Source organism: Pristis pectinata, chromosome 24 (assembly GCF_009764475.1).
Source record: "Pristis pectinata isolate sPriPec2 chromosome 24, sPriPec2.1.pri, whole genome shotgun sequence".
NCBI lineage: Eukaryota > Metazoa > Chordata > Chondrichthyes > Rhinopristiformes > Pristidae > Pristis > Pristis pectinata.
Window position 1 is genome coordinate 34,039,048 of NC_067428.1, and position 230,611 is coordinate 34,269,658.

The 230,611-nt window shown below is 44.1% G+C and overlaps 3 protein-coding genes across 15 annotated transcripts; 2 read left to right on the forward strand and 1 right to left on the reverse strand.

Moving 5' to 3' along the window:
* Positions 1-4,396: 4,396 nt before the first annotated feature.
* ndufa13 (NADH:ubiquinone oxidoreductase subunit A13) lies at positions 4,397-10,988 on the reverse strand. The gene is given in 6 exon segments (XM_052037774.1): positions 4,397-4,645; positions 5,465-5,534; positions 7,030-7,101; positions 9,172-9,250; positions 10,881-10,925; positions 10,928-10,988. Coding segments are annotated over 6 exon segments (432 nt in total). The 5' UTR covers positions 10,974-10,988; the 3' UTR covers positions 4,397-4,525.
* Positions 10,989-16,104: 5,116 nt separating this feature from the next.
* On the forward strand, positions 16,105-78,879 carry mau2 (MAU2 sister chromatid cohesion factor). The gene is made up of 19 exons (XM_052037777.1): positions 16,105-16,408; positions 30,664-30,681; positions 32,423-32,488; positions 36,770-36,865; positions 38,265-38,359; positions 39,197-39,224; positions 41,267-41,422; positions 41,727-41,873; positions 47,222-47,312; positions 50,508-50,611; positions 51,208-51,285; positions 52,237-52,302; positions 52,971-53,054; positions 53,980-54,029; positions 59,447-59,524; positions 61,641-61,752; positions 63,336-63,426; positions 69,377-69,504; positions 71,709-78,879. The coding sequence occupies exons 1-19, from the start codon at positions 16,109-16,111 to the stop codon at positions 71,781-71,783; spliced, it is 1,863 nt and encodes a 620-aa protein (XP_051893737.1). The 5' UTR covers positions 16,105-16,108; the 3' UTR covers positions 71,784-78,879.
* Positions 78,880-83,200: 4,321 nt separating this feature from the next.
* gatad2ab (GATA zinc finger domain containing 2Ab) lies at positions 83,201-216,688 on the forward strand. Of its 13 annotated transcripts, none has more exons than XM_052037729.1 (14): positions 83,201-83,606; positions 150,126-150,184; positions 164,614-164,689; positions 167,391-167,688; positions 193,108-193,237; positions 195,450-195,581; positions 198,476-198,565; positions 203,044-203,175; positions 204,420-204,590; positions 207,036-207,312; positions 209,461-209,663; positions 210,471-210,566; positions 212,148-212,325; positions 212,831-216,682. In XM_052037729.1, the coding sequence occupies exons 3-14, from the start codon at positions 164,614-164,616 to the stop codon at positions 212,962-212,964; spliced, it is 1,917 nt and encodes a 638-aa protein (XP_051893689.1). In that variant the 5' UTR covers positions 83,201-83,606; positions 150,126-150,184; the 3' UTR covers positions 212,965-216,682. The 13 variants fall into 13 exon arrangements, with proteins under 13 accessions (XP_051893689.1, XP_051893693.1, XP_051893692.1 ...); XM_052037733.1 differs by having other exon boundaries at positions 210,471-210,557; XM_052037732.1 differs by having other exon boundaries at positions 195,453-195,581.
* The last annotated feature ends 13,923 nt before the right edge of the window (positions 216,689-230,611 follow it).

The following is a 230,611-nucleotide window of genomic DNA, read 5'->3' on the forward strand; positions in this document are numbered from 1 at the left end:
ACTCACAGCTGGACGATCTATGACCCCAATATACTACGTCAGGAGAAGACCCACAACCTAATGATTGTGGAAAGCAGACTCTGGGGAAACCCATCGGGGACCACGTGCCTCCAGAAGTTAAGGCAAGAGCACCAGCCAGTGGAATTCTAAATGAGAACAATGGGAGAAAAATCGGTGTTTGGAGTTTGGGTGGTGAGGCAGCGATAGACGGTGTAGCTCCATCTTCATTCCTTTACACTGGAATCTCACCCAGATTTGGTTTGGATAGTGAAGGAAAATCCTGCTATGTTTTTGCTCCTGCTTCAGTCATCCATTACTTAACCTAGTGTAATGTTATCAGGAATTGTGTATCCCAGCCAGCCTTACACTGAAAGTATTATTTCTGTCCAAGCTTGTCCCTGTTCAATTATGAGGTGTACAGATGGGGCAGACCACAGGAATCTTTTACCCTTATCTGAGGTAGATAAAACTAGAAGACTAGGATTTAGGGTGAGTGGGAAGAGATTTAGAGGGGACCTGAGGGGGATCTTTCTCACTGAGAGAGTGGTGGAAGCAGAGTCACTGACTATTTCAGAGGTGTCCAGATGAGCACTTGAATCACCCAGGCATTGAAGGCTATGGGCCAAGTGCCACAGGGGTGGGTGCCCACTGGTTGGCATGGATAGGGTTTGCTGAATGGCCTGTTTCACACAAGAAGTCTGTGCTGGTGACCATATTCCATTCAATCTACCTTACCTCAGCCTTTTGGTATATCTTTGCCCATTCCTCTCTCTTATGCACTTCTATCGAAACATAGACAAATAGGAGTGGGGTAGGCCATTCAGCACTTCGAGCCTGCTCTGCCGTTTAACATGACTTTGGCTGAGCCTGTGTCTCGATACCATATTCTTGCCCTCTCCCCACACCCTTTGATGGATTTTGTGTCAAGAAATCGATCTATCTCAGCTACCTGGCCCACAGCTCTGTGGTAGAGAATTTCAAAGGTTCACCACCCTCTGAGTGAAGCAATTTTTCTTCATTTCAATCCTAAACCTATCTCAAGACTCCACTGGGTTCCCTTTCAAAGCTCCCAGCGATCACATTCTAACTATTCTGGGCTATTTGAGTGGCTGTAAAAGCGGAGAATCCACTTTCCACAGTGGTGTTGGCGTGCAGTGGTCTCAGGGGGTGGGGGCTTTTATGAGTGAGTGAAGGAAAAGTGTGTACTATTTTACTATGTTTTTCCTAAATTAATGGTTAATCCCAGTCATATCTACAGTTCAATCCTTGTAGGTTGCTTTAGCTGAAATTTGCAGGTGAAAAAGGGACTTCGAGAGACCTCTTTTGTAATTGTAATTGTGACCTTTCCAATTGAGGTCAATTGATTTCAGCTGATTAGACTAGAGCTGTTTGGTGGTAGACAAGTGAAGGCAGTGAGGTTTCCCCAGTGGTTTCAGTGTGTAGGCTTTGGGGAGGAGAGTCAGTGGGAGCTCTCAACACTGGCCTTTGGTTGGATGGTGGTACATGCTGTTAGGTAGGTGAGTATATTCACTTTTTTATCATTTGAGTATAGTGTAGGACCAGAGATTGGATTATACTTTAAGGGGCCCTTTCTAAATTAAAAGTAAGGCAAGAGAGCTCAGCCTGCAGTATGTGAGATTCTGAGGCATTCTTGCAGCCTGAATGACCACATCCGTGGGAGGTTTCCCCCAGCTGGGCCGGCTTGAGTGATAGGTTTGCAGGTTTTGGTGCTAGCTGGAGGCACTACAGTGCATCCATGAAGCTGAAAATTATATGGCTAGGATGTTTTTAAAAAAAGTGCTTAAACAAAGATGTTTAGAAAAGAATAGGTGACCACCGGGCAGAGGAAGGGAGGTGGGTAGTTAGGGAAACCTCCTCCACAATGCATCTCATTTCAAAACTGTTTCTCTGTGTTAGAAAATAGTGGAATGAATGTATCTCTGAGGAATCCAGCCAGAGCCAAGGTTACAGGATGGCTCAGCTGCACAAGGTGGGAGGAGCAAGTCCAAGAACAATAATGGTAGGAGACGTGATGGTGAAGAGACAAGCACTCTGTGGATGTGAATCCAAGACGGTGTGTTGCCTCCATGCTGCCAAGATCAAGGATGCCACAGAACAGTTGCAGGGCATGCTAAAGAGGTAAGCAGCCAGAGATTGCAGTACACATTGGTACTATTGGTAGAGGCAAAAAGATTGAGGTTCTGTAATGTGAATTTAAGAAGCTTTGTAGCAGATTAAAGAGCAGGTTCTCTGAGGTTGTGATCTCTCGATTGCCCCCAGTGCACGTGCTCATGAGTATGGGAATAGGAGGATAGGTCAGGTGGCTAAAGGGATGGAGTAGGTGGGAGGGCTTTAGATCTCTGGATCACAAGGACTATTTCTGGGCAAGATGGAGAATTTGTTCCTGAACCGGAATGGGTCCAACATCTTCATGGGGAGGTTTGCTGGTGCTGTTGGGGTTTGAACTACTTTGGCAGGAGAATGGACACAATACACAATTGTGAGAAGATAGTCACATGTAGAAAGAAAACTAAGTCAGTCCTGTAGGTATGACAGACAGGCACGATAAGGCACATGGGAGGGATGCAAGGCTGAACTTCATCTATTTCAGTGAAAGGAGTTTTTTAAAATTATTGTTAATAATCGCAGAGACATGACTGAAATAAGGGCAGGACTCACAACTCAACATTCCATGTTGTAGATTCTTCCGCTGTAGTAGTGTAATACTTTTATTCAAGAGCAACAAGACGTCAGATAATTACAGACCTGTGAATCCAACTGTCAGTGGGAGGGAAGTTATTAGAAAAACCTGAGGGACAGGATTAATCTACACTTGGAAGGGCAGGGATTCATCAAAGATGGTCAGCACAGCTTTGTTGGGGGAGATACTGTCTGACCACTTCGATTGAACTTTTCCAGAGGTAACACAATGTATTGATGAGGGCATTGCAGTCAATGCAGTCCACGTGGACTTCAATAAGGACTTTGACACAGTCCCACATGGGAAGCCGGTCCAAAAGGATAGTCTGTGGGATCCAAAGATAGTTGGCAAATGGGATACAAAATGGCTCTGTGATAGGAGGCAGAGGATGATGGTGAAGGATTGTTTTTGTGATTGGAAGCCCGCGGTGTATCATTCAGATTGGTGCTGGGACTTTTACTATTTATATATGGAAGTAAATATAGAGGGTACAATCAGTAAGTTTGCAGATTACACAAAAATTGTTGATAATAAGGAAGATTATCTTGAGCTACAGGAATGGCGTTGATCAGTTGGTAAGATTGGAAGAAGGAATTTAATCCTGGTAATGTGTGATGTTCCATACATAATGAATGGTAGGGTCCCATGGAGTATTGAGGAACAGAGGGACCTTTGTGTACATGTCCAAGGATGTCTGAAGATGACAGCACAGGTAGATGTGGTGAAGAAGGCACTCTGGACACTTGCCTTCATTAGCCTGAGCATTGAATATAAGAGTGGGAGATTATGGTGCAACTTTATAAAACACTGGTCAGGCTAAGCTGGAGCCAAGCATTCAGTTCTGGTCACCACACTATAGGAAGGATGTGATTCAGAACAGATTTACCAGGATGGTGCTTGAGATGGATTTGACCATAGATTAGATTATGAGGAGAGATCAGAGAGACTGGGTTTGTTTTCACTGGAAGAGACTGAGGGATGACCAGCTAGAGACATACAAAATTATGAGGGGCATACATGAGGTAGATAGTTGAGAACTTTTCCTCATAACATGGGTGCCTAAAACTAGAGGGCATACATTGAGGGTAAGAGGTTTAGAGGCAATCAGAGGAAGATTTCTTCCACCCAGAGGGAATCTGGAACACACTGCCTGAGGGGTGATGTGAGAGCCTCTGTCTCCAATGTTAAAGTATGTAGAGAACTCCTTGAATTGCCAAGGCATAGAAGGTGCTGATAAATGGAATTGGCATAGATGGGTACCTGATGGTTGCCATGGACATGATGGGCTGAAGGGTCTGTTTCTGTGCCAGATGATTCTGAGTGAATGTTCCCTCATTTCTCTGTTGGATTTGTTAAACGCCTGTGTTTATGGCTACTGGTTTTGTTTTCACGTGTAAAAGTCCATTCTCTTATCTACCCTGTACAATTTAATCATAACTTTGCAGATCTCAGGTCACCTTTTCTAATCTGTCTTTCAAGTGGGCATGAAAGATCACATGCCCTCTGTCAAAGGGAGTGCAGGGGAGTTTGTCAGTGTCTGACCATTATTGTATCATTCTTTAAGGGAACTTAAAGAAAGTGCAAAGGTATTCACTGGGTGTAAGGCAGCATGCAGCATCCTGAGCTTGTGAAAGGCATAACTCTCTTTCTTAAATTTACTTACTAAACTGATTCTTAAAATGAAAACACAGTCTCCCAAATATACACAAGTTTTATTAACAATACCACACTCGGAGGTTTTATGGAGAGGATCTTCTTCAGGCAAAAGATTGATTTTTTTTTCTCTTTTCTCCCCGTTAAAGTCCAGCCAGCTTTGCACTGTGCTCACACATACCACTGGAACCCGTACTTCTCACGGAGGTACTCTTCCTGAGGCCGAAGGTTAAACAATTCCTCCACTGGGGGCCTGAACCAGCGATTGGAGTGGTAAACACTCTCACCAACCTGCAATGGGAGATGCAGTTAAACCACTCCCACAATCAAACATCACCCCACCGACCAATCCCGACTTAAATCAGTGTGAAGATCTCAAGCGAAGACCAGTTTGGAAGTGGGAGAGGAGTGTGGAGCAAACATTTGCAGAATAATCCCAGGGTGTGTTAAAGTAAGAGCACAGATTGCATCTTATTACTGTGATTAAAATGTTAATAAGGTGGAATGAAAAACCCATTTTCTCTGGTTAGGGAACCTTGAGCAAGAAGTTGGACCAGAGCAGAAAATATGGAACTCTCTGTGACGAGAGAGCGAGGTGACTGTAGGGCAAGGGTGTCGTGAGATCTGTAACAGAGGCAGATAAATGGAAATATGCCCCCACCACGGCCCCCCAAGCTATAATCTAACTGAATGCAGAGTAGGCCACAGGGTCTGTCTGCCTACTGCTGCTGTGGTGGGTGAGGGAGTAATTTGTGTTGTTATATCCCCTGTGAATCTGTCCACCGTTTCATTCTATCGTCGGACAGAAGATGGTGAAGACCTGAAGTGCAATTGCTGCACTGCCCTAAAAGTGTCCTCCAGCCCCAGCCTTGGCGCAGAAACCAGAGCAGCATCAGTACAATGTTCCCCACAACCCCTGCCTGGTTTTCCCTATCCTTGGCCTGAACTGATACCAAACTGCTGTTGGCCCAAGCTCTCTGGGAGCCCTAGCTCCCAGGATGCAGCAACCTAGGCAGGTTTTAAATCCAAGTTCAAGGACCTGGCCACCCAGTGCTGCTTTAGTACGAGTTTCACAAAGAAAAGCAAAGTCATGAACTGGATCTGGTTTACCTTCCAGCCTGGAACGTCCTTCATAATTTTTGCCTCCTCCTCGAGGTTCTCCCGTAATAAACGTAGAAACCTGATAAAGGATGAGTCAGAAACGAGTGACAAAACTGAAGTATGGAAGGACAAATTTGCACAAATGTTTGAAACTGGAAGTTGAAAGGTCATTCCTAGATATGAAGAAGTGAGCCCTCATGGGGGTAAGGACACTGGGAATTCACAGTTTGGGAGTGTGCACCAGCTCTCTTAGAGGAAACCCATTGCCCAGCTGATGGCTCTCTGTCATCCCACTTCCAATATTCATGTAATTTTCCACTTAAAATATTAAACGGTCTCTACCTCATCCAATCCCTCACTGCAGGTCTCATCCCAACAACACCCATGATACTAAATTCCCTCACTCCCATCTCCTCACTCAACAAGGGTTTTAACCTTCCAAAAAGAATAAAAACTTTCTTCACCTTATCAAAGCCCTCTTATTTGAAAATGTCAACTCAATCTTCTTATGGTCCTCCCCAATCCAGTGAAAATGTAACCTTAGCCTCCCATCCCTAACACATCTATACAAAGACTTGTGCCCACAAAGTGCTTTACAGCCAATGCCATGAGGTATGGCAGGCAGCAGAGTGATCAAGTAGGTTACTAGGTTAGCATCCAAAAGTTCAGTTCATAGATTCAGCGGCATGAGCTCAAACAGACCTTTTCTTAGTATCCTAAATATTTAAACTCCAATACTTAAATAAATCTGAATAAAGCTGGTGACTGTAAAGGTGACCATGGAAATACCAGACTGCAGCATCTTGTTCACCAATACCTTTCAGGGAAGGAAATCTGCCGTCCTTGGTGACTCCCAACCCACCAGTGTGATTGTCCCTTTACTGCCTGCTCTGTTCAGGGGTGAGTGGGGATGGACAATAAATGCAGCAATGCCAGTGACGCCCACGTTCTGCGAATGGAAGTAGCAGCAGACCATTAGCACAGACGGTCCCAAATCACGATGAGAATCACCCGAGAATGTTCTTTTGGCCAGGACTTGCCTACTTCTTTTCTATCACTGCTGCTACATTTCCCTTGGAAGGTACCAATGAATGCATGGATGAAGCAATGAAATAAGTCCTCTTCATTGTTTCATCCAACATCACAGCACTCCTTCAGCTTCAAGTTTTTGTACTAAAGTTTCCACAGTGAAACTTGAACCCATGACCTCCTGATTTGGAGACGAGCTCTGGTTTTAATGTCCAACGGTTTCTGCAAAAACAGCCATGATCTGATAACTGACAGAGCAGGTTTGAAGGACTGAAGGACATATTCCTCCTCTTAATTCTTGAGCTCATATACAGTGTGCAGGCTGTGAGACCCTTGCTCATCCCACATACAGTGTATGAATGAAACAGTATTGAATTAAACATTTTTACATCCCCACGGTTCTCTAAATACACTCTTCTGGCCTGATCTTGTCTTTATTTAACAATGTAGCTAAGTGGTTAGAGAAATCTAGCTGCATACTAACTTGCACTATTTAGTGACATACTGCTTCTCAGTTTATTTACAGTAGACCGTCTCACACTTGCCTCCTATCTTGTTCAGCATGCAGCAACGGCAGGATTGCTACGCGGGCTTCCAGGTCTTCTATTTGGAGGCGTCTGGGGGGGGAAGAAAGCAGAAAACAGGAAACCTGTAACTAAAAGTCAATGCAATAACAGTTCTGTAAAGGAAACAAGCAAAACTGACTAAGGAAAGCATCGAGTTATCTAGAATTATAGTTGAACCTTTGGTAAAGATATATTAAAATACAATATTACTATGGTTTCCACGTTTGCTGATGATCCAATAATGAGGAGGATATAAAGATGTTTTTAAAGTGATTGTAGACAACTTAGTGAGAGCAAGAGCACAACAGACAGAATAGTACATGGAAAAATATGAGATCAGCCACTTTAGTCACAAAATAGTGAAGCGGAATTTTGTATTTAAAATGGTGACAGATTGAGAAATGTTCACGTTCAAAGGGACCTTGTGCACAAATCGGTGGAAGTTAACCTGCAGGTCAGCAGGCAATGGGCTGATATTACCGAAGGGTTCGAGTGCACGAGTAAGTTATACATGAAATGATGAAGCTACATCTGCAGTACTGTTACAACTTTGGTCTCCTTTCCCAAAAGTGTACTCACTATAGACAACCGTTCAGAAGAAACTTAAAATCCCAACAAGACGGATGCAGGAAGGATGTCTTCCCCGGCTGAGGAGTCAAGAACAGGGGTCCGAGAATAAGTAGGCCACTTTAGGAATGAGACAAGAAGTAATTTCTGCAGGGAGCAGTGGTTAATCTTTGGAATTCCCTACCCTGGAAAGCTGTGGAGGCTGTCATTGATTTCATTCTAAACAGTTTTCTGGAATATTAAGGGAATAAAGGAATATGGGGATAGTGCAGGAAAATCTTACAATGACACAGGAGTCTGTTTGGCCCATCAGGTCCATGCCAGCTCCCCACAGAGCAATCCCATTAGTCCCATTCCCCTTATTTCAACAATCTATTCTCTCTCAAAAACTCTCTTGATGTTGGTTAATGACAAAAAGAAACTTCCCTTTGATTCTTTGTCATTAACCAACACCAAGGGGTAATTTGCAGGAGACAACTTGGAATGTGGATGGAAACTGAAGCACGCAAAGCTGAGTCCGAAGGTCTGGCTTGATCCTGATGATAGGTGAAGTAAGCTCAAGGGACCAAATGGCCTCAACCTACTTCTAAGGATGTTGTCTCGTCACTGCACAGGCAGCTCTGCCTCTGACCTGCAACAGAGGGCAGAACATCACACTGTCACTGACTGGAGATGGAACTCAAAGTATGGATAGCCCAGAAACAAAACTCCAGAGGGGGTTTCTGGAGAGAGGTGTGGATTCAGAGTTTTACAGCTCCAGCTCATCATGCTCAAACAGACCCTGACTGTGATTTCTAATCCTCAGCACTGGTGCCCCACAAGGCTGCATCCTCAGCCCCTTACTTTACTTCCTACGCATTCACAACAGTGTGGCCAGACTCTGCTTTAACTCCAGCTACAAGTTTGCAGATGTCACCACCATAGTGGGCCGTATCTCAAACAACGATGAGTTGGAGTACAGGAAGGAGATAGAGAGCCTAGTGACATGGTGTCATGACAACAACCTTTCCCTCAATGTCAACAAAACAAGAGCTGATCATTGACTTCAGGAAGGCGGGGTGCACACGTTCCTGTTTACATCAATGGTGCTGAGGTTGAGAGCTTCAAGTTCCTGGGAGTGAACATCACCAATAGCCTGACCTGTCCAATCACGTAGATGCCACGGCCAAGAAAGCTCACCAGTGCCTCTACTGCCTCAGGAGGCTAAAGAAATTTGGCATGTCCCTTTTGACACTCCCCAATTTTTATCGATGCTCCATAGAAAGCATTCCTAAATCTGGTTCAGTTTTTGAACTACTGCCTATTCCAGAAACAGTGGCTGATCAACAAACACCAAGGACCAAAAGATCAAACCTGGGTCTTCCCTTATCACGGACACTGTGGGGGAGAGCCATTCAAAATCCTTCCCCAAAACGCTGTGGAATACAGCGCTGAGGTAACTTTTAACATCTATAGATGCAACATAAAACTGTTTTAATTGAACTTGAGAAGAAACTACCCCGAGGATGTGGAATCGGGTAAACTGAGAGGGTAAGGAGGAGGGAGGAGACGTACCGTCGTTCTCTGTTCCACTTGAAGAGCCTCCAGTAGCCAAAGAGTAAAATCCCAACTCCAATCCCAAACATGCTGTAACCTACAAGCACAAACACAAATGTGGTGTCAGTCCTTGCTAATAATACATAGTGTGCCTCAGTAAGAAGGTTAACCAAACCATTGCCTCTTCTTGAATCAGTGTACTGGTTGGGAATTTGGGCACTGCTGGCAAGGTCAGCATTTACTGTCCACCTCTTGCTGAGATGAAATTCCACGTGCCAGTTCTCATTGCTGGGTCAGAGGTGGAGAGACTAAGCAGTTTCAAACTCCTGGGTGTTTACATCTCGGATGACCTGTCCTGGGCTCAGCACATTGATGCAATCACAAAGAGGGCACACCAGCAGCTCTCTTAGAAGCTCAAGGAGATTTGGCATGTCACCAAAAGTATCCTGACTGGTTGCACCATGGCCTGGTACAGCAATTCCAACATACAGGAATGCGAGAGGCTGCAGAGAGTAGTGGACACAGCCCAGTACATCATGGGCACAGCTCTCCCCACCAGTGACAGCATCTACAGAAGGTGCTGCCTCATCAAGGCTCCCCACCATTCAGGCCATGCCCTCTTCTTGCTGCTACTGTCAGGCAGGAGGTACAGAAAATCCTGAAGTTCCACACCACCAGGTTCAGGAACAGCAACTTTCCTTGAACTGACCTGCACAACCCTAACCTTAACCCTACCTCAGCGATGGAACACCAGAGACCACCTCTTGCAGCACCATTGACTTGTCTCTGATTGCAGGCGATAGGTGGATCCAGGTGAGGAGGGGTCATAGGTAGATGGGGCAGGCAAGAGTGGGAACAATGCCAGAAGCTGGGAGGTGATAGTGGAACTGACAAAGGGCTGAAGATGATTGAATCTGATAGGAGAGGAAGGTAGAGCATGCAATCAAGGGAGGGAAATCAGTGGTAGGTATTGGTTTATTATTGTCACTTGTACCGATGTACAGTGAAAAAGTCTTGCAGACCAATCGTACAGGTCAATTCATTACACAGTGCAGTTACAGTGAGTTAGTACAGAGTGCATTGATGTAGTACAGGTAAAAAACAATAGTAGTACAGTACAAAGTGTCACAGCAACAGAGAAAGTGCAGTGCAAATAAGGTGCAAGGTCACAACAAGGTAGATCGTGAGGTCATAGTCCATCTCATTGTATAAGGGAACCGTTCAATAGTCTTATCACAGTGGGGTAGAGGCGGAAGAGGGTGGAGGAGGGATGAGAGACATGGAGATGGGGCTGGGTGGATCGGGAGTGAGAAAAGGGACAGAGGGAAAGGCTACTGGAAGTTTGGAGAACTCAATGTTCGCGCCGCTGGGCTGTAGACCACCCGGGTGTGCATGCTCTGGGAAAGACTCTGCGAGGGGACGGGGTGGGGAGAACAGACGGAGTGTTTAAATGGGGGGGGGGGGGGGAGAAGTCACGGGTGCGTCCGTCTCCACTCTGCCCCTCTCATGCCGACCTCCACAGGAGCTGCCCGGCCCCGCCGAGGATCAGCGGCTGGCGTGAGGATGTGCAGCTGTAACGGTACAGTGGATCTGCAGCGGGAGGAAGGGGCTAGCAGCGGGGCCGTGGGCGCGAAGCTCCTCCAGGACCGCAGTCTGCTGAGACTTCACCGCTTTAGCGACAGGACTGAGCTGAGGGAGGTGTCCCCCGCCCCCGGGGATGCCCCTACCTGACGGGCCCCTGCGGGGGATGTGCCGCTTGTAATCCACCGGCCGTAACCGCCGGCGGGCGGCAGGTCCTGCTTCACCTTCACCGCCGCCATCTTCCCGCCGAGCTCCACTTCCGGCCTGGCCGGGGCGGAAGTCCCGCCCCCGGACCCGACGGCCTGTCCAATCAGGCGGAGCCGGCGGGTCCACAGTGGGAGTTGAGTGAAGCCGCACTCCGGGTCGTTCCACTCATGCTCCATCCGCAATCTGTTCCTCTTTGTTTACTGGAATTTGTTTCCTTGACCATCCTGTTCTGAAATCCTGCAAAACAGTTTGGAGAATTCACAAATAAATGCAATTTATATCACTGCATCCAATCTGAACCAAGCTCCTGATCGCTCGCTCTTTTCCTCTGCTCATCCCCATAGCTTGTGAGAAGCAGTTTCACTGAAATGCCTGTCCCATTTCATCTTGTAACCCTTGTATGACTCGGTGGTAAAAAAAATTCTGCAATAAAAAAGTTCATCGTTACTGTCCACACCCGCCGGGACGTGCCCTCTACATCAGGTGAGGGGGTTACAGGAGCCTGAAGACCCACACTCAACGATTCAGGAGCAGCTTCTTCCCCTCCACCATCAGATTTCTGAATGATCCATGAACACTACCTCATTAATCCTTGTTTTGTATTATTTACTTATTTTGTAATTTATGGTGATTTTTATGTCTTGCACTGTACAGCTGCCACAAAACAACAAATTTCTTGTCATATAAGTTAGTGATAATAAACCTGATTCTGTTTTATAACAAGTGCAGTGGATAGAGCGGAACAGGTGGAACAGATGATATAGTGGGCAGGTACGGTAGTGCAGTGGTTAGCGTAACGCTATTACAGCGCCAGCGACCTGGGTTCAATTCCGGCAACTGTCTGTAAGGAGTTTGTACGCTCTCCCCGTGTCTGCGTGGGTTTCCTCCGGGTGCTCCGGTTTCCTCCCACATTCCAAAGACGTATGGGTTAGGAAGTTCGGCGGGCATGCTATGTTGGCACTGGAAGCGTGGCGACACTTGCGGGCTGCTCCCAGAACACTCTACGCAAAAAATGTATTTCACTGTGTTTCGATGTACGTGACTAATAAAGATATCTTACCTTATACTCATGAATGCGTGGCCAGATTCTGCTCTAACAAGTTTGCAGATGATACTACCGTAGCAGGCCGTATCTCAAATAACGATCTGTCAGAGAACAGGAAGGAGACAGAGAGCTTAGTGGCATGGTGTCATGACAACAACCTTTCCCTCAACGTCAGCAATACAAACGAGCTGGTCATTGCCTTCAGGAAGGGGTGCATGCACATGCACCTGTCTACATCATTGGTGCTGAGGTTCAAGTGAGTTGAGAGCTTCAAGTTCCCAGGAGTGACACACCACCAATAGCCTGTTCCTGGTCCAACCATACAGATGCCACAGCCAAGAAGCTCACCACAGCCTCTACTTCCTCAGGAGGCTAAAGGAAATTTGGCATGTCCCCTTTGACCCCCCTCATCAACTTTTATCGATGCACCATAGAAAGCATCCTATCTGGATGTATCATGGCTTGGTACGGCAACTGCTCTGCCTGGAACTGCAGAAATTGCAGAGAGTTGTGGACACAGCCCAGTGCATCATGGAAACCAGCCTCCTCTCCATGGACTCTGTCTATACTCTCACTGCCTCGGTAAAGCAGCCAGCATAATCAAAGACACCACCCACTGTGACATTCTCTCTTCTCCCATCTCCCATCAAGCAGAAGATGCAGAAGCCTGAGGGCACACACACCAGGCTCAAGGACAGCTTCTATCCCGCAGTTATAAGACTATTAAACGGTTCCCTTATACGAAAAGATGGACTCTTGACCTCACAATCTGCCTTATAATGACCTTGCACCTTATTGTCTACCTGCACTGCACTTCCTCTGTAGCTGTGACACTTTATTCTGTATTCTGTTATTGTTTTACCCTGTATTACCTCAGTGGTGCTGTGTAATAAATTGATCTGTATGAATGGGTATGCAAGGCCACCTCAGGACAAGTGATGTTATGGACTAGGTTACTATTGGTGAATGTCCCTTTAAGATAGAGTTGTGTGTGTGTGTGTGTGTGTGTGTGTGTGTGTGTGTGTGTGAGAGAGAGTCCACTTTGTCATTAACCTGTAGAAGGAAACAGGTATTTGTGTGGACGGCCACATCTCAGATGCCTTTTGGGGTGGCAGATGCTTCGGAAGAAAGTGGTGGAGTAGTCGCTGCTGAGTAGATACTGAGGTGTCGTATGGGTTCCATTGTGGGACATTTTGGATTTTGTAATTACTCTTTATTTTCTCTCTACGTTTTGTCTTCAGACAACGGTGGTTGTTGAAGAAGCTTTTGATCACATTTCACCTTATGGCTTGCTTGAACTGAACCTTAATAACCATTCCTGGACTTGGAGTTTGGGAATTTGCCACACACACACACTACGAGTTTAGTTTTTGGGGTTAATGTTAAGATCTAACATTTTTACTTTTATTTTTCTTATTATCATAAGTAGTTATTAATAAATAGTTTTCACCACTTATACATGACTCGGTGTGTTTCTTTTGGTTGCTGGTTTGTAACAGTGACAATAATAAACCAATACCATTTCATATACATGGATTTCCAGAAGGCATTGATAATGTGCCGCAATAAAAGACTTATCCATAAGATAAGGATGCATGGGGCTGGGGGTAATGTATAGCATGGATAGAGGATTGGTTAACCAACAGAAGGGAGAGAGTTTGGATAAATGGTGTTTCTCCGGTTGGCAATCAGTGGTGAGCAGGGTGCCTCAGGGGTCAGTTGCTGGGCCTGCAACTGTTCACTATATACATTAACGATTTGGAAGATGGAAACGAGTGTAGTGTATCTAAGTTTGCTGATGACACTAAACTGAGCGGAGAAGCAAATTGTGCAGAGGATGCAGATTCTGAAGAGATATATAGATTGAAATATGAAAAAAAAACTTTATTATTCACCTGTCCATTGAAACACACAGTGAAATGCATCTCTTGTATAGAGTGTTCTGGGAGCAGCCCAGATAGGTTAAGTGAGTGGCAAGGGTCTGGCAGATGGAGTACAATGTTGGTAAATGAGAGGTCACCCACTTTGGAAGGAAAAATAAAAGATCAGATTATTATTAAATGGTGAAAGATTGGAGCATGCTGTTGTGCAGAGGGACTTGGGAGGGCTTGTGCATGAATCGCAAAAAGGTTGGTTTTGCAGGTGCAACAGGTTATCAAGAAGGCAAATGGAATGTTGGCCTTCATTGCTGGAGGGATTGAATTTAAGAGCAGGGAGGTTATGCTGCAACCTGTACAGGGTACTGGTGAGGCTGCACCTGGAATACTGCGTGGCAGTTCTGGTCTCCTTACTGGAGGAAAGATATACTGGCTTTGGAGACGGTGCAGAGGAGGTTCACCAGGTTGATTCCGGAGATGAGGGGGTTAGCCTATGAGGAGAGATTGATTGCTTGGAACTATACTTGCTGGAATTCAGAAGAATGTGAAGGGATCTTATAGGAACATATAAAATTAGAAAGGGATAGATAAGATAGAGGCAGGAAAATTAGTTCCATTGGTAGGTGAGACTATAATAGGCTCAAGATTTCGGGGGAGCAGATTTAGGAGGGAGATGAGGAGGAACTGCTTTTCCAGAGAGTAGTGAATCTGTAGACATGTACATGTATGCACAGGTGCGATGAAAACTTACTTGCAGCAGCATCACAGGCACATAAGAATCATATAAGCAGCCGGTTGGTTCAAGAACCAAATGGTTGAAGTGAAGTGACTGTTCTTGAACCTGATGGTGTGGGACTTCAGGCTTCTGTACCTCCTGCTGGATGGTAGCTGCGAGAAGATGGCACTGTTGTAATAAAATGATCTGTATGGATGGCATGCAAAACAAAGTTTTTCACTGTATGCGTGACAATAATCAACCAACTTACCGATTTATCCAGTACTCTACTTTTCCACCCTTGCTGCCAAGGTGGAAGTTCCCCATTTTCAACATCTGCTAACTATGTAATCGGTCTGACTCCTCTGTGCCCCTCACCCCTCGGTCTGCAGCTGTCCTATACCTGCAGCGACCGTGCACCCAGTGCACCTCCGGCACCCGTCCCCATCCCTGCCACCCAGTGCACCTCCGGCACCCCGTCCCTGCACCCACTGCAGCTCCGGCACCCGTCCCTGCACCCACTGCAGCTCCGGCACCCGTCCCTGCACCCAGCGCACCTCCGGCACCCGTCCCCCATCCCTGCACCCAGCGCACCTCCGGCACCCGTCCCTGCCACCCAGCGCACCTCCGGCACCCGTCCCTGCACCCAGCGCACCTCCGGCACCCCGTCCCCGTCCCTGCACCCAGCGCACCTCCGGCACCCGTCCCTGCACCCAGCGCACCTCCGGCACCCGTCCCTGCACCCAGCGCACCTCCGGCACCGTCCCCGTCCCTGCACCCAGCGCACCTCCGGCACCCGTCCCCGTCCCTGCACCCAGCGCACCTCCGGCACCCGTCCCTGCACCCAGCGCACCTCCGGCACCCGTCCCCGTCCCTGCACCCAGCGCACCTCCGGCACCCGTCCCTGCACCCAGCGCACCTCCGGCACCCGTCCCCGTCCCTGCACCCAGCGCACCTCCGGCACCCGTCCCTGCACCCAGCGCACCCTCCGGCACCCGTCCCTGCACCCAGCGCACCTCCGGCACCCGTCCCTGCACCCAGCGCACCTCCGGCACCCGTCCCTGCACCCAGCGCACCTCCGGCACCCGTCCCCATCCCTGCACCCAGCGCACCTCCGGCACCCGTCCCTGCACCCAGCGCACCTCCGGCACCCGTCCCCATCCCTGCACCCAGCGCACCTCCGGCACCCGTCCCCGTCCCTGCACCCAGCGCACCTCCGGCACCCGTCCCTGCACCCAGCGCACCACCGGCACCCGTCCCTGCACCCAGCGCACCTCCGGCACCCGTCCCCGTCCCCTGCACCCAGCGCACCTCCGGCACCCGTCCCTGCACCCAGCGCACCTCCGGCACCCGTCCCCGTCCCTGCACCCAGCGCACCTCCGGCACCAGCTCAGCTCCGCGCCGGACCCACGCTGACCTCCCAGGTGCTCCTTCCCCATGACGTCAGCGGGTTCCCCAGGCCCCGCCCTCCCGGTGCCAGCTCTCGGGCCGGCCCCACCTCTCGCGATGTTTGTCGCGGATGCGGGTAAGATGGCGGCGGTTGGCGCTAGCGGCCCTCAGCAGCAGCAACCCCAGGCGCAGCCGCAGCCCCAGCCTTCTCAGCAGCCGCCGCAGTACACGGACGCCTGGTACCTGGCGCTGCTGGGCTTCGCCGAGAACTTCCGCACGGCCAGCCCGCCCAAGATCAAGCTGTGCGTGCACTGCCTGCAGGCCATCTTCCAGTTCAAGCCGTCGCAGCGCATCGAGGCCCGCACCCACCTTCAGCTCGGCAGCGTCCTGTACCACCACACCAAGAACACGGAGCAGGCCCGCTCGCACCTCGAGAAGGCGGTGAGCAGTGGGGAGGGCGGCACAGGGCGACGTACGAGCTCGGGATAGGGAAACAAGGAAAGGTGTCTGCCCACACCCCCACCCCCTGCCCCCTTTCCCCACCCTCTGCCCCCCTCCTGCCCCCTAACATCTTCCCCACCCTCTGCCCCCTCCTGCCCCCTAACATCCTCCCCACCCTCTGCCCCCCTTCTGCCCCCTAACATCCTCCCCACCCTCTGCCCCCTCCTGCCCCCTAACATCTTCCCACCCTCTGCCCCCTCCTGCCCCCTAACATCCTCCCCACCCTCTGCCCCCTCCTGCCCCCTAACATCCTCCCCACCCTCTGCCCCCCTCCTGCCCCCTCACATCCTCCCCACCCTCTGCCCCCCTCCTGCCCCCTAACATCCTCCCCACCCTCTGCCCCCTAACATCCTCCCCACCCTCTGCCCCCTAACATCCTCCCCACCCTCTGCCCCCTAACATCCTCCCCACCCTCTGCCCCCTCACATCCTCCCCACCCTCTGCCCCTCACATCCTCCCCACCCTCTGCCCCCCTCCTGCCCCCCTCACATCCTCCCCACCCTCTGCCCCCCTCCTGCCCCCTCACATCCTCCCCACCCTCTGCCCCCCTCCTGCCCCCTCACATCCTCCCCACCCTCTGCCTCCCTCCTGCCCCCCTCACATCCTCCCCACCCTCTGCCCCCCTTCTGCCCCCTCACATCCTCCCCACCCTCTGCCCCCCTCCTGCCCCCTCACATCCTCCCCACCCTCTGCCCCTCTCCTGCCCCCTCACATCCTCCCCACCCTCTGCCCCCTCCTGCCCCCTCACATCCTCCCCACCCTCTGCCCCCCTCCTGCCCCCTAACATCCTCCCCACCCTCTGCCCCCCTCCTGCCCCCTAACATCCTCCCAGCCCTCTGCCCCCTCCTGCCCCTAACATCCTCCCCACCCTCTGCCCCCCTCCTGCCCCCTAACATCCTCCCCATCTCTGCCCCCCTCCTGCCCCTAACATCCTCCCCACCCTCTGCCCCCCTCCTGCCCCCTAACATCCTCCCCATCTCTGCCCTCCTCCTGCCCCCTAACATCCTCCCCACCCTCTGCCCCCCCTCCTGCCCCCTAATATCCTCCCCACCCTCTGCCCCCCACCCCACAGTCCTTACCTGTACTCTCCCTCCCAACCCTGCTCCACTCTGGCCCCTTGTTCTCCCTCCTTCAGCACCTGCCTCATCTCACTCCCTCTCCTGACTATTTTCTCCCTTCATTCAGGCGACTGTACCACCGTCATACAAATAACATGAATCCCTTTGACAATAGAGATCTCAGAAGTAGAGCAATATGCTTATTATTAAATGGCATTTCAATTTTTTCCTGCCCTTATTTAATGTGCAGTTTAATTAAGGAAAGTTTTACTTGCAGCAGGTCTTGTGTCACAGGCAAAGATTTGCTCATCAGAATACAGTTGTTGTCAGTTTGCTAAAAATAATAAGATTGAGCAAACAACAATGAGATAATTGAACAGTACTTTGAATTTGGCAGTGTTTGAGGGGTTTACATGACCAGGGTGTTGGGATAATTATTGTGCCAACAAAGATCAAAAGAAAAATGTGAGGGAGATCTGAAAGGATATTTTAATGTGTTGTCACCTGGAAAGATAGGCAGTAGAATAGCATGTTCTATTCAAGGACTAGTGTTGCTGAAACACATGTTTAATGGTGAATAGGCTTGAAGTGATATATGTGGGTTAGGAATTGGAAACTATTTCCTGGTTTGGGGATCATGGCCTTTGTAGAGTACTGTAAGAGAAACAAGCTGGGTGGTAAAACAGAGGCATCTTTTAGATAATCAGTGAGTGCACAGACCATGACACTGATAAGGAATATGATGTAAATGTTACGGTTTAGAAAAGTATGTGGGGAAAAAATATCGAATGCCAATTTTTGAGTTGTGATTGGAGAGAGATGAATTTGGCATTTTTAAAGAGGATGAGAAAAACATTGCTTATACCAAAATTGAGTGTATATTATTTTGTCTTTGTCTTCTTGTGTCCCCCCTCTCTCATCCACCATCACTAAATGGGGGATCTGGCCTCTCTTTCCCAGTGCTCAGCAACATTTGCCAGTGTGTTTGAGAGTGGAGGAAGGAAATGGTCAATGTTCCTTTTATTGTGACAAATAGCAGCTTTTCCCATACCACAATTGAGATGTGTATTGCTACAATGACTGGGTGTGAACCAACAGCCCATGGTGCACAGTTCATAGCACACTGTACCCAGATTTATTTTATTTTATTGCCAGCTATTATAATTGCTTTATGGTTCTGTGCTTAATCAAATGTCTCTCTGTTATAGCATTTACCTTTCTGTGAACGACATTTTTGTTTGGTATATTTGGAAGCTAAATTGTTCTGGTGTGGTTTTTATTAAATCTCCTCTCTGTGATATGTGATCACACAATATATCCAAACAATTTTTTATGCATCTGTCAATTTAAAGTTGTTTAAAACATGATGAAGCATAATTGTATTTGAAAAGCATCTAACAATAATCTGCATGTTTCAGCCAAAAGTAAGGGTTAGAGCCATCCATACTGCAGCTGCTCTGCCTGTACACATTCAGTTGTTTACTGACATAGTTCCTCTCTCACTTGTGGTTTTTGAATTTCAAGAGTCCTTTTGCCTTGTCAGCTGCTTGCACCTGGGAGACCTGTGTGATTCTGGGGTCACAGATCTTGGCAAACACTTTTATTTGTTAATTGTACTTAGTTCTATATCAGTGCCCTGGTTGCTGTGGGTGCCAGGAGTGTAAAATAAAATTGGAGTGTTGGAAGTGGTGTGCTGAAGCTCCCGCTCTTAGTGCAATGACCTGCTGGTTATCTACAGGATTTGTCATACATCTCAACATCAATGGCTGTGCATGTTCATTTTTTTCTTCCCTCTTTTTCATTCTCTTTGTATTTCTGCTTTCCCAAACACACTGAGCCTTATTGATATGGTTCCATGGTAACAGCAGCTTTCTATCACCATCTAGACAATCGTTGCATGTGAGCTGAGACAGTAGATGTTGTTGGGTTTTTTATTTATACCTTCATGGGATGTGGACGTCACTCAGTTGCAGTATTTATTAACTAACCTTAATTGCCCTTAAACTGGGAAGGCATTAAGAATGAGCCATATTTTTGGGTCTGGAATTGCATGTGTGTCAGACTGGATTGTGAATTATTCTGCCTTCTGTTATTGTTTCCTTGTACCACCTCAATGCACTGTTGTAAAGAAATGACCTGTATGGATGGCATTGTAAAACAAGGCAAAGTATTTCACTGTATCTGGGTACATATGACAATAACAAACCAATTTACCAAGATGGGCTTCTAATAACATTACAGTGACAATTACTGAAATTACCCTTTTTGTATTTTAGTTCCAGCTTTATTTAATTACTTAAATTCCCCAGTGCTGTGAGGGGATTAAAACTTGTATCTATAGGTCACTGGTGAAGGTTTCTGAACACTACACTGCAATTTAAACACTTCATGCCCCAATGAGAAGATTTCAGTGGGTCACAAATAGTTATTGGCCTTGTTTGTAGTTTATGAATGAACATTTTCACCAGAAAATGGTCTAGCACAGAGGTCCTTAAATAATTATTTTACCTGCTTTAACTGGGGTGAAAAGTAGATTACTTGTGATACTTGCTATTGTCTAGAGTCAGATGATTGTATCCTCATGAAGATTGAGAACCAAACTTGCTTTGTCTAACTCAGTGTTTCAAATCACAGTACACATTCTTAACCATCAGACTGGAATTTGTAATAGTATCTCTTGTGTTTGAGTAATGGATTCTTAAGAATATGTTGCTTTCAGTCTAGTCAAGTACTTAGTCTTGTCAGATTTTTGTGATTTAAGTTGACTATTAGTATGTAGTTTTTGTTTGCTTGCAGTTTGTGGTCTCAGCATTTGTGGACATAGTCTGTACATGGAATTGCAACCAGACAAGCGTTGTCGTTTACAATAAAAAAAAGATATTAAGTGGTATGGAAGAATAGAGATGTCTTGGAGTGTATGTGCACAGATCATTAAAGGGTGAGGGGATGAGTAGATATGTTTAAAAAGCAAGCATTCAGGGTGCTATCCATTATTAGCCAAGGCCCTAAGAGCAAGGAAGTTATGCTAGAACCATGTACAATACCAGTTAGACCACAGCTTGAGTACTTCCTACAGTACCCACATTACAAGGAAGATGCAATTGAAATAGAAAAGGCACAGAGGAGATGCATAAAAATGAGGTCGGGATTGGAAAATTGAAGCAATGAGGAAAGATTGGATAAGATGATGTTTATTTTTGGAACAGAGGAGGCTGAGGGGAGACTTAATTGAGATATTCATAATTATGCATGGTCTATTTAGAGTAAATTGGTAGGACCGATCTCCCTGAGAAGGGTGAGAAACCAGAGGGCATAGCTTTAAAGTAATTGACAGACACCATCTATATGTGGAGGAACAGGGATCTTGGGGTCCACGTCCATAGGTTGTTAAGAAGGCGTATGGAGTGTTGGCCTTCATTAGTCGGGCCTATTGAGTTCAAGAGCTGCCAAGGTGCTGTTGCAGCTCTGTAAAAATCTGGTCCAGACCACACTTGGAGTATTGTGTTCAGTTCTGGTCGCCTCATTATAGGAAGGATGTGGAAGCTTTAGAGGGGGTGTAGAGGAGATTTACCAGGATGTTGCCTGGATTGGAGAGCATGCCTTATGAGGATAGGTTGAGCGAGCTAGGGCTTTTCTCTTTGGAGATAAGGAGGATGAGAGGTGACTTGATAGAGGTGTACAAGATGATAAGAGGCACAGATCGAGGGGACAGTCAGAGACTTTTTCCCAGGGCAACAATGGCTAACACAAGGGGACATAGTTTTAAGGTGATTGGAGGAAGGTACAAGGGGGATGTCAGGGGTAAGTTCTTTACACAGAGAGTGGTGGGTGTATAGAATGCACTGCCTGCAGAGGTTGTGGGGGCAGGTACATTAGGGACATTTAAGAGACTCTTGGATAGACACATGAATGATAGAAAAATAGGGGGCTATGTGGGAGGGAAGAGTTAGATAGATCTTAGAGCAGGATAAGATGTTGGCACAACATTGTGGGCCAAAGGGCCTGTACTGTTGTGTAGTGTTCTATAAATTTGTCGATGACACTACTGTTGTTGGTAGAATCTCAGATGGCGATGAGGAGGCGTACAGGAGTGAGATAGATCGGCTGGTTGAGTGGTGTTGCAACAAGCAGCTCACACTCAACATCAGCAAGACGAAGGAATTGATTGTGGACTTGAAGGGGAAGTCGGGGAGAACAAACACCAGTCCTCATTGAGGGGTCAGCAGTGGAAAGGGTGAGCAGCTTCAAGTTCCTGGGTGTCAACATTTCAGAGGATCTGTCCTGGGCCCAATACATTGATGCCATCATGAAGAAGGCACGCCAGTGGCTCTACTTCATTAGGAGTTTGAGGAGATTTGATATGTCACTAAAGACTTAAAAATTTCTATAGAAGTATGGTGGAGAGCATTCTGACTGGTTGCATCACAGCCTGGTACGGAGGCTCCAGTGCATAGAATCGCAAGATGCTGCAGAGGGTTGTAGACTCAGCCAGCTCCATCATGGACACAACCCTCCTCACAATTGAGGACATCTTAAAGAGGCGGTGCCTCAAGAAGGCGGCATCCATCACTAAGGTCCCTTATCATCCAGAACATGCCTGCTTCTTGTTACTACCGTCAGGGAAGTGGTACAGGAGCCTGTAGGTCCAAACTCAACGATTCAGGAACAGCTACTTCCCTCACCAGATTTCTGAACGGTCCTTGAACCCAACCTCATTATTCCTTTTTTTTTGCAATACTTATTTATTTTTGTACTTTATAGATTTTTGTCTTTGCACTGTATTGCTGCTGCAAAACAACAAATTTCACATCATATGTCAGTGATAATAAATCTGATTTTGAGAAGGATAGAGCATTGGTGAAATTTTTTTTCCCTGCATTAGAGGATGATAGCGGTCTGAAAGTCGGTGCCCGAAAGGGGAATGGAGGTCACAGTTTGAGCATCAGCAGATGGGATTTTATGGAGAGTTTTTTCTTGACCAAATTAACACAGTGGATTGAATGGGTTTCTCAGTGTTGTAAATTTTCCATGAGTATATTGCAAATTGGTATAGATAATGTTAGGTTGAAGTTCAATGGCACCTTGACGATGGTACAATAGTAGAGTTTGGCCTGCTAGCTAAACAAACAATTCGGAGTTGAGTTTAAACACCACCAAATCAGATAATCTGGAATTAGGAGTACTTGGAGGTAAAGAGGCATGGGGACCCAAGGGGACATTGCATTATGGATCCAGAACTGGCCCACAGAAGGCAAAGCAGCTGCGCAGGTTGACTCTGTGGTTGAGAAGGCATATGGTGTATTGTCCTTCATCAATCGTGGAATTGAATTTAGGAGCCGAGAGGTAATGCTGCAGCTGTATAGGACCCTGGTGAGACCCCACTTGGAGTAGTGTGCTCAGTTCTGGTCACCTCACTACAGGAAGGATGTGGAAGCCATAGAAAGGGTGCAGAGGAGATTTACAAGGTGCTGCCTGGATTGGGGAGCATGCCTTTTGAAAGCAGGTTGAGGGAACTCGGCCTTTTCTCCTTGGAGCAACGGAGGATGAGGGGGGACCTGATAGAGGTATATAAGATGGTGAGAGGCATTGATAGTGTAGATCAGTGGTTTTCAACCTTTTTCATGCTGCGGCCCCCCAGAACATGTCCTTGTTAGATGGCAGACCCCCAAAGCCCACAAAATCAAACAATTGATAATTCATGCAAACAACACTTAAATTACTGCACACAGGCCCTATTGAAATAGTGACTATTTCAATCACCGATAATTACCAGAGGTATCTTTCAGTGTTCAGTTCAATGTGAAGGTTGTGCCTGTTTTGCACTGCAGAGTTTGACCAAACGTGGTGGTATGTGCGACAAACATACGCGTATGTCATCCTCAATGTTCAGTCTTGATCTGTATTGGTTTTCATGGCAGTGACTGCAGAAAATGCTATTTCGCACAAGTAAGTGGTTGCCAAATGGTAAAAGACTATTGATGGCTTTGCCGGACAGCAGCAGATACTCCTGGGAACATGCTATCCAGAACGACAACAGTGACATTGGGTTGAACTGAAAGCGCAAAGTCCTGTCAGATGACAGTTCAGCCAATTCTTCTTGTTCACGTCCAGTTAAATCAGTAAGCATGCATTCAAACGGATTTCGAATCCAATCAAACATACTGGTGTCATCGTTGCCGAAGTACTCATGGAAATAATGTGACAGCTGTTGAATATGGTTCAAAATGGTGCTTGCAGTGGCCTCTGTCTTAGTCTCGTTCACTGTCAGAAAGTCAGCCAGCAACGGAAACATATCATAGACACCTTGCTCGCATCTTCCTTCCAGATACGCAGTTTTTTCTGGAAGGCATTGATTTTGTCATGCGTTTTTCAGAACATTTGAGCCAGGTCCTTGCAATGATAGGTTTAAGCTGTTCAAAATGTTGAAAATATCTGCAAGATGAGCTAATCTGGCAACCCACATCTCATCTGTCAAGCACTGTGCCAATGATCCGTTATTCTCATTTAGAAAAACGAACAGTTCATCTCGCAATTCATATACACTCTGCACAACGTGGCCTCGTGACAGCCATCTGACTTCTATATATAGCAACAAATGCTTATGCTCGGCTTCCATTTCACGGCATATGTTTTCAAACAAACGATGATTGAGTGGCCTGGCTTTGATAGAGTTAATGATTTTAATGCACGTGGAAAACACATCTGCAAGATTTTTCATCCATATCCTTTGCAGCCAAAGACCTCATGGTGAATCATGCAGTGGGTTGCTGCTACATGTGGAGCTACTTCTTTCACTCGTGCGACTAGACCCGACTTTCCATCCCATCATTGTGGCAGCACCATCCGTGCATACTCCAAATACATTGTGTCCACGCCAATTGCTGATTGTACAAAAAAAGTGTCAAGCACACGGAAAAGTTCTTCACCGGTTGTACGGCCCTGGGAGTGCCTTGCGAAACAAAGTGTCTTCCAAAGCCTTTCCTTCCCAGCAATATCGAACATAAACCAACAACCGCACAGCACTGGCAACATCAGTACTTTCATCGAGCTGAATCGCAAATCTGACTTGCTGAAGACGTGCTGTCAGCGGGCTCCATATATATCTTCCACCATATCGCCAATTCCTCTGCTTTCTGTGTTATCAGACAGTGGAATGGCTTTCAGTTTTTGACTGAATTCTTTTCCCAGTACAACTTTGTACATATCTACTGCTGTAGGCAGTATAAGCTCTTCTCCAATTGTGTGAAGCTTTCTTGAATGTGCTATTCGTAATGCTACCAAATATGATGTGCGAAGAGCCTTCTCATTTACAGTGGTGCAGGCTGTCATTTTGCCTTTCTGCTTGAGGTACAGCTCCTTTTGGCCGCTCAAAATATTCCTTCGGCTTACTGCAATATCTGGATGCACTGTTGTTTAAATGATGCTTCAATTTCGCTGGTTTCATTGCATTGTTGGACAGTGTTTGCAAACACACAACACAGAGAGGTTGGTCCGCATTTGTTCCCACTGCGATGAAGCCATGTGAAATGTATTCTGGATTGTACTTGCGTTATTTTCTCTTTCGGTCACCCTTATCCCCTTCGTCATCAGAATCTCCCGGTTTCTGGTCAGCTTTTCTCTTCAGAAATTTCTCCATGCTCAGCAATACACACTGGACAGTTTAATTACTATTAGTTTTGATAATTTTGTTTTTCAGTAATCTAAAATTTACATGCTTGCGCACTTTTCGTTTAACAGTGACGTCACTGTGGCGTAAATGCATGGTAAGTAAGCAATATTATTAAGGCACACCAACAACGTCACTCAGTCTCACTAACACTACAGTGCACAACTGAATAGTAGTGAGTAGTGAACACTGCTGACTACTCTGACTACACAAATCGAATATTAAGCAGCAGCTTACCAGAAAGGAACACCAACTAAGTCTTTAAGATTGTCGCCTATAACAGATAGAATGGATACGGCTGATTTTCTGAAAAGGGGAAAACTGGAGAAAGCAAGTGAGCTACAACAGGTCGCTTTTCCATTTTTTTCTTGGCTTGCTCGCGGACCCCCTGGCAACCCGCCACGGACCCCCAGGGGTCCACGGACCACAGGTTGAAAACCTCTAGTGTAGATAGTCAGAGGCTTTTCCCCAGGGCTGAAATGGTTGCCAAAGAGGACATAGGTTTAAGGTGCTGGGGAGTAGGTACAGGGAAGATGTCAGGGGTAAGTTTTTTTTTACTCAGAGAGTGGTGAGTGTGTGGAATGGGCTGCCAGCAACGGTGGTGGAGGTGGCTGCGATTGGGTCTTTTAAGAGACTTCTGGATAGGTACATGGAGCTGAGAAAAATAGAGGGCTATCGGTCTCTAAGGTAGGGACATGTTCAGCACAGCTTTGTGGGCCAAAGGGCCTGAATTGTGCTATAGGTTTTCTATGTTTCTAATTTTAAAAAAACTAGTCACAATTCCACTGGATTTTTGTAAAAACCCCATTTAGTTCACTCGTGTCCCTCACTAGAAGAGAACCTGTGCTCTTTACCTGAGCTGCCCATTTGTATCTCCAAACCCAGCATCACCTCAGTACTAATCAACAAGCTTCTGGGCCTCTGCAACTGGGATCTCGACTTCCTTATTGGGAGACCACAGTCAGTGAGAATCGGTAGTAACATCTCCTCCTTGCTGACAATCAACACAGGCACACCTTAAGAATGCATGCTTAGCCCACTGCTCTACTCTCTCTACACTCAGGACTGTGTGGCTAGGCACAGTTCAAATACCATCTATATATTCACCAATGACACTGTTGTCTCAGATGGCAACAAAGAGGCATGCAGAAGTGAGATAGATCGGCTGGTTGGGTGGTGTCGCAACAACAACCTCACATTCAACATCAGTAAGACCAAGGAATTGATTGTGGACTTAAGGAAGGGGAGTTTGGGAGAATACACACCGGTATTCATTGAGGGGTCAGAGGTGGAAAGGGTGAGCAGCTTCAAGTTCCTGGGCGTCAACATTTCAGAGAATCTATCTTGGGTCCAACACATTGATGCAGTCTTGAAGAAGGCATTCCAGTGGCTCTACTTCATTAGGAGTTTGATGAGATTTAGTATGTTACCAAAGACTTACAAATTTCTACAGACGTATGGAGGAGAGCATTCTGACTGCTACATCACCACCTGGTATGGAGGCTCCAATGCACAGGCTTGCAAGAGACTGCACAGGGTTGTAGACTCTGCCAACTCCATGGGCACAACCCTCCCCACCTCGGAGGCGACATCCATCATTAAAGACCCTCACTACCCGGGACATGCCCTCTTCATGTTACTACCATCAGGGAGGAGGTACAGGAGCCTGAAGACCCACACTCACCATTTCAGGAACAGCTTCTTTCCCTCTGCCATCAGATTTCTGAACGGTCCATGAACACTACCTCATTATTCCTCCTTCACACTATTATTTATTTTTGTAACTTGTAATTTTTATGCCTTGCACTGTGCTGCCACAAAACAACAGATTACACGACATATGTCAGTGATAATAAACCTGATTCTGACATTAGTGAGGCCGTGCTTGGAATATTGTGTGCAGTTTTAGTCATCCTGTTATAGGAAAGATATCATTAAGCTGGAAAGAGTACAAAGAAGATTTATGAGAATGTTGCCAGACTTAAGGGCCTGAGTTGTAGGGAGAGATTGTGTAGGCTAGGACTTTATTCCTTGGAATGTGGGAGAGTAAGGGGTGACCTTATGAAGGTGTATAAGGTCATGAGGGGCATCAATAGGGTGAATGCACAGTCTTTTTCCCAGAGAAAGGGAACCAAAAGCTTGAGGACTTAGGTTTAAGCTGAGAGGAGAAAGATTTAAATGGGACCTAAGAGGCGGCAACTTCACAGAAAGGGTGGTGTGTATATGGAACGAGCTGCCAGAGAAGGTAGTTAAGGAGGGTACAGTAATGACATTTAAAAGACATTTGGATAAGTGTATGGATAGGAAAGATTTTGAGGGATACATGCCAAACGCCCGGTTTTGATCAGTAAAGGAGTTAAGGGTTACAGGGAGAAGGCAGGAGAATGGGGTTGAGAAAAAAGTCTGCCAGGGTTGAATGGCGGAGCAGACTTGATGGGGCAAATGGCCTAATTCTGTTCCTGTATCTTATGGTCTATCTTGTGGTAACACAGCTAAATGGTACTAGCTTAAATGGGCACCTTGGACAAGTTGGGCCAAAGGGCCTGTTTCTGGACTGTATTACCCTGGCTTTATGACTCTATCTTGACCTATTGAAAAAGAATAGCATTGGTTTGTAATCTGGCCAAGATTCTTCCTTCAGCTAATAGTCAGTCAACTGAAATTTCTAAATCTTATCCTGGTGTGATTTGCATGGTTTCACTTCATAAAAATTGCTAGAATAAGGTGATGAGATTCGTGCATTAAAACCCACGCAACTTTGTGATGAGCAGGCTGTTTAGGCCTTGATCCAGTTGGGTTTATTAATCTATTGCCCAATGAATAGAAGAATCTAAAATAATAAATCATGTAAAAGCTCAAAAATATATCAGGTCATTGAATGATTAGAATCATACAGCTTGGAAATAGGCCCTTTGGCCCATTGTGTCTGCTGGTCATCAAGTTCCTGTCTGTACTAATCCTATTTTTCAGCATTTGGCTCAGAGCTTTCTATGCCTTAGTATTTCAAACTCTCATCTAAGTACTAAATAGTTATGAGAGTACTTGCCTACACCATCCTCTCGGGCAATGTGTTTGAGATTTCAACCTTGTAATGAAAAAATACTTGCTCTGATCCCCTCGATCTCCTATCCCTTAAACCTAAGCCCTCTGGTTATAGACACCTCTGCTAAACTGAAAGGTCTACCATATCTATGTCCCTCATAATTTTGTACATCTCATTTGGGTCCCTCCTCGATCTCCTGCCCTCCAAGGAAATCAAGCCCAACTTGTCAGTCTCTCCTTGTAGTTGAAATGCTCCACCTTAATCAATCTCCTCTGAACCTCTGCTAATGCACACCCATTGGTGACCAGGCTGTACGCACTACTTCAGCAGTGGCCTACCTATTGTTTTGTGTAGTTGTACCATGACTTCCCTGCTCTTGTATTCTGTGCTCTGCCTAGAGCAAATATCCTGTACATCTTCTTAACCACCTTATCTACCTGGCCTTCTCCCTTTCAGTTTTTTCCAAAGATCAGCTCTGTACACATTGCCTGACTTTTATTTGTTTACCTTTGGACCTTTAAGAAATCTAACACATTTTTAAAAATTACATGTCTTAGAATGTTATTTTTGAATAAAAATGTCCTTAGCCATGGGTGCGGTGTTGGGGGACTGGAGGGTAGCTCACGTTGTTCCGTTGTTTAAGAAAGGCTCTAAAAGTAAACCAGGTAATTACTGGCCGGTAAGCCTGACATCCGTAATGGGTAAATTATTGGAAGGTGTTCTGAGAGATCGGATATACAAGTATTTGGACAACCAAGGGCTGATTAAGGATAGTCAGCATGGCTTTGTGCATGGTAGATCGTGTTTAACAAATCTTGTACAGCTTTTCGAGGAGGTTACCAAGAAAGTAGATGAAGGACAGGCTGTGGATGTTGTCTGCATGGACTTTAGTAAGGCCTTTGACAAGGTCCCACATGGGAGGTTAGTTCAGAAGGTTCAGACACTAGGTATCCATGGAGAGATTGTAAACTGGATTCGAAATTGGCTGTGTGGGAGAAGACAGAGTGGTAGCAGATGACTGTTTCTCAGACTGGAGGCCTGTGACTAATGGTGTGCCTCAGGGATCTGTGCTGGGAGCATTGTTGTTTGTTGTCTATATCAATGATCTAGATAATGTGGTAAATTGAATCAGCAAGTTTGCTGATGACACTAAGATTGGAGGCGTAGTGAACAGCGAGGAAGGCTTTCAAAGCTTGCAGAGGGATCTGGACCAACTGGAAGAATGGGCCAGAAAATGGCAGATGGAATTTAATGCAGACAAGTGTGAGGTGTTGCATTTTGGAAGGACAAATCAAGGGAGGACACACACAGTAAATGGTAGGGCACTGAGGAGTGCGGAGGAACAAAGGGATCTGGGAGTTCAGATACATAATTCCCTGAAAGTGACGTCACAGGTAGACAGTGTTGTAAAAAAGGCTTTTGGCATCCTGGCATTCATAAATCAAAGTATTGAGTATAGGAGTTGGGATGTTATGGTGAGGTTGTATAAGACATTGGTGAGGCCAAATTTGGAGTATTGTGTGCAGTTCTGGTCACCTAACTATAGGAAGGATGTCAGTAAGATTGAAAGAGTGCTGAGAGGATTTACACATATGTTGTCGGGTCTTCAGGGGTTGAATTACAGGGAAAGATTGAACAGGTTAGGACTATCCCTTGGAGCATAGAAGAATGAGGGGAGATTTGATAGAGCTTTACAAAATTGAGGGGTATAGACAGAGTAAATGCGAGTAGGCTCTTTCCACCTAGATTAGGAGAGAGAAGTACGAGAGGACATGGCTTTAGGGTGAAAGGGGGAAAGGTTTAGGGGGAACCACTCAGTGGTGGGAGTGTGGAACGAGCTACCATCTGATGTGGTAAATGTGGGTTCACTCTTAAGTTTTAAGAATAAATTGGATAGAGACATGGACGGGAGAGGCCTGGAGGGTTATGGACTGGGTGCAGGTAAATGGGACTAGAACCATAGAACAATACGGCACAATACAGGCCCTTCGGCCCACCATGTAAAGTTTCGGCACAGACTAGAAGGGCCGAGTGGCCTGTTTTCTGTGCTATAGTGTTCTATGGCTCTAAGTTTCAGAATATCAGGAATAGTTTTCAAAGGCTTTAGTCGTAGGTAAGTGAAGTGCAAGGTTTATGTCCGAACTTGCAAGGCTGGAGGGGAGTCTGAAGTTGAAGTAGTAGATTCCAAAAAATGAGGTTGAAAGATGATTTGTAACGGGAAGTAATGATTAGGCAGCAGAAAACTTGAGTTCCTCAATTAGTGAAGATATTGGACTGAAGTTTCCTTGATGAGAAAGAGATGGGTATAAAATGTTGCTGTATAGAATCTTTTAAGTGAGTTTGATGTTAAACTGTTATGTCAGGATGTAAATTTAAGGGATTGCAACATAACCAACGTGACTAATTGTTTTGTTTTCCTCTTTTTCAGTGGTTAATATCCCAGCAAGTATCCTTTTTATTCAAAACAAAAGGCACAAATGAAGAGTTGTTCGCTGATTCAAGTGGCTAAAGTGTTCCTTTCTTTTTAAATCTGGCTAATCAATTGCAGATTATTTTCTGGTAATCTTGAAGTCGTTATACCCAGATCAAGCAAGTTAGCACATTACAACATCTCAGCCATTTGCTGCTTGGGTTCTACAGAAGTAGTTCTGAAGTCAGAACACTGACCTTGAGAACATTTGCGAACAATGTGGAATGAAAATGGAAAAAGTAAACTACTAAATAGGGCATTTGGATCCATGTCCAAAGGGCAGGTTGAAAAATCTCTCTCCGTAATTTATTCTGCAATACTATAAAAAGCAAAACTGTACTTTTATTTTGGTTCTCTTACTTCACTTTATAAGCCAGCTTCTGCTTCTTTGCTATAAATATTACCAGACTGCACCTCTTGCTCATTGCCTCAAGCTCTGAATAAATAATTTGTACGTAGAACTGCAGAAGTCTTGCATTATGTGTAAGCGTAACCAGGACACTTCCATCCATGGCTTCCCTTCCTGTCTCCACATTCTTGCCTCTGCAGTCCCCCCAAAGATTGCCTATGGCTCTTTCTTCCTCAATCACCTGTAGGGTCAGCTATCTATATCTATATCTATCATCAATATCTGTGTGACAACACCCAGCTCCTTATTGCCCATCTTGGCCACTGTACCACCTGTTGGTGTGATATCCAGTGTTCGATAACCTGCAGATCCTTCCAGGAAGATTGGGAGGACTGAAATCAGCGTGCTTAGTCACTCCAACAAACTCAGTCTTTCAGACCAATTCAATCCCATTTTCTCCACAGAAGCTGCCTGCTTTAATTTCTAACATAACTCTGCTCTTTCCATCTTGGTCATTCTTTTGGTAAAATCCTCCACAATACCATTGTTTTCTCTTCAACTATCACTATGTTCTGCTGGCCAGTCCCTTATCTTCTACCCTCTGAAAAGTTTATTGCATCCAAAAGCTCTCTCCTCTGCATCCTAATCTCCACCACCTCAGCCTTGCTAATTTACACTGTGCCCCAAACATTTCCAATTCGAGATGCACCCCCTTGCATTAACATCCCATCATAACAGCGTTTTGGATCTTTATCATCTTCTCCAGTCGCATGTCCCTGTACTGTGTTCCTCTGACACCCATCTCCTCTTTTACCCAGCAAGGACTATCACAATGTTTTCAGCTTCAAAGACTGGAATTTGCTTCCTAAATACCTCCATCTCCCCTTCTTCTGTTGATCTTCTTTAAAACACAGCTCTGTTTTTAATTGCTTCTTTGTCCTGCATCCTTCTGGAGTTTCATGCCTAGTTCCACGTTTTCACAGGCATAGTGTAGTTGTTTTGTTGTTGATGCTCAAGTTTTTTTAACACAACACTTACTGGGGCCATTGGATGGAGAAGCTGGAAGAACTGAGCCTGGAAAGTGCTGCTTTCTCAGTGATGGCTGTTTGCCTGAGCGTTGTTGAAGCTTGTTTATGCAGTCGCTTGTAATGGTGACTTCTGGCCAATTGTTCTGATTCCATTCTGCCAGAAGATAGAAATTGTTCAACCAAGTTTCTGGGTAACATGGTGGAAACTTGTACATTTAGTTCTTCAACATTTTGCCCTCGGAGCCAATGATGCAATTTCTCTTTTGGAAAGGGAAAAGTGCATTTAAACAGCTATGTTCAAACAATTGAATTTGATGTGTCCTTAATGTGAATGTGTTAGATTCCACAGTTTGAAGATATCAAATTTGAAGCAGCCAGCCTTCTCTCAGAGTTATATTGCCACCAGGTAAGAAAAAGAACCCTTAATTTTTTAATAAATTGTGACACTTTACTCTGCAATCTGTTATTGTTTTTACCCTGTACTACCTCAATGCACTGTGTAATGAATTGATCTGTACGAGTGGTACGCGAGACAAGTTTTTCACTGTACCTCGGTACAAGTGACAATAATAAACCAATACAGAAAATTAAGAGTTGATTTATTGAAAATATAAGATTACAGGTGCTGGAACTCAGAAATAAAACAATGATGGAAACACTCAGCAGCTTGGGCAGCACCTCTGGAAAGAGAAGCCGTTTCAGATTGGAGACTATTCAGAACTGGAAAAGAGAGAAAACAGATAATTTTAAGTTGCAGAGAAGGTGAAAGCAGGAATGGGTAGCACAGAGGGAATATCGGTACTAGGCTGAAACCAGATTAAATGGGTTAACGGGGTAGTTGGATGGGATTACTGCTTGTTCTGTGTTCTGTGTTGTGTGTCACCAACAGAGCTGTAGCATGTGCCCAGCACATCAGGCTGTAGAAAAGGAGACAGTAAAACAGCCAAAATCACAAATGGATGACTTGCAGCAGAAATGGCCAGTTCTGATATAGACAGAGAAAGCAAGTTACCTGAACTTGGAGAATTCAGTATTGAGTCCAATCTGCGATCTGCCCAGGTGGATGATGAGGTGTTGTTTGCCAAGCATGTGTTGGACATCATTGTAACAGGGGGAGGCCTCAAACTGAGGTCAGAGTGGGATGGAGAATTTTAAATGGCAGATGAGGAAGCTCGACATCACTCCTGCAGATTGAGGTCTGCATTTGATTTCTACAGTGTAGAGGAGGCCACACTGTGAATACTGAATGCAGTGCACTAGATTGGAAGAAGTGCAAGTGAATTGCTGCTTCGTCTGGAAAGATACTTTGGATCCCTGGATGGTGTGTAGAGAAGGGATCAAAGGACAGATGTTGCATCTCCTGATGTTGCATGGAAAAGTGCCATAAGACTGAGTTGTTGGTGGGTCAGAAGAGTGAACCAGGGAGTCCCAACCGGAACAGTCCCTTTGAAGTGCTGAAAGGGGAAGGGAAGGGAATACATGTTTGGTGGTGGAATCTTGTTGAAGCTGGCAGATGTTGTGAAGTTGATTTAATCCTGGTTCAGTAGATATTTCTCAGTAGCTTGCACGTAAGATGATTGATCAGGTCCAAGCCTGATCAAATCCAAATGGAGTTTACTATTTGCTGACAGGGCAGAGTCCAGCGGGAGGAGTCAGAAAATGGGTTTGTTCTCTTTTCTTAGTCCAGTGATAGCAGAGGAATTAATTATGCACCTTTTAAATACCTTTCAGCTTCAGTGTATTCACCGCCATTGAAGCGATGTGGATTTTAAACACTAATTTTAGTCTTGTGGTTCTATTAAGTGTGGAGGATTGTAGACTTGTCATTGTACTCAGTGTTTTCAGTAAGGAGTAATTACAGGCCAGTGCTAGAGAACTGATTAGTCTGCATAAGAAGAGAAACTACACATATGCAGGTAAAACATGCGTAATTCCACTTGCTGGCTACAGCCAGCACAGATGTCAAGGTCAGCATTAACGCCTAACAGATCTTTGAAGAACTTGGGAACTTGGTTTAGAAGAATAAAATTATCCATAAAGGGAAAGTGACAAAGTGGATTAGTGGCAGGTAGAAGTTAATGTTTCTAAGCATGTAATAGTGCATTTTGTAAAGAGGATAGCAATAGTTGTACATTGAATGGACTGGTCTTGGTGCTGGAGAAGGGCAGAAGAGTTTGGATGTATGGGTGCACAGGACATTAGAGGCAACATTTCTTGCTGATGGGAACGGTTTTATAAAATCATACGAACTTGCAAGAATTGTAGATTTCTTTTCATAATGTGTAGAATTTAAAAGCCAAGGAAAAAAATAAAACCTCTGTCAGCCTGCAGTATGCAATGTTGGGCTTCACCCTCTGAGAAGGACATTGTGGTTTTGTAGAGGATATTACAAAGTCTCACAGGGATGTTTTCTTGTATGAGGAAGTACAAGTGTGAATTTAAAAAAAAACTCTACTTCCTTCAGAAGGGTACCAATTCCAGGCAATACAGTTGATATGTTTAAAGTTCTACGAGGGTGGGCAGAGATAAATAATGTAAATATAGCTGATGATTCTGAAATGTGCCAAAGATTCAGGAGTAAATATGCAACATTAGGACTATGAAGCTAAAGTGTTCACTTCTAGAATTATTGGTTAAGGCAGAAACCGTTAAATTTCAAGTTTATATTATTGCATGGGTGCCTGAAGAGGAGGTGATGGGAAATGGACAGAAAGGGTAAATGTGCTTTAGAGCTGTTTGTCTGCATTGAGGGTGAATGCTAGCTCAGAACAGTTGGCCACAATAGTCCATTTCCTTGTATTTTTCACAGTGGGGATCAATTTAAATATCACAGTTGTGGAGCAGCGAAGGAGTATTTGCCTTCCTCCAGTAGTGTAATACTGAATCAGCAACTTTCCTGCCTGGTTTTAGACCTGGCTGTGCATTGATTTTAAATCTTATCTCCCTCTTATCTGTCCAGTTGGACTCCCTCTACTTTTCAATCTCTTCCTTATATTTCCCTGAATGGCTGTCTCTGATCTCTCGCTATCCCGTTGGCCTGTTGCTGATTAAGAATCTCTCCTCTCTGTCCTGCAGAGCTGTATCTGATTTTAACTGGCAGGAACAGCTTGGATTGGAATCAGGAAAGAAAAGTGTTATTTATACATTCCTGTGTAGCAGAGTGAAGCACTCCTTTACCAATGGTTTCTCTGGTCTTCCAGTTCTTCCCAACTGGGAGTTGGTGGGTTCAAAATTCTGTGCAGTCATTTTATACAATTTGGATTTTTTTTTGTAGTTCATTGTCCCACCAGAGATGTCTTGTTGTTCCTTGCGAAGGGAGTACATGAACAGAAAGGAAGATGGCATGTATTTCTGCAACCTTTAGTAGTAAAGGAAATTCACCTCTCTTCACTTGCTGTAATCTCCTACTAATGAATTTAAATTCATTAGGCAGCATGCAAAACTAAATGGAGAAGAAAATTTAAATTGCCACTGAGATCAGAGGGAAGCTTTGTCTTTTGGGAGCAATGGAATGCCTGATAGGAGTGACGCGAGGGAGGGCAGAGAAGTCGTATAGCTGGGGAGGTTCTGACAGCATGCAAGATGCAGCATGCAAGGTGCAAGCACCAAAGCCAATTGGACTCTAAAAGGACAAGATGAAGCTGGTGGATGTTGACATTTAGTACCAGAACTTTGAAAGCTACAATTAGAAGAAACAGTGGTTTCACAGGCCCTCAGGACCAGGGAAAGAACAAAATGGTGTAGGAGACAGTGCGGTGAATATTGATTTTACTGCAGGGAGAGCAGTGGAACTGTATCATGAGAAGCACTCAGCCTTTGAACAATTGATAAAATAGCGAGAGATTGCAACAGAAGAGTGCAGTATAAACCTCTGGGAACATAGAGCTGGAGTAGACCATTTAGCTGTGCCATAATCCATATGCCTGCCTTTTCCTTGTGTCCATTGATTGCTTTGAATAAAAAGCTGTCAGACTGGCTGCACAGTTGCATAACTAGTAGAACCACTGCCTCACAGCACCAGAGCCCCAGGTTTATTCTGACCTCCAGTTCTATCTGTGTGGAACTCCCCCTGCGACCACTTGGATGTCCTCCTATGTCTCAAAGATGTGTGGGTTAGTATGTTAATTGGCCAGTCTGTAGGTGTGTGGTAGAATCTGGGGGGGGTTGGGGGGGGGCTTGAAGAGAATGTAGGAAGAATAAAAAAAATAGGATAAATGTAGGATTGGTGTAAATGGGTGGTTAATTGTTAGTGCGGACTGTGTTGGAGGGTAGGTTTCCATGCTATATATCTCTAGGACTCCAAGCAATTGAAGTTTGTGGACGAGAGTTCCAAATTTTGACCGTGTAGAATCATTTCCTGACTTGAGTTCTGGCTCTAATTTTCAGACTATGTATCCTGTTCTAAGACTCTCTAACCAGGAGGACAAGTTTCTCTGCACCTCATCATTTCTTCTGAATATCTTGAAAACTTGGATTAGATTGTTCCTGGACCATTAGAAATTGCAGGAAAGAGAATCTTTAATTCTAAACTTTTTTGCTGGGAAGTTTTGTTGCAGTCATTGTGTATTATAATTACTGCATCTGTTTTGCATCTTCTGGCATACTTGTGCTGATTGTCTCTCTGCAGGACTGTATTCTGCCTTGCTTCATGAGTTTGCTTAAAGAAATGATACTGTTTGTCTTTCAGAATCTGGTAGATTCAGCAAAACCACTTTTACGGAAAGCAATCCAGATCTCTCAGCAGACACCTTACTGGCATTGTCGACTGCTCTTTCAGCTTGCAGTATGTACCTTTTAGTTTTCTTATAGTTAATGGGGACTTCATGATGTAATATCAAAAGTCAACTTTCACCACAAGTGTTAGAAGTGTTGAACTAAGAGCTTAACCAACTTGGAGTACCTCTGGGTAGCCTGGTGACATTTCAGACAGAAGCTAGTAGGTTTGCATCTGCAGTTACCTAACCCAGAGCTCTGATTTCACAAACTCTGTTCTACTTTCCATTTATTCCCCTTCCACGGCACAACTCTAAATGGGCGACCCCCCCCCCCCCCCCCCCCTTACTGTGCCCTTAATTTGTGGCTAAACTTCACAGCCCAGTTGTGGATCCAAAAATCAAATCTTTGTTAATTCTCCACAAGGAATGCGATCACTGGATTAATGGTGATGGCACTCAATGTCAGATGTTTAATCTTTCTTATGGCCTGGTTACTGAGAGTTTTTCTGTGCTATCATCGCTCTTGCCTGAGGGCAAGGAATGACTTGTATCCTTCAGTATTTCAGGATATCTTGTAACACATTACAGCCAGCAATGTATTTCAAAAGTGAAATCACTGTTGTAAAGTGGAAAAAGCGGAAACCAATTTGCCCACAGCATATTCTCTCAAACCACGGTGGATAGTGATCTGTGACACAAGGACACCCCTGTTCTTTGAAATAGTACCATGGAGCCTTTGCCATTCAGCTCAGAAGGAAAAGCAAGGTCTTGGTCTGACTTTTGAACAGCCTAGCACACCCTTGGTTCTGTACTGAATGCACCAAACTAGTGCTTTCTCTGGTAGTTGGCTAAGCAACTAATCTGGAGGAGACTGAATGCTTTATTCCCCTCACAGTGAGCATTCAGAGAAGCAGTGGCTAGAATTCCAGCTAAATCTTTCCAGAGTAAGGTTTTTCAGAAGAGTGAGAGGGATTAAGCTGACTGGATGCAGTACCAATTGCATTTAAAGTGGGAAATTGATAAATGAGTGCAAAAGTACAGAGAAATAATTGCAAAGGTTTAGAAACAGGCCAGTACTTTCATTGAGGAAGAGAGTTGATTGAATGAGTGATTACTTCAGTCTTGGAATTTACCAGCAGCCAGTGTTTGAGGTCATTGGAAAGGTTCACATTTGACTTTAGCATTTCCACAATTGTTGAGGGAAATTGTCCAACTTGCTATTCCTGCCCAGTGACCTTCTGATATCAGGGCTAGACCTTGGCTAGAATGGCCTGGTTGTTTGTGAGCTGATGATGGCAGTCCTGCTGCCCAATGCACTGTATTCAGTGTTCCATTTCCCCTGCCTGTTGACTCCTGATGGATGAAACTGATCTTCATTATACACCATGTATTTCTATACTTTTAAAGGCAGTGAAAGAATTTGAGACAATCCTTTAATTCCCCTTTTTCCCCCCCTTTTTCTGGCAGCAACTGCACACGTTAGAGAAAGATTTGGTATCAGCATGTGATCTCTTAGGAGTTGGAGCTGAGTATGCAAGAGTAGTGGGATCAGAATATACAAGGTAAGACCCAAATCTCTGGGATTGAGATCCACAGATGGAAAAATAAGCCAAACCACAACCTTGCAATTTAAAAAAAAATCTCTTTGGGGAGATTGTGTGACATCAGCATTTATTGCTTATCCCTGATTAAACTTAAGATGGTTGCTGGGTCACTTCAGAGGGACTTTGAATACGTGAGATGGTGGCGGTGCTGTCGTTATCAGGTTGGTAATCCAGAGGTCTCGACTAATAATCCAGAGACCGAAGATCAAATCCTACCATGGCAGCTGTGGAAGTTAGATTTGGTAAATAAACTGGACTTTGGAAAAAACGATTTGATTAATGATGACTGGATTGTCAGTAAAAAATAAACCCTGATGGGTGTTAGTGAACCGGATGGAAGAAAATCTGCCATCTGTTCTCCGGTTCTGGCCTATATAGGACTCCAGGCCCACTTTCTGTGATTAACTCCTAAATGTCCTATGAAATGACAACTCGATTCAAGTGCAGTTAGGGACTGGCCATAAATGTTTGATTTGACACACAGCCCAGGTCCCAAAAAATGAATTAACAAAAAATATAGCCATCCACATGAATCTGGAGTCTCAAATAGGACAGACCAGGTAGGCGGAGCCTTGATGTAACACAATGTCTGACAGCACCTTCAATGCTGCAGCAGTCCCTCAGCACTACATAGGATGTCATCCTGGACTCTCTTGTCAAGTTTCTGGGGCAGGATTCCAGAAAATCTCAAATGAATTTGTGAATTTTTCCTTCAATTTCACCAGTCTGGTTTAATGTTTTGCATGTCTATTATTGAACTAAATGCCTAATTGGAAATGTAAACTTCTTTTGCAGAGCACTCTTCCTCTTAAGTAAAGGCATGGTAAGTGTTTCTAATTTGTATAATTAGTAACTGACTTTATTAGTATGCATTTTTCTCTGCTCTAGGTATTGTAACATCCGTGCCCATCTCTGTAGGAATCACGCAGGAAGAACCCAGCGCCAGTTCTACTTCACCTTCACCTCTCCAGGGTTTCTAAATTGTTTGTCCATCTATTACTCAACTGGCCAAAATATTCTCCATCCAAAAAGTGGGAACACTGAATCTGCTATCTTTGGTCTTGTTACATACCCTGTTCCCTTGCCACTGACTCCATCCCTTTGGAAACTGAGGTTTCCAAGACTATTCAAGCCCTTGATTTGATGCTGAGCTACGTTTCTGACCACAGACATCTGCCATCACTAAAGCCATCTATTTCTAGCTCAGTTGCTGTCTAATTCTGTCCATGCTTCAGCCTGTTTACTACTGAAACTCTAAACCACACCAGAGGTACCTACTATTCTAATGCACAACCAGCTTGCCTCTTTCTTTCTTGCACAAGCATGAGCTTGTCTGAATTTCTGTTGCCCATATTGTAATTCACATTGAGTTGAATTCATCTCTACTTCTGAACTTCCCAATTGCATTGGCTCCTTTTCTTAATCTCCAGTTTGCATTTGTTACTTGGACATGGATCTGGTGCAGTGGGACCATATGGGTTGGAATAATAATTAGCCAGGCTGACAGCTCCTGGTCACTTCAGTATGCTAGTGAATGGTGGAGCAGGATCTCAGCCAGCTGTGTTATCCTGATAATCCTCCTTGCCATGACTATTCCATGACTCTGCCCAGACTTGTGTATGAATACTGGTCAAATGGAGGGTAATGGGATTTCTGGGACATCTTACCTGCAGCAGAGTGAACTTCTGTGGGAGAAAACAATTGAAGGAAAATTTAGTGTCTGGGACTAAATGTCCTTACAGTTCTCAAGTGGGGCTTGAATTGATCAGGGTAAGGATGTTGGCACTGACAGAATTTCAGAGGGATCTTTTTGCCCCGCTACATGAAATTGGTACAGTGAAGGAGCAGAAAGTGCTGCTGCCTCAACTCCAGGGGCTCCAGTTCAGTCGTGATCACAGGTGCTGTCTGTGTGGAGTTTGTACGTTGTCCCCATAACAGAATGGGTTCCTGCTGGGTGTCCCATTTTCCTCCCACATCCTAAAGGCAGGCTGGTAAGTTAATTGGCTACTGTGAATAACCCCTGGTTTGGGTAAGTGGCAAAAGAACCAAAGGGGAGTTGACGAGCATGTGATAGAGAATAAGTTGCAGGGGTACAGGGAAATAATGAGCTGCGGGGTGAGACTGTCGGGATTACTCTCTTGGGAACTTGCATAGATTCAATGGTTTCCTTCTGTGTTGTAATAAGTGCGAAAAAATAATATTATTTTAAATCCAAAGGAAAATTATATTTTTGAAAAAAAAATCAGGTGCTGGAAATCTGACATAAAAACAGGAAATGCTGAAAACATTCAGCGTATCAGGTAATATCTGTGTAAAGGGAAACAGTTAACATTTCAGATCAGAACTTGGACGGTGTCTTCAGCCGGAAAGAATAACTCGGATCCTGTTTCACAGATGCTGCCTGCATGTTTTCAATGTTTTCTGTTATTTCTCATTTAAAACCTGCTGCGTAACTATGCAGTTCATGTGGAATCAGCTCAGATATTAGAAGCTGGTACACAGTTTCAGTGGATAGTGATTCCCAGAACTGGTCATTGCTGGAAGGTGATCAATTAACCAGTTAAACTCAATGAAGTGCCAGAATCCACAGGTGGGCAAGTCAGCCAGAGAGACAGAAGAAATTCCTTCAAGGGCTAGTCTTTATACAGGGCAATTGCATCTTCAATTTTCATAGTTAGAGTATAGGGCATGGCCTTCAAAGTGACTGTGGGTAGTATCAAACACTGCACTTGTCTTTATAACAAGGTGTGTTAGTCAGTCACAAGTTCTATTGATGATGGTCAGTGGGAATGATGTTGATTATTTCTGTGATTGTTCAGGTTTAGCTGTGATTTTTAAATGGTGTATTCTCCCATTGGTCTCCAGCTGCTGTTAATGGAACGGAAACTGCAAGAAGTTCATCCTCTGCTGACTCTGTGTGGCCAGATCGTGGAGAACTGGCAGGGTAATCCCATACAGAAGGAGTCTCTGCGTGTCTTCTTTCTGGTACTACAAGTCACACACTACCTGGACGCAGGGCAGGTGAGCAAAACAACTTCATCTACACGTTGCCAGCACTGCTAAACCTGCATTATACAGTTTCAGGTACAATGTTGCTGGTTTCTAGCACGTGTCTTGTAGCAATGCTATTGTAGACTTGCATGATTTGCAAGGCAGAGTACTGAAGTTGTTCAGATGTTTCTGTAGCCATAAATATAATTGTTTGATCCATCTGAATATGTCCCTGTTTATATAATATTTCCACTACAAGTACTTTTTTGAGACCCCAGCAGTTTGAATAACAAAGACAGTTCATTAATAACATGTAATGTATACTCATCTTCAGGTCAAAAGCGTGAAGCCCTGTTTGAAGCAGCTGCAGCAGTGTATTCAAACCATCTCCACGCTACACGACGACGAGATCTTGCCCAGTAATCCCGCAGACCTCTTTCACTGGCTACCCAAGGAGCATATGTGTGTCCTGGTTTACTTGGTAAGGAAGTGCTTCACATTACGGTTTTCAGGGGTGTTGGGTTAATAAGAATATCAGAGAAGCAGAAACAGGCCACTGATCCCTTCCTACCTGCTTCACCAAGCAGTGAGATCCCGGCTGAGTGCCACTTCTGTGCACCAAACCATATCACTTGATTCTCTCAGTATCAAAAAATCTCTTGGTCTTCATCTTAATATTATCAGCTACTAAAGCTCACAATCCATTTGGGAAGAAAATTCTTAAGATTCACTACCCTGGATGGAGACATTTCTTTTCATCTCTGCACTGAATGTTCAACTCCTTATTTTGAGATTGTAACTCTGATTTTTAGATTCCCCATTCAGAAGAAACATCATCCCTGCATCTACTCTGTTAGGCCTGATAAGTATTTTCTTCATTTCTGAGATTATTCATTCTTCTGAACGCTATAGGCCCACTCTCTCACCGCCTCAACAAATCTACCATCCCAGTAATCAATCTGACGAACCTAGCTTGGTTGCACTTCCTCTATCACAAGCCTATCCTTCCTTGGGTAGGGAAACCAGACGTACACAGTATTGCAGCTGCAGTTTCACCAGGGTAATATACCATTCCAGTAAAATGATTAGCTTTTGTTCTTGAATCTTCCTATAATAAGGGTCGCCGTACCATTTACCATTTGAATTGTTTTGCTGTACCTACTTGTTAATATTCAGTGATTTGTATAAAAAGACATCCGGGTCCCTCTGACTACTGGCTCTTTTCACCATTTAAAACTACTGCTTTTCTACTTGTACTAGCAGTCTGGATGAAGTTCCATGTTTCATTCCATTTGCCGTGCCCTCCCCTACTCATCGAATATGTCTATATCCACTCGAAGCCTCTCTTTATACTCATTGAAATTAAACAAAGGCGGCTGATAAATAATGGATAATGTGTACTTCTCTTGCAAAAGATGAGGGTCCTGTCTGCCACCCTGTTCAGCAAACTTGAATATATTCTACTTCCCCTGTAAATCATTGACGTAGATTGTGAACAGCCGAGGCTCCACCGCAAATCCCTCTGGCGTCCCACGAATCACAACGTTCCAAACAGAAAATGACCCATTTGGTTCTAATCTGCTTTTTTTTTTCCATAAATTAGTCTCAATCCATGCCACTATGTTATCTCCAATCCATTGCTCTCTAATTTTGTTTAATTACCTTTTGTGTGTCACCTTATCAAAGACCTTCTGAAAGATCCAAACACCTAACAAGGAATACATTGTTGTGGTGTATTCTAGTCACAATCTCAAAAAAACTAACAGATTTACCAATTGTAATTTCCCTTCCATAAATAATGTTGAATCTGTCCAGCCTATTATCATCTTTGACCGGAAACAGGCCCTTTGGCCCAACTCATCCACGTTGCCCACCTGAGCTAGTCCCATTTGTCTGTGTTTGGCCCATATGTCTTTTAAACACTGTAATCCTCCCGCCTCTACCACTTCCTCTGGCAGCTTGTTCCATGTGCCCACCGCCCTCAGTGGAAAAACTTGCCCCTCAGGTCCCTTTTAAATCTTTCCTCTTTTACCTTAAACCTGTGCCCTATAGTTTTGGACTCCCCTACCCTGGTGAAAAGACTGTGACCATTCACCTTGTCTGTGCCTCTCATGACCTTAAAAACCTCTATAATGTGTCCACAAATTTCTTCATCTGAGTCTTAAACGTGCTGACCAGCATGAAAGTCCATAGTTCTCTGGGATAAGAGTTCAGAGGTTCCGTAGCTCTTCAGGTAAAGAAATTTCCTCTCACCTCCGGTGCTTTGTACATTATCTCTCGCCTGTGATTGTGCTCCCCACTTCTAAACTCTAATTTATCACCATCGATTTTTTACTGCACTTCAATGAGATTGGATGTTGTCCTTTCCCACTCCAGAAAATATAGCCTGTCTTGACCTCATCATAAGGGTTTCTCTCTCATCCATCCCAGCAATCAGTGCAGTGAATCCACATTTGTATAATATGTTCTAATTGCAATAGCTGGTAGAAAATCCTCCAGTTCTGGTTTTCATTTTCCCACGCCAGTTGCCTGAATGAGATTGCCAGGTTCCTGTCATGTAACTTTAAATATTAGTCATCTTGTGACTGAAGGGAAATCCTTATGAGGTAAAACAGTGTGACTAACTTTTGCCACCTAGTGGTCAGAAATATAATGAAATGGTACCAACAATTGAAGACAAAGGCCCAGAATTTCCTCCAGTGGCTCCCTGATCCCCCACACTTTGCCTTCCACAGGTACCCTAGTGAGGGGTTGCTCAAGGAAGCTGGCTTTAAACTGACGTGCTGTGCAGGATCATCTGATTGTAAATCCCAGAGAAATACTCTTGACAGCCAGTGAAGCCACATCCATAACTATTCAAAAACTGTTTAAAAAAATTAAGTGTACTGTTGCTTGCTTAAATTGTTAAATATTAATTAACTTAAACTCTACAAAAATGCTTAAACAGATAAGTACATTTAAGTTGCTTCCATCAATTCAAATAATGTAAACTCCTGAAAGGTGCTCGTCTCCTTCGTAGCGATCCTGTCTGCCCTGTCCCTGTTCTAGTGAGCAGATGGGGAATTGCCGAAAATTTGTCATACACTGCTGGACTCCATGAGAAAATCTTTTCTTGTCTAAAAGAAAACTAGGATCCATGTAGCGTAAAACATTTCCATTGTTCCCCATTCAGGATTTTAGTTCCTTTTAATAGAAGCCAGTAGGCATTGGGGCTCCGTCCTAGTGAAACAGGATGAGATTTAGTTCTAGTATTCTTTACGTTTCAGTGTTTACAGGAGGCAGGCTTCAAGTGACAGCTGGGGAGGGGACACTCCTGAACCAGTGCAACGGTCAGCCAGCACAGGGACATAAAGTTGAGGAACTGAAGTGGTGGAACAACTTTTGCCAGTACATTTCTCTTTAATTTATAAAGTTATAGAGTAATACAGCAGGGAGACAGGCCTTTTGGCCCAACTCGTCCATGCCGACCAAGGTGTCCATCTCAGCTGGTCCCGTTTAGCCCATATCCCTCTACACCTTTCTTATCCACATACTTATCTAAATGTCTTTTAAATGTCGTTATTGTATCTGCCTCAACTACTTTCTCTGGCAGCTCATTCCATGTACAAACCACCCTCTGCATGAAGTTGCCCCTCGGGTCCTTGTTAAATCTTTCCCCTCTTGTCTTAAACCTATGTCCTCTAGTTTTGGTTCCTTTTCCATGGGAAAAAGACAGGGTGAATGCACACAGTCTATGTCATTCATTTTATACACCTCTGTAAGGTCACCTCTCAATCGCTTACGCTCCAAGGAATAAAGTCCTATTCTGCCCAGCCTCTCACTGTAACTCAGGCCCTCTAGGCCTGGCAACATTCTTGTTAATCTTCAGCTTGCCAACTCTTTCATGGCCCTTTCAGGTCAGTGCAAAGCCCAGTACAGCAATGAAGTATTTTATGAACATGATCTAATTGTGAAACCTTAACTCATCTTCAGTTGCAGTCAGCTAACTCAGTTCAGAGTAGAGGTTGGACAGAGGATCTCTGGTCCCTATGACACAGCATATTTAACCTCTGGGACATTTCTGAGTGGAAGGAGGCTATTTGGCCCGTTTACCTCTGCGAGCTCACTGATAGATTTGGCCATTTTTTCAAATATTTTTCTGTCAATTTTAAAAGCTTTTGTGAATTCTGACTCTATCACAGTTTCTGGCACTTTGCATTTAAAAAAAAAATGAGTGACCTCAACTAATTTGTTTAAGAAGGGCAATGGCGACAAACCAGGAAGTGAGAGGTCGGTGAGCCTCGCATCAGTGGAAGGGATATCATTGGAGAAGATTCTGAAGGATAGGATCTACTCTCATCTGGAAAAGCATAGACTTATTGGGGATAGTCAACATGGCTGTGTGCATAGGAGGTCATGTCTTACAAAGTTAATTGAGATTTTGAAGAGGTGATGATGATTGAGGGTAGGGCAGTGGATGTTGTCTACATGGACTTTAGGAAAGCATTTGACAACATCCCTCATGGTAAGCTGATCCAGAAGGCACATGGGATCCACAGTAACTTGGTGGATTGGATTCAAAATTGCCTTGGCCATAAGATGGAGGATAGGGTTAGAAAGATGTTATCCTGACTGGAGGTCTCTGACCAGTGGTGTTCCATAGGGATCAGTGCTGGGACCTGTTGTCTGTGATTATATATAAATGATTTGGGTGAAAATATAAGTGGGATGATTAGTAAGTTTGCAAATGACATGAAAACTGGTGGAGTTGTGGATAGTGAGGAAGTTTGTCAAAGTATACTGCAAAATGTTGATCAGTTGGAAATATTGGCGGAGAAATGGCAGATGGAGTTTAATCTGGACAGGCCAGAGGTGTTGCACTTTGGGGGGTCAAATGTAAAAGGAAAGTATACAGTAAATGGTGGGGTCCTTAAAAGCATTGATTTACAGAGGGATCTAAGGATGCAAGTCCCTAGCCCCCTGAAAATGGCAGCACAAGTGGACAGGGTGGTAAAGAAGCTTGCCTTCCTCGGTAAGGGCACTGAGTATAAAAGTTGGGAAGTCGTGTATAAAACTTTGGTTAGGTCACATTTGGAGTATTGTGTGCAGTTCTGGTTGCTGCATTATAGGAAAGTTGTGGAGGCTTTGGAGAGGGTGCAGAAGACGTTCACCAGGATGCTGCCTGGATTAGAGTATTAACTATAAGGAGAGGTTGGACAAACTTGCGTTGTTTTCTCTGGATTGTTGGAGGCTGAGAGATGACCTGATAGAAGTATATAAAATTATGAGAGGCTTAGATAGGATTTTCCCAGGGTAAAAATGTTAAGTGCTAAGGGCATAGCTTTAAGGTGAGAGGGGGAAAGTTGTTTTTTGTGGTGAGAGTGGTGGGTGTCTGGAACGTGCTACTAGGGGAAGTGATGGAAGCAGACATGAAAGCACTGTTTAATAGGCATTTAGATAGGCACATCAACAGAAAGGAAAGGGAGAGATGTGGACGATGTTTTGGCAGAAGGCACAAGTTTAAATTGGCACCATGGTCCGTATAGACATCATGGGCTGAAAGTCCTGTTCTTGTGCTGTACTCTCTATGTTCATGTTGGGTTTAGGTTCATTAGTCTTTGGTGAGGGGATACTGAGAAAATGGGTGATACCTGAGCTTATCTGACCTTAACATTGCCCCTCCTCCCTTCAGTAAGGTAACTTATTCCAATCATTTTAAGTTCACACACGACCGATTTATAGTGTGGCACTGAGTTTAGTTCTGTCTGGCTGAGCTTGCACAGCGGAGTGCTCTATGTAAACTATTAGGGTGAAATGCATGTGAATGATGAAGTGGTTCTTGTGTTTCAGGTGACTGTGATGCACTCCATGCAAGCTGGATACTTGGAGAAAGCCCAGAAGTACACAGATAAAGCACTCATGCAGTTAGAAAAGTTAAAAAGTAAGTCCTTGCAACTGGAAATTTGGTTGTGGGTTCTGTTGGATTATTGGGTGTCTGAATTGTTTACAGTCTCTACTTGAATTTAGATTCTATCCATCCACACTTGGATTGAGATGTTTGGACACAAAGTAATATATACTACTGGTATGGTTGGGTCTGTCACTGTATAACACTGGGGAACAGTACTGGTGTGGACAGGTCTGTCACTGTATAACACTGGGAAACAGGACTGGTGTGGATGGGTCTGTCACTTTATAGCACTGGGGCACAGTAATGGTGTGGATGGGTCTGTCACTGTATAACACTGGGGCACAGTACTGGTGTGGATGGGTCTGTCACTTTATAACACCGGGGTACAGCACTGGTGGGGATGGGTCTGACACTGTACAAGAGTGGATTACAGTACTGGTGGGGACAGGTCTGTCACAGTACAACACTCGGATAGAGTACTGGTGTGTGCGATTCTGTACCTGTATAACACTTGGCTATAGTACTGGTGGGGACGGGTCTGTCACTGTATAACACCAGGTGTGGTACTGTTGGGGACAGGGATGTTACTGTATAACACTGGGGTATAGTACTGGTGGGGATGGGTCTGTCACTGTATAACACTGGGGTACAGTACTGGTGGGGATGGGTCTGGCACTGTATAAGAGTAGGCCATCTGGCCCATTGAGTAAGATCATGGCTGATCTGGTCGTGGACTCAGATCCACCTACTTGCCTTTCCCCCATAACCCTTAATTCCCCTACTACGCAAAAATCTATCTAACTGTGTCTTAAATATATTTAATGAGGTAGCCTCTACTGCTTCCCTGGGTAGAGAATTCCACAGATTCACTACTCTCTGGGAAAAGCAGTTTCTCCTCCTCCTCTGTCCTAAATCTATTTCCCCAAATCTTGAGGCTATGTCCCCTAGTTCTAGTCTCACCTACCAGTGGAAACAACCTTCCTACCTCTATCTTATCTGTCCCTTTCATAATTTTATGTTCCTACAAGATCCCCTCTCAATCTTCTGAATTCCAGTGAGTATGGTCCCAGGCAACTCAATCTCTCCTCATAGGCTAACCCCTTCATCTTCGGAATCAACCTGGTGAACCTCCTCTGCACTGCCTCCAAAGCCAGTGTATCTTTGCTCAAGTAAGGAGACCAGAACTGCATGCAGTACTCCAGGTGCTGCCTCACCAGTACCCTGTACAGTTGCAGCAATGACCTCCCTGCTCTTAAGTTCAATCCCTCCAGCAATGAAGGCCAACATTCCATTTGCTGCCTTGATAACCTGTTGCACCTGCAAACCAACCTTTTGTGATTCATCATAAGTTCTCCCAAGTCCCTCTGCGCAACAGCATGCTGCAATCTTTCACCATTTAAATAATAAGCTGATCTTCTATTTTTCCTTCCAAAGTGGATGACCTCGCATTTACCAACATTGTACTCCATCTGCCAGAGCCTTGCCCACTCACTTAACCTATCTGTATCTCTCTGTAAACTCTCCACATCCATCTGCACAATTCGCTTTTCTGCTCAATTTAGTATCATCAGCAAACTTAGATATGCTACACTCAGTCCCCTCTTCCAAATCATTCATGTATATCGTGAAAAGTTGTGGGCCCAGCACCAATCCTTGTGGCACCCTGCTCACCACTGCTGACCAGAGAAACACCCATTTATCCCAAATCTCTGCCTTCTATTGGTTAACCAATTCTCTATCCATGCTAATACATTACCCCCAACTCCATGCATCCTTATCTCATGGATAAGTCTTTTATGCAGCACCTTATTGAACACCTTTTGGAAATCCAGGTATACCACATCCACCTGTTCCCCTCTATCCACTGCGCTCATTATATCCTCAAAGAACTCCAGTAAGTTTGTCAAACAGGACCTGCCCTTCCTGAATCCATGCTATGTTGGCCTGATGGAATCACTTCTATCTAGATGTCTCACTATTCCTTCCTTAATGATAGCTTCAAGCATTTTCCCAACTACAGATGTTAAGCTAACTGGCCTATTAGTTATCTGCCTTTTTGTGGTGTGACATTTGCTGTCTCCCAGTCCACTGGGACCTGCCCAGTGTCCAGTGAATTTTGGTAAATCATCACAAACGCCTCTACTATAATTTCTACCATTTCTTTCAGTACCCTGGGATGCATCCCATCAGGACCAGGGGACTTGTCTACCTTTAGGCCCACTAGTTTGCTCATCACTACCTCTTTAGTGACAGTGACTGTATCGAGGTTCTCACCTCCCATTGCATCCATAACATCTCCCTTTGGCATGTTAGACGTGTCCTCCACTGTGAAGACCGACACACAATAGTCGTTCAAGGCCTTAGCCATTTCCACATTACCCAATATTAATTCCCCCTTCTCAACTTCCAAGGGACCTACAGTACCTTCACTTTAGCCACCCTTTTCCGCGTTTATATAATTCTAAAAGCTCTTACTATCTTTTTATATCTTGAGCTAGTTTATTTTCATAATCCATCTTCCCTTTCCTTTTTGCTTGCTTAGTGGTTCTTTGTTGCTTTTTAAAGTTTTCCCAATCTTCCAATTTCCCAGCATTCATGGTGACTTTGTGCATGAGCTTTGTATGCGTAACACTGGAGTACAATACTGGTGGGGACAGGTCTGTCACTGTATAACACTGGGGTTCAGTATTGATGGGGGTGGATGTGTCGCTGTATAACATGGGTACAGTACTGGTGGGGATGGGTCTGTCACTGTATAACACTGGAGCACGATATTGGTGGCACGGGTCTATCAATGTAAACACTTGAGTACATTAGTGGTGGGTATTGGTCTATATTATATAACACTGTATCCAGTGCTACATGGTGTAGATCTATACCCACCAGTAATGTACATGGGTTGAAATAAGCACAGGTATAGTACTGGTAGCTTTTTATGTTTTATAAGATTGGGGTAGTAATAGGTACTGGTCCTTTTATGGGATAATATTTGAGTACAGTGCTGGAGAAGACAGATCTTTCACTTGAACACTGTGAACTTGCCTTCTGGCCCAAATGGCCATTAACTTTAGCACATAACACAATCTTTAAAAACACAATTGCTCTATGAGACTATTGCTGTACGGGACTAAATTCTCAAAGGATTTCTTAATACCTTTCTTAATCAGTAGTGTGGTTATAAATTGTTTACTGTTTACTTTATTAATGTCATCCTTTTCCTTATAGTGCTGGACTGCAGCCCAATCCTCTCCTCATTTCAAGTCATGTTACTGGAGCATATCATCATGTGTCGACTTGTAACGGGTCACAAAGCCACGGCTCTCCAAGAGGTTTGTATCCTTTGTCACATCCTAAATGGCATCAGGATATACATCATAGAATAGTGAGGTGTTGGGTTAGACACAGGTAAACTTTAAGCTCTGGTGCCTGAGTTAGTTACCCAGTTAGTTCAAATGAAGCTCTTTCTGGGACAGGAGCATCTTGAATTTATATACTGACTTCAGTGTAGCAAAACATCCTAATTCTGATGCACTGCACTGGAAGAAGATGGATTAGTGACCAAAAGTTTGGTTTTAAAAAAAAGATATTCAGGGAGTGTTCCAAGGAATCAAGACATGACGACTGGGGAGGGAAATGCAGAGCTCTGGCTGCAGAAAGTCTGAGTACCCAAGGTGGAGTAATTAAATTTGGTGTTGCTTAGAGGCGTTAAACAGCATTGCTTGAATGTGTTCGCCTTAGCAGTAAAAAGACAGTCTCTTTGTTTTGTTTTCTTTCAATATTTTCAACCAATCTCATCCCTTTTACCTGTGTAGTTTACCTTTTCTTTCTCACTCCAAGCAGATGACATTCAGCCAGTTTTAGTTTCCTGACTGGATGTAGATTCTAACAGGTTGGTTATTGCACTCACAGTTTTGTATCTTGTCAGATTTCTCAGGTCTGCCAACTGTGTCAACAGTCTCCCAGGTTATTTTCCAACCATGCTGCCCAGCTACACACACTACTGGTGAGTAATGAAACAACATGATGGCTGGCTAATCGATAAGATTCCGTTATTTATTAGACACGAGACTGCAGATGCTGGAATTTGGAGCGCAAACAAACTGTCGGGGGAGCTCAACCGGTCAAGCAACATCTGTGCAGGCACAAGGATGGTTGACATTTCAGATCGTGACCCTGCATCAGGACTACAGAGTCACGACCCAAAAGGTCCACCATCCCTTTGCCTCCACAGATGCTGCTTGACCCACTGAGTTCTCCAGGAATTGTTTTTACTCCATTATTTCTCAGTTCTTATCATTTTCCCCCTCCCATTTCAAGTGAACCATGGCACGTGAATATTGACAGGTTATGCTTTTAATTGGGGGAATCCTAATTCAAACAACATCTGTTTGATTTCCTTGTTCAGTCAGTTCATGAGGTTTGCCAACTCTTACTCAATCTGTCTTGTAACCAGGAGGAAGAGGGCTTCTAGAATGATTGTGCTGTTTGTTGTTAGAGTTTGACTTGCCACTGCGGTGCTCTCCAAGACAAGATCCATAAAATATAGGAGGGAGTATTTGGTCTATTGGAAAATGGATTAGATCATGGGAGGCCTGCTGGAGCTTCTCAGGAATCATTGACCATAACTTTGCAGGACACCTGCCCACATTCCCTTCTGGAGCATCTTGTCACACCTGGCAAATGGGGATGAGCTGGAGCAGTGCATTTCCTGTGACCAAATGAATTTTCATGCATTAGAAGTTGTTGCTTCTGTAACTGTTCCAGTTTCCATGAAGGTGAATGCAGTAACAGTAGAAGCTTAGGTTTGTTATTTATTGCAGAGTGTAAATTCGCTCTTCATCCTTCTGCTGGGAAATTCCAACTCATGGGGCAGTTTATGCAGGTTGAACATCTTTGCCAACAAACAGTTCCCATAGTGGTTCCCAGTTTTAACCATTTTTTCTCTCTCCTGCAGGGTTTGTATTGCATCTCCATAAACTGCATGGACAATGCTGAGGCACAGTTCACAACAGCACTTCGGGTGGGTGTTTCTGTGCATCTTTCTTCACAACTGTAAGGATTGAATGAGTGATACCTGTCGAATCTGTTTGGTGTAAATCAGCTGCCAGTTATATTGCTCATCATTTGGGAGATGGGTGGCTTGAGAGTTTGGGCTGATTGGGTGTAGTATCTTTACACAACAGCCCAACAGCAGTGAGATTATTGACCTTTGCCTAAAATAAATAATTTCAACCACAGACTTGTGTAGGACTATTCAGTAAATGCTCCCAGCCAAGCAGTTACCTCAGTTATGTTCCATAAATACTTTCCAACACAGCCCGGTTATTCCACGGGCAGATTCATTTCCAATGTATATACTGGAACAGGCAAAAGTTGTTGACGGGCTGATGATTTTCATAGATAAAACTCTCTTAATGTCTGTAGTTTTGTTCCTATATTCCAGTAGAACCCACATGCACAGCATAACCTCCAGTGATTGGACTGGAGTAATTAGGAGTGGTAGCCATAGATACAGCAAGGAAAATTGTTGGCTTATCCATGTGGAGTACTTTTCATGTGACATTGCCCTATAATTGACTGCTGCATTTGCCTTCAAAACAATGGAGATTGAACTGTTTCAATGCCAACTAGTTACAAGCATGATAATGCACCAGATAAGATCTTCTAAATCTGCTTTTGTTATTTCAGCTGACCACACATCAGGAATTGTGGGCATTCATAGTCACAAACCTGGCCAGTGTCTACATTAGAGAGGGCAACCGACATCAGGAGGTAAGAGGGTTGCTGTACATCCTTCTAACGTGAACTCATGTTAGACCTTGCTTTTGATTTCTTACCTGATTTTGTATCTTCTGCAGCAGAATCCTAGGCTGATGGAGCCTGGGAGGTGGAACATGTTTGAGATGTAACCCAAGTGCATGTTGTGAGCCTGGCTGTATGCAACCTTGTTGATGGTTGTGAGTCTTAACATTACCCTGAATAGAAGGGTTGTGTCAAATGTGCCTATTGGGAATGGAACACATCTTTTTTCCATTGTGGCCATTTCCTTGCCAACTTATAGACTGAAGCCGGGGGGACACAAAGATGTGGATTGATGATGTTATAACAAGTTAGCATTGCACTGGGAATTGATGCTTTACCTTTTGTAGCCAATGGTTTTGTGTGTGGAATAGCCTCTAATGTACATTACCAACATTGATGTAACTTGAGTATCCTTCTAACATAATCCCTGATTTTTACTTGCTGCATTATTTGGTGGCAGTCTCCTCATCCACCCTGCACCTTTGTGTTTAATAACAAAAAATGCATGGTAATGTTCAATATAAATATTTGGGCATGTATCTCAAATATTATGCAATGGTAACAAGTTAGCCCCTGCAACTCCCTGCCCTACAGATACTTTGAGACATATCTGAGAAGTGAAAAGCACTGAAATAATGTCTACTTTAGTTGCAGCAATCTGCTTGTCGTTTGTACATCTACTCGTATAGTTGGAAGGCCAAAGAGAGATTTCTGTTGATCCCATCATTCAATTAGATCCTGGCTCATCTCCATTTTACCTCCTCCTGGTCCACAACCTATGAAAACCAAATTTCTTCCAAGTACATTTTCTTTTGCATGGCTGGGTGAGAAGCGCTGTATTCTGATGGTACTTCAGGTTAACTATTCTGCTCACAAGTTTTCCTGTCCGTTGTAGCTGTACAGTCTGCTGGAAAGAATAAACCCAGATCACAACTTCCCAGTCAGGTAAGTGAAGCATCAGTTTCTGCTGATCCTGTTGTACAAACACATTCCAACCCACTAAGAGAGAAGGGTTATCTGGTGTAATCAAGGAAGTTGTTTTGAAGTTTGGGTTGTGACAGTATAGTGGAGTTAGCCTTGTAAATGCCTACTAAATTTGATCTTGGAATGCTTGATGGGGTAATGAGCAGTGGACTTTAACCTCTAACCTGTGCAACAGAAGCCAACATGAGCGATTGATGAATAAAATTAGATTAGTGGATTGTGGAAACACTATCCACCTCTTGAGTCTACACTGTCATTCAGTTAGATTCCCTGTAGCTCTGACACTTTACTCTTTATTCTGTGATTGTCTTTACCCTGTACTACCTCAATGCACTGTGTAAAGAATTGATCTGTATGAACGGTATGCAAGGCAAGTTTTTCACTGTACCACGGTACAAGTGACAACAATAACCAATACCCTAGCAGACAAGACCGCAGACGCTGGAATCTGGAGCAACACACAATCTGCTGTGGGGGGGTGGGTGGTGGTGCAGCGTGGGAGGAAGAAGGAATTGTTGATGCTCTGGGTGCTGCTCAACCCGCTGAGTTCCTCCAGCAGACTGTTGGCACAGTGGCAAAGCAAGTAGAACTGCTGGCTCACTGCTGCAACAACCCTGCTTCAATCCTGACCTCCAGTGATGTCTGTGTGCAGTTTGCACATACTCCCTGTGACCACATGGGCTTCCTCCCACGTCCCAAAGAGCAGCAGGTTAGTAGGTTAATTGACTGGTATAACTCACCCCCAGTGTGTCGGTAAGTGATAGAATATGGAGGGAGTTGATGGGATCCGTGTAGGATTAGCATGAATGGGTGCTTGATGCAGGCCAGGGCCCGTTTCTGTGCTGTGTGAGTATGTATCAACTCTTTGCTGCCTATCCTCCACATCCTTTGATATCCTTTTGGGGGCAGTGGTCCAAATTTCAACTACTGAGTGGAAAAATTCCTTCCTGGTTTTATTCCTGAATAGTGGAGCTCTGTTTTTCTGATTTATGTCCCCTTGCTCTGTGTTCCCCTCTCAGAGGCCGTAAGTTGCCTGTATCTTACCTAGCAAAACCATTAAATTCTCTTAAGCAAGTTAGATTACTTTCTTTAGGCACAGGAATGTACTACATTTTTTGTGCAATCTCTCCTCACTGTTTATCGCTCTAAGCCCCAAGATTGTTCTGGGGAATTAGAGGAAGCTGCCAAACAACTAAGTACAGGTTCGAGTAACCTGGGGTGCTGCTTTTTGACAACAAGCAAAGAGTTGGAATCTATTTCTTTCAGAACATTGCAGGTTATGAATTGATATGATAGTGTTCACAACTATGAAAGAATGGGATAGGAGGGATCAAGAAGAAGGGACAGTTGGTTTGGAGCAGTGGCCAGGGAAAACTACACAGGATGATGACACTTAGAATTTCTTCTGGGGTTAGTGGTTGAAGCAAAATATACAATGTGTGTGGTTAGCTTGAATAAAAGAATGAAGAAGTGTTTTATGGGGTAGAGAAACACGAAGGACAGATGTAACTGTAAGTATTGCTCAAGTAGAGCTAGCATAGAATGGTTAGGCCAAATGGCCTGATTCTGAGGTTGAAGCTTTTGTATATTTCCATTGGATACAGCAGGATAGAGAGAGCTGTAGTTGGTATCTAATCCCGTCCTGTGCCTGACCTGTGAGTGTGTAAAACTTGTGCTGTATCTAATCTAAGAATGCTTTGGGATGACTGGTTGCCAGAAATGGGAGACATTCTCATAGTCATGGAAGGATACAATAGAGAAACATCCCTCTCAACCCACTGAGTCTGCATTGACTATTAATCATCCATTTTTACATTAATCTTACGCCAACCTATTTTATTTCTATTAAATTCTGTTGTTTCCAGCACTAATTTTCCCTGACCTTGGTGATCATAAAAGGTTTAAGAAAACCAGTGCTAAAAGATAATGGGCAACATGTCTATAATAATTTTATTAAACTGCGGAAAGCAAAATCTTTAAATAGAATATGTGGAAAGTCTAGCCCAGAGGAGCACTGTGGCATGCAGAGGTGAAGTAAGATGCACAGGAATGAGAAAATGTCCTGCAAAATGACCTGAGTTAAACAGTGTAGCCTAGAGCGAGTCTGCAGACTGATGAGCACCTTCCACTTGGAAAGCTTTCTGCATTGCACTGTTTTTACTTAACAATGCTGAAGGAGTTCATTGAATCATGGAATCATTAAAACCTACGTCACTGAAATGGGCCCTTTCAGCCTACCTTGTCCATGCTGACTGTGGTGCCTGTCTGTCTAATCCCATTTACCCACATTAGGTCCCTATCTGTTAACTCTCTAAGTTCCTGTCCAAATGCCTTTTCAACATTTGTAATTGCATCTGCCTCCACCACCTGGCAGCTTGTTCCAGATGTTCAACGTCCTCTGTGTATATAAAACAAAACTTGCCCTCGGGTCTCCTTTAAATTTCTCTCCTCTCACCTTAAACCTGCGCCCTCTGGTTCTAGACTACCCTGCTCTGCATAAAAGATTCTGATTATCTATCCTATCTATGCCCCTCATAATTTTATAGACATTTATAAGGTCATCCCTCGGCCTCCTATACCCCAGCAAAGATAAGCTCAACTTGTCCGGTCGCTCCTATAACTCCAGCCCTCCTTTCCGGACAACATTTTGATGAATCTCTTCTGCACTCTCTTGATTGTCACCACCTCCTTCCTGTAGTGTGATGACCGGAACTGTACACAATACACCAAGTGCAGCCTAACCAATGTTTTGTACAATGGCAATATAATGTCCCGCCTCTCGTACTCAATGCCTCTGCCTATGAAGGCAAGCAAATGCTTTTTTTTTAACTACTCTATCCACCTGTGTTGCCACTTTCAGGGAGTTGGAGGCTTGCACCCCAAGGTCTCTCTGTACATTAATGCTCCTAAAGTCCCTGCCATTTACTCTACATGTCCAACCAGAATTTGACCTTACAAAGTGCATTACCTCGCACCCAGCCAGATTAAATTCCATCTGCCACTGCTCTGCCCAACGTTCCAACTGATCTGTATCCCACTGACAACCTTCTCTGCTATCTGCGATCACCAATTTACATGTTGTCAGCAAACTTACTAATCATATTCCCTACGTTTTCATCCAAGATGTATAGTACAAATGACAAAGGTTCCCGCACTGATCCCTGCAGTCCACCACTTGTTACAGACCTCCAGTCAGAGAAACACCCATCCACAACCACCCTCTGCCTCCTCTCACCAAGCCAATTTTGAATCCAGTTTGCCAACACCCCTCAGGTCTCTTGTGCCTTAACCTTCTGGGCCAGCACACCACCCTGGACCTTGTCAAAGGCCTTGCTAAAGTAAATCACATCTACCACACCACCTTCATCAATTGTCTTAGTTACCTCTTCAAAAAAAACTCAATCAGATTTGTGAGACATGATCTGCACGAGACCATGCTGACTCCTAATCAGTCCCTACCTTTGCGAGTGAGCATAAATCCTGTCCTTTATGCGGTTTTTCCAATAATTTCCCTACTATTGATGCAAGGCTCACTGGTCTGTAGTTTCCAGTCTTATCCTACTGCCATTTTTTGAACAACGTTACAACATTAGCTGTCCTCCAGTCTTCTGGTACCTCACCCATGGCTAGCTAAGATGCAGAAATGTCCATCAAAGCTGTAGCAATCTTCTCCCTTGCTTCCCTTAGCATCCTGGGATAGATCCCTTCAGGCCCTGGGGATTTATCTGCCCTACTGTTCTCCAATACTTCTAGCACTTCCTCCCTCCCCATATAGATGTGTAAAGAATATAAATCAGTAAATTGGTTTATTATTGTCACCAAAGTACAGTGGAAAAACTTTTGTTTTGCATGCCATCCATATAGATCATTTGATCACACAGTCCACTGAGGTAGTACAAGGGAAAACAATAACAGAATGCAGAATAAAGTTACAGAGAAAGTGCATGTCAGCATACCCCTCCCTTAACTCCCAAGTCTTCACGTATTTCTCTCCGGTGAATACCAATGAGAAGAATTCATTTCAGATCTCTCTCATATCCCAGGCTCCACGCATAGATTACGCCTCTGTCCCCGCGGGGATCTAGTCCTTCCTTAACTACACTCTTCTTATAGACTTCAAAGGCTTGAGGATTTTCCTTAATCCTACTATCCAAGGTCATTTCATGGCCCCTTTTTGCCTTTGTAATTTCTTTGTTTTCTCCTACAGCCCCTATAGACCTCAAGTGACTCTATTGGTAATAATTTCCCTTATCTGACGTGTGCTTTCTTTTCCCTGATCAAACTCTCAACATCCTTTGTTAACCAGGGTTCCCTGGACTTGCCATCTTTGCCTCTCCCCTTGCAGGAATTTTCTGACTCTGAACTCTTACTATCTCCCTTTAAACACCTACTTACTAAATGTGGTTTTCTTTTCTGGCAGTTGCTCCCCATCTACCTTTCCCGAGTCCTTTTCTTCCATCATCAAAATCTGCCTTCCCCCAGTTTAGGGTTTAACTGGAGAGGACCAACTTATCTTTTTTCCATGGTTGCTTCTTGATGTACTGCAGTTCTACCTTGCTCATGTTCCTTTGGACGTGATAGAAAGCAAATGTCAGTCAACTTCCTGACTGTAGGCATGCAGCAATACATTAAAATCCTCACCCAATAAAGTGCGCGCATTCCAACTTCAGCTCACTTGGTGGCTCAGCTGCAATTGGTAAATTGAAGTCGAGTTTATTGTCATATGCACAAGTACATGTGTGCACAGGTGCAATGAAAAACTTGCTTGCAACAGCATCACAGGCACATAGCAGCAGACAAGCAGCATTCACAAGAATGTAAATTAAACATAAATTATACATAATTTTTACAAGAAAGAACACAACTAGAACAAAAAGAAAGCAAAGTCCATTTAAGTGCAAAGTGATCATAGTGTTGTTAAACTGTTACGGTTAGGGTTTTGGTGGTTGGTTCAAGATCCGAATGGTTGATTCCCTTGGTTTGATTTTTCTTGCTGATTTGGTGTGTGTATGTGCACAGAGAAACTGACAGCACGCCAGCTGGTACCTGGTGGTTGACAGTCCTTGGGCTGTGTACCAAGACTTGATCCGCAATCTCCAGCTGCTGAGCACGCACAACTTCCTGTGGTCTGGCACTGCAGTGGAGCTGCCATTGTCTGCATGGAATTGCTTGCATCAATGAGGAATAAGTAGTTTGTGTGTGTACGTTAATGTAATTCAGCAGCAACCTTGGTAATCAGAAGATATCTTGACTGAATTGCAAAGTATTTAACAAGGAAGGGATGGAGAATATTTTTTGGCTCCCTTCAGTTTGTGCTCATCAAATACTGTTGTGTTAATGTTTGAAGTAACGTTCTGTCTCTCTCTTCCGTCTTCCAGTTCTCACTGTCTCCGAGCAGCTGCCTTCTACATCCGGGGCCTCCTGTCCTTCTTTCAAGGAAGGTACAATGAAGCAAAGTGAGTATTTGGCTTTCCACAGTAGCAGCTTGGCAGCCTTGGCTGCTACAGGAATATTTTTATGAATGGTTGGGCTTCTTCCTTTGTTCTCACAGAAGTGCTTTTCACCCTGGTTCTTAGAAACTCTGCAATGTCTGACTTCTACCCCTTTTTTTAAAGGAAACAAACTGTATTAATGCTGTAAATATGTGCCTTTGGGATCATTGAACCTATTTAAGCCTTTGTTGTTAAATTGACTTTTAAAGGTCTGTGATTGTCCCAGTTCCCTCCTGCAAGGCATTGCCTTTTTACTGGCCCACTGCCAGTTCCCAGCGATCCTCTGCTACCCTGCACCTGTGTAGCCATTCCTCACGTGCACCTGAAGAAGAGGTACAGCTGGCCCTCTATCCATGTAGCCTTCTTGCGTGGCCCAGACCCACTCGCCATTTATGTAGTGTCTTCAACACAGTAAAACAAACCAAGCATTTCATGGTAGTGGTTATCCAACAAAATTTGATTCTGAGCCACATCATGAACTATTAAGGCAGATAACAAAATACTGATTTAAAAGGACAGGCTTGAAGTAGGAGGGAGTGAACTCCAGAGCTCAAGCTCCAGGAAAGTGGAGGGAGAGCCCCCATTGGTAGAGCGGGAGGTTTGCACAAGGCCAGAATTGGAGGAGTGCAGAGGGGTGCAAGAGATCCGAGCTGGGGAGGGCTGAGACCCATGGAGGATTCTTAATTCGAGGATGGGAACTTTAAAATCAACAACAAAAGGATTCTGTTTAGTGGTGCAGCCAGTTGGAGAAACTCCACCTTCCCAGGCCTGAAATGTGGATGTCTAGGTCTGGACTTGCAGAATGCTAGTTATTGAAGCCAAAAGGGAAGTTAGTGTTTAAAGGCACCGTATGAATGTTTTCAAATCTCCCTTCAAGATAGGAGAAGACCATTTCAGCCAACGAGTCAATGCCAGCTCACAGAACAATCCCATTCCCTCACTGATTTTCCCTGTAACCCGCTCTCCCCACATTCCCATCAACTAACTCCAGATTCTACCACTCACCCACACACTAACAGCAATTTACAGTAACTAATTAACCCACCAAGCCACTCATCTTTGGTATGGCGGGGTGGGAGGGAGGGACCCAATCTGTGACCCTGGAGAAAATCCACTCAGCCGCAGGGAGATCGTGCAGACTCCACATAGGCAGCATCAGTGGTTGGGATCAAAGGATCAAACCCAGCTGCTGGAGCTGTGGAGCAGCAGCACCACAAGCTGCGTCTCTGTGCCATTTTGTTGGTGTCCTTTCTGTCTCAGAGTCTTAAGAATCCAGTGCCAGGCACAGACTTGGTTTTTAACATTTTCAGGTGACGTATCCGATTCCTGTTTGTTACATTACAGTGCAGTTGCAGAGGGGCATGAATAGGCCACTCAGCCTCTCGCCCTGTTCCACCGTGTGCTGATGTATTCTGCAGCTCCAGTTATAGCTGTTGGCCACTAGTTGGATCTGAGTGAACCTGACAATCTAATTGCATCTCTGTTGAATGACAACCTCACATTTGTCAATGTACCATGAGAAGCTTGGTTTGGTGGAAAGTTATTTGGTGCAGTGGTTACCGCAAAGTGATTCATTTCGGGGGGGGGGGGGGGTGCGGTAGCAAATTTCAGTTTTCTCATATTTTAATGTAGCAGAGCCTGACTGTCCAGATACCTGAGTTGTGGCAGATTTGAGAGGGAGAAGAGAAAACTTCTTCTAAATTTGGACAAAGTTCTTGGAGGATTTGGCAGAATGGATGTTGAGGGAATGTTTCCGCTGGCTGCAGAGTCTTCTCGGGGTTAAAGAGAAATTTCTTCACTTGGCATTGAGTTTTAGGGCTGTGGAAGCTCAGTTGCAGAGCGTATTCAAAGCCACAATCGATGAATTGTTGGGTGCTCAGAGTGGAGTAGAGGATCAGCCGTACTGTTACCAAATAGCAGGGCAGCCTGACTTGCAGCAGGAGGGACTGAGAAATGTCTGGGTATGGTATGTAGTCTCACAGGAGACTTGGCCTAAGTCAATGAAGGAACAGCTGGTCCCCGTCTCTTCTCCCACATCTGAATGTTTTCCCAGATGACTAATTGTTCTTTGTTTTTTCAGGAGATTTCTACGGGAGACTCTAAAAATGTCGAATGCAGAGGATTTGAATCGCTTGACAGCTTGTTCCTTGGTGTTACTGGGTCACATATTCTATGCCCTAGGAAACCACAGGGTGAGTTGAGTATTTCTAACCGGAACTGTCACAGGCCTGTGTCTGCAAACTGGGTGGGTCTGATATGTTGTTGTAGTGAAGTTTGGTGTGGTGGCTGTCCTGTGGAAGTGACTGTCACAGTGCAACTTCAGTGTCCTTGGTCTCGATGGAGCACTGTACCGTGTGGGGTCAGGTGTTCGTTCTCGGAGCCACCTATTTCCTGTTGAACTCTGACTTTGTACCTACGAAGCATAGTTATGGATTCAGTTTTGCTCTTCCTCCTGATGGTTGACTTTGCTGCCAGTGCAAGTGGTTTCTTAAACAGAATCTCATACCCATCTTCTGCCTCTCCTCTCAGCTGAGGCTCAGTGGGTCACGCACACACTTCCTGATGAATGAGATGGTTGTGGTTCAAGTACCGTGCCAGAGACTAGGGGTCAGAATCCAAGCTAAGGTTGTGGTAGTGGCAGAGGGTGTTGCGTTGTTGGAGGGTCTATATTTAGGATGACTTGTCAAACTGAGACCCCACCTGCCTCGCTAATCAATGTACCAGAGCCTGGGGCACTGCTGTAGAGGAGATTGGGAATCGTCTCTAAAGTCTTTATCGACACTTATCACTCAACCAACGTCACTAAGGACAGATTAACTGCTCATTATTACATTGTTATTTGTCAGAAATTGCTCTACACAAATTCACTTTAATGTTTCCTACGAGACAGCAGTGTGTATCTCCCTTCGAAGAGTACTTCAGAGGGCAGCAGAGTGGCCTATCAGGTAGAGCTGCTGCCTCAGGTCCAGCAACCTCAGTGCTGTCTGTGTGGAATTTGCACTTTCTTTCTGTGAGCACGTGCACATCCCCCAGGCACTCGTTCACCCCCCAACATCCCAACATGTACTAGATGGGTTAATTGGCCGCTGTAAGTTGCCTCTAGTGAAGTTGGGTGGGGAGTCGATTGACATGCAAGAAAGAGAGCAGGTTACAAGGAAATAGGTGGGGGAATAGAATTGATGAGATTGCACTGACAACCCGAATAGGTTTGACGGGCTGACTAGCCGCCTCCTGTATCGTAAGCAAGTACCTGTAAAGTACCATGGGATGTGCTGACATTACAAAACCAGCTATATAAATGCAGGATTATACCTCAAGACCAAAAGTATAAAGCCATTTAGTGGGAAGAGAGATTCCCACAGCTACATAAGTCATGTGGGGATCCAAAAAACTACAGATGCTGGAAATCTGAAACAAAAACAGCAAACTCTGGAAATACTCAGCAAGTGAGGCAGCCACTGCAAAATGAGAAAAGTTAATGCTTCAGGTTGAAAGTCCTTCAATAGAATAGTTCTGTTTCCCTATCCAGATACTGCCTGGCCTGCTAAGTGTTTCCAGCATTTTTCTGTTTTTGTATATGTCATAACCTACTGCATCACAGCACTTACAGGTTTGTCAAACTAATAATATTCATTGGGATATAAACAGAAAACGCTGTAAATATTTAGCAGGTTAGGCAGCATTTGTGGAGAGTTAACATTTCAGGATGACATTTCATCGGAAAACAGAGATAAACGAGTTGAGTTTTACAAACTAAATGTGTCTCTCTTCGCAGGAGAGCAATAACATGGTGGTACCAGCCATGCAGCTGGCCAGCAAGATCCCAGACATGTCAGTCCAGCTGTGGTCATCAGCATTGCTACGGGGTAAGTCAGGCAATGTTCCCCCACACTGACAGCAGCAGTGCAGGGTTTATTGTAAGGTGGCTTGCAGGATATGAGTTAGCTGAATAAAGGACAAATATACATTTGTGATCAGACCTCCTCTTCCTGTAATGTGCTTATCTTAGCTACTGCAAGGATACAACAACATTTTGCTGACATTTTGACCAGGAATCCACAGGCCTTAACTAATAAAATTAGTTCAAATTCCACTGCACTTGCTGTGGAAATACAGTAAATCTAGCATTGATGCTGATAACCAGGAGGAAATGGGGGATTGTCATTTAAAGCTGTGTTACTTCATGGAAATAAGTCCTTAACCAGTCTGACTCCAATGTGACTTCAGATCCAGTACTATGGTTGGCTCTTAACCACTCTCTCAAATAGCCTAGCATGTCAATCCAGCTGTGGCCATTAGCTAGTGGGTAAATGAGGAAGTGTCCATCAGCTGGATTCTTGTGTCGATACAACCAGGTTGATTCTCCCCACCCTTCAAACCAAGCCTGAAGCCATTTGTCCCACCTTCGGCAGGTGGTACACAGGTGGAGCACTTGCACTGTCCCACTTGGTTCATGAGAGAAAAAGGCAGCTACCCAGTTATTTCTGCACTCAAGCAGAGACTCAGTGGGGTTTATAGATGTTATCAGATACAAAACACACCAAGTTTAAGGGTTGTTTCCCTCAGAAAATAATTCCTCCAAACAAATGTTCCTGCTCCCCAGTGGCCTGGTGGGAAACCACCCAGGTACTGTATGGGGTGCGTGTACGTCCTCTGGAGATGCTCTTGTGCTTGGGTATGAAGCCTTCAGATCGTCTTGGTGCACTCATGTGAAGGTTCTGTCGGTGACTGTCTGTAAAACTGCACCCCAGAAAATGTCAGCTCCTCAGAGCAAGAGGGGTGTTTTTGTTTGTTATCTCAGCTCCTGAAGACGAGTTCTGTCTCTACCCTCAGCTTAGATTTTAAAGTTCAATGTCAAGCTGATGCAATACTGTTCACTTCCTCCTGGTGTCGGTAATGATTTACAGTTCACAGCGGCTCAGTACATTGGTGCACAGCAGTTCTGTGTAAATAGTGACCCTAGTATGATTCGGAAGCACTGCAGTTCATGAACCATGAGGTTACTGTATTAAGGAGCGGGGTGACTCTATTCATGGTTTGTTTAGGATACAATAATGAAATGTTTAAAAACTAAAAGTGTCTCTAAGCCCAAGGTGCATGTTTTAGGTGTTGGCTAGGAGTAATGTTTGTTTGTCTTTGAAGCAAGTATCAAACTATCACTACTCCCTTTTATTGGAGAGCAATCCCTGATTGTTGTGAAGAGTGAGTAACTGCTGAATGACTGACTTACTTTGGCAGTACACTGAGCAGCAGACCGTAAACAGCCACTGGAACTCTGACTCTTTCACTTTCCTGAGCTGACTTTCACAGGTTAGCGGTAACGCTCCTTGGCTTGGGTCAATCAGCAGGGCACATTAAACTAGCAATCTGTTCTACTAGACCAAAAGATGCCTTAATGTACAGGGCTTGTGGAGAGAGTTTGTCAGTTGTGGCTCAGGAGGCAAATTTGACTTTTAAGAAGATCGAGAGTTTGTATAGTTACAGATGGTAGAGCAAGTGATCCCTGATGCTCCCTGTAGCAGTACTGAGGGAGCATTGCACCGTTGCGAGTGCTGTTTTTCGGGTGAGACGTTAACCAAGGGCCCTGTTGCTCTCCCAGCTGTCTATAGCAACCTTTATCTACTGTCTCTTTAGGAATAGTGTCTGCATTTTCCTGGCAGCAATCAGCTACCCATTCCTGACTTCTGCATTTTCCACTCCCGTGAACTTGCCTTAGTTGAATTTGGAAAGTCGATCTTGCTGGCCCAGAGAGTTCCATTGAGCAATGAGGTTCTGATTGACATGATAGTACAATTTATGGGTGTTTCAGGTTTACAGAACAACACCCAGCCATAAAACTCCACCCAAAGCTTTTAAGAACTGGCAAAGCCTCATTCCCATCTTTGACTAACCAAACTTTAAAACAATTTTGAAAACAGTTAAAATGAAATAATTAAAAACATTGGGGAAAGAAAAGCACATAATTGAAAAAACCCTTCTTTCATTAGACTCTTGGTTCCTTAGCATTTCTAAGAAGTTAATGTGCTCTCTTCCATGAAGACAGAACCAAAGCATTTATTTAATTGCTCTGCCATCTCGATGTTCCCCATTATAACGTTTCCTGTTTCTGACAGGAATGGATCTACATTTCACTTCACTAGTCCACAGAGTCTTACTTCAGTGGTGGGCAAATTACTGGAGAAGATTCTTAGAGACAGGATTTATGGGCATTTAGAGAAGCATAGGCTGATTAGGGACAGTCAAGCATGGCTTTGTGAGGGGCAGGTCGTGCCTCACGAGCCTGACTGAATTCTTTGAGGATGTGACAAAGCACATTGATGAAGGTAGAGCAGTGGATGTGGTGTACATGGATTTTAGTAAGGCATTTGATAAGGTTCCTCATGGAAGGTTTATTCAGAAAGTCAGGAGGCATGGGATCCAGGGAAACTTGGCTGTGTGGATTCAGAATTGGCTCGCCCATAGAAGATAAAGGGTGGTGGTAGATGGAGCGTATTCTGCCTGGAGATCGGTGACCAGTGGTGTTCTGCAGGGATCTGTTCTGGGACCCCTGCTCTTTGTAATTTTTATAAATGACTTGGATGAGGATGTGGAAGGGTGGGATAATGTTTGCTGATGATACAAAGGTTGGTGGTGTGTGGATAGTGTAGAAGGTTGCTGTAGATTACAACAGGATATTGATAGAATGCAGAGCTGGGCTGAGAAGTGGCAGATGGAGTTCAACCCGGATAAGCGTGAAGTGATACGCTTTGGGAGATCGAATTTGAAGGCAGAATACAAGGCTAATAGCAGGACTCCTAGTAGTGTGGAGGAACAGAGGGATCTTGGGGTCCACGTCCATAGATCCCTCAAGGTTGTCACGCAGGTCGATAGGGTTGGAGTGGAGGGATAGGCATATGGAGTGTTGGCCTTCATTAGTCGGAGAATTGAGTTCAAGAGCCGCGAGGTGATGTTGCAGCTCTATAGAATGCTGGTCAGACCACACTTGGAGTATTGTGTTCAGTTCTGGTTGCATCATTATAGGAAGGATGTGGAAGCTTTAGAGAGGGTGCAGAGGAGATTTACCAGGATGCTGCCTGGATTGGAGAGCACGTCTTATGAGGATAGGTTGAGCGAGCTGGGGCTTTTCTCTTTGGAGAGGAGGAGGATGAGAGGTGACTTGATAGAGGTGTAGAAGATGATAAGAGGCATAGATCGAGTGGACAGTCAGAGACTTTTCCCCAGGGTGAAAATGGCTAACACAAGGGGACATAATTTTAAGGTGGTTGGAGGAAGCTATAAGGGGATATCAGGGGTATGTTTTTTTTTACACAGAGAGTGGTGGGTGCGTGGAACGCACTGCCAGCAGATGTTGTGGGGGCAGATACATTAGGGACATTTATGAGACTCTTAGATAGCCACATGAATGATAGAAAAATAGGGGGCTATGTGGGAGGGAAGGTAGATAGATCTTAGAGCAGGATAAAATGTTGGCACAACATTGTGGGCTGAAGGGCCTGTACTGTGCTGTAGTGTTCTATGTTCTAGTCTTTTTTTTTCTCTGTACATACACTTGAAGAGCTTTTATCATTCATGTTTTCATTGCAAGTTTATATTGTATATTTCCTATTTTAATTAAACTATTGGGTCAATTTTTGCTGAAATCTAAACTGTTCCCCGGTAACTTTTGGATATTAACAACTCTTGTTAGGGATAGTTAGTTTGCTTTTCCTTTTGTGCTCTTTCTCCATGAAGGATTGTATGCAGTTCTTGCTATTATTCCTTAAATATTAATCCTTGCATTCACATGTCATGCCTTTTAAAGAAGCTGTACCAATCCACCATAGCCAATGCACTCCCAAAAACTTCATAGTTTGTTTAAATTTAGGATCATAGTTTCGAATTGAACTACTTAACTTTCAATCTTAATGGAAAATGCTGTCATGTTGTGGTCATTCTACCCGAAAAGACCTCATTCAAACAACTACCACTTTTTCACTGAGCAGCCCCCAGTCTTGGTTTGGCTCCTCAGTGTGTTGGTCTTTAAAAAAAAACACTTCATCCACACTCCACTCTTTCATTCCATCCCATCACTGACTTTCCTTCTGTTGCTTCTGCCCCTCTTCCTTCTCTGCAACTTAAATGTTTGATTTCTGACATGTCCTAGTTCCAACAAAAGGTTTTTCATCAGAAATGTTAACTCTGTTTCTTGCTCTACAGTTGCTTGCCTGACCTGAATTCCTCCAGCATTTTCTGTTGTTATTTCAAATGCTTGGTAGAACTTGGCCAGTTAAGTTTGAGACTTCTGCATTGTGTGGCAGTCCCGAAAACTTGGTAGCAGCTGCATTGAAAAATTTCAGCAGTTCATTGCAATTTTCCAGCAAAATCCCAGCCAGAATATTTGGTTGTTTTTCTAATGCTGTGTGCAAATAACTCTTCAGTCCACTGAATACATGTAAGGAGCTGAATAAATGCAAATCTTTAAACTTGCCCTAGCCCTCTGTTTATAGCTGTTTGGCAGAGGATGAGTTGATTCCACTTTGTCCCACTATGGTGTCATCTTTTTGCCCATTGTGCTGAACAAACAGTCCTCTCCGGCCATCAGACAACTTGTCACTGCAACACCTCCAACTCTCTGACGAAGCCAGTTACTGTCACTCTAACATCTGTATGTATAAGAGCAGTGTGTAGTTTGAATAGAAATATTAAACCATGCCACTAAAGAAGTTTTAAATCATGAACAAATTCTAAATTCTGTTCCCTTAAAAAAATGACAATTATTGCAAAATGTTTCAAGAGCAAAAGTATTGTAAAAGTCGAGTTTATTGTCATATGCACAAGTACTTGTGTGCACAGCTGCAACGAAAAACTTACTTGCAGCAGCATCATATGAGCAGCATTTCACAAGAAAAGCATAAATTAAGCAAATTATACACAATTTTAACAAGAAAGAACACAATTAGAACATAAAGTCCATTTTAGTGCAAAGTGGTCAAAGTGGTCACAGTGTTGCTAAACAGTAGTGACTTAGGGTTGTGCCGGTGGTTCAGAAACCGAATGATTGAAGGGTGGTAGCACTTCTTGAACGTGGTGGTGTGGGACTTCAGTTTAAGGTTGAAATCTTGTGAAGAGCTAGGTTGAGAGGTTACAGTACATCCCTTGTGATGTTTTGTAGTGCTGCACTGTTTTGACCGAAACTGCACCTTTGACTTCCCAGAAACAACATTCATGAATTGTGATACCCAGCCCCACCTTCTCACCATGCCATGGAGTGCACCCCACCGTCTGTTAGACAGTTATGAAAGACTTGTATTATGTAGCACCGTGCTATCTTAAGGATATCCTGTGAAGAACACTACTGGAATGTTGGAAATGAGAAAATCGTGCTTCTCCAACATAATCCGATGAGTCACAATCCTCTGTCTTTCCCCATTCTTTCTAATTTTCTTTTCTCTTCCATTGTTTAAATGAAATTCCTCTTTGAAAGATTCTCTTGAATCTGCCTCCACTGTTCTTTCTAGACAGCATGTTCCAGGTCTCACAAACTTACTACATTTTTTAAAAAAAAACCTTGTTTAGCTGAGTAACTTAAGTCTGTGGTTTATCTATCATCTTGCTACACTTTCCAGTTTCTCAAGTCCTTTATCAAATGAAAACTATGTACCAATGCTTTCCCTGCTTTCTGCCAACAGTCCTTCAAAACTGTCAGAAGTTTGGGGAGGGAGAGGGGGCCTAGCTTGTGTAAGTTCAAGTATTTAGGTGCCAGTAAAACATAGTGGCTTCAGTACTGAGGGTCTCTGTGGCTGTGCAATTTCTTAATTCGTGTTTTCCTTTTCTTAGATCTTAACAAGGCATGTGGCAACTCCATGGAGGCTCATGAAGCAGCTCAGATGCATCAGAACTTTTCCCAACAGCTTCTCAATGACCATATAGAAGCCTGCAGCCTCCCCGAACACAATCTGATCAACGTAAGTACTGTATCGTCTGCAGTCTGATCACTGTGGAGACAGCTTCCCCAACCCAGTCCCTTCCAGTATTCCCAGAGGAGTGTTTAAAACTGCACCTGAACAACCAGCCTGTAGACGGTTGTCAGCTGTGCTTCCCTTCTGCCATTGGCTAGTTTCTGGTTCAACCTTGACCTCGTGCCATACAAGAGGAAGCAGTTAATCTTTTAACCCTGCTGTGTCCAAACTTCTGGGAAAGCTATCCCATGCATGTTTACCAATGTGTTTCATTGGGGTGTAATTCTAGTGGAGGCAGATCCGACCCATACTGGCGGGTACAGGATTATCACTGTTATTCACTGGGGTATAGTACTGGTGAGTGCAAATCTGCCACTGTATAAAGCAAGGCTGGTGGGAGAGAGCAGGCCTGTCATTGTAGAAAATTGTAACATGGTCCTGATGGATGTGACTTACTGTGTAACTGTGAGGACTGTACAGGGAGGTGCTTGATGAAGGGAGTGCAGTACCTGTTGCTGAAGGTATTTTGCAAATTCCCAAATAAATCTTAATTTGGAAAACTGAGCCATACGAAATGTAAATATCCATGGCAGCATGGATTGGAAGTGGCTTTGGGACAAAATGCAGAGTCATTGGAGGACGTTAGAGTGTGCTGTTTCCCTGCACCTGGTTTGGGGGTTGCTGATACTTTTTGTATATTTGTGATGTGGATAAGGGAGTTCATGGTAAAATTTCAATTTTCAGAGGTGGCAGTGTGGGGAAGGGTGAGGTGGGTGGCAGAGACTGGAAGAGAACACGAGCCCAGTAGGACGGGCAGACTAGTGGCAAATGACATTTAAGTCCTCTGCTTTTTACAGTCCATGTTGAAGACTGAGGTACCAAGTGTAATGCTACAGTGTAGTGATGACACAAGCTGGAGGGGAGTGAGTTGAGGGGACATACTGACCAAGTGGTTGAGTGAGTGAACAAAGATCAGGCAGATGGAGAACAATGAGGTGAGATGTGAGAGTATTTACTTTGGTAGAAAGAATAGAAAACTGTTATTTTAATTGTAAGCAAGTGTAAAGCGTTGATGCTCAAAGAAATCCTGGTGTTCTTGTATAAGAAACACCACGTCAAAAAGCAGGTATAGCAAGTAATTAAGATGTCAAATGGTCTGCTGCTGTATAACACTGGGGTACAGTACCGGTGGGGACGGGTCTGTCACTATATAACACTGGGGTACATTACCAGTGGGGACAGGTCTGTCACTGTATAACACCAGGGTACGGTACCGGTGGGGATGGGTCTGTCACTGTATAACATTGGGGTACAGTACTGGTGGGGATGGGTCTGTCACTGTATAACATTGGGGTACAGTACTGGTGGGGATGGGTCTGTCACTGTATAACACTGGGGTACAGTACTGGTGGGGACGAGTCTGTCGCTGTATAACAAGGGTACAGTGGTGGGGATGGGTCTGTTGCTGTATAACACTGGGGTACAGTACCGGTGGTGACAGGTCTGTCACTGTATAATGGGGTACAGTACCAGTGGGGACAAGTCTGTCGCTGTATAACACTGGTGTACAGTACTGGTGGGGACGGGTCTGTCGCTGTGTAACAGTGGGGTACAGTACTGGTGGGGACGGGTCTGTCGCTGTGTAACAGTGGGGTACAGTACTGGTGGGGACGGGTCTGTCGCTGTGTAACAGTGGGGTACAGTACTGGTGGGGACGGGTCTGTCGCTGTGTAACAGTGGGGTACAGTACTGGTGGGGATGGGTCTGTCGCTGTGTAACAGTGGGGTACAGTACTGGTGGGGATGGACCTGTCGCTGTATAACACTGGGGTACAGTACTGGTGGGGATGGGTCTGTCGCTGTATAACAGTGGGGTACAGTACTGGTGGGGATGGGTCTGTCGCTGTATAACAGTGGGGTACAGTACTGGTGGGGACGGGTCTGTCGCTGTATAACACCGGGGTACAGTACTGGTGGGGCGGGTCTGTCGCTGTATCACACTGGGGTACAGTGCCGGTGAGGGCAAGTCTGCCACTGTACTGGGACAGCTCTGTTGCTGTAGAATACAGGTACAGTGAGCCTTGGGGGAGCAATATAAGGAATTCAGAGCATTGTTTAAAAATTTCTGGGTGTGTGCTGTTCTCATTGTTTGAAAGGTAGCTAGTGGCACCTTGTCCCTTGGTGATGTGTGCATTGCATTTTGTCTTTCAGTGGACTGACGGGCCTCTTCCTGTGCAGTTTCAAGCCCAGAACGGACCCACCACCAGCCTCGCAAGTCTGCTATGAACAGAACCGAAGGTTTAAAATCTGTGGAACCCATCGTCCCTCAAACCAGGCAACATATGAAACAGGATTTATAAATTGGCTTCCTAGTCATTGCCAGGCAGACGGCAAGTGTGTCTGCCTGCAATGCTGCGGGTACTGTCCACACCTTTACCTGCTTCCCTCTGGAGTTCAGCCTATCCCTGTGTTGAGGACTTTGATGCAAAAAAAAACTGGTTTGGTTTGAGTGTGGGAATCATTATTATACCTTCTCATCCCAAGCGTGTTTGTTGTTTGCTCAGTTTCCTGGTCTCTCAGCTGGCCTGTTTCTAAGCAACATGTAATTTTGTTTTTCCCCCGGTGAGGGACTGCATGGGCCCAACCCTCTCCCATGTCATATTCTCCCTACACACCCCTCTTACTACTTGGCATTGAATGTTTGCATAGCATCGTCACAATTGATGCCCAGTCACTGGTTGCTGTGGGAACTAGCCCATCTCTGAAAGCGGTGCTCACTGTTTGTTCTGATAAAGTGGCCGAACCTTCTGCATAGGGAGCCGTCAGAAGCTTGCAATTGATCCCACTGCACTTTGAGCTTGTGCCCACATTTAACGTGGTGGATGGCAGGCACGGTTTGATGTGGACCTGAAGCTGTTTCCATCAAGCCCAGTGTTTGAGGCTGTTTGATCAGGAATCTCAAATCGACCTGTGTTGTTCTGAGTTGTGCAGCTGTAGCTAGCTCTCTCGCTCTGCTCTCCGGTCTGAAACATGGGCTCCTTTCTCTCTCCATCACCCCAAAATCCACACATTCCCTCCTTCCATCACTCACCTACCCCTCCCCCCTTCAGTGCAACTGATGGTCCTGCCACTAATGGATCATAGAATCATCAAGCAGAAGATGTTTGACCCAGTGAGTTATTTCTATTTATTTCTGTGCTTTTATCTAATAGAGAAATAGTTTATTTATAAACTGAGAGCTGTGGTCAGCAGTCATGTAGAAGGGAGATCGCCTTGAGGCTGCTTCTCTTGTGGCGCTCTCCTCCCTCCCCCTCTCTCTATCCCCTCCCACTTCTCATTCATTCCAACTGCAGTTGCACTGTGCCAGCAGCTGTGGCTGTTTAATGAGCGACACAAGTGGTAATTACAGCTAAATGCAAAACAAAGACTTTTTAATTTTCTCCATTCAAAAAAAAAAATTGCTTTTAATCCAGATTTCTTGATCTGAAGTTGGTACCTGCCCAAAAGTTGGTGTTGCAGCTCTGAGATACAAACAGTGTAGGTCCCTGATTCAGTCTGATCACATTGGCTGACTGTGGCTGACACATTGTGCCAATGCCTCGGCCTGAGTGAGAGGAAGGAAGTCAGCTCCTGGTACCTGACTGTGACCCCAGCTGGAAGGTGTATGTCTGTTTATACTTGGTACTGATTCAACTCCTCCATCAATTAAATGCAGTTACCTTGTAACTCAATCCGAAAATTAATCTCCATTTTGCGTGTGCTGCCTTCACACTCCCACTTTCCACCAATCATGGTGAGTTGCCGTCTGGAGCTATCATTTGAAATAAAAACGAAGTGTTGAAAATACTCAACTAGTCTGGCAGCTTTCTACAGAGAAAGAAACAGAAGTAACTCTTCAGATCAATGACCCTTAACTCTGTTTCCTTCTCCACAGATGCTGCCTGATGTGAGTGTTTCCAACACTGTTTTTATTTCAGATTTCCAGTAACTGCAGTCTTTTGACTTTGGAGCTAAAGTTTATGTGATTTAAAGGAGGCACAAATCAACCAGGAGATTTTCTAATTAGAAATAGGCAGGGGACAGGCATGTGTGCACGTTTGCATCTATCTGGGTGGGTGGCTGTGCAAGGTGGTGGTTTGGTGGCTGTGTATGTCTGTGGCTGGTTGGCTGAATGAGTGGATGAGTGCCGTGATACTTGCCCTTCAAGCATCCGTAGTTCATGTAACCTGTCAAAGTGCTCATTCATGATCACCTGGCCAAGCTGACACTGAATGACTTGTGCAGGGAGCAGACCCCCTACAAAGGCTAGCACTGTTGCAGAGGGTGGGAAATTAGCAACAAAACCAACTGACTGAATGGGGTCTCTGGAATTTCCCTTTCCTTAAATGGCCAGGCAGGAGTAAGCAAGCTGCAAGCAGAATCCAGCCAACTCATTGTGGATTCCTTTGGGTTCCTGTCCAGTATAGTTAAGGAGGGATGGGGTTGGGGAGGGGTGGTGTGGAGGAGAAACAGATATTGTAGCTGTGAAGGGATTGCATTGGGTGGCTGGATGCAGCGGTGAGCTGGCTGGGCTGGTTGGAAAGACCAAGAGGGCAAGAACTTGTAATGGGCTCTGTGTTCCTGATGTTTGCACTCATTCTGATGTACTGCCTGCTTTGGTGTGAGAGATCTGGCTGCACCTGAAATACCAATGTGCCTTCGTACAGGGGAAAAAATTGCAATGAACTGCAAGGGGTTTTTGTTTTAATAACTGGCTGGTAGAAATTGGAAATGGAAGCTAACAGTAGAAAACTGGTGTTTCATCATTGGAAAGAACAAAGATTAACCTTTGGGGTGAGATTAGGTGTCACCCCGTCAGACTGTGACCAGCATTTTTGCTTTATTTCAAATGATTTGCTGTCTTTCGAGCAAGAAGACGGCAATTAGGCAAGGTTGAAGGAGGACGGGTTGTGGGGAGAGAACAGTTGGTCAGTGGGTTCAAGGGATGCCATTTCTTCCAAACATGTTCTGCTAAGTAAATAACTCTGACCCTCACTGATAAAATCTAGCTTAAAATCTCAGTTTTAATATAAAACCCAATTCTTCTTGGGCTCCTGTCAGCTGTGTGTCTATGAATTTGGTTTGTGCCTCTAAAATGAGAAGCATTTCCCAAAATTAGCTGGCTTTCTCTCCAATACGATGCTGCACACGCTTCCTCTCAGTCCCAGACCATCTGAAGAAGTTTCATAATAAGTACACCTTTCTTGCTGCCGTCACACATCGTATTGATGTAGCAGCTTTATGGATCTCAGAGGGCTGCAGGGCTGGAGCACGTTAGAGGTTGGGGTAAACCAAGGCTTTGTTTAACTCCGAGCCATTGTCGGCATGGGCTGATGGATAAAGGGATTTGATGAGAGTTAGGACACACGATGAATGAGCTTATTTGTAGAGGATCAAAAGAGGGAGGCCAAATAGGAGTCTCGACCAATTGACATTGAACTCAGATCCTGGTGTGAATCTGGGAGCTAGGTAAACCGTTTTGAGGCTGTCTGTAGCTATGGTTTTATTAAGAAATCCTAAAATAGTACAGTAGAATATGATTTTAAAGAACTCTTGCTCTCTTTCCCCCCCCCCCCCCCCCCCCCCCCCCCCCCATGGGAAGATCTAGAAGATCCAGTCAGCTGTCACACGGGGGCGGGTGGGGGGGGGTGAGGTGGGGGTGGATTTGGTACCCACTCCATCACCGTGACTGACCCGGGAACTCGTGGTGCAGGAAACGACCACAATCTGACAACACTGCTACAAGTTGAATTTAAAATGTACAGGGAAGGGCAACAGTCAACAAGAAGCCTTACTTCAGATATCAGTGTGTTGCCAGCAAATCTGAAGGTACATATGGGTGACAAGTGCATCTTCTGTTTTCACTGATTAGCCAGAAGGGTTAATGTTCCAAGTCTGGGGAACTCGTCACCAATGGTGCTACAGATAGGGCCCAGCATTCGAGTACGTTGAGACACCTTGCAGGAATTTAAAGTGTGAGTGACCACCACACCTGTTGCAACTTTGCCCCATGTAGATCACTTTCTGGGCCACTGCATTCCTCAAATCAAATTTAAAGAAACGTGTTTAAAGACAAATTGCTCTCGAACACCCTCAGCTTTGCACCAAATTCATCTCTACTCCTTTAGTCCTCATGGTCTGATTGCCCTCTGCCCTCAGCCCTGCAGCCTGCTTATCCCCAGCCGGCACTAGTTTACTAGGGCCATGGTGTTAACGCTAACAATATTTTGTACAGCTTGTGTTTCTTTAATCAAATGTTTGTATATTTTATTCATTAAGGCAATTCTGATGAAACCCCTACATACGTTTCCTTTTCCCTCACACCCTCAACTTAGTAATGTTTTCTGTCTGTACAAGGTTCATGTGGACATAGCGGTGTACATAGATGTGGAGAATGTGTACAGTGTAGTAACCAACCTGCAGCTTACCTGACCTACAATCTTTGTTTGTGTGTATGAAGACTGAAAAAAGTTCTAGACAGCAAGAATGACAGTATGTCAGCTGCAAGGCAAATGCAGACTAACGTTTGTGGTTATTTTCATCTTCCCTCCCCTGCTGCCCTGTGCTCCTGGTTCTATTCCTGATGATGTGAGGAATGTCTGTACTACAGTCCCCACACTATCATTCCCAGATCCACAGCCTCCAGCCCTGCCTGTGTGCTCTGTTACACCCATATTTTGTTTCAAGTGACTTGAGGAGGGATGTAACCTCCATTACCTATTATCTGCAAGCTCTTTCCTGTCCACAGTATCGTGTCCAATATGGAACTGTGTGGGGCCAGCTCACCAAGTTTTGTGTTCTACCCCTCCACTATGGAGTGAGTTGAGCTCCTCGCCCATGGGTTAGAAAAATAGGGGTGAGGATCCATCAGGTTTCCCAGCCATGATCACAGCCCAGCTAACCATGTGATCACCCATCAGGCCCCCAGAGTAGACCCGCTGTAAGCTGTACAAGAATCGGCCCTTGGAAGAGATTGGAGAATGGTCTGTGGACTCACAAATGATCTGGGTCTGTTCAACACCCTGACCAAAATGGGAATTTATTAAAACGACAAGCTCGCGTCTGGTGAGCCTTGCTGTGTGTTGGGGCAGGACTTGTCCATGTGCGTGTGATCCCATTGCGAGGTGTTCTGCATTCGTAGCCAGTACTGTCAGGACTGTCGGCGTACACTGACAATGCTCACATACAGATCTTGCTGTTATCTGTTCACTGGAACCATTTCTACATTTGATCAGTGCATGGTCTCAATGTTTAAATATTTCCTCTCTCCTCCCCACCAACCCACAACAACAGTATGGAAGGAGGTTGTAAAAATGAAGCAACAATCTAGTTTTGTTTTTGTTTCTCTGTGAAAAGCCACATCTATGAGGACAAATGCTGGAGTCCAATCAGTTGTAGGCAAAGTTACTGGTCACTGAGGTGTTGTAGGTTGTTCGCTGCCTCCCTGTCAGATCCGACAGCAGCTTCTGTGTAACCTGATGCTGTGCTCCTTCACTCAGTGCTCCTGCCCTTATCGTGATACCTAGTCCCAGGATGGACACCTGCACTCTGCAAAGCTGATAGGCAGGCCACTGTTCCAGCCTCAATCCGTGGGCCAGGGAGAAGGTTCGCTTGGACCCCTTCCTCCTAGCTGCCGACTGTGTATGTATTTGCAGTGTTGAACAGTAGAGCTGAGCTCGTGGGCATGAAGTATCCATGGGAAGAGTTTGAATATTTTATATATATTTCTGTAGGTTAGATAAAGGATGTTTTTATATAATCAGATGGCTGATATTTCTTATGATTTAAACACCATTTTTCCCTATGATGATGGCATTTATACTACCCGCACTTGTCTAAATGGGCCATCACCCGTTTGTGTCGGTGTGACTACAGTCAGGACACAGCGGATGGGTGCTCCTACACTACATGGTCTGAATGTCATATGAAGGATCCCCTGGCATGGGAACAGTCTGAGTAGCACACCCCTACCCTCAGCCCTTTCCCAGATCAAGAGTCACCACCTCACTGTTCACTGACCATGAGCTCACCCCTGAGACACAACTTGTGGGAAGGGCAATGTGCGATTAGATCTCAGCTAGGTGCATGTGGATCCAGAGGACAGGGTGAGGTGGTGGGGAGGTGTGACCGAGCCTTAGTGGTGGATTTTGGCTGTGGAGCAGCACTGACTTGTGGTTTCATGCATCATTAATGACACTTTAAACAAGGCGGAAGAGGAGCAGTTTTATCACCACCCCTGCAGTGATTCAGAACCTGGTGCACACACACACACACACACACACCGTTCTCTTCAGGCCTTTCTCTGTTTCTGACTGTCTGCCTCTTTCCCTCCTCCCTTCCGCATTATACCTCCTGTGACCACGGTGAATATCCCAGTGGTCTTGGTACTAGAGTCTGGGAAAGTTCCTGGGTTGCCTTTGGTCTGTGCAGAAGCACTGCAGTCAGTCTTGGTGCTCCCAACTCCGGGACGGCTGATACCACCCAGGGCTTTGGGCCCTGCCTCTTGGGTGTGTGTGTGTGGTGAGGACAGAGCTAACTAGCCCTGTCTCCAGATGGTCACTTACTGTCCATACCCAGTGCATGAGGAACTACTGCATCGAGGGTGGGTCCTCCTGCAATGAGGGACTCTACATCTGGCTGTTCCCTGATTGTAACATCATCTCTTGGCCCAAACAATGGGTGGTGGGAAATCAGTGGAAGATTTTGTGCTCTGTGCCTGCGAGGAGACAGGGACTTGTCTAGCACAGGCAACGGTAAACTGGACACAATAATACACCTGATAATTTCTGAATTCAATCACCTTGCATTGTATGCTGCACAATTAATATTTACAGCACCATGCAAAGTCAACTGGGCAGTAACTTGTACACTTTACAACCTGCATCCCTGAAGTATGTACATCAGAATTGATTAGGTATCATATTAATTTTTTTTTTTGCAGCTCTTCTGTTTAGTTTCTGTACAGACAATTCAAAGTGTTCTTAGACTGAGACAATGTTTTAATACCTACCTACATCATGTATCTGGTGAACCAGTTTCTGTGTAATTATGTCCCCTTGAGAATCATTGTTATGGCAGGTTTGTTAACACATAATTTGTGTTTTAGCATCACTGAACCTTTACGATAGTTTATAGATGTCTAGATGTTTTGAGATGTAAAGGATTCCCTACTTCAGTGACAATGCCACTGTGAAGTAGGGATAGATTGGTTTGTAAATATGAATCTATGTAAACAGAACCTGCCTGTCGCTGTGTTTTTAGCTTTCTATTACATTTGGATTAACTTTTTTTGTTTTTTATTCTATATATCAGGGAATTTTTAAAATAAATTCATAAATCTAAACTTTTAATACTCGTGCTGTTTTTCCCTTGCATAGGACTCTGCTGAATTAGCTTGTGTCTAAGGTTGTTTACAGTATTTACTCTCCCTTCTCTCGTGCTGGGGCCTCTGAGTGTTGGTTATTGTCACAAGGCACATTTGAGCCAGTTTTCATTCAATCTCTATTTTCCCTTTTTGTGGATCCTAGTTTTTCCAGATCATCTTTCTGACAAGAGGGAAAACATCATCAGATATTGAACTTCCATACAACCAGTTAACTACTTTTATTTCTGCAGGAATTTTATTGTAAAACGTGCCCTGGCTACTTCACTGCAATGTCATCAGCCAAAATTTGACACAGACCCACGAAAGAGACCTTATTACAGGTAGCCCATGGGTTAAAGGAGTGTTGTAAAGCTGTGAATTACAGCAGATGTGTCCAGTTCAGACGAGGCACAGTGTCTATACTTCAAAGAGTACTTACCGCCACTGGTTTTAAAGAAAATTAGGATGTGCAAAGGTTATAAAGGGCAGCATGGAAGTGAATGTTCTTGTTGTGGGGAAGGGAAGACTTGACGTTCCAGGAACCCAGGATCAGTGTCACTTTGTCAAGTACAAGAGTACTGGATGGCTCCCTCAACCCTGCAGGTATCTTACTTTTTGCTCCTGACTCTCTGCAGATAATCCTAGCAGGGAGAAATAGGTCCCTCCTATTCGTCCTGTCTCAGGGTGAATCCTGATTTGTACACCTCGCTTAAAGCTCCCTTCAGTCGCATTTGTTCCTAGGAAGCCTGGCCTAGCCAATTTAGCTATAATCCTGCAGTATAGTCTCATAGCTATAATCCTCCAGCGCTGACACCCTCCCTGTAAACCTCTGCAATTCCTGAGTGCCATCACATTCTGTAATGTGGGAACCACAACTACTCGCAATGCCCCAGCTTTGGCCTAACTGGTGTTTTGCAGTTGTAGGTTGACCTCCTTAGTCTTGTATTTTGTGCCTTTATCAGTAAAGTACTGGACTACAAGGTACATGGTTCCCTGAAAGTGGTGTCACAGCTAGAAAGGGTGGTGAAGAAGGCTTTTGGCATGCTGGCCTTCAGTCAGGGCATTGAGTATATAAGTTTGGATGTTGTGTTGCAGTTGTACAAGATGTCGGTGAGGCTACGCTTGGTGTATTGTGTTCAGTTGTGGTCACCCTGCTGTAGGAAAAATGCCATTAAGCTGGAAAGAGTGCAGATTTACAATGTTGTCATCATGTCTCGATTTGCCTGCATTTGGTCCATATCCCTCTAAACCTTTCCTATCCATGAACCTGTCCAAACGTCTTTTAAATGTGTAATTGTACCCACCTCTACTGCTTGCGGCTCGTTCCACACACCCACCACCCTCTGTGTGCAGGGGAAAACTCCTCTCAGGTCCCCTTTAAATCTTTACGCTCTCGCCTTAAACCTGTGCCCTCTAGTTTTAGACTCTCCTACCCTGGGAAAAACACTGTGACCATTCACCTTACTTATGCCTCATGATTTTTATAAACCTCAATAAGATCACCCCTCAGCCTCCTCCGTTCCAGGGGAAACAGTCTTAGACTATCCAGTCTCTCCTTGTAACTCAACCCACCAGTTCCAGCAGCATCCTTGTGAATCCTTTCTGAACCCTCGCTAGCTTAATCATATCCTATGGTGACCAAAGCTGCACACAATATTCTAGGTACGGTCTCGCCAGCATCTCTGTGCCCCAACTCTCAATTACGTCTGAACTCAATGCCTCGTCCGATGAAGGCACGCGTGCCACCTTGTCTGCCTGTGTCGCCACTTTCAGGGAACTATGTACTTGTATACCCACATCTATCTTCTACAATGCACCCCAGGGCTCTGCCATTCACTGTGTATTTCCTGCCCTGGTTTAACTTCCCAATATGCATCACTTCACACTTGTCTGAGTTAAATTCCATCTGCCGTTCCTTTGCCCACTTCTCCAGTTGATCCAGATCTCATTGTCACCTTAGACAACCTTCTTCACAGTCCAGCACACCAACAAACTTCCTAAACATACCACCTACAGACCCAGCAATTTCTTCCCACAATACACTTGGTCAGACCTCAGGGATTTATCCACCCTTATGCACCTCAAGTCCACCAACGCTTTTGTAATATCATTTGTTTCATGACATCACTGTTCTCTTCCCTGAATACCCTAGCTTACATGACCTTCTCCACAGTAAACAGAGACGAGATATTCATTTAAGACCTCACCCATCTCCTTTAGCTCTGCACATAAGTGACCATTATTGACTCATAAATGGACCCATTCTCTCCCAAGTTACCCTTTTGCTCTTAGTATACTTGTAGAATGTCTTAGGATTCTGCTTTACTTATCTGCCAGGAGTAACTCATGCCCCCTTTTTACCCTGCTGATTTTAAGTGTACTCCTACATTCCTTGTACTCAAGGGATTCACTTGATCCCAGCTGCCTATAACTGATATATGTCTCCTTTTTCCTGACTAAAGCCTCAATATCCCTCATTGTAAAACCCTTCTCGAAGTCAGAGCCCTTGATTCCATAGTTGGCTATCTTGTCCAACCTCACTGCCACCCCAACTGACGAGGTCAGTTTCTGGAGCAGACAGAACTCTGGATTTTCATAAACTTGGAAGGCCAATTTCAGTTACAACCACATCTCCCAGGTTTGGCAAGGGGAGGAGGTGCCCTGAGATTGTGAGCTGCAATCATGACCATCTTTAGGAGAGATCCAACTGAACTTCTCAATGCCATCCTGAATGCTACATTTTTAGCTAGATTCCTCAGCCAGAGGAAACAAACTCCCTGCCTCTAGTCTGCAAATCATTTTCAAAACGTTGAGTTTCAATGAGATCTTTCCTCATTCTTCTAAACTCGAGAGAACACAGTCCCAGTCTATGGAACTCTCTTCATCTGCAAACCTGCCTTCCCTGGAACCAGTCCAGTAGAACCATAGAAAACTACAGCACAGAAAACAGGCCATTTGGCCCTTCTAGTCTGTGCCAAAACATTTATTCTGCTAGTCCCATTTACCTGCCCCCAGCCCATACCCCTCCAGACCTCTCTCGTCTGTGTATCTATCCAATTTACTCTTAAGAGTTAAGAGCGAGCCCGCATTTACCACATCAGATGGCAGCCCATTCCACACTCCCACCACTCTCTGAGTGAAGAAGTTCCCTCTAATGTTCCCCCTAAACCTTTCCCCTTTCACCCTAAAGCCATGTCCTCTCGTACTTATCTCTCCTAACCTAGGTGGAAAGAGCCTACTTGCATTAACTCTGTCTATGCCCCTCATCATTTTGTAAACCTCTATCATATCTCCCTTCATTCTTCTCCGCTCCAAGGAATAAAGTCTCCTGTGTACTCCCTGCTTCAATCCTGACCTTGGCAGCTGTCTTGATGGAGTTTACCATCTCTGCAATTTCCCAGCCCACCTGCCCCTCCTGAGCTGGAGTGCCCCAGTCCAGCTGCCTCTGAGGGACTGCGTCAGAAGAAGTGGTTGCAAGGTGGGGGAGTCACCAGGGACTTCATGCTGCTGAGAAAGGTGAATTTATTTAAAAATTGACACAATTAAACTGGAGAACTTTCAATGGAGTTGGTGCAAGGGAGACAGAGAGCAGACTTTGACCTGCTCTGCTCCAAACCCACTGACCCAACTGTTGACCCAAACATTAGCCACCATTTCACACTCATTGCAAATGGATCATGGGAAAGACCCTGTTTACTACTTTAAGAAACCCCACACCTTGGCCCGCTGCCATTCAAACTAACTTGATAATAATATCCCGCCTCTGTGACTCGTGGATTGGTTCCTGGGCCGGATTCTGGTTCTGCTATTGGTCAATCTCGATGTCTATCAGCTCAGATTCCAAACCCTGGTAACACGTTAGAGTGATGTCTGACGTCCATCGAAAAAGTCAGCCCTCCCATTGGAACTCCTCATTGGACAACTCCAACCAAGTTTTAAATTTGATTGGACTACTTGGGTGTCAGTCAAAACATCGAACCGCATCTTTCTGTTATTCACTCTAACTTGATAGTAATACCCACCCATATCCTTTGACGATTGGACCACCCGACCGGATGTTAGCTCTGCTATTGGTTAGTATTAACGTCAATCAATCAAACTTCCACCCACGCCAGCCAACACGTTAGGATGATATGGGATGTACAAGGGCCCGCCTACTATCCTATTTGCTATTGGACAGCTGCTGCGTAGACGCACAGATGATTGGACCGCTTGGTTGTCAATAACGACTCCGGCCGCTCGGTATCAACATAGGTTGCAGCAGACCCGGAAGTCAGCCTCCATTTTAACCATTGTTACGGCGGAGAGAGGGGAGATTCGGGTCGTCGCTCATAGCAACGGGCCGGGGAAAGGCGAGAAGCCCCGCTCCCCTCCCGCCCCCGCTCCCCGCTCCCGCAGTCAGCTCGTCAACCTTCTCCCGCTTCAAAAAAACTTTATTTTATAAAAAGGTGGTAAATACAATGACGGTTCTGGAGCCCGAGGCCTAACTTCGCGGTTGAAGCCTCGGGGTCGAGTAGGTGGGCAGTCCGTGCCGGCTCGCTGCTGTCCCGGCATCAATGAGGCGCTGAAGCTGGAGGTTTTTTTTAAAAAAAAAGAAACGAAGAAAATAAACTAAAGAACAAAAAAAGACACAAAAGCGCCCGGAGTTCCCTCCACCACCCCCACAAAGCAAATAATTCCCGGAGGGAGGATCTGCCAAGTTCCAGGTATCACAAGGTTGCAGCGAGACGTTTCTTGTTCTGTTTGAAGTTTGTGGGGAGTTGTGGAGCTCGGCCCCCGGCAGGGTTGCTGGCTGCCTCCAGGGCTGACACAACGGGGGGGGGGGGGGGGGGGGTGGAGTTTAAGGCAACAAACTTGGTCAACTTTCTGTTATTGGGGGCGACATGTGGTGGAGACTGCAGTAAACTTCCAAAGTTAACTTACACTCAGATTCATAAACTTCAAAAAAAAATTGAAAGTCTTATGTTACCTGAATTCAACGTACTTTTACTACAATTTTTTTATTTTTATTGAAAATAACACATTCGGTATTCAGTCTTTAAATTTTGCACTGCCGATTGTATTTATGAAGTTTTAATTATATGGAATTGGAAATATTTTCAGATTCGTGAACTTAAAATATTTCATGTATGTTATTTTTAAGAATTTGAAGACTTGAAGTTTAAAATTTTATGGAATGATGAGCATTTGATGTTAACAGGTTGGATGGATGCTTTAGTAGATTTACAGTAAAGATACTAGTTCCTCTGATTTGGGAAGCTGGAGAACAACGAGAGTACAGTAGGTCTTGAGAGAAAAAGAGTTACTGATGTCAGACAACCCCATCATTATTCAACTTCAGGAGCCGAATGATTGGTGCTAGTATTTACAAAAACAGTGTCTGTCTTTAAAGAGTTGCAGAAGATGCTTTGGGACTGCCTTCTATTGTAGCTGCAGTGACTGTTTTAAAACCAAACTTCTGTTGTGTTTGGTACTGAAAATGACAGAAGTTACTGTGTTTGGAAGCGATCAGTGACGTGACCCCTTCGCCCAAAGATATAGGTTATCCAGAAGTCACAGAGTTGTACAGCACAGAAACAGGCCCTAAGGCCCACCACATCCATGTTGACCATTTTGTCCTGCAAGAGTTTTACAATTTTCCACTCCCATTTCGGCCAAAATGTGTGGGTTTGGGGTTTCCTGGCTGGGGATTGTCTGAGGTTGTGTTGTGAGGAGAGACTAAGGGAGCTAGGGTTTTACTCTTTGGAGAGGAGGAGGATGAGGGGAGACATGATAGAGGTGTACAAAATATTAAGAGGAATAGATAGAGTAGACAGCCAGCGCCTCTTTCCCAGGGCACCACTGCTCAGTACAAGAGGGCATGGCTTTAAAGTAGTGGGTGGGAAGTTCAAGGGAGTTATCAGAGGAAGGTTTTTTGCCCGGAGAGTGGTTGGGGCGGTGGTGGAGGCAGGTACGTTGGTCAAATTCAAGAGATTGTTAGATAAGCACATGGAGGAATTTAAAATAGAGGGATATGTGGGAGGAAGGGGTTAGATAGTCTTAGGCGAGGTTTAAAGGTTGGCACAACATTGTGGGCCGAAGGGCCTGTATTGTGCTGTACTGTTCTATGTCTGGTATCCACCATTGCTGTTCTGTACAGGAAGGTGTGGTATTATTTGAAGTTGTATGTGCAACAGGGGTCAGCTGACAGGAAGCCAAGGCCATAATGTAAATGATGTTATTTAGTGGAACTATGGACCCTTGTCCCACCAAGTCTGTTCTCAGGATCTGAAGCTGTGACTTTTAACTTTAGAGCAACAGCAGCTCAATTAACTGGCCCTGAACTAATACTTAGAAGTGTTTACGCCAGTGATTGGTATTACGGTGGTCTTCTCAGGTTAAGGATGATGGGCTTCCAGTCCAGTTCTGTACCATCTAATGTGGAACCTGCAGGTTACTGGGCAGGTGGGTGGCGAGCTCCTTCCTTCAAGGAAACATGTGATTGGTCAGAGAGTTGTATAGCACAGCAACAGACGTTTCAGCCCCCCATGTCTATACTGACCATCAAGTTTCCATCTATACTAATCTCGTTTACAAGCAGTTGGTCCAAACCTCTCTATTCCTTGGCGATTTAAGTGCTCATCCAGATAAGATATCTTTATTAGTCACATGTACATCAAAACACACAGTGAAATGCATCTTTTGCGTAGAGTGTTCTGGGGGCAGCCCGCAAGTGTCGCCACGTTTCCGGTGTCAACATAGCATGCCCACAACTTCCTAACCCGTACGTCTTTGGAATGTGGGAGGAAACCCACACAGACATGGGGAGAATGTACAAACTCTTTACAGACAGTAGCCGGAATTGAACCCGGGTCACTGGCACTGTAATAGAGTTACGCTAACTGCTACACTGCCATGCCTGCCCATACAACTTGAATGTTTGTGATAGGTCTACCCCTGCCTTATTTGCTATTGAAACCCTCAAACATCCTTTTGTTACTTCCACACACAACTGCCCCAACACTTTCTCTCTGTTTTCCATTAAAAGTCAGAACTCTTCCAAAGTGTGGAAGGGATTTGGGGAGAAATTGTTTGAATCTTCCTGAACAGGAAGATAGGTTGTTCTGATCTGCATCGGTCACTTTTAATGATGATTTAACTCCTAAATTTGTTAAATTTATGATTGCAGCTAAATGCAGTTCTGTAGCCCGGAGGTTATTCATGGAATACACTCTGGTGAAGTTCCTTTGGTATTTTTAGTAAAGGCTCGTACTTAGTTAAAATGGACAAGAAGCTGTGGTATTGCATTCTGAATATAACATAGGATTATAAAAAGCTGCCCTACAAGATCAATTTTTTTTATTGATCAAAAGCTCAGAGAAAGGGTACACATTCTCACCTAGCTGCAGCCAGCCCACTGGTAATCCAGCAGGGAGGTTTCAGTAACTGGGTCCATGTGCATCTGTACTTCCTGTTCAATGCAGGGTCACTTGACAAGGTGTTGTATAATAATGGAGCTGTAGGTTGTACCTATTACTCATAACTGTACAGGCTCTACAAATAGTGCTGGGCACAATGGATTTTCATGCCTAAAATCAAGTTTCAGGAGAGTTATTGTTCCAAAATCATCAGTGTGATGTCAGAATAAATCAAGTGAGAGGTTCAGGGGAAGCCCTTAATCCAGAGAACAATTAGAATATAACTCGCCACAGAGTTGAAGTGGATAGTATAGGGGTACAGCAACCTCTCAACAGAACCTGAATAAATACAAGGGGGAAAGGAATGAAAGGATACTGAGACAGTAATGTCGGAGTGAAAAAGGGCACAGGAACTCACTTGGAGCAATTAGGTGAAGGGCCAATGTTGCTGCTGTGGGCACGTGAAGGTAGGAGCCCGACCTGAACTGGATCTCCAGCTACATTGCTTCATTTCCATGGCATTCCAGTGGCTGGGGCTGACAGCAGAAAATGCTGCAAATTCTCAGCTGGTCAAATAGCACCTACGGAAAGAGGAACAGTGAAAATTATCTGAACAAGTAAGTGTCCATACCTGACACTTCATAGTTGCAGAGTTTTCTTTCAGATCTGCAGCTGCTCCAATATTCTGATTTATATAAGATGACTTTAGGACAGAATTTGGCAGGGTGGTGTGTTTCCAGAGATAAATGGAGGTGGAGAGGTTAATGTTAAAGCTGCTGTGAGTTTGTGTGAATTATCCTGTTTCTGCTGAGACTTGGTGCTTATCCAGGACCCATCATTAAAATCTCAGTGGTTTCAGTTCCACGTGTTGCTCTGCTACTAAACATTCTGTATCATTGTGCAACTTAATAATTGCATGTCAACAGTTCTGCATTAAATCATGAGCCTTGAGGAGTTTTGAGTGAACTGAGAACCATACTGCCATGTGCTTCTCAGGTTTGACCATTGGGATGTTGAATTAGCTGACTGGTTTCCATTGGAAATTATCGTACTTGATCTGGTGGGGCCTCTGTGCAATGATTTATCTAGCTGTGTGTTGTATCACAATGTTCATAGACTGGGATGCCACATGAGAATCTGTTTTTTATCAGTGTTGTTGAAGTGTAGTATTTGCTGACAAATGCCCATCCTTGTCACAGGGCCTGAAGGTGCTGTAAGTGTTTGTTCCTTCACTGCAAGGGTAGAGAGAGGTGACTTCAGATAAACCAGTGCCTTGCAGTGATGGCTGATTGTAGGGTTTCCAGGTCGTTGAGCACTCTGCCTCATAATCACATGTCTGAGAATTTAAGAATTCATGGCTGGTGCTCCCATGAAGAGGTCAGCAGTGGAAAGCAGTGATCACTGCTGATTGTGGCATTCCTTTTTTGTCTGATGTTGTGGTCCGATGTTCTGTTTCCACAGACGTGTGCATGGACATTGTGTGTATTGTTCATGTATGTATGTACAATTGGCTGTGGTTGCTCAGTCATTGAATATATTTGTGACTAAGGTCAAAAGTTTGGGGACGGTAAGGAAATTGTGAAATCTGGAGATTGGTGAAAGATTCACTATGTGCAGAATGATGGAACCCATGGAGCAGGTTTGAGGGGCTGTGTGGTCCACTCATACCCCTAACTTGATGTGTTCTGTAGACGACAATAGCATTTACTCTTCACACCTTAGGATTAACAGATTGTTTCATTCATGGATGCCCACGGTGGGATATAGTCACCCAGGCCTTGCTACCTAATGCTACCTTTCATAAACTTAACACCAAAAACCTTTTATTTTAATCTTGTCATTTGATGGCCGTTTTCTTTCCAGAAGTGCTCCCAAAATTCCACAACTTCTCTTGATGCTCCACTCTCAGCAGTCTGTTTCTATGTCTGAATTATCTGAATACTTTTTACGTGCATCTAAATGGACAATTTGTTGTGTTTTCTTTAATTGAAACAATCGATCACTGATCCTATCCCTTTCCCAGCGTTGTCTGGTATAGCATGAGTCCTTTTGGAATCTCAGCTGAGCTTTCAGCTCCAACATCATGAAGACCATCCACTCCCATCTGTCTCAGCCTTGTCACCAAAGCCCTTACCCAATTCTTTGTCACCACTACACTGCAGTTGCAGTGCTCTCCTGGCCGGCCTCCAAGTCTACAGAACCATCAGCTCACTAAAATCTCTGCTCTCTATCCTGCATGCCCATCATAACGCCACTTGGACTGAGTTTACAGTTAACTGCCCTAATATCTCCTTTAGCTTGGAAACACTGCTGCTGACCACAGTGGTTCCTTTAGTCAGAAGAGTTTTAGAAATAGAAGTTTTTGTTAACCTACAACCATTTGCATTTCCCAAAACAAATATCATTCTTGTGTTTAAAATTCTTCATTATATTGTTTCCCCCCCTTCTCTATAACCTCCTGAGTCTTATACATTCCAACTCTGAACTATCCATTTGTATAACTTGTCCTTTACTGTTTTCTATCACTTCCAAGACACCGGTGGCCCCCTGCCAGTAACCATGTAACTGCTTATGGAAACCCTTTGCTAAATGTTTTTTTTCACCTTCTGAAACATAGTTTTACTTGGAATCATCATGGGGAGTGAATTGTCTATGAAAAGTTTTCAAATATCTCCATATTTACAGATGAAAACTGAAAGGTTTATCAGCAATGCATGTAATTTCTGTTTGTAAGCACTGTGCTCCACTTATAGGGAAGTTAAATAAGCAGAAGGAGGAAAAGGGAATGGAAGGTAATGCTGCTGTGGTTACATGAGAAAGGTTTATGAGGAGCATGAATATTGGCGTGAATTTGTTGGGGTGCAGGGCCTCTTCCCATGTTGTATATCCTTGGTAATTGTCCCTCAAGGTCATCCATAAAACCTATCGAATTGATCAAATCTTTAAGCGTTTCCGCTAATATTTCCTCCTTTGTCTCAGCGTTCACTTTTTTCTGAGTAATTATGTCTCTGTATAGCAATGCAGGATGTACATTTCTGTGTTAGTATCTCAATTCAAATTGTTAATTCTGTATGGGCAAAAGAAATGTGTATCAGGAAGATACTGTAAATAATTTGCTAATTTGCATTGACTCGTTATAGCACTGAAGGAGGCTATTTGAATCATCGGGTCCACATCGACTCCTTTTGTCCGTCTCACTTCCCTGTCGCTCTGCAACCTACTTTCTCACGTACCCATCAACTCACCTTTCATACTCAGTGAACCTATTTATATTGACAAATGTAAAGATGTGTTCCAATATGTTTTGCTAATAGAAAATGCGCATTGGAACAGGTAGGATGGCAGTAGAAATCATTACTGAAAGTTTGATCATGGATGAATCCTGAGATTTTCAAACTGGGGGTGAAACGTTTAGAGAAAGAGTTGTGAAGCTATAGAATCAAGTGTCAGGTTTCAGATCCAGTGTAACTGGAATTCAGGGTGTGAGGTGGATGAAAATATTGGTAAAGGAATGCTGGGCTGGAATAGTTTCCTGAGACCCAGTGGATAAAAGTGGTGCTTTTAATGTAACATCGCTGTGGACAGGAAGATGGTATCAGAAGCAAGGATATTGGTTTTAGGACTTCAAATGAGCCATAAACCCTGTAGTAGTTTTACACAGACAGCTCATGATCCACTGAATCCCAGTGGTCCCTGCCTCCTGTACACTTCTGAGACATTTACAGCAAGCACCTCAAAGCATGTGCCAGTGTTGGTAGATGATAAGAGGCAGTAAAAAGGGTATAATCCAATCTGTAGATGATGGAAACATATTAAGGATTTTGGACACTTTAGCAACTCAGACACATCTAAGTGCAATTCAGATGAAATGTTCTAAATAGATTAAAACAAGCAAGTAGAATCATGGCCTGATGAGCACAATTGCTGTAAGAGTGTTGAGTGAAAAATGCTGTAGGGATGTCACTTTTATTGTTTTACAACATGGGCTTGATGGGCCAAATCGCCTCCTATGCTGCCACTCAGACCATTCCTGTTGGTCCAATCTGCCCACAAATTTTCCTGTAACCTCTCCGTTCTTGCATGCCAATCAACTCCTCCCGATTCTCCTACTACCAGGGATAATTCACAGTAACCAATTAACTTGCCAGCCAGCATGTCTTTGGGATGTGGGAGAAAACCAGATCACCTGAATACCCATATGGTCATGGATACTCCACATTGACTGTAACTGAGGTCGGGATCGAACCCAAGTCTCTGGAGCTATGCACCAACTGTTGTGCCACTTGTCCCCAATGGGCACAGATCATCAGAATGGCACTAGTTGGATAGCTTTATTCAAGAGCCAGAACAGGTTTGGTGGGCGAGATGGCCCTCTTTTGTGCTGTATCATTCCACACGTATTTCAGTAACTACTATTGCTGTCAGCTTCAGAGTACATTCTCAGACATTCCTCTGCCAGTGGCTCCAGAACAGCTGTTTGACTTAGCCAATGACAGAGAACTGGAAGGAAACCGTTGTTTCTGAGTGAGCTGGAGAGAACAAAGGATTCCTACCCCAGAATTAATAATGGAAACAATGGTTAATTGGTGGCAGGTTTACTATTAAGTCAGATGGGAAAGTTTAGACCCCATACCAACATGAGCATGTGGTCCAAAGGGTCTTCCCCTCTGTCCCTTGTGGCCGAGGATGACCGCAGGTCTGACACTGTTGTGGGACCCACAGACTCCACTACAGGTAATTGACAGGGTGGGCAGGTAGCAAGTGCACACCTTCCACCACTTACACAGGGTTTCTGTGTGCTGCAGGTGAATGGATTCAAGGTTCTCAATGCCATCCCAAATGCTTCTCTGTGTTGAGCAGTCAAGGGCCAGGAACTTCCACAAATTGTGGAGATATTACACTTTTTCAAGGAGGCTTTTCTTCTGTTGCAGTGACAGAGCTTAGAACAGGGCATCAGTGTCAGGCAAGTGAATGACTTGACTTGCCCATTGAGGCCAGTCAAATGCAATCCTCAATGTTGGGGATATTGGCTTGAGAAAGGGTACTGTTATTGGTTCACTTACCCCACAAGTGGAAATGGAGCATTTTGTGAGGACAGAGTTGCTTTGAGATGCCTGCTGCAGGTGTTACAGAAGTGTGCAGGATGGCAGACACCACTGCTGCCCGATACATAGTTATACAGCATGGAAACAGGCCCTTCAGCCCAACTCATCCATGCCAAACAAGATAACATCCAAGCTAGTCCCATTTTCCTGCATTTGACCCATATCTCTCTAAACCTTTCCTATCCGTATACATGTCCAAATGTCTTTTAAATGTTGTTATTTTACCTGCCTCAACCACTTTGTCTGGCAGCTTGTTCCATCTACCCACCACCCTCTGGAAAAAGCTGCCCCTCAGCTTCCTATTATCTTTCCCCTCTCACCTTAAACTTGCATCATGAGCTGTGTGCCACATTTGTGACCTAGACCTTCAGCTGGTGGAGGCTGTGCTGGTGCACTAAAGATGATGTTGAATTTTATTTTCGATGTCTGCCTTTGTTGAGATGTGGCTCTTGACATGTGGGAAGTAGTCCATGTTTTGTTGTGAATTTTTAATTGCTGAGGAGCAGTGTTGTGTAGCAGGGCAAGGTGGTAGAGGACTAGTTTTGCAGACGTTGAGTGTAAGGCCCATTCTTTTGTATGCTTCAGTGAATATGTTGAAGGTAACTTGGCCCCCAGCATCTGAATACACATATATGCTAGCATTGCCTGCAGTTTGATGACTGCAGTTTGGGATGATCTTGTTTTTGGAATGGAGATGATGTAGATTGAATGGTTTCCCGCTTGCCCTGCAACTTATTGGCAAGATACAGCACTGCACCGAGACGGGTTGAGAACAGTTGTGGGGTCACAGTGTAACCCACAACACTCATCTGCACTAAGATTGAATCCATTGTAGACCAGTTGGGTATGATCACAGCTTGCAGGCCATCATGAAGCAGATGCAAGATGGAGACAAATATTTGTGCACAGCCAAATTTGAGAAGTATTCTCCTCAGTCCCTCTTGATTGAGGGGGTAGAAGACTTTTGTGAGGTAAATTTAAAAAAATATTATTTTATATATAGATCTACTCCCTCATTTCTATCGGGGTTCATGCACAGGCAAGGTCATGTCACACCCACTGCACTGTTTCACCAGAGGTATATGGGGAATCTTCAATGCTCTAATGGACATCTGCATCACAAGCCAAGAATAAAGATGAACTGGTTGCTGGAAAACTTAAAAGAACTCATGGCTCAATTCTTAACATGGGTACCCTTGAATCCATTTCATAGCAAATACTTGGATCCAATCTCACCGCAACAAGAACTCAAAAGGGCCATATAACTGAAAAACAACGGAACCTAGGAACAAGATATCTCTGCTGAAGTTCCAAAACTTAGCAGAGAAGAATGTCAGTCACAAACTCGCAATCTCCACATCTGGGAAGAGTGCCAAGGGCCTCTTAGAGATGCTATATTCTGTACCTCAAGAAAGGAGAGAAATCCAGTTATGGTAACCACAAAGGGATCGCCCTGCTGTGTGTCACATGGAAAGTCAGCACCAGGGTCTTCCTCAACCACCACTTCCCAGTGGCCAAAGAGCTGCTCACTGAATCACGATATGGATTTGGTCTCCTGGGTGGTGCATTGTTAGATTTTCAAATGAGATGTTAACCTGAGACCTCATTGTCTGCTTGGTTATTTATATATATGGTGTTTGAAGCAAATCAAGGAATCCATCCCAGAACCCAAGAACTCTCCAGATCTCAATATTAATTCAGCCTTGCCTGTCCCCAATAATGGTGGCAGGACTAGTTAAGGTGGTTTAAAAAGGTGTACAATATTCTGGATTTTGTAAATGTGAGTCCAGGGCACAAAACAAGGGAAGTTGTGTTGTATTTCTGGAAAACACTGGCTTGGTACAACTGAAGCAGTGTATCTCATTCTGGGTGCTCTACCTTAGCACATGTGAAGGTCTTAGACAGCAGAAAAAAAATGAGTAGAATTAATTAATAAAATAAGGGAATTGAGGGATCTGAGGCTAGTGCAGGAAGGTGGCACTGTGGTAAAATTCAGCCCTGATACTGAATGGGAGAGCAGACACAAGGGGCTAAATGATCTACTGACTTTTCTTCTGTTTTTATGTCATGGGGAACTTAATTGATGTGAGTAGGTTGGAAAAGCTGAGGCTCTTCTCAAAGCAGAAATAGATGAGAGGAGATTGGGATTGGCAATAATCCAAAGGCAACTGAACCCTAAGGTCTGGAATTTCTTAAACTATCAATCTTGCAAATTATCTTAGCTATAAGATAGTCCATAAAATTAATATCTTTGGCTTAGAGTAACACAAAAGGTGCTGGAGGAACTCAGCAGGTCAGGTAGCATCTATGGAGGGAAACAGACAGTCGACATTTCAGGTCGAGTCCCTTCATCAGTCCAGTGCCTTCTGTGTTGCTCCAGATTCCAGCTTGTTCAGTCTCTTGTGTCTTCATCTTTGGCTCAGCTTTTGATTGTCTGCCATCGTGTTTCATGTAGCTCAGTTAAATTTTCTTTGCGTATGCTCTTATGAAGCACCTTGGGATGCTTCATTACATTAAGGATACCATATAAAAATGCAAATTGTTGCTCATAAAGTTGCTGCTTAAACTTAAGTGGGGAGTCCCTGAGGTATCCCAGCCAACATTCTCCTCTCTCAACACCACTTAAGACAGACTAGATCACTATGAATGGGTATCTGCTGGGCAGAAATTGGCCTGTGTTTGTTCAATAATAGGTGTTTGCACTCTAAAAGTAATGTGTTGGCTGTAAAGAACTTAGGAATGTGCAGTTATTTTATAAATGCTGATGCTTTGACTGGAAATGGAGTTCATCAAAAGATGAGCTTATTTGCAGCGATCCTGTTGAAGTCTGAGCTGGCAAGTTACTTTGGGCTAGTACTTTAGCTCCATATTAAACTAGAACCACATTCTCTCACCAGAGAATGTTGTATGTCGAGAACACATCACCTAACCATTGCACCCAAGTATTCCGGTATTAATTAAAAGGTCACCCTTTGAAAGAACTGAGATGGTTTACTGGGTCGACACCACTGTGCTGATGTGCTTGTATCCTGTCTTTCTATTCTTTGGCTCAGGCTGAAGGGAAACTCCAGCTCTCGGGTGATTATCTTGTTGCTCACTGGGTCTAAGGTTAATTTTATTGTGGCTGTGACCTCTTTTCAAAATATACTTTCCGGATAGCTAGTGACTAAAAATGCTAGGAATACACAGCAGGGCTCTCAGCAAGATATAGCCAGAGTTTTGCTAAGTTTCAGAATCTCTTTTATATGTATTCAATACAAAAGCAGGAACCCTTCCACTGCCACACAGACCTATTCGCTAAGGCAGTTGTGCTTCCTCTGCCTGGCAGGCTGCCAACAGTTGTGGCAATGCAATACCTAGTTGACGGGAAAGGGAAATCTGCTTGGGTTTCCACACCCTTTCTTTTCCTAGCTGGCCCGTCTGCGATCTGCCGGCCCTCTTCACTGGTGGGGGTGGGAAATGCAGAGAACATAACCCAGCTTTCCAATTTCTTCACACAAGTATAATCTAAGAGCAGGCACCATATCCAACTATCTCCTTCCACCCTAATCTCTCCTCTGATTCCCTCTCCTTCATGACCAGAGCTGAGGGTTTCTGTAAACACGTCTGCATTTTTCACCTCAACCTTCTTTAGTGGCAAGTACCATGTTCTAACCATTCTGTAAGTATAGACAGTTTGCTAATTTATTAACAATGTTTTATATTTTTGACCTCGAGTTTTGGTAGAATTGTTATGGGACAGGAGTTCATTCAGGACATTTATCAGACCATCCAGTTAGTCCCATTCACTAATCCTGCAGTTTCAGGTCCAGTTATCTCCTTCCACCACATTTTCAAGAGGTGAATTACAGGTCATAACTTACTGCATGGAAGAAGTTTTCCAATCAATTCGATCTGTGTTTTCTATGCTTGATTCTCCCAGCAATGGGAACAGTATCTTTTTATTTATTTTGTCTAGACTCTTCAAGATTTTGAATCATTTATGATTTTGAACACTTCATCAAGTCTCCTCTCATCCTTCTTCGCTCCAAGGAGGACAACCTCAGCTTTCTCCAATCAGCTCACATACTGAAATTCCTCATATATAGAACAATTCTGCCAATTCTGTTCTGCACTCTAAGGCTTTCACATCCTTCCCAAAGAGCAGTGCCCAGAATAGGACACAATGCTTCAATTGTTGCTGAACTAGTGTGTTCCAGAGGTTCAACACAACCTTTTTTAGTACTCAATGTTTCTGATTACCAAGCCCAGAATACTGAATACTTTTTTAACTACCTCCTTAACTTGTCCTGTTGCCATCTCAGATCAGTGCACACATGTCCTTGGCTTCCTCACCACTAAGGTTAGACTGGCTGTCCCAGAGTTACTGGGTGGACACTTGCATCCTTTTTTGAATGACATTGTGATATTTGCAGTTCTCCTATCTCCTAGGAACCCCCATGTGTCTGAAGATAATTGGGAAATTTTGGTTCATACTTCCATAATTTCCAACCTTACACTCATGGTATAGGGGTAGTCATGGAGACAGACATGGTAAAGATACTAAAATAGCACTTTCTTGACACCCTCTCTTTTAGAACCTTTTTATGATTTGTATGCCAATTGAAAATGTTGAGATTTTGGAATGTTACCTACCTGCTCTCTTTGTCTCTCATTACCCCTCTGAGCTCTCTGCATTCAGCTTGGCTTTTATCTGTTTTATCGTATTGATACCTATTACTTGACTCCTCTTTCTGCTTCACCATAACCTCTGTGTTTTATCATCCAGGGAGCTTTTGTTTGGTAGCTCATTGTTATGTTAAGAATCAGTGACATTGTTTTGTAAATGAATTGATACCAAGTAAGGTAGTTATGGAGTATTAACCACTCCAGAATTAGCCGCTCTCCGCTCTGACAACTGTCATGCTGCGTAGATGCTAATAGTGGGTTCCATATGAAGTTTATTTTCCAACTGGTTTGTTACTTTCTGCTGTAAAGATTGGTGTCATTGGTCAGGGAGTGGAATTAATCACAGCTGACTTACTGGACTTTCCTGGGAGGGTTGGGGTTGTCTGAAAGATCCCTCCCAGAAAAGTGATTAATTCCACATCTTTCAGAAAGTGTAGTTGCTCAGAATTTGCTTCTTGTGTTCTTGTGGTTGTCATGGTAAAGCCTTTATCCCAACAGCTTCACTAATGACAACAATTGGCCCCCGGAGGGAATCTCCTCCTGTATCATTGACATATTGAAAGTGGGGGAGGATGACCAATCAAAGGATGGCAGTTCATTTAGGCAGGGCCATAGGCCAGTGCCTCTTGTGTTTTGTGTTCTCCATTGTTTAGCCCTACACTGCTGTTCTGTCCTTTTTCTTTGGCAAGGGTACCTGATGTAGCCGGTGGCTTTGTGCACTGAGAATGAAATACTATATTCCTGATACAGGCTGTGTCATTCCTGTGGCAGTGTGGGCAGCCGTTTCTTTGGACTTCATGTCATATGATTCTCTTGCTGGGTCCTGCCTCACCCTGGAAGGGACACCAGCAATCTTAGTGGCACCACTGAGGTCTGTGAGACTTTGCTGTATGGTTTCTCCAACCAATGCTCAAGCTACCTGGCACTAGATGAAATCTTCTGTGCCAGCCCCTGAATCACAGCCATCTGTGGCAGTGGTCTGAGGATCCAAGTAAGAAATGCAGGATCTCGGTATCACTAGCAAGGCCAGCATTTATTGCCCATCCCTTATTGTCCTTGAGAAGGTCATGGTGAACCACCACCTTGAGCTGCTGCAGTCCCTCGGGTCAAGGTGCTCTGTGTTGCTGGGGAGACTTCCAGGATTTGGATCCAGGTGTAATGATAATTTTTCAAGTTGGAATGGTGTACGACTTGGAGGGGAACATGATTTCCATTCTCCTCCTCCTCTTGGCCTTCATGGTGGTAGAGGCTGAAGATTTGAGAGCTGCTCTTGAAGTACATTGTTTGGTAACTCCCAGAGGTTCTGAAATTCTTGATAACTCTAGAGTTGTCACAGACTGCAAGTGTGCATCTTGGACAAGGATGAGTTTTTATTCAAAAATGATGTCAATGTTGTAAATATGTAAATGAAGCTTTTTGCGGGGGGGGAGTGGGGTGGCAGTTTGCAAATCTACACCTGTGATGGGTGAATTCTTTTGCCTTGAGCCATCAGTTACAGTGTACTGGTTAGCACAGTTTCCCTTCCACAATTCCATTCTGCATCAAAGCATGCTCTGTGTAAAAGCAAGAATCCATGCATTCGAGAGGTCTCCCTCTTCATGAGACGAATTGTAAATTGATCTTTCCTGTAGGTCTCTATCACCACAAACTGTCCCAACCACAAAGTGCTATGTGTTGAATAGAACACTGACCATCCTTAAATGTGTTCTCACTCTCTAACTGCTCCCATTCACTCATTGACTAGAAAACCTTGTTTACAGCTTATCCCCATGGTCACCCTGGTTTTACCCTCCTCCCCTGCCCCCCCCAACCCGCAGCTTAACAAACTGCTTTTCTCTCCTCAGTTCTGATAAAGGGTTTCAGACCTGAAACATGAATTCTGTTTCTCTTCCCACAGATGCAGCCTGACTTGCTAAGTAGTTCCAGCATATTCCATTTTTACTTCCCGCAAGTATTTTTCATTAATTCAAGTAAATGACAGTACTTTCTCAGATTATATCCCAACTAACACCTTGCCCACTTGCTTAACCTGTCTATATTCCTTTATTTTTATCAAGTGCCAGTCCAATATTCTTTTGAAAGCATTGATTGCCTCAACTTCCATCACCCTTGTAGATCCTGAGATCCAGGTCACTGCAAGCTGCTGAATGATTAGAAGGTTCTTACTGCATTCTCTCTGAACCTCTTGCAGAAATCTGTATCTTCTAGTCCAGTTAATGGGAACAGCTGGCAATTCTGTCATAATCTTGTACACCTCTATTACATCTTACTTCATTGCCTTTGCTCTCAGGAGAACAACCCCAGCCTTTCCAACCTTGTAGCTAAAACCCCTCATGCCTGCAACTATTCTGGCTCTCCTTCACACCCACTATAGGGGCCTTCACATTCTCCCTGAAGTGTAGTGACTAGAACCGAATGAAATAAAGTGCTTTTATGTTGATTTCAGTCCAGATCATAAGGACTGACTCCCATCTTCTTCTGTATCCTGTGGGTTCATCTCCTTTTCCTCTATTTATTGGGGGCATCTGGAATTTTTTGCCCATCCTTAGAGTTGCCTTTGAAACTGAGTGGTTTGCTAGGGTGTTATAGGTAGCATTTAAGAGTCAACAACCTTGGGTCTGGAGTTGTGTCCAGCCATACCCAGTAAGGATGGCGCATCTTCTCCCCTGAAGGGCGTTGATGAACCACGTGTTTTTATGACGCTCTGATAGTTTTATGGTTATTGTAAGTAATGGATAGTGTTATTTTAATTTCAGATTAATATTTGAATTTAAATCCCACAGCAGCCTGACAGAATTTGAACTCTTGGGTCTGGATTGTTAGTCCAGACATCAGGATTACCTATAATTTATCCAGTATGCCACCACTGTACTCCTTATGATTTCCAAATTCCTGAAAACTTCACCCACATAAGCTCTCTCTAAATAATGAATTGCCATCTGTGAATTAACTCTTCATTCCTCAGTTGGCTTTTGATTCCAGCTAATTCAATTTTTCTTCCATCTTTCCCCCTCAGTGTTATAGTCCCATTTTAAACTTCTATCTTTAAAGTTACAAGTGTACACAGTTCATTTGAGAGATGGTTTAATTCTTCCCCAATGTTACATTCATTCCATGACTTTTCTCTTTAATCTTGCTCCTTTTTGCCCACTCCAAAACATTCTGATCCCTGACTCTTGCTTGTCTCCTTTCATCTCGCTTCCCCCCCACCCCCCTTTTCCCTTTTCTTACTTTCCTCCTTGTTCTGACTGTGTTGCCCTATTCTGCACTAAGGTTTTGGGTGTGATAACCACCCCCCTGGTATCTCACCCAAATCTACATTCCATCTGCCTGAGTCCAGTTATTGGGTGTAGAGCTACTTAACCACAGGGTGGTGTTACAATAAGTCTGGTCAAGTCTCTGCTTTCCAGCGTGGGGCACTGTTAAGCAGTCTAGTTAGTGCAATGCTTTTATGACATCTCACAATTCAAGTGCTGCCCTAGCTAAGAGTGAATGATATGGACTAAGTCTAAAATCCTGGTCATTCCTAATCCTGGCACATTTACTAATTGAGGGCAGAGGTTTGTGGCCATGCTGCTCTAATGCTCTGAGTCAGAAACCTATCAGGATGGCTGACTTTCAACTTGGGAAATGAGAGTGCTCCATCGTTGAAAGTGTAATGCTTTGTGTATCCTAGAACCTTAAAGCTTGCAACTCAATCAGGGCTCCTGTAATTGAGGCTTTAAATAAGGTTATCTAATTATGACTTGGTCGCTGTTCCAGTTCGAGAGCAACCTTGGTGTTTGGTGTACAAGTATCTGCCCTAATCTAGATTCAAACTAAAATTTTAAGTCTCTTTGGACAAATGATAGTAAAATAGGATTAGTGTAGGTGGCTTTGTCCAAACCATAGCTGAGGGCCTGAGTGGTTTCATCCCTGCTGCAACTTCTCTGACACTGATTTTTCCAGTCTTGCAATTTTGTTCGTCCTTCATTACATTTGTGTCTTTCCAGAATAAGCACCTGAGATCGTTTAACAGTCACATTGATGAAATTTGGTGACGCTCTTACTTTAAAAAATGAACCCTTTTTATTGCTTTTGAAGTCTCTGTAATTTTGGAAATGTGGCATTGAAGTGCTGGTGATGGCTTTGGACGGAGATTAACCCCCATCATCAGTGCTGCAGAGACAAAATGGAGGCAGCAGCCATGTTGTGACTCCTCCTGACCCTGCAACCTAACCTTGTCTCTCTTGGTAAATAATGAGTCTTGTTCTTAAAACAAATATTTCTTCAAATGACCTATCAGAAATGCAACAACCTCAAAGAAAATAATGCTCACCTTTTGAGTCCTGCAGTATTTAAATTTAAAAATAATTGGATTAATGCCAACTATGAGTTGCATGGTAAATTATTTTGCAATTGTTTTTTCACTTTGATATTGTTTCATTCCCAGATTACAACATCCACACATTCCTCATTTCTTAAAGGGTTAGGAGGGGTGGAGTTTTTGAGAGATTTGTGGACAGAAGTGGTGCTCCTGTTTGAACCTGGATGAGAGAATGCCTGGGTAAGAATGGGCCACCCACACACCCATCTCATTTGGAAAACTTGTCTTCTTCCTTTGAGCGGTTTATTTAATTTCATAGCACTATCTGTAAACGTGTTTCTTGGAGGCAGTAGTTGCTGTCTCACTTACCCGTACAGCAGAACCCTCCACCAGAATTAAACATGTCTCAGTTCCCCAACCACAGTCCAACCCCTTCCCTTTGAATTCTACTTATCAACATTGTGAGAAGTTTCTCTTGGAAATTTGGTTGTTGTAATTTCACTAAAAGGAACTGTAGATGGAAAGATAATCCATTCCCCACCTTACTCTTTATGGTTGTGGTAGAGATGTGATATTTGAAAGGATTTCATATTAATGCAAGTCAGAAAATGGATATACAACCCATGCTTCCAAAATGACGGGGAGCATCATAATGTATTGGGTCATTGGTGAATCCTGTCACACTAAAGACTGCTTAAGATTTTTTAAGATTTCTTTATTAGTCACATGTACATCGAAACACACAGTGGAATGCATCTTTGCCTAGAGTGTTCTGGTGGCAGCATCTGTGGAGAATCAGCTTCCTAACCCGTACTTTTTTGGAATGTGGGAGGAAACCAGAGCACCCGGAGGAAACCCACACAGTCACAGGGAGAACATAACTCCTTACAGACAGCGGCCGGAATTGAACCCGAGTCACAAATGCTGTAATAGCGTTACACTAACCGCTACACTATCGTGCTGCCCTGCTGTTCAACTCAAGCGGTCAGTATTAGAATATGAAAGTTCTGAAAATGCTTCAGTGGTAGATTATAAAACTGAAACCAAGTGTAGAACGTCACCAGTACTATAACCCAGCAGAGCAAGAGGAAATCAGTGTGTCAGCTTGGCTACTGTAACCTAATTTTTATTTCCCCCTTTTTTTTTTGCATAGTTTCTCTTGGGTATCATAGTGCTGTACACAGTAGCCATTTTTCATTTGTAAGCCTAGAAATGTTTGCTCAAACCAGTTAATACACAGCACCTTTGTGAACTCTTCCTGGTGAAAATCACCAGAGAACTTTAGATAGTCATTTCTTCTCTGGTTCACTAGATCGGGGACAATCAACTCTCAGTCTGGTCTGGGATCAAACCTCATCTGTGCAACTCGGTACCAAATCAGGTGCATCTCTTGGCCAATGGTGTACATTGGGTTGTAATACTGAAGCTGCAGAACTCCTCGCCATATTGTCTGTTTATACATTTAGTGGAAAATCCAAAAGCAAAGCACAGCTGATACTAGAAATCTGGAATAAATACCAAAATGCTGGAAGTATTCGATGGGTTAGGGAGCGTCTGTGGAAAGAGAAATTGGATTAATATTTTGGGTTAATGACTGTTCTGCTAAAAAGTCACTACTGAAGCTTTACAGCTGTTCTGTCTCCACAGATGCTGCCTGACCAGCTGAGTATTTCAGCATCTGTTTTTATTTATGCTTTTAATTACTTGGAGAAGATGGAGTGGTGTTGAGAAGTAGAATGAGGAAACTGGCATTCCTTTCATTGTTTTACTGTATGTGGGTCATCTTTGCTATTCTGGAGCTTGAGTGTGAGAGTATCTGGTCTCAGTGATTCACACCTAGATGATACTGTTGGCAGCAGACAGGCAGTACCTACCGTATCTTAGTCCTTCTGAAACCCTGGCAGTTGCCATGTACGAATCTCGGGGCTATGTGAGTAATGGGTAAAGAAGGCTGGGGCAAGTGAGAACACAAAGGAGTGCTCATACCTTTGTTCTTTTTCCTCCCTGGTTTTATATTACCTGCCAGCTCTTTCCACAATAGCCAGTAGTTGAATGAATTATATATGATTATAGTGCAAAACTTGTTCTGCTGAGTTAGCCCACCGCAGGCAGAGACCAATGCCAGTACTGCAGTTACTCTTGGTGTTCGCTTTGATTCCTCTCAGCTGCACTCTGATTCTGCCCAGATATTGGGGAATGGAGGATGAGAGTTAGTATGATGCCTTTGCGATTATGTGAGCTTGCTAGCACTTGCTCCCTGTGCCCAGCTTTGGAGTGATCACTGATGCTGAACTAGTACCTTTGGGAAGTGCTTCAGTAATATTTAGCATCTTGGAGAGAGAAGATGGGGCAGGGAAAAATTGAACATCCCTATTCCAATAAGGGGAAAGATATTTCAATGACATCTTTTATAATGTTCCAATTAAGTGTTTACAGCCAATTACATACTTCTCAGTAGATGTTACTGTTGTAGTGCAGGAGATGTACAGTGCCCCCACAAACAACAGTATGATTATGGTAATATAATCTGTTTGTTTGGCAGTGTGATTATGATTGTGTAATCAGTTTGTTAGTGTCATTGATTAGAAAAATAAACAGATATTGATCATTTCTATGTTCATACCAAGAGCTATGTTATTGAGAAGGTGTTTGGGGCCCTTGATTTAAAACCTCATCTCAAAGATGAATTAAGTGAAAATGTAGTGACCATTTTTAACAGATGTATCCATTATTTGTAGAGGATTCTTAGGGACAGGACTTGCAAGCATTTGGAGAAGCATAGTCTTATTAGGGATAGTCAGCATGGCTTTGTGAAGGGCAGGTTGTGCCTCATAAGCCGAATTGAGTTTTTTGAGGAGGTGACAAAACAAATTGATGAAGGTGGGACCCCTGCTCGCTGTGATTTTTATAAATGACTTGGATGAGGAAGTGGAGGGGTGGGTTTGTAAGTCTGCAGATGACACAAAGGTTAGAGGTGTAGTGGATAGTGTAGCAGGTTGTCATAGGTTACAATGGGATAGAGACAGGATGCAGAGTTGGGCAGAGAAGTGACAGATGGAGTTCAATCTGGAAAAGTGTGAAGTGATACACTTTGGAAGAACAAACTTGAAGGAAGAGCACAAGGTTAATGGCAGGATTCTTAGCAGTGTGGAAGAACAGAGGGATTTTGGGGTCCAAGTCCATAGATCCCTCAAAGTTGCTGCACGAGTTGATAGGGTGGTTAAGAAGGCGTATGGTGTGTTGGCCTTCATTAGTTGGGGGATTGAGTTCAAGAGCCACGAGGTAATGTTGCAGCTCTATAGAACTCAGGTTAGACCACACTTGGAGTATTTGTTCAGTTCTGGTCGCCTTATTATGGGGAGGATATGGAAGCTTTAGAGAGGGTGCAGAGGAGATTTACCAGGATGCTGCTTGGATTAGATAACATGTCTTATGATGAAAGGTTGAGCGAGCTAGGGCTTTTCTATTTGGAGCGACGCAGGGTGAGAGGTGACTTGATAGAGGTGCTTAAGATTATGAGGGGCATAGACAGAGTGGACAGCCAGCACCTTTTCCCCAGGGTGGCAATGGCCAATACCAGAGGACACCCATTTAAGGTGAGTGGAGGAAAGTTTAGGGGAGATGTCAGAGGTAGGTTTTTTACACAGAGTGGTGGGTGACTGGAATGCACTTCCGGGGGTGGTGGTAGAGGCTGATACAGTAGGGGCATTTAAGAGACTCTTAGCTAGGCACATGGATGTAAGAAAAATGGAGGGTTATAGGCTGTGTAGGAGGGAAGGGTTAGATAGATCATGGAGTGGACTGGCACGGTACTGCAGCGGTTAGCATAACGCTTTATAGCACCAGTGACCTGGGTTGAATTCTGGCCGCTGTCTGTAAGGAGTTTTATGTTCTCCCTGTGTCTGTGTGGGTTTCCTCCGGGTGCTCCGGTTTCCTCCCACATTTCAAATACATATGGGTTAGGAAGTTGTGGGCATGCTATGTTGGCGCCAGAAGCGTGGCAACACTTGCGGGCTGCCCGCAGAACATTACACAAAAAAGATGCGTTTCACTGTGTGTTTAGATGTACATGTGACTGATAAAGATATCTTATATCATTGGGCACAACGTCGTGGGCTGAAGAGCCCGTACTGTGCTGTACTGTTCTATGTTCAAATGAAATAGAACCTGAAGGAGTCTCCTACAGCCGGAGAGCTGAGATGCTGTGTGTTGCCACACTTTGCTCTCAGAAGGTGAGTCTTGAGAGAGGCGACTACCAGTTAATGGACATTTGTTCCTTCAGGTTGCTCGGAGTGCCAGCCACCTCAATAGGTTTAATGCTTTAAAAAAAATACATAATGGTGGAGAGCTACTTGCTGCCCAATTGAGGGCAGGCATGGTAGTGTAGCGGTTTGCGTAACGCCATGACAGCGCCAGCGACCTGGGTTCAATTCTGGCCGCTGTCTGTAAGGAGTTTGTACGTTCTCCCCGTGTCTGCGTGGGTTTCCTCCGAGTGCTTCAGTTTCCTCCCACATTTCAAAGATGTAAGGGTTAGGAAGTTGTGGGCATGCTATGTTGGTGCCGGAAGTGTGGTGACACTTAGAGGCTGCCCCCAGAACACTCTACACAAGATGTATTTCACTGTGTTTTGATGTACATGTGACTAATAAAGATACCTTTTATCAATCTCTTGATGTAGTCACAGATCTCTCTCCATGAGTCTTACCACTGAAGGTGTCACAGGGAACCATGTGATGCAACTTATTTGTTTATCATTCATAGTTATAACAGAGGTCCATACATCTGGATCCCTGGCCAGGAGTCCTGAGCTGAGTGCTGCTGGCTGGGACAGAGCATGGCTGAAGAAATCTTTCTTTTTGGAGGGGTAACTTGTTGTTCTTCATCCCTCTTCAGTTGGCATGCTGGTCCAAATGTGACCATGCGGTTTGGGACACTAATCGGTCATTGTGTGTCTGTACCTAATTTGTGGTGACTTTTCCTTCATGCAAGTGTTTATAGCATAATAGGAGGCCATCTGGCCCATCTTCTCCATGCTGACCAAAGTAAGGACATTCAAGCTAACTGCAAATCTGAGCCCAGGTCTCTGAACTGCTTCACAGCCAATTAAGTATTTTTGAAGTGTTGTCATTGTTGTAGTATGGGAATAGGTAGCAATCTCCCCTAAACGGCAGTATAATAGTGATCATATTTGTTGGTGAAGTTGTTTGAGGGATTAAAACGGGGTGAGGATAAACTGCAAAGTACTCCTTTGACCTTCAAACATTTTTTAAGTTTATGAGCTGAGAGACTACAGTAGAGATGTATGAGGATGCTGCCTGGTCTGGGGAGAGAATGAGAAAACTTTAGTCTGCTGGATTTGAAACAAGTGAGGCTGGTTATTGGTTTAATGAAGATTGGAGGGGGGGGAGGGGAAATAATTCTGAGAGGCCAACACAGGGTGAACAGGACTTATTTCCCCAGCAGAGGGGTTGACAACCAGGCAACTCTCCTTTTCGAGATGCATTTTAAATGTAGTGAGGTTTTCTGTTTTCACCAGACTTTGAGTTCATGAGTACCAGAGTTTCTCCACTCCTAGATGAAAACATATTTTATCAACTCCCATCTAGTTCTTCTACATGTTACCTTAAATCTGTATAGCCCAGTTATTGATTTCTCTGCTTGGGTATGATGTCCCCTTCACCCTGAGTAGGCCTCTCTGATCTGTTATATACCTTCATTAAATCTCCCATCAACCTCAGTTGGTTAAAAGGCAGCAGCTTGAAGATGGTCATTCTCTTCTCTGATCTGAAGTTCTCCAGCTCTGGTAACATCCTAGTCAATCATTTCTGCAGCCTCTATAGGCTATCAAATCCGGTAATACAGTGGCCAGAGTTGGATGCAGAACTTCACCTGTTAAACAGTACTCTAGCTTCTTGTGTAATCATAGCCCTCCTGAATTGCTCCCACTTCCCTGTAGTCTCTGTATCAGTGGAGACTATATTGCCTTGGAAATCATATCTTGGGCTTCTGAGAATGCATGATCCATCTTACATATGATTCCTCCACATAAAATGGGCTGCCGACATGTTAAATTGCTGGCTCATTTTCGCAAGGTGACTGGTGTGGGAGAAGCTGCAATCCCACTTAAGTTGTGCCTTAGGGAAACCAAGTGAAGAAAAAAAACATGCAAAGCAATGTAACACAGGGCGGCAGTTAAACTCATCATTGGATGGAATCAAGGTTTTCTTTTTTAGCCAAAGATAAAATATAAACCATTTTTAAAGGAAATTTGATCTGGTGAATTTATTTTGGGAGCATTGATTTACAGTGAAGGAAGCCTAAACCAAGTTTTAGACATATGTAGCATAAAATGTGATTTTAATTAATTTCCATTTCTTAGGGGCCTTACAGGAGTATGTGTAAAAGTGTTGAGATGTTTGTTTTTGATCCCCTGTTTAAGGAGTTCTTTTTGTTCATCGGTTGTCAGTTCAAATTGTTTCGCACAGAGAATTGTTAGGGATGGTTCTCATTGCTGAGAGAATTTAAAAACTCACCTATGTGTCAGGAAAATGCCTGCCTCTGTCTTATCATTTCCTTCTTGGAGTACATTTCATCCTCAAAGTTCCCCATTTTGCATTAATGGACCTGACAGATGGCTGTGAATTAACACCCAGGGGTTCAGACTAGGGAGGGACAAATCAAAGTTTATTTCTCTATTGGGGTGAGGTCCACAAAAGCTCAGCACTGATTGAAACTGAAAGTTCATTTTAACTAACTTTGACCCAAGCTCTATCCTACCAGAGCATGTCAAAGTAAGTTAAAACTCATTTTTTGCGGATGAATAGCGAAGTTGCAGACTTGCCCTGGTGGTTTGACCATTGATGGATAAAGGCATCAGAAAATGGTTCATTTGTTGAGCTAAATATCTGCCAGTTAAAGTTTTCTACATCATTATGTCATTGGTTGTAAAGTCCATTGGAAAGGTCTTGAAAGTTGCTGTATAAAGGAAAACTATTTTCTGCTAGTCTCCCAAAAGCTAATCTAAATATAGTCATAGAATTGTACAGCATGGAAACAGGCTGTTTGGTCCAACTCATCCATACTGATCAGTGGGCACCCGAGCGTATTAATTGCATCTCCCTGCACTTAGTCCATAGCCTTCTATACTTCGGCATTTCAAGTGCTCATCCAGACACTTCTGAAATGCTGTCAGTGACACAGCTTCAACCACTCTCTTAGACAGTGAATTTCAGGTTCCTACCACCCTCCCAGTGCAGAAGGTCCCCCTTATATCCCCTATGAATCTCTCCCCCCTTATCTGTGTCTTCTAGTTTTATCCACCTCTAATATGGGAAATGGTTTCCTGTAGTCTACCCTAATTATACCCCTCATAACTTTATACAGGAGCTTCCCAGGTTACTGAAGACCTGACTTATGGAAATCTGACTACACAAATTCTCCCATAAATTTTTAAAGAATTCTTCAAGATAGTAATAATAAAATGTTATACAGTATTCACTAACAACTGGGTACTGGATATATTCCATTAGTTTAATTATGGTTAATGCTAGGGTGAATACTCAATGAAATGAAAGGATTATAAGATGTGTACGCAGAGTGATATGATATGGGTGTCTGTAGAAAACAGACCTTTCTGACATGGCAAAATCGGCTTCCAGACATTTCTCAGGAACAGTCCCTTGCATAACCTGGGGACTGGCTGTCTACCTCAATCATGTCCCCTCCTAACCTCCACTGCTCCAGGGAGGGAAAACTTAGATTTTCCAGTCTCTCCTTACAACTGAACTGCTCCATCCCAGGCAACGTCCTTGCCACCTTCAAGGATCAGAAGAAGTGTGGGTGGAGATGACACCATTTTTTAATTTCTCAGCATTGGGTAATTACTCCTCCAAAGATCAGTTGGGTGCAGTATTACAAGTTTCTTTTAAAGCATCTTTTGAAAGGGCTCTTATTTTGCCATACTTTAAATTCTTACAGATTTTTAATTTATTTATTCACTTTTGAGGATCTGGGTATTGCTGGCAGGTCCAGCATTAAATGCCCATCCCTAATTCCCCTTGTGATGGTGAGCTGCCTTCTTGAACCATGACAATTTTCCTGGGTAAGATGCGTCCACAATGCTGTTGGGTGAGAATTTCCACCATGTAGACCCAGCAACAAAGAAAGAATAGGAATATATTTGCAAGGCTGGATAGTGTGTGACGTGCCCTGAGTTTTGTTCCTGCGCACCTGTTACCCTTGTCCTTTGTGGTAGAAGTTGTGGGTTTGAGAGCTGCTGTCAGGGTATTCTAGATGAGTAATTGCAATGTTTTCTTTAGATGATACACACAGCCACCAACGTGCACAAATCAGAGGGGGATTGCAGGTTATTTACCGGTCAAGTGGATTGCTTTGTCTTGGATGGTGTTCGGTTTTTTGAGTGTTATTGAAGCTGCACTCATTGTGGCAAATAGAGAGTATTCCTGACTTTCAGATGATAGAAAGGCTTTGGAGTGTCAGAAGATGATTTACTTGCTGCAGCCTACCCAGCTTCTGGCCTGCTATAGAATCTTAATGGTTGGAGACTTGGTGATAATAATTCCATTGCATGTAATGGTAGGTGGTCAGGCTCTCCTTTGTTGCAGATGATCATTGCCTGGTACTTATGTGACATGTATTACTGGCCACTCACAAGCCCGTGCATTGTTTTTGTCTTGGTCTTGCTGCATGCAGACTTGAACTTCTCCATTTGTTGAGAAGTTGTGAATGGAATTGAACATTGTGAAAGTATCAGTGAACATCCCACTTCTGATCGTCAAAGTCAAGTTTATTGTCATATTCGCAAGTACAGGCATGCACAGGTGCAATGAAAAACTTACTTGCAGCAACATCACAGGCACATAGCATAATGCAAGTAAGGTTATTGATGAAACAGCTGAAGATGCTGTCCCAAGGAACACCTAGGGTGATATTCTGGATGTTTAACCTCCAAAAATCACAACCATCGTCCTTTAGACAGGTTATGACTCCAATCATTGGAGCATTTTCTTCTTCATGCCCATTGAATTTGATTTTCCCAAGTGCCTGGATGCCACACTCGGTCAAATGTTGCCTTACTGCCAATGGCAGTTATTCACCTCACCTTGAGAATTGAGCTCATTGATAATTTTGTAATATGTCTGGATCCAGCTGGTTCAGGTGAAACCCAGATTGGGCACCAGTGACGCCAAACAATCTGTTGGAAGAACTCAGTGGGTTGACCAGCATCTCTGGGTGGAAAGGAATTGTTGACACTTCAGGTCAAAACTCTGCATCAGGACTCCAGCAGATTGTTTGTTGTGCCAGATTCCGCCATCTGCAGCCTCTTGTGTCTCCACTGGGCATCAGTGAGCAGGTTATTGGCCACTAAGTGTCACTTGATGGAATGGTTGATGACACCCTCCATCACTTACTGATGAATGAGAGCAGACTTGATTGGGCAGTGCATTGGATTTGACCTCCTTTTGTGAACAGGATATACCTGGAAAATTTTCCACATGATGGGCGACATTGGTGTTGTAACTGTACTGAGGTAGCCTGGTTAGAGTCACAGCCCGTTCTGGAGGACAGATCTTCAGTACTACAGTCGAGGTGTTGCCTGGTCCCATAGACTTTGCTGCATCCATTGCTCTCAGCTGTTTCTTGATGTCACATGGATTGAATCAAATTAGCTGAAGAATGACATCTGTAATACTGGGGATATTAGGAGGAGGATGGACTGAGATAGTTCTTCCATTCAGCAGTTTTGATTGAGCAAGTTGTGAATGTGTCACCCTCGCTTTTAGCACTCACATGCTGGCCCCGACTATCATTGAGGATGGCGATGTTCTCGGAACCACCTCCTCCAGTTGCTCTTCAACTGTCCACAACTACTCATGATTAGTTGTGGCAGGATTGCAGAGCTTTGACCTAACCCATTGGTGTGGGGCTGTTAGTTTTGTCTGAAGCTGTTTTTAATTGTTTAATGTGCATGTTGTCCTATGTTGCAGCTTTACCAGCTTGGCACCTCATTTTTGGGTATGCCTGGCATGTCCTTCTGCACTCGTTGAATCAGGATTGATTCCCTATTACATGGAGTGAAGGATGTGCTGGGCCATAAGGTCGCATATTGAGGTAGGGTACATTTCTGTGGCTGTTGATGGTCCACAGCACCTCACAGATGCTCCATTCTGAGCTGCCAGTTCTGTTCAGAGTCTGTATCATTTAGCACAATTGTAGTGCCGCACCAGTCCTCAGTGTGAAGAAGTGAACAGGACATTAGTGAACCATTGGGTTTTTACAACAATCTCATTTTGTTGACATCCTGACTGAGACTCTTTTAATACTCACCAATGCCCCATGGAACTTCATCATTGTCCTGCTGTAGAGATAACAGGCCAGCAATAACCACAACTCATTGACAGCAGTGTCAGTGATGTCATCATCTTTACACAATTGAAAGTTGGCTAACGGGGTATATTTGGCCATATTAGGTCCTCCCTTTTGTAGACAGGACACATTTGGGCAATTTTCCACAACGTTCTAGAACATCTTGGCTAGAAGTGCAGCAAGTTCTGGAACGCATCGTCAGCTGAGATGCCGTCAGGCCCCATTGCCTTTACAACTCCTTTTGGATGTTTCATTTTAACTGTGAAGCTAATGCCATGTTTCCATGATGGTGAAGACTTCAGCAGTAGGCTGAGATGGCCCATTCCCTTGGTGTTTCTGTTTGAAAATAGTTGAAAGCACTTTGGCTTTGTTCTTTTCACGAACGTGCTGTTGAGGACAGGTTGTTAATAAAGCCCCCTGTCTTATTGGATCCTTAGTTGTCTACCATCATTCAGAGCTAGATGTGGCAAAGCAGAACTTTGATCTGTTTTTTTGGCTGTGGGATTGCTTGGCTCTCTCTGTAGTGTGCTGCTTCCTCTGTTAGGAATCCTGTGCTATAACTTCATAAGATTGGTATCCCATTTTCAAACATGCCTGCTGCTCTTTTACACTGTATATTGAACTATTGTTAGTCCCCTGGCTTGATGGAATATTGGTGAGGAATATACCAGGCCATGAGATGGAATATTGATGAGGAATATACCAGGCCATGAGATTACAGATCATAATTAATTCACTACCCACAGTGCTTCAAGGAAAGCCAATACTGAGTTGCTAGATTTGTTCTGAATCTATCCCTTTTAGCACAGTGTTAATGCCACACAACACAATGAAGGGTGTCCTCATTCTAAACATCATCTCCATAGTGGACCTTATCTCCACAAAGACGCCTACAAATACTGGTCATGAACAGATGCATTGGTCACAGGTAAATTGGAGAGGATGAGGTCAACTAGATTTTATTCTTTGATGTCCTATTTCACATCTCTAAATTTAGGCTCATTCTGGGAACTTAAGACTCAATCTTCTTGATCAATAGGATGCTAACAAACTGCTCTGGTGATGGATGTTGAAGTCCCCAATCAAAATATATCTGCCTCCTGTGAATGCTGCATGCAAGTGGTATTAAAAATGGAATAGTACAGCTTCATCTGAGGGAGGGTAAAAGGGAATAATCAGCAGGAGATTTCCGTGTCCATGTTTGATCTAATACCATAAGCCTCAAACTAAGAGCTGAGGACTTGAGGCTCTGTACCATATCTGGTTAGTCTGTCCTGCTAAGGGGACAAGGCATAGCCAGATTTTGGGATGGAGACTTCTCAGATAAAAACTGAAAATGCTGGAAATACTTAGCCAGATCAGCCTGCATCTGGGGGAAGAAACAGATCCAATGTTTTAGGTCAAAGATCCTTCGTCAGAACACATGCAGTTTTGTTTTGATTTTCACAAGACTTCTGAGATGTTGACAGTGTTTGGCTGCAGGATCAGCAACTGATTGTGCCTCTGTTTTACCCAAAAGTGATTCTGAAGGATCTGTCTGCTTTGATTATACATGTCTTTGCACGTTCATATAACTGAGTTATTTAATGGATCGTATTAAAAACCAGTTGAGTTAATTATAAAGATACAAGAGATTCTGCAGATGCTGGAATCTGGAGCAACGCACACAAAATGCTGGAGGAACTCAGTAGGTCAGGCGGCATTATGGAAGGAAATAAACAGTCAATGTTCAAGACCCTTCATCAGGACGGGAAAGGAAGAGGGCAAAAGCCAGAATAAGAAGGGAGGGGGAGGAGCACAGGCTGGCAGGTGATAGGTAAGTCCAGGTGAGGGGGGAAGGTAGGTGGGTGGGGGAGGGGGGACGAAAGGGAGTGGTGTAGGAAGTTGGCAGGTGATAGGTAGAAGAGGCAAAGGGCTGGAGAAGAAGGAATCCAGTAGGAGAGGACAGTAGACCATGGAATAAAGGGAAGGAGGTGGGCCGTGGAGTTAATTATGTTGGTGTGGACCTGGTGTCATGTATAGGCCATACTAAGTAGTGGCAATAGATTTTCTGCGGTAAAGGGCACTTGTGAATCAGGCAAGCTTCAATACCATCCAGTAGCTTCATGTCCCCAACAGTGAGATGGCCAACAGCATTGGCCTTCTTTCCCTGCACATGTTAGTTTAGGTCTGGGTGAAGTTGATCGCCAGAGAAAGTAAAATAGGCTATAAGCCAAAAGGAAGTGAAAGAAAAGGAACGCAGGGAGCAGTAGGAAAAACACTTTTACTCATATGGTCAGGATTTGAAAGCCTGTGCCTTCTGTTTGAATTGTACTCACTTCTAGCCTTAAAAAGGGAGTACTTGAAGGTAAAATTACAAGATTACTGGGAAAGAGCTGGGACTAACTGAATTATGCTTGGGAAAAGCCAGCAGAGTTGATGGGCTGAATGCCCTCCTGTTATGCTATCCTAGTCTCTGATTCTAATGGTGCTGAGGTTCAATTAACAAAAGCCTTGACTGATTGTTCCTGCTTTCAATATGAGTATCACACCAGGTGGTGCATTAGCCAACTAAATGCCTGGGGAGCTTAAAAAGATCTTTATTGATCCGATCTCCTGCATCACTAGGCCTGCCAATTGGATACTGGAGCTTTAAGAAACAGTACTGCCCTGATTATATTTTTTATAATTAGCTTTTACATGGTTGATTGTGAATAGTAAAGGGACCACCATATCCAGCAAATTCTTTCCGATTGCAAGAAGGTTTTGCTTTGGGCCAGATGAGAATGTCTTTCATGACACACTGCAGCCTTGTCATGAGTTGTATAGCCTTAACCCACAGCTGTGATAAAGACACTGGGGACTGCAGAACAGGCGTGGTCAAATGGCGTCTCTTTTCGTGGATGAGTCAGAGCTGGAAAATTCCACTCATTCACCAGCTAGGAGTGAGTTATTTCCCAGTCTCTGCAAATTGAGGGGGGGGAACAAAGCAAGCAGTCGACTTCAAGTTACATCAGACACTTCATCCTGTCCCTCTTGTTACTGATGTACTGTCCGTTTCGAATCACAGAATGATGCCACACAGAATGAGGCCATTCAGAACACCACCTCTTCTTTCCCTTTGCCAGATCTATTTAGTTGATCCCAATCTCTACTTTTTCAGCCCTATAATTCTTCTCCCACCCCCGAAGTATTTATCCAATTTGCTTTTGAAAGTTCCTGTTGGATCTGCTTCCAACACCTTTTCAGGCAGCACAACTTTCCCCAACGTTATTTCCTCTTCCTCCCATCCAGTTCTTCTGCTGGTCACCTTAATCTGTCTCATCGAGTTACTGTACCCTCCTGCCACTGGAAACACTTTCCCCTTGTTGACTGTTGCAAAACAATTAGTTTCTGAGTTTAAACTCTGGTTTCCCAATCTAGTTTCTTCCTCTCACAGACTAGCACCCTCCTCTGTATGTCAGATTTATTACAGCTAAAAAAGATCCTTTATCTCCTGTGTGTGTTTTAAAAGAATTTAGCAAAGTAGCTTCAATTTTTCTTTTAATCTGACTGATTTCACTGTTTCTTCATAACAGTTTAATTTGGGCAAAAATCCTAGCATCAATCCTTGGATGAGGAACCGTGTTGTTTTGGGAACAGCCTTTGACATATTATAAATTATTTACATCAAGAAGATGCCCATTTGGCTTCAAGTCAGTGCTTGGGTGAGTGTGTGTATTTGCTCCACACCATCTCAGGCAATCAATATATTCTTCCCTTGTGTGTTAATCTAGTTTCTCCTTAAATGTACTCGTGCTATTTGCCTCAACTACACCCTGTAATCCAGTTTGTAATTACTCTCTGAATAGAGAAGTTTCTCCGGAATTCTCTGTTGGATTTATTACTGATTATCCTCTACTTCCAGCCTCTATATCCGGTTTTCATTCATGACATTAACTTTGAATCTAACCTGTTTAAACTCTTTCATAATGCTGAGGATGGCTGTCAGGTCACTGTTCAGTCGTTTTAAAGAGAAAACTTCCCTTGCAAAATCAAACTTTGTATATGTAGGTAAAGAAAATGTAGGAAATTTAAAATCCATGGGAGAAGTCTTCTGTAATTGAACTTATTTTGCAAACAAGACACACCAAATGTATATGATGGATATTCCCCTTGCATGCTTAATTTTATTCCTCAGGTTTTCCCAGAAATTCATCCAGAAATGGAACCCATTTACACTGTTCCTAGCAACATAGTGAGATCTAATGATTAGGATCCAATTTAAAAAATGACTATTTTGCTGTAATAATTCACCAGAGTGCTTCACTTTGAGATTGGCCCCATGCCAAAGAAGCAGCAATGTCCTCGGATAATGGAAGACAATCAATAAATACTGCAGAAAAAGCAAATGGGCAGACCCCACAACTAAATTTTGCCCATTTTGGAAGGCGGCCTCTCAACACCATCTTTATGATCTCAGAATCAACTGGCCTGCTGCCACTTACGGCAAATAAAAGTGAAACCAGCCCATTTTTCATAGGAAAAGATACTTTCGTTATAAGGAGAGACCCAAGGTTCTTAGGCTAACTATTTCCTCTGGCCAGATAATTGATAACCAAAGGACACAATTTAATAATTATTGGCAGATCTGACAGGGATGGATTTTTTTATGCAGGGAGTCGTGATCATGTAGGTACTGCCCAAAAACCAATGAAACAAGATTCAGTTGTAACTTTCAAAGGGCCATGATAAGCATACTTGGAAAGAAAAAATTTGCAGGAATACGAAAACAAATGAGAGGGCTGGGACTAGGGGACTCACAACTAAATGAGGTAGTTGAGGTACCTCACATGGATGCATTTCAGGACATAGTTATGAACATATGAATTTAGGAGCATTGCTATTTAATGAGATCATGACTGATCTGATTTCAACCTGAGAGAGACAAGAGTCTGCAGATGCTGGAATCTGGAGCAACACACAAAAAGTTAAAGGAACTCAGCAGGTCAGGCAGCATCTATGGAGGGAAATGGACAGTCGACGTTGTAGGTCTAGACCATCTGAACTGAAAGATAGAGGGGAGATAGCCAGTATAAAAAAGGTGGAGGGAAGGGATGGAGCAAGAGCTAGAAGGTAATAGGTGGTTTCAGGTGAGGAGTGGTGATAGGCAGATGGGAGAGGGGTGAGTAGAAATAGTGCCAGAAGCTGGGAGGTGGTAGGAGGAAGCGACAAGTGGCTGAAGGTGAAATCTGATAGGAGAGGAAGGTGGAACATGGAATAAAGGGATGGTGATAGGGAAGACAGATTGGAACAGTGGTGGAGGGGAACCATTGGGAGGAGTATGTGGGTGATGGGTAAATGGAGATGATGGAGGAGGGGAAAGAAACAGGGTGATGGGGGCTGGGTGAGTGTAGGAAGAACTGGGTAGCTCAGGAGGAGAGAGATAAGGGACCAAGGGGGAGCTATTTACTGGAAGTTGAAGAATTCAGTGTTCATGCCATTGGGCTGTAAACTACTCAGGCAGAATATGAACTGCTCTTCCTCTAGATTTCAACCTTAACTCTGCATTTTGCCTGCCCTGGTAAAGTTTCAGTCTTTTATCAAGAATCTATCTACCTTTGCATTAAAAATATGCGAAGACTTTACTTCCACTAACCTCTGAGGAAGAGAGTTTCAAAGATCTGCCGCACTGTGTGTGTGTGTGTGTGTGTGAGGGAGAAAAACCATCTCATTTTGAAACAGTGACCCTTTGTTCTGGACACTTACATGCAGAAATATCCTGTCCACATCCATGTTATAAAGACCTTTCAGGATCCTATATGTTTCAATTAAGTCCCTTCTCACTCTTCTAAACTCCAGCAGATGCAAGTCTAGCTTGTCCAATGTTTCCTCATCAGACACCTCACCCATTTTGGTTATCAGTCTAGTAAACTTCTCTGTACTACTTCCAATGTATTTACAGCCTTCCTTAAATAGGAGATCAAATATTTCAGATGTGGTCTCACCATATAACTAAAGCATGACCTCCCAACCTTTGTATTTGACTTTCCTCACGATTACTTGGTGTACCTGCATACTAGCCTTCTGTGAATCATGCATAAAGACACCAAGATATTTTTAAAAATCAGAGCTCTGGAATCTTTCACAACTTAGATGAGATGTTTTTTTAATATTTTTCTCCCAAAATGGACAATTGACATTTTCCCATGTTATTTGTACTATCTTTGCCCACTGCTTTAACTGATCTATATCCCATTGTAGCCCTCTTATGTTCTCCTCACAATTTCCGACCCTGAATCCTCTCTATCACTAAGACTGCCCACTTCATTCTCAGTTACAGCACCCATTGCCCACCTCTGCACGTGCTGAAGTGTGGATCTATGACTTTGCTACCTCACAATGAACTTACTCCAGATTATTTTCTTGAGTGGGTCTTTATCTTAAGCACCTCAGTAAACTTGAGTTTATGTCAGAATCAGATCTATTATCAGTGACTTATATGACATGAAATTTGTCGTTTTGCAGCAGCAGTAGAAAATTACTATAAATTACGGAAATAAATTAGTGCAAAAAAAGTACATCTAACTCCAAATCCCATGTATCCAGCCATGCTGCTACACTGGCCCATTACATTAGCTTGGTTTGAATATTCTCATCCCTGTTTTCAAAATCCTCCATGATCTCCCTGTATGTTGCCTCCTCCACCCACACAATTCTTCAAGATTTTTATGCTCCTGGAGTTTAAGCTTGTAAATCGTTGATTTCCATTGCTCCACCATTGCAAGCATGCCTTCAGCTGATTGTGTCTTGAACTCCGGAATTCCTTATCATTTCCACCTCCCTGTTCTCCTTTTAAGAAAGCTGTCACGTGGTTTAGTGTCCTGTTTTATTCATCTTTTTGCAAAGTACTTTGGGATATTTTACTGTGTTTTACATACTGTTTGACGGCAAATTGTATCAGAGATAATCAATTATCATCTCAGGGAATAGTGAAGCACCAAAGTTATGGAGAGAGAGCAGAGCTGCGGGTTTGTGTTTGCATTACTTTGGCAGAGGGTTAATGCAAATGCTGCTTTTATTTGAAACCTCTGAACGTAACTTTATGTATTTTATTTTCCTCATTCAGAAATGTTAGGTCTATTTTATTTCCAAGTATCAGATAATGCAGTCAAACAAAGCCTATAGCTTGTTGGGGTCTAATTATGTCAGTCAGATATAAGATTCCAAAAAAGGGATTCTATGAAGGTTCTCTGCGCAAACATGTGATTCTGTCAAACAACACTGTCCCAGTAAGGACAGTGGTACATGGGATGGGACTGTTTGGAACACAGGCCAGCATGCAGCTGTGAAGAAGGTAGAATAGCAGACCACACAGACGTAGGCCAATGCCAGAGTCAGCATATACTGCAGCAGCAATCCTTTGACTCTGGCAGAGATTTTGATGATTCTGAGTTTTCTGGAGTAGTTCATTATGAACAGATCTTTGGCCATGTTTAGAAGATGTGTATGAATTACTGTTTCTTTTATGACTTGTCTTTTTCCTTTCTGTCACGTGAACTCTGAGGTGCATACAATGTGTAGGGTTTATTAGATTTCTGTTGGTACTGGAAATTGTGTGTTTGTATTGTAATACATAACTATCATCAGTCATTTGATGCTTTCATATGGTGGTTACTTGATTGGACTTTCACCTGCCCTTCCCTAAGAAGTGAGATTAAAGCTGGTGGAGGTATGTCTCGGGCATTACAGTTGTAGGTTTGGAGCAACAGTGGAAACTGCCATTCTTCGAGGCTGAGTTACAACTTATTTCTGGGGACAGCACACTGGCTCAGCTTGAAAGTGGTAGAGTGGGGTAACTAGAAGAACTAGACTAAAAGTGTCTCTCAGCTCCAAGAAGTCCAGTTCAATCCTGATCTCTGGTGTTGTCTCTGGAGTTTGCATGTTCTTCCTGTGCTGCATGGGTTTCCTCCCACATCCCAAATATGTGTGGGTTGATAGGTTAACTGGACGCTTTGATTTGCTCCTTGTGTGGAGGTGACTGGTAGAATCTGGGGGGAGTTGATGGGGAGGTGGGGAAAATTAAACGGGATTAACGTAAATGGGTGGTTGATAGTTGTGCAGAGTCGGTGAGCCAAAAGGCCCGTTTCCATGCTGTATGACTCTATCACCCGCACCAGATTTAGGGGTTAGTCAGACACTCAGCACAGCCCAGTCAAGTGCAAAGTCTTTGGGTGGTGATGGATATCCCTCCACCTTTAAAAGGATGTAGAATGCTGTGCGCAGTGCAATGACGAGTCATATGGTGCTGTTAATTTCCTACCCATGTTGCTTGCACTGTTTGTGCCAACTATAAAATGCCTCTGACTTGGGTGTACTAAATGTGATGAGCATGTGTCATTATTTTGGTCTCACTGTGTTTTGGTTAGCTGTGCTTGCACTTGAGGATGGTTGTAAACCATTAAACAAAAATATCAGTCAGCTGGGGGTTGGGGGGGGGGTGGGTGGTAAATGGAATTCATGAAAAAGGTTACAGTCGATTATGGACGTAAAACTACTGTAAAAACAAAGCAACCCCACCCCACAATCTCCGGCTTATGTTCCAGTTCTTATACTCAGGGGTTTCTGAATATTGTTCCACAGAGTATCTTTGGAAGTGTTTTCCCAGGTGGATTTCATAAGAATAAAACACAAGAAACAAAAGGAGTATTGGGCCATTCATCCCTTGAGCTTATTTTGCCATTTGATAAGATCATAGCTGATCCTTTATCTGATTTCCTGAATATCCAAAGATCCAGTGCTCAAAGATTTGAGCAGTAGAATCAGGTAGGCATAAAGACTATGGCCAAGTCCTGGGAGAAGGGATTACTATGGATGGTGTCCACTGGTTGATATTTCTTGGGTGGAGAATTTCAAAGGTTTAAAACTCCCTTTTTCACAGAGTTTTAAACCTTTGAAATTCTCCACCCGAGAGTCAAATGGCTGAGCCCTTAACCTGCGACCATGCCCTAAGGTCGAATCTCCATCCTGAGGAAACAACTTGTGTATCTAGTCTTTTAGAAGTTTTTCTGAATGAGGTCGCCTCTCAGACTTCTAAAACTCCAGTTAATAAAGGCAAATGATGCTCAATGCCTCCTCAGTGGACAACTCTTCATTTTTTATATTATCCCACCTCTAAAGCAAGTATGTCCTTTCTTGAGAAAAGAAATAAAACTGCAGACATTATTCTGGATGTAGTCTCATAAGTACCTATCGAGCTCCCTAATGCTGCAAATGAATCTGCTTCCAATACCACCCTTGGTAGTACTTTTCCAAACCTCAACAACTGGCTGTGTGTAAAAAAAAATCTTGTCACATTTGGACTTCCTTACTGTTGTACTCTGACCCTCTCGTAGTAGACCAATGTGCCCTTTGGCTTCCTCAGTGCTTGCTGTACCTGCAGGTTAATTTACAGTCATTCATATAATCAGCATATATACCTCCACAACAACACTCCATTCTGTCACACAAATTATCTTCACCTCTCCAAACCACCCACTTTTCACCGCATCATAAAGGCTGCTTATATCTGACTTTCTCCAGTTTAGTGAAAAGATATCAACAAGAAACATTAACTTTTTCTTTCTACACCAATGCTGTCTGACCTGCTGAATGTTTCCAGTGCTTTTTTTTTGTTTTTGTTATCTAATTATTGTCCTTCATTCTCGTTAGAACTTCCAAAATATGACATCACAGCTTTCCATTTAGAAGGTGATTGGCTACTTGTGCCTCAGTTTCCATTTCAGTGTCTGTGTATAGCCAAGACTGGTCTCCCAGTTTGCTGTGGTGAAGCACCTGGTCCAAAAGGCCTTTCATCCATTTCCAAGACAGGCTTAACAACTTGATTTTATTTACAGTCTCTGCACAAATATGAAAGGTTGGCTCATTACCATTTTTGTTTCATCTTAGCTAGGTTGTGAAAGCAAATTTATACAGTATTTAAAAGTAAATTTTTAAATCCCCAATTTTTTTCCTGTGTGGAAGAATGGTTTAAAACCTGTGGTCAAGAGAGCTCGCACCCATATCTCTGCCATTTCCTGCACCTCCGCTCTCACCCCCACCCCTCCCAGACCCAACAGGGAATAGGGTCCCCCCATCTTCACATTTCATCCCACCAGCCTACGTATACAACACATCATTCTCCGCCACTTCCGCCATCTACAATGGAACCCCACCGCCAAGCATATGTTCCCCTCCCCACCCCTTTCTGCCTTTCACAGGGACCGCTCTCTCCGCGACTCCCTAGTTCGCTCCTCCCCCCCCCCCCCCCAACCCATCCCCCTTCCACCCCGGCGACTTTCCACTGCCCCCGCCGTAGATGCAACACCTGCCCTTACATCACCTCCATCACTTCCATCCAGGGACCCAAACAGTCCTTTCAGGTGAGACACCTGCACCTCCCTTAATATCGTCTACTGCATTCAGTGCTCCAAGTATGGCCTCCTCTACATTAGTGAGACCAAACACAGACTACGTGACCATTTCACAGAACACCTGCGCTCTGTCTGTAACAGCGATCTGCGTCTCCCCGTTGCCAGTCACTTCAAACCACCCCCCCCCCCCCCCCCCACACTCCATCACAGATATGTCACTCCTCGGCCTCCTCCACTGCCAGGAGAATTCCAAGCACAAACTGGAGGAACAGCACCTCATTTTCTGTCTTGGAACCTTGCAGCCTGACAGTATGAACATTGAATTCTCCCACTTTAGATAACCCCCCCCCCCCTTTCCCCACACTCCCCCACCCCCTTTCCCCACACTCCCCCACCGTATTGCTCTTCTATCCTAGCCTGTCTCTTCCTTTTACCTTTTTTTTCCTCTCTCTCCTTGCCTTTGACCCATCCCCTGGTGGATCTGCTCTCCCCACCTCCCCTGCACCTGCCTATCACTATCTCTTACCTGCATCTACCTATCACCACCTTGTGCCCACCCCGCCTCCCCTATCTTGTCCACCTATCAGTGCTCTGCTTTTCACTCCTATATATCAGGCTTCCCCTTTTCCTACCTTCAGTCCTGAAGAAGGGTCCTGACCTGAAACGTTGACTGCCTGCTTTTCTCCACGGATGCTGCCTGACCTGCTGAGTTCCTCCAGCATCATCGTGTTTTTCATCTCGATTCCAGCATCTGCAGTCCTTTGTTCCTTTGGCTAAATTCTGCTTTCCCCACTTCCACCTCTGCCTCTGTCCCTGCCCTATCTGCTGCTGAAACCCTCAGCAATGTCTCTGTTATCTCTCGCTTGATTATATCAACACACTCCTAGTCAGCTTTCCATCTTCTGACATCTGTAAACTAGAACTCCTCCAAGCTCTGCCTGAATGCTATAATCCACATTGTCCTTTTCACCCACCTCCTCTGCATGCTGGCCAATGTTGGCTCATGTCCACCTATGCCTTGATTTTTAGATTCCCATCCTCATTTCCAATGCCTCCTCCCCTGTACAACTTTAAAAGCCTCTTTCAGTCCAAAACCACATCTGGAATCTCTGTGCTCTGAATCCTTACTTCTTGTGTATCCACAGTTTCCAGCAACCACCTTCAGCCGTGTAGTTTCCTTTCTTAATCTCCAACTTGCTCCTTAAATGCTGCTGCTCCTTTGACCAAGCTGTTGTTCACTAATCCCAATATCTGGGTGTGTGAGATTGGGTGTCAAATTTTATCTAGTTGTATTCCAGTGAAGTCACTTGGGCTGTTTTATAATGTAAGTGGTATATAGAGAAGAAACCAAGGAAGATAGTAGATACAGGTCCTCTTCACAACATTTAAGAAGCATCTGGATGAGCACTTGAATTGCCAAGGCGTAGTAGGCTACAGACTAACTGCTGGTACGTGGGATTTGTATAGATAGGTGCTTGATGGTTAGCATAGACATGGTGGGCTGAAGGGTCTGAATACCACTATGACAATAATTTCAAATTTATCTTTAATCACTCTGCCTTTCAAAGCTGATATTCTAACTTTCTAAACATTCCTCTGCTTCTGTGGTGTGACTGCATATGTAGTGATTTGGTGACCAGAGTGAATGCACAGCTGGATTTCTCCTCAAAAAAAAATAGAGTGTTATCTGGCTTCTCTTGTAAGCCCAAATTGCAAGAGGACTTGAATGCAAGAGTAGTGACATCTTACTGCAATTATATAGGACCTTGGTGAAATTTTACATGGAATATTGTGTGCAGTTCTGGCTGGTCTCTCTTCCTGAGAGAAGTGCTTGCCAAGTGGACCGCAACAAACCCTGGAATGGCGGGTTTGTTTTACGAGAAGAGATTAAGCAGAATAGGTCAATACCTGCAAGAGTTTAGGAGGGGTCCACATTAATTTATGGAGATTTTGTGCAATGACACCCAGATCCTTCTAAACACCAAGACTTTTCATTTAATTTAAATGTACAAAATTTTTGTGCGGCTTGAAGGGTCAATGATGTTTCCCCTGGCTGAGGTGTCCAGAAACAGAACAACTTCTCAAAATAAGGGACTACCCATTCAGGGCTCAAATGAGAAATGTCCTTATCCAGTGGGTAGTGATTCTTTAGAAGTCTCTACCTAAGTGGGTTGCAGAGGCTCAGTTGCTAAGTATTTCAAGACAGATCAGTAGATTTTTAAGAGAATCAAGGGATTAGTGCGCGAAGGTGGTTCTGAAGTAGAGGATCAGCCATGCTCTTATTGAATGGGCCTGAATCGTGTACTCTTTTGTGAGGGTCCCTCAAGTCATTTGGAAGGCAAGTGAAATGATGGCCAATGATGCAAAGGGGATTGAGGATAAATAGGGAGGTACTGAGACACACCTACGGTACTGCACACAGGTTTTGACATATTATTTTAAACTGGCCTGGAGACAGTTCAGAGATGGTTCATTTTGTTTATTCCTGTTGGGAAGAGTTGGGAAAGATTGAGCAGGCAGCATTTACACTTGCATTCAGACAAATGATAGGTGACAAGGTTCTGATGGGGGTTGCTTAATAGGCTACATGCTGAAAATGTTCCCATTGTGTGCGAATCTGGAACTTGAGGACATGGTTTCAGAAAAAAATGATGCCCCTTTAAGATGGAGATGGATAATTTCTCCTGAGTGTGTGAATCTTTGGAATTCTCGACCTCGAGTTGTGAAGGCTGAGTCAGTGAATTCACTCAAGGCTGAATGAGTCCAAAAGTGCAGCTTTTGGAGGTTGAATTATGGAGAACGGGAAAGTGGATCCGAGGTCAGGATCAGATCAGCTATGATCTTACCGAATGGTAGAGCAGGCTTGAGGTGCCATTTGACCTATTCCTGCTATTGTTTATGTTCTTATGTCATGGACCATGTCAACTCCCCTGGTGTACTACAGGTTGGGAAATCAAAATCTACTGGATGGTTGGAGCGTTCCTGTTCTCAGCCACTATGGTGTTGGGATAATTAGTTTAAATTGCAGCATCTGGGTCAATTGCAGCTTCGTGTATAGAGATTTCAGTCATCTTATTGCACCAAATAGCTGGATAATACAGGAGAGAAAAGCCATGGATGTAGGTGGGGAAGTAACATAGAGAGCGAGGAGGAATCATGAGTCTGCCCTGAAGAAGACTGAGGAGTTTACTGGCCATAAATCTTCAACGAATGGACTGTGGTGATGAAGCATTTCCCCCCAGCAGACTGCTGGAGTGACTTGCTATCATCTTCACTACCGCTCACTGGCTTTGTCAACTTTCTGACCAACTAAAGAAGACAGGTTTATTTTAAGCCACTTTCCTAAAATCAGTGGCTGGTGTTGGGACATTATTCCAGCAGTGCCAGCTCAGTTTCATAATCTCTGTCATTCTTGTGAGTCTGGTTTAATTTTGCAGTGGGATGTGGGGGAGAGTATCTTGCCAATTTAAAACATGTTCATCTGACATTCAAACCGGACTGTGTTCTTAGAGAGATCATTCAGCATTAATCAGGAGTGAGAATCTTTGATGTTTCTTCCCTTGCAGACACGTTGTCCCTGATTGAGATCTGCAAGCTCAGCAAAGTTTATTCCAGGGGGACTTTTTTTTGGAGTTAAATTTACCAACTTCACTGACAGACTAAAAAATACATTGCTCATAGAGCTAAGCATTTGATTGAAAGTGGTTCTTTTCCTTCCCCTTACTCAAGCTGTCCTCTTTCCCTCTGCCCTGCTGCTGTGACACATCCTTGCACTTTATCTGACAGGGTGAGATTGCTGTAGTCACAGCTGTCACTTCAGCTCAGTGCTCAAGCCAGCACTTACCTTTGGGGTGGGCCTGGTCATGTGTTTTTCTTTTGGTTTCCTTCTCCCAAGGGTCCTTTCACTGAGGGGAAAAAATATCGGCAGAACAAAAGATCCTCAGCTTGATGAAGTTCCCTAAGGGATAATGAACACGCTTTTGATTTACAGGGAAAAACAGCCCCGCTGCTTCCTACCTCCCAACCTCACACCCCCCACTCTCCATCTCCTTTTCTGTACACCCAAAGGTATATGTGCAGAGAGTCTTTGCTACCTTGCCCAAGGGATCATGTAAACCATGGATGTCACCTGCATTCGGCAATTCACAGCTTTGACTGAAGGTTCAGAACATAGAACAATACAGCACAGGAACAGGTCCTTTAGCCCACGATGTCTGTGCTGACCATGATACCAATTTAAACTGCACATCTCTGCACGTGATCTATATCCCTCCATTCCCTGCCTGTTCATGCGTCTATCCAAATGCCTCAAACAATGCTATTGTATCTGCTTCCACCACCTCCCCTGGCAGTGCTTTCCAGGCACTTACCACTCTGTGTTTAAAAAAAACTTGCATTGTAAATCTTCTTTAAACTTTTCCCCCTCTTACCTTCAAGCTGTGTCCTCTAGTATTTGCCATTTCCACCCTGGGGAAAAGACTCTGACTGTCTACATTATCTATGCCTCTGATCATTTTTTTAATACTTCTGTCAGGTCATCCCTCAGCCTCTGATGCTCCAGAGAAAACAGTCCAAGTTCGTCCACCCTCTCTTTATACTGTAGCTAATACTCTCCAAACCAGGCAACATCCTAGTGAACCTCTTCTGCACCCTCTCCAAAGCCTCCACATCCTTCCTGTAATAAGGTGACCAGAACTACACACAATATTCCAAATGTGGCCTAACCAAAGTTTTATACAGCTGCAACATGGCTTCCTGACTTTATACTCAACATTCCAACCAATGAAGGTCAGCATGCTGTATGCCTTCTTTACCACCCTACCTACTTGTGTTGCCACTTTCAGGGAGCTATGAACCGCAGACTCAATACTCTTGCATTTATTTCCCAGACCCCCTCTCTCTCCATTGTTTCCTTTTGACTAATGTGTGTGTTCTCTTCTCTTTAATCACTATCATTTGTTTTCCAACATGTTCACGGAAGTGCTTTAGGATGTTTTTCCTGACCCAATGTGTGGATATTTATAGCTTGGTAGCATTTAAAATTAATTTGTGTGATAAATATCACACAAAAAACGTGATGCAGGCTTTTCCCCCTAAAATTGGTTGAGATTAGAACTAGAGGGCATAGGATTAGGGTGAAAGGTATAAAGTGAAATACGTAAGGGCAATCTGAGGGGAAACTTTTCCACTCAGAGGGTGGGGTGAGTGTGGAACGAGCTGCCAGCGGAATTGGTAGATGCAGGTCAGTTGTAATATTTAAGAGAGGTTTGGATAGTTACATGAATGGGAGGGGTTGGAGGGGATATGGTCTGGGTGCAGGTAGATGGGACTGGACAGAAGATCAGGTCGGCATGGGCTAGATGGGCCGAAGGGCCTCTTTCTGTGCTGTAGTAGTCTATGGCTCTAAAGGGAAAGGAAGAGATGAGGCAAGATGAAGAGGGGTACAGGGAGGTTAATGTCGAGCAGCAGGTTGGGCAGAATGGGCAGTTTGGGTACTGTATATGCCTTGTAGTTAGTTTCACACCCTCCTCAGAACCTGGATTTTTGGTCAAATCTCGGTCACCCTTTTTAATGTGTCTTTGCATTCGTGTGGCAGCTTGAAGTTGGAACCACAAGTTGACTGTCGCGTTTCCTACAGACTGGGTGTACGTTTTACATCTGAGACGATTTTGGAAAGTGCTGGAGCTGTTGTAGACGCCGGATGAAGGAAGGTCTTCAGCTCTCTGCCTTGAACTGCGGGTTGTTGCTGAGCACTCGGTGGGGCGCGCTGCCCCTTTAAGAGAGCGGTGGGGGCGGGGGAGGAGGAGAGTCGGCGCATGCGCGCGGCGCGGCGGTCCACCTCGAGTGCCGGGGACTCCTTCCTCTTGCTCGGTGCCCGCGGTTCCCGGCCGGTGCTGGCGGCGGGACGGCGCCGGGTCTGTGGCCGTGCGGGAGGGACTGCGGGCCACGGGGGCCCGCGCCGACACGCTGGGCCGCCGGTAGGTGCGGTGTGTTGTATTTAAGCGAGTTGTGTGTGATTTAAAGGGACCTCCCTCCCCCGTGTCCCCCCTCCCCTCCCCTCCCCTCCCGCCGCTGGGGAGCCGCTCTCCGGGAAGGCCCAGCGCACAGGCTGCCGCCTCCCCTGAACTGGGTGGCGGGCGAGCAGTGCGGACTTTCGGGGACTTGTTCCTCCTTTGCCCCCACCCTTGGTGAGCCCCAGTCGTGGCACTTACCCCGACTGGCAGCCAGACCTCGGCTGTGTCAAAATAAGAGTCCCTCTGGCTCCCTCCAACTTGCTCTGGGTGATCTGATGCTTTTCCAAGCGAGCCTCAGGGTAATGGGCAAAGGCACCGGGTTTTTTTGTGTACCACTGTATGTCACTTTATAATTGATTTAACAATGACAGTCACTTTTTTTTGTCATTTTTCTCCATGCCCTCACTGTCACAGTTACCAATTTTCCTTCTGTTGTTCTCCTGGGTGACACTGATCCATCCCCACTTGCCCAAATGACCACTCTGCCCAGCTGACCTTGGGTAACGAGTGGCTCTAGGCTGTTTAACTATGTGCTAATGGCAGCAGCACTGTCAAACCCTGACCTAGTCTCTTACCATGCCCATAAACACATTCTCAAGCGCAGTCAAGAGACCTGGCTAACTTATGCTTTCTCCTTTTCTTTTATTAACCAACTTCTTATCCCTTCACCCCGCTATATCAACAGTCCCTAACCTCAACCCAGATGAAATACCTGAGGAATCTGAAAGCTTATTTAATACATTGCGGATCACTACACTGTGACTCTTCCTCATAAGTTTGGCTTGGTGCTATGTCTTGTTGCAGTTTATCTTGATCTTTTTCCTTTCTCTCACTCAAGTTGAACGTGTGTAAGATGGAACAACAATTGTCTTGTACTACGTGTGTCAGTACCATGCGCAAATGAAAAGGCTGGCAAACTGGAACCTTGTTAAAGCTCCAAGATAAGCAGCTCACAGTTAATTTAGAAAGTGATTTGGGCTTTCACAATTGGCACTTTTAAAGTATTTTTGTCTTCAATTCCTTCCCAAGGTTGGCATTGATCTCTCGTTAGCAGATGGGCAGTGATCTGGTCCTGAACTTCTCACCCCAAGTGCTCGTTTGCACACTGTGGGCTGAAGTCACCGCTGCCTTCTTGGGCAACCCCTTATGATTGAAAATGATTTTCCACTCTCATTTTTTGTGTTCTTAGTTGGCTGATGAGGCTTGTTTGATTCCACAAATAGGACAGAAGGTGCCTGACAAACTGGGAGTTTGCAGGAGTCCTGGGTTCAATCCTGACCTCGGGTGCTGTCTGTGGGGTGTTTGCATGTTCTTCCTGCCATCACCGTTTTTCTTCAGGTGCTCCAGTTTCCTCTCACATTCCAGGCGTGCAGATTTCTAGGTTAGGTGACTGCTGTAAATTGTCCCAAGTATAGGTAGGTGAGTGGTGGAATCTGGGGGGAGTTAATGTGGGGGAAATAAAAAGTGGGGATTAGTGTGCGATTAGCGTAAATGGTTGGTCGGTGGTCAGCGTGGACTGGGTGTACTGGAAGGGCCTGTTTCCATGCTCTATCTCTCTGACTCTCAGTGGGAATGTTACAGTTTCAAGGTGGGCTGAAGTCACTCAATGTTTGTTGTTGACTGTTTTCCATGGTTCTTGCACTGCTGAGATCAGAATCTTTGTCCATGGAAAACTGCAGTTGTAGGTTTATGGCACATGACTCAAAGGTAGAGATTGTGAAGTGCTTTGCTCACTGAAATTGACATATCATCATGAAACAAATAACAAGAAGTTGCATGCTCAGATGTTGTAATCCCTTGAATATTGGTAATTAAGGGGTGATCTAATGGAGGTGTTTAAGATGATTAAAGCAGTGGAAAGGGTTGAAAATGAGAAGCTTTTTTCCTGTGGTGAGGGGAGACCACAATCAAAGAAGTTTAGAGAAAAATTCTTCAGGATGATGCCAAGAAGCTCTCCATCACAAATCCAGAAAACTGCCCCTCTCCTCTCTCTACACACCTCCCAACCCACCCCTTGTTCCCTCACAAAAAAAATGAAGTCAAGCTTGTTATTGGTGAAGTTTATAAATTTTTATTTGAGTTTGAGCGTCAGTTGATTGGCAGAATGTCTTTGTGAGATGGAAAGCCCCTCCTGTTCCTTGTTCTGCAATATTGAAGAAAGTACATGCATGTGTGGGATATTGTAGTTACCTCAAGGAATACTATTGTTGAAAAGGAAAGATAGAAACATAGAATTGATACTCGATGTCTCCAATACAGAAATGGTATTCCTGATATTATCAAAAAAAGCTCAAAATGTTAGGGCTCCTTTTCAATAGAACAGGGAATGTTAATGATTGAAGATTAAAGACCAGGTAGATTTTTACAAAGTTATTAAGATTTGAGAACTAACCAGTGAGACTTGCTTCCTAGAGTTAATGAAATCATAATAGGAGATCAGAAAAGAATGAAATTATTGTTAGTTTTGTTTCTCCCCCCACATAAATCATTGGACCATTTACCATAAATATAGGTAGTGACTCAATCGTAATATCCTAAAAGGAATTTAAAGTTTGTAAGAATATGAGGAAAGAATGGAAGAGCTGTCATTGCCATGAAGTTTTGGGCTGCATGAGGGAGAAGACTAATTGGTCACTTGCATATCCTTGTGGCAGGAACTAGTGACTGCCTTGAGTTGGAGTGGGTGGGGGAATTAAGAATAAATGTATTTTTTAATTTAGTATTTGTGTCATTAAGTAAAAGTTTGCAATGGATTTTTAATGTTGCATGCCTCATTTCACCTGGGAGATGGACCAATTTCCACTTGGCCTGCAGTACTCAGGAAATATGGGTCTCATTTTGTTGTATAATTTGTACCTTTTATGAATTGCAACGACTTTGTGTTTAACTCTTATACAGTATGGATTGTGTTACATTCAAGAGTGATTGGAGGATGACCTTTTCTTTAATCCCATGATGCATTCATCTGACCTTAGTTTACTCCCCAGTCACAGTGTGTCCCACTCTCTATTTCACCACTGATTGTTTCACGTCCCCTAGTATGCACTTTTTTTTCTTTCATTCACAGGATTTGAATGCAGCTGGCATTGCTGGCTCTTATTGTCCATCCCTAATTCCTCCAGAACTGAAGAAGGAGTGAAGCGTGAACCACATTGTTGGGTCTGGAGTCGCATGTAGGCCAGATTTGGTTAGGATAGCAGACATTAGTAAACCAATAGGGTTTTTAACAGTAGTTTCATGGTAACAATGAGTGAACTTGTTTTTAAGTCCTAGGTTTATTTCATTACTTGAATCTAAATTTTTCAGCTGGGATTTGAACTAGTGTTTCTGGAACAACAATCTAGAGCATTGACTGGTGGTTCAGCAACTTAACCTGCTGTACTCCATGCTAAGGGTGAGGGATGATTGGATTGCTGGAAGTGAGACTTTGTGTCTACCAATTCCTTTCCCCATCATTGCACAGTCCAGTTTCTTCCCTTCCAAATAAAATTCTTCCTTGATGTTCTATTCGTGTTAGACTGATGCATTCAAATTTTGATCAACATTGAAAGTTGTTTCATCAACTGCAGGATTCCATTGGTATCTAACTTAAAGCCAAGGTGATATAAACAGTTGCTCATGTATCTGTGTGTGTGCATACGTGTGTGCGATGCTCGGGTGGATGTATTATTCGAGAGTGTCCACGGCTATAATTATTGAAGGAAGCTTTAGTTTTTGCTTGCTCGCTTCCAAGCCATCATAGCTCAAATTTTGGGGTTTTCTTCCCTGATAAGGGAAAAGGAAACAAAATCTGCTACCATGTGATCTCTAAATGTGCTTCATTTTTTGAAAAGTGTATGTTATCAAAGTTTAATGGAAGCAATAAAAATAATCACTTTCAGGGCTTAGAGTACCAAGTGTTGATAAACTGAGGGGCGCAGAACTTCTAATATGTGCAAACTTATTTCCAAAATATCACTCGGGAAGGCTACTGTGGCCCTTAAAAGGTTAAGTGCAGCCATTTTGTTTACTTTGTCAGTGGCCCTGTCAGTTAACCTCTTAACCACAGTTAAATCAGACTAGACTAATGAGGCTTTTCATCCAAAGGATTTTGGTGGCTGTTTTGCTTTCTTTTGGATGTGGTCTGAAAATTGTAGCTGTTCATTACACTTGTGCCTGTGAATTGTTTTATTCTTGTGTAGTTCATTTGCAAAATGATACCAAACATTTTAATATCATTTGAAGACCTGATGACAGAAGAGAAAGGTTCTTTGATTAGCATAAGCTCTTATCCTTTAGTTTATGTAGTCACACACAGATAAGTTAACATATACTGTAATATAGCTTTTGTTTCATTTTGAAGTGGTACATTGAATATTTGGGAAAACTGTAGACTGAATTGCACTCCCTCTGCACCTCCTTCCCTCCCAGAGTATTTCTGCCTGAATCACTTGTCATCTTTTCCGAATAAAAGGACTGAAGATGGATGTTTTACTGCTGGTACCATATGGTTAACATTGGTTTAGACATCCATGAGCGGTCTAAGTGGAGGTAGCAGTGATAGGGTGACCAGGGCAAGAACAGGGTACTGCTCATAAAGATGCTATCACAAAACTAAACCACCACCTCGGATAGACAAATGCAATTTGAGCAAGAATTGATCCAGCAGTTGAAAATGAGTTGGGGAAAAATTGTGAAGGTTTTTGAGTTTTGTTCAGTTCTAGCTACTGATGAACTGTGTGACCTTCCCTGTAATGGTGCACCATTTTAGTACTTTGTTCTTAAAGCAAATTTAGGATCTTCCCTTCTTCCAGGACTGCCGACAAGTACAAGGCAACCATCCAGTGTCTACCAACTGCTTGTCCATAGTACCTTGCCCAAGTGGTCTTTTTGTTGGCTAAGAGGCTCTTTCGGTTGTATCACAGCAAACATCCAAACATGCATTCATCAGTAAGGTTGCTAGAACAAAGAAAAACCTAAGAGTAGAAGTGGAGGTCCATTCATACTGACACAGTAATTGAAGCTTACACAACCGCAGAAAGAGACCATTTGGTCTATTGTGTCTTTTCCAGACCTTTGCTAGAACTATTCAATTATCTCATTCCCTACTGAATATTACCATTGAATCTGTTTTAACCAGGAATAAATTGCAATAATGCCATGCTTTTTTAGAAAGTTGCTGTCATTATTCACTGTTTGGCATTTATTGGCCATCCTTAATTTCAGTGGGAGAAGGTGGTAGTGAGCTGGCACCTTGACAGTTGTTCTGAAGGTGCCCCATGCTACTGTTGGGAGTGAATTCCAGGATCAAGACAGCAATGAGGAAGGAAAGGCAATATATTATAAAGTCAGTATCCCATGGAGCACAGAGGTGGTGTCCTTGGGCACTGGCTGTTCTTGCCCTTCTTGGTGGCAGACATTGTGTACTCAAGAGTTGCTATCAGGTTAGTGTAAGTAAGTAACTGCAGTGTATTTTGTATTTTAGATGTTGTACACTGCAAGTCACTCTGTGCCACTGGTGGAAACATTGGGACTGGTAATGGGAAAAGTGGCATCACTAAAAACTGGTAGGGTTTCACTTAGGCAAAATGAGGATTAGGGTGGAAGGAGTGCGGAATAGGGTTTGCTCCTGGTATCTGGGGTGTTTTAAACTAGGACGGTGGAGAAAGGGCGTTTGAGCAAGGTGATAAAGGGCAGAACATAGAACAGTACGCACAGGAACAGGCCCTTGGGCCCACTGTGTCTGTGCTGATGATTAATCCCATCTGCCTGTATCCTTCTATTCTCTGAAGAGACAAAAGACTGCAGATGCTGAAACCTGGAGCAAAAAACTAGCTGCTGGAGGAACTCTGTGGAAGGAAATGGACAGTCAGCGTTTCAGGTTGAACCCCTTAATCTGGATGATGGGTTGCCTGATCCATTGAGTTCCTCCAGCAGCTTGTTCCCTCTATTCTCTGTCTGTACATGTCTGTCTAAATATCTCTTAAACATTGCTTTTGCATCTGCTTCTGCCACCTCCCCTGGCAGCACGTTCCAGGCACCTACCACTGAGTTTTTTTTTAAATTTGCCCAGAACATCTTTAAGCATTCCTCCTCTCACCTTAAATGCATGCCCTCTCGTATTTGATATGTCGACCCTGGGGAAAAAGACTCTATCTACCCTATCGATGTCTATTATAATTTTATATACTTCTATCAGGTCGCCCTCCAACGCTCCAGAGAAAACAATCCGAGTTCGTCTAACCTATCCTTATAGCTAAAACTACCTTCTTTCTTCTCTGACCAAGCCAATTTTGTATCCAACTTACCAACAAGGAGGAAGGAAAGAGAAGTGGAAGGTAGAGAAAGGGTGAAATGCAAAAGCTAAAATGGCTAATAATGTTTTAAAATAAAAAGACATCTGAAGGCATTATGCCATAATAAGGTAGATGAATTAAAAGCACAAATTAGCAATGTGCTGTTATGACATTGTTACTGTTATATAGTTGTAGCTGTGGGGTGACGAGGATGGGAGCTGAACATTGGAGTTTCAGTATTTAGAAAGGACAGGCAGAAAGGGAAAGGAGATGGGTTGTGGTGTTAGTAAAGGAGGATGCAATGGTGAGAAAGGACAATAGCTCAAAAATCATGATGTGGAGTCTGTTATGGTTGAGGTCAGAAACACCAAGGAGTAGAAAATGTTAATGGGGGTTCTCTGTAGGCCCCCAAATAGTAGTTGGTGTAGGGAATGAAATAAAGGGGAATTAGAGGCACGCACAACAGGGTACAGTGCAGGTTACTCTGGTCTACACAAAGGTTGTTCAAACCAAATTAGCCGTAATACTGTGGAGGAGCAATTCCTGAAGTGTGTGCATGATTTTTCTTTTAGACTGTGTTAAGAAACCAACCAGAGAACAGGCTAACCCTGACTGGGTATTGTGCAATGATTAAAAGAACAATTAACAATTTTGTGTGGGGTCCTTTAGGGAAGAGTGATAATAATGTGATAAAACTCTTCATTAAGGTAGAGAGTGGGGTAGTAGAATGAGAAACTAGGGTCCTGACTCTGAACCAAGGAAATTGCACGATACATAAAATTTGACTGTCAAAGTTTCTGTAAATGAAGCGCAAAAGGTTGCTAAAATAAATGTAGGTCTCCTGCAGGCAGAAATGGGGGAAATTATAATTGGGAACAAATGGCAGGCCAATTACACACACACTTTGTTTCTGTCTTAAAGGAGGATACAAGTGACTTCACACACATTGGGGAACTGATGGTCTAGAGAAAGGGAAGAACTGAAAGAAATTGGCATTAAGGAAATTCATAGGGCTAAAAGCCATCAAATCCCCAAGAACTAAAGGAAGCGGCCTTGAAAATAATGGATGGTTTAGTGGTCATCGTCAGAAGATTGTTATACTCTTGAGATTCTTATAGAGCATGGCAAATGTAATGTTACTATTGATGTAAAAAATGAGGAAGGGAAAATAAAGGAATAGTAAGCCAGTAGGCCTAACACCAGTGGTGGGAGAAAACAATTGAATCTATTATAAGAGATGCAATAACAGAACACTTGGAAAGGGATTCAATAAAGTCAGCACCAGTTTAGGAAAAGGGAAATCGTTCTTAACGGATCTACTGGAGACTCTTGAGAATTATTGATAAATAAGGGAGAATCAGTGGATGTGGTGTGTTTGGACAGAAGGCTTTTGATAAGGCTTTGCTTAAGAGGTCAGTGTACAAAATTGAAGCACATGGGATTGGGGATAATATACTGATGGATTGAGAAGTCGTGGGAAGGTGGGAACCACAGAGTAGGAATAAATGGGTCTTTTTCGAAGTGGAGGTGGTGTCCAGTGGGGTGCCCTAGGGATCAGTATAAAAACCAAAAATGCTGGAAATACTCAGCATCTTGTGACCTCAAAGTTGAGGTTATTGTCAAATGCACGTCCATGTGTGCACAGGTGCAGTGAAAAACTTAGTTGCAGCAGCATCACAGGCACAGAGCATCAGATAAGCAGCATTCACAAGAAAAACATGAACAATAATTATACACAATTTTTACAAGAAAACACAACTAGAACAAAAAAGGTCAATTTTAGTGCCAAGTGGTCATAGTGTTGCTAAACTGTAGTGATTAGGGTTTTGCCAGTTGGTTAAAGAACTGAAGGGTTGAAGGGAAGTAGCTGTTCCTGAATCTGGTGATGTGGGAGTTCAGGCTTCTGTACCTCCTGCCCGATGGTAGCTGTGAGAAGATGACATGGCCCAAATGGTGGGGATTTTTGATGATCGATATTGCCTTCTTGAGACAGTGCCTCCTGTAGATACTACTGATGGTGGGCAGGGATGTGCCTGTGATGCATTGGGCTGAGTCCACTACCAGACCATGGTGCAACCAGTCAGGATACTTTCAACAGTACATCTGTAGAAGTTTGTTAGTGTTTGATGACAAGCCCAAGTGGGAACATTAACTCTTTCTCTTCCCACAGATGCAGTCTGACCTGCTGAGTATTTCCAGCATTATCTGTTTTTAGATTAGATTTCCAGCATCTCCAGGTTTTTTATTTTCAGCCCCTAAGATCCTAGTTGTTCATTGTATGCATCACTGATTTGGGTGAGGGAACAAAATAAAACATTCTCTTAAGTTTGCAAATGACACAAAGCAGAGAGGAGAGGGAAGTGTGCGGGTGATGAACTATGAGGAGGATGCAAAAAAACTTCACTATGATCTAGATGAGTTGGGTGAGTGCACAAATGCATGGCAGATGCAATTTAACTCGGATAAATGTGAGGTTACACACACAGTGCTGGAGGAACGCAGCAGGTCAGGCAGCATCCATAGAGGGAAATAAGCAGTTGATGTTTTGGGCCAAGACCCATTAGGACTGGGAAGGAAGAGGGCAGAAGCCAGAATAAAAAGGTGGGGGAGGGGAAGGAGCACACACAGGCAGGGGATGGGTGACTTCAGGTGAGAGGGGGAAGGCTGTGGGAGGGGGGAAGGGGAGATATAATAAGCTGAGAGGTGATAGTAGAAGAGGCCGAGGGCTGAAGAAGGAAGAATCTGATAGGAGAGGGCAGTGGACCGTGGAATAAAGGATGGGGGAGGAGAGGAGATGGGCAGGTCATCGGGGGTGGGGTGGTGGCAGAGAGCCATGGGAATAAGGGAAGACAAAGTGGGAGGAGGGGAAAGAAAAAGAGTGGGTTCTGCAAACACACTGACTCCCACAGTTACCTTGACGACACCTCTTCCCACCCCGTCACTTGTAAGGACGCCATCTCCTCCTCCCAGTTCCTCCATCTCCACCACATCTGTTCCCATGATGAGGCTTTCCATTCTTCCTCCTTTTTCAGTGACCGGGGTTTCCCATCCATCACCATCAATGATGCCTTTACCCGTATCTCCTCCACTTCCCGCTCGTCTGCCCTCACCCCCCCCCCCCCCCGCCACAGACATAACAGGGACGGGGTTCCCCTTGTCCTCACACACCTCCCCATGAGCAAGCTTCCGTATCCAAAACATCATTCTCCACAACTTCTGCCACCTCTGATGGGATCCCACCACCAGATACATCTTCCCCTCTCTGCTTTCTGAAGGGACCACTCTCTCCGCGACTACCTTATCCACTCGTCCCTCCTCACCAATAACTCCTCCCCCCCCCCCCAGCACTTATGCCTGCAACTGCAACAAGTACTATACCTGTCCCAACACCTCCGCCCTCACCACCATTCAGGGTCCCAAACAATCCTTCCAGGTGAGGCTTCACTTCACCTGTGAGTCCGAAGGAGTCATTTATTGCATCCGGTGTTCCTGGTGCGGCCTCCTGTGCATCGGTGAGACCCAACGTAGATTGGGTGACCACTTCGTCGAGCACCTTCACTCCGTCCACCGCAACAGCCAGGACCTCCCGGTGGCCACCCACTTCAATTTCACATCCCATTCCCACACTGACATGTCTATCCACGGCCTCCTCTACTGCCACGTTGAGGCCAGGCGCAGGTTGGAGGAACAACACCTCATATTCTGCCTTGGGAGTCTTCAACTTGATGGCCTTAGCATTGATTTCTCCAACTTCCGATAACCCCACCCCTTTTTCTTCCCCAAGTCCCCCCTTCCCCCTCTCCGCCCCCATTTTGTCTTCCCTTATTCCCATGGCTCCCTTCCCCCGCCTTGATGACCTGCCCATCTCCTCTCCTCCCCTATCCTTTATTCCATGGTCCACTGCCCTCTCCTACCAGATTCCTCCTCCTTCAGCCCTCGGCCTCTTCTACCTATCACCTCTCAGCTTATTACATCATCTCCCCCTCCCTCACCCATGTCAACTGTTTATTTCCCTCCATGGATGCTGCCTGACCTGAGTTCCTCCAGCACTTTTTGTGCATTGCTCCAGATACATTCAGCATCTGCAGAATTTCTTGTGTCTATACATGTGAGGTTACACAGCTGGGTTCTAAAAACAGATTTTTATGGTATGTTGGCCTTCATGTCAAGTAGATTTCAGTGCAGGAGCAGTGATGTCTTGTGGCAGCCCTGAAGGGTTTTGGTGAAATCCCATCCAGATTTTTGAATGCAGTTTTGGTCTCCTTATTTGAGGAAGGCTGTCCTTGCATAGAGGGAATGCAACAAAGATTTACTAAACTGGTACAGTAGGAATGATACATGAAAGGTCAGGCTGTTTAGACCTATATTTACTGGAATATGGAAGAATGAGAGGGAATCTCAGAGAAACTTATAATGTTCTAACAGAACTAGATAGACTGGATATGAGGAGGATTTTCCTGTGTCAGAGTGTCCAAAGCAGAAGTCATAATCTCAGTACAGGGAATGCCTTTTAAGATCAGGAGGAAGTTTTTCACCCAGAGGCTGGTGAACCTGTGGAATTCTCTCCCACAGAAGGCAGTGGAGACCAAATCATTACAAATATTCAGATACGAGGTTGATATATTAATGCCAAAGGGAATCAGGAGATATGGGGGTGGGGGGGGGGGGGTGGGAATGGGTAGAGGAGTGGATGATCAGCTACAATTGTGTTGAATGGTGGAGCTGCCCCAAAGGGCCATGCACCTACTTCTGTTTTCTGTTTCTTTGAGGAAATGAATAGTTAGCATGGGGGATGGGGTCCCACCCAAGTAAGATGCTTTGTTTGGATTGTATTGCTATTGAGCTTTCTTATAAAAAGCTACATTCCATCACACTCATGATTTGTGCCGTGTTGATAGTGGAAAGGCCACAGGATACCAAGCCTCTGACCCACTCTTGGATCCACTACATTTTTGTGGTTGTTGCAGTTCAAATTTCTGGTCAGTAGTGACCCCCAGCATGTTGATAGGAGTGCATTGTAGTGTTACAGGTAGATGGTTACACTCTCTTTTTGAAGATCATTATTGGCTGACATGTTTACTGCGCAAGACTTTAACCCATGCCTCAATGTTGCCTAGATCTTGTTGCATACAAGCACTGCTTCATTTGCTGAGAAGTTGTGGATGGACTTGAACATTGTGCAATTATCAGTGAACCTCCCAACTCTGAATCTGTAATGGAAAGAAGGGTATTGCTGAAGCAGGTGAAGATGTTCAGACTTGGGACGCTGCCGTGAGGAATTCTTGCGATAAATCCTAGGGCTCGAATGATTGACCTCTTAAGCTACAATCAGGTTATGACTCCAATCGTAAGAGTGTTTGCACATTGATACTATCGAATTTAGTTTTCCCAGGCTCCTTGAGGCCACACTCAATCAAACGCTGCCTTGTTTCAAGGGCAGTCATTCTCACCTCGTCTCTGGAATTCAGCTCTGCTGTGCGTTTGCACCAAGGCTGTGAGGGCTGGAACCAAGTAGTCCAGGAATAATAATACTACTTGATAACACTGACACCTTCAATTGCTTTGGTGATAATTGAGAATGCACTGGACAGTAATTAGCCAGATTTTTATTTGTCTTGCTTTTTGGGAATAGGACAAATGTGAGCAGTTTTCTTGTTGGCTAGTTGCCACTGTTGTAAGGAGAGTGGAGGGTTCAAAACAGCTGAGGAAAGGAATGAGTATTCCAAAGGACCTGGTGTGCTTGTGCACAAGTCACTGAAGGTGAACATGAAGTGTGGCAAACGATTAAGAAGGCAACACGGAGACACAAGAAATTCTGCAGATGCTGGAATCTGGAGCAATACACAAAAAGTGCTGGAGGGACTCAGCAGGTCAGGCAGCATCCATGGAGGGAAATAAACAGTCGACGTTTCAGGTCAAGACCCTTCATCAGGACTGGAAAGGAAGAGGGCAGAAGCCAGAATAAGAAGGTGGGGGGAGGGGGAGGAGTACACGCAGGCAGGGGATGGGTGAGTTTAGGTGATAGGCGAGTCCAGGTGAGAGGGGGGAGGCAGTTGGGGGGGCAGGGGGGAGGTGTGGAGAGGGGTGGCCACAGGGAGGTCCTGGCTGTTGCAGCAGACAGAGCGAAGGCACTCGATAAAGTGGTCACCCAATCTGCGTCAGATCTCAGTGATGTACAGAAGCACCGATGTCCGCCGCAACTGGCAGGACCTCCCGGTGGCCACCCACTTCAATTCCACATCCCATTCCCATACTGACATGTCTGTCCATGGCTGCCTCTACGGCCACATTGAGGCCAGGTGCAAGTTGGAGGAACAACACCTTCTATTCTGCCTTGGGAGTCTCCAACTTGATGGCCTTAACATCAATTCCTCTAACATCCAGTAACTCCACCCCTTTTTCTTTATTCCCCCCATCCTTTGTCTTCCCTTATTCCTGTGGCTCCCTTCCCCCGTCTTGATGATCTGCCCATCTCCTCTTCTCTCCTCCCCTTCCCCCATCCTTTATTCCATGGTCCATTGCCATCTCCTACCAGATTCTTCGTCCTTCAGCCCTCAGCCTCTTCTACCTACCACCTCTCAGCTTATTACATCATCTCCCTCTTCCCCCACCCACCTACCTTCCCCCCTCACCTGGACTCGCCTATCACCTGAACTCACCCATCCCCTGCCGATGTGTACTCCTTCCCCCTCCCCCCACCTTCTTATTCCGGCTTCTGCCCTCTTCCTTTCCAGTCGTGATGAAGGTTCTCGGCCTGAAACATTGACTGTTTATTTTCTTCCATGGATGCTGCCTGACCTGCTGAGTTCCTCCAGCACTTTTTGTGTATTGATTAAGAAGGCAAATTGTATGTAAACCTTTATTATGGGATGATTTGAATATAAGAGTGAAGATAAGCATCTGTAATTATATAAGGACATGGTGAGACCATACGTGGTGTATTGTGTACATTTTTGGTGGTCTTACCTACAAAGAGGATTTACGTGCTACAGTGCAGCAAAAATTTACCTGACTGGTTCCAGTGGTGGCCGGTTTACCAAAGAGAAGTGATTGAGGAGTAAGGCCTGTATTAGTCCCAGAGACGTACAGCACAAAAATGGGCCCTTCGGCCCACCAGGTCTATACTGACCTTTTTGCCTATCTACATTACTTCCATTTGCCCACATTAGGACCATATCCTTCCATGTCTTGCCTGGTTAAGTGTCTGTCTTAATGTCTTCAACCTTGTATTCTCTAGAGTTTCACTGAGTGAGAGGCGATCTCATTGAAGCTTACAAAATCCTTACAGGGTTTGATGGGCTGGATGCTGTGGAGTATTTACCTTTTGAAGAGCCTGGAATTAGAGGTTACAGTCTTAAAATAAGTAGACTATTTGGAACTGAGATGAGAAATTTCTTTATGCAGAGGATGGTGAATCTTTGGAATTCTTTATCTTTGGCATTCTGTGGAAGCAGTAATTCATTTATTCAGTTGATTTCTAGATATTAAAGGAATCAAGGGGTATGAGGATAGTTCTGGAAGTTGATGGGAAGTAGTAGATCAGCCAACATTTTGATGAACAGAGCAGGTTCGAAGGGCCAAATGGCCTACTCCTATTTGTGTGCTGCTGTGGTAGTGCAGCTAACTCCAAAGCACAGGTCCGTAGTCCTACAGCTGGAATATGGCTTGGTCCCTTGGCATTCGGTGTATCCACTATTCTAATGAACAGCTGAATCAGAAGCAGGAGTAGGCAACCTGGTCCATTGAACCTAATCGTCCACTCACAAAGATCGTGGTCTAATTGCAGCCACATTCCCGCCTACCACCCTAACCTTTCACCGCCTAGCTTATTAAGGATCTATTTACTTCTACATTACCTCCACTACCTGTGAAGATTCATGACCGTTCGAGAAAAATTTCACCTAGTCTCTGTCTTAAGTGGACACTCCATGTTTTAAAAAGTCATCCTGACTTCCAGGTTCTCCCACGAAAGGAAACCATTCTCTTAAGACACTTCAGGATCTCGTATATTTCAAACAAGTCAGTTATCACTCATCTACCTCCAGTGGATATTAGACTAGCCTATCTACCTTTTCTCGTGAGACAGTCTTCCTATTACAGGTATGTCTAGCAATCCTTCTCTGAACTGCACTAACGTCCTTAAATAAGGAAGCCAGTTTTGTATGTTGTCCTGTAGATGTGATCTCATCAATGCCCTCTATAACCGAAGCATAATCTCCCTACTTTAGTTAACAATTCCCCTTGCAATAAACAAGAACATTCTTCCAGCTTACCTAATTACTTGCTGCACCTGAGTACTGGCCTTTTGTGAATGGTACATTAGGACAGAGATCCCTCTGCCTATCGGTGTTCCACAATATTCTTGTACTGCACATTTTCCCACATTGTACTCCATTTGCCAGATCTTTAGCCACCCAGTTAACCTATCTGTTTTTGTGTCATCAACAAAATTAGCAACTGCACCAATAACATCTTCATCCAAGCTACTTATATAAACTGTAAAAAGTTGAGGCCCCAGCACTGATCCCTGTGTCACACCACACGTTACATCATACCAACCAGATAGGCCATTTAGGCCTACTTTCTGTTTCCTGTTAACCAGTCTATTAACCATGCCATTATGTTACCTCCTACACCATGAGCTTTTAATTTTCCGCAATAATCTTTGCAGCATCTTATTAAGTGCCTTCTGGAAGTTCAGATGGAGTGAATCAAATTGGCAGAAGGCTGGCTACTGTGGTGGTGGGGATCTCAGAAATAAACCAAGATGAATCATCAACTCGGCACTTCTGGCTGAATATGATTACAAGCAACTAATCCTTATCTACAGTGCTCACATGCTGGCCCTGTCATCTTTGAGGATGAGGTAGTTTTGATGGGGAAATAGTTAAAGTGTTACCTATTTAATTCTCTGCCTGCATTCATGACAAGATGTGACAGGACAGCAGGGATTTGATTCTGTCTGCCAATTGTTGGCTATATCGGAGGGCATTCCAGACTCAACCACGTTGTTGTGGGTCTGAAGTCACATGTAGGCCATACTGGGTAAGGGTGGCAGATTTCCTCCCCTGAAGACATCAGTGAACTAGATGGGATTTTACCACCATCCTGTACTTCAGTGACCATCACTAATAGTGATGGTCATCTTTTTAAATTCCAGGTTATTAATAGAATATAAGTTCCATAGCAGCCATGATGGGATTCAGACTCTCATTTCTGTATTGTTGGTCAGGTGTCTGTTGGTCCAGTAACTGCACTATCACCAAACCCATTGTTTCCTTCTCCTGCTAATCACCTGAGGATGCATCTTTGCATCTTCTGGCAGGATGTAACCTCTCTGTCACTGGAAGCAAAAATCTGGTATCTGATGATGCCTTTACCAAGCTAGGTTTCTTCAAGGTAAAAATTTATTTACCCACCACCACCCCCCCCCCCCACCCCACCACCCCCTGCCAACAGCCTGTCCTAATATATTCCCACAAACTGTGTTGTATCCCCACTGAGCCGTCACTGCAAAAGAATGAGGGTAATGAGCCCCTGGAGGCAGTTCTGCCATTCATTGAGGTCAGGGGTGTACTGTATCCATATCCCATCCCTAAATGTTGACTCCACTCCTTTTCATCCTCATGGCTCGAAAAACACTTTCAATCCATGATTTATGATTTAATTAACAACTGCCTTTGGTGGGTGAGAATTCAGATCTCTGCCACCCCTTGCGAAGAAGTGCTTTGCAACCTCTCAAGAATGGCCTGCCTTTGGTTTTGTGTCCCCTTGTTTTATACTTTTTACTGCCTATTTCACCAATTCCTTTCAAGATCCTAAAAAACTATAAAATGATAGTGTCAAAGCTTGGCAGGAATGAAGATGTTTGATTATTTTTCTTGTGTTAATTGAACTTGGTGACCTCATTTCAGTGACTGGCATTAATTTTATGCACTTTTTTTTGTAACTGTCTGCATTTTTTTTGGCAAAATCATTCTGGTGTTATTGGGAGCAGTTGTTGTGGTTTCTGTTTCCTGTGCACTGTATACCATGCAAATCTCCTACCACCTCCAATTCATTCTGGTGCAGTGCTGTCAATAAATAATAGGAGTAGGGCGAACTGAATGGGTCTTTATTCTTGTGTTTGGAGGAATAGATTTTACTTCACTGTGTTAAATCCTTCGATGGATTGATAAAGTCTAGAACTTGGGATTATGGAAAAAAGGGGAATAGACCATTAAGGAGTAAGGAATTTTGTTTCAATCCTGAGATTTGTGAATCTTTAGAGTTCTCTACTGTAGCGTGCTGAAGATTCTAAATCATGAAGTCATTCTAGGTAAGATTAATAGATTTTTGGACTTTAAGGAAATCGAGGGGTATGGGGATAGGGAAAATGTTGAGAGGGGATCACCTGTGATTTTGTTAAATGGCAGAGCAGGGTTAGCGTCTGTAGGCCTTGCTCCTGTTTCTTGTGTTCTCATATTTTACTCCACTACCAAACCATTCTACTGGTTGAAATGTACTCATTTAGCAAGGACTTTAGTTATGGGGAAGAAGACTTTCAATCCCTGATTTATAATTTAAAGGGTTGAACCCATTTCATCACTGGTCTTTCTGGCCTTGTTCCATGCTCTGAAAGTAAAATGCTTCTGAGCTGACTGTGTGGGGTCATTTATCTTGCAAACTGCAGAAATCTTGTGATTTATCTTTACCCTTTATGATCTTTGAATGTTCCAATCATTTGTATGGTTGAGACTACATTTAGCACATACAATGCATTTCTGGGATCACACAATGCTAGAATTCAGTGTCAGCATTTGATACAGAAAGGATGGACTAATAATCCCAAGACCATTCATCAGAGTGAAACCCATCCTTTGTACCGGCTCTGATATTTCTGTGCCATTTAAGTTGTCACCAGTCAGTTGTACATGCCACATAAGTATAACCTAACAAAATCACTTGAGCCTCGACCTTCTCTGGTCTGGCAAATTTGCAGCTTATTGCTAGTGTTTTCCTTTTCAAATTTACAATTTTCTTCTTCCTTCCATAAAATCCTGTTAATTTTGCCCATCTCCCCATTTCTCAGTGACCTCCTCGGGTTCGTGTAGGACCAACAGATTTAGTATCCTTGTCCTTGGAGACCCTTCCATCTGCGACCTTCGTCAGCCTGAGATGTTGCATTTGTTTTTCACAACTTAATTTTCTCTGTTTTTCCATCTTCTCAAGCCATTATCAAACCCCTCAACTGCCTCAGCCCAACTCTAAAGCATCTCTACTTTCCCCTCATTCCCTAATCCCTCTGGCTCAAAGCAGTTTTTTTTTACTGTTTTTTTAAAAGATTCCTCAAAAAAACTGCATTACTGAACCTATGCCATTGTAACTCTTTCACTAGTGCATCATTCTGATGTTCCCTACATTATAAGGCATACAGCTGTACTGTTCAGAAATGGGCCCTTCGGCCCACCACGTGCATGCTCACCTAATGCCCACAATAGGACTGTATCCTTCTATGCCTTGCCTGTTTAAGTGCCTGTATAAATGCCGCTTAAATGTAGTAATTGTATTTGATTCCACCGCCTCCTCTGGCAGAACGTTCCAGATATCAACCACTCTGAGTTTTAAAAAAAACCTATACCCTTGCCTGTATTGCCCATCTGTTGTACTTTTCTCCTGATATTTTATTCCAGTGAAGTCACTGTAACTACCAAAGAATTTCTACCCCAATAATTCATAAGAGTGCATGTTTCTAGTGCATGTCATTCTTGTGTTTCAATCCCAGAAGAATTTCATCAGGCATTTTCAATTATGGGTAGAAAAGTGAGCTCTCTTGCAGGTTCACTGGCTATTTTCTCCCTCAGCTGAGGAAAAAGGTGACCAATTGTTTTTAAAGTTGTTCCTCCAACATTTGATGTCCTGAAGGGGTGAGTTGTATCCTGAAATGGCTTACTAATTGTGATTTCTGGAGTGAGTCCATTACGGTATGTTTGCACCCAACTGGGTAAGAACAACACAATCCCATCCCGTCCCATCCCTGAAGGATATTAATGCCTGGGCTGGGTTTCGAAGCCAGACAATTTAACGTGAAACAGTTATGCTGGGATTTGGCCTTGGGTTGGTTTTAAAATACCAGGAGTATTCAGTAGGATGCTTCAGTATTCAATAAGATCACATCTTGTCTGTGACCTAACTCCCTATCACTTAATTTTTTTAACAAAATCCATCTCAAAATTAATTTTTGACATTGATATCTTAACCTCAATTTCCTGTACCAATAATTTTGATAAATCCTCACTCACTGCCTCTGAGCAGCACACCATATTCTTAAGGTGTGCTGCTCAGAGGCAGTAAGTATTTGTGGGTTGGTCTAACTATGGCCTCGTATTACTACACCATAACTTCTCTGCCTGTATTCTAGTTGTCTAAGTATAGCCAGCATTTCTAGGTTGTTGGTCTTGTACCCATAGTAATACTCAACCATGCCACTAAATCATGGGACAAAGGACACAAGATCAAAGTTTTGTCCCTTTCCTGATTACTGTTGCTCGTTCCTACACCTATTGAGTCACATTTAAACTTGATGTTCAATGGAATTACCATGGTCAAATCCCCATCATCAGCAATCTGGGTTTTGGAGGGACAGAGGGCTGACTCCATGTATTGAGGAACCGGGAAATTGCCAGTCTCATGGGCGCTTCAGGAAAATTTCCCAGTTCCTTCAACTTGGCCTTTTTTTCTGCAGTTAGTTACACTGAGAGATGGTAATGGAGGTAGATTTAGAAAAGTGTGAAATCATAAAGGCAGGAGAAGGGTCCGTTAAACTGACCCCAGTGCAATGCAATCAGCAGCATTATAGAACGTAGAAAACCTACAGCACAATTCAGGCCCTTCGGCCCACAAAGCTGTGCCGAACATGTCCCTACCTTAGAATACCTTAGAAATTACTAGGCTTACCCATAGCCCTCTATTTTTCTAAGCTCCATGTACCTATCCAAAAGTCTCTTAAAAGACCCTATCGTATCCGCCTCCACCGCCGTTGCCGGCAGCCCATCCCACGCACTCACCACTCTGAGTAAAAGACTTACCCCTGACATCTCCTCTGTACCTACTCCCCAACACCTTAAACCTGTGTCCTCTTGTGGCAACCGTTTCAGCCCTGGGAAAAAGCCTCTGACAATCCACACGATTAATGCCTCTCATCGTCTTATACACCTCTATCAGGTCACCCCTCATCCTCTCTTGCTCCAAGGAGAAAAGTCTGAGTTCACTCAACCTGTTTTCATAAGACATGCTCCCAAATCCAGGCAACATCCTTATAAATCTCCTCTGCACCCTTTCTATGGCTTCTACATCTTTCCTGTAGTGAGGCGACCAGAACTGAGCACAGCACTCCAAGTGGGGCCTGACCAGGGACCTTTACAGCTGCAACATTACCTCTCAGCTCCTAAATTCAATGACTTGATCAATAGGTTTTTGATATCTTTCTGCTACTTAAAACTAAAGGTCAAGCCGTTAACAAATTGAAATGAACTGTTGTGCAATTTTTATTCATTTTTACTTGGCATCACTAGTAAGGTCAGCACTCATTACCCATACTTAGATGCCCCTTCCAGTCATATTATATGGGATCTACAAAATTACAGAGGGATCTTGATTTACGTATAATAGAAATGAAATAGTTAGAGTTAAACACAACCTGTCTTCGAATAAATGCCTCACGTGAACAGAGAGAGCAACGATCACTGTCTGAAGCTCAAGGTCATGTGCAGATTGCTGACTTCACAGTATCATTGAGAACCTGAGGGTGTCGAGGGAATGAGAAACTTGGGAAGAAAGTGCAAAGGAAAAAGCATTGTCTGATTTCTGCAGAATGTAAAGTTCTATATAAGTGTAGGTGAGTGAGACCCCTTAGTGGATCTGTCTCCCAAAGATAGTACTCAGTTCAAAAGATATGGCTGCGTATTAACCCTGAGATCCAGATTCTCCTAGGACACAGTTTACCTGGGATGTAAACACATAGTAGAAAATCCATCCCCTTCTGAATCCAGTCAGGCTCACCTTGGACTCTCCCAAACCTGCAAGCAGCCTTTAATACACCTAAAGCTATTTTTGGCTTGTATTTATTTACTTGGGGTTGGCCTTACTTGTCATGACCTTCATTTGGTGCATGCATTCTCAGCATTGAGTTGCTGCATATTCGCCAACTGGAGCCATGGGCTGGAAGGTCTCAGAGGCAACCCTCACTACTTCACAGCTCTAAGTATTGATCGCAAGTTTAACGAGACGAGCCACACACATATTACGTCTACAGGAGCAGGTTAGATGCTGAGTATTTTGCCATGGGATTCACCATCTGATGCTCCAGTGCCTTTCTACCATCTACAATGCACATCAGGATAGTAATACAATTTTCTCTACTTTGTGGATGAGTGCAGCACATACAAAGCTAAAGTTTGATTCCCTTCGCAACTGGTGCACTAGCTGCAGTGTGCATCATTAACAATGCACTGTAGCATTCTTGCTGCAGATTCTTTGGTTGCAGCTCCAAAGCAAACCTCCAAAATTTCAAAGGACAACAGGAGCATCAGGAGCAGGATGCCAATTTATGCCATTGAATTCCTCTCTGATTTGGAAGTGTCCTTCATTGTCATTGGGTCCTGAAGCCTGTCTCACCATTCATGGCTGATCTGTCACAGGCCCCATCTCTTATGGAGTCAAACAGGAGGAAAACAGGCCCTTCAGCACATCAAGTTCAAACCAATCACCAAGCACCCATTTACATTAATTCTACACTAAACCCTTTTTTAAAAAAATTCTCCCCACATTTCCATCTGCACCTGCCATATTCTACCATCCACCAACATATTAGGAGCAATTTATAGTGGCCAACTAACCTACCAACCCGCACATCTTGGGATGTGAGAAGAAACTGGAGAAGCCAGGAGAAACCAACACTGTCATGGAGAGCATGGAAACTCCACACAAATAGCAGCAGAGATCAGGATTGAACCTGGTTACTGGAGCTACGAGGCAGCAACTTTACTAACTGCCCCACTGTGTCAGTTCCCCATAGCCCTCAATTCCCTGATCTTTAAGAAATGTATCTACTTCCTTTTTAAATATTCTTAACAATCTAGCTTCCACAAACCTCTGGGGTAAAGAATTCGTGAGTCAGCAAGAAGTTCCTAAGCACCTCAGCTTTAAATGACAGCTCCCTAATCTTGTTGCTATGTCCCCTTCTCCAAGATTCTTCCACTAATGGAAATATCTTAACATCTGCTCTTTCTTGTCCCCCCTTGTATATTTCAATAAGATTGCCCCCTTTCTATATTCTACAGAATACAGACCTAATTTTTTAGCCCCTCCTGATGGGACAACCCTCTCACCCCAGGCATTCACCCAGTGAATCTCTTTCGAACAGCCTCCAATGCCAGTATGTGCTTTCTTAAATAAGCGGACCAAACTGCACAGTACTCCAGGTATGGCTTCACCACTACCATGCACAATTACAACTATGTTTCCCTATTACCTGTGCCAATAAAAGCCAAATTGTTTTTTGCCCTCCCAACCACTTGCCACACCTACCTGTTAAATCTTTGTGATTCATGCACAAGAACACCTAGATCCCTCAGTACTTCATTCACCTACAGTCCTTCTCCACTTAGGTAATAGTCTGCCTTTAGAATCCTGCTTCTGAAGTGCCTGACCTCACACTTTTCCATGTTAGATTCCACTTGCAGTCTTCATCCACTCACTCAACCTACCTATATCTTGTGAGGAGTCCAAATATCCTCATCGCAACATGCCCTCCCACCTATTTTTGTGTTGGATCCTAACACTCTGCCAAGAACTGATCCTTGGGGTGCTCCACTACTTACATCCTTCCAGCCTGAAAAAAGATGTATTTATTTCAACTCTGTCTTCCAGGCAGTAAATGATCTTCGATCCATGCTAATACAGATCCTCTAATACCATGAGCTCTTATCTTGTACACCAGTCTTTTATGTGGCACCTTGTCAATTGTTTTCTGAAAAATGATAGATGTGGGAAGTTTTGCATTTCCTGAAGGTTGTGCATTTTCAACTGGGGGGTAACTATTTCAAGAGGGAAACTCCATTGTCAAAACTTGCACCTTAACTGCGCAGTGTCCCAAAAGATTGGACTTAAATCATTGTTTCTTGGGGTTTGTATTTTAACACTTTTTATACACTGGGCTAAATCACTTCAGGATTTGCAAAGGGTGTCTCCCTATCGGGCCATTTGACCAAGCCAATGGATAGTTATTTCAATAACGTGCTCCCAGAAGACCAATTACAGAACTCTTCAGCAAGCATTTTAAAACCTCAGACAAGTTGTGTAAGGAAAGCACTGCCTGGAGTAGCAATGTCCCAGGTTTGATTCTTGACCTGCGTTCAATTAGTTTAGAGTGCTGTGGTTGGTCTTGAGGGCCCTGTGCTATAGAGAGATTATCTGATCACTAACTAGTAATTCAAGTTGGGAAATTAATGCATGGATCAAATGTACTCTAATGCTGTTGGTGTAACTGGAACAGAACTTCAAAGGTTAATAAGAAGGAAAGCCCTTTCAGCCTAAAGAAAATTGGGATGGAGGGGTGTGGGAGGGGGAAAGGGTCAAAAATTAGTTTTGTATTTGTACCCTTGTATTGACAGTCTGTGAAAGGGAAAGTTGCATTTGAACTAAAAAATGCTTTTCTTTCACCAGGAGACGCTTGGAAAATCAAGACCCTTTAACAGAAGAAATGGCTCTACAAGACTTGACAGGTGAACATTGAGCATAAATGTGTATGTGTTTACACTTGTGTCCAGACAGTCTGCTACTTCCAAAAAATCAGCTGGACTAGTGATAACTGAGGTTTTATTTTGCATCTGGCAAGGCTCTATTACCTCACTTAGTTTGCTTCATCTCTATGTGCCGTGTAGTTAATATTGTTGCATAGTTTGTAATACCAGAAAATAAATAGGTACGATCTAATAACCATTGCAAATACTTGTTTGCAAAGTGACAAATGTTGGAAATTAAATAATTCAGATATTTAACTTATAGAAGGAATGGGCAAACTGGAAAAGGGGGAAGGTTAACCCTGAGTATAAATGATGGCATAAAGAACCTTAGCTCAGAAAATGAAGTGGAATCAGTTCAGGTGCAGCGAAGTAACGGTAAGGGGCAGAACACATTGCTGGGATTTGTCTGTTGGGCAAAAATCAAAAAAAGACAGTCCCATGTAATATAGTAATCATGTATGACTTCAATCTATATAGAGCCTAGGCAAATGAACTTACCACTAATAGTAGAGAGGATTCAAGTTGAGTTTATTGTCGTATGCACAGGTACAATAAAATAACTTGCTTGCAGCAGCATCATGGGCACATAGAATTGTAATGTATTCATGGAATGTGTAAGAGAGGTCTTTTTTTGATCAGTATGTTGGGGGACCAGGAAGGGAGTAGGCTATTTCAGATCTAGTCTTGGTATTGAAGGAAGGTTAATAATCAGAAAGCTAAAGGCATTTAGGGAAGAGTGATCATAATATGATAGAATTTTATAGATTGAAAGTGATTTTGTTCAGTCTGAAACCAGGATGTTATAGCTAAACAAAGCAAACTGCATTTAAAGGTATGACAGAAAGCAAGCAATGGGTAACTTCTAAAGAAATAAAAAATATAGTTCTCAGTAAATACTTATCCCATTAAGGCACAAACACTCAACAGAAGAAGCAGTCTAGCTATGGCTTACATGAAGATAAGGATAGTAATAGATCAAAAGAAAAAGCTTATAATGTTACTAAAAAAGAGCAGCCAACCTGAAGATTGGGAACATTTCAGATTCAATAAAGGAGAACTAAGTTGTTCTTCAAAAAATTTGAATGTGGAAGTAATCAAACGAGAGTCATAAAAACATTGTAAAACCCTCTATAGGTGGGTTAAAAAGTAAAAGAATATCAAAAATTAATGTGGATCTCTTGGTGACCGAGACAGGAGAAATTGTATTGGGAAATAAGGAAATGGTTATGAAATTAAGCACATTTTTGTGGCATCCTTTGTGGAAGAAGAGATACAAAGTCTGGCAATAGTGGTGAACAAAAGTGTGAATGAAGAGCTGAAAGAATTGAGCATTAATTAAAAATAGTATTCAAGGAAATAATGGGACTGAAACCTGATAGATCTGAAGACCTGTATCTGAAGGTTCTGAAAGAGATGGCTAATGAAATGATTGCTAACTGGTTTTCATTTTCCAAAGTTCCACTTTAATAGTTCCTGTAGATTGGAAGGTAACCAATGTAAACCCACTATTTAACAAAAAAGGAGAGAGAGAGAAAAAACAAGGGGATAATGACAGGCTGAGTGAACTGACAAGGGCAAGGCAGATGGAACATAATGTGGAAAAGTGTGAAATCACCCACCTTCATAGAAAAAATAGAAACGTGGCATATTTATTACATGTTGAGAAATTGAAAGTTGTTGATGTTCAGGCGGACCTGTGTATCCTTGTGTACAAATCACTGAAACTTGCAAGGCAGCAATCAGTACCAGTGGTGTGTTGGCCTTTATTGCATCTAGCTGCACAAGAACAAGGCATCTCGCTGTACAAGTCCCCACCAAAGGAAGGATGTACTTGCAGTAGAGGGAGTGCAGTGTAGGTTCACCAGACTGATGATTCCTGGGATTGGGGAGGCTGGGGCTCTAACTCCTAGCAAAATAAATCTTTAGAATTCTCCACCCAAAAGGCCTGTGAAGGCTCATTTACTGAGTATCTTCAGGACAGAGGTTAATAGGTTTTTCAATATTAAGGGAATTGGGGGATATGGATTAGAGCAAGAAACTAGAGCTGAGTTAAAATTTCAGCCATGATCTTAGTGAATGATGGTACACATCCAAGGGCTGAATGACCTACTCCTATTTCTTATGTTCTTGTACTCCAAGCCAATTTCTCCACATTCCTGATTTACAGTTTCACATATTTGATGGCATTCCACTGCCTTGTTGCATCAAGTGTACCCTGCATATCTTGAAACCTCACCCATAAAGTAGCAACAACCTGTCTGGCATCCAAAGGTGGTTATATTGCTCTCTTCATGGGTAAACCACCTTGAAGCTATGCTGATGGCTAAATTTCCGATGTTGTATACATAGCCTCCAGACAGCAACTAATGGTAAATGTGAGTTACACTAATGATTGAAATGGTTTTATTAATGTCTCCAGAGATATCATTTGTTGGCAACCCTCTCACTGGTTTGAAATAGGATGCAGTGTCTGTATGCACAATGATATGGTGCTATATGGATGGAATAAGAGTTGTTAGTGTAAGTTCCTTGTACAAAAATATGGTGTGCATTGGGTTTGTATGGCTGACACTTCTGCATACTTGTACATTTGCATTTATGCTGCAGCTGGGCACCAAGATGCTTGAATTAAGTAATTTGCTTATCTGGGTTTTCCCAAGTCTGTGAATGTTCATTAGAGTAACATATCCAAAGTCAAAGTCGAGTTTATGTACATGAATGCACAGGTGCAATGAAAAACTTAGTTGCAGCAGCATCACAGGCACATCGCATCAGATGAGCAGGATTCACAAGAAAAACAAATTAAATTATACACAATTTTTACAAGAAAGAACACAATTACAAGACCACAATTAGGACAAAAAATATAAGTTCATTTTAGTGCAAAGTGATAATAGTGTTGCTAAACTGTAGTGATTGGAATTGTGCCAGTTGGTTCAAGAACCAAATGGTTGAAGGGAAGTAGCTGTTCTTGAACCTGGTGGTGTGGGACTTCAGGCTTCTGTACCTCCTGCCTGATGGGAGCTGCGAGAAGATGGCACGGCCCGGATGGTGGGGATCTTTGGATGTTGCCTTCTTGAGGCAGCACCTCCTGTAGATGCCACCGATGGTGAGGAGGGATGTGCCCGTGATGTATTGGGCTGAGTCCATGACTCTCTGCAGCTTCTTACATTCTTGTGCATTCGAATTTCCGTACCAGACCATGATGCAGCCAGTCAGAATACTTGTAATGGTACATCTGTAGAAGTTTGTTAGTGTTTGGTGACAAGCTGAACCTCCCTAACCTCCTAAGAAAGTAAGATTCTGATGCACCTTCCTTGTGATTGCATCCATGTGCTGGGCCCAGGATAGATATGTTAACACCCAGGAAGTGAAAGCTGACCCAGGTCTGAGTTGTTGCTATTGAGGGTTGGGAAGGAAGGGCTGGAGTTGGGGGAATGCAACAAGACAGCACTCTCTGTGGCTTGGGGCTGGCATATTTTTTATTTTTCCATTTCATAATTTATTTCAAATTAGTGCAGGTATTTAGCCTAGTTGATTCTCTATTTATCTTTCTATTATACCTGAGAGATGCCTGGTGGTAACAGAAGGATTTCAAAAAAGAAATCCAATAATATCTCTTAAAAACTTAAAGGGATCAGTCTCACATGTGATTACTGTGAGGAAAGTTCTTCACATTTCTTTATTCCGCTTCGTTCAAATTGTTATGAGCTCTCATTGGGGAATGACTCTGTCTCATTCCTCTAAATGGGTTGCCTGAACAAAACTGTTATGGCAAAAAAAAGACCGCTGTTGGTATAATGCTTGTTCTATTATTCGGCATGAGGGCCAGGTTATTGTTTTGTGTATGGGAAAAGGAGAAGTGTATGAGGGGGAGAAAAGGAAAATAGATGAGCATCGTTCATTGCTGATCTTCTGTATTTCGTGACCTTTGCTTCATTTAGGATTTTAAAAACTTGTGTGAGTCTTTGCTTCTGTGTCAGGGTCTGGTGATCATCTTGCTGCTGTGACTTGAAAACTTTGGGCACACTCAATCTAACTTTCTTCTCCTTTCCAGTCTGACTTTCTAACCACAGCTCCTCTTCCCTTTCCCATTCCCCCACTATATCCCAGCACCATCTTGCCCCTTGCTCTTTCTCAGGTCCCATCTTTCCCCACAGCCCACATCTTCCCACCCCATCCTGAACCTTCCTATCTCACTGGCCATTGTTTTGAGTGTACAGATGTGATCAAATTTTGAGATTGAATGCATTAAATCAAGGAATTTGTACGTATGGTCCGTGAGAAAAACAACTCTGTCGCCTCTACCAGATTGGAATGATTTACAGGGAGATTCCAAGTGAATGGACAGTCATGATGACAGCATCTTTTGTTAATTGATTCACTCTTTATCTGAGGTTCTTAACCATTGAAAATGTCACAATCTTCAGTAAACGTGCAGTAGCTGAGCTGTGAGCAAATTGGAGCCCTTCATAGTTCAGTAAGATGAGCCTTTCCCAAACAGAAAGGTTTTATCCTCTCTTTTTGACAAGTTACTGTCAAGGGAGGGAGGAAGGAAAATGGTTTAACTGACGCTCAACTTTCATGGGGTTTCCTCCTCCTGACAAAACTAGTTAAATAATGCACAGTTCCTATTTCCCACTTTGTCTTGTGATCTCCATGGCCATTTCTGCTTTCTCCTTTCCCTCCTTGTCGGCTGGTTTTGAGATCTGGTGAGTACAGGATGGTGTTCACCAATGAGGCCCATGTCTGAGTACCCAATAGCTGGGCAAAGTGCACAGGTTTTCCTCCCAGAGGAAAAGACACTTTGGTGAAAGTGCCCAGTTCTGTGGGTTCTAAGGTGGCTGATGTAGGATCCGCCAATTGTACCACACAGGTTGGGAGGAGGTTGACAGTGTTGGATGGGTAAGGAGGTGGTGCCCTCTTTCTGTCATTTATGCTGGACTTCTAGGTGCTCTTAACAAATCAACTCAATGTTCTCAATGCCACAATGAGTGCCTGTCTTCCATCGGAGCAGTCCTGAACAAAAGATCCCCACAGGTCAGTGGGGCTTTACACTTTCTAAAGAGGTACTTGAGAACATTCTTGAATTGTTTTCTCTGTCCACCTATTAATCACTTGCCACATGGAGCTTAGAACTGAGTGCCTATTTCAGGAATTAGTGTCAGACATACGAACCGCATGGCCTGCCTATTGGTGCCAACTAATAATAAGCTCAATAATAACTTGATGTTGGTCCACATCTTGCCAGTGAATCTGGAGAATTGTGCAGAGTTGGTGATAACTCTCCAGAACTTTGAGATGCCTGCTGTAGGTAGTTCGGGTCTCAGAAGTGTATAGTAGGGCAGGGTCACACCAGCTTGGTAGACCATGAGCTTTGTGCTGGGTTTGAGGTCTTGACCTTTTTGGCAGGTGGCCAAACACTCTGCAGGCGGCCAAACACTCTGCAGGCACACTGAAGGCAATGTCCCAAAACATAGGGAACAATCCATGTTTTTCAGACTCTCTCCATGTACCTTTATTGAATCAGGCAGTACAGCAGTCAAATATTTAATCACATGGCTTTTAGCTTTACCATTTAATAAATATGGCAACAGTTAAAGGTTCTCAAGCCACACTGTGCAAATAAACAGATTGAGATGATGGACTCGGATGGTTACTATTGCTTATTTTTATGTACTAATAGGAAATTGAATTAGCCACATATTTGATAACTGATTTTGGGAAATGTTGTGGAAGATAACGCAATCTGAGCCCCTTCAGTTCCTCATCACCAGCTGTTGCAACACTGATCCCGGCAGATCAGAACCCAAATTTCATTCCATGTTTTTGCTTGATTTTTTTTTTCTGTTCCTTTTCAAACTCTAGAGAAAGTGGTTACTTAGTCCACTGCCAGGGACATACTTTTGTTATGGCTTCCATGTTAAACATCAGCATGTCTTTGCTGTCTAAGTCTTGGCTTAAAATACTGAAACATTGCTGCTTCTGGAACCCTAGCTGTCTTTCAACTGTCCCGTTTGTGTACTTCTAATGTGAGTCTCTAGATAACAACCAAAGGTGTGATGGTTAACCCTTTTTTCTACTCACTCACTCAAACACGCACACCTACCAACCCATCTGACTTGCTGAGGCTATTTAAAGTGCTGCTGCTATCACCACAACCAGGGCCATTTGCTTTGTAATCTCTGTCTTGCTTTAACTCACCTGCTGCTGGAATAGTCATCAGTGGCCTTGGCTCTCCTGGTTGCCCTCTCACCTCCAAACACCTCTCTCGTACCCTGACTCGACCAGTCCTGCTTCTCCCATCGTCCCTTCAGTCACTGACCTACATTAATTTCCCAAATAAAATCAGAAACTGCTGGGGATAGCCAGCAGGCCAGGCAGTACCTGTGGAGAGAGAAACAGTTAATGTTTTGCTTCAATAACCTTCCATTGAAACAAAGAAAAATTAAAGTTAAATATGATCTAAGTTGCAGAGAAAGGTATGGGGTGAGGAGAAATGAGGGAATGTCTGACAGTGCCTCAATTTAAAAATCCTCTTACAGCCTTGGTGCCAGGCCCCAAGTTCCAATCTTTCTGCCTCAACCCCTTTCAACTTTTGAGGCACCCTTTAAAATCTTGCTCTTTCACTTAAGTTTTTGGTCACCTGCCCTGTTTGACAATGCTCCTGAGAAACACCTTGACATTTTTCTGTGCTGAAGGTGCTATGGAAATGCGAATTGTTGCTGGGAATTGCATTCTGCTTTAAAAGCCTATTGGGTTCAGTACCACTAGAGGTCTCCATTAACCAAACAGGGTCTCTTACTTTTATAGGAATTTTCTGTCTCATGTCTACTTCAGCTTGCTTGTGTGCACTGCACAGGGCATTGGTGAGGCCAGCCCCCAGAACACTACCTGTGAATTTAGCTACCAGCTTGGGCAAAGACTTGCTGGAGTTCAGATGAATGCGCAGTAGTGCAGCTTCTGGGAACTTGAGCCCAACTTTAAACTGTCCCGCATGTGCACTTCGAACGCAAGACACTAGAAAGAAGCCAAAAGTGTGATTGCTGTTGCCACACAACTCCAGGGAACCAGATTTGATTCTGACCTTTGCTGTCTGTGGAGTTTGCACATTCTCCCCACTACTCCAGTGGATGCTCTGGCTTCTATATCCCAAAGATGGGGCAACATATTAATTGGCTGTTGTAAATTACCCCTGGTATAAGCAGATAGCAGGACAATCAGTGGAGGAGTTGCTGGACATGTGAAAGAATAGCTTACAGGCAAATAGTGAGGAAAGGGGATTAATGGGAGCACTGTGAGAGCTGACCAGCCAAATGTCATGGGAAGTGTGAAGTACAATATGATAGCGCCCTGTGGGAGTTCGACAGGGTAGGCAGCTCCCCTCGGGTGGGGATCTAGAACTAGAGAGCTTCGGGATCACCAGTTACTAGGGAATTTAGGAGCAATTTCTTCTCTGAGCATTTTGAAGTTGTCTACCCCCAGGGAGCTGTGAAGACTGAATCACTGAAAATTTGAGACTAAATTGGGCTGCTTTTTGGACTGGGTTGGGATGGTCAAAGTTCGTGTTCTAAGTCCAGTACAGATCATTACCTTTTGTTAATCTCACTCTGATGGTAGACTGAGTTCATCCAGATGAAATGATGTGGATTGACTTGTTAAGCCATTTTATTCTTCTTGATTATTCTTATTGAGTGTGCCTTTGTGGATTTAAATATTTGTATTGATTTGTCTTCCCGTATTAATATAAAAATGACAAACATGCTATGCTGCTCCACTTCAGCTAGTTACTAGGAGTGGGGAGGTTGATCTCCTGCCTCAACAGCTTCTTTGATTCAGAAAAAGATGTTACATTTTAAGTGTTTAAATCTTCTGTAGTCTCAAACATTCCAAGAAAGTGATCAAAAGGCTTCTATCATAAGCGGGAGGAGGTTGTTCACCCTTGTTCTACCCTTCACTAAGATCGAGGCTAATCTTGTAACACCATTTCCCTGTGCTAACATCCATATCCCTTGATTTCCTTATTATGTAAAAATCTATTGATCTCGTTTTGGAATAGAGTCAACAATAGTCTCTGCAGCTCTCTTGGGTATAGAATTCCAAAGATTCACGACCCTCTGGGAATGTATCTGAGTACTAAGCGAAAAACCACCGCTATGTAATTGGAGTGGAAGGTGACACGGAATGACTTCTTTTTCTCCACATTTGTTAAAAATTGGGGATATTCTCACCCAAAGATCAGGATGAATGTTGGACCGAGTCCTGTTTACATTAGAGAATAGAGTATATCATACCTTTATCTGAGCAAGTGTTCTTAATGTGGGTCAAACCAACTGGCAGGAAGATGCATACATACAAGTAACACAGAATCGTAAATTTCAGACTTGTTTGCTGACATTCGGATCAAAACTTGTGCATTGTTCCTTTTGTATCCTTCTTTGCCCTTGATCACACCATCTCCCTTTCACCCTATCCTTACACCTAATCTTTCTTTCTTCTTTTCCATCCAATGTCATGCCTTTCCCACCGAGGCACCCTTTCGCTCACCATTCCCTCCCCCACCACCCAACCATCCTTGCAGTGCCCATTGTTTAGAATATCCCAGTTTCTACTCAGTCTGTCCTCTGCATTTGTTGTAGTAAAACTAGAGGGCATAGGATTAAGATGAGAGGGGAGAGATTTAATAGGGACCTGGGGGGGGCAAGTTCTCCACACACAGGGTTGTGCATATATGGAATAAGCTGCCAGAGGAAGTGGTAGAGACAGCATTTAAAAGACATTTGGACAGGTACATGGATAGGAAAGGTTTAGAGGGATATGGGTCAAACGCAGACAGATGGGACTAGCTTAGATGAAACATCTTGGTCAACGTGGACCAATTGGGCCAAAGGGCCTGTTTCCATGCTGTATTACTATATGACTCTAGTGCTCTAAACTGTGTTTCCACTGTTTGAAATCTGCAGAAGGGCCAGCCAGGGATATGGATCTCCATTGGGGATGGTAAAACCAGCAGTGGCTGATTATCTTGTGTTAATGAACTGGAAGTGCTTGTGTTGTTTATAGGGAGGAGAGAGGTGTGTCAGAGTGAGGGAGGGGGCAGGGGTTGTTGCAGAGATAGGGAACCAAAGTGAATTGCATTCCCCTCTTAATAGGAGAGTAAATTTTTCAAATTTACCTGTTTCTTGGTGGGGGAGGGGGGGAATGGTCTTTGAAAGTTTGACCCTAGAATTTAAAATGCCTGCCTATCCTACCTCTGCCCCAAAGTGGGTCATCCTTTCATCGTTTGTTAAAGTACTATAGTTGTCAGATACTTCTGAATGAAGGTTGTTTTATATTCACTTGTGCGAGGGAAGCTTGAATGTGGTGGTGTTGGAGAGCCGTAAGGACTGGGATACTTGTACAGTTGCAGAAATGTATTTTGCAATGTAAGTCTGCCATCAGATGGAAGGGGATTGGGGGGGTCATTGTGTATGTATGAGCATGCCTCTGTATAAATGGCCACACGCTTGTGTGGACCCGGCGTTTGTGTGCATGCATGGCTGTGTGGGTGGGATGTGTGGGCTCTCTGAGTATGCAGCGTGTAAAGGGTTAACAGCACTCGGCTGCCGTCTGGAGCCAGTTCAGTCTGGTTCTCTGGAAAGTGCTTTGTGTGTTGACTGGAATTGTGGGAAGAGTCATGTGTGGAGGCCAAGTGATGTCATGGGATCAGATGTGACTCAGCCATTTATCAGATGTGTGCAGGTACCCGGAGAGTGACGCTTCCTCAGCTGGCCCTACAAAGGTTATCTCGCCAAGTTAAGTGAGCCTTATGTTGGCCCATTTATGTCCAATTGAAGGTGGTGAGAAATTTACTTAAAAACTACTGAGAAATGTTGAAGTCAGAAAATAGTACTTAATTAAAATGTTCTTTAAATGCTGAAGAAAGTTATAAAGTTCAGTTTTATTATCTTTCTCTATCCTGGTTTCAACATTGTAATGACCTGGACAGCAGGTGTTTCTCCCAGAACATTTTCTTGCACCCATCTTTCTCCTGCCTGCCCGCTCCTCCCCCACTGACTTCCTTGAAGTGCTGATCCGTGCCAGAGTGTGCCTCAGCCAAGTGACGGTTCCTGTCAACAACTTAGACTACCAGTACCAGCAAGACACCAACCATAACAAAACCTGCTCTTGCCTATTGCTTCCTGAGTTAGGGATACCTTAACCCGGAAGAGGCAGTACGCCACCTGTAACCTCTCCTCACTCCATTTGGAATAATACATGGATTTCTGTTGAGATAATGGAAATGTAATGTAAAAGGGTTAAGAATCATAATGAATTGTTTCTGCAATTTTGAAAAGCCTGAAAATTAATCCCATCAGCAAAAAATGTGCATTTACTGAAAGCTATTGCAAAGATTAATAATAGAATTCCCAGCCCCTCTGGGTTTAAATTTCCTCACTGAAGAACCTCTCGGCCTAGGGGCTGGCAGGGCATTGACTTTAACTGATTCCCTCTACAAATGCTGCGTCAACACCAGAAGTTGCTTTTCCTGCAAGTAAATAGTCTCCATTTGGTACTCTTGATCTTTTTGTCTTTCCTCTTCCCTTCTTCACTCCTCTCCCACTCTGATCTGCACAGGACTTGCTGTCAGACCGAGGAATTTGAATCCTGCTCTAAGAAACACTCTTCTTTTGAATTTGTGTACTTCATTTAGTTTACTGCAAAGCAGTGTGCTTTATTTTGAAGGCTGCGATGTTTTCCTTAATTTTGGAGCTGCTGGTGGTCAGAATTGTCACAAATAAATTTCTAGCATAAAAGGAAATGGTGGTCTCTGGTGAATTGAGAGATTCAGCAAAAGGTTTTCTCTTTCCCAATTCTGATGAAGGGTTCCAAACCTGAGACAGTAACTGTTACTCTTTCAATAGATACTGCCTGACCTGCTGAGCGTTTCCAGCATTTTCTGTTTCATTAAAAATTGCAATAGCATGATTTGCAAAGATCAGTTAACAAAGGTTTGGAGAAAATTGTGCTTCCAGTTTGATTACATTCTTGATGCAGAATTTAAGGGACAAAAATATACCACTTGGCCCTGTAGCTTTGTGCTCCACAGGAGCTTTCTCCTAACCTATAAACTTAGAAGATGTGCTTATTCCTTTCTCTACATGTTACCTAGATTTCCTTTCAAGGCATCTATTTTATTCACCTCAGCTGATTCATGCAGCACCAAAGTTTCCCCTGAATTTACATTTGCTGATATAAACCTCATGTTTGTGATGCCAATTTTGGATTACCCCCTCACGTTGAAAAGTCTGCTGCTGCTTAGGACTTCGCCCAGAGTTGAAGATGACTTGCTTTCAGTCCATTGCTGTTATCATGCTGCTGCTCTCCTGGAGTGCACTGGATTTTTAATGTTTGAGCCAAGAGACTGAAGGTGCAACACTTTCTCAGTGTTCCAAAGATATGTTAGTCTAGTTGTAATCTTCCTTGGTTAACAGCCTTCTCTTAAGCAAAGATTTAGGGTCAAGGATAACCTGCTTCCAGTCTTATTCTGTGGGTTCTGCAAATTCTATGAGTGGCTCTGGAAGGGGGCAAGATGGTAGGTTCTCAGGGGTATTGTCCACTCCTTCCACTATTTTGAATGTGTTCCCGTGGTAGAAACTTAAGATGGTTAGGAGCTGGTCTAATGCTCCTTTTTGAGCAGTCGTTGGTTCAGCATTCTCATGAATGGTGAAGATGGTACATTTTTGTGAGATTTTGAGAATAACTTTGAAGCATTTCCTCTGTCTTGGAAATCTCTTGTCATAATGAAGCTTGAAGTAGTGTGCTTGATGTGGGAGACCAATGTTTGGCTTGTGAACAATGTAGCCCAACAAATGGAGCTGATTAAAAGTGACTGGAGCCTAGATCTTGGGAATGTTGGCCTGGGAGAGAATGTTGACATTGGTTTGTCTATCTTGCCAAAGGATTTGGTGGATCTTGCATAGTAGTACTTTAGTGCTTTGAAATGTCTGTGTTTGCAAAACATGCAGGAGAGCAGGGATCACTGCTGTTCAGTATATTGTGAACCCGGGGCCCAGATTTGAGATCTTGGTCTTGAGGTACTCTCTTCCTTAATCAACCAAAGGCTGCCTGAGTACAGTGTGGAAGATGGTGAATTTTGTCCCTGGTATCTGAGGTGGTTCCCGAGATTCAGAATATGATCCACATTTTCCAGGGTTTCACCACAGATCTCGATGGTCACAGATGGGGTGAATGACCGGGCCAGGTTGGTTGAGAACATTCAGATGTTTACTGAGAGACTCTTGTATGGTTCAATGAAGGAACCAGTGATAACTTGAAGGGAGCTTGGCCTCTGTGCACACATACAAGTTTCACTGGGTTGCTGCCAGTCTAACTAAGAGTGAAGGTTACAAATGTTAAACATTTTTTGTTCTGCAATCTGCAGCCTTTTGTTGTTTCCACCAATCACTTCCCACCCTCTGTCACTATCTCCACCCCTCTCTCCCCCACCTCACTCCATCTGCCTATCAACCTCTCCTCGCCGGGATCCACCTTTGCTTACCAGCTTCCGCCTCACCCCTCCCCCCACCTCTTTATACTGACAATCCCTTCTTTACACTTTCAGTCTTGATGCAGGGTATCAGCCTGAAAGACCGACATCGCTTTGCCTCCACAGATGCTGCTGAATCCACTGAGTTCCTCCAGCATTGTTTTTAATTCTACATTACAGCATCTGCAGTCTCTTGTCTCTTTAGTATAAACTTGTTCAAAGAAGTTGATTAAGGAGCAACTTGGATAAGAGAGGGTGAGAAGTTCATGCAGGGAGTACCAGAGCTTTAGGCTTATGCAACTGAAAGCATTGCCACTAATGAAGGAATAATTAAAATCAGTTGGTCTGAAGAGGCCAGAATAAGAAGACTTGCCACAATTTCAATGTTGTCACAGGAGATTTAAAAAAAAGGAATAAAATTTTAAAAATCACAGTCCTGACTTTTTCATCAGAAATGTACTGAATCTTTCTGCAACATGTGCCTTTTGCTTCCCACAGATTGTTCTGACTTTCTCTGCTTTTACACTATAAAACATAGAATATTACAGCACAGTACAGGCCCTTCCACCCACGATGTTGTTCTGACATTTTATCCTGCTCTAAGATCGATCTAACCCTTCCCTCCCACGTACCCCTCCATTCTTCTATTATTCATGTGCCTATCTAAGAGTGTCTTGTATGTCCCTAATGTATCTGCCTCCACCACCTCTGCTGGCAGTGCGTTCCACGCACCCACCACTCTGTGTAAAAAAAAAACTTGCCTCTGACATGCCCCCATATCTTCCTCCAACCACCTTAAAATTATGCCACCTCGTGTAGCCATTTTCGCCCTGGGAAAAAGTCTCTGACTGTCCACTCGATCTATGCCTCTTATTGTTTTGTAGACCTCTATCAATCTCCAATCACCTCTCATCCTCTTCCTCTCCAAAAAGAAAAGCCCTAACTCACTCAATCTATCCTCATATGACATGCTCTCCAATCCAGGCAGCATCCTGTAAATCCCCTCAAAAGCTTCCACACCTTTCCTATAATGAGGTGACCAGAACTGAACACAACACTCCAAGTGTGGTCTAACCAGAGTTTTATAGAGTTGTAACATCACCTCGCAGCTCTTGAACTCAATCCCCTGACTAATGAAGGCCAGCACACCATACACCTTCTTAACAACCCTATCAACCTGCATGGCACCCTTGAGGGATCTATGGATGTGGACCCCAAGATCCCTCTGTTCCTTCATGCTGCTAAGAGTCCTGCCATTAACCTTGTATTTTGCCTTCAAATTCGATCTTCCAAAGTGTATCACTTCACATTTATCCAGGTTGAACTCCATCTGCCACTTCTCAGCCCAGCTCTGCATTCTATCAATTTCCTTTTGTAACCTACAGGAACCTTCTACACTATCCACAACACCACCAACCTTTGTGTCTATAAATTGGCATTGGAAATTAGCATGTTAAAAATGTTATTTAAGAAGCTAGATATCGCTGGATTTTCATCTGAATGCAGTTTAAGTAAATCAGGTGTAGAATTGGATAGTATTTGCTCTGTTCAATTTTACATTTTGTGTGAAAGTGAGGATTGTGTCTTTCTAATGCAATGTTCTGTAAAGGTCACACTTGTCAGTTGGTCACTCCTTGTATGATAAACTACAATATAGCGAGGTATCAATAAATGTTGAATTAAAAACAGAAAGTGCTGGAAACACTCAGCAGGTCAGGCAGCTTCTGCGGAAAGGGAAACCGTTTCTCTTTCCACAGATGCTGCCCGATCTGTTGTGTGTTTCCACTATTTTCTGTTTTTATTTCAGATTTACAGCATCTGCAGTTTTTTGATTTTAAATATTGATCTTGCTATGTGATCTTTTCATTTTGTTCTTCAGATGTGGATGATATCAACAAGACCCTATTTATTGAAAATCACAAAACTGCAGATGCTGGAGACATTCTGCAGGCCAGGTAGCATCTGTGGAATGAGAAGCCCGTTTAATGTTTCAGGTCAAAACCTCATTGTCAGAACTGGTAAAGAGAAAAATCAGTTAGTTTTAAATAGAAGAGAAGGTGGGATGGGTGAATATGGACAGAGGAGATATCTATAACAGGGCAAGGACAGGATTGTCATGGCAATAGGTTGCAGAGATCATCTGATCGATGGGTTAATGGGAGCTGTTACAGGAGAGCAAGGTGATGAACAATAGCTGTGAGTTGGGGGCAGTTTGAACAGGAGAATACAATGTAAAAAGGTGTGAAATGCAGGGGTTTGTGCGCTGATGCAGAGAGAAAAACTGAGTCATTATCGCGGATAGTTTGGCCTGTTGTGATGCAGACTGACAAAGCGAGTTACGTGAAATTATAGGATTCAATAGTAAGTCCGGAAGAAAGATGTGTTGTTCCTCAGACTTACGTTGGGTACTGTTACAGATCTCTGTTGCTTACTACTTTAATTCTCTGTCGCATCCCACAGATTTATCTGTCTGTGCCCTCCTGCACTGTTATAATAATGCCCAGTAAGCTTGATAAACAGCACCTCATCTTCTGTGTGGACACATTGCTGTCTTCTGGACTCTAGAATTCTATGACTTCAGGTAACTCTACCTGCATCAGAACTAGCCATTTCTGCTGTAAGTCATCTATCCATAGTATTGGTTCAGGTTTTCTCTTTCTATTAGCACAGCCTGAAATGGGCACTTCCTGCAACCCTGCATTTTGCAGCTCTTCACATTCCTCATTGTTCTCATTCTGTAATTGCCTCATACTTATTATTTTTCTCTCTCTAACTTGCTCATATATTGACCTAACAACTCAATGAACTCTGCAACTTATCCCCATGGCAATGCTGGTATCCCCCCATCAGATGTATTTCCCTTGTCCTATCCAGCCTTCCCCTATCCTCTCTACAACTTAAGACTAACTTGTTTTCTCTCTTTCCCTGTTTTGATGATGGGTCCAATATGAATTATTAACTCTGCATCTGTTTCCACAGATGCTGCCGGACCTACTGAGTTTTTTCTCAGGTTTTCTGTTCTTATTTCACACCCTATTGCCTATCCCAGTGTTCCCTTTGAAGCATCTATGATGATGTGGGAATCAAGTTATGTGGAGCAGAAATTGGTTAGGGGTAGTAAATTGGGAAATTGGTTTATTATTGTCACATGTACCGAGGTACAGTGAAGAACTTTGTTTTGCATGCCATCCATACAGATCATTTCATCACATCAGTGTATTGAGGTAGTACAAGGGAAAACAATAACAGAATGCAGAATATAGTGTCACAGTTACAGAGAAAGTGCAGGCAGACAATGAAGTGCAAGGCCATAACAGGGTAGATTGTGAGGTCATGAGTCCATCTTAACGTACTAGGGGGCCATTCAATGGTCTTGTAACAGCGGAATAGAAGCTGTCCTTGAGCCTGGTGGTACATGCTTTCAGGTTTTTGTATCTTCTGCCCAATGGGAGGGAAGAGAGAATGTCTGGGATGGGAGAGGTCTTTGATTATGTTGGCAGCTTTACCGAGTCAACAAGAACTGTAGACAGTGGAAGCACCCTTCCCTAAAGAATATTGCTGAACGATTTGGGTGAAATTCTCCTGAATGCAAGCCCACAAATTATGAAACTTGTAATCAGATTAATGAATCAGTGTTGTTTAGTTCTCAGTGTAAATAATTGATAACAATAATGGGACACACAATGTCCCAAAGGACAGACGTTATGAGAACTGATGATTCAGATTATGGTGGGGAGGGGTGGATCCAGCAGTACATTGAGACGGTTTTCCTTCTGATGGAGTGAGAACCATAATTCTTCTTCAGGTTCCATTCTATGCCAAGTTATCTACTGGGCTGGGCTGCCTTGATGTTTCTAAACAGTGCTGCAAGATCGAATGGAATTTGACCCAGTGCTAGTTTGTGAACGTTTTTTTGTGGAGAATGCTGTGTCGAATTCTTTTCACAAGCTTCAAAGTGAAACACGTCAATGCAAGAAAATTTTGGGAGCACCATATTCATTAGCCTGCTGTTCCACTATCTGCCAATAAAAAGTATTTACAACACAGAAGCAACCATCCAGCCCAGATTAGCAGAGTTATCATTTATCATCCCACTGTCTTGGTATGCCCTTCTCTTGCTTGTCTTTACCCACCTCATTAGCCCCTATGCTATTTGCCTCCTTGCGGTGGTGAGTTCCACATTTTCACCACTTTCTGTTAGAAATGTTTCTCCTGAATTCCCTTTTGAGTTTGTTAATGAATATTGTATGCATATAATCTCCTGTTTTGGACTTCCTGACACATGGAAACATCATCTACCCTATCAAATCCAGATATCATTTTACACAGCTCTGTCGAGGCACCCCTCTGTGTTTGTTTTTTAGGGAAAAGTAGATCTGCCTGTTCATTCTTCCTGCATTATTAGAACCTCCCAGTTCTGCTATTGTCCTTGCTACCTTTTCTCTGCAATTTCTTTGTCATCCTTTTTGCAATTCTGTCTTAATCTGACCTAATGTCTGCTGCTTTAGAGGTTGTCTGTGTGTAGCTGCTGTCCACTCTCAAATCTGGCAGCAAAAGGTTTGGGAGCAAGAAAGACTTCCTCCATTGTGCTGGTTGAGAAAATTGACTCCCCCTTAGAGTTCATGCCTTACTTTGTTTTACTCCTTCCATCAACAGATATTTCTGCTATGACAGACGAGGTGTACAGGACGCGAAGCCAGAAGAGAGCATTGGAACGGGATGGTCTCCACAATGATGTTGACACAAAGAAACCAAAAATGGAATGTTCCCGAGGAACTGATATGGACAGTGAATTAGAAGAATTGAAAGGAGAGATAAGAATTAAAACAGAACCTGTTGACCGGGGTGGTGGAAGGACTGCAGGGTTATTAAAGGGGCCAGGTGAAGTAAAAGCAACAATCAAAGTAGAAGTTCCAACTGGAGATGAACCCGTTGACATGAGTACATCAAAGATGTAAGTATGCAACAGTAAACTAGCACTTTTTTTTAAATAAAAGGCTTGAATTTCTGTTGCACTTTACAGCCGGTACAGGCAGTCTCCGGGTTACGAAAGGGTTCTGTTCCTGAGAACTGTCCCCGAGTTGATTTCTCCATAAGTCAGAAACATTTGTTTTCTCCAGCTACCAATATTGTATCGCTCTGCATATACTTGTTATTATACTTTAATTTCATTGAATAACTACCCTAACACTATCAATAATTAAACTAATGGAATCTATATTTATCCAGTCATCAATAAATATCATGATGCATTTTATTATCACTAGCTTACTAGCTTGAGAAATGCTTTAAAAAATGTATGGGAAAATTTGCGTAAAGTTGGATTTCCATAAGTCAGGTCATTCATAACCCTGGGAGCCCCTGTAGTTGTGAAGTGTAATATTGGAAATGTCGATCTCAGTTTGTGCACGGTAAGCTTGTATGATAATAACCAGGTAGTGTTTTTTTATTAATTGACGATACATAACTAGGACACCCAAGAAGACTCCCCTCATCTTCAGATTGGTGCCTTGCAATTTTTTATGTCCATCTGAAAGAGCAGACGGTGCATGTTTTAAGGTCTCATCCAAAAGCTGGCACCTCTGACTGTGCGGTGCTCCTTCACTACTGAACTGAGAGAGTCGGCGTGCATTTTTGTGTTCGTCTGTTAGGCTTGGACTTGCACCGAGAACCTTCTGGTTCCAAGGCAAGAGAGCTGCCAAGTGAGTCTTAATCAATACTAAGTATTTTACCACAAGGTTACCACATGAAACCTGTACTTCTGTGTAAAGGAGTCTAATTTCACATTGCATACCAATTAACTATCTCAAATATTTTCCCTCTACTATTGATAAAGCTGCAACCGCCACATTAATGAGAAATGTTTGGAAAGTTTATTGGTGGATTTTAGATGTTGGAGATGATTGGTGAGGCATAAACAGCTGCATGAACCCGTTAGACTGATTGGCCTGACTCTATGCTCTACATCCTTTGCAGCTTTCATGTAACCTTCAGTACTGAAAGGCACACAAGCCCATTTTGTACAACCCATTCTCACAATTCAACATCTAGTCCAGATGCTCAAATAAAAAACAGGACAGGCTATTATCACAGACCTTGCAAACGGGTTGAAACATTGAATGTGCTTTCGGAGACTGATGTGATGAAGGATATAATAGCTAGGTGAGGGTCTTCATAACATGGTAGAAATTCTCACAGCACAGCAAAGAAGCCCTTTGGTTTATTTTATCCATACCAGCGGAGGATTTATGGAGATGATTTTATTTTTCCTCTGTTTCTGAACCAATTATATTTTTGTATTGAAACATCAAGTTCCTAGTAGAATGGTTTTAAGATTCGGAACATGACCATCCAGTGTGAAGGGTGGCGAATGTTGTCTCCTTATTCAAAAAAGGTAGTAGGGATAATCCAGGGAATTACAGACCAGTGAGCCTTACGTCTGTGGTGGGTAAGCTGTTGGAAAGGATTCTAAGAGATAGGATCTATGAGCATTTGGAGAAACATGGACTGATTAGGGACAGCCAGCATGGCTTTGTGAAGGGAAGATCTTGCCTCATGAGCCTGATAGGGTTCTTTGAGGAGGTGACCAGGAAGATTGATGAGGGTAGTGTAGTCGATGTGGGCTACATGGATTTTAGTAAGGCGTTTGACAAGGTTCCGCATGGTAGGCTTCTTCAGAAGATCAGAGGCCAAGGGATCTGGGGAAGCTTGGTCGTGTGGATTCAAAATTGGCTTGCCTGTAGAAAGCAGAGGGTTGTGGTGGAGGGAGTGCATTTGGATTGGAGGGCTGTGACTAGTGGTGTCCCGCAGGGATCGGTTCTGGGACCTCTACTTCTTGTGATATTTATTAACGACTTAGATGAGGGGGTGGAAGGGTGGGTTAGCAACTTTGCAGATGACACAAAGATCGGTGGTGTTGTGGATAGTGTGGAGGGCCGTAGAAGCTTGCAGAGGGATATTGATAGGATGCAGAGCTGGGCTGACAAGTGGCAGATGGAGTTCAATCCAGAGAAGTGTGAGGTGGTACACTTTGGAAGGACAAACCCTAAGGCAGAGTACAAGGTAAATGGCAGGATTCTGGGCAGTGTAGAAGAGCAGAGGGATCTGGGGGTTCATATCCACAGATCACTGAAAGTTGCCTCGCAGGTGGATAGGGTAGTTAAGAAAGCTTATGGGATGTTAGCTTTCATAAGTCGGGGGATTGAGTTTAAGAGCCGCGAGGTAATGATGCAGCTCTACAAAACTCTGGTTAGGCCACACTTGGAGTACTGTGTCCCATTCTGGTCGCCTCATTATAGGAAGGATGTGGAGGCGTTGGAAAGAGTGCAGAGGAGATTTACCAGGATGCTGCCTGGATTAGAAAGTATGGATTATGAGGAGAGGCTAAAGGAGCTAGGGTTGTTTTCATTGGAGAGAAGGATGAGGGGAGACATGATAGAGGTATACAAGATATTGAGAGGAATAAATAGAGTGGATAGCCAGCGCCTCTTTCCCAGGGCGCCAATGCTCAATACAAGAGGACATGGCTTTAAGGCATTGGGTGGGAAGTTCAAGGGTGATGTCAGAGAGAGGTTTTTCACCCAGAGAGTGGTTGGTGCATGGAATGTGCTGCCTGGGGTGGTGGTGGAGGCTGATACATTGGACAAGTTCAAGAGATTGTTAGATAAGCATTTGGAGGAATTTAAGATAGAGGGATATGTGGGAGGAAGGGGTTAGATAGTCTTAGGTGTGGTTTGAAGGGCGGCACAACATGGTGGGCCGAAGGGCCTGTATTGTGCCGTATTGTTCTATGGTTCTATCAGAGCAGCTTGTAATCGTGCTATATAGACTGCATCTTCAGTAGTCTGGTTATAGAGAAGTATTCAGAAAGTATGCCCAAAGATTAACAAAATGGGCTTCTAACAGCAAGTTATATACAGGTGTGCAGGGTAGGGAAATGAGAAAAGGAAGTTGGAAAATGTCACTGAATTATGTAGCCTAAGCAAGATTGAAAGGTACAGAGGCAAACAAATTTTTTAAAAAGTACATTGATAAATAGTAGGGAATGCTTCATACAAGGGTAAATCAGTGCACAGCGTGGACTCGGGCTGTGAAAATAAAAATGTGAAATGATTTAAGATACAGCAGTGAGAGGATATTTCAGGGTTTTCCAGATGAATGCATTAAAAGGGAGTCAATGACCTTCCTCATTCATAGTTGTCACGAATGCTGCTGGAGTGTCTCTGCAAAATAGGTGCTTGAGTGTTATAAGTGATCAAGTACAGTAATGCTGATTATCAGCAGCATCAATCAGAGCCCTGAAATCCCTGCTCATGGCTGTAACTTTGTACAAAAAACGGACAGAGGTAGCTCCTTTCGAAGCATACTGTTGGGATAACAGAAACCAAAGGTGGCTTGAATTTGCAAGGGGATCAAATGTGATTTGAATAGATGAGGTTGTGTTTGGTGGCTAACTTGAACTTGTGTGAGCTGAATTCCACAAATTATGGAGAGCTGGCAAATCTCAGTGAAACCATTGAGAACACTGCAGTTGGGGAATTGTTTGGTGCTTTCCAGGGCGATTGAAGTATAAGTCTATAACCATCAGCTGTAGGTGAGAAGATCCCAGGACAATAGTTAGAAGAGGTATTGGATGGATTTGTTATATTTTGAGCAATGATTGAAGGATTCTTTCATTTATAGACTATCTATACACAGGGGGAGCCCAATGGGTCCATTCTGTATGTGCCAGTTGAAAAATAGCTACCAAACCAAATCCCTCCTTCTAGCACTAGGTCTGTAGTCCTATAGACTACAGCTCTTCATGTAACGTGTCCTGCTACTATTTAAGTGTGGGTTTATGTTTCTACTGCTCTTGCAGGGAGGGAGTTCCAGACCCTTATCACCCTTTGATGTGGCAGCATTGTTCCCCATTTCTCCCCTCATCCTTCCACCAGTCACGTTAAACCCTTGCCCCCAGCATGTGACCCCTCTGATAAGGGAAATAGGTCCTTTCCATTTTCCCTTACTAGGTTCCTCACAATTTTACACATCTAAAGTGTCTATTCCAACAAAATAACCACAGTTTATCCCATCTTTCCTCAGTTGTAATTTTCCAGTTCCGGCAATATCCTTGTAAATCTGCTTTCCATTCTTTCCAATGTAATGCAACTGCATCTCTCCTGTAATGTGATGACCAAGATGATACGCAGTACTCTGTGCACCAAATGGCATTGTATGTAGTCCTGCCATGACCTCCCTGCGCTTTTATTCCATTCCCCTGCTAATAAAGGAAAGCATCCTGTGTGCCTTTTTAACCACCTCATTGACTTGTCCTGGTGCCTTTAAAGGACCTGTGAATGTATACTCCAGGGTGCCCCTGTTCCTCCACGTCACTACATTATCCTTCCTGTTGCTGTAAATTCCCATGCCTTGTTGCACCTCCTCAAATACATTTCCTACACTACTCTAGATTAAATTGCACTTGCAATACTTCTGCCCAGCTAACAAACCCAGCTGTATCTTCTTGCAGTCTAAAGCTTTCCTTCTCAATGTCAACCACATGACCAGTTTTTTTTTCATTACAAATGTCCTCACTCATGGGTTCCTGCCCGCAGAGTGAACTGGCTTGAATCCTGATTCTGGCCACACATTTGTGTGGAGAGTGGTGGATGGAGTTGAGGATTTTCCCAAATGCAATTCCAACAGTTGGTGGAAGAATACCAACTGGGTTAGCATGCATATCTTGGTGGAAAGCAAAGACTAATCTGAGGACCAAGGTTCCTTTCTTGACACAGATTTGGATATCACCCTGAAACAGATGGAAGGAAGGATTGGACAAGACCATTACACTGGTCCATCAAACACAACACAACCAAAAGTAGCATGAGCAAATCTTTGTCCTCCTTGGGAAGTTGGGGCAGGGACAATACAGCTTTTGGAGATGGGGGAGATGGAGGTTAGGGGTTGAAGGCAATCAAGTTATCTCTACACTCACAGATCCTTCTAATTCAGTTAAGTTGCTACTTATTCCCTGCAGCTGCCAATACCCTCTGTACTGTGTGGAGTATTTCACTCAACCTAATACGGTTTTGTTGTCCTTAAAGTAGATTATGCTGTAAAATCTAATACATGCCTATTTTCTGACTATTTTGGGAAGATGCTAAAGGAAGCTAATGTGACTTAAACACCAGTGTTTTTAATAAAATTAAGTCAAATTTGTATATTTTTCAAAGCACTAATTGACTGTATTTTCATGTTTGGTTCAAGTAAACTTCAAAAATGAACAATGAAGTTGTATAACAGCATTCTATGAATGGAATGAATAGGTAACCAAACTTGATGTTTTTCTGCTATTATGAACCTAAGGCTTTTGGGGAAGAGCTTAATTTTTAAACCAAAGAACAATGATTTTTTAAAGTTAAAGCCTCTGAATTATACTCCGGGATTTTTCAGTACTTGCCTTTTGCACTGCTTGCATTGATTGCTGGGAAGAAGGGGAACAATTGAGTAGGTTTAGCCTGTCTCCTATGGAGTCTTGAAGGTTGAGAATTTACCTCATTGAAGAGTATTAGATTCTGATGGAGCTGAGCAGAGTTCATGTTGGGGGACTGTAGAATTAATGGGCATAGTTTTAAAATTAGGAATCCACCAGTTAAGGCTAAGGTGAGAAAAATCTGAGACTGTAAATCTTTCAAAATCTTGTCCTTGGCGAGTTGTGGGTGCTGGGTTATTTAAGTCTATTCAAGATCGGGGTAGATCTTTGGATGTCACCTTTCTTTAAGGAGAAAGCCTTTTCCACCGTTCAGTCATTGCTTACCTGCACCCTAACCCAATGAACCTGCCTGTGCACTATACCCTGCAACTTTGTAGTTAGCAAAAAGTCACCAGTCTCACATTTAAGATGATCAATTGACCAATCATTGGTCATTTGTAGAAGAAAAGTCCAAGCTTCCACCATGTCTGCATGTCAAACTGCTTTGTTATTGCTACTGAAGGAAAGCTGAAGATGCTGTGAATATGAAATTTTGGAAACCTGAAATAAAAACTGAAAATACTGGAAATATTCAGCATGTTCTGAGTTCTGTTGAAAAGTTATTGATCTGAAATGTTAAGTGTCACTTCATCCAGAAATGCTGCCTGGCCTAAACTGTAGAGTGCGTTCACTGCAGTAGCAATTAGGCAGCACTTCAACAAGCAAACAAGACAAAAGCTTGGACTTCTCCACAAATGAAAACCAATGTTTGGTCAGTTGCTTTCCATCCTGATAGTCTCTGCTCGATTACTTAGTCCTTGCCTACTCTCATACTCCCTATCCAGTGAGAATAGTTTCTTTTTCCTAATCACTATTCCTATTAAACATTGATTAAGTTGACGCTGAACCTGCAGAAATTCAGAGAATTCCTTCTCTCTCGAAAGTATTGTGTGTTGGTGTCAGTTGTGAAAGAGTCTGATTTCAGCTAGAGATTGAAGTTGGACCATTCTGTCTGTTTTGGCTCCATGTTAAACCATGGCATTTTTGTTTAGTGCACCTGAATTCAGACCTCGTTTCTCATTGCTGCCCTCTGCATACCCCTCATTCTGTTCTGTGGGAATGGCTGAATTTAACCAGCACCCCCTCCTGAATTTTATCATGTTCTAATAAAGCTGCCAGGTATTGTAACCATATATATAGTGGCTAATGTTACATTTTTCCCATCTATGGTACAATATAAATTTATTTATTAATGTGTAGAGAATGATTGGCACAGTTGAGTACAGGAACACACTGAGGAATTCAAATTTGAATTTTGTAAGGCTTCCATAATGTCATGAGCAAATGTATGCATGTCCATAAACCCTTGATATTTTCATTCAAGAGATCCACATCTCTGCTTGCCCCACCAGCAACTCTTCTTTCCCCCCCTCCCCCCCCCCCCCCCCCCCACCAAATCCCACCCTCTTACTTATGGCTACTCTTGTTGGCAAAGGGATAGTTTAGGTATAGAATGCACAGATTAGTTGGATCTTTCAATGATGGCCAAATTTAAATATTTATATCCCATATAATCAAATCTGTGTTGTTATCATATTTTGCTGAAGTTGACAAAGTGCAGATTTCAATTAAAATGTTAGAGGGATAAAAGTCTGGATGAAGTCGGCTTTTGTAAACTCATTCTAAGCCTTCCCTGAATGGTTACATAAATATTAGAATCATCAAATCCATTTTGCCCCCTCATGAGTGGTAATTGCAATGTGAACTTATAAAACTTCCTATGCCAGTAGTAAATTCTCCCCTCGCCCAACCCCCATATTTCAGGTCTCAGTCCCTCTTGGTTTCTCCATTGTTTACTGACAGCGATGAGCTGTCAATGTGCATTAATTCCAACAAGATGTTAAAATCTATCTACAGATTGTGGGACTGTTGAAGTTCTGATACAGTCAGGGAATTTGTGAGTGAAGCTCAAGATTCCAGAGTTGTGCCAGCTATGAAAATATTTCAAATGTAAGTGTTGTTTAGATTTTATGGGCGAGTTGCATTAAAGTAGGATGGATTTCTCGAGCACAATAAGTGGATCTCACTTAAAATGAATGAAACTTGATGGATCTGTAGGCTTGTATTGTATTGCACCCGCCTACTCACATTGTGTTTCTCCCCCTCCCCCAGAAGTCTGGGAGAAACTGTCTTTGAATATTTCACAACACAAGCATATTTTAATACTATTAGAATAGATTTTTTTTTGTCCTGAGCTGAAGAACTTGACAAAATATTGGTGCGTATGAAAGAGATTTGTATATCCTTAGATTCCAGCCCCATTACGTTCATTAACAACTTTGACTGCCAACGTGGCAGTGACACAAAGGCTTGGAATGGCCAGTGGGATCCAACAGCTCTCACACTGAGTTACCAAACAAAGCAGCACTGGTGGGGCTCTCTGTTTATCCAGGCTTGAATCCCAGGGATGGCCCAAGATTGACCAGGCATATCATTTTGAGTTGCACTGCTGGAATTAGGCTCGGTCACTTGTGTATGTAGAGGCTGCAGGAAGGATCCTCGGCACCCCCAGTTGCATTTTTAGAAAGGTTTGAATCTCTTTCTGTGCATCTCCACGTTCTGTGTGTTTTGTTGTAGGCACTAATTGTTGCCGTATAAACTGTGCAGAGCCCTGGGTGTGATTGTAGCTTAGTCCCAACTTCTCTGGAATAGGTGCATGTTAAAACAGACCAATTGTGGCTAAGGTTGTGATGCCTCCCAGTACTGAAGAGACCCCGAGCCTGTCATTATCTGGTTAATCGTGGTAATCGGACAGGAGATTTTTTTTTAAACCAAGTATTTCGCACAGATTTAAACTTGTGTTTGTTCTCCATTTGAGTCTTCACCTACCCATCTTTATCAAAACTTAACATCTCATCCCTTGAGCTCATCCAGCTTTCCCTTATATGCGTGCAGTCCCCTCACTGAGTTCCCTGCTACCTTGCTCGTTTTATTTATGTTGATCTTTTGCAGGGTATCCTATTCACAAAGTGGTTAACAAATTTACCCCACATTCTCTGCAGAGTAATCCATTTTATGTGGACAGATTTGAGATGTTTAAGAGCTGGAATCTGGGGCTGCACAAGTATATGTCATTCTTTTAATTCCCTAAAAGAGAATTAATTCCCTACTTCTCATCAATTTTTTTTTTGAAAACTGCAGTTACTGGAAACCTAAACTAAAAACAGAAAATGCTGGAAATACTCAGCAGGTCAGGAAATTCCTGTCCAAAAAGAAACACTTGAAAGTTTTGGACCTGAAAATTAAGTCTGTTTCACTTGCACAGAAGCTGCCTGACATGCTGAGTGTTTCCAGCATTTTCTGTTTTTGTTTTATTTTACTTTTAATCAATTGGTCCAGTTGAGTAAACACATGACTAGCTGTCCACAAGGAAGACTTGAAAGCACTTTTTCTCACCCTGTGTTTCAGTGGGCAACCATCTGTTCACAGAATGGATTACTCTGCAGACCATGTGGAGCAAACTTGCCATCCATTTTGTGAGATCAATGCAAAGTTTTCAGCATGAATAAGTAGCAGAGAGCTGCTGTCATCTGAGCACTGGCTGAGGATACGGTCTGCTCCTGGGGCCTTGTTAATTTTATTTGGATGCAGCCTTTTCGCCAACTTGTCAGTCAGAAGTGGCAGCAAGGCACAGCCAAGTAGGTGGCTGTGGGATGGAGTCATGGGTGCTTGTGTTAAGGGCAGACTCATGGTTGAGGTAGTTGTCTTTTTCGGATGGGCTTTGAATTCAACATCCAGGAGACCAAGGTCCCATACCAACCTGCTCAAACCGCACCACGCTGCCTGTCAACAATGACAGTTCACAGTGAGACTGTGCAAAATGGGGAGGGATTCTATATCGTGGGAGCCATTCTTGGCAAAGGCAGATGTTGATGATGAAATTCACCACAGTCTTCAGTGCACCACCACATTCTTTGGTCAGTTGGGGGAATAGGTATTTGAAGATCAAGGCTCAGACCTAGCAATAAAACTCGTTGGCAACTTTGACCCATGCCCTCCTATTTGTATCTGAGACCTGGATTTACCTGTAGTAGCTAACACAAGCTGCTGGAAAGGTTACCACTCTTCAAAATCATTCAAATTTACTGAAAGGATAAGCAAATCAAGGTCAGCATCCTCTCCTAGGCCAGCACTGGCAATGTCGACGCCCTGATTACACTCAGTCAGCGATGTTGGGGAGGCCACATCATTTGCCAGACTTCCTGAAACACATGCTCCATTCCAAGCTTCGTCACAGAAAGAGATTACCAGGTGGCCAGAGGAAAAAGTTCAAGGATGTATGCAAAGCCTCCTTGAAATGTAATGTCCCCAGTGATTCCTAGGAATCTCTGGCCTGCAGCTGCTCAATGTGGAGAAGGAACATTCAGGATGGCAACAGATGACTCGAGTCAATGCATGGAGAGTACAATCAGCCCTGTGTAAACTCACAAACTACACACAAGCCTGCCCTGTCAGGCACCCCCCGCCTCATCTATGCAATTCCCACATTGGCTTAATCAGACACCTCAGAACTGACAAAACTGGAGTAACGAACAATCCACTGGGGGAACTCAGCAGGTCAAGCAGCACCTGTGGGTGGGGGGAGGGGAGGGAGGAAGTCAATATAGTTGACAATTCCTCTACTGCCCCACAGATGCTGCTCAACCCACTGAGTTCCTCCAACAAATTGTTTATTGCTCCAGATTCCAGCATTTGTATTCTCTTGTGCCTCCACAAAATGAGTGGAAACAAGTCATCCTCAACCTTGATGACTGCCTAAGAAAGCCAGGTGAAGGAAACAGTGTGCTTAACCCGAACTAGAATTGTCAAATCTGGAAAAGTGCTTCCAACATCAAAATTTCACCACCATTGAATGAAACTAAACGAAACTTTTTCTTCTGAGGTGTCTTACATTGCCTTGGATTGGGCTAATACATCTTCCAACCAGTGGAACAAGCTTGAAGTATAATCGAGACATGAGATACCGTAGATAAGGAAATCTGGAGCAACACAATATGCGGGAGGAACTCTGTGGGTCAGGCATCATCTTTGGAGGGAAATGGATAGTTGATGTTTTGGGCTGAGACCTTTCCTCAGGACTAGAAAGAAAAAGGGAAGATAGCCGATATAAAAGGGTGGGGAGAGGGGGTGGAGCACAAGCTGGCGGGTGATAGGTGAATCCAGGTGAGCAGGGGAAGGTAGGCAGGGGGGGAGTGGGAATAATCTAAGAAGCTGGGAGGTGATAGGTGGAAGTGACAAAGCGCTGAAGAAGATGGAATCTGATAAGAGAGGACAGTGGACCATAGAATAAAGGGAAGGAGAAGAGGAGGTGAACTGGAGGGAGGAATGAGTGGGTAATGGGCAGATAGAGAGGGCAGGGGAGGGGAAAGAGAAGAGGTGATGGGGCCGGTGGGATAAGGGAAAACAAAGGGGGGACAAAGGGGAGGGGTTGCCGGAAGTTGGAGAAATCGATGTTCATGCTGTCAGGTTGGAGACTACCAGGGAAGAATATGAGGTGCTATTCCTCTAATCTGCGTCTAGCCTCAACTTGGCGGTAGAAGAGGCCGTGGACAGACATGTTGGTGTGGGAATAGGAAGTAGAATTAAAATGGCTGGTGACTGGAACATCCTGGCTGTTGTGGCAGACAGAGCAAAGGTGCTTGATGAAGTGATCCCCCAATCTGAAGTATAGTCATTGGTGTAATGTAGGAAATGTAACAGACAATTTGCAGGCAGCAAGCTTTATGGTAATGAACAGGTAATCTGTTTTAGTGATGTTGCCTAAAGATTCAAAGTTGGTATAGCACCTGGATTTAATTCCACTGCTGCTCTTCTGAATAGTTTTGCTAATTTTTTTTTTACATCTATCTAAGTGAGCAGACAGCTTCAATTTAAACAGACCTGTCCTGATGAAGGGTCTCAACCCGAAACATCGACTGTTTATTTCCCTCCATAGATGCTGCCTGATCTGCTGAGTTCCTCCAGCATCTTTTGTGTGTGTTGCTCCAGATTCCAGCATCTGCAGAATCTCTTGTGTTTCAGTGCAATGTCTGGTTTGAAAGTTGTCAACTGCAACGGTGCAGCAATTTCTCAGTACAGCACTGGAGTGTCTAAGTGTTTGTACTCAGTTCTCTAGCATGGTTTTGGAGGAAATTCATATTACCATGGTGGAGGTATTCACAGCCTTACAGTGCATTAATGTGGATAAATCCCCAGGGCCTGATCAAGTCCATCCTCTGACTTTGACTTTGTAGGAGGCTAGAAAAGGAATTGCGGAGGCCCTTAGTGATATTTGCTTCATCATTAGCTACTGGTGAAGTTCCCAAAGACTGAAAGGTAGATAATGTTGTTCCATTGTTTAAGAAGTGTAGCAAGGACAAGCCAAGGAACTACAGGCTGGTCAGCCTGACATCAGTAGTGGGGAAGTTACTGAAGAGAATTCTGAGGGACAGGATCTACCAACATTTGGACAAACAGAGTCTGATTAGGAGTCAGCGTGGCTTTGTGCCTGGAAAGTCATGCTTGATTAACCTTTAGAGATTTTTAAAGAGGTAACCAAAAAGGTAGATGAGGGGAGGGCAGTGGATGTTTGGACCTTAGCAAGACCTTCAAGAAGGTCCCGCATGGCAGGCTGGTCTGGAAGGTTAGGTCCCATGGAATCCAGGGAGCGCTAGTTAGGTGGATTCAAAATTAGCTCTGGTGTAGGAAGCAGAGGGTGGTGGTTGGAGGTTGTTTCTCAGAATGGAGGCCGGTGACTAGTGGTGTGCTGCAGGGGTCGGTGTTGGTACCCTTGTTATTCGTTATTTATATAAATGATTTGGATGCAAATGCACAAGGCCTGATCAGTAAATTTGTGGATGACACGAAATTAGGGGATGTCGTTGATAGTAAAGAAGATTATCATTGATTACAGGGGGATCTTGATCAGTTAGGGAAGTGCACCAAGGAGTGGCAAATGGATTTCGATACAGATAGGTGTGAGGTGATGCATTTTGGAAAGTCAAACCAGCATAAGATTTAATGGTAGGGCACTAGGGAGTGTAATGGAACAGAGGGGCCTAGGAGTACAAGTGCATAGTTAATTGAAATCCGCGTCACAGGTAGACGGTGGTTAAAAAGGCGTTTAGCACGCTGGCCTTCATCAGTCAGGACATTGAGTGTAGGAGTGGAACATTATGTTGCAGTTGTATAAGTCGTTGGGGAGGTTGCGCTTGGAGCACTGTGTACAGTTTTGGTCACCCTGTTATAGGAAAGATGTGGTTAAACTGGAAAGATTGCAGAAAAGATTTACGAGGATGTTGCCAGGACTTGAGGGCCTGAGTTATAGGGAGAGGTTGGCCAGGCTGGGTCCTTATTCCTCAGAACGTAGGACAATGAGGGTGACCTTATAGAAATGTTTAAAATGAGAGGCGTAGATAAGGTGGACAGCAACAGTGTTTTCCCCAGGGCAGGGGAGTCCTAAACTAGGGGGCATAGGTTTAGAGTGAGAGGGGAAAGATTTAAAAGGGACCAAGGGGTAACTGTTTTGTGCAGAGGGCCATGAGTATATGGATCAAGCTGCCAGAGGAAGTGGGTGAGGCAGGTACAACAGTATCATTTAAGAAGCACTTGGATAGGTACATGGGGGGGGGGGGGGGCTTGGAGGGATATGGGCCAAACACAGGAAATTGGGACTAGCTGGGTGGGCCAAAGGGCCTGTGTCCGTGTATGGACTGGTTGGGCCGAAGGGTCTGTATCCGTGCTGTATTGCTCTGTAGACTCTATGGTGCTTGAACAACAAGAATGCTGTTGGTTCAGTCAGTACTGACACTCAAGCAGTTTATGTGCTTTACTGATTCTCTATTCCACAGAAAGAAGGGCAGTAGCAACAGGCAATACAGCGTGACTAACAGCTATTCCAGACCTATTCAGAACAATAAATTGCTGCTCAGGGTGAAAGGAAAATATCCTTCTAGCACTAAAAGTGAGCAGATGGCTGAAGTGAGATGCTGTAAAATCCACTGTCACCGAGTGAGGCTGGCCTGAGAATTGATGTTCTGAACATTTCAAGTTTCCCTACTCTCCTCCCTGCTCACCCCTCTCCCCCTCCACACCATTGACCAAGACACTAGGAAAGCTTGTTCCTCTCTTGTGACCGTTTTCTCTTCTAGTATCTTTGGAAGATTTCATATTGTGCCCAGAGTAAGAGAGAGAGAAACTATTATTTTTTTCAGGTGCTTGAATTAATTTACTGGATGTGGGTGTTACTGACTGGGCCATCTTTTGTTACCAATCCCTAATTGTTCTGAGAACTGGTGGGTAAGCATCTTTTTGACTTGTTGAAGGTGTCAGCAATGGTGTTGAGAGAGAGTGGCAACAAGTTTCCATGTCGTGTATAAAGTTTGTAGGGCAACTTGCAAATGAAGGAGTTTCCATGCACCTGCTGCCCTTGCCCATTCCCGCGGGACAGAATATGGGTCTGGGAGGTACTGTTAAAATGTCTTGCGAGTTGCTGCCATGTATTATTGGATTGTGTACACTGCATCCACTGTGTTGGTGATCGACAGAATGAGTATTCACAGCAACAAGAGAAAAGGGCCGTTGGTGAACCAAATGAAATGGGTTGGTTCTAGGATACTGCTCTGGGGGACTCATGCAACAATGCCGTGTGCATTAGATAGCCATCCAGTGACCACAAATATCTTCCTTTTGTACGAGGCACAACACTACCCAGTCCTGTTGTCTGCGATTTGATTTGACTTCAGTTTTGGGGCTCCTTGGTGCTCCACTCAGTCAAAGCAGTCACTCTCAACTCACCTCTGGAATTCAGCTCTTTTGTTCATATTTTGATCTGCGCTCGTACACAAACTCAACACAATGCTGATGGCAGCATTAAAATCTGGGTGAAAGCTAGAAGCTCTGAGCATTGGCACAAAAATAGCAAGCTGATGGGGCTGTAAAGGAACTGTTTGGTGTTCGTACTAGTTCAATATTAAACTGCCAGACTGTAGACCGAATGATCAGGATACATTCCAGAGAATATGAGAATCTTAAGGAAGTTCAGGATAAAATGCTATAGATACTGGAAATCTGAAATATATCAGAGGGGGGTGGGGGTACAGCACAGACCATGCGTTTACACTGATGGATGATAACCATTCAAAAAAAATGTCCACAATATTGTTCCAAATTGTATGATTATGTGAAATCATACAGCACAAAGAATCTTGCCTGTGCCAACACTCTGAGATTCATGGTAGTCCCACTTATCTCCCTTCCTGCAAATTTTTTGTACTTCATATTTATCTGGTTCTCTTTTGAAAGATCCAACTACTACATGATGTAAACATTTTCCCACTTCCACACCACTCCCACCCCCAGCTCTTTTGCCTTGGGGGGTGGGGGGGCGTTATCTTAAATATCTCTCTTTAGAAAGCTTAATTCCCTTTTACAATAGCCCTTTTATTTTAAAAACAATACATCTTCACAATGAGTTAATAGTCTGGCTCACCTTACACAGTTGGGCATTTCTAAGAGGCCATGTCGGGATTCCCTCATTTTGGCAGTATATGCTGATAAACTTCTTTCGAAGCATTTCCAAAAGCTGTGTGGATTTGAGTAACTGTTCAGTTCAAAAGTGAATAATCTGGCACATATCTGTACAAATCCCATAGGCTGTTTGCCTTTGAATTGTGTAATTTGATTGCTCCACTCAAACTGTCCACCAACCCTTGCAGCATTGTTATTTGGCTTTGCTGGAACATAAAGCCCACTTGTACCCCCTGTGAATTGCTGCAGCTTTGAAGAAAAATGCACCAGGCTTTTTTTCCACGGCTTCTTTCATAATTAAATAGCGTAAATCACTTGTGTAGAAGGGAAGATGAGGGTGGACAGTGAAGTTGTAGAGAGAGAAAAGTGCAAAAGTGAGTCAAAACTTTTGTGCAAGGTGTCAGTGCTTTGGTATTATTTACCCCTCAACATCACTGTTATCTGGTCAATGTTGCATTATTGTAGACGCTAGTTCTAGAGTTATAGTTATACAACTTGTACAAGCCCTTTGGCCCAACTTGTCTGTGCTAAGCAGGATGTCTATCCAAGCCTATCACATTTGCCTGTGTTTAACCCATATCTCTCTCAACCTTTCTATCCATGTACCTGTCTAAATGTCTTATAAACACTGTAACTGTACCCACCTCTACAGCTTCCTCTGGCAGCTTGTTCCACTTACCCACCATCCTCTCCGTGGGGGGGGAAAGTTTCCTCTCTGGTCCCTTTTTAAATCTTTCCCCTCTCACCTTAAATCTATGTCCTTTATTTTTAGTTTCCCAACCCTGGGAAAAAGACTCTGACCATCCACGTTATCTATGCCCCTCTAAGACCACCCCTCAGTCTGCTACGCTCCAGGGAGAACGGTCCCAGCCTAGTTATGTATAAGTGGCTGCCATGGAGCCAGCTGCATAACATTTCAGAGGTACAGCTACAATGGCTGTAAATATTGGGATGTTCTGAAGTGATGAAAAATGCTGCATTATTGGAAAGTTTTCTTCTGATTCCTGGCAGTGAAATATTCTGCCACTGATAGAGCAGGGTCAGAAAACCTCAGAGATTGAATGGAAGTGAAGCTATGGGAGGCAATATCAGGGAGTGGGATAGCTTTGAAAACATGGACAAGTTGGACAGAAGTCAGTGAAGGTTGGCTGAGACAGGAGTTACGGCTACACAGAAGATGGGACTGCAGTGGTCTGACTGGCTGATATGATTTCTGGGGGTGGGGAGGGGAACAGTCCAACACTGGAGAAACCAAGGCTCAGTGATAATTGTGGATAAAGATTTTGTGGTTGGTTTTTTTTGAGTCGGGCATATTCAAGAAATGACCTGACCTGGAAACGAGGGAAAGTATAGCATCAGTAATTTGTCTCACAGCACAGACACAAGTCCTGCAGCCACAGAGTCCATGTCAACTATCAAGTATCCATTTACATTAAACCTAAGCTAGTCCCATTTTATTCTCCCCATGCTCCCACCAACCTGCCCAGGTTCTACCTGCTCATCCACAGACTGGGGGCAATTAACCTACCATCCTGGAACTGGCAAACAGCCAAGGTGATGAGTCAGTGCGAGAGATCTGTCATCTCTCAATATTCTTAGTATAACAAGCCCACAAGAATTATTTTCTTTTTGAAACTGGGGTACAAGAGACAGATTTCCACTGGATTGGCTGTTCTGTGGTGTGAGTGGAATTGCTCCAATTATCTTTGCTTCTCGAATGTTTTCCATTAAAAATCACGGGTAGAGACTTTACCTCCTCTCTGATAGTTGCTTCGTGGTTTCAGCGAAGTAGCAGAGGGTGATGGTTACCTGTAGAATTGTGCCCAACTATGGAGAGTTACATCAGAGTCAGGTTTATTACTGTCTTATGTGACGTGAAATTTGATGTTTTGCAGCAGCAACACAGTGCAAAGACATAAAATTACTATAAATTACAGAATAAATAAGTAGTGCAAAGAAAAAGGAACAATGAGGTAGGGTTCATGGACCATTCAGAAATCTGATGGCGGAGGGGAAGAAGGTGTCCCTGAATCGTTGAGTGTGGGTCTTCAGGCTCCTGAACCACCTCCCCGATGATAGTAACGAGAAGAGGGCATGTCCCAGATGGTGAAGGTCTTTGAAGTCACCGCCTCTTGAAGTCCTCGATGGCAGGGAGGGTTGTGACCATGAGGTTGCTGGCTGAGTGTACAACCTTCTGCAACCTCTTGCGATTCTGTGCATTGGAGCCTCCATACCAGGCGGTGATGCAACCAGCCAGAATGCTCTCCACCATACATCTGTAGAAATTTGCAAATGTCTTTGGCGACATACCAATTTATACTTACCAAATACTTGTTGGAGTGGGAGGAACTGCCAACTTGGAAGTTAGAATGATTGTGTCCTGGGGTTAGATCGTGAAAGCCTGGAGGCCAAGGTCTGGAAATTGAGGGTCTGTTTGCGGGCCGATTGTTTTGGTGCAGGTAGCACTGGTCGGCAGTACTACTTTTAAGCACATTGAATTATAAACCTAAATTTAAGTGGGTTTCAGAGGAGTTGGCTAATATTGTGATCACTAGCTGGTTAGTCTATTGGAGCTCCAGAGTGCTGTTACATGAATGAGAATATCTCCATGCACATCCATACCATTGTCATCCCATCGTGTTGCCTTTGTCCCATGTGTGAATTCGAAGTCCTTTTGTGCAGCTCCAACAGGAAAACATCAATAACAGGAGTAATGGCCCCTTCGGTCCCTGGAGTTCATTCCACCAATCTGTTAAATTGTGGCTGATCTTTGGATTTGTCGGAGGAGTTACTTTGATTCTTCAAGGCTTTGCTGGCTCTCTGCGAGATCACGCCATTCTCTGGCTCTTTCTCCCCTTGCAAGTTCTTCTTCCCTCACCAATCTATCTAGTTCTCTTTCAAAAGCACTCTCAGAATTTTCTCTGGCCTTTTAGGCAGTGAATTCTAAAATATGACTATCAATGCATGAGAGAGACTTTCTTCATATCATCTGCGGTTCTTTTGCTGATTTACCTTAAATCTGTGCTCTTTGGTTCTTGACTTGTCTGCCAATGGGAACAGGTTATCTCCATGCACTTTGTCCAGCCTCTTAATGATCTTGTGCCCCTGTATCAATCTATTCAATCTTCTCTTTAAAAAAATAATTTTCCCTTCTTCTGCAATCTATTCACATAACTGAAATTCCTCATACCTGGGTCATTCTATTATATCACCTCTGTACTTGCTTGATAAAAATGAGCAGGAGAATGAGAGACTTTATGAAGACTTGGACATTGTTGGACTGAGGAAAACTGCCAGGTGAGTGTAGTAAGATGAAGGAATAACAGGCAAGTGGCAGATGATGTTTTAAGCAGAAAAATGCAAATACGTTTAGGTAAAGGTAATATAGAAGGTACATTGTAGAAACAGAGCTGGGTATATATGCACACAAATCTTTGAAGAGGGCATGAGAAATTGAGCAAGTATTTGGAAGCGTATGTATTCCTGGAGCTTATAACCGGATATATAGGGTTTAAAAAAAAGATGATTATGTTGACCTGTGTAGCTGGGACTAGAGTACTGTGTCCATTTCTATCGTCAGCAAGTAATGGAAGCCATCATTGGCAGTGCTATCCGTGGCACTTACTTGTCAGTAACCTGCTCATGGATCCCCACTTCTGAGTTTCAGATCTCATCGCAGCCTTGACTGACAAATGGACTAAAAGAGCTGAATTCTCAGGATTCTAGCGAGTGACTGCCCTTGACATTAGGGCATTATTTGATGAACTGCGACATTAAGATGTTCTGGTAAAATTAAAGTCAATGGTTATGAAATGGAAAATACTCCAGTGGTTGGAGTCATTCCTCACATAAAGGAAGATGATTGTGGTTCTTGGAGGTCAGTCATCTGCCTTATGCCCATTCAAGGTCAGAAATGGGGATGTTTGCTGATGACTACACAGTGTTCAATTTCATTTGCAGTGTCTCAGCGAGTCATGGAGTCATAGAATCATAGAACAGTACAGCACAATACAGGCCCTTCGGCCCACAATGTTGTGCCGGCCTTTAAACCTTGCCTAAGACTATATAACCCCTTACTCCCACATATCCCTCTATTCTAAATTCCTCCATATGCTTATCTAGTAATCTCTTGAATTTGATCAATGTACCTGCCTCCACCACCACCCCTGGCAGCACATTCCGTGCCCCAACCACTCTCTGGGTAAAAAACTTTCCTCTGATATCTCCCTTGAACTTCCCACCCATTACTTTAAAGCCATGCCCTCTTGTATTGAGCATTGGTGCCCTGGGAAAGAGGCGCTGGCTGTCTACTCTATCTATTCCTCTTAATATTTTGTACACCTCTATCATGTCTCCCCTCATCCTCCTCCTCTCCAAAGAGTAAAGCCCTAGCCCCCTCAGTCTCTCCTCATAATCCATACTCTCCAAACCAGGCAGCATCCTGGTAAATCTCCTCTGCACCCTTTCCAATGCTACCACATCCTTCTTATAATGAGGCGACCAGAACTGAGTTTTGTAGAGCTTCATCATTACCTTGCGGCTCTTAAACTCAATCCCATGACTTATGAATGCTAACATCCCATAAGCTTTCTTAACTACCCTATCCACCTGTGAGGCAACTTTTAGGGATCTGTGGATATGGACCCCCAGATCCCTCCGCTCCTCCACACTACCCAGGATCCTGCCATTAACTTTGTATTTCACCTTGGAGTTTGTCCTTCCAAAGTGTACCACCTCCCACTTTTCCAGATTGGACCTCCCACTTTTCCAGATTGGACCTCATCTGCCACTTCTCAGCCCAGCTCTGCATCCTATCAATGTCCCTCTGCAATCTTTGACGATCCTCCACACTATCCACAACATTTGCAAACTTGCCAACCCACCCTTCTACCCCCTCATCCAGGTCATTAATAAAAATCACGAAAGTGAAGCAGCCCAAAGGAATGCAGGAAGAACTAGACAAGATTCAGGCATGAGACATAGCAAGTCAGATTTGCACTTCAAGTGCCAGGCAATGGCCATCTCCAACAAGAGAGAATCCAATCACCTACCCTTGACGTTCAATGGCATCACCATCACCATGCCATCAATATCCTGAGTGTCATCATCGACCAGAAACTCAACTGGGCCAGCCGCACAATACCAAGGCTACAAGAAGCAGTCAGAGGCTGGGTGTCCTGCAGTGTGTGACTCATGTCCTCACACCCCAAGGCCTTTCCACCATCGATGAGGTACAAACTGGGAGAGTGATAAAATGCTCTCTGCTTGCCCGATGAGAGCATTGCCAACAACGCTTAAGGCTGAACACTCTCCTGGACAAAGCAGCCCACTTCACTGGCACCCATCCACCATCTTAAATTTTCATTCCCCACCTCCACTACCACCACTGCACAGTGGCTGCAATGTGTAACAAAGTGCACTGTATTACTTGCTCACACTACTCCCAAACCAAGGACGGGGGCAGCTGTTGCTTGGGAACTGCAGGTTTCCCTCCTAGTCAATAAACTTGACAATAAATTAGACAGTAAACTTGAACTTGAAGTCTCACACTATCCTCCTACGTCACTCTGGAACTCCCTGCCCAGCAGCACGATAGGAGTAACTGACCAGAAGGACCCCAGTGATTCAGTAAGGCAGTTTACTGCCTCCTCAAGGGCAATTGGGAATGGGGCCGTAAATACTGGCCTTGCCAGCTATGGCCAGATCCTGAATTCATTTGCGGTCCCTGGTCTGCATCGGGTCTGCTAGCTTCGCCAGGATCTGTGTGTTGCTATCTATCCAACTACAATTGTTCTGTAACATCTCTGGCTTTGTGCATGTATCTCATGAGGTTAATGGAACAGCCTGTTACGGTAAGACAGGATGTTTATAGATTACGTTGGGAAGAGTACTATCGGCGTTTCCTGTATCTGTGTAGCAAGACATTGAGATCTAAAGGTGTGGCTCTGACTTTGGCTGTTTTTTTGTACAACTTTCTGCAGTCCGTTATGTTCTACAAGTTATAATTAGCTCCAAAGCTGATGTGTGTTGAACTTGAAGAAAAAACTGGGAAACTGAAATTGCCTCACTAAACCTTTGTTTCACTTTCACTGCCTCAATATCTCCTTATGTGGCACGGAGTCAAATTTAGTTTCATAATGGTCCTGCGCTGCATATTTTTACATTATTGTCATATTAAAAATGCTACAAATTTGCTATGATATTATCACGTTCAGTGATGTTTCCTTTTGAGTCTTGTATTTGTATGTTTTGATGTTTGTGTAAGATTGAGCAACGTACTTTGTTACTTGGTGGCTTTTCCAACAAGGAACCTCGTACTTTACTGTGAAGCTGCTGCGTCGAGTTCACTGACACCCAGCAAAATGGGTTCCATATGGTGCTGAGCTGCTTGTGCTTGCCATACGTGCTGTAGAAAATGGGTTATCAGAAAAAAAAAACACCGTGTAGCCTCAGCAAAATGCTGTACAATTTCAGCAAGACATAGAACTTCAACCCCTCGTAATAAAGGCCAAATATATGGTCTGCTGCACCTGCTTTGTGTCTTGTGAACTAGCGCACCAAGATCGCTGGGTACACCACTTTTATTTTCGGTTTTAAAATTACTTTTGTTTCACTGATTAATAAGATGAGAGGTCATGGAATTACGGGTAGGATAACAGAATGGGTGGAGCATTGGCTGGTCGACAGGAAGCAAAGAGTGGAAATAAAAGGATCTCGTTCTGGTTGGTTACCGGTTACTAGTGGTGTTCCGCAGGGGTCGGTGTTGGGACCGCTCCTTTTTACCTTGTACATTAACGATTTGGATGATGGAATAAATGGTTTCGTGGCTAAGTTTGCGGATGACACCAAGATAGGGGGAGGAGTAGGAAGTATTGAAGAGATAGGAAGGTTGCAGAGGGACCTAGACAGTTTAGGAGAATGGGCAAGGAAATGGCAGATGAGATTCAATGTGGGGAAATGTGCAGTTGTACACTTTGGAAGCAGAAATAAGCAGGCAGATTATTATCTAGGAGGAGAGAAAATCCAAAGCACGGAAGTACAAAGGGACTTGGGGGTACTCGTGCAGGATACCTTAAAGGTTAACCACCAGGTCGGATTGGTGGTAAAGAAAGCGAATGCTATATTGGCATTCATTTCGAGAGGTATAGTGTATAAAAGTAAGGAAGTGTTGATGAGGCTCTATGGGGCACTAGTGAGGCCTCATTTGGAATATTGTGAGCAGTTTTGGGCCCCACATCTTAGGAAGGATGTGTTGACGTTGGAGAGGGTTCAGAGGAGATTTACGAGGATGATTCCAGGAATGAAAGGGCTTACGTATGAGGAGCGTTTGTCGGCTCTTGGACTGTACTCACTGGAGTACAGAAGAATGAGAGGGGACCTCATAGCGACATTTAAAATATTGTTAGGAAAGGACAGAGTAGATGTGGCTAGGCTGTTTCCCTTGGTGGGTGAGTCCAGGACCAGAGGGCACAATCTTAGAATTAGAGGGTACAGTTTCAAAACAGAGATGAGGAAAAATTTCTTTAGCCAGAGGGTAGTGAATTTGTGGAACTCCTTGCCACGTACAGCAGTGGAGGCCAGATCAGTGGGGGCGTTCAAGGAGGAGATAGATAAATATCTAAATAGTCAGGATATCAAGGGATATGGGGATAAGGCCGGAAATTGGGATTAGAATAGTTTTTCTTCTTCCCCCATTCCCCATTTCTCATTTCTATTTCCCTTTCCTTGGAGCAGACTCGATGGGCCGAATGGCCTGCTTCTGCTCCCTTGTCTTGTGATCTTGTGATTGTAGATTTTCAAAAGGCTGTTTACAAAGCCAGACAAACTCAGTCCAGTTTTCCCTAGCGAGAGTGGTGGGGTTCAATAAAGGTGTCACCCAGGACTGTAAGGTTGAGATGGGTTCCAGTACTTTGACAGTGTGGCAGTAAAGAAATGGCTGATATCTGTCCTGTTTCAACAAGGTGTGCAACAGGGTGGAGAACTTGGAGTTGGTTTTATTCCTGTACACCGTGATTCTTCTGGGTAGTGGTGGGCTTCGAGATGTGGCCGGAGGAGGCGTGATGCCTCACGTGCATCCTGTAAGTCGGATGCAGTGCAGCCCAGATGATCATTTTAAGCTGGGTACCAGTCTAGTGGAGTGCTTTGCTCTGGATGCTTCCAAACTACTTAAACACTCATCTAAGCCGATGGGAGAGTATTCCAACAATTGTGCCTTGGAGGTATTTGTCATTTAGGACACTTTATCAGAATGGGCTGGTTCTTGGTATTTTCTTAATTAGGTTGCATCTTGAAATGAATGTTTACATTGACAACTTAGTGAAACAAATTCTGAGTCACCCCCAAACAAATTCTGAGTCACCCCCAAACCACTGTGGTGAGTTGCACCATCGTTGTAATGAGAACTGTTGACTGAAGCAGCCTTACAGCAAGGGAGCACCATCAGTGCAGCCACTTTCCAACTTCTCTTACTGAAGAAACTATAGCTTGAACCGTGACATGGGTTAGTCCTTCGGCTGCATGGTCTCGCACAGAATTCAGCAGTGTTGAGATAAATGGATGTGGGTTTTAAAACAAGTAGGCGATTCCCTGCTCCCCAACTCTTTCAGAAATGAACAGGTTGGGAGATCTCCAGTCACTATTTCAGTGAACTTTCTTGCGCGCAAAATGTTTGGATCATCTTAAAGGACTTTATTTCAGAAACTGTTTTACAAAGGATATTTTATGTGCACTCATCACAATGCAGTCTTAAATTCACGTTGACCTTCGCAGATCTAAAGCCTGCAAGGAAGTAACAGCCAGGCTGGCAGTGTGCTGTGCCGAACCAGGCTTTTTCTGTTTGTTTGATGGGCTCCATTTTGTTTCAGTACCTGAATCCTACCTCCCTTCATAAAATGAAGGCAATGTGTCTCAAACCAGTTTCAGCCGGCTGTTGCCATGGGTTCCACTGGGGCAGTCAGGTGACAGAGGGAAGGGAAATGCCTAAGTCACATGACAACTTTTTCTTTCTGGCCAATTACATACAGGAAGTTTGTTCCCAGTCACTTAATTGCATGGATGCTGGCTGCTAGCTGATGGGTGGTGTCATCTCTGGCTTACTGATTGTCTGAAGCAGGATACTGTCAGAGTGCAGAGGGAGTATCAGAAAGTGCCACTATATGCAAGGGTTCTGTGAACACACTTAGCTGTGGAATTGTGTCCATGGCAATTGATGATACTCGTGACTTTTGGAAAATCGCCTGGACCAGAATTTAACTTCCAAGTGAAGAAATTTCTTCTTTTGGAAAAAATGAATAAATTCTCCTCACTTTGCCATCTGTGGACTTTGTATCAAGGGGAGAGATGGTAAATGTGGGATCTCCCATGGGCTTGTGAGGGTTTCACCTCTGTTTCCCGTGCACCCTGCCCCAGTGACCACAGACGTGACTGTGCCAGGACTGCTGTGCATGTGAACAGTTAGATTATGAGTGACACACATGGAGCAGCTGCTGCCTCTGTGAAAGGGGAGAAGTTTATGCAGCACCAGCAACCCACACTTTCAAACGGAAGTGCAATGAAGCAAGGATAACAACAATAATCTGATCAATGATCACCACCCTGCTGAACTCCCGTTCCTTCCACGTCCCCATTCCAGCTCTATAAACCTACCCCTTGCACCTCTACCACCCCCTCAATCGCCTCTCTTGCGCCAGGCCCCCTCTCTCTCCCCCAACACCCGCCCACCTCGCCCCCATCCCCCTGCTGGCCCCTCTCATGCCACCTACCCCCTGCCTGCCCCTCTTGCCCCCCCCCCCACTATCTCACCCCACCCCTCACTCCCCCCAACCAGCTTTCATCCCCCCCCACCCCCAGCACTTGCCCCTCTCACACCCATTCCTTCCTACCTCTCCACACCCATTCTCCCACCCCCCCCCCCCCCCCCCCCCCACAGCCATTCTCCCCAACCGCCACACCTAGCCGGCTCGCTCCACATTGATGATGTAAACATTCAGGCAGATCTGTTGGCACCAGTTCAAGGACCCTCTATCTATTTCATGTAAACCCATTCAGCAATCGAAAAGGTTTTTTCCCCTTCAAACACAGTGGCTGTTTAATTTGGATCATCAAGGAGAGGTTGAAGTGAATAGACTCCATGAAACTAGTGAAACTGATGAGCTGATAGGATGAGATTACTGAGGCTCTACGTACATTCTATACACCTGAGAGGTGTTCTTGTAGGGGAGAAATCATGGGATTGTCTGTGGATGAGTTGAGAGACTGTGCTCTCTGCGTGGAGGGCCATACAGTTTGTGAATGTTCTCCTTGTCCTTTCCAATCCCGTTTGCCCTGTTCAACCTGCAGTCCAATCTCTTTCAGCGAAATGAAGAAGGGAAAACGCGCCCCATCTCCAGATATCATCATCCTCTCTGACAACGAACCCTCAAGTCCTAGGCTGAACGGGCTCTCGAAAGAACTAGGAAGAAGTGCAAATACAGATGATATTATGGTGAGGCAGAACTTCACTCATCTCTACCTGCAAATATCTTTTATTTATGCAAGTACATGTTTACATGCAACATTTATTTTTGAACTACTGATAGCACGTTGGGTAAATTGCATTTTCAAAGAGCACAGACACGATGAGCTGAAAGGCTTCCTTCCTCTGCTGTATGTTTCTTTGTATACATCCTTTATCACGTTGCTCCATTTCCAAAGGGTAACTAGATTTTTAAACCAAATATTTTACTCCTTCCACCTCCCTTTGTGGATTATATATGTAAGCTTAAAGTAAGATATCTTTATCAGTCACATGTACATCGAAACACACAGTAAAATGCACCTTTTGCGTAGAGTGTTCTGGGGGCAGCCCGCAAGTGTCACCATGCTTCTGGAGCCAACATAGCATGCACACAACTTCCTAACCCATATGTCTTTGGAACGTGGGAGGAAACCGAAACACCCGGAGGAAACCCACGCAGACACGGGGAGAATGTACAAACTCCTTACAGACAGTTGCCGGAATTGAACCCGGGTCGCTGGTGCTGTAATAGCGTTACGCTAACTGCTACACTACCGTGCCTACCACTACATCTCTGTATATCCCTGAATTCTAATTTCACAGGCACCTTGTCATTCTGAATAAAGTTTTGGAATTGCGAACAATCTTTGGCTCCTTTTGGGTTTTGCAGCAAGTCTTGGTTCAGTGTTTAAGTGAGTGCTGATTGGTAGGGCCCCAAAAGGGCCATTTGTTAACTGGCCTGATCTGATCTCCATCGAGTTGCTCTGATTTTTGCCAGTGTCCCTCACTAGAGATGGTGTGAAGAGTCTGTTTGTCCCTTGCTGCTCTTAACTGGGCATTAAGAGCAGAAACCTGTGATGCCCCAATAGTCAAAGAGCCCTCTGATGGCGTAGAAGTTGGCATGTGTTTCTCTTAGAAACGATACTGAGTAGTGTCTGGCCCCTGTGAAGCTGTACCCCTGCCCCAAGAGTTGCATCCTTGAGAAACAATTGTCCCATAAGAATGGAAACGAGAATAAAGGCGTTATCCTGTCTCTGCAACTGCATCTGGAAGGAACTATTGATCAGAAGCCAGGCACAAGCACGGTCTGAGAGAGAAAGCGGTGTGGTGCTAGCAATCCAGTAGCCTGCATGATAATCTGGAGTCAAGAGTTCAGATATCAATGCAGCAGCTGGGTAATTTAAATTCAGTCACTGTACAAAAGTCTGATCTCCGTGATGGTGAGAGTAAAGCTCTGCTGATTCCAGACCCACGACGGTTATTGCTTAACTGTCCCCTGAAATGGCCTCATTGATCAAGGGCATTAAGGGGTGGGCATTAAATGCTGATTCCAGCAATATCCACGTCCTGTGAATGAATTTCAAGAAGAAAAGATGCAAGGCATTAAATTGGAAGGTATAAAAATAGCTGCAGATAGGATATCTGTGGGTCGCAGTTAGACACAGTGGTGAAGAAGGTGTATGGAACACTTGCCTTCATCAGTCGGGGCATTGAGTACAAGAACTGGGACATCATATTACGGATGTACAAAATGTTGGTGGAACTGCACTTGGAGTATTGTGTATACTGGAGGGCACAGGTTTAAGGTGAGAGGGGAAAGACTTAAAGGAGACCTGAGGGGCAACTTTTTTTTTACACAAGGGGTGGTGGGTATATGGAACAAGCTGCCAGAGGAGGTGGTAAAGGAGGGTAACTTACAATGTTTAAAAGACAGTTGAACAGGTACGTGGATAGGAAAGGTTTAGAGGGATATAGGCAAAATGCAGGCAAATGGGACTGGCTCAGGAGGGCACCTTAGTTGGCGTGGGCACATTAGTCCGAAGGGCCTGTTTCCGTGCTGTATAACTCTGACAGCCTGCATATCCGCCCCAACACCCACCAAACAAGGCTTCAGGTTTCATTTTAGGTCTGTGATGAATCAATTGTAGCAGTTAGTGCTCGAGTTTCTGACCTGTATGAAAAATTGTACAGGATTCTGCTCTTAATCACCTGCTGAAGAACCTTGTACCTTTGGGTTCAATGACACTGACTCTCACTGTGGAGTAGAACATTGACATTGAATTTTTTTGTCTTGCACATGAAGAGTGAGTTTTAGGCAGACTGGCCAGTGCTTGTGAAACTCTTTCAGTAGCTTCGGATAAGGCAGGGTGTTGGAAAATTAAAACATTTTTATTTATAATGCTAGTTTTTTTCCTTTCAGAAGAGCACCCCAGAGGAGCGAGAAAGAATAATCAAGCAATTAAAGGAAGAACTACGATTAGAGGAGGCCAAACTTGTTCTGCTCAAGAAACTGCGCCAGAGTCAGATTCAGAAGGAGGCCACTATTCCAAAGGTATCCATTTTGCTCTCCGCCATCCTGATCGTGGCTTTTTTTAATATTTCCCACAAGGTGCATTTATTTGTTGTGCTCAAACCATGACAAATCATTAAAACACTGCCACCTGGAATGGTACCAAATGCTCAGTGATGTAGTTCTTCAGGAAGCTGTATAAGGCATTCAGGACCATGGAATTTGCTGCTCAGGTGAGTTGTTTAGATGCTTTCAAAGGGAAGTTAGGTGAGTACATGGGAGAGAAGGCAATAGAGAGCTTGTGAAAGGCTGATTGGCAGATGGATTGGCAAGAAACTCGTGGACTGCAACATCAGCATAGACTAGTGGGTCTGAAGGGCCTCCCTGTACTGAACACATGTTACATAGAACATAAAACAGTACAGCACAGGAACAGGCCCTTTGGCCCACAATGAGTGCATGGAACACGATGCCAAATTAGAACAGATTATTAAGGTGAGACCCTGCCCTCCTGTTAATGGTATTCAAGCAGTAATATGGTTCCTCCATGTTGCATCACTGCTGCCAATTGATTTTAAAACTGCTTTCCAGAATCTAGAAGCAATCTATTGTTTCAGTTCTAACCTGTTATTGCTGCCTCCTTGTTGTTAATAAGTTTGTTTTCCTGCACTCTTGGAAATAATTCTGTGTGATTTTTGAATTTAGAATGGTTGCAAAGATTTCTGTGATGCTTACTTCCAGTAAAATTTTTCATAGATCAAACTGTGTGTAAGGATTAGGTTTGATCCTGGATTCCAGGTTCAGACAGACATCAGAAGCTGTTAAACTGTTATTTTGATGTGGTGAATAGCTGCCCTCTAGTGGCACCACTAAGTAACGCAGCCATCACATGCTCATTGTGCTGTGGGAACATGGACAATTTAGGCCCTTCAATCTATTCTGGCACTCAAATCACAACAGACCCGTATCTTAACTGTATTTACCTGCCTTGATTCTGTAACCTTTGCTTAAATAAAGTTAACCCAATCAAAAACTACTTATTTTAAAATTACAGCCAGCATATACTAGTTGCCACATTGATTAGTGACAGTACATGGCTTTCAATACATGTGAAAGTTAGCTGTTTCTATCTGGAATAGTATTGGTGGGGTGGAGGTAGAATTATACAATTGGCCTTGGCAATCCTAGACTTGGAATTAGTTTATTATTGTCACTTGTACCGAGGTACAGTGAAAAACTTGTCTTGCATACCGATCATACAGGTCAATTCATTACACAGCACATTGAGGTAGTACAGGGTAAAACAATACAGAATGCAGAGTAAAGTGTCGCAGCTTCAGGGAGGGGAAACTCCCCCAAAGTTCCCAGCACTGATCGCTCTCCATACCTTCCAAAGATTCAGAAGTTTGGGGAAAATCCAAGGACAGCTGTGGGCCCGGTTGTAATACTGCATAGCATGGCAATCCTCATTATGCTGTCGCAAAGAATGGCTGCTGCATGTGCCTTGTCCTCTGTTATGTGTCTCCCAGCAGGAGTCTGCAGCCTCAGAAGAGAAGCAAAAGAAAAAGTAATGAGGGGGGAACAAGAGGGAAATTCAACCCCCTGAAATCTTAGAAGATGCTTGAGTTTTGTAAATTATATGATGGTGCTTATTGTAAAAGCCCTGAGAGATGGCTGTCTGTTTAAATGGTTGTTGCTCAACTTGTTCTCTTTCACTGCCAGCTTATTGCCTTATAATCCTTCCCATGACTTGCTTAAGCTGCATATGAAACGTTTGAAGAGGTATCTTGTTCTAAACACTAGCTTTTTAAATCAATCTATTTACTGGCCTTGTTAATGCAAAAGAAGGATCTAAACATGGATTATGCAATCAGTGCAGAAGTTCCATTTTTTTGCTATTTTTTCCTTGAATACTGTTTCCCTTCCATCTTATTTGAATTAGAGCAGAACAATCCTCTGACGGTGATGTATAATGTGGCAATATATACATTGAGCAATTTTTTAAAATAGTTCAGTGCTCAGCTCCTAGGTGAGGAGAATTGTGGCAATGTGTTGATGGGGGTGAGCGGGCAGAGGAGGAGCAATGAGTTTTCCACATATTACCTGGTTTATTATCATTGTCTCTGAAGCATTGTTGGATTGAGAACTTCATCCAGTTACCTCTCCACCGTGACGTTAGGCACAGCTTGTTTTATTGTCGGGTGAACGTAGGATGCACCATCTGTGTGGCGTGGCCTTTGTAGTCCCTTGTGCATATCTTTACTGTAAGTGGAAGTGGGGCATGCTGGGACAATTAAAAATCAGTTCAGTAGTTCGATAGTCACAAGTGGAAAATCAAGGTAAAAGTTTTTTCAGAGCACGAGGTAGAATTTCATGGGGAAACATTTCCTCCTTGGGGAAGGATCTCAGGTTCAGAAAGTAAGTGAATTGCCAACTAAGTTAGGCAAAGCAGATGTCTCCTCTCTGTTTTGAGTACTTGTTTGTGTGGCCTTGTAGGTTCCCCAGCTTCCTTGGGTTAGCTACAGGATGACTGAAGGAAAGAAAGTGGGTGGACAACAAGGTCTGGAGGTTCTGTGTGGTAAAGTGAACAGGACTGCTGCCCTTTTCACCTTGGAGCCAGCATTTGAATCAGGTCTTGGTGAGAGGAAACACTTACCAGTTCTCAAATACAGTCCTTCAGCTTTGATACTGCAGATCTCAATGCAAGGAACCATACAGATGGAGAGAAATGGGGGAAGATCCAAGTTAATGAATAAAGTTTACTGGGATTGGAAGATTGACATATTGCATTTGTTTTTAACAACTGACCTGTCCAGTCTGATTGGCTTGGGTGATTTCAACAGAATATCTCTTCAAACGGGCAGTATGTTTGCATTCCTTTTGTTCCTCAGCTTTCTCATGTGTGTTTGTGCTTCTTTCCAATATTCTCTTCCCAGCCTGCTGTCTCGACAGGCACTGCCATGGCCACCCCACCCCCGCTGGTCCGGGGAACGCTGCATGTTCCCACTGGCAAGCCCAACTTCCAGGTCAGTGTAGCAACTGGGGCCTTGCCAGGATCTGGGTTGAGCATTGAAGGTGGGGAATGGGTGGTGTGGTGGTGTGAGGGAACTGGAATTAAGGTGAACTCCTGGTTGGGTGAATGAGGTTAATGAGCTAGGAGAGTGAGCTTCATTGTCAGGGCCTTGGATTACAGGACCGAGCTCCACTGGGTCTAAAGTCAGAAACTGGCATTGCCACAAAACACCATTGGTGCAGGAGAGGTACTGGAGATTAATCAAGCCCTTGCAAGGCTGATCAATAAACCGGAAGGTTGCATAATCAACAGAACCTTAAAACACAATGGCAGCCATCATTAATCCTTCCTGCATGCGTTTTGTAAACCACGGATCCAGTGTTAACACTAGAATTTCATAAAATTACAATAAAGTTGATGAACGATTTTCCCCACTCTATTGGGGAGATGTATGCAGCTCTCTTCTAATCTTGGATTGTGAATTTTGAGCTGCTTAACAAAGTGACATCCTGGTGGATCCAGGTCGGTAATAATCTGACATAATGCATGAAGGCCATCCTATTAAAAGCATATCGATGAGAGGATTCTTTCGCAGGTGAAATGGCAGTTAGGGTTAGTAGCAATCCTAGATATAATTTCTAACTAATATTTGGAATAGAAGTAACAGTCCTCATGGGTTGATCGACTGTAATGAGTCCAGCGAATGCTGTGGTAGGCTTTGTTCAACCCTGGTAAATGGGGATAAGTGAGATGGTGGAAGAACAAAGCTCTCTCTGTTCTACCTTTCTACAGAATGCATCAATCTATCTACTGCGGGAGGAAAATACTGAAATGGTGAAAATTAAACATTTGAGAATTTTTCCTCAGCATCACATCTGCTTGGCCACCCTTAACCTCTGTTTAGTTATTGAACTCACTTTGTCGAGGCAGGCAATTCTGACTGATCAGCAAGGCTGGGATGGAAACTCCTAATTCTTTTGACCAAAACTTCTTATACAAATGTTCAGTGGCTTCATTGTTTTCACTTTTAATCAGTTTTCCGTCAGTTTTAATTTAGAAAGATGCTTTTATGCATTTACCAAAATAGCTTTTTTTCACATTTTTAGTTTCAGGCTGACTTAAGTGTTTGTATTCAATCCATACATTACTATGTTTTGCTCGGTATTGATGACCTGTGACAGTATCAGACGTCCATTTATGTCCTTGGGGTGTACCAGTTCAAACACCAGCCCATCATTGAACCACAGCCCTGCTGTAGCTCCATGGTCGGGAAATAGTTGGGCAGTGAGCTCCTGTCCCTAGGGAGAAAATATCTTTACCAGTTGTAAGGATTCAATTAATGGAATTGTGCAAGTCTCCAAGGTAAGTGCATAAGGAGGAAAAAAAAAACAAATGTTTGACGCATTCATCTAGGTGAGTGGTACCTGCAGAGAGAGAGAAATAGACTTAGCTTCACAGCTCAATGATTCCATCAAAGGAAATTCAAAGGAAGTCTGCATCAGGGTGCAGAAGTGCCACCACTTGGCAATGTGCAGATGTAACAAATATATCGGCTGGTGCTTTGTGATGGGCATTGTTCTGGGCAGAGTTCAGAGAGTCTGACAGGGGTACCAGACTGTTGCTATTTTCCTTCACTTTGATTGCCAAGTTGACCGAAAGTGAAGTTTATCAAAACCAAAGACAACATCCTAGGAATGTTTGGATGGTATGTACCATTGAGGCAGAGGCACAAGAATGTAGAAAGTGGCCATGGTCGAAGTGTAAAGATGCAGCACTGGCTTCACTGTCTTATCAGTAGAGCATTTTGGATCAGTGGGAGCCCCAAAATAGAATTGAATTGTAGAATTTTAAGGGTTATCACGATGTGCCTAAAAGGGAATGGATCTGTCACTGGTGCCCCTCAATTTGAGGTAATGACTGGGATCCTCTCAGTCTGATCTATGCTGACCTACTAATGTTGAACTGTAACTGATCTAGGTTTCAGTGGCTATGAAGCAAGAAAAAGGATTTTTTTCTGTTTTAAATTTACTGTTGGGAAGCTCGTGGATGAGTGGAGCTGCCAGTACCTGTCTGCTCTCAGAAATGAGAGTCCATCCGTGGCTGTGACTTGAGTCTTGAAATGCTTGCCACTGACATCATCTATATTATTTAGTTGTGATTTGCTTCAAGTTGTTGAATTGTAACTTAATGAAATCAGTATTTATTCCTCTCATCTGAACTAGAAAATGGTCGATTCACATCTCGCCCTTGAGAGATACGGATGTGATATGAACAGATCATTCTAAAGTAATACTGTGCTATCCTTAAACAGAGGCCGTGTCACCCTCTCGTGGATACAAGTGGTCCCAAGCTACTATTGAAAGAAGAAACATTCTGCTCCTGACCTGGGCAATAATTATCAAGAAATGAGAATAAAGATTAGTTGTATATTTCCTTGCTATTTACAGGACCTTGCTGCCCCCAGTTGCTGGCCATAGTGCGCTGCAGTGAAATAGCAATGACAATTCTAAAGTATTGCATTGCCTGTAAAGACCTGCAGGGATGTATGAGTTATGACTAGAGATACAAGTTGTATCTTTCTGCAGCTATTTCCCCAAAGAGAGAACTTGAGCAACACTACAACTCCTAAACAACTGCAACAGTTCTTGCATTTACAAGTATCTTTAATGTTCCAAGCCTCTTCATAAGAGTGCAAATGGACAAATGTTGAGGGATTTTTGGGAGCTATTTGGACAGGTGATAGGTTTTAAGAAGCATGGTGAAAGAAGGTAAGGTAATTCTGGAGCATAGCACCTGGCCAGCTGAAGACACAACCATTAGAGGTGAGTGGCGGGAAAAGGCTGCAGCTGGACATCCCATAGATCTGGAGAACATACAGGTGTGAGTGGTGAGGCCACAGGGCAGTGAGATGTTTAAATGCAGTGCATTTCTAGACTGGGAACTGGAGTCAGGTTGGAAGCAAGGGGTGATGTGTGAATTAGAATATAGGGTGGTTTAAGATGAGAGGGGAAAGTTTGAAGGAGATTTGCATGGTATCTTTTAACACACAGTGGTAGGTGCCTGGATCATGCTGCCAGGGGAGGTGGTAGAGGCAGATATGATAATAGTTTGAGAGGCATTAGAGATGAAGAGATGGGGAATAGAGGGATTTGGGCCATGTGCTGCCAGGTGCGATTAGTTTAGATTGGCATTTTGGTCAGTACAGACATGATGGGCCCAAGGGACTGTTTCTGTGCTGTAATGCTGTATGTTCTATGAGGGATAAATTTTTCCACACAGTGTAGTGACTACTCTGAACAAACTGCCAGAGGAGATGGTGGAGGCAGATGCAATGTTTAAAGGGTATTTGGGCAGGTACTTGGGTCAGAAAGGAGTAGAGGGATATTTGCCTAATGCATCCCTGTCAACACGGACAAGGTGGACTGTCACAGCCCTTTGCTGTACATTTCCATGATTCTGTGAACTTTTCTGCAAGTCTGTATATGCAGCATCGTACTGACTGCTTCCAAAAGGATGAGCTACTTTAACTGGACTTGCCTCACACGTTGCACTGACACTCTTTGAGCAGTTTAAGTGCCTGTGATTTTGGTATTTTCCTTCAAACTGAAGATGTCGTGAAAGCCTGTAGTTCCTAGTTTCTGTCTCCCTCTTGTAATAATTGTTTGATGTTTCACAGTCCAAGAGCACAACTCCTGTATCTTAAGGACTTTGGGGAAATCCTGACTTAATTCATTGACAGTTTCCTTACTGCTTTTAATATTCTGCAGTAGAAAGTGGGAATTATCAGAAGGTTGTGTCTTTCAGTTATGTTATCTTCTACCTTGTAGGCTAGCATTTTGTGTTCCTCCTGTACTTTGAAAACCATTGCTAACTGTTCATTTATCAGTTAACAATTCTGTCCTTTGTTGTAAGGCTGTTTGACCTTACTGAAGAGCCAAGAATCAGGGGCGTGGTCTCAGATTAGAGTGCTAGCCATTTTGGCATGAGATGAGAAATGTCTTCACTTGTATTGTGTAGGCTGTGATAATCATTGATGTACTTAAAGGCTGAGGTAGATTCTTGGGCACAAAGAATATCGGGGGATAAGGGGGATGGGAGAAAAATATAGCTAGGATGGAAGATCAGACTCGATCTTATTAAATGGTGGAGTAGGCTGGGGGTGCCTTGTGGCTGTCTCCTGGTATTCCTTGAGTTATAGTCCTGGATGCATTGTCTTTAGACTGGAGTCTGAATGGATTTAAATGTGAGAAAGGTGCAATGGCAGCTTTATGGCATTTAGTGCCAAGCCTAAAGCACAGATAACGGCTCCAAAGCCTAAAGCACAGATAACGGCTCCTTCGGGAAAAGTGCAGAGGTTGAAAGGTGTCTATAAAAGTTAAATCCTGATAGACTCTGGTAAGGTGGAAAATACTGGCAGCAGTATTTGGGGGAGCAGCAGCACGACTGTTTGCTTGTTGTAGTTGTTTCTAAAGATGTATACCTATCTTGCAGGTAACCACTGCCCGTGCGGTGGGTACAGTAATCCCACCACCATTGGTTCGTGGTGGTCAACAGGGGACCTCAAAGCTCGGATCTCAGCAGAACCCACAGATTGTGATGCCGCCTTTAGTGAGAGGAGCTCAGGTAAGTGTCTGACTGGGAGAGATACACAGCTTCCAAATCCCTCTGGATTCAGTGCAGAAAGGGTGAGCAACTGGTTTGACAGATGACAAGCTTGAATTTGCATAGCAGTTTGTAACATCTTTCCAAAATAGTTAATTGCCTCTCATTCAATGGATTACTTAACCATACGATAAGGAAATAGACCATCCATTTTGCATACAGCAAGTTGCTGAAAGACATGAGTAAATTAAACCAGTTTTATTTTGATGAATTGTTTGAGAACAACTTCTCTTGGGGATTCCAAAACCAGAATAAAATGAAAAGCCGGACTGTGTCTCGGCTATCCCTCGGAATATGCAGTTGACCCAAAGCCTTTGAGATGGGCAATAAATGCTGCCTTCCCAGAGTTGTTCACAAAAAATACTACTTTAAAAATTAATCTGTATCAGGAGAGACCATGCAGGCATTAAACCAGTGTTGGTGTTCTGTAGCTCTGATCTCACTTCTCTGTGCCTGCAGTGATATCTGTTGTTGAAGCTGAACAACGTGGTATCACTTCAAAGTGACCTTATTGAAATACCAAAACTATGTCGTCCTTTGTAAACCCAACGCTTGCATCAACACAATCATCTGAAAGTGGTGTCAATTTCCACATTCAACCTCCGCTGTAACTTGCTCCTGCTCAGAAAAAATGATCACCTTAATCAATGTTTATTTGTGCAGTGACTGGACATCAAAGTTCTGTAAAATGTGTCCAAATTGATTAATGTGACCCAGGTTAAATAATATCATAAAAAGCTGCATGCTCGTGGTTTGTGAAATGATCTCAAGTACAGAAAGCAGCTTCTGTTATGTTACTCTCAGAATTACTGTGAGATACTGTGTGACAAGCAAGTTCCTAACTGTTGTTGGGTGTGCATGTAGTTTTAACATCTGTGAATGCAATGGGTGGGGGAAAAGTTGACCCTGCAAAGTGCATCTGGCCTCCCTCTCTTCCTCTCTCTCACTCTCCTCTAAGTATTTTTTTTAACTAATTTTTGTATGCTTTGCTTACATCTGTTTGGGGAAGATGCTTTTTACAGCCCTTGATGCCACCTTTGACCTGATTGCCCGTACGTATGGCTGCACTGTAGTGGAATGTACCTTGCCAGAATCCTAAATAACCTTTCCCTTTTATTTCCTGCCTTGCTATCATTTCACCCACCCCATCACACATTCCATTCATCATTGTCCCATTCTGTTAGCCGATGTCTGTTTCTCCCCAGCAAATTCACACCATCAGACCACATGCCAGCACTGCCCCGCCTCCCCTGCTACTGGCTCCCAGAGCATCGGTGCCTAATGCAGTGCAGATCCAGGGCCAGAGGGTTCTACAGCAGGGACTAATCCGTGTGGCCAATGTCCCCAACACCAGCCTGCTCGTCAACATTCCACAGGTAAGCTGCTGGCAGAGGAAACCTGGATCCCACAGACATTATGCTGAGGTGTTGAGGTCAGGGTGGGGTGACACAAGATGATGGGAAGGAGAGGGAGGAGTGAAAGAGTTCACGGACTCAGAGTGTGCAGGAGCTGGAGTATACGTTTTGATTTCTCATCATTAGATTAGGTGCTGATTATTTAATCCACTATGGAAGCTCAAAAATGAAAATGTTCTGTGCTCAAAGATGTTATTGCTGTGTTGTGGAACATTACCGTGGTTTTCATGGTATCACTAGTTCAAAATAAACAGGATGGTACACCAAAGCTTCCTAGAGTCATTGAGCTCTGCAGCCACCACGTCCACATTAACCCTTCCCTTTGTGCCTGTCTCCACTAATCCCATTTGCCCACATTAGGACTGTATCCTTCTATGCCTTGCCTCCTTGAGAATCTGTCTAAATTCCTCTTAAAAGTAATGATTGTATCGTATTCCACCTCTGGCAGTGTGTTCCAGATATCAACCACATTCTGTGGAAAAGAAACTTATTCCTCAGATCTCTTTTAAATCTCTGACCTCTCACCTTAAAACTATGTCCTTTTGTTTTTGATATTATGCCAAATATATGTTGACTATCTACCCTTTCTATGCCTCTCATAATCTAATATACTTCTATCAGGTCAGCCCTCAGCCTCCTTCACAAGCGCAGTCTATCCAATCTCTCCCCATAATTAAAAGTTCTCCAATCCAGGCAACATCCTGGTGAATCTCCTCTGCACCCTCTGCAGCACAACCACATCCTCCCTATGGTGTGGTGACAATAGTCCAACTACAGCCTAACCATTGTTTGGTAAAGCTGCAACATAATGTGCTGTGACTGCAAAGTAAAGCTCCTTGACTTCCAAGTATCTAATAATATGAGCAGGCTATTCAACTCCTTGAACTCATTTTCAGGTTGATCATACCTGAAGTTCCATGAATCACCTGTACCTTGACAACTTTACCTGTGCCAGATATCAGAAGAGCACCTCCGACTGCACTAACTGAAGATTTACTTGTGCCCTTTTCTCCTGCCTCAATTGGGAGGAGATTTTTGACTCTGATAAATCCAGTCTCATTTTCTTTGGTGCATTTTCAGACTGGAATCTCTTAAGATCCTGGCTTCCAACTTTCTGCCCCCTCAGTTCACTAATGAAACAAAACGAGCAAGTCAGGCAGCACCTTGGGAATGGAAGTCAACGTTTCAGGCTGAAGATCCTTCATTATAACTTGGAAAAGAGAAAACAAATTAGGTTTAAGCTGCAGAGAGGGTGGGGAGAGAGGGGTAGGACCAAGAGATAGGGTGAGGCCAGGATGTTGTGGTGATAAAACCGTTGATAAGTTAATGAGGGGTGTTAGAGTGAACACACACACAGAAACATGTAAAAGTTGAGGCAAGCCCATCAGATCAGGCAGTTGGTGGAAAGAGAAATAAAACAAATTAATTTTACAGATGGCTGACCAGCAGTTCAGTCCGCGCAGTGTGCTCTTGAAATCAGATCGTTGAGGTGACACCAGCAGCAGATTTTAATGGCAGTGTGTTTCTTCAGGGGCAGCATTAATACTCATTTTTAAAGCCTCATTTGCGGTTAGTTGGTTGTTTCTGGATTATAATCTGTTTCATGGTACAGTTCCCTGTTCAGAAGGAAGTAGTTTGAGACGATCGCATCCTACCAATGCACCTTGCAGTCATAGGTCCGGGTGTTGAAATTTAAGTACAACACCAGCATATGCTGACTTCCCTCCACCCCCCTCCCCCCCCCCCCCCCCCCCCAACCAGTGAGTTATCATCACACTGTATCTGTGCTAGCTAAAATCTTAGAACCCAATGTGAATAATTTTAAACCCACTTACTCTGTAGAGAAGTTGCAGTGTCTGGTCACAGTTCGTCGTCACTGGAGCCTTCTCAGCTGGCTATAGCACCAGCGAGCTGCAGAGTCAGGTTTCCTGATGTCCCCCCCCTTCTGGAAGCTGCATCAAGTCAGGATTTGCCAGCTGCGGTGGCCTTCCCATTGTTGCGGCTGCATTGGCCTCAGACTTGTGCAATTTCCCCTCTGTTACAGGGCATCCCAACTAGGCTGTACACAAGCTACTCCTTCACAGTTGTGGTATCACAGTTCTGAAACTCTGCCTAACAGCAGCATATCACCACGTGGACTGTAGCAGTTCAGGGAGGCTCATTATCAGAGCCAGAAATGGGCAATAAGTGCTGGCTTTGTCAGCAATACGGACCTCCCAGGAATTACTACTACTTAGGGTAGTCAATAGGACTGTGTTGGAACTGGACCCCAGTGAAGGAATGTGCTTCTGCAAGGAAAAAAAATTAAACCTTTGAGTTATTTAATGGGAAAGAACACTCGTCCGCTTCAGTTTTAACTGCTCGCTGTTTCCTTTACACAACTTGATCTCTTCAATTATTTTACAGGCTTCAAATACAATGAAAGCCTCAACGCTGAACTCGTCTCAGTCAAATGCCGGCAGCAATACAGCGGCGTCTGTTGTCAATTCTAACGACTCGCCGGCCAGTCGCCAGGCTGCGGCGAAGCTTGCTCTCCGCAAGCAACTGGAGAAGACGTTGCTGGAAATTCCACCGCCCAAACCTCCAGCCCCTGAGCTGAATTTCTTACCAAGTGCTGCTAATAATGAGTTCATCTACCTGGTCGGCCTTGAAGAAGTGGTGCATAACCTCCTAGAAACTCAAGGTAATGTTGTGGCTTCGATGATTGTAGGTTAGAGGAGAAGGATGTTCAGTGCGTCAGGCTTTATCAGCCTACGGAAGAGCTAACAGTCCGGTGCTGTTCCTCTTTATTGCTGTATCCTCTCCTGCTTCTTCGCCGTCCCGCCCCTCTGCTCATTTCAAACTCTGCTCCAAATGAGATCTTAGTGCAAGTCAAGTATTTAAGGAGCTGAAAACCGTGGGATCATCTGCTCCTGGCAGATACTGCAACAACTAGCTGCTCATGGAATACCATGCAGAGCAAGGCTGTTCCATGGTGAGTGTGTGTTCACTCCATTCTCTCAGATAGTGCCTTCCAGATCTCCTGGACTTCTGCTTTTGTTGAATGTTTCCTCCATTATTAAACTAGGTTGGATCAATCTCTGCCCTGCCCGGGGTTAACAGATTTCAGGCAAGCCTCCACTTACCCATGCACTTTTACCTGGGGTGACCATTGCACATTAAATGGGCTCAACAGAGTGAGGTCTTCGTCCAATAGCATGAAGCTCCAACAAGATTGGAGCCCATGACACACATTTACACGGAAACGCACAGGTATGCCTAAACACAGTCTAACCATGTGTAGGCGCACTGTGTCCACGTACACTTGTATGGGCACAAAGGTGCACGGTTTTTCCCACGCTCTCTTCCTCCAGTTTTCCCCCTCCTTCTCAATTCCTTCCCCTTTCCACTCTCCCTCAGATCCAATGTCAGTAACACATCAATCATTGAGGACAATTTTGCCACAGTTGAGGTATGTGAAAGGAATGGAGTGGCACCGGATTGGGATCAGTGCCCAGCACAAGCAGTAGTTAAATGATGCCACAACAAATGGATCAGATGAAATGTATGCAGCGCTGCCACATTCAGTGCTGAGTTGTGCATGGTGTACCTCAGGCAGTGTGAGTTGCTTTTCCTTACACTGGCTGATATGTTATTAGTCACTGTTGCATTCTTGTGGTTGCAGTTGAGTCATTATAACACAGAATGCGATTGGTGTATTGGATGCTGCCGGGTTTTGTGCTTGGGAGTGGGTGGTGGTTCCGTGGAGAACTGCTGCCCACCTGCCTTTTGGACTTGGTCCCGTGTGTGTGCAATACAATGTGGAGCTTGGAGATGCTGGTGCATCCGACTTCCCTCTGCCACATGGTTAGAGTGGGAGGAGGGGCGTGGATGCACTTCACATCTGGCCCTTAGCTTTGCACCAGCTGGTTTTAAAGGGTAAGTTTATCCAACATTTTGTTTTATTTCATCATGCAGTCAAGATGCAAATAACATCTGGAAGTAATTCTGCAGCATTCAGGGGTATCACAAAGCTGCAAAGAGAGCTGTTTGTATTATTATGGGGAAAGTACTGCAGTTAATGGCCCTGACTCAACCCTGACCTGCTGCAGCTCCGCAGGAGCCGTGCTGTAGGCTTCCGTTCCGTGGCCTTTCTGTGATGTGTGGTTCACAGGTGGCAGAACCTGAGGCTCTGGCCCCAGCTCACTACTGAACGCTGCAATGTCTCTGGTATTCAGGGAAGTTTTTAAAGGGGTTTATGTGGACGTATAATTCAATAAAACAATGTTTAACGCACTGCCCTTCTGTTAATTAGCTAAAAACATGTATAAGTGTGAAGGTGGGATGAAGACCAGAGTTGATCAACAAATCCGACACCTCACCGTAAACTTCTGCTCATCTTTGGATGTTTTGGTGTAGAGGCCATAATGACGTTACTGGTTGTGGGATGGGCTGCTGAACTCCCAACATTAAAACCAGATTATATGGGCTGTGAAGGTACTCGGGGATAATCCAAGGTACTGCAGAAATACAAGTCTTTGTCGTCTTATTCAGTACATTTCAGTTACAGAGAGAATATTTCACCTCCCAGCTGATCCTTGATTTCCACTATGCCTCTAGCATCAGTGCTGTGGCAATGGGACCTGCTGCAAGTTGGAGTACACAGGTTTAACCACTTACCTACACCAAACCTTGAACACAAGTTGTAAATGTTCAGGACAGTCCTTGCCGAACCACATTTCTGCAAAGCATCATGCCCAATACTATAAATGAAAGCTTTGGCAGTAACCATCATATTCAGAAAGGTGGGAGAATGGGGGATATTGGATTCACTTTCTGTCTCTCCCCACAGGTAAAGCTTCAGCACAGGCATTGGCCCAAGAACCGTACGCCTGTTCACAGTGCAAAACTGACTTTACCTGTCGCTGGAGGCAAGGAAAGACTGGGACTATCATGTGTGAGCAATGTGTGACGTCCAACCAGAAGAAGGCATTGAAAGCTGAACATACTAATCGTCTGAAAGCAGCATTTGTGAAGGCTCTTCAGCAAGAACAGGTGAGCTGCCGACGGTTACAAACGTGTCCGAGTTTGGTCTCTGTGGGAATTCTGGTGCCTGTTCTCTGCGCCAGGATTATCAGGATTCATCACATTCTTGCTAACCTAGTTTAATGTGTAATCTTTCTTTGCAATTCAAGTCCTCCCATGATCCAGTCTGTAATACTGGTACGGGGACAGACCTGTCCCCACGATATTGTGGATACACACTGACAGATTACTATAGTGATGGATTTGATTGCAGCAGTACTGCATCCTAGTGTTAGTCACAGACCTGTACTTACCAGTGCACTACCTACGTGTGTAAAATAAGATATTTTAATTTTGACAACTTATGGTCACCCTGGTTTTACCCTGTCAGAGACACCCACCTCCCCCACCCTCCCTGCAGCTTAACCAGCTTCTTTTGTCATCTTCCCAGTTCTGACAAAGGGTCTTTGACCTGAAACGTTGACTCTGTGTCTCTTCCCACAGTTGCTGCTTGACCTGCTGAGCAGTTCCAGCATTTTGTGTTTTAGATTTCCAGCATCTGCAATTTTTTGATCTGTTGGCCTGAACCACGTTAGTGATTTCTCTTTCTGTGGAGGGAAATTTTTTTTGCAGGAATGAATTGAGCTCACCAAGAGCCAATCTTCCCGTCAGGAGAACTATCTTCTAGAATAGGAAGGGAAGGTTGTTCTGCAGCATCTGGGGGAGACTGGTAGAGGGATAGTTGTCCAAGGCTTCAGACCAAACATTTTCCATAGCTTCAACTGAAAGGAAATGGCTGATGTGTAGAAAGGACAGACAGTTTGTTTTACTCTGCAGGAGATCGAACAACGGATACTGCAACAGCCACCTTCCACTGTACAAAGCAAGCAGGACTCTGCAGTACAACACCATACGTTGAAACAGGTATGGAAGGCAAGTAGCATTGTAAATTAACTTCTGAACCCACATATTGAATATCATTAGTCACAACGGTTCCTTCTCATGCTTCTCCAAGCATTCTGTTTGGGCTCATAGACAAGGCCAGATTCTCATCCTGTCTGGGTTGAAACTCGAGTAAATCAGGGGTAGGGTGCATGCTGCTGGATTCATCAATATCATCAACCTCTCCTGAGAAGCATGTTGGAAAAAATTCTAGTTTAATTTTGAGTTGAATTCTAGCCCAGGCGTAGAGACCTGTCAGTGGACTGAGCTCCCTGTGCCGGATTAGTTTTGCACTGTCAGAGAAATATTGGGAAAAAGCAGGAGAAGGTCATTCAACCACTGTCTGCCTGCACCACGAAGACCACGGCTGGTCTTTCATCTCACCACCACTTTCCCGCACAATCCCTGTACTTTTTAATTCCCTTGATATCTATGGATCCATTGATCTATCTAGCCTCCAACTCGCAGAGAGAATTGAAAAGATTTAACACCCTCTGGATAATGAAAATTTCTTGTGTAACTCCTGAACGGCTGTGCCTTTGGGAATGTGACCTCTAGTTCTAGGCACCCAAGTCAGGAAGACATCATCCCTGCATCTACCCTTTCAAGACCTGTGACAACTTTGCCTTTGAATGTGGCCACCTCTGCTAAATGCTGGAGGATATTGGCCTGGGTGGCTAATCTCAGCACAGAACAATCCCACCACCGGTCCCAGGAAGTGGTCTGGTAGATCTTCAGTGGACTCCCTCTATCCTTTCTTGGGTAGTGAGACCAGACCTGTACAGGTGACCCCCCCCCCCCACACTGTGGGGTGGACGTGAGTTCCAAGAAAACGGTGGACGTTGCAATTTTGTGTAATGCAAAGTCGGGCCATCTGTGCACGGTTGGAGAAAAATAAATTTTGTGTTGATTTATTATTTTCACTTCAATCTTGTAGGAGTGAATTTTTATTACTTATCCCAGATTATTTGGTAGTGATTTGTGAATTCCATGAGGATGGATTTCTGTTACCGGAACTGCTGTAACAGGGGGGTGGTCTGTGCACAATAGTCCAGTGGGTGTCTCACCACGGCCCTGTATAATTGGAATAACACATCTTGGGAAGCAATATTAAAGGGTATTGTTTGGATTTAAACTTTCAATCTCAATATAAAAATACGTAATACTATGATCACTCTTTCCTAAAAACCCCTTAGATCCCAGATTATTAAATAAACTTTTCTTATTGGGCCTTGGTGGGATGGAGAAGTGCCAACAGTCCCCTCTGACATCGCTGATCAGCATTTTGTTAAGTAAAGCCATGACTGTTGAAGTAATTGTGGTAATTGTTCTGGTGACTGCAGCTTGTCAAGGTGTTAGCTTCCATTCAACCCATTGTGCTCTGAAACTGCATGTCCTTCCTGTCTACTCATACTTGGGATAAAGTGTCCTGTTCTTCTTCCCTAGAAGCTGTTTCTTTCGAACATAGACTTAAGTATTTAAATGTGTTTTGAATGTTGGCGTGTTGTGTAAACAGATGCTTGAATGGAAGGTTTCACTTCTTTCCATCAAACTCTGAACGTAATGTTGCAGAGCTCCAGCCAGCTGTCTCGAGGGCCTCAGTCGACCACAGCCCGGGGAGTACTGCACACGTTTAGCCAGTCATCTCAGCTGCAGAACGTGTCTCTCGTCAGCAGGCAGAGCAAGCACTCTGAGAGAGCCGGGGGCAAAGGCAGCACCACTGCCTGGAGAAAGCAGATCCCCAACACGGGTAGGTGACTTACTGCGTCCGCGTTACTGTCTCAGGCGGCTGGCCCCCTCCCTCCCGCCCTGACCAGCCTCCCCGCCCCCTCTCCCCCCACCCAGCCCCCTCTCCCCCCACCCAGCCCCCTCCCCCACCGCCCCCGCCCACCAACCAGACCCCCCCCCCCGCCCCTCCCCTGAGTGAGAAGTGTTTGGTACATGTCGGGAATTGATGAGTTGGGGTGGGAAGGTTTGAGGTTCCCATCGAGGTGCTTGTTCTGTTGGGTGTCAATGATGTGGATTCTGGGGATGGTTTTAGTTGCTGGTGCAGTGAGTAATCTCTGACACTCCCAAGGATCCCACGCTGCATTATTGATGATAAGCAGTGTGCTTAATATGTGGGAATAAAATGGTTAGCCTTGATGCAGCCTGCTTTCTATTGCTTCTGAGTGGGGAAGGTTGTGCGAACAAGGGTTTTGTTTTGCTTCCTTCGTGATGTCCTCGCGATTTCTGACACTACTTTCTATTTCCAGGGGTTACAATGGCTTACGTTAGCCCAAATCTCTCGGGACACAAGACCTCATCGACGATGGATCGCCAACGCGAGTACCTACTGGACATGATCCCTTCACGATCCATCAGCCAGTCAGCCGCCACATGGAAGTAGATGCAGTGGGGTGGGGTGGGGTGGGAGGGAGGGCTAGAGAGAGAAGCTTTGAAAGACGGCCACCATCAGCTTGTCCCCCCCTTTCCTCACTGCAGCCATGCAGTCCATCGGTCGAAGGGGTGGGGCCCAGATAATCCCGGCAACTCCCCATACTCCTTCTGGATGCAGTCTGCATTTCTTGTCATTTTGAGCACTGTTCTTGCACAATGTATAAGGAAAAGGTACAACATGTGACCAGTTAGAAATGGGCATTCATCTTGCCAGATTACAATGAAAGCTATATGTGGAAAAGAGATCTTTTTTACTTGCTGTTTCTATGTGAGCGTGCGCACTTAGTGCCCACACGTGTGTTTCTGCGTTTCACTTCACGGTACAAGTGATGCCATCATAGATCTCAAGTTCTACAGTAGCTGGGGAGTGTGGAAGGGTTCCTCCTCCCTGGCCACAGTAGTAAATGTAATGCAGGTCACTCAGGGTGAGAGGTAAAGTGGAGAATATTGGGCCAGTTGGGAGTGTCCCATCACAGGAGCAGAGACACCAGGTGTCAAAGGGACTGAGCCTTGTTGATCTAATCTGTGCCATCCCCTCCCACTATATAGATCAGGTATGTAGACGTTTCCCACCTTCCACTCTCGTGTGTTTGTAGAATTACTCTAAAGCAAACCATGCAATTCTCCTGAGAATTAACCCCTTTGCAAGGCAGCCTGGCTCTTCGGAGTTGACGTTTTTTCAGAATGTGTTTCTGGGGGTGAGGTGAAAGTCGACGTTTGCATCAGCCACTGGAGCTGTGCAGTGACGCTGGATATTTCTATCCCTCCCGTTTCCTCTCCCCCAGCCTTCAGCCACTGGAGCTGTGCAGTGACGCTGGATATTTCCATCCCTCCCGTTTCCTCTCCCCCAGCCTTCAGCCACTGGAGCTGTGCAGTGATGCTGGATATTTCCATCCCTCCCGTTTCCTCTCCCCCAGCCTTCAGCCACTGGAGCAGCCAGATTCCTTCCCTGTCACTCCCACAAATCCCACACTGCATTATCGATAAACACCACATTTAACATGGGAATAAAATGGTTAGCCTTGATGCAGCCTGCTTTCTATTGCTTCTGAGTGGGGAAGGTTGTGTGAACAAAGGTTTAGATTTGCCTCTTTTGTGGTGTCCTGGTGATAGCTGTCTACACCAGGATGTGACTTGAGCACAGAACATTTCACTTAGGATGCGGAGGTGAAGAATCTTGTCTCAGCCCTACCCCATTGTTAGGCCATTTCTCTGCGTTGGGGGGTGTGACCAGTATCCCACTGCAGCTGGACGTGAGTCAGGCCTGTTTGGCAAGGCACTGGCCTTTTGGTGACGCTGGGCTCACTGGGAAAGGAAGGCGGGAGGCTCTTTGACTGGTTTAAACTGAATCTTACTGGGCTGGGAGCGTGATCAGTCTGTGCTCCCTGATTCACTGAGGTTTCCTGAGCAGCACCGTGATTCGGTGATGGATCTGTAATCGGTGATGAGTCAAGTGTAAGAGTGGGCAGAGGATGGCAGCCGTAGCTCTTCGACCAGGTGGAGGTACAGTTGTTGTACAGCAGGCATTGTAAAAGGCATCAACACTCGGTGTTGGTCACCAGGGCCTGGCTCCTTCCCATCCCTGCAGACTTGTAAATGGCAGTCATTTTAACTTGCTGCTTTTCCCCTTACCTGTGAATAATCTTTTGCCATTTAGGCAGACTTTTATTTTTCTTCCCCAGTTTTTGATACAAATTAGTCATTAGTAAAAGCCATGAAAATATCTTGCAGCTGGTCCTTGTTTGTTAGAGGTTTTTTTGTGTTTGATTGGTTAGCTGGAATGATATATTTAATTCCACCAAAGTACCCTCTAGGTTAATATTTTTATGTGCATTTTCGCACTGCAGAGATCAAAATGTAATGACAGAGTTTCAACACCCCAACAATTGGATCCAGTCAGAGCCTGGCTCAGCTCTCTCGGAGGAAGGGGTTGGGTGGCGAGGTTTTATAATCTCTCCAAATGGCAGCCTCTTTATCCCAACATGTTTTCCCAGGGTCTGCACACCAACGTGGCAATTTACAAGTAAGGTCAGTCACACCTCCTGTCACCGCTCCTTCATCTCAGCAGAGGTGGTTGTCCACTGAGCTGGGCCAAATTGTCCTGCTTCCTGCTCCTGTAGGTATCCACGCCCCACCATTTTGAACATACTGTAACCATCTTTCACTATCCTATATCTTCCTTCTGTTGGAGCTGGGGTGTTGAGAAGTTGTCTCTCTCTGTGACACAGTGGGCTGGGTTTGGATAAGGAAGTTTCCCCTGGACACCCTCAGATTCTCCATAATGCAATGTACATAACTAATGTTTACATTGGTGTATAAGTTTGAGTTTGTCCTGATTTTCATTGGGTCTTTAAGGAATATAATGTTCAGGACTCTGAGTGATTGTAGACGTGTAGGGATGAAGTGGCCCCATCAGTATTGTAGCCAAGGAGGTCCATCGCATTTGACAGTGTGGTGATATTTTAATTACACCCAACTCTCTCTCGTTTCCATTATCAAGCTCCTCTTTCTAAGGAGAGTTGTGCTATTTGCTGACTGTGCTTGCTGCTCACTTAGCAAATAGACATTCTTTGTCCTCGAGCAGATCGGTCCCGATGTCATTGATCCATTCTCACCTCTATTTGCATACTGAAGTTGGTTGGTTTATATTGGTATTTGTATTTGAGGACAGGTTGGGTTGCTTTGGGCAGCCACGTTCACTGTTTTATGTTACTATCTCACAGTCCAAATGATCTGTGTGCCCTGGGCCATTTCTGCCTTAACTAATCCCACCAATCTGAGTTAGAGCTAAGAAATGGGTGAAGAGGTTTTTCACACTGAGGTGTAATAACTTCCACCATTCAATCTTCCTGCCCCTTTCCCTCATAACGAGGTTCATGAAGAGTTTGATGCTGGTCTTTTAGCCGGGGTTTGTGCCTATCTCCAGAATGGCGTGGGATGTCCCACCTACCATTGTGGGCCACTCATTCAGGGAGGGCTTGTGTGGGAAGGGGCAAGAAATAATTTTGCAAAGTTCAACAGCTTTTACTTTGAAGGAACTGCAGTCCACAGGAGAATGTGCCTCACTTGGATGTTCTGTGACATGTTGATACCAAATATTGCAGCCAGCTTCACGTTGACGACAGGTGCTCGGACTGAGGGATCATCACAAACCCTTTGGCCTTTGGATCCCATGTTCCTGTTCAGACTTGATCCCTGCCATCCCCCCACCCCTCACCCCCTTCTCAAGCTCCCAGAATAATTGTCCGGTGGTTGGGGAAGGAGGCAGCAATGGAGAGAGGTATTTTTCTAGAATGAATGCACCTACCCAAAAAAAACCTCAAGAACACTTTTTCAGAGAGTGAAAGATCGTTTCACCGATGGAGCAACGTTCTGTGTGTGGAAATAACTGCAAATGACAAACTCTCATACAAAATAATTTTTATCTTCACTTTTTGTCACCAACAAATTTATATTGAGGTGACTGAAATCGCAAGAGCCGTTACAGATCTGTCGATACATTCTGGACCTTCTATTTACTGTGACTATAGCCTCTAATAGAAAGAACTTACAGAGAAGTTGCTGCAAGAAACCTATTCCCACTGGAGAATTTCAATCCATGCTTGAAATGGATGATGTATATTGTATTGAGGGATTTTTAGCATTTGAATGACAAATAAACAGGACAAACAGCATGGTGGTTCAACTGTCTTCTTCATGGTGCTTGAAGTTGCTTTCATTGTTGTAAAGTTGTGCTCCTGAAGGTGAAGAGTATCAGTGACGACAAATGAAGACTTGTCCACTTTCAGCTTTAAATGTTGAGCGTTCTCAGGTAAGATACAACACTGTTTAGATAAAAGGTAAAACTTCCTCCTCACTGTCCCATCACATATTCCCAGGTCAGGGACAGTATGGATTACATAGAATTTAAAGCTCCCTTTATACTCTCCCATCAAACTTGTAGGTACAACACATGTTAGACACAGCTTAAAGCTCTTTCTGCACTATCACCAAGCAATCCCAGTATGTGTTAAATATAAACTAGAATTCCCTCCACACTGTCTCATCAGCAGTAAAAAAAAATCAAACAACAAACAAACTGCTGGAGGAATTCAGCAGGTCAGACAGCATCTGTGGAAGGAAATGGATGGTCAAAGTTTCAGGTCGAGACCCTTCACCAGTCCCGATTCTAAATGTCAACTGTCCCTTTCCCTGGTCAATGATTCCCTGGTCCATTTCACCGGTCAGTGTGCAGGGGCAGAGGGGAGATCCTCCTGTGAACACAGTGTAAAGTCTGCTGGGAATAATGACTTAAAGGTATGGTAACATGCTGGTTTTATTACCCATGATCTGGACTAATAATCCAGAGACCAGTGGCAATTGGGGATTTAAATTCAAGGCATTGAATAAATTTCAAACTAAAGACTCAGTAATGGTGACCATAAAGTTATTGGTGGGAAAATCCCATTCAGACACCTCCATTCCGTGAGGGAGATCTGTCTTCCTTGTGCACCCTGGCCTGCAGGAGGCTCCCCATCACTGATAGACTCTTGGCTGCCCCTGAAATGGCCCACAAGGTGAGGTGGATGATGAACCCATTTTGAGGTGAGCTTTGGAGTTGAGATATTCCCTGTCTTTGGTCTATGAGTTGTGCTGGTCTCCCCGAGATCTCACAGGGCCAACAAAGCAGCAGCAGACAGGACTTCCCCAGGCTGTGTGTTGGGTGATGCAGCCTGGATCTGCCACCACAGATCTCAAAACACCATGGATGTTCCCAGCCCAGGGTCAATGACTGCCCCTTCCACCAGCTGCTGAAGCCCACATGCACGTTACCCTCAGACCACTGTTTCCGTACACTCATGGACCACAGAAACAGGCCCTTCAGCCCAACTGGTCCATGCTGGCCAAGGTTCCTATCTAAGTTGGTCCCATTTTCCTGCATTTGTCCCATATCCCTCTAAACCTTTCCTATCGATGGACCTGTCCAAGTGTCTTTTCAATGTTGTTAATGTACCTGCCTCACCCACTTCCTCTGGCAGCTCGTTCCCATATTCCCACCACCCTCGGGGTGAAAAAGTTGCACCTCAGGTTCCTATTAAATCTCTCCCCTCTCACCTTAAACCTATGCCCTCTAGTTCTTGATTCCCAACCCCAGGAAAAAGACTGTGCGCATTCACCCTGTCTATGCACCTCTATAATATCATGTTCCAATGAAAAAAGTCCCAACCTGCTCGACCTCTCACCATAACTCAGTCCCTCAGGTCCTGGCAACATCCTCCTGAAGACATGAGGCTGTCCTCCTTCCATACCCAACTGCTTGTGACCTAACTGGCCCCGAACCCTGTCCACTGGCCCACACTTTACTCTCTGACCCCGGCATCACCCTGTGACCATCAAACCCTCTGTCACCTTGTCCTTGCTGAATGTTTCACTGAACCTGCCTCTCACCTGTGCACTCACCTTTCACCTTGTGTCAGCTGACCGTTAACACTGTGCCTGCCAACTCCCACCCCTCAGAGCCTCCGTTTTTATGATTTTCATTTTTAAATCCCAATGTGGTTTGTCTGAATTTTTGAGCCCTGTCATCCTCCCATAATATTTACACTCTGGTTCCAGCCTCGTAAACTTACCTGAATTAAATGTCTTCAGTCACCAAGCACCAGAATTTCCTCCCTAAACACTTTGCTTCTTCGCTGCTCTTTTAAAATTAGTGTGTTTGATTAAACTTTTAGCTTTCTGCCTTGAAATCTCTTGCAGATTGCTGTCGAGCTTCAGTTACACCCAACAGATACCCTGGTACATTATTAGTGCATTCAATGCACTTTTGGGAAGCTGTTTGCCCCAGGATGGAGTTTGTTCTGGTGCAGCCCCAGAGTGCCAGCTCTGGGTGTCTCTGTGGATACAATGCTCAATGCATTGAGAGAAACAATGGCATCTGCTGATTCAGGGAAATGTAGCCTGAAACTGAGGCACAGTACAAAGGCTTGGCCAAAGAGGGAGGCTTCTGGGGTGTCATAGGAAGAGAGATGTTGTGGTGGGGCAGGCCCAAGCCGAGCTCTCTGAGGTCAAGCCAAGCAGTCGGGATGTGTGAATCAGTGTCCCTTTTCCCCAGGACCTCTGGGGAACAGGACCACAGTGGCGTCTGTGCATCCAGAGCAGGCAAGCGTGCATCCCATGACGTGCAAAGCCAGCCAGGTACTGCCACATGGGTTCGGTGCTGCACCACCCTGTGCTCTCATAGTCATCAAGCCACACAGCAGGGAAACCGGCCCTTGGCCCAGCTCGTCCATGCCGACCAAGGTGTCCATCCAAGCTGGTCCCATTTGCTCACGTTTGGCCCATATCCCTTTAAACCTTTCCTGTCCGTGTACCTGTCCAATGTTGTTGTATCCGCCTCAGCCACTTCCTCTGGCAGCTCATTTCATACACAACCATGTTCTGGGTGAACCCTGCCTTTTTAACTTAGTACCTCAAGTCCTGACAGCATCCTCATAAATCTTCTCTGCACTCTTTCCAGGTTAATTGTGCCTTTCCTATAACAGGGCGACCAAAACCGTACACAGTACTCCAAGTGCGGCCTCACCAACGTCTTGTACAACTGCAAAATAACGTCCCAAATCTGCCACTCGGTGTCCTGACTGATGAAAACGTGCCAGATGCCTCCTTCACCACCCTGTCTGGCTGTGACTCCACTTTCAGGGAACTGTGTACCTGTTCCCCAAGCTCCCTCCGCTCTCATTCAGACAAGGTCCAAAACTACGATCCCATTGGCTTTCAGGTGGATGGAAACAATCCTGTACACCAATCACCCTGGCAACCAGCTGTCCATCATGGATTAAACACTGAGGAATGGGTTCCTCCAGGGGACTGGTGTCAGAGTTTGGATGATAACTCTGGCTACCACTTCCTCTGGCAATTCGTTCCATATACCCACCACCCTCTGTGTGGAAAAAGTTGACCCTCAGGCCCCCTCTCATCTTAAACCTGTCCCCGCTAGTTCTAGACTCCCCTACCCTGGGAAAAAGACTGTCACCATCCACTTTGTCTATGCCCTCATGATTTTATACACCTCTGCAAAGTCACCCCTCAGTCTCCTTCACTGCCCACTGAGAGACTAAATTTCTACACACCACAGTTGTAAATGACCAGCCCCTTATTTTGTAACTATGTCCCCTTATCTCCCACTAGTGAAAGCATCTCAACCTTGTCAGGCCCCCTTAGCATCTTCTGTATTTGAGTAGGCTCACCCCCTTGTTCTAAACTCCAAGGAACATCCAGCCTCTCTTGATAGGACAACACCCACATCCCAGGAATTACCCTGACAAATCCCCTTCAGACAGCCCCCAATGTTACTCAATCCTTTGTTAGGTGCCCAGAACTCCAGGTGTGGCCTCACCAACACCCTGTACAAGTGTAACAAAACCTCCCTATTGCTAAACTCCACCCCTTTGCAATGAAGGCCAGAACCCCATTTACCTCCTCGTTGTCCTGGAAGACCAACAGGTTTTGGGAGACCAGAATGCATCTCTCAGCAAGTTACTGATCTTTCAGCAGCAACAAATGTCTGGCTCAGTGTTAGTCCCTGGGAACAGCCCGTAGATCATTCTCCTTGGTAGGCAGTTGCTCCGGATGAACCACGACAAGAATCGCTGCATCTGTCTCCAGACCTGGCGAATGTACGATCCCCGAGGAGGTGGTTACACCCAGAGGGGATCAGCAGTGAAGGAAGTCCTGTGGTTCTACAGCACCTGTGTGACCTCAAAGCCCTGCACCTTGCCCTCAGTGTCACGTTGCTACTGTTGTAATGCAGGAAGTTCAGCAACCAGTCTGTGTACAGCAAGCTCCTATAAACAGCAATGATTGGATAGTCCGCCTCAGTAACGTTAATCAGAGAATTCTGGCCAGGTTCTCTGCACCTTCTAACGGGGAAACCTGTGAGAGACGGTAGACATCCACCTGAGATTAGTGAGACGTGATGGAGAGGAGCCTGGCGAGAGATGCTGACCACAGAACAGGCAGCAGAGCCAAAAGCAGCCTCCTGCCCTGCACCCAGATGTAGTACTGAGACTGCCTGTCAGCCTTGGGTTAGAGGTACACAGAACACTGAACAGTACAGGAACAGGCCCTTCAGCCCATCTTGCCTGTGCTGACCATGATGACAATTTAATCCCATCTCCCTGTCCATGATCCATATCCCTCCCTTCTCTGCCTGTTCATTGTTTAAATGCTTCTTAAACACCTCTCTCAGATCGGCTTCCACTACCACCGCTGGCAGCGCATTCCAGGCACCCACCACTCTATGTTAAAATCTTGCCCTGGACACCTCCTCTAAACTTACCCCTATGCCCTCTGGTATTTGACATTTCCACCTTGGGAAGACTATCAAAGCCTATCCATTCGTCCCATCAGCTTCTATACTTAGATCAGGTAGGGCAGAGCTCATGTTTCCAATGTACTCAACAACAGCATCTTCTCCCAGTAATGGCAGGATCATTTCCCCAGGAAGATGCAGCAAGTCCAGTCTGACCTCCTCAGCCAAGTGATGCCCCCCAATCACCTGGAGCCTTGTGGCTTCCACGTGTGATTGATGGATGAATTATCCACCCTTTCAATAACTTTCCAATTTAGAGGAATGGAGTTGACGACATAATATTGCTCTGTTTCTACTGAGAAATTTTAGTCCAGTTTTTTCTTTTTTTTAAATTTTTCTGTTTGGTTTGATATATTGTTTATAATTTTTCATTGATTTGTTTTTTTTCCTTCTTTTATATATATATATATAATAAATCTTTTTCTTTCTTTTATATTATATTCATTTACTAAGAGATTGTAGGATCTACAGACTTTTTTTATATTTTATTTTTCTTTATCTATGCCATGATTGTTCTCCTGACCTCTTTGTATTACATGTACAAACATCGATGTTATATATTAATCTGTATTAATTTGAAAACTAATAAAAAGATTGAAAAAGGAGAGAATTATCCAGTCAGCTCCATTCTGGTGCAGTGTAGGTTGTCACTTCATGCAGCCAAGAATAAAATGCACTCTCTATGACATCACCAGCTTGGCAACAGTGTGACCTAGTTTACGTGGTGACCAGCCCATTGTAGATCCTGGCTCCAGCCCGTGGGCTGTGTGTTTGTCAACATTGTTTCCTCATTTACAAAATCACCCGTGTTCATCTTGACAGGGTTGACACAGAGGCGCTGTGGGATGTTCTCTACCGGCTGACGGACATCACAAAGTAGGGCCCTGCCTGGGATCGACAACTTCACCCTGTTCCTGGGGGGGGGTCACAAGATGGCAAAGCCTTTCAGCCCTCCTGTGATGGTGGATGGAGCTGGTTGGCCTCAGTCAGAGGGAGAGCTTCACGGGACACAGGAGGCGATGGACAAACCACTCGGTGAACCAAACTCAAAGGGTAAGTGGCCAACGCTGAGGAGAGAAGGGAGCAAGTCAGACAAAAGGTCACCATTGATGGGGAACACTTAGACGTTTGACCACTCAACCCTTAAAGAGTAATCCACCATGGAGAATTCTACTTTAACCGGTCCAGCAAAGTGGGAGGTTCAATGTTTAAATCTTCAGCGCTGACAGCACAAGCAAGCTTTCAAAGTCAAGTTTATTGACACATGCACAAGTCCATGTGTGCACATGTGCAATGAAAAACTTATTTGCAGCAGCATCACAGGCACATAGCATCAGATAAGCAGCATTCACAAGAAAAACATAAATTATACACAATTTTACAAGAAAGAACACAATTAGAACAAAACAAAAACGAAGTCCATTTTAGTGCAAAGTGATCAAAGTGGTCCTAGTGTTGCTAAACTGTAGTGATTAGGGTTGTGCTGGTTGGTTCAAGAACTGAATGGTTGAAGGGAAGTAGCTGTTCCTGAACCTGGTGGTGTGAGACTTCAGGCTTCTGTACCTCCTGCCCGATGGTAGCTGCGAGAAGGTGGCATGGCCCGGATGGTGGGGATCTTTGATGATGGATGTTGCCTTCTTGAGGCAGCACCTCCTGTGGATACCACTGAGTGATGTATTGGGCTGAGTCCACTGCTCTCTGCAGCATCTTACGTTCCTGCGTATTTGAATTGCTGTACCAGACCGTGATGCAACCAGTCAGGATACTTTCAACAACGTTATGTCTGTAGAAGTTTGTTGGAATGTTCGGTGACGCGCTTTCCTTGTGACTGCATCTCTGTGCTGGGCCCAGAACAGGTCATCTGATATGTTAACGCTCAGGAATTTAAAGCTGCTGACTCCACCACTGATCCCCGAATGTAGACCGGTGCATGTTCTCCCTCCTTCCCCTTCCTGAAGTCAACAATCAGCTCTTTACTTGTGTTGAGTGAGAGGTGGTTGTTGTAGCACCACTACGTGTCCTACCTCACTCTGGTAAGCTGACCCATCGCCACCTGCGATTCATCCAGCAACAGTGGTGTTGTCGGCAAATTTGAAGATGGCACTGGAGCTGTCCTTAGCTGCACAGTCATGTGTGTATAGGCAGTAGAGCAGGGGGCTTAGCACACAGCCAATCCTCACTGAGGTCTGCCGATGAGGAAGCCAAAGATCCAGTTGCGGAGCGAGGTACAGGGGCCCAGGTCTTGAAGCTTGATGATGAGTTTGGATGGGATGACTGTGTAGAACACTGAGCTGTAGTCAGTGAACAGCAGCCTGATGTGTGAGTGCCTGTTGTCTGAAGGAGTCGGTCACAGTGGAGCTCCCTCTACACCGCCAATCACACGCTCCCAGGTCAGGAACAGCATAGGTTAGACACAGAATAAACAAGGGAGGCACTTCAGGTATATAGAAAGTAGATGAAGGGAAATCAGGAGGGCAGAGCAGTGACACAAAATATCACCGGCAGACAAAATTAAGGAAAATCCCCAAACATTTCATGTGTATTGAGGGCGAGAGAGTAACCAGGGGAAGAGTGGGTCTGTTCGGGACCAAAGGGGCAACCAGTGTATGGGGCCAGAGGATGTGGGTGAGGTCTGAAATGAATATTTCTCACCCGTATTCACTAAGATATTACTGATAGAGCGTCGAGGGAAGGAGACGCTGGAATTCAGGGATATGTAAGCATTAACAAGGAGGGACTATTGGATCTTCAACAGGCTTAAAGGTCGGTAAATCCCCAGGGCTGAGTGGGTTGTATTCCAGGCTGCTCTGGGAGACAAGGGAAGAGGTTTTTACATTTTTGGTCACGGGTGAGGTGCCAGGAAACATACTGCCTTTATTCAACAGCAAGATGATTGCAGACCTCTGAGTCTAGCATCAGTGATAGCAAAGTTATTGGAAAAAACAGGAGTAATAATACATTTGGAAAAGCAGGGATTGATCAGGATTAGTCAGCACAGATATATCGGTGGGAGATCCCACCTGTCTAACGTGGTTGAGTTATTCAAGAACAAAATATATGGGTGAGGGCCGTGTCATTGATGTTGTCCAGGTGGACTTCAGTGAGGCCTTTGACAAAGTCTCACATGGTGCAGAAGGTCAGAACCCATGGGATCCTGGGCAAGTTGGCAAATTGTTTGCAAAGTTGGTTTGATAATCGGAGTCAGACGGGAATGGTGGTGGGCTGCTCTTGTGACTGGAAGCCTGTTACCTGAGGTATTCCACAGGGATTTTTTCTGGGACCCTTACCATTGGTTGTATGTCGGAGGTATAATTAGTCAGTCTGCAGCTGTCAGTATTGTTGATGGTGAGGACAACGGTCTTTGCCCACAGCGTGAGATTGTTCAGTTTATAAGATGGGCAGAGCGAAGACAGATGGAGTTAAATCCTGGAGCGTGTGAGGTGAAGCACTTTGGAACAACTAATATGGTGGTGAAGAGCACATATGAGCTACTTGCCTTCATTAACTGGGAGGCAGAGCGGTCATGGTCCAACTTTATAAAACATTGGTTACACCACAGCTGGAATACTGTGTCCACTTCTGGTCACACACTGCAGGAAGGAGGTGACTGCACTGGAGAGGGTGCAGAGGAGATTCCCCAGGATGTTTCCTGGGATGGAGTGTCTCATTTATGAGGAGAGACTGGAGAGGCTGGCTCTGTTCTCCCTGGAGAGGTGGGGATACCGGGATTACAACATTGTGAGGACATAGATAATAAGAAACATTTCCTCTTTGCAGAGGTCTCAAACCCAAGGGGATGTGAGGAAGTAGTTTGTACCCTCAGAGGGGGCTGAAATCTGGAATTCACTGACCAAGGGAGTGGTGGAGGCAGAGACTCTCTCAACATTTAAGTTTACAGACGTGTGCTTGAATCACTGGTACTGGGCATGCTGGGAATGGGATGTGTAGACAATGGTCAGCAAGGACAGGATGGGCCAAAGGGCCTGTCTCTGTGTTGTAGGGCTCCGTGAATCTGAAGATCCCTCGACACTGTCCCATCACACAGTCACAGGACAGGGACACGACAGGTTGGACACATATTAAATCTCCCTCTTTGCTCTCTCATTGGATCTGAAACCTGATTGAAAGTGAAGGAAAGGTCCCTGTGTACTGCCGTGTACTCGCTGTCTGAGCCTGTGTTACTGAGGGTACACCCACGCCCAGGGTCGGTCACCCCACTGAATGAGAGTTCAGATCCTACAATGCCAAGTTTGAGAATTTGAACACACCCTTCTCCACCTCCAGCCCCAACATCTCCACCCCAACATCTCCACCCCCACCCCTCCACCCCAATATCTCCACCCCCAATCCCTCCACCCCTCCACCTCCACCCCCACCCTCTCCACCCCACCCCCACACTCTGCTCTCTGTTGGATCTTTGGTGCTGCTGTTTAATGAGGCAAATGACGGGTGGGTCCTTAAACCCTTCACTGAAGGCAGTCGATGGTGAAAGTCGGTAGAACTGTCAACAGCACAGAGCAGTAACCCTCACACACAGCCTCGACCTCACAAAAAGCAGTAATCCCATCCAAACAATCGAATATTTACAGGAAAATGGTAACAGACTTTAACTTTACAGATGTAAAATGATGCAAATAACTAATTATTTATAAGGACAAAGACTAAGCAGTTATATTTCTAACTACACAATTTGCCCCATCTTCTCAACTCCAAACTATTCATTCATGAATCACTTCTGCAGAAAAACTTCAGATGTTTCTGCTATTACCTTAATATCCCAATTATTATGCAAAATAGATTGTATTACATCATTTCTTTAGAAACATCACTGTCAGCATTAAACAACGCAGTGTACTACCTACTGCCATAGCTGTGTTACAAACTGTATTTGGTACATGATTAACCTCCACACCCTCAGGTACAACAGCTGCTGCCTTGGTCATCCTGAAGGTTCTCCATCGTTGTGTCTGCTCCCGCTCTGCCCTGTATCCCGACTCCCACTCCAGTTCCCCGGGGATTCTGGACCCTTCCACTTTCTCGCTGTTCCTGTTGAAGTCATGAAATCATCTCCTCTGACCTTCCCCTCTCGTGATCCCCAGGGCTGGGATCTGTTGGAGCTGTTCCCAGCCCCTCTCCTCACACCCGGCTCCAGTGTTTGACCTTTTATTTCCTCTCAACGCAACCTGACCAGTGGAGTGTTTGGAAGGGGCCAGGATGCCCTGGATCTCCTCGCTGCACCACCACCGTCCTCTCACCCCATTCCAGACCACCATCATTGGTGCACACCTCCAGCCCACCATCACCATTGGCAACACCACCGATTATCTCCCCATAGCTCGAGCCTCCCTCCTACACTCCTCCCCTCCTCCCCACCACCAGCTGCCCATGCGTCGGTGGAGGAGGCTGCAGTTTTTCAGACACACATCCTAGCCGTGATGAAGTAGGGGCAGTGTGTACATTCACCACTGCCTTGTCCATCAGTAAGCAGCCTCTGCCACGCTCTTCAATGGCCAACAGATCCCATCCACCCAGTTGACCATACCCCGTGGGACTGACCCACACCTCGGCTCCCTTGTATGGGCACCACCTGGACTTACACCCCTGTCTTGTGACACTTACATCATTGAGCCACCTTGAAGGGCACTCAGACACCAAGTGGCTCCGTTACATCAATATGAAGTCCTGCCCCCTCCCCACTCCTGAACTACTGGTTTCCCACTGAACCCACCTCCCAAGGCTCAGCCGCTGACCCCGCTGCCATGACCACCCTGAGGGAGCCACACTGCCTGGTCACTTCTGTCTGTGGGATCTTGCTGCACACAAAATGGCTGCCATATGTTACGGACTCAGTGAAAGTCCCTTTAAGATAGAGAGAGTGTGTGTATGTGTGTGTGGGGCGTGCTTACGTCAATAGAAGATAAAGGACGTAATGACGTTGTTGAAGAAGTCAGAAGAAGAAGAAAGAGAGAGAGAGAAGGGAGAGAGACACCAGCCTGCTTGTTTTCTCTATCGATGGATGAGAAACAATAACTGTGTTTGCCACTGAAATCCATGTATGGAAGTTGGAAGTAATCCGGTGGAGTTCACTTTGTTGCTGACCTGTAGAAGGAAACAGGTATTTGTGTGTGGACGACCACGATTCGGATGCTTTTCGGGGTGAGCAAGTCACTACCGAGTAAACACTGAAGTGTCGTTTGGGTTCCATCGTGGAACATTTGGATTTCATATGTACTCTCTCTATGTTTTTCTACATCTACATCTTATCTTCAGACAACGGTGGTTGTTGAAGAAGCCCTTGCTCATGTTTCACCTTATGGCTTGCGGAACTGAACTTTAAGAACCATTCAGGAACTGGGAGTTTTGGACTTTGTCACACACACACACGACGAGTTTAGTTTTGGGGTTAACGTTCGAGGTTTAACATTTTTGAATTCTAACATACTAACATTTTTTTTTTAACTTTTATTTTACGTATTATCAATAGTAGTGATTAATAAAATAGTTTTTAACACTAAATCATGCTAAGTGTGTTTCTTTTGTTGCTGGTTCGTGACAAAATTGGGGGCTCGTCCGGGATAGTTCCCAAGGTTAACGAGTGTCATCTGGGATTGTACCCCAGATTGACGAGATTTGTTCGAGATTCAATCCAAAGATTTTTGAGGGAGGTCTGATAAATTCTTTTTAATTGGCTTGTGTGTGTGGAAACCAGCAGCAATGGATATTAAGGCATTTGTGGAGTCACCAACCCAAAAGGGATTGGAGGTGGCGAAAAAGGATGATTTGATAAAGATTGCTACAAGGCTAAACCTTACAGAAGTAAAGCAGTCTATGAGAAAGGCAGATATTCAGAGACTGATAGCTGGCCATTATGTGGAAAAGAAAGTGTTTGAGAAGGAAGTGTTAAAACAGTTTCCTGGCAGTGAAATAGCAATTTCTGAGGCACAGGTGCAGCTGGCAAAGATAGAAGCTGAACGAGAACAAAAGAGATTAGAGGCCGAACGAGAGCAAACCCAGTTAAAGATAGAGGCCGAACAAAAGCTAACTCAGATGAAGATAGAGGCTGATCTAGCAATGAAGCAGATGGAATTGAAGAAGATGGAGCTGGATAACGAGGAGAAAAAGAGGCAGCATGAGTTACAAATGAAGCGTAGGAGTTCGGAATCTGATTCTGATGATGGTTTTTCAGCCAGCAGGGAGGTTCGATTAGTCCCTCCGTTTGAGGAAGATCAGGTTGATCAGTATTTCCAACATTTTGAAAAGGTTGCTGTGAGTTCAAACTGGCCAAGGAAAGGATGGGCTCTTATGGTACAGAGTGTGATTAAAGGTAAAGCTCAAAAAGCTTATTCTGCTTTGTCTGCTGAGGATGCAGCTGATTATACCAAGGTAAAACAAGCTATATTGAAGGCCTATGAATTGGTCCCTGAGGCTTATAGACAAAAATTCAGAGATTTGAGGAAATCTGCAGATCAGACTTATATGGAATTTGCCAATGGAAAGAGAATATGTTTTGAACGATGGTGCCTGGCTAAAAATGTAGATGGGGATTATGATAAATTGACAGAATTGATACTGGTGGAAGACTTTAAAAGATGTGTTCCAGCTGAATTAACAACATATTTAAATGAAAAGGCAGTGGAAACTTTACAAGAAACTGCTAGGTTGGCAGATGATTATGCTTTAACCCATAAATCCAAATGGGGACAACCTAAAACCTTTCAAAAGAGTTACAAAGACAATCCAGGTAAACCGGAGAGTAAATTGGGAGGTAATCAAAAAGGAAAGGATGAAAAGAAGCCAGGGCTGGAGAAACCTGTTGAGCGTACTTGTTATTACTGTAGGAAACCTGGCCACGTGATATCTAATTGTGCCCTTTTGAAGAAAAAGAAGGAAGCTGGGCCCAATGCTTGCTTTCAGGCAATTAAAAATCAAAAAGGTTTAGGAGATGCTGTTAAAGACCAGTCCTTGCAAGAGAGAAAAGCGGAAAAGTTGGAGGAGGTGAGAAAAGAATTCCGTTCGTATGTATCAGAGGGTTTTGTTTCACTGAATGATGAGTCACCCCAGGTGCCAGTGAAAATTCTTAGAGATACTGGGGCTAGTCAATCTCTCTTGCTGGACAGTGTTTTAAATTTTGGTGAAGAAAGTGACACTGGTGAAGTAAATCTAGTACGAGGCATTACAGGTGAGACCATGTCTGTCCCTTTTCACAGGGTGATTTTAAAGTCAAAGTTCGTAGAAGGACCAGTCGAGATAGGGATAAGACCTAGTTTGCCAGTGGAAGGAGTTTCTTTGTTATTGGGAAATGACCTTGCAAATGGAGAAAGTGATCCTGTGGTACGGTTAACAACCAAACCAAGGATTGATGAGTCTGAGAATGATCCAGATGTTTACCCATCATGTGCGGTGACTCGAGCTAGAGCTAGAGAATTAGCCAAGACAGACAGTCCGGTGCAGTCTGATGTGGTTCCTTGTGACAGTCCTAAACAGGAAGAAAATTTTGATGCCTTATCTGAGACTTTTCTGTCTTCACTGGAGGATCAACATCCTTATAGTGAGCCTGAATTTAAAGATTTGTCTTTGTCGAGGAAGGATTTTATGGTGGAACAGACAAAGGACCCTGAGTTGACAGAATTGAAAGAAAAAGCTCTCTCATGTGAGGAGATTGAGAAAGTGCCAACTGGATACTATGTCAAAAATGGAGTGTTAATGAGGAAATGGAGACCTCCTCATGTCCAAAAATTTAAAACTCGGTTGGAGAGAGTCTGCCAGCTAGCGAGAGAGAATCTGAAAACAAGCCAGATAAGAATGAAGACATATTTTGATAGACGTGCTCGGCCTAGGACATTCGCAGTGGGGCAAAAGGTGTTGGTATTTTTCCCTAGCCAAAATAATCCCTTGCAAGCTCGTTTTTCTGGACCCTATGTTATTGAATCTCGAGTGACTGATCTAACATATATAATCAAAACACCAGATAGACGCAAGAAAACACAACTCTGTCATGTAAACATGCTAAAACCTTATTATGAGAAGGATTCAGTTGTGGCCTTGGTGGATGGTGTAAAGGTTGTTTCTAGAATGCCTGATGTTGATGTTGAGGAAGGCCAATTTAGATCAAATATTGTTCCATCGAAACTAAAAAACCAAAATATCCTGGAGAACCTTGAAACGAAGTTGGACCATTTACAAGTTTCACAAAAACAACAGATGAGAGAATTAATTTTAAAATTTAAAAATCTGTTCCCAGATGTTC

What these genes read in the sequence shown, in the direction of transcription:
- gatad2ab (XM_052037729.1), top strand. Translation starts at nt 164,614, where the DNA reads ATGTGGATGATATCAACAAGACCCTATTTATTGAAAATCACAAAACTG. An exon ending in AGGAGGCCACTATTCCAAAG is followed by an intron (nt 195,582 to 198,475) that starts GTATCCATTTTG and finishes TTCTCTTCCCAG; the next exon opens with CCTGCTGTCTCGACAGGCAC. An exon ending in AGGCTCTTCAGCAAGAACAG is followed by an intron (nt 209,664 to 210,470) that starts GTGAGCTGCCGA and finishes TTTACTCTGCAG; the next exon opens with GAGATCGAACAACGGATACT.
- mau2 (XM_052037777.1), top strand. Translation starts at nt 16,109, where the DNA reads ATGGCGGCGGTTGGCGCTAGCGGCCCTCAGCAGCAGCAACCCCAGGCG. An exon ending in GCAGTTAGAAAAGTTAAAAA is followed by an intron (nt 47,313 to 50,507) that starts GTAAGTCCTTGC and finishes TTTTCCTTATAG; the next exon opens with TGCTGGACTGCAGCCCAATC. An exon ending in AGGGCAACCGACATCAGGAG is followed by an intron (nt 53,055 to 53,979) that starts GTAAGAGGGTTG and finishes TGTCCGTTGTAG; the next exon opens with CTGTACAGTCTGCTGGAAAG.